This window comes from Hylobates moloch, unplaced genomic scaffold (assembly GCF_009828535.3).
Source record: "Hylobates moloch isolate HMO894 unplaced genomic scaffold, HMol_V3 SCAFFOLD_12, whole genome shotgun sequence".
Lineage (NCBI taxonomy): Eukaryota > Metazoa > Chordata > Mammalia > Primates > Hylobatidae > Hylobates > Hylobates moloch.
The window spans coordinates 60,686,303-60,974,660 of record NW_026652287.1 but is presented as its reverse complement, the minus strand read 5'-3'; the positions used below and the strand labels follow the sequence as shown (position 1 = coordinate 60,974,660).

Genomic DNA, 288,358 nt, shown 5'->3' with positions numbered 1-288,358 from the left:
TGGGCCTGGTCACTCATGCCTGTAATCCCAGCACTTTGGGAGGCTGAGGCAGGAGGATCACCTGAGGCCAGGAGTTCGAGAGCAGCCTGAGCAACGTAGCGAGACCCCCATCTTTACAAAAAATTAGCCATGCATGGTGGCACACCTTTAGTCCCAGCTACTTGGGAAGCTAAGGTGGGAGGATCACTTGAGCCTGGTAGTTGAAGGCTGCAGTGAGCTATGATTGTACCACTGCAGTCCAGCTTGAGAGACAGAGCAAGACCCTGTCTCAAAAAAAAAAAAAAAAAAAAAAGATAAAAGACAAAAACAAGAAAGAACCTGTACCATTCTTGGCTGCAGCTTTGCATGCTTCTGGCCTTCCTTATATTACTGGGTTTCTCATAAAAAGGATTTACTCCTTTCTCTAGTAAGTCCTTGCTGATACCCCCTCTCTTCCAATAGCTCATTCTTCCCTGAAGATTCAGTCTTGGGAGACCTACCTCTCTTCATCACTGCTGTCTAAATTGTTAACCAGAGTTGCGGCAAGAGTGCTGGATTTACGCGGATAACAATGTGTGATGTTTCTCTGACCCTAAGCTGCTCAGCTGTGAATTGCGGTGTAAAGCGGATTGTTAGAGCTTTATATAGCACACAGCAGCTGGGGGCAGAAGTGCCTCTCACAGGTGCTGGTATTCATTTGCTAAGTTAACCCTCCTGGAGGACTGCTGGGAGGACCCTGCTTGGCAGCCCACCCCAGGAATGGCCTATCCCTAGAGGTGCTGTCGGCTCTATCTTTAGGTGGACCTCCAAGTCAAAACTTAGAGGACTGTAAAGAGACATCCTTATTCCACAAATTTTTCAGGGTTTGGGGGTCTTCTGGCAGCCGCTGGCTGGCAAAAACTCCCTTTAATTCCCACCAAGACCCTTTTTCAGGAAGCGAATTTGTTATTACACGGTTTGGTTGCAGGTGCTCAAGGAAGCATTCAACAGTCTTGCAAGAAATGAGTTAATAAAGTATTATGAAAAGTATCTAGAGTTTTGCCTTTTTTTTTTTTTTTTGAGATGGAGTCTTGCTCTGTCGCCCAGGCTGGAGTGTAGTGGCACAATCCTGGCTCACCGCAACCTCCACCTGCCGGGTTCAAGTGATTCTCCTGCCCCAGCCTCCTGAGTAGTTGGGATTACAGGCGCCCGCCACCACACCTGGCTAATTTTTGTATTTTTAGTAGAGAGGGGTTTCACCATGTTGGCCAGGCTGGTCTCAAACTCCTGACCTCAAGTGATCCACCCGTCTCGGCCCCCCAAAGTGCTGGGGTTACAGGCATGAGCCACCGTGCCTGGCCTATTTATTTATTTTTGAGATGGAGTCTCTCTCTCTCACCCAGGCTAGAGTGTAGTGGTGTGATCTCAGCTCACTGTAACCTCTGCCTCCTGGGTTCAAGTGATTCTTCTGCTTCAGCCTCCCAAGTAGCTGGGACTACAGGCATGTACCACCACGCCCTGCTAATTTTTTGTGTTTTTAGTAGAGATTGGTTTCACCATGTTGGCCAGGCTCGTATCGAACTCCTGACCTCAGGTGATCTGTTTACCTCAGCCTCCCAAAGTGCTGGGATTATAGGTGTGAGCCACTGTGCCTGGCCATGTGGCCATATTATTTAATAGGCATGTCCACAAAGCAAAACCCCTCTCTTTCCTGCTGGTTGACAGTGGAAAATCGAGACCAGCTTGTGAAATGGCTTTCCTGCCCAAAGGCCCCAGATAAGACAGCAGGGAATTGGGCTGTGCAGGCATTTGGTCAGAGGCTTGAGGGAGGGAGGGCAGGGCAATGTGAGTTTCCATCTGGAGGATGATGGTGTGTGTGTGCCGCATTCCACGCTGGAGATGGCACATTCCACATATACACGCAGTCAGGGTGCCGCCGCCATCCCCTTCCCCGCCAGGAAGCAACCGTCAAAACCTCCACTTCCAGGAAGCCCTTCTTTCCGCCTGACGTCAGCCCATCCTCCATCTCAGCGAGCAGGTCCCGTATGAGACGGGAGAGAGGCGCAGCCTATACTGCTCTGAAGAGACAGCCAGGGTTGTTGCTGAGGTGCTGGGTTTTGAAGGATCTGCACTGACGTCTTGTGGTGTGTTTGGTTTTTTCCCTGCAGGAGTCTGAGGGATTTGGAGACAGGCTGTTCCTTAAGCAGAGAATGAGCTTACTCTCTCAGATGACTTCGTCTCCTACCGACTGCCTGTTTAAGGTGAGATACCAAGACGTCTCTGTGGGTAAAGGTGGGTGAGGAACGCTGCATCTCTTGGCGTCTCTATAAAATCCATCAGGGTTGGCCAGGCATGGTGGCTCATGCCTGTAATCACAGCACTTTGGGAGGCTGAGGTGGGTGATCACCTGAGGTCTGGAGTTCAAGACCAAGTGTGGCCAACATGGTGAAACCCCCGCCTCTACTAAAAATACAAAAATTAGCTGGGTGTGGTGGTGCACGCCTGTAGTCTCACTGTTCGGGAGGCTGAGGCAGGAGAATCGTTTGAACCCAGAAGGTGGAGGTTGCAGTGAGCGGAGATCATGCCATTGCACTCTAGCCTGGGCAACAGAGAGACTGTCTCAAAAAAAAAAAAAAAAAAAGAAAACAAAATGATCAGTGTGGTGGTCTGCATAAACCCTGAAGTTCCATTCTGTGCTCAGAATGGGCAGTAGGAATGCTGAGGTTTTAAATTTGGGATCAAGGCCGGGTGGGGTGGCTTACTTCTGTAATCCCAGCACTTTAGGAGGCCGAAGTGGGAGGATCACTTGAGGCCAGAAGCCCGAGACCAGCCTGGGTAACATCATGAGTACCCGTCTATACAAAACAATACAAAAATTAGCCAGGTGTGGTGGCGGGCACCTGTAGTCCTAGCTGCTCAGGAGGCTGAGGTGGAAGGATCAGTTGAGGCCAGGAGTTGGAGGCTGCCGTGAGCTATGATTGTGCCGTTGCACTCCAGCCTGGGTGGCAGAGTGAGACCAGCATGTTTCCCCACCTCCCCTAGCGTGCTGTGCTGTAGCTGTGCTGGGCGGCACACTGTGGGCGCAGGCCAGGCCTCTTGCTTTCTCAGTTCCGTGGAATACCACTCATTCTTCCAGGCCAGCTCAGTGGCGCCTCCACTGGCAGCCCTGGCAGAGCTGATGCCTCCGCTGGGCTCGAGCCCATTCTCAGATGTTTGTGGGTGTGTGCACTGGCTTGGGAACACGGTGCCTGACTTCCTGGTGGTCTGGTCACCTGGCACATGGGGGCAGCTCCCTGCTCAGGCACTGGCCACAGGCAGGCCGCTGAGGTGACCACAGGGCAGTCCGTGAGCGCTGGGCTAGGGCAGAGCCCTCTGGGGGAAGCTGCTGTGCTTCCAGGTGACCTGGAGCCGGAGTGGGTCCCGGGGAATGAGCACGTCCAGGAAGCACAGGGTGAGCTCTGCAGGTTTGTGTGTTGATGGGGTTTCCTGCTTATTGCAGCTATTCTCTTTCCTTTGCAGATTGAGGCTCTATTAGAATAAAAGAGGATCCCCTAGTCCATAGCAAGTATACAAATAATAATAATAAATAAATAAAATACAAGATGAAGCTGGGCATGGTGTTGTGCACTTGTAGTCCCAGATATATGGGAGGCTAAGGTCGGAGGATCACTTGAGCCCGGGAGGTTGAGGCTGCAGTGAGCTCTGATCATGCCACTGCACTCCAGCCTGGGCAACATAGCAAGACCTTGTTTCTAAAAAAAATAAATAAATAAATTCTGTTATCACCCTGTAGGGATTCACTAAAAAAAAAAAAAAAAAAAAGAGACTACAAGAGGAACAGGACTGAGGCTTTTTCTAGTGAGGTGGCAAAATCCACACTGATGTTCAGAGATGTGTTGTCTGCCCGCTGTTCCTATTGCTTTATGAATTTTGTCATTTTTTTTGTTTGTTTGTTTGTTTTTATTTTTTGAGACAGTCTCGCTCTGTCACCCAGGCTGGAGTGCAATGGTGTGATCTTGGTTCACTGCAGCCTCCACCTCCCGGGTTCAAGTGATTCTCCTGCCTCAGCCTCCCGAGTCGCTGGGATTACAGGCATCCACCACCACGTCTGGCTAAGTTTTGTATTTTGAGTAGAGACAAGGTTTTAACATGTTGGCCAGGCTGGTCTTGAACTCCTGACCTCACATGAGCCGCCTGCCTTGGCCTCCCAAAGTGCTGGGATTATAGGCGTGAGCCACCGCTCCAGGCATGTTATTGTTTTTTTAATTATGGAAAACTGTTAACATTTCCAGAAAGAAAGAGAGTAGTAGAATGAGCAGGCCACCATTGTGCAGTTGTTCACCTCTCCTCACCTCCTTTCCCCACCACCAAGATGATTACGAAGGAAATGCCAGAGGGCAAATCATTTCATCCATAAACGCGTAGATGAGCATTTCTAAAAGGACTCTCAGCCAGGCTCGGTGGCTCACGCCTGTAATCCCAGCACTTCGGGAGGCTGAGATGGGTGGATCACTTGTGGTCAGGAGTTTAAGACCAGCCTGGCCGACATGGCAAAACCCCATGTCTCCTAAAAATACAAAAATTAGCCGGGCGTGGTGGCGGGTGCCTGTAATCCCAGCTACTCGGGAGGCTGAGGCAGGAAAATGGCGTGAACCCAGGAGGCAGAGGTTGTAGTGAGCTGAGATCATGCCACTGCACTCCAGCCTGGGCGACAGGATGAGACTCCATCTCAAAAAAAAAACCGAAAGGACTCTCAAAAAATTTACTCCTAATAATTGAGTAATTCCTGCATGTGGATAGCATCTTGGATGTCACTTTTCAGCACATTGCATCAGGTAACCAGAAAGAAGTGGAGAGACTTCTGAGCCAAGAGGACCACGATAAAGATGCTGTCCAAAAGATGTGTCACCCTCTCTGCTTCTGCGATGACTGTGAGAAACTCGTCTCTGGGTAAGAGGGTGCTGGTGGAGGCTCGGCGTGCCAGGAAGCAGGAGACAGAAGGCCTCCTGGACCTACCTTCTCCACTGTGTGCTGTGTGACTGCAGTTAAGGACTGTCCTCCCTGCCCCCCAGCTGCCTCTGCTGTACAGTGGAGATGATAACAGCTGCCCCTTTGGAGAATCAGATAGGTTAGAGGTTGTCAAAGCACTTGCCCCCTGGCGGGCTAGCTCCCAGGGTAGGCTGGTTATAGGGCCTGCCCCAGCCTCAGAAGGGGAGTTTTAGGATGGGAGGAATGTCAGTTTTTCCCAGTAACATTTTTGGTTTCCCATTATCCTTGTCAGGCTTTTTTGCTGGATGTGGAGGCCTAAAGGGTTGGTGGGGGAGAGACTCCAGGGCCAGGTGCCTCTGTTCTTCATGCTGGGTGAGCCCTGGGACAGTGCCGGAGACACACATCTCTTGGCATCCTGTGAGCCGTCTTCTGTCCATGGCACCTGCCTATCTACTTGGTCAGGGAGAGGCTTTGCTGTGCCATTCCCCTGTGTAGTTTTCTGCCTCTTTCTGTATTTTAGGAGGTTGAATGATCCTTCAGTTGTCACTCCATTCTCCAGAGACGACAGGGGGCACACCCCTCTCCATGTGGCTGCTCTCTGTGGTATGTGGTCCTGGGCTGGCCCCTAGGGGCTGTCACAGCAAAGGGATGGTGCCCAAGGTGACCTAGCAGAGAGGCCTGGCAGATGGGCTGGGGGTTGGCAGTTGGGGCTGCATCGTGGGTCCACCCTCCAAGGGCGGAAAGGAGAAGAGGAGCAAATGTTCCACAGGCCTTGACGGCCAGCCTGCTGCCTCCTGCGCTGGGTGAGCCCCCCTGCGTGGTTCCCACGGCATGGAAACACTGCTTAACGCTGCCCCAGGCTGGGGGCCCAGCAAGGGAAGGCTTGAATCTGAACTACAATAACGGTCTCAGAATCGTCAGCTTGCAATTCTTGTGGCCCTGCCTTTAAAAAATATTATTATTGTCTTTTAAAGTATACATTTGGCTGGGCATGGTGGCTCATGCCTGTAATCCCAGCACTTTGGGAGGCCGAGGTGGGCAGATCACTTGAGGTCAGACATTTGAGACCAATCTGGCCAACATGGAGAAACCCTGTCTCTACAAAATATACAAAAATTAGCCTGGCATGGTGGCTCATGCCCATGATTCCAGCTTCTTGGGAGGCTGAGTCAGAAGAATCGCTTGAACCTGGAAGGTGGAGGTTGCAGTGAGCTGAGATAGCACCACCGCACTCCAGCCTGGGTGGCTGAGCGAGACTCTGCCTCAACAAATAAATAAATAAATAAATAAATAAATAAATAAATAAATAAATAAATAAAATAAAGTGCACATTCAAGATAGAAAACATAAGGTCCTCCAGAGTCCCCAGCCATCCCTGTCTCCCAGAGGTCGTTGTGATTGGTGAGTGTCTGGGGTGTCTGCATGCTTGTGTGGATGCATAAAGTGTGCGGTGCTCTAGGGCTCATGATACTCTGTTGTGTGCTAGTTTTCTCTTGGCACTATGTAAGAATATGTTTACTTGTCAGTATTTTTTAGTGGCTGCATAATATTCCATCTTATGAACTGATCAGTCATGGAGCCTCTGGAAGTCTAGGGCTCTTTTCCATTATTTTTTATTGCTGAGAGGTGGGCTTTCGCTGGGTCCCCTCCAAGGCCCACCCCAACGTGTCCAGAGTCTGCAGAGCCTTACTTAATATTAGCTGTAGTTCCTCTCTAGCAGAAAAAGTATCTACCGTGTGTTTCATGCCCAGGACTAGGAGGGTGCAATAGTGTTGTGGTTTTATAGTTAAGGTGTGGAAGGCCTCTGTGCCTTCTCCATCGTGATGTCCTTCTGCTCTGCAGGGCAGGCATCCCTCATCGACCTCCTGGTTTCCAAGGGCGCCGTGGTAAATGCCACAGACTACCACGGGGCCACTCCGCTCCACCTGGCCTGTCAGAAGGGCTACCAGAGCGTGACGGTGAGCAGTGGTGCCTTTGTGACGGGCTGTCGCTTTGCTCCTGTGAGCTTGGTTCTGCGCGGTGACTGTACGGTCATGCTGGCTACCCTGCACCCCCGTCTCCTGGTGCTGTGCCCCCCTCGTTCCACACCAGCTCTGCTGCAGCAGTAGTCAGGGAGTACAAGGACTTTCTGGGTCTCTTGGACAAGATCGTTAGGTTTGGATTTGAAACTTCCTGGCCGGATGTAGTAGCTCACACCTGTAATCCCAGTGCTTTGGGAGCCCAAAGCAGGAGGATCGCTTGAGCCCAGGAGTTCAAGACCAGCCTGAGCAACCTAGGGAGACCCTGCCTCTACCAAAAAAAACATTTTTTTTTTAATTATTTGGGCATGATGGTGTGTGCCTATAGTCCCAGCAACTTGAGAGGCTGATGCAGGAGGTTTGCCAGAGCCCAGCAGGTCGAGGCTGTAGTGAGCAATGATCATGCCACTGCACTTCAGCCTGGGAGACAGAATGAGACCCTCTCTCTAAAAAGAAAAACTTCCTAGGCCGGGTGCGGTGGCTCACGCTTGTAATCCCAGCACTTTGGGAGGCTGAGGCGGGTGGATCACGAGGTCAGGAGATCGAGACCACGGTGAAACCCCGTCTCTACTAAAAATACAAAAAATTAGCCGGGCGTGGTGGCGGGTGCCTGTAGTCCCAGCTACTCGGAGAGGCTGAGGCAGGAGAATGGCATGAACCCGGGAGGCGGAGCTTGCAGTGAGCCGAGATTGCGCCACTACACTCCAGCCTGGGCGACAGACCGAGACTCCGTCTCAAAAAAAAAAAAAAAAAAAAAAAAAAAAGAAAAACTTCCTGATCATCTGGGGGAAGAAAAGGTGGGGCTTTAGACGTTTTTCTTCAGTCTCTAAACTGTCAGGAAGGATGGGTGTTGGTTTAATTTGAATAGTAGCATAAATAAGATTGAAGATGGAAGTAAATGACCTCCCCTGCTAAGACTGGAGACCGGGCCTCCCAGGGAGCCGGCTGTGCCCTGCTCATCGCTTTCCTTTATCTCCACAGCTGCTGCTGCTGCACTACAAAGCCAGCGCGGAAGTGCAGGACAACAACGGGAATACGCCACTCCACCTGGCCTGCACCTACGGCCACGAGGACGTGAGTGGCTCTTGCTGTTCCCGGGAGGGGGTGGGGGGCTGTGTTCACCCTTTCCCACTCGTAGAGAAGTCGGGATTTCTCATTAATGTATTTTGTGTCGATAATTATTGGAACATTGGGTGTGTAAATTTTTTTAATATGAAAGAATGTTAGGCCAGGCATGGTGGCTCACGCCTGTAATCCCAGCACTTTGGGAGGCTGAGGTGGGCAGAACATCTGAGATCAGGAGTGATGAACATCTGAGATCAACATGGTGAAACCCCGTCTCAACTAAAAATACAAAAATTAGCTGGGCGTGGTGGTGGGCACCTGTAATCCCAGCGACTCGGGAGTCTGAGGCTTGAGAATCAGTTGAACCTGGGAGGCGGAGGTTGCAGTGAGCCAAGATCGCATCATTGTACTCCATCCTGGGTGACAGTGAGACTCCATCTCAAAAAAAAAAGGAAAGAATGTTTAATATATTACAGATGCCATATTGAAGTAACAAAGTTTAAAACAAGCCACTCATTATCTTATCCTGAAGTCAAATCATTTTCATTTATCCTTGCTACCATCTGGTTCTTACTTGTGTACATATTCAGTTTTTACATTTCCTGTTTTTATTATTTACTTATTATTTATTTATTTTTGAGACAGGGACTCACTCTGGCACCCAGGCTGGAGTGCAGTGATGGGATCTTGGCTCACTGCAACCTCCTCCTTCCGAGTTCAAGCGATTCTCCCACCTTAGCCTCCCGAGTAGCTAGGATTACAGGTGTGTGCCACCACACCCAGCTAATTTTTGTATTTTTAGTAAAGTCGGGGTTTCACCATGTTGGCCAGGCTGGTCTGGATCTCCTGGCCCCAGGTGATCTGCCCACCTCAGTCTCCCAAAGTGCTAGGATTACAGGAGTGAGCCACCGCACCTGGCCTTTATTTTTTACTTTTTAAAATTAGAAAAACAAATTTTTTTTGAGACAAGGTCTTGTTCTGTTGCCCAGGCTGGAGTGCAGTGGCATGATTTTGGCTCACTGCAGCCTTAGCCTCCTGGTTCAAGCCATCCTCCCACCTCAGCTTCCCCTGGGACTAAAGGTACACACCACCACGCCTGGCTAATTTTTATATTTTTGTAGAGAAGGGGTTTCGCCATGTTGCCCAGGATGGTCTTACATTCCTGAACTCAAGTAATCCTCCCACCTCAGCCTTCCAAAGTTCTGGGAATACAGGCATGAGCCACCACTCCTGGTTCACTTTTATAATAATATCCAAGAATTGCATAATTTCCATTTTCACGTCCTGTTTCACCACTATGTGCTTATTTTTTCCTACCCACCCTCCCTCTGGCTTCTCTCCGTAGTGATATATGGATAGATTTACACACGTGTGTGGGGCTCAGGCCTGGCCAGGTGGTTGATGTATGAAGATGACACCATGCCCTGTATGCTTTTGTGCCACTTGCTTTCCTAACTCAGCTCTACATTACAGAAATTCTCTAGGTCAGTCCCTGTTGATCTAGCACATTCTGTTCTTTTTTTGTTTGTTTGTTTGTTTTTTGAGACGGAGTCTTGCTCTGTTGCCCAGGCTGGAGTGCAGTGGCGCGATCTCAGCTCACTGCAACCTCTGCCTCCCGGGTTCAAGCGATTCTCCTGCCTCAGCCTCCCAAGTAGCTCGGACTGCAAGCACATACCACCACACCCAGCTAATTTTTTTATTTTTAGTAGAGACGGGGTTTTACCGTGTTGACCAGGCTGGTCTTGAACTCCTGACCTCAATTGATCCGCCTGCCTCAGCCTCCCAAAGTGCTGGGATTACAGGCGTGAGCCATCATGCCTGGCCATCTAGCACATTCTTTAATAGCTGCAGTGATCTATTGTGTGTCGTGTCAGTGGTCTCCAAGACCACCCCTGGGCTCAGCCATTTGCTGGGAGGACTCACAGAACTCAGCATATAGTCACACTTGCAGCTGTGGTTTGTTACAGCAGAAGGACACAGAACAACATCAGCAAAGGGAACAAGCATGTGGTGGAGTCCAGAGGAGAGCAGGGGTGAGCTCTCTCTCTCTCTCGGCTGGGCACAGTGGCTGGCACCTGTAATCCCAGCACTTTGGGAGACCAAGGCCGGCAAATTGCCTGAGGTCAGGAGTTCAAGACCAGCCTGGCCAACATGGTGAAACCCCGTCTCTACCAAAAAAAATACAAAAATTAGCTGTGTGTGGTGGCACACACCTATAATCCCAGCTACTCAGGAGGTTGAGGTGGGAGAATCACTTGAACTCAGGAGGCGGAGGTTGCAATGAGCTGAGATTGTGCCGCTGTACTCCAGCCTAGGTGACAGAGCAAGACTGTGCCTCAAAAAAAAAAACAAAAAACCAGTTTCTTTTCATGGAGCCACACAGGATGGGCTCAGTTCTTCCAGCAGTGAGTTGGAGCAACACACAGGAAGTGTGGGCCACTCGGGAGGCTCATTAGGAACTCAGTCCCCAAGAGTTAATGAAGGCTAGTCCCATAAGCACATTGTGGACAGCGTGTACCAAAATGCCATACTCCCAGAAGAAACTCGGGCATTCAGCATAAACCACATTGTATAAAACAATTCAGACTCAGTGTGAGCCACCTAATCAGTTAGGGAATTTTGGGAACACTCCCCACATCCAGGCACCCGTAGAACGTTTCAGGCTGACAGGCAGTCTTGCAAGCAGGCCTCTCAGTGGTTAGCAGTCTCAGGCCTGCTGTGGTAACTCTGTTCTGTACATGGAGACATCACAGTTTTTGCAGCCACTTCTTATTGATTGGCAGTTTCATCCTTTTGAAAGCATGAGGTGTCCTGGCTGAGCACAGTGGCTCACATCTATAATTCCAGCACTGTGGGAGGCTGAGGTGGGAGGATTTTTTGAGCCCAGGAGTTTGAGGTCTGCCTGGGCAACAGAGCGAGACCCCGTCTCTACAAAAAAAAAAATAAATAAATAAAAAAAAAAACATCCAGGCATGGTGGTGCATGCTTGTAGTCCCAGCTGCTTGGGAGGCTGAGGCGGGAGGATCGCTTAAGCCCAGGAGTTCAAGGCTGCAGAGAGCTATTATTGCATCACTGCACTGCAGCCTGGATAACAGAGAGAGATCCTGTCTCAAAAAAAGAAAAAGAAAAAAAAAAAAAAGAATGAGAATGAGGTGTCCTGATCAGATACTGTGACACCTCTGAGTTCTGTCTGTTACTGCACATTTGCTTGGTGAGGAGGTTGAGGAGAGCACAGGCCTTGTCGAGGCTTGGTACATCCATGAGCGATGCCGTTTCCCCATCTCTTTGCAGTGTGTGAAGGCTCTGGTTTACTACGACGTGGAGTCGTGCAGACTTGACATTGGCAATGAGAAAGGAGACACCCCTCTACACATTGCTGCCCGCTGGGGCTACCAAGGCGTCATAGAGACATTGCTGCAGAACGGAGCGTCCACCGAGATCCAGAACAGACTGAAGGAGACGCCCCTCAAGTGTGCATTAAACTCAAAGGTAGCTCTTCCCATCTCTGAGGGGCAAGATGACTTTGAAAGAAGGTCGATGTCCGTAGCTTAGGTCTTGGCCTCCTAGACAAATTGTGCATTATTGCCTGAGGGCAGACTTGGCTTGCACCCTTTCTGCCGCATGTGGGACGTCATCATTAATGGGTTTTACTGATTTATGTTATTTTTGGTTTGAGTGGGCGTTTTTCTCAGGGTTGTTCCAGGAACTCCTGCAGGCAGAGTTTGTTCTGGCTGCTGAGTGCTATTGATTTATTGGCAAATGGAGGGGGTAGAAACGAGGCTCTGCAGGGGCAGGAACTGGGGAGGGAGCAGGATGTGTTGGAACTCTCTTTTCCCGGTGCTTCACCTTCATTGCCTAGAATCTTTGTTGAGACTCGGCCAGTTCTGGACATCATTGAGTATGGTTTCTTTCATACATAATTTGTTAATGAGCTCACCTTTTTCTGGTAGTAATTTCTGGAGACATAGTTTGGGGAGCATGTTGTGAAGTGCTCCTCTCTCGCAAGTCAGTGGGGCTTGGGGGTGGCTCACAGAGGCCAGTTCTCTGCACTCTCGTCTCCCGGCAGCAGAGCTGGTGAATGGCATCGTTAGAGAGGCGTGTGGCAGACTGACGAGGGCGAGCACAGGGCCCTGTGAAATGGAGACCCCAGCATGGGCATCCAGAATATCTGCAAGCTGAGGCTCCCCTGAGGGATTCTGTTCCAATCCAGGTCTCTAGGGGAGCCCCCTTTGTACAGGCCTGACTTTCTGCCTTTTTACAAAAATATTTAATTTTTTTTGTTGTTTTGAGATGGAGTCTCGCTCTGTTGCCCAGGCTGGAGTGCAGTGGCACAGTCTCGGCTCACTGCAACTTCCACCTCCTAGGTTCAGGTGATTCTCCTGCCTCAGCCTCCCAAGTACCCGGGATTACAGGCGCCCGCCACCACACCTGGTTAATTTTTTGTATTTTTAGTAGAGATGGGGTTTCACCATGTTGGCTAGGCTGGTCTTGAACTCCTGACTTCAGGTGATCCACCCACCTTGGCCTCCCAAAGTGCTGGGATTACAGGTGTGAGTCATTGCGCCCAGCCCCAAAATATATGATTTTATAAAAGTAATAGAGATGCGATCTTAGTGTGTTGCCCAGGCTTGTCTTAAATTCCTGGCCTCAAGTGATCCTCTCGCCTTTGCCACCCAAGGTGCTGGCATTACAGGCGTGAGCCACTGTGCCTGGCCAGCTTTCTGCCTTTTGATGTTTTACTGGCTCCCTTTTATAATTTCTAGCTCTTCTAGGTTGTTCTTTCAGTTTGTTTACATCTTATTCTGGGAGTAGCACAGTTTGAATTTGTTTTTATTTTTGTTTTCTCTAAACCTCTTTATTGAGGTGTGATTGGCATACAGAAAGCTGTGTGTAGTCAGTGTATACAACTTGATGAGTTTAGAGATGAGTGGACATCCATGAAACCATTACCACCATCTACGCCATAAACATATCCATCACCTCCAAAAGTTTACTTCTGTTCTCTTTTTTTTTTTTGAGACAAGGTTTGGCTGTATTGCCCAAACTGGAGTACAGTGGTGCGATCTCAGCTTACTGCAACCTCTGCATCCTGGGCTCAAGCCATCCTCCCACCTCAGCTCTTGAGTAGCTGGGACTACAGGTATGCGCCACCACACCCAGCTAATTTTTGTATTTTTTATACAGATGGAGTTTCACCATGTTGGCCAGGCTGGTCTCAAACTCCTGACCTCAAGTGATCTGCCCGCCTTGGCCTCCTAAAGTTCTGGGATTATAGGTGTGGGCCACCGCCCCTGCTTTCATCTTTCTTTTTTATTGTTTTTTTTTTTTTTTGAGATGGAGTCTCGCTCTGTCGCCCAGGCTGGAGTGCAGTGGCATGATCTTGGCTCACTGCAACCTCCGCCTCCCAGGTTCAAGCGATTCTCCTGTCTCAGCCTCCCTTGTAGCTGGGAGGTATAGGTGTGCATCACCAAGCCCAGCTACTTTTTTTTTTATATTTTTAGTAGAGATGGGGTTTCATCATGTTGGCCAGGCTGGTCTTGAACTCCTGACCTCAAGTGATCTGCCCGCCTCGGCCTCCCAAAGTTCTGGGATTACAGGTATGGGTCATCTCGCCCGGCTTCCCTCTTTTTTTTTTTTTTAAATTATTTTTTTCATGTGTGGCAGGGACACAGCGTAAGATCTACAGTAAAGCACAGTTTGTGAAGGGTTAGATCCCTGTTTCTGGCTTCAGGGGTCTCCAGCTATACCCCCGAATACTGCAAAGGTTGCAGCTTTCTGGCAGGCAGAGCTGACTGGGCTGAGCAGTGCCACCATGGCCTGGGCTGCTGGGATGCCTTGGGAGGAGGGTTCTATTGCTGTGGCGTTTGTTTACCAAAGGCCCTTCCAGAGGAAGATCTGCAGAGGAAAGGAGAGGCTGCCTTCTCGGCTTGGCTCTGAGCTGTTGCTGCTTGAGACCTGTGGGTGCTGGAGGAAAGGCCACACCTCATGCCTGTGGACAGACAGGCCTGGGGGCTGGATGCAGTCACCTTTCAGGCTCCATGCGGGTCTGGCTTCTCGTATCCCTTGCATGGGAAGCCCTGAGCCCTCCCACGGGACAGGAGAGGCCATGATGGGAGGAAGCCCCGACTTTGGGGTGATCGTGCGTAAGTTCCCACCCGCTCTGGGTCTTGGTTTTTCTGTCCATCCGAGGGTGCGACTGGGCGACGTGACCTAAGGCTCACTGCACTGACATTCTGAGGAGCTAGGCCGGCAGTGGGACGTGTGGGTGATGGCGCTGTGCCGAGACGACCCCCATCTCACTGGGTACTGTTGGCATCCCCCTTGTCCCCCTAGATTCTGTCTGTAATGGAAGCCTATCACCTGTCCTTCGAGAGGAGGCAGAAGTCGTCTGAGGTAAGTCAGCCGGGCTGAGTGAGTCGGGTTACCTTGGAGACCAAGGGCGCCTTCTCTGGCCCTCATGTGTCCGTGTGCCCTGTCTTCTCTCTCGTCGGCGCTCCCTGGCTGCAGGCCCCTGTGCAGTCCCCGCAGCGCTCCGTGGACTCCATCAGCCAAGAGTCTTCCACTTCCAGCTTCTCCTCCATGTCAGCCAGCTCAAGGCAGGAGGAGACCAAGAAGGACTACAGAGAGGTGAGGCTTCCAGAGGGAGGGCGGGGGAGGGCAGGCCTTGGTGGCCCTGGGCAGTGGTGTCCAGCTGAAGAGCCATGGCCTGATGAGGGCTGCCCTCTCAGCCTGCCTGCCTGTGCTGGGGCTGCTGCTGCTGTGCGGTGGCCGAGGTCGGTGCCTTCAAGCTCGGCCCAGCGGCATCTCACGGTGCTGTATACTTTGTTGTGCCTTTCGTGGACCACTCCCTGAGCAGCAGTTAGTGTGGTAGAGTGCGTTTGTGTATTGGAGAGAGGATAGGCTGAGAAAAAGACAAGTCAGGTCATGCAGGGGTCCGCTGATTTCAGATCATTTTAGAAGGTATCTGCATAGCATTCTCTGCCTTCCATCCCCACTCCATAAGCACCTCTGTTGAGAACCTGATGTTGTCCTGACTTCTTGCAAAGTTTATGTAGACATTCACATGCATGTCCACCTTGCATTTTGCAAAAGCTCATTGATGGCCTGTTTTTTTTCTTTTGTTGTTGTTGTTTTTCATTTAACTTACCTTAGAGCTTGTTCAGTGTCAGCACAATAGATCTGCCTCATTCTTTTTTTTTTTTGAGATGGAGTCTTGCTCTGTCACCCAACCTGGAGTGTGGTGGTGCGATTTTGGCTCACTGCACCCTCCACCTCCTGGGTTCAAGCAATTCTCCAGTCTCAGTCTCCTGAGTAGTAAGGATTACAGGCACCTGCCACCACACCTGGCTAATTTTTATATATATTTTTTTTAGTAGAGATGGAGTTTTGCCATGTTGGCCAGGCTGGTCACGAACTCCTGACCTCAGGTGATCCGCCCACCTCGGCCTCCCAAAGTGCTGGGATTACAGGCGTGAGCCACCATGCCCGGCCAGATCTGCCTCATTCTTTCGCTGAGGAGTGGACTGTTGAATGGATGTACCACCTTTGATGGCCCGCCCATGAGTGCTGAACCCTCACTGACCCTATCATAGTATCCCACTACCCACAAGCCATGACATGCCCTTGGAGGACCAAGTAAGCTTAGCTCCGTGCAAAACCACAGCAGAGAAAGCCAAGAGACACGGTCCAAAGTCTAACGGAGAACTGAAGTTGTCCCTGCAAGGAGTGTCCACCCTCATGGTGCCCCAGCTGGCAGATATTGAGAGCTGAGTTCAGTATTTCTTTTTTTTTGAGACAGGGTCTCACTGTGTCACCCGGGCTGGAGTGCAGTGGTACAGTCATAGCTCCCTGCAACCTCAAACTCCTGGGGATGGCCTCCCAAGTGCTGGGATTACAGGCTGAGCCACTGCACTTAGCTAAGTGTATTTTTCTAAATCACAGGGGTGGCTGGCATCTTAGGAAGGACTTGTGCTCCAAGGCGACCATGGCCTTACCTTTCCACGTGGATGAAGTTACAGTTTATATTCCCTAAATGGCAGTGGGTTCTGTGACACCAGCAACTTCCTAGGATGCTCTCTCTGAGCAGTTTTAGGGACACGTTTACAGGATACTAAATCAGCTGGGCGTGGTGGCTCACGCCTGTAATCCCAGCACTTTGGGAGGCTGAGGTGGGCGGATCACCTGAGGTCGGGGGTTCAAGACCAGCCTGACCAACATGGAGAAACCCTGTCTCTACTAAAAATACAAAAAAAATTAGCCGGGCGTGGTGGCACATGCCTATAATCCCAGCTACTAGGGAGGCTGAGGCAGGAGAATCACTTGAACCTGGGAGGCAGAGGTTGTGGTGAGCTGAGATTGCGCCATTGCACTCCAGCCTGAGCAATAAGAGCGAAACTCCATCTCAAAAAAAAAAAAAATACTAAATCAGATGTTAAAACTCGACAAATCAAGCCAATAGGTTTTCAGAATGTTTATATTATTTCTATTATTATTTTATTATTGAAATCATTTTTCTAACTTTCTTGTTCCTTTTATTAAGGTAGAAAAACTTTTAAGAGCAGTTGCTGATGGAGATCTAGAAATGGTGAGTTTTTAGAAGTGCTTTTTATTTCATTTTTATTTTTTAGAGACAAGGTCTTGTTCTGTCACCCAGGCTGGAGTGCAGTGGCGTGATCATGGCTCACTGCAGCCTTGAACTCCTGGACTCAAGTGAACCTCTTGCCTCAGCCTCTTGAATAGCTGGGACCACAGTTGTGCGCGGCCATGCCTGGCTAATCATAAACAAATTTTTTGTAGCGATAGAGTCTCGCTATTTTGCCCAGTCTGATGAACTCCGGGCCTCAAGCGATTCTCCTGCCTTGGCCTCCCAAAGTGCTTGTGTGATTACAGGTGTGAGCCACCATGCCCAGCTTTAGAAGTGCTTTTTATTATAAAAAGCTTGTTCTAGCTTAAAACAGCCACCCACCTGTGTTTCTTGTCTCCAGTTCAGTTTCGGGCCATGTGGACTCTTTATTTTGTGCAGAGGGCGGTATGTTTAATGCATATTTGGTAATGGCGATGTTACATTTTCCTGACAAGTAATGAGGCAGATCAACATACAGGCACATAGCGAGCATGGGCCCTGCCTTTCAGATGTCCATATTCCAGGAGTTTGGTGAGACATTGCCAAGACCAGAGACCACATCCGGGGCACAGAGTGTGGGCTCAGAGCCCAGGCCCACTAGCCAGTATGCAAGGAAGGCAGCTTGGTTTTAAGAGAGGGCACCGTTTTAGGGAGAGGAGGAAGTAGAGAGGTGAAGGCAGAGCCCAGTGGTGTTTGTGACGCTCTGCAGAAGCTGTGGTCGGCTGGGATTCCTGGGCCACGAGAGGGGGCCTGAGGCTTGGGGCTCCGAGGAGTCATAAGCAGGTATCTGGATGAGATGGAGCCGCCGGCCCTGGGCTGGCACCTGAAGAGAATGTTGTGGCTTGAAGGAAGGCGTCTGTCCTAACCATTAGGTACATCTGAGTGAAATGAGTGGACAGTGGAGACAGCCTTCCTTAGATTCTGACGGACAGGTTCCCCTAGCTTGCCTTTGGCCCCCTGAAAGGACTGCGTCTTCTACTTTTTTTTTTTTTTTTTGAGACGGAGTCTTGCTCTGTCGTCCAGGAGTGCAGTGGCATCATCTCAGCTCACTGCAACCTCCACCTCCTGGGTTCAAGCGATTCTCCTGCTTCAGCCTCCTGAGAAGGTGGGACTACAGGCATGCGCCACCACACCTGGCTAATTTTTGTATTTTTAGCAGAGACTGGGTTTCACCATGTTGGCCAGGCTGGGCTCGAACTCCTGACCTCAGGTGATCTGCCCGCTTAGGCCTCCCAAAGTGCTGGGATTACAGGCGTGAGCCACCATGCCTGGCCGTATCTTCCACTTTTAATGGAGGAGGGAGTGAGGTGCTCACTAAGTGCCCTAGGACCAGGGTGGGTTTATTTTTTTGAGACAGTTTTGCTCTGTTGCCCAGGCTGGAGTGCTGTGGTGTGATCATGTCTCACTGTAGCCTTGAACTCCTGGGCTCAGGCGATTCTCTGGCCTCTGCCTCGCAGAATGCTGGGATTACACCTATAAGCCACTGCGCCCAGCCCTAGAATTAGAGTTTTAAAGCCATCACCCTGAGGCAGCACTGACCTGCCTGCCCTTCTTTATGACAGAAGAAAAGAATCTCTGGCATAAGCTCTGAAGTGGAAAGACTGAGGAAGGCTTCATGAGGGAGCAGAAGCTGGTTATAAATGGCTGTGGGGTTGGGGAAGGAAGCTGGGCCCTGATTGGGAACGGTTGACAGTGTGTGTTTAAGATACTGTGCATGCGAAGACACTGAGGATGTGTTCCTGTTTCCCTTACTGTCCATCACCAGGTGCGTTACCTGTTGGAGTGGACAGAGGAGGACCTGGAGGATGCGGAGGACACTGTCAGTGCAGCGGACCCCGAATTCTGTCACCCATTGTGCCAGTGCCCCAAGTGTGCCCCAGCTCAGAAGGTTCGGCTTTGTTTCTGTTGGTGGAGGTCGGGGAACATAGGCAATTTTTTTTTTTTTTTTTTGAGACAGGGTGTCGTTCTGTCACCCAGGCCGGAGTGCAGTGGTACAGTCATGGCCTACTGCAGCCTCAACCGCCTAGGCTCAAATGATCTTCCCACCTCAGTCTCCTGACTAGCTGGGACCACAGGCATGCACCACCACACCTGGCTAATTTGTTTCTTTTTGTAGAGACTCGGCCTTTCTGTGTTGCCCAGGCTGGTCTCGACCTCCCAGGCTCAAGCGATCCTCCTGCCTCAGCCTCCCACGGTGCTGGGATTACAGACGTGAGCCACTGCTCCTGGCCAGCAAATTCTTCCTTTTTCCCTCAGGAAAGTTATCGATTTCTCAGCCAGATAATTACTGTTCTACGTGACTGTGAATAGGTGTTCCCCAAGATATGGTGGGACTCATTAGCCTAGGGCGGGTGCCAGCTCCCTGCGTGGCAGGTAAGTGAGCAGAGATGTGTCCTGTGATTAGCGTTTTGGCTGCTATCTGGGCCCCTGAGTCCCGTGGCAGGAGCTTATGAACAGATGCTCGAGGGTCTCCTTCCAGGTACCTAAAGCCCCCCAGGGAAGCTGCATGCATGTTCTGCTGCTGCTTTTACTCAGGTGAGTTCACTCTTCGTGGGGACTCTCCCTCCAAGTGCAGAGAAATCCCCAAACCCTCTCCCAGCTTTCCCCTCATCCTTGCAAAACTATGGTGCAGAATCACAGCCAGGATATCAACATTGATGCAATCTGTGGATCTTAGTTCAGATTTCCCCAGTTCTGCTTGTTCTCGTGTGTGTGTGTGTGTATGTGTGTATTTAGTTCTGTATAGTTGTGCCACATGTGTAGGTTTATGTATCCACTGTCACATTCAAGATATTTTCTGTGACAGATACTTTTTTATACTCCTTGTTCTTTTTTTTAAATTTTTTTTATTTTTTATTTTTTGAGATAGAGTCTTGCTCTGTCGGGCGATCTCGGCTCACTGCAACCTCTGCCTCCTGGGTTGAAGCGATTCTCCTGCCTCAGCCTCCTGAGTAGCTGGGACTACAGAACCCACCACCACGCCTGACTAATTTTTTGTATTTTTAGTGGAGACAGGGTTTCACCATGTTGGCCAGGCTGGTCTCAAACTCCTGACCTCAAGTGATCCGCCCACCTCAGCCTCCCAAAGTGCTGGGATTACAGGTGTGAGCCACTGCGCCTGGCCTCCTTGTTCTTTTACAGCCTCTTATTCTTGTTTTGTAATGTCTCAAAAAGACACAACACTAAACTGCTTTATATCCTTGATTAAAACCTAACCCGCCATTCTTTTCTAGCCCAGTGTTTTAGAATTGGTCTTTAAATCCTTTATTGAAGTATAATTCACAGACAATAAAGTCTATGTATTTATACAATTTGGTGAGCATTTACACGTGTAAAACCTGTGAAGCCATCACCACCATCAAGACGCAGCATGTGTCTGTCACCTGCAAGAACACTTCTCTCATCACAAGTCCAATCACTCAAGCTGCCCTCTTACAGCCACACCCACCTCTCTCCCTGCCACGCCCACCCCACCATCCCCAACCCCTGGCAACCACTCACCTGTTCTCCATTTCTCTAATCCTGCCACTTCAAAAATGTTACATAAGTGGCTCATGCCTGTAATCCCAGCACTTTGGGAGGCCGAGGCGGGCGATCACGAAGTCAGGAGGTTGAGACCATCCTGGCTAACATGGTGAAACCCTGTCTCTACTAAAAATACAAAAAATTAGCCGGGTGTGGTGGCGGACGCTCATAGTCCCAGCTACTCGGGAGGCTGAGGCAGGAGAATGGCGTGAACCCGGGAGGCGGGGCTTGCAGTGAGCCGAGATCGCGCCACTGCACCCCAGCCTGGGCGACAGAGCGAGACTCCGTCTCAAAAAAAAAAAAAAAGTTACATAAATGTAATCACACAGTATACATATGACCTTTTGGGACTGGCTTTCTTTGCTCCATTTGATTCCACACTGTTGCCTAGAATCAGGTCTGTTTCTCCATGGCGGGGTGGCATTCCATTTGTTTAATGGTGGCATATACTCACTGTGGAATGTCCAAGGACATGTAGTTTGTTGCTAGTTTGGGGAATATTATCAATAAAACTGCCACGAACAAACATTCAAGTAGACATTTTGGTAAGAACACAAGTTTTCATTTTTCTAGGATAAGTGCCCAAGAGTGTAATTGCGAAGTCATGTGGTCATTGCACGGCAGTTCCATCGTTCATTTTTATAAGGAACTGACAGTCTTCTCCCAAGCAGGCTGTATCGTTTTACATGCCCACCAGCGATGTATGAGTGATCCAGTTTCTCCTCTTCCTCCCCAGCACTGGGTGTGGTCATTATTTTCTGTTTTAGCCATTCAGATAGGTGTGTAGTACTATCTCAGTGTGGCCTTAATTTGCATTTCTCTAATGGCTGATACTGTTGAACAGCTTTTCACGTGCTTATTTGCCATCTGTATATGTTCTTCAGTGAAACATCTGTTCATTTGTTTTGCCCATTTTCTAATTGGTTTGTTTTTTGCTTTATCATTGAATTTTGAGAGTTCTTTATATATTCTAGATATGTGGATGTTTGTCAGATATGTGCTTTGCAGATATTTTCTTTCAGTCTATAGCTTGTCTATAATCTCCTCACATGGGCTTTCACAGAGAAAAAGGTTTTTAGACATCCAGTTTGTCAATATTTCCTTTTATAGATTATACTTCTGGTGTCAAGTCTGAGAATTCTTTGCCTTGCTCTAGATTTCCAGCTTTCTCCTGTTTTTTTAAGTTATAATTTTGTATTTTATAGTTAAGTCCGTGATCCAATTTGTGTTAATTTTTACTCAAAGTGTGAGATTTAGGTTGAGGTTCTTCTTTTTTTTCTTGCCTACAAATGTCCACTTGCTCCAGCACCATTTGTTGAAAAGCCTCTCCTTCCTCGCGTGACTTGCCTTTGCACCTCGGTTGGCTATAGATTGTGTGGATCTATTTCTGGGTTCTCTGTTCTGCTACGTTGATCTATGGGCCCATCCTACCAGTACTGCGCTGTCTTGATTACTGATGCTGTGTAGTAAGCCTCAGTATTGGATTGAATGATTCTTCCTAATTTATTCTTCTTTGCCAGGAATATTTTGGCTATTCTGTGGCCTGTGCCTTGCCATGTAGATTTTATTTATCTATTTACCTACTTGTTTACTTACTTACTGACTCACTCTTATAGTACCCAGACTGGTCTGAGCTATATCAATTTTAGAATTAGCTTTTGTATGTCTACAAAATACCTTGCTCGGATTTTGATAGGAATTACATTAAAGCTATAGATGAACTGGGGAGAAATAACATCATATGACTCAACGTATGTTGAGTCTTCATGAACATGGTACAACTCTCCAAGTATTTAGGCCTTCTTTGACTTCTTTCATCAATATTTTGTGATTTTTTTCAGCATACAGATCCTGCCTGTGTTGTGTTAAGTGTACACCTCAGTATTTCATCTTCTTTCAAGCAGTTGTAAATGCTATTGCATACATAGCATGCATTCAGTGTTAGCTATCTAATTATAGATGTGTATGTACCATACTAAGAGAATTAGGCTGGGCTCAGTGTCATACACCTGTAATCCCAACACTTTGGGAGGCCGAGGCTGGAGGATCACTTGAGGCCAGGAGTTTGAGACCAGCCTGGCCAACAGAGTAAGACCCTGTCTCTAAGAAACTAAAAATATAAAATATAAAATAAAAAAGAAAATGAATTTGGCCGGGCACAGTGGCTCACGCCTGTAATCCCAGCACTTTGGGAGGCCGAGGCAGGTAGATCACCTGAGGTCAGGAGTTCGAGACCAGCCTGACCAACATGGAGAAACCCCATCCCTACTAAAAATACAAAATTAGCTGGCCATGGTGGTGCATGCCTGTAATCCCAGCTACTCGGGAGGCTGAGGCAGGAGAATCACTTGAACCCAGGAGGCGGAGGTTGCAGTGAGCCGAGATCATGCCATTGCACCCCAGCCTGGGGAACAAGAGTGAAACTCCATCTCAAAAGAAAGAAAATGGGTTTGACTTTACAAAATAGATAGAGTGGTGTTAGCCTTTATATTGTAGGATAATTTTACCATTTCTAAAAAGAACTTGAGCGTGGGTGACTCTAAGGATATTGAAAATGACTGAAGTTTTCCCTCACACGTTTTTCAGCTATGAGGTAACATGTACATTGGGGATATGCACCTTTTGACCTGGCCCCGTGCTGCTGGATGCACATGGTTCAGAACGCAATTTCCCCGAGATGGGCGGCTATGAAAATGCAGGTTAAGAAAGGCAGATGGTGTTCCCTAGCATCTGATGGGAAGTGACGAAGCCCTCGGGCTCTCAGTACCTGTGTGTGGCGAGATTGCTGCGTCTCTGCTGCTGCTGTTTTTGCCATTTTCCTCCTCCCTGTGTTTTCCCACTTTAATTACACAGTAAAATACTGTGGAACTCAATTAGAATGAAGTCTTAGGTTTCCTGTACTTCTAAACCTCTTATTCTCTTTTTGTAATTTCTCAAAAAGACATAGCACTAAACTGCTTCATGTCTGTGATTAAATGAAAATCCACTCCCCCCATCCTCTTCTAGCCCAGTGATGTTTTTAAATTTAATTTAATTTTATTTTTTTATTTTATTTTATTTTAATTTAATTTAATTTTATTTTTTGTTAATTTTTAGAGATGGGGTTTCACTCTGTCACCCAGGCTGGAGTGCAATGGCACAGTCATAGCTCACTAACAGCTTGGGACTCCTGGGCTCAAGTGATCCTCCTGTCTTAGCCTCCCAAAGTGCTGGGATTACAGGCATGAAACACTGCACCAGGCCTCCAGTGGTGTTTTATGTATTACTCTTTTTTTCCTTTTTTGAGACAGAGTCTCCCTCTGTCGCCCAGGCTGGAGTACAGTGGCGTGATAGCAGCTCACTGCAACCTCTGCCTCTTGGGTTCAAGACATTTTCCTGCCTCAGCCTCCCAAGTAGCTGGGACTACAGGCACGTGCCACCACACTTGGCTAATTTTTGTATTTTTAGTAGAGACAGGGTTTTGCCATGTTGGCCAGGCTGGTCTCAAACTCCTGACCTCAAGTGATCCGCCCGCCTCGGCCTCCCAAAGTGCTGGGATTATAGGTATGAGCCACTACGCCTGGCCTAAACTTTTTCTTAATTTTTTTTTTTTTTTTAGAGACAGTCTTGGTCTGTCACCAAGGCCAGAGTGCAGTGGTGCAATCATAGCTCACTGAAGCCTCAAACTCCTGGGCCCCAAGGGATCCTTTTGCCTCAGCCTCCCAAATGGTTGGGACTACAGGCATGTACCACCATGTTGGGCTATTTTATTTTATTTATTTATTTATTTATTTTTGTGAGACAGAGTCTTGCTGTGTCACCAGGCTGGAGTGCAGTGGCACGATCTTGGCTCACTGCAACCTCTGTCTCTCAGGTTCAAGCAATTCTCCTGCCTCAGCTTCCTGAGTAGCTGGGACTACAGGTGCATGCCACCACGCCCAGCTAATTTTTGTATTTTTAGTAGAGACAGAGTTTCACCATGTTGGCCAGGATGGTCTCAATCTCTTGACCTCATGATCCACCCGCCTCGGCCTCCCAAAGTGCTGGGATTACAGGCATAAGCTACCTCGCCGGCCTATTTTTTTATTTTTGTAGAGACAGGATCTTGGCTGTGTTGTCCAGGCTGGTTTCGAACTCCTGGGCCCAAGCGATCCTCCCGCCTCAGCCTCCCAAAGTGCTGGGATTATAGGCGTGAGCCACCACACCCGGCCTCTAGTGGTGTTTTAGAATTTGTTTTAAAATATTTTATTGAAATATAATTTTATAAATTATAATTTATATTTACATAAAGCATATGTATTTAAAGTATACAATTTGGCAAGTTTTACAGATATATAAACCTGTGAAACCATCACCACCATCAAGATACACAACGTTTCCCTCACTTGCAAGAGTTTCCTATGAGACTTTGCCGTCCCCCCGCTCTGACTCCCCCATTCCCCCATCGCCTCTCCCAGGCAACCCCTGACCTGCTTTTCATCATCATGGATTAGTTAACACTTTCTAGAATCTTTTGTAAGTGGAATTGTAACGCATGTCCCTTTTTGTGTCTGGCTTCTTTGACTCAGGATACTTTTGAGACCCATGTTGGAGCAGGAGTTCATTGCTGGATAGTAGTTGATTGGATGGACACACCAGAATTTGTTGTTTCATTCACCTGTTGATGGACATCTGAGTAGTTTTCCTGCTTCTGGATTTGTAAATAAAGCCATCGTGAACATTTGTGTACAGGCCTTTGTGTGGATATACGCGTTGTTGGGTAAACACCTAGGAGTATAATTGCTGGATTATGTAGTGAGGATATGTTTAACCTTATAAGAAACTGCCAGTTTTCAAAAGTGGTTGGAGTAGTTTCTGTTCCCTCCAGCAGGGTGTGAGCATTACAGTTGCTCCACATCCCTGCCAACATTTGGTATTTTGACTTTTTTTTTTTTTTTCTGGAGATGGAGTCTCGCTCTGTTGCCCAGCCTAGCCAACATGGCAAAACCCTGTCTCTACTAGAAATACAAAAATCAGCCGGGTGTGGTGGCACACGCCTGTAATCCCAGCTACTCAGGAGGCTGAGGCAGGAGAATTCGCTTGAACTCGAGAGGCAGAGGTTGCAGTGACCCAGGCTGGAGTGCAGTGGTGCGATCTTGGCTCACTGCAACCTTCACCTCCTGGGTTCGAGCGATTCTATAGCCCAATGCACGCCTGCAATGTAGCCGGGATTACAGGCAGGCGCCGCCACACCCAGCTAATTTTTGTATTTTTGGTAGAGACGGAGTTTCACCATGTTGGCCAGGATGGTCTAGAACTCCTGACCTCAGGTGATCCGCCCACCTCGGACTCTCAAAGTGTTGGGATTACAGGTATGAGCCACTGTGCCCAGCCTTGACTTTTTAACTTTAGCCATTCTGATAAATATGCAGGGTATTTCATTTAGCGTGTGTGTGTATGTGCACATGTGTGTTTTCCAGCTTCTTTGTTTTTTATTTTTGAGATATAATTTACATATAGTAAAATTCAGCCTTTAATTTAGCATACAGTATTTTTTTAAAAAGAGGTAACATTTTTAATCATCATAAAGTAAAATTACTCTCACCTAAACTCAAGAATCACTGTTTCTTGAGTGGTGGTTTAAACAGAGGTGCAAACAGCAAGTGAATCTCATCGCCTTTGCGGGGCTGTGGCCATGCCCCTCAAAGTGAATTTGGAGGCTCTACAGCCCTGGTGAATACAAAAAAAGTGAAATTAGCCAGGCACAGTGGCATACACCTGTAGTCTCAGCACTTTGGGAGGCTGAGGTGGGAGGATCACATGAGCCTGGGAGTTCAAGACCAGCCTGGGCCACTTGGTGAGACCCCATCTCTACAAAAAAAAAAAAATTAGCTGGGCACAATGATTTGCACCTGTGGAGCTAGCTACTTGGGAGGCTAAGGCAGGAGGATTACTTGAGCCCAGGAGGTCAAGGCTGCAGTGAGCTGTGGTGGTGCCACTGCACTTCTTTGGCATGCCACGTGCTTCTAAACGAATTGGAATCTATCCTGGATCCCACTATGATCCCGCATTGTGCGTGGGAGCTGTGGGGGGCACATGGCGCCAGTCACTCCAGCCCAGTTTCTTCAATACTGATTATGTTTCCGTTTCCACCTTCTGTGCTTCCCAGAGGCTGGCGAAGGTTCCTGCCAGTGGGCTTGGTGTGAACGTGACCAGCCAGGACGGCTCCTCCCCGCTGCATGTCGCCGCCCTGCACGGCCGGGCAGACCTCATCCCCCTCCTGCTGAAGCACGGGGCCAACTCGGGTGCCAGGAACGCAGACCAAGCCGTCCCGCTCCACCTGGCCTGCCAGCAGGGCCACTTTCAGGTTCGGGCTCTGCGTCGGGGGGCGGTGGAGCAGGGTGTCTGCTTTGGGCTAGGACCTTGGTGTGAACGCTGTTGGGGTTTGGTGGCTACCCCAGTGGACGCTGCTCCCCCGAGCCCTGAGATTCTGAGGTGCACACGGTAGGCCACTCAGCCTCAGAGCACAGAGCCCTGGTGCTCCCTGGGGGTGGAGCCAGTCCCCGCCCCACTGCCACTCCCATCTGGGTGGTACCAAGGTTGTCATTCTGATTCCTGCCCCCAGCAGGATCTGGCTTCTGAGCTTGTGTGGTGGCCACCGAGCCTGTCCCCACAGTCATCTTACCACCTTTACACCCCGACAGTGCCTTGCTCTGGGCCAAACAGTTCAGCACTTCATAAACAACAGTCAGAGCCCCATAGAGGGGCTCAAGGGAGAAGTTTGAATTTTGGAGTGATTAACTTTTTGAAAGTGCTGGGGTGTTTTGCTTTTTTTTTCTTTTTAGACAGTGTCTTGCTCTGTCTCCCAGGCTGGAGTGCGGGAGTGCAGTGATGCAATCTCAGCTCACACTGCAGCCTCGATCTCCTGGGCTCAAACAATCCTCCCATCTCAGCCTCCCTCCCTAGTACCTGGGACCACAGGCATGCACCACCACACCCAGATAATTTTTTTTTTTTTTTGTGGAGATGGGATTTCACCATGTTGTCCAGACTGGTGTTGAACTCCTGAACTCAAGCGATCCTCCCACCTTGGCTTCCCAAAGTGCTGGGATTACAGGGATGAGCCACAGCACCAGGCCCTGCTTTTCTTTAAGGAAAACTGTGTGTATTTTTTTCATTTTCCTTTATCAGTTCTACTGTTAACTTTTTAAAGACAGGAGCCATATTTCAGGTCTTGCATCTCTCTCGCCAACACCTAGCATAGAGCTTCAGGCATGGCTTTCCTAATCTGTAAATTCGGAGTGGCGATTGCAGCTCTCCCTGAGGTAGAAAGGATAGAAAGGTGAAGTGAGATTACTGTCGCCCAGCACATTGGGTGAAGTGAGATCACTGTCACCCTGCGCTTCACCCGCACAGAGCAGCCCCGCAGCAGACGGTAGCCCTCCCCTCTTCACCTGGTCCCTTTTCTCCTGAGGGTCTAAAGTCTTCTCAATAAGCTCAGAGACGGCTGGGCCTGGTGGCTCATGCCTGTAATCCCAGCACTTTGGGAGGCCGAGATGGGTGAATCACCTGAGGTCGAGAGTTTGAGGCCAGCCCTGCCAACATGGTGAAATGCCGTCTCTACTGAAAATACAGAAAATCAGCCAAGCGTGGTGGCAGGCACCTGTAGTCCCAGCTGCTCAGGAGGCTGAGGCATGAGAATCAGTTGAACCTGGGAGGCGGAGGCTGGAGTGAGCCAAGATCACGCCACTGCACTCCAGCCTGGGCGACAGAGCGAGACTCTGTCTGAAAAAAAAAAAAAAAAAACCAGAAAACAACAACAACAAAATAATAATCTCAGAGACAAGTCAAAAGAATATCAAACTTCAGGATTTCTCTCCAGAAACTTTTCTTATTTTCTTTTTTTATTTGTTTTTTTTTTTTTTCATAATTTTTCTCCGGCAGGAAGTGACAGAAATTTTGATTAAGTTTGCACGTTTTCCTTCTCTGGCCCAGGTGGTGAAGTGTCTATTAGATTCAAATGCAAAACCCAATAAGAAGGACCTCAGTGGAAACACGCCCCTCATTTACGCCTGCTCCGGTGGCCATCACGAGGTTGTGGCACTGCTGCTACAGGTGAGGGCCCCTCCCTACCCCCGGTCTACACGCCTGCGCCAGTTAACGGGGTGTCTCCACCCAGCGACCCCCGCAGCGCACTGGGGTTGGAGAGGCCCGGCCACCCATCAGCGCCAGGCCTCTGGGGAAAGGAGCGGGGCGTGCGCCTTCCCACACGGGGTTCTCCGATGGGAACGGACGGTGCCTCAGCATCCAGGATGCAGTCTCAAGAGCTCCGACGCTGCTTTTGCCAAGGGTTTGGGTCTCACCTCACTGACCGGGAATGTGTCACGCTGTTACCTGAGCATGGGCTGAGTGGCCGCCTCTGTCCCTGCTGCTCTTGAAAAAGGTTATGTGAATGGATTAGAATTCCTTAAAGAAGTAGGGAAAAACCAACTTGTCCATGACTCTGCTACTCAAGGGAAACTCATCATGGTGGACTTTTAAAAAATGTGTATAGTTTCAGTGTTATTTATTCTTTTTGAGACAAGGTCTTGCTCTGTGGCCCAGGCTGGAATGCAGTGGCACCCTCACAGCTCACTGCAGCCTCAGTCTCCCAGGCTCAGGTGATCCTCCTGCCTCAGCCTTCCAGGTAACTGGGACTACAGGTACACATCACTGCCCCTGGCTAGTTTTTGCTGTTTGTTTTTAGTAGAGATGGGGGTCTCACTGTGTTGCCCAGGCTGGTCTCAAACTCCTGAGCTCAAACGATCCTCTTGCCTTGGCCTCCTAAAGTGCTGGATTACAGGTGTAAGCCACTGCGCCTCGCCAAGTATTTTCTCTGATTGCGAGATGGAGTCTCGCTCTGTCACCTAGGCTGGAATGCAGTGGCTCACTCTCAGCTCACTGCAACCTCTGCCTCCGGGGTTCAAGTGATTCTCCTGCCTCAGCCTCCCGAATAGCTGGGACTACAGGCGCCCACGACCATGCCCAGCTAATTTTTTTTGGTTTTTGGTTTTTTTTTTTTTTAGTAGAGATGGGATTTCACTATGTTGGCCAGGCTGGTCTTGAACTCCTGACCTCAGGTGATCCATCTGCCTCTGCCTCCCAAAGTGCTGGGATTATAGGCATGAGCCACTGCACCTGGCCCCAAGTATTGTTTTCTGTCTTAATGTTGTTTAATGTAGAAACTTATTTACTTAAACTTTGATTTTTAATGGTTGCATAACTGTGGATATACCATAGTGATTTCTTTCAACCTCTTTCTGCTCTGTACATTTAAGTGGCTTCTGTTTTCTCTGCTATTAGGATAAATGCTGCAGTGAACTCTTTGTCTATAAATCTTTTTTTCTCATTATTACTTTTTCCCCCCAAATTTTAAGAAAACTTTCAGACATAAGAAAAGTTGAATGTGTTTTATAGCGAATACCTGTATACCCACAGCCAGATTCCATGCTGACGTTTCATAGCGTTCCTTTTGATCGTGTGGTTTCTCTTTCCAGCGTGGAGCCTCCATTAACGCTTCTAACAATAAGGGCAACACAGCACTGCACGAGGCTGTGATTGAAAAGCACGTCTTCGTGGTAGAGCTGCTTCTGCTCCACGGAGCATCAGTTCAGGTGCTGAACAAGCGGCAGCGCACGGCTGTAGACTATGCTGAACAGGTAGGCGGAGAGGGTCGAAGAGCCGAGGGAATCCTGAGCTCCTCACAGCTCCCTCTGGATCCCTTGTGTTTAAGCTGGATCTGAAAGAGCAACACCCAGCCCTTGGCATCGCTGGACTGGGCCTAGTTGGTGTGCCAGAAGTCCACAGCGTGGGTAGATGGCTGGTCCTCAGCTTCCTGGTCAGAGGTGGTGCTCTGGGAACCAGGAATCATTCTTTTCACGGGTGGTTTTCAAAGGCCTGAGTGGAGGGGCTCCCCCCAGCCAGCAGTAGGGCCATGCTCCAGTAGTTAATCCAGTAGTTATGTAGAGTCAGGCACTCAGGAAGGAGCAAGTCATGATGTTCTGGTCTCACCATCCTCGCAGTGTGAACACAGCCGTTGTCTTAGCAGGACAATGGAGAAGGTTTGTTTCGTTGGTGGATTTAAAACTCCTTGAGGCCAGGCACAGTGGCTCATGCCTGTAATCCCAGCACTTTGGGACGCCAAGGAAGGAGAAGCACTTGAGCCCAGGAGCTCATGACCAGCCTGGGCAACATAGTGAGACCCCCTCTCTACAGAAAATTGAAAAATTAGCCGAGCACAGTGGTGCATGCCTGTAGTCCCAGCTACTCAGGAGGCTGAGGTGGGAGGATCGCTTGAGCCCAGGAGGTCAAGGCTGTAGTGAGCTGGGATTGTGCCACTGCACTCCAGCCTGGGCGACAGAGACTTTGTCTCAAAAAAATGAAAGTAAAAGTCCTTGAGTCCTATAGGAATCGTGATTATTGGCCTACTGCCTTCTCCAGTGCTGTGGGTGCTTGCGTGGAGGGCGGTGGGGAAGGGTCCTATTCCCCTGGTGAGCGGCAGCTGTTTCTGTTCCTGTTTTCCTGCTGAGTCTTTCTTTTGTTTTCTACTCAAGATAGACAGCGAGTAGGCTGTTAAGTGACACAACTGAGAAGCTAACATCACCATCAATCCACTCCATGGATAGGCTCCTTAGAGTAATTTCTTGTTTCTTAAGACAGAGTCTTGCTCTGTTGTGGCGTGATCCTGGCTCACTGCAACCTCTGCCTCCTGGGTTCAAGTGATTCTCATGCCTCAGCCTCCTGAGTAGCTGGGATTACAGGCACGTGGCACCACACTTGGCTAAATTTTTTTTGTATTTTTTGTAGAGACGGGTTTCACCATATTGCTTAGGCTGGTCTCGAACACCTGACCTAACTGATCCACCTCCCTTGGCCTCCCGAAGTGCTGGGATTACAGACGTGAGCCGCTGTGCCTGGCCTCCTTATATTAATTTTCAGTGACAGAATTGAAATATTTTAAATCCTCAGTTTAGTACTTTCTTAAATAATTATGTTGAATTTTTTTTGGTTTTTAAAATTTTTAATTTTATTATTATTATTTTTTGAGACAGGGTCTCACTCTGTTGCCCAGGCTGGAGTATAATGGTGCAATCTTGGCTCAATGCAGCCTTGACCTCGGCGCAGATGATCCTCCAACCTCAGCCTCCCAAGTAGCTGGACTATAGGCATGTGCCACCATGCCCAGCTAATTTTTTTTTAATAGAGACAGGGTTTCGCCATGTTGGCCGGGCTGGTCTCGACTGCCTGGGCTCAAGCAATCCACCTGCCTCAGCCTCTCAAAAGTGCTGAGATTACAGGCGTGAGCCATCGCTCATGGCCTTTTATTATTTTTAAATAGAGACAGGGTCTTGCTGTGTTGCCCAGGCTAATCTTGAACTCCTGGGCTCAAGCGATCCTCCCACCTCAGTCTCCCAAAGTGGTGGGATTGCACATGTGAGCCACTGTCCAGTTAATTAATGTGTTTCAATGAGTACTCACTATATGGGGGTCCCTCAACAGCCTCATGATAAGCATATGATAGTAGATCTTATTATGGTTGAGCTGGTTGCACGCAGTGGTTAAATCCCCAGCGTGGAGGCCACGGAGAGGGCAGAGCCGGGCTCCCCACGCAAGCCTGCTTTTACCACTGGAGTTCATGGCCTCCAAGCTCCGTTTGTAATTATTTCTGAGCTTTTTCTGCCCAGTCACACTAATACTGACATTTAGATCAAAAACAAATAACCTATTAAAAAAGAATAAAAACATTACTGTTCCTTTTCCCTTTCAAATTGCAGAATTCAAAAATAATGGAATTGCTTCAGGTGGTACCAAGCTGTGTTGCTTCATTAGATGATGTGGCTGAAACCGACCGCAAGGAGTATGTCACTGTTAAGATCAGGAAAAAATGTAAGAGTTTACCTTCTTTCTGTCATGCTCAACTTGGGTATATTTACACATTCATGAGTAGTTGCTGGTGTTCATTTAATTGTATATGTAAAGTGTAATTATAATCATGCCTGGAGGAGATACAGGCACCAAAGAAATGTATGTCACCTCCCAATTTATCAGACTATGGGTAAGCTTTTTTTGTTACTAGTTTTCTGGTTGATGGTAATGATGTTTCCTGAGGAAATAAGATAGAAACTGTCAACACCACCTTGAAGTTTCAGGCATCTGCCTATGGAGATGGGGAACAGTCTGGGATAGTTTCTCTCATGCCTCATGTTCCAAAGTCAGGTGTTCTGGGCATTTCCTGGACATCGAAGGTAAATGCTACCTTTCAAGATTTTTTTTTTTTTTTTTGAGACAGAGTCTTGCTCTGTCACCCAGGCTGGAGTGCAGTGGCATGATCTTGGCTCACTGCCAGCTCTGCCTCCCGGGTTCACGCCATTCTCCTGCCTCAGCCTCCCGAGTAGCTGGGACTACAGGTGCCAGCCACTACGCCCAGCTAATTTTGTTTTTGTATTTTTAGTGGAGAGGGGGCTTCATGGTGTTAGCCAGGATGGTCTACATCTCCTGACCTCGTGATCCGCCCGCCTTGGCCTCCCAAAGTGCTGGGATTACAGGTGTGAGCCACCAAGATTTTTTATTTAGTTAGTTTTTTTGAGACAGAGTCTCACTCTGTCACCCAGGCTGGAGTGCAGTGGTGCAATCTCGGCTCACTGCAACCTCTTCCTCCTGGGTTCAAGGGATTCCCCTTCCTCAGCCTCCCAAGTAGCTAGGATTACAGGCACATGCCACCATGCCTGGCTAATTTTTGTATTTTTAGTAGAGACGGGGTTTCACAATGTTGGCCAGGCTGGTCTCAAACTCCTGACTTCAAGTGATCCACCCGCCTTGGCCTCCCAAAGTGCTGGAGTTACAGGTGTGAGCCACTGCGCCTGGCCTCAAGATTTTTTTTTTTTAAGTTTGTACGTGTACAGAGGTTGATTATAATTAGAACAGCACTTGCCGAACAGCAGTGGTACTGAAGTATTTTCTTCTTTTTAAAAAGTTTAGAAGGGGTCTTTGTTCTACTTTTTTTTTTAATTTACAATATGAAATATTATTATCTCATCCAGTGAGGTATGCAATAATGCAATACAATAATATGAATAAACCCATTCACATATCTGGATAACCCTGAGACTGTCTCACCGTAATTGGTTGTGGCTAGGGGAGTTAAGGGAGTTAAGGTTTTTTTTTTCTATTTCATGGGGGTTCTCATAATACAGGCTGACTACCCCCTATCTCAAATGCTTGGGACCAGCAGTGTTTTGGGTTATGGAATGTTTGCATTATACTCATTGGTTGAGGATCTAAATCAGGAAATCAGATTCTTCTGAGCATGATGTCAAAGAGTTCAAAATGTCTCGGATTTTGTAGCTTTTTTTTGAGATGGAGTCTTGCTCTGTCACCCAGGCTGGAGTGTGGTGGCGCAATCTCGGCTCACTGCAACCTCTGCCTCCTGGGTTCAAGCGAGTCTCCTGCCTCAGCCTCTTGAGTAGCTGGGATTATAGGTGTGCGCCACCACGCCTGGCTAAGTTTTTGTATTTTTGGTAGAGATGGGGTTTCTCCATGTTTCCCAGGCTGGTCCTGAACTCCTGACCTCAAGTGATATGCCCACCTTGGCCTCCCAAACTGCTGGGATTACAGGCATGAGCCACTGCACCCAGCCTGTAGCATTTTAGGCTTTAGATTTTTGGATTGGAGATACTCAACCTGTTATAAATAGGTACTAGCTGTGTTTCTTTAAGCAAATTCAGTGCTTCAGTTTCTAAATTTTGTAAATCTTAGAATAGAAAGATTGTGTCTATGCTGTAATTTTAAAATAATCTTTACAACTGTTTTTGAAGTTTTTAGATGTTTATCTTTTTATCTACAGGGAACTCAAAACTGTATGATCTACCAGATGAGCCTTTTACAAGACAGTTTTACTTTGTCCACTCAGCTGGTCAGTTTAAGTGAGTATGAAAATCAAGTTGATTTCTGTGCTTTTGCCCCTAGTTTACTCCAAGCTGCACGTAAGCTGCTTCAATTGTAATTGGTTATGGACAAATCTGCACCTAATAATGTCAAAAATGCTGCCACCTTGTGGCCAACCAGAGTGTTTCATGCCACTGTCCCAAATATTTATTTTAGTTTATTTTGGGTTTTAGGGGAAAGACTTCAAGGGAGATTATGGCAAGAGATAGAAGTGTCCCTAATTTAACCGAAGGTTCTTTGCGTGAGGTAAGTTACTAAACACTGGCTTTTAATCATATTTTCTTTTTTTTTTTTTTTTTTTTTTTTTTGAGACGGAGTCTCGCTCTGTCACCCAGGCTGGAGTGCAGTGGCGCAATCTCGGCTCACTGCAAGCTCCGCCTCCCGGGTTCACACCATTCTCCTGCCTCAGCCTCTCCGAGTAGCTGGGACTACAGGCGCCCGCCACCACGCCCGGCTAATTTTTTTTTGTATTTTTAGTAGAGACGGGGTTTCACCGTGGTCTCGATCTCCTGACCTCGTGATCCGCCCGCCTCGGCCTCCCAAAGTGCTGGGATTACAAGCGTGAGCCACCGCGCCCGGCCTTAATCATATTTTCTAAAGCCTGGCTTTGTCAGAAGTAATCCATGGTAAACACATCTCCTTGATCGTCATCTTCATTATTCCCTGCGCCGTATGAGTTAGCAACAGTTAAAACTGGAATTATTTCATGGGACAGTGTAGAGTACAGACTTCACTGATTGTTATAATTAAAAGTACATTTCTGAGCAGAGGAGTGGAAAGTGTTACATGTGTGGGAAACCACAGGTCTTGGTGCTTACAGGAGATGAAACATCCCAAATTTACTATGGTTTTGATCACCAAAGAAAGAAAACGACAGTTTGTATATAGATGGGTAAATGATGTCTCCAAGTATGGTGTACAGTTGCTCAGACAATTCTTTATGTGGCCATCTTCCCACTGCATTTTATTTATTTGAGACAGAGTCTTGCTCTGTGGCCCAGGCTGGAGTACAGTGGCACGATCTCGGCTCACTGCAATCTCCACCTCCCGGGTTCAAGCATTCCCCCGCCTCAGCCTCCTGAGTAGCTGGGATTACAGGCATGTGCCATTATTCCCAGCTAATTTTTTTGTATTTTTAGTAGAGACGCGGTTTCACCACGTTGGCCAGGCTGGTCTTGAACTCCTGACCTCAAGTGATCTGCCCGCTTCGGCCTCCCAGTGTGCTGGGATTACAAGCGTGAGCCACCGTGCCCGGACCCTACTGCATTTTTAAATCACTCAGAAGCTTGATTGAAAACCTGTGATCGGAGACAGTGATTCTTCTCAGGACCACGGCTTTCCTTATTGCTGATGAGAATTTATAGCGTATGTAGCATAGGCTTGTTGGAACAAATACACAAAAGTTCTAAGTTGTTGTTTTAGATAATTAAAATGATTTTAATTAACATGACTAATTTTGATATCATATTTAGTCTTACGTGGTGTTGCTAGGAGACCTGCTGCTTTGTGGGAAAGCCAGAATCGTTGAAATCTGCCTGAGTTCCATCAAGTGCTAGCTTTTCCCTTGCTAGCTGTGGGACTTTAGGCAGGTGGCTTAACTTTGCTGATCCTGTTTCCTCAGGTGTAAAACAGGGATAACAGTAGTAGTACATGCCTCCTAGAGTCACAGAGATTGTGCAAACCAGTGAAACATTTACTCTGTGTCTGACACAGGTAGTATGCACATGCCATGTTACCACGACAGGGATGTGAGAATTGGAATTATGCCTGTCAAGCACTGAGCACATTGTGTGACACTAGGCACTAAGGGGCAGCTGTCACTGTCATGGTTGTGGGGCTTCCAGTACAGTGAGGACGTGAACGGTTCAAAATGTACTTTTTCTTTAGCCAGGGAGGCAAAGTGTCACACTGAGACAGAATAACCCGCCAGCTCAGAGTGGATCTCATGCTGAGAAAGGCAACAGCGACTGGCCGGAGAGGCCTGGACTGACACAGACTGGCCCTGGACACAGGCGGATGCTGCGGAGACACACGGTAGAGGATGCGGTTGTGTCCCAGGGCCCGGAGGCTGCTGGCCCCCTCCCCACTCCCCAAGGGGTTAGTGCTTCCCGGTCCTAACAGGAATGAGGAGTTGAACCCACTGTCAGGAAGCTGTCAGGAAGCAAGGATGCAACAAGATGCTGAGTGTGAACACATCTGAGGACTAACTGTGCTTCCATGAAACTGGCTTGAGAAGTCTTCAGCACCAAGTTCCTGAAAGCTTTTCTGTAGCAGGAAAGAATGCAACAAAAAAGTTAACCACCACCATCTCTCTCCTCTTCAAAGCTAATGAATACACTTGAAACAGACAAAAATTCCAGTAGCATCCAGATCCTTAAGCCAGAGGTGCATGCTTCTTTTTAAGTATGAGGGTTTGTTGGTCACAGTGGGAGAGGTTTCACCACCACATTCTGACCTCCTCCTCCTCCCAAAAGGTGCTAAACCTCTCTGACCTGTGTACATTCACAAACCACAGCTAGAATTCCTCCACCTGGGATTAAGCTGGAGAGAAGTAATTTAGGCTTCATGGTACTGTGGAGGCCACGCTGAAATGTCATATCTGAAGGAAGAAAGCAGCAGCTGGACAACGTTTCTTTGCAAAGCAACACTCGAACCAAAAGATGCCTCAATCCCATTTTGATGTTCATTTTAGTGAAAGGATGCATCAGACCTGTTCCACATCATGCCATATGGGAAAGGGTGGTTATCATTTTCCTTCTAACAAGTAGGTACAGATATTCGGTTACTACACGTGCACCTGTAGCAGTGTTTCTAGAAACATCCCTTTTTGTTGAGAACCTCCCTTGAATGTCACACTCACACCTGACGGGATGGTTACTGGATTAGAGAGTAAATTTGGCACATCTTAGTCTTTTGATTCAAATTCAAAACTTAACAGCACAAACCAGGTCAAAAAGTTACTTTCGTTTAGAATTTGCCATTTATTCCTTTTTATAAATTTCTATAGATTATAGTTATTTTTATGTTATTGGCCTAGAGCTACACGTATATGGGTTTGTCCTGAGTCCATTTTCAAATCACCTTGTAATAGGGAAATGGTTTTGTCCATGTTCGTGGAAATACTTGTGTATGTACAGAAGGGAGGGATTATTTTTCTACAAAGTAATTTATGATTTCTAATTTTCTAATGTGCCTTGGATATGTGCCAAATGATGGAAAAGAAACAGTAAACTTTATGATTCTTGACTGTCATGGTATGTTTTTTTAGTTTGGCTGCGGATATGTTTCTCAGCCTGTCTGCTGTAAACATGTGCTTCGTGTGTGGGAAAAATGGTCCCCACTGAATGAATGGATATACATTTTTCAGTTTTACAGATGGGAGATTGAAACATGGGAACTTGATCACTTAGCTCATTATTCATCTACTGACCAAGGCCTACTTAACCCAGTAGGCACAGTGTCCAGGGCCCACAAAAATGTTTTTCTTTGGAAATCAGAAGAATAAAATGAATACAGCTTCCTATCCCAAACAGGAAATGAGCCCTGTTGCTTTGCTAATTTCTTTGTTCTGATTTTTCCTCTTCTCTACATTTTTTTTGAGATAGAGTCTCACTCTGTCACCCAGGCTGGAGTCCAGTAGGCTGGAGTGCAGTGGCACGATCTCGGCTCACTGCAGCCTCCACCTCCCAGGTTCAAGCAATTATCCTGCCACAGCCTCCCGAGTAGCTGGGACTACAGGAACCCACCACCACGCCCGGCTAGTTTTTGTTTTTTTTTTTTGTATTTTTAGTAGAGACAGGGTTTTTCACCATGTTAGCCAGGATGGTCTCAATATCCTGACCTCGTGATCCACCCGCCTCGGCCTCCCAAAGTGCTGGGATTACAGGTGTGAGCCACCATGCCCAGCCTTCCCTACTTCTTTTAAACAAAACCACCTTATAGACTAAAGCTGCTGTGGTTCTATACCATCCTAATACATCCTATACAGTTTATCAGCACAGGTATTCTCAAGATACAAATACACACATTTGACACCACCTAGTATTTTGGGGTAGTGCAATATAATTTTGAAAACATTTTCTTGAGATGGAGTCTTGCTCTGTCACCCAGGCTGGAGTGCAGGGCACCATCTTGGCTCACTGCAGCCTCTGCCTCCCAGATTCAAGCAATTCTCCTGCCTCAGTCTCCCGGGTAGCTGGGATTACAGGCACCTGCCACCATGCCTGGCTAATTTTTATATCTTTGGTAGAGATGGGGTTTCACTATGTTGGCCAGGCTGGTCTCGAACTCCTGACCTCAAGTGATCTGCTCACATTGGCCTCCCAAAATGCTGGGATTGCAGGCATGAGCGACTGCGCCCAGCCGAAAACATTTTCACATATACTCATTTACTTTCAACAATCGCTGTGGATGGTAGAATTGTCAAGTGAGGAAACAGATTCAGAAAAATAAGGGGACTGCGAGGGATCTCACAGCCAGGATCAAGGCCTGGTTGGCAGTGGCAGCTGCAAGCTTGGTGTACCCTTCCTCTGGAGAGGTAAATGCTGTTTCTTTTTGAGCTATTCTGGTCATCAGTAATGTTTTCCATCTTAAGTGACTCCCTCGATTATTTTAAAAAAAACAATTGTCATTCTGGCCAACATGGTGAAACCCTGTCTATACTAAAAATACAAAAATTAGCTGGGTGTGGTGGCGTGCGCTTGTAATCCTATCTACTTGGGATGCCGAGGCAGAAGAATTGCTTGAACCTGGGAGACAGAGGTTGCAGTAAGCCAAGATCATGCCACTGCACTTCAGCCTGGCAACAGAGCAATACTCCATCTCAAAAAAAAAAGCAAACAACCAGTTGTGTTTTTTCCAATTGCTTTCCCTACTCAAAACTTGATGTGACAGTTGAGAAATTAATGCCCCTAATTTCCATTTTTTGTGAAAAAAAAGTTTTGAATTCAAAGTAATGCAAGTTCACTGATCTAAATTAGAAAGTTTAGAATAACCACTCTCCACTCCCTAAAATGTACTCCAGCCTCTTGTTGCCATCAGGAACCTCTCTCCTTGTACACGGAACCACTTTTCACTTTCAGGTAGGTGTCTGAAAGAGTCTGAACATCTTTAAACATTCACAGCAGTTGCCATTAGGACAATGGTTATCCTGTGAGAAAGCACAGGACTTGTGAACTGCCTCATGTACCCCTAGCATTTGTATGTAAATGAGGCCTAAAGCAAAATTTACCCGTAACTGGGATTTTTTCAAAATCCCTGACCAAATTTTTTTTAAATTACCAGTTTACCCTGACAGAAAATCTCCAGCCAGATTTCATCTTATGATCATTCTTTTAAAAATATGTTGATGTTCTTAACGGTTCTACTTATTTATGATGTTATTCTATTTCTTCACTGACAATAGTTGCAAATTTCAAATATAGTAGAATCTCTAGTTTAAACATGTATCAGTAGTATGCTGGCTAACGCAGAGACCGAGGTTTGCAAACCACATTTCCCTTCACTTTTTTACTAATCCTATTCACCTTGTTAAATTTATGAATTTAATCCTGTGCTGGGTCTCACAGGACTATGACATTTAAAAGGTTACACCAAGCAGCTGGTTGATGGTTAAGTTTATGATTTAAATATATGAGCAGTGGCTTGCACCTACAGTCTCAGCTACGACGGAGGCTGAGGTTGGAAGATCACTTAAGCTCAGGAGTTTGAGGCCAGCCTCAGCAACACAGCAAGTCTCCGTCTCTGAAAACCGTAACTTATGAGTGCAGGTTTTCATAACCTAGTGGAAAGCAAGCACAACAGAAGACATAACATTTAAGTCACCTGCAACATTATCAGTGATATATTAGCAAAATGTTTAAACGCTGAACTGTCTCAACTGGATTTGAAATCATAAGTCATTTCTCTTACAAACATTTTCATTACTGTAGTAGCATTTGGTCATTTCTTTTTCAGTCATTATCACTCTAGTTATTTTGGAGGGAGTGGTATTTGTTAATATCAATAACTCTGAAAAACAGATTATAAATGAGATCAAAGCTAGCATTTTTTTTTTTTTTGAGATGGAATCACCCAGGTTGGAGAGCAATGGCCTGATCTCAGCTCACTGCAACCTCTGCCTACCAGGTTCAAGCCTCCCAAGTAGCTGGGATTACAGGTGTGTGCCACCACACCCAGCTAATTTTTATATTTTTAGTAGAGACAGGGGTTCACCATGTTGGCCAGGCTGGTCTTGAACTCCCAACCTCAAATGATCTGCCAGCTTCAGCCTCCCAAAGTGCTGGGATCACAGGTGTGAGCCACTGTGCCCGGCAAAGCTAGGAATTTTTTTACATTAAGTGGAAGTAGTATCTGCAGGAAGAGAAAGAGCTTACCTGCTTTCCGAATCTACGTCTTAGAATATTAGATGTGCTCAAATGTTGAACCTGATTCAGTCTGATGCACAGGTTTTAATTCCCCTCATGTTATTGGCGGCTGCTGCTGCTGCTATGTTTTTCTTCCTGAAGAGTGCTGGAGCAACTTCTGTTTCCGCCACGGACACTTTCCCTATCTAATATTCACGGCACCGTTGCAAAGGATAGAGTCATGCTGGCACACATGCTTAAAAGCTTTTGGGGTGGAGCCAAGATGGCCGAATAGGAACAGCTCCGGTCTACAGCTCCCAGCGTGAGCAACACAGAAGACGGGTGATTTCTGCATTTCCGTTTGAGGTACCGGGTTCATCTCACTAGGGAGTGCCAAACGGTGCAGGACAGTCGGTGCAGTGCACTGTGCGTGAACCGAAGCAGGGCGAGGCATTGCCTCACTCGGGAAGTGCAAGGGGTCAGGGAGTCCCCTTTCCTAGTCAAAGAAAGGGGTAACAGATGGCACCTGGAAAATTGGGTCAATCCCACCCTAATACTGTGCTTTTCCAACGGGCTTGGAAAACGGCACGCCAGGAGATTGTGTCCTGCACCTGGCTTGGAGGGTCCTATGCCCACGGAGTCTCGCTGATTGCTAGCACAGCAGTCTGAGATCAAACTGCAAGGCAACAGCCAGGCTGGGGGAGGGGCGCCCGCCATTGCCCAGGCTTGCTTAGGTAAACAAAGCAGCCAGGAAGCTCAAACTGGGTGGAGCCCACCACAGCTCAAGGAGGCCTGCCTGCCTCTGTAGGCTCCACCTCTGGGGTCAGGGCACAGACAAAAAGTCAGCAGGAACCTCTGCAGACTTAAATGTCCCTGTCTGACAGCTTTGAAGAGAGTAGTGGTTCTCCCAGCACACAGCTGGAGATCTGAGAACAGACACACTGCCTCCTAAAGTGGGTCCCTGACCCCTGAGCAGCCTAACTGGGAGGCACCCCCCAGTAGGGACAGACTGACACCTCACTCGGTCAGGTACTCCTCTGAGACAAAACTTCCAGAGGAACTATAAGACAGCTGAATTTGTGGTCTCACGAAAATCCCCTGTTCTGCAGCCACCGCTGCTGACACCCAGCCAAACAGGGTCTGGAGTGGACCTCTAGTAAACTCCAACAGACCTGCAGCTGAGGGTCCTGTCTGGTAGAAGGAAAACTAACAAACAGAAAGGACATCCACACCAAAAACCCATCTGTACATCACCATCATCAAAGACCAAAAGTAGATAAAACCACAAAGATGGGGAAAAAATAAGGAGAAAAACTGGAAACTTTAAAAAGCAGAGCACCTCTCCTCCAAAGGAATGCAGTTCCTCACCAGCAATGGAACAAAGCTGGACGGAGAACGACTTTGATGAGTTGAGAGAAGAAGGCTTCAGACGATCAAACTACTCCGAGCTACAGGAGGAAATTCAAAACAATAGCAAAGAAGTTAAAAACTTTGAAAAAAAATTAGAAGAATGGATAACTAGAATAACCAATGCAGAGAAGGGCTTAAAGGAGCTGATGGAGCTGAAAGCCAAGTTTCGAGAACTACGCGAAGATTGCAGAAGCCTCGGTAGCTGATGCGATCAACTGGAAGAAAGGGTATCAGTGATGGAAGATGAAATGAATGAAATGAAGCGAGAAGGGAAGTTTAGAGAAAAAAGAATAAAAAGAAATGAACAAAGCCTCCAAGAAATTTGGGACTATGTGAAAAGACCAAACCTATGTCTGATTGGTGTACCTGAAAATGACGGGGAGAATGGGACCAAGTTGGAAAACACTCTGCAAGATATTATCCAGGAGAACTTCCCCAATCTAGTAAGGCAGGCCAACATTCAGATTCAGGAAATACAGAGAACGCCACAGAGATACTCCTCGAGAAGAGCAACTCCAAGACACATAATTGTCAGATTCACCAAAGTTGAAATGAAGGAAAAAATGTTAAGGGCGGCCAGAGAGAAAGGTCAGGTTACCCACAAAGGGAAGCCCATCAGACTAACAGCTGATCTCTCGGCAGAAACTCTACAAGCCAGAAGAGAGTGGGGGCCGATATTCAACATTCTTTTTTTTTTTTTTTTTTTGAGACGGAGTCTCGCTCTGTCTCCCAGGCTGGAGTGCAGTGGCGCAATCTCAGCTCACTGCAAGCTCTGCCTCCCGGGTTCACGCCATTCTCCTGCCTCAGCCTCTCCGAGTAGCTGGGACTACAGGCGCCCGCCACCACGCCCGGCTAATTTTTTTTTGTATTTTTTTAGTAGAGACGGGGTTTCACCGTGGTCTCGATCTCCTGACCTCGTGATCCGCCCGCCTCGGCCTCCCAAAGTGCTGGGATTACAAGCGTGAGCCACCGCGCCCGGCCTCAACATTCTTAAAGAAAAGAATTTTCAACCCAGAATTTCATATCCAGCCAAACTAAGCTTCATAAGTGAAGGAGAAATAAAATACTTTACAGACAAGCAAATGCTGAGTGATTTTGTCACCACCAGGCCTGCCCTAAAAGAGCTCCTGAAGGAAGCACTAAACATGGAAAGGAACAACCGGTACCAGCCACTGCAAAAACATGCCAAATTGTAAAGACCATCAAGGCTAGGAAGAAACTGCATCAACTAACGAGCAAAATAACCAACTAACATCATAATGACAGGATCAAATTCACACATAACAATATTAACTTTAAATGTAAATGGGCTAAATGCTCCAATTAAAAGACACAGACTGGCAAATTGGATAAGGAGTCAAGACCCATCAGTGTGCTGTATTCAGGAAACCCATCTCACATGCAGACACACACATAGACTCAAAATAAAGGGATGGAGGAAGATCTATCAAGCAAATGGAAAACAAAGGCAGGGGTTGCAATCCTAGTCTCTGATAATAGACTTTAAACCAACAAATATCAAAAGAGACAAGGCCATTACATAATGGTAAAGGGATCAATTCAACAAGAAGAGCTAACTATCCTAAATATATATGCACCCAACACAGGAGCACCCAGATTCATAAAGCAAGTCCTAAGTGACCTACAAAGGGACTTAAACTCCCACATAACAATAATGGGAGATTTTAACACCCCACTGTCAACATTAGACAGATCAACGAGACAGAAAGTTAACAAGGATATCCAGGAATTGAACTCAGCTCTGCACAAAGTGGACCTAATAGACATCTACAGAACTCTCCACCCCAAATCAACAGAATATACTTTTTTTTTCAGCACCACACCACACCTATTCCAAAATTGACCACATAGTTGGAAGTAAAGCTCTTCTCAGCAAATGTAAAAGAACAGAAATTATAACAAACTCTCAGACCACAGTGCAGTCAAACTAGAACTCAGGATTAAGAAACTCACTCAAAACCGCTCAACTACATGGAAACTGAACAACCTGCTCCTGAATGACTACTGGGTACATAATGAAATGAAGGCAGAAATAAAGATGTTCTTTGAAACCAACGAGAACAAAGACACAACATACCAGAATCTCTGGGACACATTCAAAGCAGTGTGTAGAGGGAAATTTATAGCACTAAATGCCCACAAGAGAAAGCAGGAAAGATCCAAAATTGACACCCTAACATCACAATTAAAAGAACTAGAAAAGCAAGAGCAAACACATTCAAAAGCTAGCAGAAGGCTAGAAATAACTAAAATCAGAGCAGAACTGAAGGAAATAGAGACACAAAAAACCCTTCAAAAAATTAATGAATCCAGGAGCTGGTTTTTTGAAAAGATCAACAAAATTGATAGACCACTAGCAAGACTAATGAAGAAAAGAGAGAAGAATCAAATAGATGCAATAAAAAATGAAAAAGGGGATATCACCACCGATCCCACAGAAATACAATCTACCATCAGAGAATACTACAAACACCTCTACGCAAATAAACCAGAAAATCTAGAAGAAATGGATAAATTCCTTGACACATACACCTTCCCAAGACTAAACCAGGAAGAAGTTGAATCTCTGAATAGACCAATAACAGGCTCTGAAATTGTGGCAATAATCAATAGCTTACCAACCAAAAAGAGTCCAGGACCTGATGGATTCACAGCCGAATTCTACCAGAGGTACAAGGAGGAACTGGTACCATTCCTTCTGAAACTATTCCAATCAATAGAAAAAGAGGGAATCCTCCCTAACACATTTTATGAGGCCAGCATCGTCCTGATACCAAAGCCTGGCAGAGACATAACCAAAAAAGAGAATTTCAGACCAATAATCTTGATGAACATTGATGCAAAAATCCTCAATAAAATACTGGCAAACCGAATCCAGCAGCACATCAAAAAGCTTATACACCATGATCAAGTGGGCTTCATCCCTGGGATGCAAGGCTGGTTCCACATATGCAAATCAATAAATGTAATCCAGCATATAAAGAGAACCAAGGACAAAAACCACAAGATTATCTCAAAAGATGCAGAAAAGGCCTTTGACAAAATTCAACAACCCTTCATGCTAAAAACTCTCAATAAATTAGGTATTGATGGGACATATCTCAAAATAATAAGAGCTATCTATGACAGACCCACAGCCAATATCATACTGAATGGGCAAAAACTGGAAGCATTCCCTTTGAAAACTGGCACAAGACAGGGATGCCCTCCCTCCCTCACCACTCCTATTCAACATAGTGCTGGAAGTTCTGGCCAGGGCAATCAGGCAGGAGAAGGAAATAAAGGGTATTCAGTTAGGAAAAGAGGAAGTCAAACTGTCCCTGTTTGCAGATGACATGATTGTATATCTAGAAAACCCCATCGTCTCAGCCCAAAATCTCCTTAAGCTGATAAGCAACTTCAGCAAAGTCTCAGGATACAAAATCAGTGTACAAAAATCACAAGCATTCTTATACACCAATAACAGACAAACAGCCAAATCATGAGTGAACTCCCATTCACAATTGCTTCAAAGAGAATAAAATACCTAGGAATCCAACTTACAAGGGATGTGAAGGACCTCTTCAAGGAGAACTACAAACCACTGCTCAATGAAATAAAAGAGGATACAAACAAATGGAAGAACATTCCATGCTCATGGGTTGGAAGAATCAATATCGTGAAAATGGCCATACTGCCCAAGGTAATTTATAGATTCAATGCCATCCCCATCAAGCTCCCAATGACTTTCCTCACAGAATTGGAAAAAACTAAAGTTCATATGGAACAAAAAAGAGCCCGCATTGCCAAGTCAATCCTAAGCCAAAAGAACAAAGCTGGAGGCATCACGCTACCTGACTTCAAACTATACTACAAGGCTACAGTAACCAAAACAGCATGGTACTGGTACCACAACAGAGACATAGATCAATGGAACAGAACAGAGCCCTCAGAAATAATGCCACATACCTACAACTATCTGATCTTTGACAAACCTGACAAAAACAAGAAATGGGGAAAGGATTCCCTATTTAATAAATGGTGCTGGGAAAACTGGCTAGCCATATGTAGAAAGCTGAAACTGGATCCCTTCCTTACACCTTATACAAAAATTAATTCAAGATGGATTAAAGACTTACATGTTAGACCTAAAACCATAAAAATCCTACAAGAAAACCTATGCAATACCATTCAGGACATAGGCCTGGGCAAGGACTTCATGTCTAAAACACCAAAAGCAATGGCAACAAAAGCCAAAATTGACAAATGGGATCTAATTAAACTAGCTTCTGCACAGCAAAAGAAACTACCATCAGAGTGAACAGGCAACCTACAGAATGGGAGAAAATTTTTGCAACCTACTCATCTGACAAAGGGCTAATATCCAGAATCTACAATGAACTCAAACAAATTTACAAGAAAAAAACAAACAACCCCATCAAAAAGTGGGCAAAGGACATAAACAGACACTGCTCAAAAGAGGACATTTATGCAGCCAAAAAACACATGAAAAAATGCTCATCATCACTGGCCATCAGAGAAATGCAAATCAAGACCACAATGAGATACCATCTCACACCAGTTAGAATGGCCATCATTAAAAAGTCAGGAAACAACAGGTGCTGGAGAGGATGTGGAGAGATAGGAACACTTTTACACTGTTGGTGGGACTGTAAACTAGTTCAACCATTGTGGAAGTCAGTGTGGCGATTCCTCAGGGATCTAGAACTAGAAATACCATTTGACCTGGCCATCCCATTACTGGGTATATACCCAAAGGACTATAAATCATGCTGCTATAAAGACACGTGCACACGTATGTTTACCGTGGCACTATTCACAATAGCAAAGACTTGGAACCAACCCAAATGTCCAACAACGATAGACTGGATTAAGAAAATGTGGCATATATACACCATGGAATACTATGCAGCCATAAAAAAATGATGAGTTCACGTCCTTTGTAGGGACATGGATGAAACTGGAAAACATCATTCTCAGTAAACTGTCGCAAGGACAAAAGACCAAACACTGCATGTTCTCACTCATAGGTGGGAATTGAACAATGAGAACTCATGGACACAGGAAGGGGAACATCACACTCGGGGACTGTTGTGGGGTGGGGGGAGGGGGGAGGGACAGCATTAGGAGATATACCTAATGCTAAATGACGAGTTAATGGGTGCAGCAAACCAACATGGCACATGGATACATATGTAACAAACCTGCACATTGTACACATGTACCCCAAAACCTAAAGTACAATAAAAAACAAACAAACTGTTGAATAAAAATATTAATTAAAAAAAAAAAAAGCTTTTGGTAGGAAGGGGAAAAATTCAAAACAGATCTGGCCACTTGGCTATGATACTAAAACAACTTATCCAAATGTTTTATTTTGCATAACAAGTTTATTTTTTTAAAGGCATATAGACAATAAACAAAGTAAATAATCAGATCTTAACTTCTGTCCTAGAATTGTTCCTTTAAGTTCTAGTCTGTGAGCACTTGTAGTTCAATAATCGTCATCTTCATCAGAGTCCATTACTTTTCTTCTGTTGAACTGGGAGGAAAATTGAGTGTCAGAACATTTCTAATAAAGCGTAACTCAAATTTTCCGAGAAAAGATTTCTACCAATTTTAGTAAGACATTTGTGTCTTTAAAGCAACTTAGCATGAACTAAAAGGGTGGGAATGGAGTCAAGAGCCTATACAAATTAGAACCCTCCCCCAATAGATTCAGCCTTTCTCCCCAAACTTTCACGTGTTTGACAAAAGGAAAGTGTCTCTGGGCTGAAAAATATGTGTGGTAGATGTATATTCAACATTAATCTTTAAAGTATCCATCTTTTCATTTGCCACGAGCATCTGGGGACACTTACTTTCACTGTTGTCGTCTTTTCTGTTTGTTGGCTTACTTTTTTAAGGATTTCTATTAAACCTTGTTCTGATACCTAGGTGAACCAGAAAAAAGAAAAACAGTACTTTTTTAAACAAAGAATTTACCTCTGCAGATGGAATCACTTTGTACTCTTTTTGAGGTGTGGGAAAAGAGCTCAGGAGGGAAGGAGTGGTGAGGCAGGAGGTTGAAACTATTGGTTATAACTATTGGTTTAAGCTCCAAATAAAATTTGCTCTGCTATTCTTCATTTGAGGAGGAGGGGGAAGTATCCATAAAATTGCGTCCTCAGGAAAACTGAAAGCTAACATATTTAAGAACTCCTTTATCATCACTAGCTGAGTGTGACAATCACATATACCACTGTTTGGTTTCAGGAATACAGACACACCACTTCTGCCCGAGAAGCTTAAACATCCCCTTGAAGGAGGTTAAGTCACACTCGGAAAAGATCAACCCAACCAGCTCTCTCCCACACAAGCAGTTCTCAGTGTGAGGGGTTTAGGGGACATGACCAATTCGGGTAGGCTGTGGTGGCGGTAGAGGGCTTCTCAGGGCAGGTGGGGTTTGTCTTGATCTCAAAGGTCAGGTTTGCCAGAACATTCCCCTCATGGCATTGCAGCAACACAGAGAACATAAGCAAGGCATCTTAGCACCTTCTCATCTGCAAAACACACCTTCTACTTACATTGGTAGTATTTTAATTGGTGTTACTGACAAACCTTGTTTCCAGTGCAGGGGTAATTGAAGCTAGCTGACCCTAACAGTCATTGGGTCACAGACACCAACAAGGTTCCAGAGCAACGCCAGGAAAGGAGCGAAGCAGAGGAATTCAGGAAAGGCAATTTATTCTCTTTTACAGTAGGTATGACTATTCTCTCCAATAATTTCTTCTAAGAGTCAGCAAGAATTCTGTAATCTAGTGAAGATGCAGCTGACCTTTTGAAGCCATGTTTTGATAAAGCAGGTAACAGTAAAGTTCCTCAAGGCCGTCTAAGCTTACCTTCTCACTTAGTTGTCCGTATCTTGCCATCTGTATAAGGTAATTCTCTACTGCTTTAGTTTTTTCAGGCTTTACAAGTGCTAAGTTACTTACTAAAAAGAAAAAATACATATGCAAAAAAGCCATTAAAATCAAATGCACTTACGTTATATCTTAAAACTACGCATTGACCTTTCCAAAGCACTTCACAAGCTTGTCTCTCAACCAGTGTAGGGCAAGACAGTATTGTTACTTCTCTTAAAAATGAGAAAACTGAAGTTCAGCCATGCCAATCTCCACATGGGCACGTGGTGGTAGTGGCCCAGCCAAGATTAAAGTTAGGTTCTCAGATTCTAAGCACCATGCTTCCTGTTTCTTAAAATATATGACTGCCCTCTGGAAAGCGGTTTATTACACATAATGGTGGTGATCCACCTGTGGCTGCCTTTTCTACACTCAAACTGGGCTTCCAGTTAAAATACAGAAAATACCAGTTCATTCTGATTGGCTCATTTTTTCTTTCTACAGGTTTTGGTTTTTATGATTAACAACTCTGAACATACACTAAAACTGACAACACATACAAAAGCCCCTAAGTCCCCATCACCCATGCCAACTACCAGCAACATTTTGTGATTGGCCCTTTGAGTTGTTTCCTATAAATCTTACCTAATACGCACCTGGAGAACATCTTGGGAAGAGAAGTGACCTGGTACTTTTACTAGAGATTAAAGTACAGTTCTCTAGGTTTATAAACTTCATACTTCTAACACATCTCAAGTGTTTTCAGCCTAAGCAAATATTTCATCTAGTGATAGCAATAATGCTATCTAATCACCCCATTCAACTAACTCAAGCTAACTTTATGGAAATGAAATCAAAGATGCTTACACCTGGCCCGGGCCGACTGATCCAGAACTTGGGCTAAGATACTGTTTCTCATTTCTGCTTCCCTACAACAAAAGCATAGGTCAAACACAATTAAAACAGAGCTGTCGGCATTCCCATGTAACATACGAAAAAGAACCCATCCAGTATGTGTCTCCACATGGAGCCTGCGGTACTAACACTGCGTTATGGTAGTTGCTGTACACAAGGCTGCAGCTGCATTCAAGTAGAATCCCCTTTTGCCCTCAAAGAACCAGCTTTATATTACACAGGTGAGAACCTACCAGGCTGGAAGGTGAGCTTTACAGTTTCATCAGAGTGGAGCCTCAGTTCAAACACCATCACCAACATTTCTTAAGTACCTATTGCGTGACAGGTGCTAGAAATTTATAGTGGGATTTCAGGCAATTAGAAGGACCACGTGACTAATCTATATCATTTTCTTAGAGATAAAGCTGAGATCCAGGAGGCTATGCTAAAGAGACATAGGTAACTGTGGCCAAGCTACAGCCAGATTCCATGTTTTAAGACTCTCAGTTCTATTTTTCCGGGTGGGGAAGGGGAATGAAATTATTAACTTTGCAACTATCCTCACTTCTTCCTACCTACCCAAATAGAAAGTAGTTCATGTTCACAGGACAGTGGTCTCAGGGACTTGTAAGTTTCTTTTTTCTTTCAAATGAAATCCTTTAAGAAATCTAAAAACAAATGAGCACAGATGCTTTGGCTCAACCGAGAGGGAGAGCTGGGGCTGGCTGTGCCCACTATCCACTCTCAGCTCAGAGACCCTTGGGTTCATGGAATGTGGCTTAAAGCTCATTTCCACAGGCCACTTCTTTATAGTTTCAGTACCGCAGCCCTGCCACAAACTTTAAGAGATGGGGTCTAGGCCGGGCACAGTGGCTCACGCCTGTAATCTCAGCACTTTGGGAGGCCGAGGTGGGTGGATCACTTGAGGTCAGGAGTTTGAGACCAGCCTGGCCAACATGGCGAAACCCCATCTCTACTAAAAATACAAAAATTAGCCGGGCATGGTGGCGGGTGCCTGTAATCCCAGCTACTTGGGAGGCAGAGGCAGGAGAATCGCTTGAAGCTCGGAGGCAGAGGTTACAGTGAGCCAAGAATGTGCCACTGCACTCCAGCCTGGGTGACGGAGAGAGACTCCATCTCAAAAAAAAAAAAAAAAAAAAAAAAAAAAGATGGGGTCTCACTCTGTTGTTCATGCTGGAGTACAGTGGTGCAATCACAGCTCACTGCAGGTATGATCAGCTCAAGCTCCTGTGCTCAAGTGATTCTTCCACCTCGGCCTCCTGAGTAGCTGGGTCTACAGGCTTCAGTCACACCTGGCCTGCCACAAACTATTATATCACAGAACCCTAAGATGCCATCAATTTTAAGATACGCCATAGTTTTACGTATCTCTAAAAATGAAAAACCCTAAAAATGAGAGGTCTCATAGAGATTTCCATTCAAAACTGGGGTATCTTGGGAGGCCAAGGTGGGAGGATCACTCGAAGCCAGGAGTTTGAGACCAGCCTGGGTGATATAGCGAGGCTATTAAAAAAAAAAAAAAAAAAAAAAAGTTTTAAAAAATTAGCCAGGCATGGTGGTGCACGCCTGTAGTCTCAGCTCCTCAGGAGGCTGAGGTGGGAGATCACTTGAGCCCAGCAGGAGTTTGAGGCTGCAGTGAGTTCTGATCCCACCACTGGGATATCAAAGAGCAACATTCTCAGTACAAAGTAAAGAAGAAATAAATCTGCCATGCAGTAAGGGGCAGTACAAAAGCTTGCATACACCTGGCCCTGACGTAAAGAAGAAAAAAGTTCAGTCTTACAGGGTTGCTGTGTGAATTCACACTACTAGGCAGGAGGCAGGGGAAAACCTCAAGCAGAGAATTTAACTTTCAGTGGTCTCAGAAATGTACTCAAGTGATGGCAGAGTCAAAAGTAAATCCCCTCTGGAAGAATCTGGGGCAAGAGCAATCTGTTATAAAAGGCATCCTGATTTCAGATATGTGACAATAAGATGTACATAGCAGAATCAATGAAATTCGCGTTGTTTTACTTCCTATCACTACTCCAGATGCTTCTTACCATCTGTCTTCTCCCAAACCCTCCCTGCCTTCCTATTTCTGTAGACCCAGCACAGTGCCTGACCCAGAGCAGGTGCTCTATAAATATTTGCTGGAGAGGAGGAGTAAGGTGAGGAAGGGGAAATACAGAATTGTCCAGTAGCTAAAGGGTTTCAGTTTTGCAAGATGAAAACATTCTAGAGTGTGAACACTACTGAAGAGCACACTTAAAAATGGTTGTGGTGAAATTTTATTTAACCACAATTTAAAAAAATGATAGCATGATAGGGTAATCACATACTCATTCAATAAACCTGCCACCGAATCAATTACCTGCATCTGTCTCAGGTGCTCTGCGCTGTGCTGGGATAAAACAGTCAGAATAGCTTAACAGTTAACACTTACTGAGCACTTACTAAGTGAGGCACCGGACTCATGTCACCCCCACATCCGAGGAAACTGCCACAGCTGCCTATTATTAGGCTCATTTTTAAGGTACTCACATTTTAGCAGAGAAACATCAACCAGTAATTGCAATACAAGGTCTGATGTGGAGCTGCACACGTGTTTATTTAACAATAATGAAGATACCCTGCAGATGATTTTGGCCGAATCACCATTCCAGCAAAACAAAAAATCTGAGTCACACGCCTGCTTAAAATAACTACAGCAAAAGAAATCCATTTGGTGAAACCACCCTTCAAAAAGTTCACGTTTCCAGCCCATACCTGTGCTTTGCTTCCTGTTGGGCCGCATCGCCAGGATCCTGGAAAAAAAAATTAAATTTAATAGAGAAATTTCACGGGGGGAGGGGGGGCGAGAAAAAGGAACGGTTCTGTTGTTTCCTATACATAACAGTCTCTTGCAGTGGCAGAAACAACTCCCCAAATAATAAACTGGGCCTCACAGAAATCAATGAACTAGTTCCCACTTACAACGTTTTGATGAGCGTCTCAACCTCACAGAACGCTTTGGAATACAGAGCACCCTGGGGAGGGGAATCCCTGTATTACGAAACCGTGTTTTACGTATAGGAATAATATATGGAAAATAAAACGGGCCTCGGTATTACAGACAACGATAACTCAAAGACTGCGCCCTCCGTCCCTAAGGTCCCGGTCCCTTGTCCCTTATCAGAAACGCCTCTCCGGGCGTCTGATCCATCCAAGCTTCCCGGGCGGCCCCTCCCTGTCATCCCGGCGAGGCGAGCGTTCCTCCGACCCTGCCGCGCTCTCAGCACCCGGAACACAGCGGACCCTCAATACCTGTCGGCTAAACTTGGGTCATAACAACTGAATTCTGGAAAACCTGAATTCGGTCCGGCTGCCGGCTCCAAAAGCTGAGACTGTGCTTGGATCCAGGCCCGACAGGACCGGCTCCAGGCCAGGGGACCCCACACCCCAACGCCCGGGCAGGTCCCGCACGTGGCGGCCCCCGCCGCCAGCCTCCTGGGCCCCTCGCGACTGGAAAAGCGACGAGGCCACCTCGGAGCCAGCCACGAGGCCGCCAGGGCAGCGCCGGGGACCAGGACCCCGGGGAGGCGCCCAGAGCCTCCGCCCCGGGGCGCGCCCTCCACTCCGGGCGAGGGCGGCACCCCGCGGGGGCCAGGCCTGGCGGGGGCTGGTGCGCTCACCCCGTGTTTGGCCTGCAGCTCGGCTAGCCTCTGTCTCCTCAGCGCCTCAAGCTCCTCGTCCGCCATGGCGCGGCCTCAGCGGTGGAGCAGCCGCGGTCACTCTCGCAGCCCCTCGACGCGAGCGCGGCCTTGACCACTGCGCAGGCGCCCGCGGGGGCCCAGGCGTCACCAATCCAGCCCGGAGCCACGCCCCGCACCGCTGCCAGGGCGCCCGGAGAGGCCCGATTCCCCGATTTCAGGCGGTCGAGCTTAAGCGCACGGCGGGGCGGGGCCTGGGGCGGGGCCTCTGGGATCCACCTCCCACCCGTGATCGGCGCCTCTGCGTGCGGGGACTTGGGCTGCACTGGGGCGGGGTTGCGCTTTGGAAAGGTTAAAACCTAAAAGTGTGGCATCAACAAGTATAATAATTATGGGTACAATGTGCTGGTAGCCTAGAGGGCTAGGCGCATATTATCTCTATTTATAGATGAGGAACCAGGGGCGCAGGAAGGCTGAGTGGGGTGATGGAAATGTCCTAAAGCTGTATCGTGGCAGTGGCTGCCCGGCTCCTCGGTGCACACAGATGCCGGCCGGTGGCTCGCCGCCTGTGGTCCCCGCGCTTCGGGAGGCGGCAGGGTCATTTGAGGTCAGGAGTTAGAGACCAGCCTGGGCAATATGGCAAGAGCCTATCTCTACTAAAATTTTAAAAAACTAGTTGGGCGCGGCGATGTGCACCTGTAGTTCCAGCTACTCAGGAGGCTGTGTCAGGAGGATCGCTGGAGCCCGGAAGTTCGAGGCTGCAGTGAGCCGTGATTGTGCCACTGCACTCCAGCCTGGGAGACAGAGCCAGACCCTGTCTCTAAAATAAAAAATAAAAATAAAAAATGTGCACAGACCCTCGCCATCTGCCTCCTCCACGCACAAAAGGGCTTTTCCTGGGAGGACACTGCAGTGGGCAGCTGTGGCTGGTGTAAACTCTTTGGTGGAACAAATCCCTTCTGCCTTTGACTTTGGCAGAGAGGATATTCAGCTGCCTAAACGTGTGACTCATACAGATTCTGTTTGTTTGTTTGTGTGTGTGTTATTTTATTTTATTTTTTACATTAAAAAAATACAGATGGGGTCTCGCTATGTTGCCTAGGCTGGCCTCTATCTCCTGAGCTCAAGCAATCCTTTTGCCTCAGCCTCCCAAAGTGCTAACATTACAGGCATGAGCCACCACACCTGGCCTGTGTGTTTTAATTGTGGCAAAATATACACAATACAAAATTTACCATTTTCACCATTTTCAGGTGTACTTTCCAGTGGTATGAAATACATTATTGTGCAGTTTCACTCAATCTCAGCTCACTGCAACCTCCACCTCCCGGGTTCAAACGATTCTCCTGCCTCAGTCTCCCAAGTAGCTGGGACCACAGGCGTGCACCACTGTGCCTGGCTAATTTTGTATTTTTTAGTAGAGATGGGGTTTCACCATGTTGGTCAAGCTGGTCTCAAACTTCTGACCTAAAGTGATCCACCTGCCTCGGTCTCCCAAAGTGCTGGGATTACAGGCGTGAATCAATCTCTACAACTTTTTTTTATCATCCTGAACTGGAACTCTACCCAGTAAAGATTTAGGTTGGTGCAAGGGGCCTTTAATAGGAATGGGTGGAGGTGGGAGGGGTCTGAGAATAATAATCAGTCTCCACCCATTCCCATTCTAGTTTCTATGAATTTGCCTATTCTAGGTATCTTGTATATGTGGAATCATACAATATTTGTCCTTTTGTGACTGGCTTACTTCACCTAGCATATGTCTTAAAGGTTCATTCATGTTGTAGCATGTGGCAGAATTTCTTTCCCTCTTTAGGCTGAATATATTCCATTGTATGGATATACCTAGCATATTTTGTTTATCCATTCATCTGACAATGGACACTTAGGTTGCATCCACCTTTTGGCTATTATTAATAATGCACCTATGAACATGGGTGTACAAATATCTATTCAGGTCCGTGCTTTCACTTTTGGATACATACCCAGAAGAGAAATTGTTGGATCATGTGATAATTCTATGCTGAGGAATGGCCATACCATTTTCCACAGCAACTGCACTATTTTACATTCCCACCAACAGTGAATGAAGGTTCCAATTTCACCATCTCCTCACCAATATTTGTTGTGTTCTGTTTTTTGTTTGTTTTTTTTGCTTGTTTTTGATAGTAACCATCCCAATGGGTATGAGGTGAGGTATTGTGGTTTTGATATGCATTTCTCTAATGATTAGTGATGTTGAGCATCTTTTCATGTGCTTGTTGGCCATTTGTATATCTTCTTTAGAAAAATGTCTACTCTAGGCCGGGTAAGGCGATGGCTTACTCCTGTAATCCCAGCACTTTGGGAGGCTGAGGAGGGCGGATCACGAGGTCAAGAGATTGAGACTATCCTGGCCAACGTGGCGAAACCCCGTCTCTACTAAAAGTACAAAAATTAGCTGGGTGTGGTGGCACACACCTGTAGTCCCAGCTACTCAGGCTGAGGCAGGAGAATCACTTGAACCCGGGAGCTGGAAGTTGTAGTGAGCCAAGATCGCACCACTGGACTCCGGCCTGGTGACAGAGTGAGACTCTGTCTCAAGAAAGAAAAGAAAAGAAAAGAAAAGAAAAGAAAAGAAAAGAAAAGAAAAGAAAAGAAAAGAAAAGAAAAATGTCTACTCTAGCCCTTTGCCCATTTTAAAATTTGCTTTTCTTTTTTGTTGTTGAGTTGTAGTAGTTCTTTACATATTTTAGATAATCCCTTATCAAGGTATATGATTTGCAACTATTTTCTCCCATTCCATGAGATTTACATTCTGTTGATTGTGTCCTTCAATGCACAAAATATTTTAATTTTCAATAAAGTCCAATTTACCTATTTTTTCTTTTGTTGCCTTTGCTTTTGGTGTCAACCCAAGAAATAACTGCCAAATCTAATGTTACGAAGCTATTCTCCTGCTTCCTTCTAGAAGTTCTATAGTTTTAGCTCATTATGTTCAGGTCTGTGGTCCATTTTGAGTTAATATGGCATTAGGTAAGGGTCCCACTTCATGTTTTGCATGTGGCTATCCAGTTTTCCCAGCAGCATTTGTTGAAAAGACTGTCCTTTCCCCACTGAATGGTCATGGTACCCTTGTCAAAAATAATTCGACCACACATTGGAGAGTTTATTTCTGGCTCTGTATACTATTCTTTTGTCTATGTGTCTTTCTTTCACTCTTTTTCTCTTTTTTAAGAGACAGAGTCTCTTGCCTAGGCTGGAACACAGTAGTGAGATCATGGTTCACTGTAAACTTGAACTCCTGGGCCCTAGCGATTCTCCTGCCTCAGCCTCCCAAAGCTCTGGGATTACAGGTGTGAGCCACCGTATCTAGCCCTATGTGTTTTTCTTTATGCCAGTGCCACACTGTTTTGAGTACTGTAGCTTGGTAGTAAGTTTTGAAATCAGGAGGTATGAGTCATCCACCTTTGTTCCTCCTTTTTTTTTGACAGAGTCTCACTCTGTTACCCAGGCTGGAGTGCAGTGGTATGATCTCGGTTCACTGCAACTCTGCCTCCTGGGTTCAAGCGATACTCCTGCCTCAGCCTCTTTAGTAGCTGAGACTACAGGCATGCAACACCATGCCTGGCTAATTTTTGTATTTTTAGTAGAGTCTGGGTTTTACCATGTTGGCCAGGCTGGTCTCAAACTCCTGACCTCAGGTTATCTGCTTGCCTCAGCCTCCCAAAGTGCTGGGATTACAGGCATAAGCCACCACACCTGGCTTTGTTCTTCTCTTTCAAGGTTGTTTTGGCTATTCAGGGTCCCTTGAGATTCTGTATAATTTGCAGGATGGGATTTTCAATTTCTGCAAAAAATGTCATCTAGATTTTGGTAGGGATGGAAGTGAAACTAAAATGCTTTGAGCGGGATTGGCATCTTAACAATGTTAAGTTTTCTAATCCATGAACAGGGCATGTCGTTCCATTTTTTTATGTCTTCTTTAATTTCTTTTGGCAACGATTTGGAATTTTCATTGTACAAATCTTTCACCTCCTTGGTTAAGTCCTAAGTATTTTATTCTTTTTGATGCTATTATAAATGAAGTTTTTTTTTAGATTGTGCATGTTAGTGTATAGAAATGCAATTTTTGTGTGTTGGCTTTATATCCTACTACTTTGCTAAATTTTGTTTACTTGTGCTAACAGTTTTTTGGTGGAATCTTTAGAGTTTACATATAAAGTCATATCTCTCTGAACAGAGATCATTTTACTTCTTCCTTTCCAATCTGGATGCTTTTTATTTCTTCTTCCCTAATTGCTCTGGCGAGGATTTTCATCACTATGTTGAATAGAAGTGGTGAAAGCAGGCATCCTTGTCTTGTTCCTGATCTTAGAGGAAAATCTTTCAGTCTTTTACTATTGAGTATGATATTCCCTGTGGTTTCTTCATATATGGATTTTATTGTGTTGAAGTAGTTTCCTTCTGTTTCTAATTTTTTTAGTGTTTTTATGATGAAGTCATGTTGAATTTTATCACATGCTTTTTCCGTATTAGTTGAGATAATTATGTAGTTTCCCCCTTCATTCTGTTAAGGTGTTATATTACATTGATTGATTGATTGATTGATTGATTTTCTTTTTTTTTTTTTTTTTTGGAGACAGAGTCTTGCTTTATCTCCCAGGCTGGAGTGCAGTGGTGAGATCTTGGCTCGCTGCAACCTCCAACCTCCACCTCCCAGGTTCAAGCAATTCTCCTGCCTCAGCCTCCCAAGTAGCTGGGATTACAGGCATGTGCCACCACACTTGGCTAAGTTTTTGTACTTTTAGTAGAGATGAGGTTTCACCATGTAGGCCAGGCTGGTCTCAAACTCCTGACCTCAAGTGATCCGTCTGCTTTGGCCTTCCAAAGTGCTGGGACTACAGGTGTGAGTCACCACGCCCAGCGACATTGATTTTCATATATTGAACATTTCTTGCATTCTAGGAATATATCTCACTTGGTCATGGTCTATAATCCTTTTAGTGTGCTGTTGAATGCAGTTTGCTAGTATTTTGTTGAGGATTTTTGCATCTATGCTGGTAAGGTGCATCGGTCTGTGGTTTCTTGTAGTGTTTTTGTCTGGCTTTGGTATCAGGGTAATTTTGGCCTCATAGAATGACTTAGGATACACATCCTTCCTCTTCCATTTTTTGGAAAAGTTTGAGAAGAATTGATGTTAATTCTTTTTTCAATGTTTGGTAGAATTTTATTTATTTATTTATTTGAGATGGAGTTTCACTCTTGTTGCCCAGGCTGGAGTGCAGTGGCGTGATCTCAACTCACTGCAACCTCTGCCTCCTGGGTTCAAGCGATTCTCCTGCCTCAGCCTCCTGAGTATCTGGGATTACAGGCGCCCACCACCACACCTGGCTAAATTTTTTTTTGTACTTTTAGTAGAGACAGGATTTCACCATGTTTGCCAGGCTGTTCTTCAACTCCTGACCTCAGGTGATCCACCTGCCTTGGCCTCCCAAAGTGCTAGGATTACAGGTGTGAGCCACTGCACCTAGCCATTTGGTAGAATTCATCAGTGAAACCATCTGGTCCTGTACCTTTCTTTGTTGGGAGGTTTTTTAAAATTACTGGTTTAATCTCCTTACCAGTTACAGGCTTATTCAGATTTTCTATTTCTTTATGATTCAGTCTTGATAGCTTGTGTGTTTCTAGGAATTTGTCCATTTCATTAAGTTCTCCAATTTATTGTATACAATTGTTTGTAGTACTCTTATAATCCTTCTTATTTCTGTAAAATTGTCCCCTTTCATTTCCGATTTCATTTATTTGAGTCTTCTCTCTTTTTATAATCAATCTAGCTGAAGGTTTGTGAATTTTGATGATCTTTTTGAAAAACAAATTGTTGAGTTTTTTTATTTTCTTTATTGTCTTTCTATTCTAAGTTTTATTTATATTTGCTGTAGTCTTTATTATTTCCCTCCTTCTGTTACTTTGGGTTTAGTTTGTTCCTTTTTTTCTAGTTTCTTAAGGTGTAAAGTTAGGTTTTGATTTGAGATCTTTCTTCTCTTTTAATGTAAGCATTTATAGCTATAAATTTTCCTCTTAGTTCTGCATTTGCTGCAGCCCATAAATTTGGTGTGTTATATTTCATTTTTAAGTATCTGAAGATAATTTCTAATTTTCCTTGTGATTTCTTCTTTCATCCATTGGTTGTTGAAGAGCGTGTTGCTTAATTCATGTGTATTGGTAAACTTTCAAGTTTTCCTTCTGCTATGGATTTCTAACTTCATTCCATTGTGATCAGAAAAGATACTTTGTATGATTTCAATATTTTAAATTTATTAAGATTTTTTCTGAATTAACAAATAGTATATTCTGAAGAATGTTCCATGTACACTTGTCAAAAATGCTCATTCTTCTGTTGTTGAATGGAGTATTCTGTGTATGTCTGTTAGGTTCAATTGTTCTATCATCTGTTGTTTAAGCCCTCCCTTCCTATTATCTCTCTCTGTTTATTCTATCCATTATTGAAGGTGGGGCATTAAAATCTCCTACTGTATCATAGACTTGTCTATTTCTCCCTTCAATTCTGTTGATGTTTTCTTCACATATATAGAAACACTGATGTTTGGTGCATAATATGTTTATGAGTGTTATATCCTCTTGGCAAATTGACCCTTTTTATATAATGTCCTTCTTTGTGTCTTGTAACAGTTTTTGACTTCAAATCCATATTAATTGGTATTAGTATAGCCACCCTTACTCTCTTTCAGTTACTATTGCATATGGAGTATCTTTTTTTCATCCTTTCACTATTAACCTATTTATGTCCTTAGAGCTAATATGAGTCTCTTGCAGATGGCATGTAGTTGGATCTTGTTTTTGATTTAGCACTGACTTTTCTCATTTTTCTATTTTCTTTCTGTATATCTGAAAGCTTTTTTGTTTTAAATTTCCTCCATTACTTCCTTTCATGTTTAGCTGATTTTTTTTGTAATGATGTGTTTCATAGTCATTATTCATCAGCGGTGATTTTTCAATATTGTTCAACACCAAGGTTATCTCTTTTCTTGTACAACTTCTTGTGTTTCCTAGAGTTTCTGCTTGCTTTTGTTTTTCTTTATAAAAAAATTTGAACAGTCCTTTTTTAAACTCTCTATCATATTATGTATTCTGGCAGTCCCTACTGTTATTATCAGAAAACTCTCTTATAAAGATTTTCATTCTCTCTCTTTATTCTAGACAGGTTTCTCACTAGGCCTGTTGCATACCTCTTATCCTGGATTTTCCTTCATTGCCATCTTGAGTTTTATCCTCTATTTCTTGGATTCCTTATGTTCTTTCTTGGTTTAACCCTTAAGTTTGTTGAAACACATTTTCAAGTAATTGTCTTTAAAAAGTCTGTGATAGACAAATTTTCTATATTCTCATATGTCTAAATATTTAATTGACTGTAACACTTGACTAATTCATGGTTATAGACTTTTGGATAAAATATTTTCCCTCAGAATTACTTTAAATTAAAATATAATACAAAATGTTATTTTTAATTTGCCCTTCTAACTTTGTTATATATTGATAATTTGTAAAATCCCTTACTTTTCATTGTGAAAACCATCAAATCTATAAAAATCGGAGGAATAGTACAAAGAACGTGTATATATCTTTCCCATACATTCATTAATCATTAAGTTTGCCACATTGACTTTATATCTGTCTACACACACACATACTTGTGTGCATATGCACACACACACACACACACAGTTTTTTGAACCATTTGAAAGTTTCAGATATCACGTCAGTTCACTCCTAAGTGTATATCCTAAGAACAAAGATAATATATAATATAATTATTGTACCCAATAAATTAATATAGATAAAATAGTATCATCTACTTGATATAGCCCACATTTGTCTCTCCAGTTATTCAAATAACCTTCACCACCACTGTTTGTTTTCTTGTCAGTTCGTGATCCAGTTGTGTTTAGTGTCCACTCCCTTTGGGGTATAAAGGTACATCTCATCTGTCTTCTAGCATTTGGTGTTCGTGATACAAAAATCTGATTCCTATTCCTTCGTGAGTGGTGTTTTTTTTTTTTTTTCCTTTCTGAAAACTTTTGGTCAAGTGTGGTGACTCACAACTGTAATCCCAGGACTTTGGGAGGCTGAGGTGGGAGGATCACTTGAGGCTGGGAGTTAGAGACCAGCCTGGGCAACATGATGAGCCTAGTGAGAACCCTCTCTCTACAACAACTTAAAAATTAGGGCACGGTGGTACACACCTGTAGTCCCAGCCACTTGGGAAGCTGAGGTGGGAAGGGAATTGCTTGAGCCTAAGAATTTTCCTGGGTGACAGAGTGAGCCCCAAAAGAAAGAGAGAGAGAGAGAGAGAAAGAGAGAGAGAGGAAGAAAAGGGGAAGGGGAATGAAATGGGAAAGGAAGAAGGAAGGAGGGAAGGGAAGAAAGAGAAAGAAAAAGAAGAGAAAGAAAGGTTTTAGAATCTTTCCTTTTCCTCCCACGATTCCGAAATTTTGCAAAGGTTTGGGTCTTTAAAAGCCCTTGCCCTGTTTGCTTGGTAGATTCTTTTGATCTGGAAACTTCTATCTTTAACTTTTGGGCAGTTTTGTTTTGTTGTCCATTTGATACTTTTTTCCCCTTTGATTTCTATCTTTCTCTATCTGGGACACCTGTAAACTGGACCTCCTGGATAAATCTTTCATATCCCTTTTCTTTCATGTCTTCCATCTCTGTCTTTTTGTCCTACTTTATGGAAGCCTTCTTCTCTTTTATCATCTGACCTTTCTCTTGAATTTATTTAAGCCATTATATTTTTATTTTATAAGAACACTTTCTTGTTCCCTTATTGCACCATTTAAAAATTTATTTACTTATTCTCTTTACTCTGTTTATGCAACATTATCGTGCTGTTTGAGTACTATCTTATTCTTGATTTTTGAATGTAATAACTTCTTAAATATTGTTATAATAATACCTGGAAAACATTTAAACATCCTCTTTCATTTCCTGAGTTAGTCCTCTTTCTTTTGAGGTTGTTTTTATTCCTGATTATTTTTCTTGGCCTCTGTTGTAAGGGTACCCGGGATTTGTTTAAATTAGATATGGGAAGACATACAGGCACAGAAATGACTGTCATGAAGTAAAAAGCTTAGATTCACAGACCGCCAGAAACAGGAGGCAGGGCACACCACACAGGGGCCAGGGCAGTCACGAGGCAGAGGGAAGAGGGTAAAAGTGGACGAGAGCCTTTTTTGTGAGTTCTGTGAGAAAGAACAGGTGAGGCAGATATGCAGGCTCAGGATTGGCTAGTTTGAGTAATTTTTGTGGGCTCTGCCTCTAATTGTCTGGTACTGGGCCCTGGAGTGACTAAGGCAGAGAAATAGTTGCCCCCAGTGTAACAGCCCTGTGAGGGCCCTGAAACAGAGGTGGTTGGGGAATGACCTCTGGATTGGCTCGTGTGCATCTGAAAGCTGTGCTCACAGGAGAGTCATTTACTATCTTTAGGATTTGACTAGCCCTGGGAGGGACCATCCCTCCAGGGTCAGCAAGGCCCCAAGATGTCAGAGCATCAAAAACAGAAACTAGAAAATGCATGGTACATAGATACCATGGAATACTATGCAGCCATGAAAAAGAAAGAAATTATGTTCTTTGCAGCAACATGGATGCAGCTGGAGGCCTTTATCCTAGGCAAATTAACACAGAACAGAAAACCAAAAATTGCATGTTCTCAGTTATAAGTGGGAGCTAAATCTCGGGTGCACATGGACATAAAGATGGAAACAACAGACACTGGGGACTCTGAAAGTGGGAGGCAGGGAGGAAGGGAAGAGCTGAAAAACTCTCTATTGGGTACTATGTTCATTATATAGGTAACAGGATCAATAGAACCCCAAACCTCAGCATCATGCAATATACCCGTGTAACAAACCTGCACATGGACCCCTGTATCTAAAATTTTTAAAAAAGGCCAGGCGCGGTGGCTCATGCTTGTAATCCCAGCACTTCGGGAGGCCGAAGTGGGCGGATCACGAGGTCAGGAGATCGAGACCACGGTGAAACCCCGTCTCTACTAAAAATACAAAAAAATTAGCCGGGCATGGTGGCGGGCTCCTGTAGTCCCAGCTACTCGGAGAGGCTGAGGCAGGAGAATGGCGTGAACCGGGGAGGCGGAACTTGCAGTGAGCCGAGATTGTGCCACTGCACTCCAGCCTGGGCGACAGAGCGAGACTCCGTCTCAAAAAAAATAAAATAAAATTAAATTAAATTAAAAAAAAAAAAAGAAAACATGGTTATTACAGTCTCTCCCACATGCCATAGGCTCTCATTAGATAGTTGGTGGTCGTTGATTAGCCTGTTCATTTTTTCTGGGTGGCGGGTGGGGAATGGAGTCTTGCTCTGTTGCCCAAGCTGGAGTGCAGTGGTGCAGTCTTGGCTCACTGCAACCTCTGCCTTCCCAGTTCAAGCGATTCTCCTGCCTCAGCCTCCCGAGTAGCTGGGACAACAGGTGGGCGCCACCACAGTCGGCTAATTTTTTATCTTTAGTAGAGATGGGTTTCACCGGATTGGCCAGGCTGGTCTTGAACTCCTGGCCTCAGGTGATCCACCCATCTTGGCCTCCCAAAGTCCTGGGATTACAGGTGTGAGCCACCACGCCTGGCCTAACCTGTTCGTTTTTAAGGAGAAAGCAAGAAAGATTTGATTAGGAACTCCAAGTATATGGGTAGGTTTATTGACTGGTAAGAAGCCAGCTGAAAGGCTGAGCTATGTGAACTTGCTGTTATAGGTAGAATTATGTCCCTGCAAAAGGATACGTTGAAGTCCTAACCCCCAATATCTTAGAATGTGACCTTGGAAATAGGGTCTTTACAAAAGTAATCAAGTTAGAATGAGGTCATTGGGGGCGGTCCCTAATCCAATATGACTGGTGTCCTTATAAAAAGGGGATATTTGGTCCAAGCATGGTGGCTCACGCCTGTAATCCCAGCACTTTGGGAAGCCAAGGAGGGTGGATCACCTGAGGTCAGGAGTTTGAGACCAGCCTGGCCAACATGGTGAAACCCTGTCTCTACTAAAAATACAAAAATTAGCCAGGTGTGGTGGCGCACACCTGTAATCCCAGCTACTCGGGAGGCTGAGGCAGGAGATTTGCTTGAAGTCAGGAGGCAGAGGTTGCAGTGAGCCGAGATCGTGCCACTGCACTCCAGCCTGGGCAACAGCAACAGAGTGAGACTCTGTATCAAACCAAAAAAAAAAAAAAAAAAAAAAATGGTGGGAGGTGGCGGGAGGGAGGGAAATTGGAAAATTTGGACAGAGAGACAGACATGCACAGGGGACGATGACCATGATTGGAATGATGTATCTATAAGCCAAGGAGTGCCAGAGATTACCAGCAAACCACAAGTAGCTAGGAAGAGATGGGGAAGGAGCCTCTTCCTGCAGGTTTCAGAGGGAGTATGGCCCCACTGACACCTTGATACCACACTTCTAGCCTCCAGAACTGTGAGACAATATTTTTTTTTAAAAAAAGAGACGGGGTCTCACTCTGTTGCCCAGGCTGAACTCTAAACTCCTAGGTTCAAGTGATCCTCCTGCCTTGGCCTCCCTAGGAGTTGGGACTACAGGTGCGCACCATCATGTCCAGCTCTTTAAACATTTTGCAGAGATAGGGTCTTGCTGTGTTGCCCAGGCTGCTCTCAAACTCCTGGCCTCAAACATTCCCCTCACTTCGGGCTCCCAAATCCCTGCTGGGATTACAGGCACAAGCCAGCAGGCCCAGCCTGATTTTTCAGAAAGGAAAATTATTATCATCAGGTACTGCAGTACTTCTTTCTGCATGGCCAGCAATTTTCTTTTGTTCTAAGCCACTCAGTTTGTGGTAGTTTTATATGGCATCCCTAGCAAACTAATTACACATTTATTTCTTTCTTTCACCCTCCCTCCTTCCTTAGCAGGACAGGCCCCAGAATTGGGGCTAAGTCCGGGAGGGTTTCTTGGCTTTGCCCAGGAGAGAATTCCAGGACAAGCTGGTGGTGTTGGATAGCAACATTTCTTGAAGCGGTCGTGCGCAGCAGCAGCAGCAGCAGAGGGCCGTTCCTTGCAGAGCAGGACCACCCACTCCCCACAGGCAGTGTGCCGGGAGGAGCAGCTCAGAAGCAGTCCTGCAGCCACATTTAGACCCACTTTTAATTTTATGTAAATCAAGGGGCAGATTATGCAGAAATTTCTAGAAAAAGGGTGTTAACTTCCATGTTGTTGGGTCATTGCCATGGAAAGGGGCAGTAACTTTTGGGTGTTGCCATGGAAATGGTAAACTGACATGACACACTGGTGGACATGTCTTATGGAGAGAAACATCCAGCACATCCCTGTTTCAGCTAGTCTTCAATCTGGTCCGGTGTCCAAGCCCCGACTCTGGAGTCTGTTCTGCCTCCTACCTCATTTTCTCACTCTGAGACCTAGGCTGACAGAGCAGCTGTCATCTCAGTGCTACCAAGTACCATGGAAGAGATAACCTAGTGACCTGCACACTGTCCCCTTAAATTTTTTTTTTTTTTTTTTTTTGGAGACGGAGTCTCGCTCTGTCACCCAGCCTGGAGTGCAGTGGTGTGATCTCGGCTTACTGCATCCTCTACCTCCTGGGTTCAAGTGATTCCCCTGCCTCAGCCTCCTGAGTAGCTGGGATTATAGGCACATGCCACTGCACCTGGCTAATTTTTGTATTTTTAGTAGAGATGATGGGGTTTCACCATGTTGGCCAGGCTGGTCTCGAACTCCTGACCTCAAGTCATCCGCCCGCCTAAGGCTTCCCAAAGTGCTAGGATTACAGGCACGAGCCACCGCGCCCGACCTGTCTCTTTAAGTTTCCAGCCAGAGATGATACCCATCATTTCTCTTTATATTGTGTTGGCCAAAGTGAATCATGTGACTATGCCTAACATCAAAGTGGCTGGGGAAGTGCAGTCCTACCCTGTGACTGGGAAATGAATGAGGGAGGGAGGGAAGGAAGGAGGAAGGAAGGAAGGAAGGAAGGTTGGTAGGTAGGAAGGAAGGGAAGGAGGGAGGCAGGGATGGAGGGAAAAGGAAGGAAGGGAGGGAGGGACGAAAGGAGAAGGAAGGAAGGAAGGAAGGAAGGAAGGAAGGGAGGAAGGAAGGGAGGAAGGGAAAGAAGGAAGGAAGAAAGAGCAGTGGCTTGCACTTGTAGTTCCAGCTACTTGGGAGGCTGAGGTGGGAGGATTGCTTTAAGCCAGGACTTCCAGACCAGCCTGGGCAACATAATGAGACCCCATCTCTGCAAAGATTTAAACAGGAAGGGAGGGAGGGAAGGAGGGAGGGAGGGAAGGAGGGAGGGAGGGAAGGAGGGAGGGAGGGAAGGAGGGAGGGAGGGAAGGAGGGAGGGAGGGGAAGAGAAGCTGCTCTGGGCAGGTTGCATTGCTTCCGTGATGCGTTCCACTGTGCACACAGGTGATCTGGCCAGTGCATCTTACAGTTTCTTTGCTTTTTTCTGTTACTTCCATTTCTTGCTTCTTGGTGCGGCAGCAGCACAATTACTCTGAGAAGCCCACAGGGTCAGAGCCTGCAGAACAAGTCGGTCCATCTGCAACGCTCAGCCCCATCTTTCTCTTCCCACTTCAGGCCACCTCCTCTGCGTTGATCTCCAAGGAACCCCAAATGCCCGGAGTCCTGGTGTCTCCTGCAAGCAGCAGAGGGAGCCCACACTCTATCAAAAGCGATTGAGTTTCTCATTATACTACAAAGCAGAAACTACAATAACTGTTGTTTTCTTTTCTTTTTTCTTTTTCTTTTCTTTTTTTTTTTTTTTTTGCCACGCAGTATGGCCTTACAGATGAAGCTTTAATCTCCCTCGTCCATCTCTGTTGCTGTAAATTTATGCTCCACTATGGTTCCATATGCCCGATCCTCTCTGAGAAAGCCACGGCGGGCTTGCGGGGAGCGTGGGCTTCAGAGCTGTGTGTGCGGCATGTGGAATTGCAGATTGGTACCTGGCACACTTAAAGGTTATGTCTTCACAGGTTGTTTTAGAGCCGTTTATTAGCCATGATCCTGCATGGATCAGTCATGATATCATGGAAACGGTGCCGTGGAACTCACCAAAATGCAAGGAGCAGAAGCAGAGTTTGGTCCATTAAAAAATAAATCTGGCCGAGTGCAGTGGCTCACGCTTATAATCTCAGCTCTTTGGGAGGCCGAGGAGGGCAGATCACCTGAGATCAGGAGTTCGAGACCAGCCTGGCCAACATGGTGAAACCCCATCTCTACTAAAAAATACAAAAATAACAGAGTGTGGTAGTGGGTGCCTATAGTCGCAGCTACTTGGGAGGCTGAGGCAGGAGGATCACTTGAACCTGGAAGGGGGAGGTTGCAGTGAGCCAAGATCGCACCACTGCACTCCAGCCTGGGCGACAGAGCAAGACTCTTTCTCAAAAAAAAAAAAAAAAAAAAAAAAAAAGAAAGCTTCTCATTGAAAACTAGTTATAGTCTTTTACTTGAGAAGGAGCTCCGTCCAAGCTTTTGTGGCCACTTCCTGGGATAACAGCTTTCTTCACCATGAGATGGCCATACAGGAGGGTGAGGAGATGGCTATATTACCTCGTCAGGACTTCCTTGTCATGGCTAGAAAGCCACAGACTGGCTGTGCATGGTGGCTCACACCTGTAATCCCAGCACTTTGGGGGCTGAAGCAGGAGGATTGCTTGAGGCCAAGAGTTCAAGACCAGCCTGGGCAACATAGAGAAACCCTTGTCTGCACAAAAAAATAAAAAAAAAATTAGCCAGTCATGGTGGTATGTGCCTGTAGTCCCGGCTATTCAAGGAGGCTGAGGCAGGAGGATCCCTTGAGCCCAGGGGGTCGAGGCTGCAGTGGCTATGATCATGCCTCTGCTCTCCAGCCTGAGTGACAGAGTGAGACTCTGTCAAAATAATAAATAAATAAGCTGGGCAGTGGCTTGCATCTGTAGTCCCAGCTACTTGGGAAGCCGAAGCGACAGGATTGCTTGAAGCCAAGAGTTCGAGACCAGGCTGGGCAACATAATGAGACCCCCACGTCTCTGCAAAAAAATTAAAAAATAAGCCAGGAATTGTGGTGTGCCCAGGAGTTCAAGGCTGCAGTGAGCTATGATTGTGCGACTGCACACCAGCCTGGGAGACAGAGTGACATTCTGTCTCAGAAAAAAAAAAAGAAAAGAAAAGAATTGAAAGTTTGCTGGCTAACAGGAAGCGGGCTATTTTAAAAGCCTCCTGGGCTCCTTTAGTTTTGGAGCACCCGTTACATAAAATGTTAAATATACAGAAATGCACCCCATTCCACATCCAATACAATGCATATATATAAATAATAAATGACAACCCAAGGGCTTGGATTTGAGTTTCATCAAGTGTATTCATCTTGACTTTGCATTTTTTTTCTTTATAGTTTGGCATCGATACATTTTTTTTTCATTCCTGGCTGTTTATGCCCCCATGGGCCTTTGGATAACTCTCAGTTCTGGGTCTTAATTCTGGGGAACTTGATGCAGACAGGGGTCCTGTATGATTGGGGGCCAAGATGAAATTTGATCGTAGCCTCCACCTGCCTCAACCAAAGAGAACTTCCTCTCCTCAAATAAAATTAGGAGGACTCTCACCTGTCCTTAAAAACATCCTAGCTGGGCGCGGTGGCTCATGCCTGTAATCCCAGCACTTTGGGAGGCTGAGGCAGGCAGATCACGAGGTCAGGAGATCCAGACCATCCTGGCTAACATGGTGAAACCCTGTCTCTACTAAAAATACAAAAAATTAGCTGGGCGTGGTGGCGGGCACCTGTAGTCCCAGCTACTCGGGGGGCTGAGGCATGAGAATGGCGTGAACCCAGGAGGCAGAGGTTGCAGTGAGCTGAGATCGCGCCACTGCACTTCAGCCTGGGCGACAGACCGAGACTCCATCTCAAAAACAACAATAACAACAACTAAAAAAACAAAACAAACAAAACAAAACAAAAAACGTCCCGAGAAGGCGATTCTTTGGTCCCATCTAGTAACATTACTCACTCACTCATTCATTCAAGAGATATTTTTACTTTTTAGAGATGAAGTCTTGCTGTGTTACCCAGGCTTGTCTTGAACTCCTGGCCTCAAGTAATCCTTCCACCTCAGCTTCTTAAAGCACTGGGATTACAGATTCTTAAAGTGCTGTGACCTATTTTAACTTTTGTAGAGATGGGGGTCTTGCTTTGTTGCCCAGGCTGGTCTCAAACTCCTGGCCTCAACAATCCTCCCACCTCGACCTCCCAAAGTGTTGGGATTATAGGTATGGACCATGGCGCCTGCCCTCCGTCCTCATTTTCTTTGACACCTGGGCAGTACCCAGGTCCTCTTAACAGTCTCAGGCTGGCCCTGGTTGCATGCCCTTTGCTACCTCCAAGTGTCTGTGCAGACCATCCACTCTGCTGGGAAGGTCTCCTGCTATTCACCAGACTAACTGCTATTCATCCCACTCCAGCCCCACAAGGGATATGCCAATATCTGGCAGTGCATTGGGAAATGCGTAACAAAGTTTCTTGGAACAAACAAAACAAAACAAAACAAAACAAACCCTGATTTGTCACATTTGCTGCTTTCTGTGGTGTAAATACTTCCACCATGGCCAATTTCAGGTTCCCAATGTGAGGTCACCGAACACGGGGCTGAGTTGGGCACAGTAGCACGTCATTCTATTGTATTCCCACCATAGAGACAACAGACGTAAATAACATCAGAGCAAATGTGGGAGTAGAACATAGTAAAATAGTCAGGAATGATGCTTTAGGTATTTAGTACCTTCGTATTTTAATACAATATTTAATTATAAGCTCTTTTTTTTTAAAATAATGACTATGTTTAAAAACCAGCTAATGAGCCAGGTGCTGTGGCTTATGCCTGTAATCCCAGCATTTTGGGAGGCTGAGGCAGGTAGATCGCTTGAGTTCAGGAGCTCAAGACCAGCGTGGGCAACATAGCAAAACCCCATCTCTACCAAAATGCAAAACATTAGCTGGGCATGGTGGCATGCACCGGTAGTCCTAGTTACTCAAGAGGCTGAGGTAGGAGGATAACTTGAGCCCAGAAGGTGGAGGTTGCAGCGAGCTGAGGTGGCGCCACTGTACTCCACCGTGGGTGACAGAGTGAGACCTTGTCTCAAAAATTAAAAAGAACAAAACAAAACAAAATACAGCTTGCACATTTTCTGAAAATTTAACAATTGACTCTTGCAATCCAGTAGGAATTGGATCCAGCACACAGTGAGGGTAAAAATCCTCTGGGTAGAATAGGATGGTATATGGATACGGCAAAAGTGGTAAATGTGGTGAGCAAATGACCCTCGCCTGGGAGGCTGTGTGGGCTGGGGATACACACACTAACCATCTGGAAGCCTCCCATGGGAATGAGTGAGCAAACTGCGCCAGAGCCATGAGACAGTTCCCATGTATTCCAAAGCTGCACTCTGATTTTTAGACAACCCTAAGCCTTGTCTCTGTGCCCTTACTGTGCATTTTCCTGAGTGGTTCTAGGTGGGCTCTCTGGGTGCATGCAGGTAGCCATGGGCTGGCCTGTGGGCCACGGCATTCTAAAGTGCCCCGGCTGTCTCTGGTAGCCCAAGTGACTTTCTGGGCTCAAGGAGCATGGAGCAGTGTGACCAGGGCTGATTTTGGAAATAAAGAGCAGCAAAACTCTGTGTCAGAGGGTCTGTACCTCCCCTGTGTGATGGCACTGAGCTAAGTACCCTCCTGGGCTCAATCGTCTTCCCTGCAGTTTACACAGATCTGTTTCTTCCTGGGGTTGTGCTGAAATGTTTTGATTCATGAGCAAGTTAACCCTTACTCCTTAAATAATAGTGTATTTGCTGCAATGGACTACTATCACCCAAATTCTCAATTAATAAAAGATTAATTAAATTATTATTATTATTATTATTTTAGAGACAGAGTCTTACTCTGTCACCCAGACTGGAGGGCAGTGGTGCGATCATAGCTCACTGTAACCTTGAACTCAATCGATTCTCCCACCTCAGCCTCCCGAGTAGCTGGGACTGCAGGTGCATGCCACCATGGCTGGCTAATTTTAAAATTTTTTTGTAGAGGTGAGACCTCACTATGTTGCCCAGGCTGGTCTCGAACACCTGGCCTCAAGCAATCCTTCTACCTCAGCCTCCCAAAGTGCTGGGATTACAGATGTGAGCCACCATGCCCAGCTCAATTAAATTATTCATTACAAACTTAAAGATTCTCCTTGTGATAGAATCATTTCAGAGTGAAAATCCAAAGGTCAACTGGTAATGAAGATATGTCATGACATGTATTCGCTTGGTGCAAAAGTAATTGTAGTTTTTGCCATCAGAAGTAATGACAAAGGCTGGGCGAGGTGGCTCACGCCTGAAATTCCAGCACTTTGGGAGGCCGAGGCGGGTGGATCACTTGAGGTCAGAAGTTCAAGACCAGCCTGGCGAACATGTCGAAACCCTGTCTCTACTAAAAATACAAAAATTAGCTAGAGGTGGTGGCAGGTGTCTGTAATCCCAGCTACTCAGGAGGCTGAGGAAGGAGAATCGCTTGAAGCTGGGAGGCAGAGGTTGCAGTTAGCCGAGATCGTAGTGTTGCACTCCAGCCTGGGTGACAGAATGAGACTCTATCTCAAAAAAAAAAAAAAAAAAGTAATGACAAATACTGCAATTGGTTTTGTACAAACAATACTTCCTCAGCTGGGCCAAGAAGAGGAATAGGTTGGAAACAATCAGCCGGGATTAATTACATCAATTAAAGAAACACAAAGCAATAAATGCCCATCTTTACAGAAAGGCGGGCGTCATAAACACGTAGTCACTACTCCATAAGCGCCTGCTGATTGGTAACTGGTGTTAACTGATAACTGATAAGCCACTTGGCTTAGGGTGCTAAAGGCAAGTCTAGTGGTAGGATTTTAATTCACAAAAATAAGTAAAACCAATTTGTCCTTAACAAGCATTTGTCTTGCTATAAAACTGTGTATATATGATATATATCATATAGGTCAATATGAATATGACATATATCTCATATACAGACGTGTACATATATAAAGAGAATAATGTGATTGTAACATATTATAATATATTGTAACATATCTGGATGAAAAAATAAAGGTTTTAATGTTTCCAAGTGCTCTGTGAAGGCTGATCTTCATTAAGACAGAATGTCCAGATATGTAACTTTCTCTCTATATTTGTGACTTTAACTTTCAGACTTGGCTTTTGTTCTCAGACAGTGACGAAGACATGCCTCCAGAGTGAATGGGCTCATTCCTGTTCACCTCCTGCACAGAAGAGCTAAGGGCAGAAGGACATCTCTGTGGAAAATTCACCAAATACTTAGAGAGGCTTTTAAAAGCACAAATTCAGGCCAGGTGCGATGGCTCATGCCTGTGGTCCCAGCATTTTGGGAGGATGAGGTAGGAGGATCGCTTGAGCCCAGGAGTTCAAGACCAGCCTGGGCAACATAGTGGGACCACTGTCTCTACAGAAAAAACTAAGTAAATAAAAAATACAAAAATTAGCCAGGCATGGTGGTACATGCCTGTAGTCAATCCCAGCTACTCGGAGGGGCTGAGGTGGGAGGATGGCTTGAGCTTGGGGAGGTCAAAGCTGCAGTGAGCAGTGGTTGCACCACTACATTCCAGCCTGGGTGACTGTGCAAGACCCTGTCTCTGCAAAATAAATAAAATACAAAAATTATCTGGGCATGGTGGTGCACACCTGTAATCTCAGCTACTTGGGAGGCTGAGGCAGGAGGATCCCTTGAGCCCTGGGAGGTTGAGGCTGCATGAGCCATGGTTGCGTCACTGCACTCTTGCCTAGGTGACAGAGTGAGATCCTGTCTCCAAAAAAAAAAAAAGTGCAAATCACACATTTCCTTTACTGTCACCAATAATTACTGAAAAAGCTATTAATCTCAGCTGTTATTTTAACAGAGGAAAGATCTCCTGGGTATTTGCAGAAGATGAGAGACAGAGGCGTGCTGGTGCCAGGACCACGGGCCCAGAGCTTCAGCCATGCATCGGCTGTGGAGCTGGCAGGTTGTCGGGGAGGCGTCTGTGACTTTTGCCTTCTCTAGGCTTAAATGAAGTTCAAAATAAATACACAAACAAACAAAATACTGTAATCCCCCACCCTCCGTCTTTTTTTTTGAGTCAGAGTCCCGCTGGGTCGCCCAGGCTAGAGTGCAGTGGCATGATCTTGGTTCACTGCAACCTCTGCCTCCCAGGTTCAAGCAAGTCTTCTGCCTCAGCTTCCCGAGTAGCTGGGATTACAGGCTCGTGAGACCATGCCCGGCTAATTTTTGTACTTTTGGTAGAAACGGGGTTTCACCATGTAGTCCAGGCTGGTCTTGAACTCTTAAACTCAAGCGATCTGCCCCCCTCAGCCTCCCAAAGTGCTGGGGTTACAGGCGTGAGCCACCATGCCTAGACCCCAAATAATTTTTAAAGTACTGTGGAATTGGAGTTTTCATCACCTTATCCTTTGTCCCCACTTTTATGCTTTTTTTTTTTTGTCGTTTTCTCGTGTGTGTTTTTTGTTTGTTTGTTTGTTTTGTTTTTTTTTTTTGAGACAGAGTGTTGCTCTGTAGCCTAGGCTGGAGTGCAGTGGTGTGATCTTGGCCCACTGCAACCTCCACCTCTTGGGTTCAAGAGATTCTCCTGCCTCAGCCTTCTGAGTAGCTGGGGTTACAAGCGCCCACCCCCACGCCAGGCTAATTTTTGTGTTTTTAGTAGAGACGGGGTTTCAGCATGTTGGTCAGGCTGGTCTCCAACTCCTGACCTTGTGATCCACCCGCCTCAGCCTCCCAAAGTGCTAGGATTACAGGCATGAGCCACCACACCTTGCCAATTTTATGTTTTTTTTTTTTAAATCAAATTTACTGAGGTATAATTTACATATAATAAAATGCATACATTTTAAGTGCATAGTTCGATGAATTTTAACAAATGTATATACCATGAAACCATCAGCCCAGTCAATATACAGATCATTTCCATCACCCAAAAGGTTGCCTTGTGCCCACTTAGTATGCTGGATGCTGGTAAATATTTATCAGGAGACTGGAAAAAATGTTGTATATTTAACATTTATTTATCTAATTATTTTTGGCTTTTACCTTTTTTTCTGGACCTGGGTAGAGAAGTATTATTTAATATATCAACATTTTATAAATTTTACTGATACTAAAGAATGCATTAGGCCGGGCACAGTCGCTCACGCCTGTAATCCCAGCTACTTAGGAGGCTGAGGCAGGAGAATTGCTTGAACCCGGGAGGCGGAGGTTGCAGTGAGCAGAGACCACGCCATTGCACTCCAGCCTGAGCAACAAGTATGAAACTCCGTCTCAAAAAAAAAAAATCTATTATATAACTTATAAATAGTAATAACATATATGGTATATGGTATTCTTTATTGTAAATTTCATAAAGCCAGTTGGTTATAACCAAAGGTTTACGTTGATTTTTGCTGAAGTCTTATATCTACAGCCAACCAATGGTTGCAATCAACTAGTATACTTCTGACATAAATGCTGATTGCTATTTTTATTTAAGGAGTAAGATGAAAGTGAAATAAGACATATGTTGGTACATCACTTGTTTGTCAATGACATAAGCAACTTCTTTGCTGAATCAGATAATAATTTTTGAATATCAGAAGACTATTTTCTCAGTTGTCTTGCTATGCATAATGTAACAGCTATAAATACTATTCACTTTTAAGTTTAATTGGCATTAATATTTTTTCCCACCACTTCCTTAGATCCAGGCAATTTTTTTTTTTTTTTTTGGGTGGGGGTACGAAGTCGTGCTCTGTCACCCAGGCTGGAGTGCAGTGGCCCGATCTCAGCTCACTGCAACCTACACCTCCCAGGTTCAAGCAATTCTCCTGCCTCAGCCTCCAGAAGCTGGGACTACAGGTGCGCGCTGCCATGTCCAGCTAATATTTTATATTTTAGTAGAGACGGGTTTCACCATGTTGCCCAGGCTGGTCTCAAACTCCTGAGCTCAGGCTGCCTGCCTTGGCCTCTCAAAGTGCTAGGATTACAGAGATCTATGCAATTAAAAAAAATATTTTCAAGCCTGATTTGTAGCGTTTATCAATTTCCAAAACTCCCACCAAGGCAGATTTTCAGCTACAACATGAAGTCATCTAATGTGGATCTAGGAAGAGATGGCACCATTTTATAGCGTTTCTACCGCACAGACACAATAGCTGCAAGTAACCTCAAAGTCAAAATATGGTAGATGATGGGGAAAAGAAGATCTGAGTATTTATTATGTTTATGTTTGTTTTTAATATATTTAGTTGTAAGTTTATCTAATTAAATTTCTGTTTAGAGGCAGGATCTTGCTCTTTCTCCCAGGCTGGAGTGTAGTGGTGCAATCACAGCTCACTGCAGCCTCTGAACTCCTGGGCTCAAGCAATCCTCCCAACTCAGCTTCCTAAGTAGCTGGGACTACAGGTGTGCACCACCACACCCAGCTAATTTTTTCATTTTTTGTAGAGATGGGGTCTCACTATGTTGCCCAGGTTAGTTTTGAACTCCTGGCCTCAAACGATCCTCCTGCTTTGGCCTCCCAAACTACTGGGATTACAGGCATGAGCCACTGCATCTGGCCTATAGATTATCTTTGATTCTAATTTTTTTTTTTTTTGAGATGGAGTCTCGCTCTGTCTCCCAGGCTGGAGTGCAGTGGCGTGATCTCTGCTCAGTGCAAGCTCCGCCTCCTGGGTTCATGCCATTCTCCTGCCTCAGCCTCCTGAGTAGCTGGGACTACAGGCACCCGCCACCACACCTGGCTAATTTTTTGTATTTTTAGTAGAGACGGGGTTTCACTGTGTTAGCCAGGATGGTCTTGATCTCCTGACCTCGTGATCCGCCCCCCTCTGCCTCCCAAAGTGCTGGGATTACAGGCGTGAGCCACCATGCCTGGCCTCTTTGAGCCTAATTTAAATGGCATTAAAAAAATTCATTTTCCAGGATAGGCGTGGAAAACATCCCACCAGAAAAAGGGCCAAAACACCTGATCAAAGAAACAACTTATCAATATCCTCCGGGGCAGCAAGCCGTACCGTGCAGATCCCCCTTCTCCCTGGCCAGACTTGTAAATTACCCCAGCCTGTAACTGGCAGTGGGCTCTGGCATTAAGCTGGTCCCCCACCTCCACAGATCTTGCCCACCTCCACAGATCTTGTTCTGGACATAAAACCTGCGCTGCTGTAGAGCCACCTCTCTCTCTCTCTCTCTCTCCTCTGTCTTTCTTTAACCCTTGCCTTCTCTTCAAAACTTAACAACACGGATTGACTTCACCTGAGTCTCACCCAACTCCTGGAGACCCCAATCCTCCAGAGAGGACCTGTGACCAGAGGAAAGGGAACTGGATCCTGGGTGGGCCAAAACAGCAGACGTCTTCTACAATGTGTGTGTGTGTGTGATGTGTTAAAAATGTCATGACTGGCCAGGCACGGTGGCTCACTTCTGTAGTCCCAGCAGTTTGGGAGGCTGAGACGGGCAGATCACGAGGTCAGGAGTTCAAGACCAGACCAGCCTGACCAAGACGGTGAAACCCTGTCTCTACTAAAAATACAAAAATTAGCCAGGTGTGGTGGCAGGTGCTTGTAATCCCAGCTACTCGGGAGGCTGAGGCAGAAGACTCGCTTGAACCCGGGAGGTGGAGGTGGCAATGACCCGAGATAGTGCCACTGCACCCCAGCCTGGGTGACAGAGTGACACTGTGTCGCAAAAAAAAAAAAAGTCATGATTAATAATGAAAACAATTAAAGTTATTGTTTGTTAACTAATGCTGCATGACAAACCACCCTAAAATGTACGGCTTAATCTGTCAACAGTTTATGTCTGATAATATTTTGGGTTGGCTGCGTGGTTCCTTTGCTTACCCAGGGTCATTGATGCGTGGTATTTGGCTGCTGGGCCAGCTGGGCTGGAAGGTCCAAGGGCCTCACTCATGTGTCCTGTAGTGCGTGCTGGCCCCGTATTCTTCACCTGGCCACTCATCCTCAGTGGGCTAGACTGGCTTCCTTAAGTGGTGGTGCCAGGACAACATTCCCAGAGAGCAAAAACAGACTATTGGCTGGGCGCGGTGGCTCATGCCTATAATCTCAGCACTTTGGGAGGCCGAGGTGGTTGGATCACCTGAGTTCGGGAGTTCGAGACCAGCCTGGCCAGCATGGTGAAACCCTGTCTCTACTAAAAATACAAAAATGAGCCAGGAATGGTGGTGGGTGCCTGTAATCCCAGCTACTCGGGAGGCTGAGGCAGGAGAATCGCTTGAACCTGAGAGGCAGAGGTTGCGGTGAGCCCAGATCGCGCAACTGCACTCTAGCCTGGGCGACAGAGTGAGAGTCTGTCTCAAAAAATGAAACGAAACAAAACAAAACAAAACAAAACAAAACAAGAGACTGTTAGGCTCAGGAATTCATGCAATGTCACTCCCACAGGTTCTGCTGGCCAGAGCAAGTCAGGGGATAGCTCAGGTTCAAGAGCTGAGTAACAAACCCTACCTTTCAGGCCAGGCACAGTGACTCATGCCGAGATTGTACCATTGCACTCCATCCTGGGTGACAGAGCGAGACTCTATCTCAAAACAGCAACAACAACAACAACAACAACAAACTCTACCTTTCAATGGGTGGAGCTATACAATATTGTGGCTTTATTTTTCAGTCTAGACAGCTATTTTTTTCTGACATTTGACATGTATCACTCTTGCTGTCATCTATTTATAGGTGGTGATTTTTGTTGATTTCTAGTTTGACCAAGACAGTAATTTTCAGTTTACAATGTATTCAATTTTGGGGGGCCTTACTGGATCGCTTTGCTATTTTGTTTCCATGGTGGTAAGGGTATGTGCTTTCTATGTAGGGCAGGAGAGCCCCAAAGCTGGAGCTTACCCTGGGAAGGTTCGTGGCTGCCCTCAGGAAAGAATTCAAGAGCGAGTCAGGGGTGGAAGAAACAGCTTTACCGAGGTGGTAGTGTTAGTGCTTCATGAAGGTATTGAGAGGTGACAGCGTGCTGGCAGTCCTCACAGCCCTCGCTTGCTCTCGGCACCTCCTCTGCCTGGGCTCCCACTTTGGCGGCACTTGAGGAGCCCTTCAGCCCACCGCTGCACTGTGGGAGCCCGTTTCTGGGCTGGCCAAGGCGGGAGCCGGCTCCCTCAGCTTGCAGGGAGGTGTGGAGGGAGAGGCGCGAGCGGGAACCGGGGCTTCACGCGGCGCTTGCGGGCCAGGTGGAGTTCCCGGTAGGCATGGGCTTGGCGCCCCCCCTCCCACTCGGAGCAGCCGGCGGGCCCTGCCGGCCCCGGGCAATGAGGGGCTTAGCACCCAGGCCAGCGGCTGCAGAGGGTGTACCGGGTCCCCCAGCAGTGCCGACCCACCGGCACTGCACTCGATTTCTCACCGGGCCTTAGCTGCCTTCCCACGGGGCAGGGCTCGGGGCCTGCAGCCCGGCATGCCTGAGCCTCCCACCCCCTCCATGGGCTCCTGTGCGGCCTGAGCCTCCCCAACGAGCTCCACCCCCTGCTCCAAGGCTCCCAGTCCCATCGACCACCCAAGGGCTGAGGAGTGCGAGTGCACTGCACGGGACTGGCGGGCAGCTCCACCTGCAGCCCCAGTGCAGGATCCACTGGGTAAAGCCAGCTGGGCTCATGAGTCTGGTGGAGATGTGGAGAACCTTTATGTCTAGCTCAGGGATTGTAAATACACCAATCAGCACCCTGTGTCTAGCTCAGGGTCTGTGAATGCACCAGTCGACACTCTGTATCTGGCTGCTCTGGTGGGGCCTTGGAGAACCTTTGTGTCAATACTCTGTATCTAACTGATCTGATGGGGACGTGGAGGACTTTTATGTCTAGCTCAGGGATGGTAAAGGCACCAGTCAGTGCCCTGTCAAAACAGACCACTGGGCTCTACCAATCAGCAGGACGTGGGTGGGGCCAGATAAGAGAATAAAAGCAGGCTGCCCAAGCCAGCAGTGGCAACCCGCTCGGGTCCCCTTCCATACTGTGGAAACTTTGTTCTTTCGCTGTTTGCAATCTTGCTACTGCTCACTCTTTGGGTCCACACTGCTTTTATGAGCTGTAACACTCACCGCCAAGGTCTGCAGCTTCACTCCTGAAGCCAGCGAGACCACGAGCCCACCGGGAGGAAAGAACAACTCCAGACGTGCCGCCTTAAGAGCTGTAACACTCACCGCGAAGGTCTGCAGCTTCACTCCTGAGCCAGCGAGACCACGAACCCACCAGAAGGAAGAAACTCCGAACACATCCGAACATCAGAAGGGACGAACAACTCCAGACGCGCCACCTTAAGAGCTGTAACACTCCGCGGCTTCATTCTTGAAGTCAGTGAGACCAAGAACCCACCAATTCCGGACACAGTAGCAGAGCAGTGCTGCCTGCTAGGCAGTGAATGGAGGTGGCAGCTCAGGCGCAGTTTGGCAGTGATATTTACGCCTACTTTTAATTACATGCAAATTAAGGGGCAGGTCATTCAAAATTTTCTATAAAAAGAGTGGCACTTCCGGGTTGTTGCCATAGAAAGGCATGGTAAATTTAGGGCATTGCCATGGCAATGGTAAACTGACATGGCACACTGGTGGGCGTGTCTTATGGAGAGGCGCTTTCAACTCTTCTCTGTTTTACTTTGTCCTCAGTCTGGTCCTGTGTCTGAGCCCCACCTCTGGAGTGGAGTCCTGCCTCCCATCTCGTTTTGTTATTTTGGACATTAATTTAGGTTTTTTAAAATTTTGTAGCTCAGGATATTATGACCTTTGTAAATATATCATGAACATTCGAAAAGATTGTGCCTTTTTTTCTGTTGAAAAAGTACAGAAATTGACAGAGATATCAGTTTATATATATATATATATTTTTTTTTTTTTTTTTTGAGACGGAGTCTTGCTCTGTCGCCCAGGCTGGAGTGCAGTGGCGCAATCTCGGCTCACTGCAAGCTCCGCCTCCCGGGTTCACGCCATTCTCCTGCCTCAGCCTCTCCGAGTAGCTGGGACTACAAGCGCCCGACACCACGGTCGGCTAATTTTTTGTATTTTTAGTAGAGACGGGGTTTCACCGTGGTCTCGATTTCCTGACCTCGTGATCCACCCGCCTCGGCCTCCCAAAGTGCTGGGATTACAAGCGTGAGCCACCGCGCCCAGCCCAGTTTATATTTTTCAAATGTTCTATATCCACATCTGTCGTTTTCTCTACTTCTCTAGGGTGTCGTGGTGCTTTCCTACGGAATCCTTATGGCAGTCAGAATTGGGGGTCATTATGTAGGGTGGGTGAAGAGGAGCTGAAATAAATCAAACAATGATGATTTTCGTAGTGACCATAGCTGACGTTGCGGGTGGAGGATAACTCTTGATTTGATGGAAGGTATATGGAAAATGCAAACACAAACTTTCTGTATTTCATACCCTTAACAATGATCACAACAGCAACAAGAGAGTTTATTTTCAAAGAATGCCATAGGAATATTGAAGACAATGTGAAGTACTTCTTTGTTGGAGGATGGACTTTCATAATTGACTTGGGGAGACTAAAGTAACAGCAAAACATAAGGAAATATATGGAAAGAATCAGAAAGTGTTGTGAACCAAGGAGCATAACAGAGCTGAGAGCTGTAAGAGCGCTTCAGGATGAGGAGCCTCTGGACTGGGGCAGACAGAGGTTTACAGAGCTGGCTTGAAGCAGGTTGCCTTTTGCCTGAAGGGAAGAAGTTGCTCCTTGAGTGCTTAAAAAAGCACATAAAGAGGTGTTTGTTTTTTTTTTTTTTTCCAGGAATGCTGAAATAAGTGCAGAAATGGTGAATATCCACAGGGCCATAATCAGTTACATTCCACCAAACAAAATTCCTTTGCAGATCTATAGCGAGGAATCATTTTCATTACTACCAGTTTCCAACAATTTACAAAGTTATAAAATAACGCAAAGGTAAGAAAAAGTGCAGGTGACTTGAACGGTTCACTACACAGGACATTCAAAACTCTTTGGGGCCATTTCAAAATCATTAACTTTTTTTCTGACAATATCTCTATTCTCATGGTGATAGTAATGTCACAAATTATTTACCTCCCAAAAGTTGATCATTTATATAGGTGCACCGAATGTGTTATTTAACCGTATAAGGCTCCTTGAGTTTGTTTTGTTCAATTAAAACCATACAATATTTTTTCTTGGATTTGCAAATATCATTATTATTATTTTTTAAAACCGTGTAAGCAGTTTAAGTTAGAGTCGCCTATAGGCTTCTCAGTTAATCGGAAGGTTCCCATTTTTGGTTGAACCATTTGCTTTGAGTTTTGGTGGCTGCTGATACACCTTATGTACTTTGACATACAGTGTTGACCAAGGCTGATCTTGAACAGGAAAGTGTTGAGGCGGCCAGAGTTTGGATTTCACAAGTCAGGTACCCACTGGCTTGTCCTTTGTCTTACGGAGTCATGCAGTGACTTTTGTGCTGTTCTGAGACTCTGTTCTTGAGGAAAGAACTTTTACTAAAACATAGGAGTACAGCTCCAATTGTTGCAAACTGTAATTTTTTTAAATCATCTAAAACTGTTTGATAATCAAGTAAATTTGGCCCTTTAACCTGTCAGGATGATGCAAATCTTGGGCCACTTAATAATTCACGAACTGACTCTCTGGGGGATATCTCCCTATGGCCAAGGGAATGACCAGTTCAATAAAGAGACAAGCATAATTATGATGTGGAATAAAATGCATTATTCAGCGTGGTCCAAATCCTGAAAAGGTCTTGAACTATTGCACACATCTTGATCATTAATTAGAAAATGTGTTTCAGCCCAGAAACTACTGAAATATGTGAATGGAGAGGTTTTAGTTATGAAAATTAAAATCGAAGACATCAAGGTTTGCATTTCTGATTACATATTCAAACCATACAATTACAGTGTATTAAATCAATTTTTACTATAGCTGTAAGTAGCAATTAGACATAGACTTTTAAAATGCAAATGATATTTGTATTAGATGAAATTCCTCCTCTTCTCCCCTCCCTTCCCAGAAAAAGATCTGAATGTGAGACTACTGCCTGTGGCTCCTTTCTTTATAAGCAGTCCTTAAAACAGCTTGGTTGCAACCCATTTCAACTTGGGGGTGGGGAGTGCTGGGAAATAAATGAAGTTGTCTCATTTCAAATGTTGTACCATTAAGTTTCACGGTTTCTAGTCTTCAGAGCTTCCAACGTTTTGTCAAAAATTTGATGCCCAAAGGAGGAGGAAAGGAAAATGAAGGTGGGGTAGAGAAATGGTTGAGAGATGTTTGAAGAGCAAAGAGCAGTTCTTTATCAGAATGAGTAAGTAAAAAGGGCCCAGAAGCCATAAAACCCCCTCGTGCCCAGCCTGTGGTCTCTAAGTACCATTCCCTACTAGAAGCAACCAAGGCTTCATGGAAAATGGTGGATTCCAGGTCTGGAGCAAGAAATGTACACACTGAGCCTGCAACATCTTATTTCTAAATACAAGGACATGCCCCACGATTGATGGGAATATGTCTGAGGGACACAGGAGCTAGCTCCGAGGCATTCCCACTGGGACACGTTGAGCGTGAGGAATTATGACAGTAATGAATTGTAACACATTAAATAAAAAATAGTTTGAGGCTGGGCATGGTGGTGTGCACCTGTAATCCCAGCACTTTGGGAGACTGAGGTGCGAGGATCACTTGAGCCCAGGAGTTGGACGTTGCAGTGAGCCATGATTGCACCACTGCACTTCAGCCTGGGTGACAGAGCAAGATGTGTTTCCAAATATATATATATATATATTTTATGTGTGTATATATATATTTATTTTATATTTATATATATAAATTTATGTATATATATTTACATTTATATACATTTTGAGTTATACATTTATAACTATTACTATACTAGTTATACATATTTACATATAAAATATATATTTATATATATTTTTGAATTATAGTAATAGTGCCCCTTACACCTTACACACAAAAAGAAAATGGCAATTAATATATGTAGAAGAAATGATAAAACTAGAAAACCACTTTTTGCAAAAACTTTTGTTGTAATTGATTTAGGCAAAATTTATCAGTGGATGCTGAACCATTGAGTGATATATTGTTGGAACAAGATACACATGTGGTCTCAAAGTAACACCTTAAAAGACTTGTTAATTACCAAGAGGAAAGAGGGTTTACAATGAAGAAACCTGTTAGATACCAACCTTAACCGAATAATCAAGCTTCTCCACCAACAATGGGACCATTTGGCATCCTACTGGAAGGCACATTACCTATAAGTACCTTTGCCAAAAATGTTTAATCTAAGACTAGTCGTAAGAAATCACCTTGGAAAATCCAGAGTTTAGGGACGTTCTGAAAACAACAGGCCCAGATAAACATGTCAATATCAAGAATAACCAAGAGAGGTTTGGGGAACTGCTGTGTATTAAAAGAGCCTAAAGAGGTGTAACAATTAAAGGCAATGTGATCATTGACCAGATTGTCAATCAGAAAGAAAACAGGCTGGGCGCGGTGGCTCACATCTGTAATCCCAGCACTTTGGGAGGCCGAAGTGGGCAGATCATGAGGTCAGGAGATCGAGACAATCCTGGCCAACATGGTGAAACCCAGTCTCTACTAAAAATGTAAAAATTATTTGGGCGTGGTGGCATGTGCCTGTAATCCCAGCTATTCGGGAGGCTGAGGTAGGAGAATTGTTTGAACCACAAAGTCGGAGGTTGCAGTGAGCTGAGATTGCTCAGCACTCCAGCCTGGTGACAGAGTGAGACTCTGTCTCAAAAAAAAAAAAAGAAAAAGAAAAAAGAAAAAAAAAACAAGTATAGGCCGGGCGCATGGGCTCTTGCCTATAATCTCAACACTGTGGGAGGCCGAGGTGGGCAGATTACTTGAGGCCAGGAGTTCGAGTCCAGCATGGCTAACATGGTGAAACCCCGTCTCTACTAAAAATACAAAAACTAGCCAGGGTGGTGGTGCGTGCCTGTAATCCAAGCTACTTGGGAGGCTGAGGCAGGAGCATTGCTTGAACCTGGGAGGCAGAGGTTGCAGTGAGCTGAGATTGTGCCACTGCACTCCAGCCTAGGTGATGGAGTGAGACTTCGTCTAAAAAAAAAAAAAAAAAAGAAAAAGAAAAAGAAAAAATAAAAAACAAAAAATAAAAAGGAAAAAAACAAATACAAAGGGCATAATTGGGGAAATTTAAACACAGACTGCTTATTAGTCAATAGTAAAGTTAAATTTCTTGATTGCAGTAACCTGTTGGTTGTGTAAGGAATGTGTTTGTTCTTCAGAGCTACATGCTGCAGTATTGAGGGGTAAAGTGTCATGACGTCTACAACTAATGCTTAGATAATTTCACCCAGAAAAGTGCATGTATGCTTGTGTGCAAGTGTGACTAAATAGGTAGATAATAATAAAGGAAATGTGGCAAAATATTAGTAAGTGGTGAATGTTGGAGAAGAGTATCTGACTATCGTATCATTATTTCAACTTTTCTTAAGGTTTAAAATAGTTAAAATTAAAGGTTGAGGGGAAGAAGCTAGCTAAATCATTGTGACCCCACTTCTCCATATAAATATATGAGATGGGTTTTAAGTAAAAATAATGAATTTGTGAGCAATTACTTTTTTATTTATTTCTTTAAAGGATTTTTTATGTTTTAGAGACAGGGTCTCACTCTGTGGCCCAGGCTGGAGTACAGTGACACAATCATAGCTCGCTGCAGGCTCAAACTCCTGGGCTCAAGCGATCCTTCTGCCTCAGCCTCCTGAGAGTAACCGGGACTACAGGCATGTGTCACCATGCCCAGATAATTTTAAATTTTTTTATAGAGACAGGGTCTTGCTATGTTGCACAGGTCAGTCTTGAACTCCTGGCCTCAAATGATCCTCCCACCTTCACCTCTCAAAATGCTGGGATTACAGGCTTGAGCCGCCACTCCTGGCTGCAATTAACTTTTTGAACGAATGTCAATATGATTGTAGTAAGACTTGCTTTTCTTAAATCAACACCTAGTTAGATTTTGTGCATATTTAATTTTTGAATAGAAATATATTCACATGATTTAAAAAATGGTATACAGATGAGCACAATGGCTCATGTCTGTAATCCCAGCACTTTGGGAGGCCAAGGCAGGCAGATGGCTTGAGCTGAGGAGTTTGAGACCAGCCTGACCAACACGGCGAAACCCTGTCTCTTCAAAAAATATGAAAATTAGTTGGGCATGGTGGCTCACGCCTGTAGTCCCAGGTACTTGGCGGCTGAAGTGGGAAGATCACTTGAACCCAGGAGGTTGCAGTGAGCTGAGATCACGCCACTGCACTCCATCCTGGGCAACAGAGCCAGACCCTGTCTCAAAAACAAAACAAAACGTGGCCTGGAACGGTGGCTCACGCCTGTAATCCCAGCACTTTGGAAGGCAAGGCGGGTGGATCACGAGGTCAGGAGATCGAGACCATCCTGGCTAACATGGTGAAACCCCATCTCTACTAAAAATACAAAAAATTAGCCGGGTGTGATGGCAGGCGCCTCTACTCGGGAGGCTGAGGCAGGAGAATGGCGTGAACCTGGGAGGTGGAGCTTGCAGTGAGCCGAGATTGCGCCACTGCACCCCATCCTGGGCAACAGTGTGAGACTCCGTCTCAGACAAAATAAAACAAAAGTGACATACAAAGAAACTCTCTTCCATCTTTACCTGCATGTACTGTTTCTGCCAATTCCCACTCTATCATTGGCTTCATTTTAGAAATGATTCATGTGGACACTAACAAATACAAATTATATATTTTCTTTTTCTTTCTTTGCTACAAAAAATTGCACACCCTGTGTATAGTTATTCATCTTTTTCTTTTCACATGGCAGTATCTTAGATAACTTTCCGTATCAATGCAAAACAGCGTTCTTACTTTCATTCTTTATCACAGCTGCATAATATTCTAGTATATGAACACACCTTAATTTATTTAACTTTTTTTTTTTTTTTTTGAGACAGAGTCTTGCTCTGTCGCCCAGGCTGGAGTGCAATGGTGCAATCTCAGCTCACTGCAACCTCCGCCTCCCAGGTTGAAGCGATTCTCGTGCTTCAGCCTCTGAAGTAGCTGGGACTACAGGCGCCTGCCACTGCACCTGGCTAATTTTTTGTATTTTTAGTAGAGACAGGGTTTCTCCATGTTGCCCAGGCTGGTCTCGAACTCCTGAGCTCAGGTGATTCGCCTGCCTCAGCCTCCCAAAATGCTGGGATTACAGGTGTGAGCCACCACGCCCAGCCAATTTATATAACTTTTTAAAAAAGAGGCAGGGTCTTGCTATGTTGCCCAGGCTGGCCTTGAGCTCCTAGGCTCAAGCCATCCTCCCACCTTGGCCTCCCAGGTAGCTGGAACAACAATTGTGTGCTATCACACCCAACTGAATTTATTTACCTTTTGACAATTGTTACATTGTTTCTTGGTTTTTACTACTGCAAACAATACTACAGTAAACATCCTTGAGGCTGGGTGCAGTGGCTCACACCTGTAATCCAAGCACTTTGGAAGGCTGAGGCAGGTGGATCACCTGATGTCAGGCGTTCAAGACCAGCCTGACCAACATGGTGAAACCCCATCTCTACTAAAAATACAAAAAAGTAGCCAGGCATGGTGGCACACGCCTGTAATCCAAGCTACTCAGGAGGCTGAGGCAGGAGAATCACTTGAACCCAGGTGGCAGAGGTTGCAGGGAGCGGAGATTTCGCCACTGTACTCCAGCCTGGGCGACAGAGCGAGACTCCTCTCAAAAAAAAAAAAAAATCTTTGAACAGATAGATACCTTTTAACACGCATGTGCTGGTATGCATATCTGTAGAATAAAAAAGCAAAGTTGGATTGCTGAAGTCACTCATCCACTTATGTAAACGTGACAGCTATCACTAACTGCACCCTCTGTAGGACTCTTTCATGGACTTTTCCACGCGCACTGTAGGAAGATACCTTCCCCACAGCCTTGTCCACAGAGGGTGCCAGGAAACCTATGGATTTTTGCCAGTTCGACAGATGAAAAATGTGTCTTGAGGAAATTTTCATCTGCTTTGTGGTAATAAATGAGGTTGAACATCTTTTCATTTGTCTAAGAACCATCTGTAGTTCCTTTTTTGTGAACTGTTTGTTCATCTCTTTTGTCTCTTTACTATTTAATTGTGTTTTATGGGCCAGGCGCAGTGGCTCGCTCCTGTAATCCCAGAACTTTAGGAGGCCAAGGCAGGTGGATCACTTGAAGTCAGGAGTTCGAGACCAGCCTGGCCAACATGGCGAAACTCCATCTCCACTAAAAATAAAACATGAGCCAGGCATGGTGGCACATGCCTGTAATCATAGCTCCTTGGGAGGCTGAGGCAGGAGAATCGCTTGAACCCAGGAGGCGGAGGTTGCAGTGAGCCAAGATCATGCCATTGCACTCTAGCCTGGGAGACAGAGCAAGACTCTGTCTCAAAAAAAAAAAAAATTATGTTTTATGGGAACACGGGGCTTACTAGATTTACACCAAGGTAGGAAATTAAAGGTCTGGAATGTGGGTGTTGAAAGCCTCTAACCATGACAGCCAGAAACACAGGTGCGGCTGGGGAGAGCAGAGTTTGTGGGAACATTCTGGAAGCTGGGTGCATGAAGGGGAGGTCTGCGTAAGGCATGTTTTGCTGGAACTACAGCCCCGCCCTCTGCACTGGGCTGAGCCCACTGTTGGTTGGTGGGGTCTAAAATTAGGAAGAATCCCACCAAAAGGACCTTCCAAGAGTAAGCACTTCAGTTTCGCTTTCACCCTTTCAAATCTCACGCGAGTTCAACTCTTGGCCGACTCTGACACCCAGACCATGCAGGCAATGGATTTCCCAGCCTTAGACTGGAGTGCTGGTGCCAAGGTGAAAAGTTGCAATCTGGCAGACTCCACCCCTTCGTCACCTTGGCATGCATAGTCACCTCCTTTCCCCACCCTTAAGCCCAAATGGAAACAGTGGCAGAATCATTCTTTCACCTAACACAATGCAACTAGCCCTCATAGAACCCAAACATATACCTTAACTTAAACCTGTAACTTAAACGCTGAGATACAGGGTTAACTACTGTCAGTATATCTTATGTTAGATAAGAAGAGAAACGCGGTGGCTCATGCCTGTAATCCCAGCACTTTGGACTGAGGTGGATGGATCACCTGAGCTCAACAGTTTGAGACCAACCTGGTCAACACGGTAAAACCCTGTCTCTACCCAAAAATAAAATAATAATAATAATAATAATAATAATAAAAATTAGCTGGGCGTGATGGCGCAAGCCTGTAATCCCAGCTAATCAGGAGGCTGAGGCACGAGAATTGCTTAACCTGGGAGATGGAGGTTGCAGTGAGCTGAGATCGTGCCACTGCACTTCAGCCTGGGTGACAGAGCGAGACTCTGTCCCCCTACCCAAAAAAAAAAAAAATTATCCAGGCCTGGTTTCTTGTGCCTGTATTTCCAACCACTTGGGAGGCTGAGGCAGGAGAATTGCTTGAACCCAGGTGGCGGAGGTTTCAGTGAGCCAAGATCACGCCACTGCACTCCAACCTGGGCAACAAGAGTGAAACTCCGTCTCAAAAAAATAAAATAAAATAAGGTGCTGAATCTGTTGTGAGACAGCATCCCCACCCACAGGGGAGTGTCTGATTAAAGTCAGTTGCCTATCTACCCAGGAATCGGCATTTTTTTAAGGGACAGAGCCTCGCTCTGTCACCCAGGCTGGAGTGCAGTGGCACAATCACAGCTCGCTGCAGCCTTGAACTCCTAGGCTCAAGCAATCCTCCCGCCCCATTCTTCCAAGTGGCTGGAACTACAGGCACTACAGGCAGGTACCACTATGCCTGGCTATTTTGTTTTTAATTACATTTTTTCTTTTTTGGGTAGAGACAGGGTCTCACTGTGTTGCCTAGGCTGGTCTCGAACTCCTGGCCTCAAGTGATTCTCCCACCTCAGCCTCCCAAAGTGTTGGGATTATAGATATGAGCCACTGCACCTGGCCAGGAGTCAGTTCTTGATAGGAAGCTGATAGCCATATGTTTTCTTTCCAATAAAGCATCCCATTTAAGAACTTGGACTTAAAATCACTTGAGAACTTTATAAGATTTTAATGTCTAAGTACCCAAATTAGCATGTCTCTGTCCAAAGGATATGAAAAACTAATCTGAATATAATTATCATATAATGTGATATCAGGGGCAGAGACCTGGAGCCAGCTGCCCATGGAGGTGAGTTATGAATGAGAAGGGGCGCGTGGACCATTAGCTGACTTCATCAGTCAGAGCTGGACTCGGAGCAGCTGATCAGTGCATCTCTGCTGATGACCCCTTGAAGGTCTGAGCTGTCGCTAAAGGTTGACATCCTTACAGTGGGGCCATGCAGAATGACTGTCTGCTTGCAGTCCTGAAAGGAAACCCACACTTAAAATTCAGATTTGAGAGGATCTCAGACGGAAAATGCTGGTGCAGTGAGTGGTGTGATCAGGATAACAGGAGGCCAGGAGGCCTGGGAGCTGTGGATTGAATGCTGCCTGTGGTTGCTGTATCAGGCTTGCTTCCGGCACCACTACAGGCAGCCGACCTGTCATCTCCACTTGATTCTAGTGGGTAGGGCCACTTCTAATAGAGCATCAATAAGGTTTCAGGGTAATTAAGTGCCTAATTGAGTGTCTAATTTCAGCTAAAGCAATTTACACAGAATCTTGCCATGTCTGCAATGCCTTTTCCGATTGCTTATAAGTCACATTGGCCAGGCGCGGTGGCTCACACCTGTAATCTCATCACTTTGGGAGGCTGAGGCGGGCGGATCTCACAAGGCCAGGAGTTCGAGACCAGCCTGACCAACATGGTGAAACCCCGTCTCTACTGAAAAAACAAAAATTAACCAGGCCTGGGTGACAGAGCGAGACTTCATCTCAAATAAATAAATAAAAAGTCACATTTTCTTTCTTTTTTTTTTTGGTGTTTGAGTTAAGGTCTGGCTCTATTGCCCAGGCTGGAGTACAGTGGCACAATCTCAGCTCACTACAACCTCCACCTCCCGAGCTTAAGTAATCTTCCCACCTCAGTCTCCTAAGTAGCTGGGACTAGAGACGTACCATCATGCCCAGCTAATTTATGTATTTTTTATAGAGACGAGGTTTCATCATGTTGCCCAGGTTGGTCTCAAACTTGTGAGCAATCTGCCTGCCTTGGTCTCCCAAAGTACTGGGATTACAGGAGTGAGCCACCGCACCTGGCCTCACTTTTTTTTTTTTTTTTTTTTGAGACAGTCTCACTTTGTCTCCCAGGTTAGAGTGCAGTGGCGCAATCTTGGCTCACTGCAACCTCTGCCTCCTGGATTCAAGAGATTCTCCTGCCCCAGCCTCCTGAGTAGCTGGGATTACAGGCGCCCGCCACCACGACTGGCTGATTTTTGTATTTTTAGTAGAGATGGAGGTTCACCGTGTTGGCCACGCTAGTTTCCAACGCCTGACCTCAGGCAATTAGCCGACCTTAAGTGATTCACCCGCCTCAGCCTTCCAAAGTGCTAGGATTACAGGCGTGAGCCACTGTGCCTGGCTGTTTCTTAAATTCCTTTGACTTATGATTGTGGCCGCCTTTTTGACATGTGGCTAGGCTGCTGTGGTCACACTGTCAAATCAACAAACAAATGCAGTAGAAAATAATATGCAAATCCTAAAAGATAAACAACTGGGGATTAGAAATAAGTTTAGACAAGTCATGGAAACTCTTCAGGCTCTTTGAACAAGAATGACTCTCAGAAGAGCACAGGAATATTTGGTATCTTAGCATTCATTCGCATTACAAAATCCTTGGTTTTTTTGTAGGAAACTGTATTAGTCTGTTCAGGCTGCTATAAAAATACCATAAACTGGGTACTATCAACAAAAATTTATTGGTTCTGCAGGCTGGGAAGTCCAAGATCAAGATGCTGGCAGATTTAGTATCTGGTGATGGTTGGCTTCCTCATGGGTGGCACCTTCCTGCTGTGCCCTCATATTATGAAACAGGCTAGCTGGATCTCTATGATCTCTCTCTCGCTCTCTTTCTTTTTTTTTTTTTTCTGAGACAGAGTCTTGCTCTGTCACCCAGGCTGGAGTGCAGTGGCGTGATCTCTGCTCACTGCAACCTCTGCCTCCCAGGTTCAAGTGATTCTCCTGCCTCAGCCTCCTGAGTAGCTGGGACTACAGGCACATGCCACCACACCTGGATAATCTTTGTATTTTTTGGTAGAGACGGGGTTTCACTGTGTTAGCCAGGCTGGTCTGGAACTCCTGACCTTAAGCAATCTGCCCATCTCAGCCTCCCAAAGTGCTGGGATTACAGGCTGTGGTCTCTTTTATAAAGGCACTCGTCCAAATCCTGAAGGCCTTATCAGTCAGAGCCAGTTTCCTAGTGGCCTCCACCCTCCAGATCAAATAAGCCCCACCTCCTCATACCATCACTTTGGGAGTTCGGATTTCAACATGCAAATTTGGAGGAGGACACACACTTTCAGATCACAGCAATTATCATGTCGATTTTTATTATGGCCTTTTGCAGTGGACTTCCCATCCATGGGAAAAAGTTACTGCCTTTCTTCAGTGCCTGTACTTCGGTTTCTGTCTATCCAGGCAAACATTTATTAAGTGCCTACTGTATGCATCTTTCTGGCTGACCATCTGATTCTCTCTCCCAAATCATGACTCAGGCTCTCCCCTCCTACTTCATTCTCTTTCTCCTCCCCACCCAAAGTGGTGTCTTGGCCTGGCACCACAAACCAGCCAGATGAGTGAATTGGGTGCTACACCAGGCTGAGAGGGACTCAGGACTATTTCAGGAGGTCCTTGGAGCTTTGGGGAACACAATGAACTTATTTCTCACTCTTCTGGAGGCTAGGAAGTCCAGGATCAAGGTGCTGGAAGATTCAGTGTCTGGTGACAGTCACCCTTTTGTGCACTGTTGGTTTCTCCCTGTCCAAAACCACTAAGGGGCCAGCAATACTCATACTCCAACCCTATGGTTCAGAAATTTGTGTTCAAGTCCCTTATAAGGGGAGAATCTGCCCAAATTAGGGCTTTACTTAAAAACTGAACAGCGTGTATTTAATTTTTAAAAAACCAAGATGTCAAAATGTATACTGTTGCCATTTAGTATATACATTCCTATTCTGTGTCTGTCTTTAATATAGGAAATTTCACACATAGACACAAGTTGAGAAAATAGTATGATGAACCCCACATTATCAGCTTACAGCCAGTTTGGTTCCATCCTTACCCTCCTCCCACTGGATGGCTTGGAAGTAATCCCAGACATCATGCCATCTCATCTGTAAATATTTCAGTATGTATTCCTAAAAAATAAGGACTAGTTAAAAAAAAATTGGGCCAGGCATGGTAGCTCATGCCTATAATCCCAACACTTTGGGAGGCCAAGAGGGGAGGATCACTTGATGCTAGGAGTTTGAGACCAGCCTGGGCAACATAGTGAGACCCCCATCTCTACCAAAAATTTAAAAATTAGCCAGGTATGGTGGAACATGCCCGTAGTCCCAGTTGCTCAGGAGGCTAAGGCAGGAGGATCACTTGAGCCCAGGAGTTTGAGGCTGCACTGAACTATGATCGTGCCACTGCACTCTAGCCTAGGTGACAGAGCAAGACCACGACCCCCTTTTTTTGTGTGCATGCGTGTGTGTGTGTGTGTGTGTGTGTGTGTGTGTGTGTGTGTCAGGGTCTCATTGTGTTGCCCAGGCTGGAGTGCAGTGGCACAATCTCAGTTCACTGCAACCTCTGTCTCCCAGGTTCAAGCAATTCTTGTGCCTCAACCTCCCTAGTAGCTGGAATCACAGGCACGCACCACCACATCTGGCTAATTTTTGTATTTTTAGTAAAGACAGGGTTTCACCATGTTGGCCAGGATGGTCTCGAACTCCTGATCTCAGGCAATCTGCCCACCTTGGCCTCCCAAAGTGCTGGGTTTACAGGTGTGAGCCACCGCGCCCGGCCAAGACCACAACTCTTAAAAAAAAGAAAAAAACAAATTCACAGAACCACTATCCCATCAATCCTCTTCTCTTTACAATTCCTTAGTATGAAATCACCAAGTGCTCCGATGACTCTAGTGGTTTTTCAGTTTGTCCGTTGCCAGCAGTTTCCAGGTAAGGGCCGTACATGGCCAATGATGGAGATGCTGTTTCATCTCTCAGTCTGTTGTTACCCCTTTCCTTCGTGTTGATCAAATCTTTTTAAAACTGATAAATTCACCTATTGAGTATTATCAGACATGTTTAGATGTCTTGCAGTGGTCTTCAGTGAAACATTAAAATTGTTTTATCAGTGTATGCATATGGTTGAAACTTAAGTAATAGAGAATTGCTCATAAGAGAAATGGTCCCCTGTCTCTCTCTCTTTTCCTCTCTGAGTCACTTTATGCCATGTGCTAGTTTATCTAGTGTTTATGTCACAACTGTAATTAATACACCTGTGGCTCTATTCCATAGACTGACTCCACGCAATGAAAGAACACATCAAAAGTTGCTCCCTGGGCATTCGAAGTTGACTGTCACATTCAAATGGCTCAAGCCAGTGGCCAGAGATAAGAACTTAGAGGCATCTCTCTCCTGCCTATCAGACTGCCTCCCCACTTTCTCTTGTTGCTTCCTTTAAATGGACCATTCAACCACTCAGCCATAAAAAGGAATGAAAAATGTCTTTTGCAGCAACCTGGATCAAGCTGGAGGCCATTATCCTAAATGAAGTAACTCAGGAATGGAAAACCAAATACCACATGTTCTCACTTAGAAGTGGGAGCTAAGCTATGAAGATGCAAAGGCATGAGAGTGATACAATGGATTTTGGGGACTCAGGGATGGGGAAGTTGGGAGGGAATGAGGGATAAAGAAGTACATATTGGGTACAGTGTACACTGTGTGGGTGATGTGTGCACTAAAATCTCAGGAATCACCTCTAAAGCACTTATTCATGTAACCAAAACAAAAAACCACCTCTACTCCCAAAACTTTTTTTTTTTTTTTTTGAGACGGAGTCTCGCTGTGTCACTCTGAAGGCTGGAGTGCAGTGGCGTAATCTCAGCTCACTACAACCTCTACCCCCCTGCCACGCCCCACCCCAGGTTCAACCGAGTCTCCTGCTTCAGCCTCCCGAGTAGCTGGGATTACAGGCATGTGCCCACCATGCCTGGCTAATTTTTGTATTTTTGGTAGAGACAGGGTTGTATCATGTTGGCCAGGCTGGTCTTGAACTACTGACCTCAAGTGATCTGCCCACCTTGGCCTCCCGAAGTGCTGGGATTACAGGCATGAGCCACCACTCCCGGTCCAAAAGCTCTTGAAATAAAAATAAATAAGTGGAGCATTCAGGCATTTTCCCAAGAACTTAAAGTGACCCATGCCCCATTCCCTTATATATACACCATGAGCCGCATCTGTCTCTCTCCTCTCTCTGCCTGACTCTTCATTCCAGTCTGTGTGACCTGCCCTCCCACACATTGTGCCCTCCTTGCCCAGGGTCTGTAAGTAAACCTCTTTGACCTTGCTTCCTACCCTGGTGGTGGATGGAATTTGCACCTTCCAGCTGAAGAACCAGGGGCTTCCCCAGGCTGCGTTTCCCCGGGATGCTAGGAACATGAGGTTGGAATCCCAGTGCCAGAGCAATGGTCAGGCAGGCATAAGCTGGACACAGCTCAGACAACAGCCACCAGGACGTCCACTGGTGGGGAGGCCTCAGGAAACAAGCTTCCCATACAAAGGACCTTCTGGTCAGTATCCGCTGAGTAAACAAGCTTCCCATGCAAAGGACCTTCTGGTCACTGTCCACTGGGTAAAAGAAGTATCCCATGAAATGCACACTGTAGGCTGGGCATGATGACTCATGCCTTTAGTCTCAGCACTTTGGGAGGCTGAGGTGGGAGGATGGCTTGAGGCCAGGAGTTCGTGACCAGCCTAGGCAACATAGCAAGACACCATCTCAACTTAATAAAAATAATTTAAAAAAATTTTAAAAGAAAAGCACACTCTAGACAACCATGCCTAGCTCCTCTGCATCTCCCTAGGGCAGGGTTGCTAGCCACTCTGGTGCTATAACCTCGATTTCACTGGGGGCTCTCAAAATGCTCTCTAATGTGACAAATGAAGATTGCGTGCTCTCACCCCATTCCCCTCTGATATGGTTTGGTTCTGTGTCCCCACTCAAATCTCGTCTTGAATCATAATCCCCATAATCCCCACATGTCAGGGGAGGGACCTAGTAGGAAGTGACTGGATCATGGAGGTGGTTTCTCCCATGCTTCTCTCAAGAAAGCGAGTGAGTTCTCAAGAGATCTGATGGTTTTATAAGCATCTGCCATTTCCCCTCCTTGCACTTCTCTCTCCTGCTGCCATGTGAAGAAGGACCTTGCTTCCCCTTTCCCTTCCACCATGATTGTAAGTTTCCTGAGTCCTCCCCAGCCATGTGGAACTGTGAGTCAATTAAACTTCTTTCCTTTATGAATTACCCAGTCTCGGGTATTTCTTTATAGCACTTTGAAAACAGACTAATACACCCTCTTCCCTCTGCCTGTTTATATTTTGTTGGTGTTGGTGATGGTGGCTGACTTTGCAACATCAAATAACTCACTTCGACCCCTGTGTCTTGTTCCATTGATGTTCAGTAGCATCTCTAAACCTGTTCCCATGGGGAGGGAAGACATCAACCCCCTCTAACTTGCCTTCCCTCTCCTTCTATCTACATTTCCCAATTTCTGTTAGGTGGACTTTTTACTTTTTCATATGTTCAAGGTAAAAACATTTACATTTTCTCTCTTGTAATTGTTTTTTCCTGACCTGTCTAGAGGCTGATTCAAAAAGAATCCAATACAGCATTTATGTCATCTATAAAAAATGTTTTTGATCTTGCCAATACTGTTCACTGGAGTGTCTTATTATTTTGTTTGTTTTGTTTTGATTTTTTGAGACAGGGTCTTGCTCTGGTGCCCAGGCTGGAGTGCAGTGGTGCAATCATAGCTCACTGCAGTCTCAAACTCCTGGGCTTAAGCAATCCTCCTGCCTCAGCCTCCCAGTGTGCTGGGATTACAGGTGTGAACCACCACGCCTGGCCTTAGTTTTACCATTTTTAGTGAAGGTGTCCCTGTGGAGACCATACTGGTGCTGCTGAGTTCAACCTCCTTGTTGGATTTTAATTGCATCAGAGAGAAAAAGATTGTTCTCTGCAGGTTAAACAACTGGTCTATGGTGAAGACATTGTCTCTGAGTTACCATGGCAACCTTTCTCTTCAAGGCAAGCTATTCAAGACATCAAAACATAGGATTTGGCTTTGTGTTAAATTGGTCACCGTGGAAAGTTCCTCACAGCACACATGCTATATTGGCCCCCTTCACTCCTGGGGTATTGTTTTTCCTGAGAACCAGGACCTCTGTTCATGACTGGGTGGCCACCTCCTTGCATCCTGGACTCAGTTCAGAAGCCTGGTCTCCTCCATGAAACAAAGTCTGTCTTCTCTAAATAAAGCAAGCTCTTTATTGGCTGGATGTGGCTCATTACCACATAGTTACAGTTTTCTCTCAGATTATAGGCTCCGAGGTCAGGCGCGGTGGCTCACGCCTGTAACCCCAGCACTTTGGGAGGCTGAGGCGGACAGATCACCTAAGGTCAGGAGTTTGAGACCAGCCTGGCCAATATGGCAAAACCCTGTCTCTTCTAAAAATACAAAAATTAGCCGGGTGTGGTGGTGGGCATCTGTAACCTCAGCTACTTGGGAGGCTGAGGCAGGAGAAGCACTTGAACCTGGGAAGCAGAGGTTGCAGTGAGCCAAGATCGCGCCACTGTACTCCAGCCTGGGCGACAGAGCGAGACTCCGCCTCAAAAAAAGAAAAGAAAAGAAAAGAAAGAACATAGGCTCTGAGATTTGAGATTTAGAAGGAAAATTTTATGCAGCGGAATGGACGCTCATTTTTTCCACTGTCCAACGTCCCTCTTCTCTACCCTTGCTCTGGTAATAGTATTTTACTTTTGGTGAACTGCTTCATTGATTAGTCAATAAATGTTGCCAGGACAATTGCCTGTCCATTTGGCAAGAAATCTTGTCTCTGCCTTCCTATTATTAACAGAAGTCTGGCTGGGCAGGCCGGGCGCTGTGGCTCACGCCTGTAATCCCAGCACTTTGGGAGGCCGAGACGGGCGGATCACGAGGTCAGGAGATCGAGACCATCTTGGCTAACACAGTGAAACCCCGTTTCTACTAAAAATACAAAAAATTAGCCGGGCATGTTGGCGGGTGCCTGTAGTCCCAGCTACTCGGGAGGCTGAGGCAGGAGAATGGCGTGAACCCAGGAGGCAGAGCTGAGATCGTGCCACTGCACTCCAACCTGGGGGACACAGCGAGACTCCGTCTCAAAAAAAAAAAGTCTGGCTGGGCTAAAAACCCAAAAGTAAAAGAATTGCTAAAGTAGCAGCGGAAAACAGGGGGGCATATTTTCATCATCTGAGAGGTGGAAAGAAATCTAGATGTAACGGAAGAAAAAAAAGAGGGCACCTCAAATTTTATAACTTATATACATACCGCGCCATCAATAAAGCTAAACATATTTGTGACATATGACAAGGTGTTAATACTCAGCATGTGTAAAGGGCTTCTAAAAATAGATAAGACGAATCTAGGGTGAAAGGTGCTTAGGTTTATGAGTTAAAAAAATGTAAAATAAACCAACAAAAATGTTACTGTCACCTACCGGACCAGTGTCTTAGTCTGTCTTGCACTGCTGCAAAGAAATACTTGAGGCTGGGTAATTTATAAAGAAAAGGGGTTTATTTGGTTCACAGTTTTGCAAGCTGTATAAGAAGCAAGGCACTGGCATCTGCTTCTGGTAAGGCCTCAGGAAGCTTCCACTCACTGCAGAGGTGATGGGGGAGCAGGTGGAAGCTTCCACTCACTGCAGAGGTGAGGGGGCAGCAGGTGTGTCAACTGGACAGAAAGGGAGCAAGAGCGACAGGAGGAGATGCTGGGCTGTTTTTAATAATCGGATATATATTTTTTTCTTTGAGACTGAGTCTCACTCTGTTGCCCAGGCTGGAGTGCAGTGGCATGATCTTGGCTCACTGCAACCTCTGCCTCCCGGGTTTAAGCGAATCACATGCCTCAACCTCCTGAGTAGTTGGGACTAGAGGCGTGTGCCACCACGCCCAGCTAATTTTTGTATTTTTATTTATTTATTTATATTTTGAGATGGAGTCTCACTCTGTCGCCCAGGCTGGAGTACAGTGGCACAATCTCGGCTCACTGCAACCTCTGACTCCTGGGTTCCACTGATTCTCTTGCCTCAGCCTCCTGAGTAGCTGGGACTACAGGTGTGCACCACCACATCTGGCTAATTTTTGTATTTTTAGTAGAGATGGGGTTTCCCCATGTTGGCCGTCTGGTCTGGAACTCCTGACCTCAGGTGATCTGCCTGCCCCTGCCTCCCTCCTGGGCTGGGATTACAGGCACGAGCCACTGTGCCCCACCAGTTTTTGTATTTTTAGTAGAGACAGGGTTTCACCATGTTGGTCAGGCTGGTCTCAAACTCCTGGCCTCAAGTGATCCACCTGCCTTGGCCTCCCAAAGTGCTGGGATTACAGGCGTGAGCCACCGTGCCCAGCCAACAATCTGATTTTTGAGGGAAATAATAGAGTGAAAGCTCACTCATTAGTGAGATGAGGGCACCAAGACGTTTGTTCAGGAACAATCTGCCCCCATGACCCAGACACCTCCCTCTAGGCCCCACCTCCAACACTGGGGATCACATTTCAATGTGAGATTTAGAAGGGACAAACATCCAAACTATTATCACCCAGCTTAAATGTGAAAATCTAGAAAAAAGTTGTATGTTTGTGGCCGGGCCCAGTGGCTCACGCCTGTCATCCCAACACTTTGAGAGGCCGAAGTGGGCGGATCGCTTGAGGCCAGGAGTTTGAGACCAGACTGGCCAACATGGAGAATCCCCACCTCTACTAAAAGTACAAAAATTAGCCGGGTGTGGTGGCGCGTGCCTGTAGTCCCAACTACTTGGGGGTAGAGGCACTAGAGTCACTTGAACTTGGGAGACAGGTTGCAGTCAACAGAGATCACACCACTGCACTCTAGCCTGGGTGACAGAGTGAGACTCTATCACAAAAAAAAAAAAAAAAAAAAAAAAAAAAAGTTCTGTGTTTGTAAGGGTGTGGGAGAGAAGCATTCCTACTCAGTCCTGCTCTGTTCGTACGTAAAATAATTGTACTGTCTTTGGAGAGTGTCAATGTGGCAGTTCTGGTCAATTTTAAATGCCCATGACTTTCAGCCCCACAATTCCCTTTCTCATAATCCATCCTCCAGGCATCTTTTTACAGGCTAAAGATGAATGTATGCAAGTATGTGTGTGGCAGTGTATGGCTGTGTGCATGTGTGAAAGTGTGCATGACACCACATAATGGTACATGGATGCTTGTGTGTGTGTGTGTATGTGTGACTGTGAGTCTTACATTGTTGCTAAATTTGATCATGGTCTCTGTCCTCCACTAGGAGCTCTGTGAAGACAGGGACCTTGTGGTTCCATTCAATACTCTGTCCCCAGCACCAGGCATAGTGCCTGGCATGTGGCAAGTGCTCAAATATTTGAATGAATGAATGAATGAATGAATATTAGGTAGATGCAGTTTTTTAAATTGGGGTTATTTTTTTTTTTTTTTTTTTTTTTTTTGAGACGGAGTCTCGCTCTGTCACCCAGGCTGGAGTGCAGTGGCGCAATCTCGGCTCACCGCAAGCTCCGCCTCCCGGGTTCACGCCATTCTCCTGCCTCAGCCTCTCCGAGTAGCTGGGACTACAGGCGCCCGCCACCACGCCCGGCTAATTTTTTGTATTTTTAGTAGAGACGGGGTTTCACCGTGGTCTCGATCTCCTGACCTCATGATCCGCCCGCCTCGGCCTCCCAAAGTGCTGGGATTACAAGCGTGAGCCACCGCGCCCGGCCGGGGTTATGTTATTAATATGTGATATGGATTTAGGTCAAAGTATTTTTTTTTGACACACGGTCTCTGTCACCCAGGCTGGAGTACAGTGCTGTGATCACAGCTCACTGTAGCCTCGACCTCCCAGGCTCAAATGATCCTCCCACTTCAGCCTCCCGAGTAGCTGGGACTCCAAGTGCATGCCACCATGCCCAGCTAACTTTTGTACTTTTTGTAGAAATGGGGTTTCACTGTGTAGCCTAGGTTGATGTCAAACTCATGGGCTCAAGCAATCCTCCCACCTCGACCTCCCCTGTAGGAGACTGGGGTGGTGGCAAAATTGTAGAAAGATGCAAACTTTCTTGGAAGGCCAGGGGTTTGCAAAGCTTTGAAAGAAAATTTGGCTGAAGGCAGCTTACTTCTCTTCAGAGCTTAGGTTAGATAGCAAGGGGATGTAAAGAAACTGATCTAGATAAGTTAGTTTACTTAGGCCTTGGAACCTGGCCTTTAATCATCCATGTGCAGGACTGCTGTCTCTGGGGAGGGCAACCATGTTAATTACCAACAAGTGTGTTGACTCAAAGCCTTTGTCATTAAATCTGTGCTGAATAAATGCTCACAGGGCCAGCTTGTCAGGGCCACGGCTGCTGACTCTTTACAGCACCCTCCTCGGTGTCTGTGGGCAACCAGGTCCCCTAGCCTGCTCTTTCACTGGATATCTGTGTCCGAGTGCATTTGTGCATCCATTGTTCGGCCAGGGTCTGCGGGTTGGACCTGGCACTCCGCAAGTGCTAGGATTACAGGAGTGAGTCACCACACCTGGCCTCAGGTCAGAATATTAACGGTACAGAAGGTATAATTGACAATGAAGATGTTCGTATCAATAACATAGATGTAGCAAATTACTGAGGTTGAAATGTATAAAGCAAACTAGAAGAAATTCAAGAATAAATTGTCATAAGGAAAATCACAATGAGATGGTTTAACACACCATTCTCCATCTTTGGTCAAATAGGAAAAACAAAAGAGTTAGAGGCATTGTAATAAGATTGACATAGAGCCATGGAACATTCTGGCCTGTGTATAATCATGTTATCTAAGAACCCATGAAACAGGCACAATAAGAAAATTTAGTTCCACGCGCAGCAGTATGGGCCACAGGGCACATTTTCTGACGACAATGTAACAAAACTAGAAATCAACTACAAAAGGTCGATTTTAAAAACTCAAACCCTAGAAGTTAAACAAGCCTTTTAGGTGTCCCTTCTGTCCAGGAAGAAACAAATATAATAACAGTTCCAGCATGCTTAGAAGTTAGCAACTTGGAGAACAGGAAGCTCCAAAACTTATGAGAGACACAGCTGAACCTTTGCTCAGAGGAGGGGAATGAAGTGTTTCTATTGTTAGGCAAGACAGGATAAAAAGAAATGAACTTAGCATCCCATAAAAGCTAGAAAACCAATACAATAAAGCTAAGAAAAAGAAAAACAGAGACAAAATCAGGAAACAATAAATTAGATAAAAGAACTAGAGTAGAATTTATTTTTTTATTTTTTTATTTTTTAATTAATTAATTAATTTATTTATTTATTTTTTTTGAGATGGAGTCTCGCTCTGTCGCCCAGGCTGGAGTGCAGTGGCACAATCTCGGCTCACTGCAAGCTCCGCCTCCTGGGTTCACGCCATTCTCCTGCCTCAGCCTCTCCAAGTAGCTGGGACTACAGGTGCCCGCCACCACGCCCGGCTAATTTTTTGTAGTTTTTTAGTAGAGACGGGGTTTCACCGTGGTCTCGATCTCCTGACCTTGTGATCCGCCCGCCTTGGCCTCCCAAATTGCTAGGATTACAAGCGTGAGCCACCGTGCCCGGCCGAGTAGAATTTATTTTTATTTTTATTTTTTTGAGACAAGAGTCTCGCTCCATTGCCCAGGCTGGAGTGCAGTGGCACAATCTTAGCTCACTGCAACCTCCACCTCTCAGCTTCAAGCAATTCTCATGCCTCAGCCTCCTAAGTAGCTGGGATTACAGGCGTGTGCCACCATGCCCAGCTAATTTTTGTATTTTTAGTAGGGGTTTCACCATGCTGGCCAGGCTGGTCTCAAACTCCTGACTTCAGGTGATCCACCTGCCTCGGCCTCCCAAAGTGCTAGGATTACAGGTGTGAGCCACTGTGCCTGGCCTAGAGTAGAAGTTTTAATATAAGGAATGGCTCTGTTGAAAAAATGTAAAATGACTTAAATTTTGGCAATGTTAATCAAGAACAAAAAAGAGAAAACAGTGGTGAATGGCAAAGGGTGTGTGGCTCTGGAGGTAAGAGGGAGACTGACGCCATGACAACACCACGGCCCCCTTCCCAGCCTCCATCCTCTCCAGGGCTCAGCTCTCCACCAGGCACCAGGGGCAGGGAACTCTCGGGATGGACACCACGGTCCCTAGGAACTCCAGTGATGTTTTTGGTGATACAAATGCAGAAACTTCACATGCTTGTCCTTATCTTCCAGTGGTCAAGAAGCAGAGGCTGGAAGCATATTGGAGTCTCTTTCTTGGAAAGGGATTTAAGGACTCTGGTCCATCTGGGCCATTCCTCTAAATCGAGAATATACCAACTGAGGAGCTGTGGGTGGCCATTTTCCCTGAGGGTGTGGGGGAGAGGGCCAGGCTGTCTAGGGGAGAGTGTGGCAGGGGCAGGCATGGGATCAATGGAGAGAGAGAGAGAGAGAGAGAGAAACAGAGACAGGGACAGACAGAGACAGAGAGAGAGAGATGAAGAGGGAGACAGAGAGATAGACACAAAGAGAGACAGAGACAGAAAGAGACAGAGAGAGACAGAGACAGAGAGACAAAGAGGGAGACAGAGAGACAAAGACACAGGGATACAGAGACAGAGAGAGACAGAGACAGAAACAGAGAGACAAAGACAAAGGCAAAGAGATACAGAGACGGAGGGACAGAGAAACAGAGAGACACAGAGAGACACATACAGAGAGACAGAGAGACAGAAAAGAGAGAGAGAGAGAGAGAGAGACTTCGTGGCCCAGAGCAGCGGGAGGTGGTGGCTGCTTTAGGAGGCTGAGTCCCTCCAGGCTTTGGCTTCTCTGAAACCCTTTTTGGGCTTTATGTTAAGGTATAATTCACAAAAGATTAAGTAAGATGACTCAGCAATAAAAAAAGGAAGTGCCAAAGATTTTCTTGGACTCATTAATTAATGTGGAGTTCAGGAAGATGCTAAAAGTGGTTTAGTGCATTTGAGGGACTGGGTATTTTAGACAACCTAGTAAAGGAATATTAGGGCGGGGTCACACAAACTGGCTAATCTCCTGCAGTCCAGAAACCTGTAGCTGGGGTTATCTTTTCTACTGTTCAGTAGTTATTTGCATACCTACCAAAAAAATCTTGAAATTCACCTCTGCCCCTGCGGAGATGTAAAACAGCCCAGGCAACAGAGAGTCAATCAAAGAGGCAAAACCAGGATTGCCCTGAAAGAACCCCCGGCAAATCTCTTTGGTCGGTTCTCAAGTTTTTGATAACTTTTCTGACAGTTAGAGTGAATTCCCCCTTTAACCCAATCTGAGATGGGTTTTGGAACTCAGGGCCTAGAGAAATTAAACCAAGTCTGGTGGGAAGGGAACCCAGGAAGCAGTTAAGAGGAGGGAGACTGGCAGGGTGCAGTGGCTCACGCCTGTAATCCCAACTGCTTTGGGAGGCTGAGGTGGGAGGATTGCTTGCGCTCAGGAGTTTGAGACCAGCCCAGGAAACATGGAGAGACCCCATCTCTACAAAAAAGAAATAAAAAAATTAACTGGGCATGTTGGCACCTGCCTGTAGTCCTAGCTACTTGGGAGGCTGAGGCAGGAAGATCACTTGAGCCTTGGAGGTTGAGGCTGCAGTGAACTAGGATCACACCACTGTGGTCCAGTGTGGGTGACAGAGCAAGACCCTGTCTCTAAAAAAAAAAAAAAGGTATTGAGGCATGGAAGATGGAGTCCTCACTGGCTGGATTGGGGAACCAGCCCCACAGTGCACAACCTTCCACAGGACCTTTCCTCTCTGCACTCCAAGAATGATATTCAAACAAATATCAATGGATATGACTTCAGAATAAGTTAACCAATCAAACTATCAATCAACTTGTGTATTTGAGAGTCTGCTACATGATTACAGCCAAATTGGAAGTGTGCAGATGTGGAGGCCCTTTAAGACCACTCTGCAAGACTTCACTGGAGTAAGGAACACACTGAAATTCGTTCTGCATGTATCTCCATATGTAGGTTATTTCTACCTAGAAATCTTCTATAATCCTAAATGTTATTGTGACTGATGAAGAGAACAGGAATAGTGCATTTGAACTAGTAGCAATAACTACTAGTGAAAAAATGAAAAGAAGACACATTTGTGTTTTCAGGGACCATTCCCCATAGTCACACCCACTAGTGTGGTTTCCAGAACCGTAGAGACTCTCTTCTGGGAAACTGGGGATTTGGAGATGGTGTCAGTGGTGTCAGTTACCCAGGGCTGCTTAAGCCATCCCCAAACTTGGGGTGCTTAAAAACAACAATTATGTTTTCATTAATTTATTTATGTAATATTATTTCCATGGGTTGGCTGGGCTCAGCTGGGCGGGTTTTCTGTTGCCCTGGTCTGGGGTTACTCATGTCACTGTGGTCATCTGGCAGCTCAAGAATCCATGATGGCCTCCTCATGTGTCTGCTATCTGCTGGGCCTCTCCTGAAATTGGGTCTAGCTCAGTCTTGCTTCCTTGACAGCAGGAACATTGCAAGAGGGGAAAAAGGAAGCTGTAGGCCTTCTCATGGCCCAGCCGAACATCTGCGGCATTTCATTGGCCAAAGCAAGTCACAAGCCCAGCCTAGATTCAGGTGATGGGGTAATAGACCCATCACTGCTTGATGGGAGGGGTCACAAAATTACACTGAAAAGAGAGTGGACCCAGGGAGGCACGATTCACTGGCGGCCTTACTGGTCTCAGTCTGCCACACAACCAAAAGGCACTTGCTACTTACAGGATTCAGGATAAAACAGATATTTGGCAGTTATCCCACCTGCTTAATTCAGACAGGACCACACATATGGGATGATTTTAATAAACATGTACTGTATTGAACTAGATGGAATGAATATAGACCCAAAGCGAGTGTTTTCTTTCCGTTTTGTAACCTTCACAACCTCGCGTTGGACAGAGCCAATGGAGCGAAAGACTTGAAAAAGATAGTTAAAGATTTGAGTAAAACACTCTTCAGAATTTTTCCTTCTACTTAATTTTAACAAATAGTATATAGATCAGTTAATGAATATTTCAGTCTTTCATGTATGAACCAAAAATGTAATTATGGATTTGATTTTACCAATGTTTGCTGCCTGAAGTAGTCAGTGATCACAAATTGCATTAAATGAAAGGTGAACCCCATTATAACATCTGGGAAAATGGAACTTAATAAGTTTTGTAATTATGGGGCAAATCTATGCAAATTGCAATTTTTATTAGGTAATTTTCCACCTTCATCTAGGCTCTAATAGTCTATTAGACTTGTGGCAGTTCAGTGCTTTTATTAACGGAGTTCTTTAACTTCTTTCCTGTTTTGTTCTTTATAATGAAGAAATTGTATTTTGAGGTAAATTGGTCACAGGCCTGATTTATTTATCTTTTTCAATCTTATTACAAATGAGAAGCTGAATCCTTAGTTAATTATTCAGTGAAAACTCTATAGAGCCAATTTATGTTCATCTTAAATAAAGATTAGAAATTTAGGAGAATTTTACACCAAAAAACCCCCCACAAAACTAACAACCAAGGTCTTTTTTTTAATGTACCATGTTGGAATGTTGCCCAAAAAGAAAGGTCTTCTTAATTTTAAGTAGTCTTACCAAGTCAGTTTGTCTTTTTTTTTTTTTTTTTTTGAAATGAGGTCTTGCTCTGTGGCCCAGGCTGGAGTGCAGTGGTGCAATCATGACTCACTTTAACTTTGAACTCCTGAGTTCAAGAGATTCTCCCACCTCAGCCTCCCAAGTAGCTGAGACTACAGGCATGCATCACCACACCCAGCTAGTTTTTAAAATTTTTAAATTTTATTTGAGATAGAGTATCACTCTGTGGCCCAGGCTGGAGGGCAATGGCATAATCATAACTCACTGCATCCTTGACCTCCCGGGCTCAAGCAATCCCCCATCTCAGCTTCCTGAGTAGCTGGGACTACAGATGCATGCCACCACAGCCAGCTAATTTTTTATTTTTTGTAGAAACGGGGTCTCACTATGTTGCCCAGGCTGGTCTCAAACTCCTGGCCTTAAGTGATCCTCCCATCTAAGTATTGGCGTTACAGGTGTGAGCCACCAGACCTGGCCCAGTTTATCATCTTAAAAGTGTAGTTTTACCTATTTGGTGAATGTGAAGCTATAAATCATTTTATAAACCAGGAATTCAAAGTTGACACATGAAAGTAACCATCATGGTACTTTGTTCTCCTTATGGTTGTGGTAATGTTTTGTGATGTATCAGATCCAGTAATTCTATGTTTAGCAAATTATCAGGTTTTATTGTCATATGCTTTGCTTTTTTTTTTTTTTTTTTTTTCCAGGTAAAGTCTGGCTCTGTCACCCAGGCTGGAGTGCAGTGGCGTGATCTTGGCTCATTGCAACCTCCACCTCCCAGTTCAAGGGATTCTCCTGCCTCAGCCTGGTGCTCGCCACCACACCTGGCTAATTTTTTGTATTTTTAGTAGAGATGGGGTTTCACCATGTTGGCCAGGCTGGTTTCAAATTCCTGACCTCAAGTGAGGTGGGTGGCTCGGTCTCCGAAAGTGCTGGGATTACAGGCATGAGCCACTGCGCCCGGCCTGTTTTGGTTTTAAACATTTTGTTGTATGTTTTAAAATCATGATTTGATGAAGAGAAAATGGCCCTGTGTCATTAAGTATCACGAGAGAGCCTTGTGAAAGGCTCTTCAGGGTTCATGGGTATTTCTATATGCAATATTGGAAGTGGCTGAGGCAGGACAATGCTGAAATTGGCTCCATGCTGAGTAAGAGGATTTTAGCATGAACTCGGTCCAGAAAACACAGAAGGCATGGTACTAATAATAATCACCTTGAATAGCTTTGGATACAACAGAACTCACCTAACTAACTACAGGGACGTGCATGTGATATGGTTTGGCTGTGTCCCTACACAAATATCATCTTGAATCGTAGGTCCCATAATCCCCATATGTTGTGGGAGGTACCTGGCAGGAGGTAACTGAATCACAGGGGCAGTTACTCCCATGCTGCTGTTCTTGTGATAGTGAGTTCTCACGAGATCTGATGGTTTTTTAAGGAGCTCTCCCCCACTTTGTTCTGCACTTCTCCTTGCTGCTGCCATGTGAAGAAGGACATGTTTGCTTCCCCTTCTGCCATGATTGTAAGTTTTCTGAGGCCTCCCCAGCCCTGCAGAACTGTGAGTCAATTAAACCTCTTTCCTTTATAAATTACCCAGTCTCTGGTATGTCTTTATTGGCAGCATGAGAACAGAGTGATACAGCATGCCTTTAGCTTAATTTTCAAAAGAAGGTTTTTGTGCCAGGTACAGTAGTTTCCTCTTATCTGCAAAGGAGATGTTCCAAGACCCCCAACGGATGCTTGAAATTGTGGATATTATCAAACCCTACAGATAGTATGCTTTTTCCTATACATACATGCCTATGATAATGTTTAACTTATAAATTAGTTGCAGTAATATATTAATAACAATAACTCATAATAAAATAGAACAATTATAACAATATGCCAGTATCACCCCTCTTGTACTTTAGGGCCATTATTTAGTAAAATAAGGGCTACCTGAACACAAACACGGCAATACTGAGATAGTTGGTTTGAGAACCCAGACAGCTCCTAGGTGACTAACTGGCAGGTAGGGTAGGCTGTGTGATTACACTGAACTAACAGCTGTTTTGTGTCCAGGCAAGATGCAGCACGGCAATGTGAGATTTTATCACGCCACTCAGAAGAGTGCACATTTTAAAACTTATTTCTGGAATTTTCCATGTAATATTTTCAAACCGCAATTGACTGTGGGTAACTGAAACCCCAGAGACTGAAACTGTGGGTAAGACGAAACTGCTGTACTGGTTCCGCCATAATACTTTGGGTTTTCAGTGGTCTGGAAAGCACAACTGTTGAAGTCTCATCAGCAGACTACATCACATCTACATCTTACCTTTCCAGATGGTGCAGACAACCTCTCACTGCAGGGAGGCGAGTGACCCAAGTAAATGGTGATCTGGGTTTCCTTAGGATCGATGATTCAGTTGTGTTGGACCAATGATCCAATAGAATGGTGAAATTCTACTGAGACTTACAGTTCATCAGTTTCCACTTTGCTCCCTCCTGCAAGGTAAAACCCTTAGCAGCAATTCCTTCCTCCCATGTCCCAGCTAAGGCCATTGGGGATATAATCTGTTTATTGAGGCCAATGTACTGATACACGCATTGGCGTCTTTCTTCACTAATGCAGTATATTTGCTGACTCCTTGAAATATACTGCATCTGTCATCCCGCCCTTAATTTTGAAAGATAATCAGACTGGAAGTAGTATTCCAGGTGAAGAATTTTCCATTAAAACCTTAAAGACTTTGCTCTGTAGTCCTCCTCCTCCTCCTCCTCCTCTTTCTTCTTCTTCTTCTTGAGACAGGGTCTCGCTCTGTTGCCCAGGCTGGAGTGCAGTGGCATGATCATAGCTTATTGCAGCCTCAACCTCCTGGGATCAAATGATCCTCCTACCTCAGCCTCCCAAGCAGCTGGGACCACAGTCATGCACCACCATGCCTTGCTAATTTTTAAATTTTTTGCAGAAACTGGGGTCTCAGTATATTGCCTTGGCTGGTCTTGAACTGGGCTCAAGCAATCCTCCTGCCCAAACCTCTGGGATTACAGGCGTGAGCCACTGCACTCAGCCACCTAACCCGTTTTCTAATTGCTCTCCACGAGAACGTTCAACTCTATTAACAAAAATCATCTTGTTTTACCCAATTCACCATTGCAAAGATATGGAACCAACCTAAGTGCCCATCAACCAATGAGTGGATAAAGAAAATGTGGTATACACACACTATGGAATACTATTCAGCCATAAAAAGGAATAAAATAACGTCTTTTATAGCAACTTAGATGGAGCTGGAGGCCATTGTCCTATGTGTAGTAACTCAGGAACAGAAAACTGAATATCATATGTTCTCACTTATAAGTGGGAGCTAAGGCCCGGCACGGTGGCTCATGCCTGTAATCCCAGCACTTTGGGAGGCCAAGGTGGGTGGATCACTTGAGGTCAGGAGATTGAGACTGGCCTGGCCAACATGGTGAAGCCCCATCTCTGCTAAAAAAAAAATACAAAAATTAGTTGGGCGTGGTGGCACACACCTGTAATCCCAGCTACTCAGGAGGTTGAGGCAAGAGAATTGCTTGAACCTGGGAGGTGGAGGTTTCAGTAAGCTGGGAATGTGCCACTGCACTGCAGTCTGGGTGACAGAGCAAGACTCCGTCTCAAAAAAAAAAAAAAAGGAGGAGCTAAGCTATGGATATGAAACAGCATACGGAGGGGTAAAATGGACTTTGGAGGCTAAGAATGGGGAGGATAGGAGGGGGATGGGAGACTAAAAACTACATATTGGGTACAACGTACACTACTCATGTGATGAATGGACTAAAATCTCACAATTCACCACTATGCAATTCATCCATGTAACCAAAAACTACTTGTACCCCAAAAGCTTATTGAAATAAAAAATATTGAAAAAGAAAGAAATCACCTTGCTTTAAACAAACTTTTTTTATTTTTCTGAAGATTTAATCTATCCATTACTAACTATTGGAAGAAATTCAACAGAAAAATCTCTTGAGCAAGGCCAAAGTTTTTTTTTTTTTTCCAATTCACAGTTTTGTTTGTCTAGAGTTAAACTTGAGCTTTTGTGACTTCAGGATAAAAGAAAGCTATGATTCTAAACTTGTCCAACGATATATTTGTCCACCATTATTCACATATTATGTCTGTTTAAACAAATTGGATGTGACATCCATTTGATAGCCTAGTGCTTTGAATAACATGCTTTTGGTATGTAAACGGTCTGGAGCTTAAGGGTTTATTTCTGTTTAGTTTTCAGATTTGTCTTCATTGAATGTGCAGGCAGACAGAGTAAGGAATTATAGCTGACAGAAGGGGCTCTGAGGGGTGCTTCAATCTTTTTTTTTTATTTTGAGATGGAGTCTTGCTCTTGTCGCCCAGGCTGGAGTGCAAAGGTGCAATCTCAGTTCACTGCAACCTCCGCGTCCCAGGTTCAAGCGATTTTCCTGCCTCAGCCTCCCCAGTAGCTGGGATTACAGGCACCCGCCACCATGCTTAGCTAATTTTTGTATTTTTTTGTAGAGACGGGGTTTTGTCATGTTGGCCAAGCTGGTCTCAAACTCCTGACCTCAGGTGATCTGCCTGCCTCTGCCGCCCAAAGTGCTGAGATTACAGGCATGAGCCACCATGCCCGGCCTCAATCTCGTTTCTTGCCTCTCTAGACAACAGCCATGTGCACATGTGTATCAATGACATGAATTTGGTGTTGTAACAAAAAACTCATCACCAGATTCTAGGTCAAAGATATTTTCTTCCATGTCTTCTTCTAGAAGTTTTATAGTTTTACATTTACAGCTATGATCCATTTAATTTTTGTGGGCCAGGCGAGGTGGCTCACGCCTGTAATCCAAGCACTTTGGGAAGCTGAGGCTGGAGAATCACTTGAACCCAGGAGTTTGAGACCAGCCAGGGCAACATAGTGACACCCTCTACAAATAATTTAAAAATTAGCCAGGTATGTGACACATTGCTGTGGTCCCAGATACTTGGGAGGCTAAGGTGGAAGAATTGCTTCAGCCCTGGCAGCAGAGACTGCAGTGAGCCATGATCAGGGTGATGCACTCTAGCCTGGGCAACAGAGCGAGACTCCATCCCAAAAACAAATTAAAAGACCTTTTGTGAAAGGTATAAGGTCTGTTTCCAGGTACATTTTTGTGCATGTGGATGTCCAGGAAAGACACAGTCTACCAAAACTCACACAAGGAGAAAGAGATAACCTAATTAGCCCTATATATATAAATGAAATTGAATCAACAATAACCTTCAAGTAAAAAAGGAAAGAAAGCACCACACACAGATGGTCTAAAATCTCACTGATGACTTCTATCAAACATTTAAGGAAAAAGTAATACCAGTTCCTTGCAATCTCTTCCAGAAAATAGAAGTGGAGGAAACACTTCATAATTCATTCTTTGGGGCCAGCATTAATCTAATATCAATACCAAAGGCACAATTCAAGTGATCCGCCTACCTCATCCTCCCAAAGTGCTGGGATTATAGGCGATCAAAAACATTTTTATAAGACAGGGCATGGTGTTTCACACCTATAATCCCAGCACTTAGGGAGGCTGAGGTAGGTGGATCACTTGAGGTCAAGAGTTCAAGACCAGCCTGGCCAACATGGTGAAACCCTGTCTCTACTAAAAATACATAAATTAGGTGGGTGTGATGGCGGGTGCCTGTAATCCCAGCTGCTTGAGAGGCTGAGGCAGGAGAATCACTTGAACCTGGGAGGTGGAGATCTTGCCACTGCACTTCAGCCTGGGCGACAGAGTGAGACTCCATCTCAAAAAACAAACAAACAAAAAACATTTTTTATCAATAACTAAAAAAAAAAAAGAATATATACCTGAACAAGAATTGACTCGCATAATTGAAGAAACCTTTAGTTATGAATTCTATAATCCCTCAAAGAAATTAAAGAGGACATCTTTATGAAACAAGAGTTCAAACAAGAGACCCAAGAGGTCAAAGACAAGAGCATTAAACAACAGAAAGAGGGGAAAAGTAGATCTTGGAGAATTCGTTGAGGGGAAAATCTTCGTAAAATGAAAACCGCCTAGGCCAGGCAAGGTGGCTCACACCTGTAATCCCAGCACTTTGGGAGGCCAAGGTGGGCGGATCACCAGGTCAGGAAATGGAGACCATCCTGGCTAACATGGTGAAACCCCGTCTCTACTAAAAATACAAAAAATTAGCCGGATGTGGTGGTGGGCGCCTGTAGTCCCAGCTTCTCGGGAGGCTGAGGGAGGAGAATGGTGTGAACCCAGGAGGCGGAGCTTGCAGTGAGCCGAGATCGTGCCACTGCACTCCAGCCTGGGTGACAGTCTCAAAAAAAAAAAAAAAAAAAACGCCTGAGAAGCCCGTTGGAATCAAATCTGCACTGCTGCCGTGGAGATGAGGTCTGGGGGAAACGCATCAAGCACTGGGGCAGAGGTTGGGGGGCAGCTGTGATCCGGTGCTGGAGATGGAAACCAATAGTAGTGATACCACACGCAGTGGGTTTTCCTGAGAAAACAAAACAAATGTAACAAAACCAAATTTATAGATAAAATAGAAGGACGACTAGAAATTATACACTAAAAGGATTCTCTTACTATAACAAAACAAATCAGAATAAAGTAATCAGGGCCAAGACAAATTCTGTAAGCATCAGGGCAGGATAAGGTCCGCTTACTATGGGAAATTTCAGGTTGTCTGTTTCTTTGCTTGAAAACTAAAGGTGATGGCCAGGCATGGTGACTCATGCCTGTTATCCTAGCACTTTGGGAGGCTGAGGTGCATAGATTACTCGAGCCCAGGAGTTTGAGACTAGCCTGGACAACATAGTGAGATGCCCGTCTCTACAACAACAACAAAAAAATTAGCCAGGTGTGGTGGCATGCACCTGTAGTCCCAGCTACTTACGAGGCTGAGGTGGGAGGATTGCTTGGGCCTGGGAGGTGAAGGCTGCAACGAGCTATGATTCAGCCACTGCACTCCAGTCTGGGTGACAGAGCGAGACCCTGTCTCAAAAATAAATAAATAAATAAATAAATAATTAAAACTAAACTAAAGATGTTAAAGATAGTGAAATGATTATTTGCAGATTGTTGTAGGGAAAAACCTTAGAGTCAGGAACTCATGGGTGTGTCTTAAAATGCATGCTTTAGTTGATGGAATACCTATGCAAAGAAGAATAAAAACAAAGAACCTATGAATATAAGGAATGGGGTTTGTGGTGATCCTTGGGTCTAAATAGACAAAATTATTAGGTCTAAGTGGTGGGAAATTACAGCCATAAAATCATAAATGACTCACGAAGCGGTCTTCAAAACACAGCCTGTGTTGGATTCAGAAAGTCCATTTCTCTTTCCACTCCCATGAGTGTGTACTTGTTCACAGGTGATTTCCTTGGCTGGCAGTAGAGCAAAGCTGCAGTCCTTTCTACTTGGAGCTTTTCTGACACAGCCACCTGGGAGCGTCCCACATTTGAGTGTGACCCCAACTCTGAGAAGTGTGCCTGTCCCACAGGCTCCTCCTGGGTGCACACAACAACCCACTGGGGAGTTTGCAAGTGCACATTGAGAGGTGAGTGCTGGCAACTCCAGGAACCAATCTGTTCCCTTCAAGATTCAAATGTACTTCTCATAAGAAACATTTTTTCCACTTTTAAGTTGCAAGTCTAATTTGGAATTTTACTTGTAAATGAATCTCTAAAGATGAAGACATTCTGCAGAGGTAGTGTGGTATAATGGTTAGCAGCAGACTCTGGAGTTCTGCTGCTTCAGGCAGAAGCCCAGCTGTAGCATGGACTAGCTGGGGGCCTTGCACAAATTTGTTGGAGTTTTCTCATCTGAAAATGGGGTTTACAACAGTACCTTTCCCATAGTGCTGTAGAATTAAATCAATTAATGTATGTACCGTGCTTAGGGGCATTCTTGACAGACAAGTGACACTATGTAAATGTTCACTGCAATAAATACGACAGAGAAGGGAAAATAGAGTCAGTGTCTGAGTGCCTTCCATCCTTCTCCTCTCTGAAGGTGTGTTGATGGCAGTGAGCCGACAACTGTTACATTTTTGTATATTGGGAGTGGGGCAATAGCTTGGGAGGTGAGGCAGATAACTTGGCTTTTAGTTTAGTTTTTCATTTTGAAACAAGTCTACAGTGTGCACAATGCACAGTAGGATGCAGGAGTGGCTGTGGATAGACAGGAGGCTGTTACAGACTCTAGGTGAAAGGTCTTGATAGCTTGAGTAAGGTAGTGGTAAAGAGGGAGAAGTGGACAGATACCTGAGATGTTGAGGGATTAAAATAACTTGTGGATGCTTTGGATACTGGAAATAGGTGAAAAGATAGCACAAACACAGTTATGAGGTTCCTGTGGCCTGAAAAACGGGATAAAGGTGCCATTCATGGAGCTAGGTTGAACGGTGGCCTCCCAAGAGATATGTCCACCCAGAACCTGTGAGTATTATTTTTAAAAAGGGGTCTTTGCAGATGTAATTTTAGAGTGGACAAATACCCTCTCTGGATGGAGAGTGCCTCCTTGGACCTGCAGTAGAGATACTCATGCCCCACCCAGCACTTTGGGACTTCAAGTCTGATGCCCTCATTGGGTGAAACTTTTGGATTATTTCTCTTGGGGAGGGTGGTGAGTATATTTTGCTTGCTGGGAAGAAGGGTAGTCCAAATATTTAGTGACCAGAGGGCAGACTGTGGTCATCTTTAGTGCTGTTTGCAAATATTTCCAGTGCTCTCTCTGAGAAGATCATAGAATGCATTTTCTGGGCCTCTTATGGTTAAGGGGGGCCATAGTCTGGCCAATGAGCTGACAAAGAGACGCATCTCACTTGCTGGCCAGGGCATTTAATTACTGGTGCAAGCCCTTCAAGAGCCATTTCTCTCTGCACCATAGTGACCAGGCATGTCCCAACAGTGGCTGCTTCATCGGCTGAGGGAAGACAGCATGATGGAAAGTCCCAGCCAACCTGCTGGATAAGTAGCAAGAGTGGAAATAACCCTTTATTGTTTTAAGCTATGAAGGTTTTAGGGCTGTTCATTATGGCAACAGAATCAAGCCTATCCTAAGAACAGAAATTGTGGAGGGAATATTTTACTTGTGAAAATCACCTTGCGCTCCATCTTTCTGTTTTGGGGCCAAAACACTTGCTAAAGGAGAGTGCAATTGGCGCAGTGCTGAATACATCATAGGTGCCCAGAGGGTGGTTTATGATTGACTGGTGAACATCTTATTTTTTTATGCTACAGATTTGCTTTCATCAGACCTGTAAGGTCTCCACTTAGCTATTTTTAGAACATAAATTGGAGAGGACTGCTTTGTAGTGACAGTAATATAAAAGTAGGTAACTTGGAGTCAGTTCACTTTGAAACCAATTGGACAGCTCACGTTCAGGTACTACAGCAGAAGAGTTATAAGAAAAGACGAGGATGGGGAAAGAAGGCTTGACAAGTTTAAATGCTGCTGGCAGAAATACTCTGAGGGGATCCCAGCCATCTCAAAATTCACTGCATGATGAGTGTTGAAGGAGACAGATGCTTTTTAGCATCAATTCCCAGTGGCTTTGTTTTCTATAGAGCAGAGAAGGGACCTAGGAAGGTCATTATATGAAATTGTTGCAGGTCAAGTTCAAAGTCATCCATTCTTGTAGGGATTCTTCTTATTTTACCAAGTATGTCTCTACCTGCTATGTATTACCATCCCAAAAGCTTCACAGTTTCCAGCTTATCCTCATTTCATTTTGATTTTAATACAGACTGTGTTACACTTGTCTGTTTCCTAAGAACAGTGAACACGTGGAGATAAGGCAGAGTGGGGCAGCATGATTAGATTCGTATTTTGAAACAAGTCTACAGTGCACAGAATGGACAGTAGGATGCAGGAGTGGCTGTGGATAGACAGGAGGCTGTTACAGACTCTAGGTGATAGGTGATGATAGCTTGAGTAAAGTAGTGGTAAAGAGGGAGAAGTGGACAGATACCTGAGACGTTGAGGAATTAAAATAACTTGTGGATGCTTTGGATACTGGAAACAAGTGAAAAGATAGCACAAACACAGTTATGAGGTTCCTGTGGCCTGAACAACAGTATAAAGGTGCCATTCATGGAGCTAGGTTGAAGAGTGGCCTCCCAAGAGATATGTCCACCCAGAACCTGTGAGTATGGTCTTATTTTTAAAAAGAGGTCTTTGCAGATGTAATTAAGGATTTTGAGGTGAGATCATCCTGGGTTATTCTGGGTCTTTGTAAGAGAGGGAGATTTGAAACACAAGAGGAGAAGGGAAAGCCACATGAAGATGGAGAAACAGACTGAAGTTATGTGGCTGCCAGACAAGAACCAGTGGAGCCACCAGAAGTTGGAAGAACCAAGGAAGGATCCTCCCTTTGATCTGGCCTTTGGAAGGAGGCCAACTCTTGAAACTTGGTTTCAGACTTCCTGTCTCTAGAACTGTGAGAGAATATATTTCTGTTGTTTCAAGCCACCGAGTTTGTGGTAATTTGTTAGAGTAAGCCCGAGGAAACAAATACACTAGAGAACACAAGAAAAAAAAAAAAACAGGTTTGGGTGAAAGTAATGAGTTCAGTTTTGAACATACTGAGTTTGAAGTACCTTTGAGACATCAAGAAGAAATGTCAAATGGGTCAATATGTACACAAGTCTGGGCTAGAGAAGTCAGTTGGTGAGTCATATGCATTGAGATGGTAGTTGAAACAAGGACTTGGGTAAGGTCACCAAAGAAGAGAAAATCAGAGTGAGAAGGGAAATCTTAGGACCAAGCCCCAAGGAGCTCCAACATCAATGGGATGAATAGGAGAAGGTAATCCCACACAAGCACTAGAGAAGGGGAAGCTACAGAAACAGGAATTGAACCAGGAGAGCATTGTCTTAGAAAGTAAGGGAAGAGGGTGTTTCAGAAAGGATGGAGCGGTCACCAGCATTCAAAATTAAGAGAACACAGGGACTAAAAAATGTTCATTGAGTTTCATGAAGTCACTGGTAACAACAGCAACAGTTAGTCAAGTAATTCTGCCAAAAGCTACCTTGGAGTGGACTGACAAGTGGCAACAGACAGCATTTTTTTCTTTCGAGGAGGGAGGGTATTTGGAAAAATAAATAAAGGAGAGAAATAAAATGATATATATTGGAAAGAGAAGGGAAGTGGAGGTTTGGTTTGGTTTTGTTTGTGTTTTTGCTGGTTTGCTTCTGTGGGAAGAGTTTGAGTCCACTGAAAGGCTGTTGGGAATGATGCAGTTGAGTTGAGAGGTTGACTGTGCAACAAAGGGGTAACAATCAATTTACCCCTCTCAGACTGGGTCTCAATAATCTGAGAAAAAGGATCGAAATGGGAACCAAAGCACAGGTGGAAGTATCGCATCTCCACTGCTACAGCAGAAAAGGACGACAGGGTGGTGCAGATAAATGAGTAGAAGATGAGAAAGTTCTAATGCTATGGCCTCTATTTTCTCTATAAAATTGGAAATGGTGTGCACTAGGCAGACTCTAAGATCTCACAAGACTCCCTGCCTCCTGGTGTTCATTCCCTGTGGAATCCTCTCCTTTAAGTGTGGTCTGGCCTTAGTGACTGGCTTCTAACAAATACAACATGGCAGAGTGATGAGATGCCACTTCTGCTATTAGAGAACCTAAGGACAGTGGCCTCTGGCTTGGACTTTCTTGTGTGCATGTGCACCTGGAGGAAAGCCAGCTTTCATGTCATGTGCAATCCTAAATAAAGGCTCGCAAGGCAAGAAACTAAGGGAAGCCTCTAATTGACCACTTACAAGGAACTGAACACTACCAACAACCATGTGAGTAACCTTGGAAGAGGATCCTACCCCAGTTGAGCCTTCAGATGAGACCACAGACCTCACTGACAGCTTCACTGAAACCTGATGAGAGATCTCGAGCCAAAGGCATCCAGCTAATTTATGCCTGGATTCCTGAGCAACAGAAACTGTGAGATAATAAATGCTTTTAATGTTTTAAGCCACTAAGTTTTGGAGTACTTTGTTATACAGAAATAGATTACTGATATATGGATTTATCTACTGGGAGTGTAGGAAGAGGAGGGGCTGGATGAAGAGAAGATTTGGAATAAGTGTCATGGAAAATCAGAAAATAAGTTGACAACACAATAGAATTCCTGAGCTGCTGAGGGCCCATCTGAGCTTAGCAATCATGGCTTTATAATAGAACTAATTTGTCTTATGTAAGATATAATGGAATTTTTTAAATAAAAATTTTATTATGTTTTGATTGACCATGGGAAATATAGCCTTGAGTTTTTCCATTACATATTCTGGAAAATGTATTCACTTGGGATATTTGCTGAGGGCCTATTTATACCAGATACTCTTTATTCATTAAAATATTTATTAATATAAAGAAATGACAAATGCTTGAGGTGATGGATACTCTACTTACTCTGATGTGATTATTATACACTGCATGCCTGTATCAAAATATCTCATGTACCCCCATAAATATATCCACCTACTATGTACACATAAAAATAAAAAATAAAAAAATTAATAAAATAAAAATAGACAAAAAATAAAATATTTATTAAGTGTCTAATTGATGCCGGGTCTTTTAGGCACTGGAGACATGAGGTTTATGTTTTAGGGACATGAAAAACAAATAATTAAACAATATGATAATGCATACTGTAAAGAAAATCAAAGCAAAATAAGGGAGACCAAGAAGGGGGTGCTGTTTTCCATAGGGAGGCCAAGGAAGTCTAGTCTAATTATAGTGGGTGCTGGAAGCAGAAGAGAGAGAGTGAATGAGATACAGTCCTTGCCCTTTGGAAACTTATATTCTAGTGAAGAAACTAGAACAAGCAAAAATATAATCAGGTGCTGATTGATAGTATAAAATTGGGGGACTAGGACAGGTCACTCTTAGAAGACAATATTTGAGCAGAGTTGGGTGGAGGGAGGGAAGGAGTCGTGTGGAAAGGAGAGGAAAAGAGGCTGGGCGCGGTGGCTCACTCCAGTAATCCCAGCATTTTGGGAGGCCGAGGCGGGTGGATCACGTGAGGTCAGGAGTTCGAGACCATCCTGGCCAACATGGCAAAACCCTGCTCTACTAAAAATGCAAAAATTAGCCAGGCATGGTGGTGGGTGCCTGTAATCTCAGCTTCTCAGGAGGCTGAGGCAGGAGAATCGCCTGAACCCAGAAGGCAGAGGTTGCAGTGAACCAAGATTGCACCACTGCACTCCAGCCTGGGTGACAGAGCAAGACTCCGCCTCAAACAAAACAAAACAAAACAAAAAACAAAAGAAAAGAAAAAGAAAGGGGAGGGAAGGGAATCTTGGGCCGGGGGACCACATGTGCCAGTGCTTTCAGCTAGGACCACGCCTGGAATGTTCAAGTAGCTGCTAATGCTCTGTGAAGCTATTTCCTTTATTGCTGATGGCACAGTGTGTTTCAAAATAGGCAGACAGTAGACAAAGAGAAGGTGAGGTATCTATTCACATAGGGGTCAGCCACATCAGGGGTAAACATTTTATACCAGAGGGTAAAAAGAATAATTACACAAGCCAAACTCGCTTTTAAGAAGTGTCAAAATTGTGTTAATAATATCAATAAATATTAATAGGCGCTTACTCTGTACCCAACACTGTTCTAAGAGCTTTAAATTATTAATTAATTTAATCGTTTTTCAAAAACTCTATGGGATAAGACTGTTGATTTAATCTACTTACAGTTCAGGTTCATAATGCATTTGTTCTCCAAAAAATTAAAAGTAGAACTACCGTATGATACAGCAATTCTACTACTATCCTCACTTCTGTATTTATTGCAGCCCTATTCACAATAGCCAAGATGTAGAATAAACCTAATTGTCCATTGATCAGTGAATGGATAATGAAGATGTGGTATGTAGACGACATTTCCATGTATTCCATGCATACACAATGGCATATATTATTCAACCTTTAAAAAGTAGGATATCTTGTTATTTGTGACAACATGAATGAATTTGGAGGACATTATGCTAGGTTAAATAAGACAGGCACAGAAATACAAACACTGCATGATTTCCCTTACATGAAAAATCCAAGAAAGTCAAACTTATAGAAGCATAGAGTAGAATGGTGGTTGCCAGGGGCTAAGAGAGATGCTGCTCAAAAGGTAATAAGTTTCAGTTATATAAGATGAACAAGTTTTGGTGACCTAATGTATGGCAATGGTGACTAAAGTTAATAATACTATATTATATGCTTGAAATTTGTTGAGAGTAGACTTTAAATGTTCTCACCACACACACACAATGACACCTATGTGTGAAGTGACAGATACGATGATTAGCTTGATTGTAGCAATTATTTCACAATGTATACATATGTCAAGACATCATGTTGTATGTATCATTTATTTAAGATGGAGTCTTGCTCTGTCACCCAGGCTGGAGTGCAGTGGTGTGATCTCGGCTCACTGCAACCTCTACCTCCCAGGTTCAAACGATTCTCCTGCCTCAGCTTCCTGAGTAGCTGGGACTACACGCCCAGCTAATTTTGAATTTTTAGTAGACACGGGATTTCACCATGTTGGTCAGGCTGGTCTCAAACTCCTACCTCAGCTCATACAACCTGCCTTGGCCTCCCGAAGTGCTGGGATTACAGGCGTGAGCCAGTGTGCCCGGCACCTACTTATTTTAAACCTGCCCATGCATTTTTATTCAAAGTGTGCTTCTTTAAAGTTTTGCTTTGTATCCAATGTGACGATATCTGCCTTTTAATTATAGTTTTGACCATTGCATTTAATATAATTATTGATAAGGTTAATTCTAGATGTTCTATGTTGCTCTTTCTTTTCCATTTATCCCATATGTTGTTTCTTTTTTCTTTCTAATTGTGCAGCTGTACTTTGTTTAATATATATTTCATGCACAAATACCAAGAGAAAAAGGGAAAGGCAGAGAGAGGGACAGAGAGAGGCTGTGAGGTTATAATAAAGATCCATCTTTAATACAAAGTACCTAGAAATAATGCTCTATCACTTCAGGTAATTATGAGACACTTACAACAGGTGGAGACATGGTGCAGAAATAGTATGTAAACAGAGTATGTTCTGACAAAGCAGAAAGAATGCAACTAAAAATTGGAGCAGAATGGAGAAGAAAAGTTGACTATGACCAGTGACTGTTGAATAGGTAACAGATGAGCTTTCTTGTTTATGCCGAATGAAGAACATCAAAGGTATAAATAAGGTAATCAGTGAAACAAAATATGAGGCTCCCAAAATATAAAAAATAATTGTAGAATGTGAGATACTTATACATCATATAGAGAAACAGGGTAAATATTATACATGCTGTAATTAGAACAACGTGAGAGCACTGAGGTCAATCATATCAATAATGGTTAATGGGCTTAACATCTGTACAACAATGAAGATATTTATGGACCCACATGGAATGTTTTCTAAGATATATTATAATAATTTAACTATACTATATTGTTACATATATAATAATATATATTATGGTATAACTATAATTATAGTATAATTATGATTGTATATAACCATATACATTATAGATGTATATAAATCATGTTATATGATTTGTTATAGATATGATTTATATAATCATGTTATATATGATTATATAATTATGTTATATAATATATAATTATATTATCAAAAAGTAAAAAGTGCAAAATATATTCATTTTGTGTAAAGAAAAATGGAAAATAATAAAATAATAAAAATAAATAATAATAAATAATAAAACATGCATATCAGCTGATTTTTGCAAAAAGGAAAAAAGAATGGGTAAATCAGAAATGAATAAAAAGGATTATAGTTGGCCAGTCATGGTGGCTCATGCCTGTAATCCCAGCACTTTGGGAGGCTGAGACGGGTGGATCACTTGAGGCCAGGAGTTCAAGATCAGCCTGGCTAACATAGCGAAACCCAGTCTCTACTAAAAATACAAAAATTAGCCAGGCGTGATGGCAGGCGCCTGTAGTCCCAGCTTATTCAGGAGGCCTGGGGCAGGAGAATCACTTGGACCCAGGAGGCGGAGCTTGCAGTGAGCCAAGATTGCACCGCTGCACTGCAGCCTGGGTGACAGAGCCAAAGAAAAAAAAAGGGATTCTGCACAAGAGGAGCAGGACGAGATAGCAGGAATGAGGAAGGAGCAACATTCTTTGGAGTCTTTTTTATTGTTTTCACTCTTACATGATGTTAATGTTCTAAATAGTAAAAAATAAATAAATAAAATTACATCAGTATACATGGAGAAAAACTCTAAATGCCAACTGAAACCAATAAACTCAACTCTATTTCACAAGAGTAACAACCACGATTAAAAGGAAGGGCAAATAATTAGTTCAAATAACATTTGAAGCTGGGCTTGGTGGCTCACGCCTATAATCCCAGCACTTTGGGAGGCTGAGACTGGTGGATCACTTGAGGCCAGGAGTTCAAGACCAGCCTGGCTAACATAGTGAAACCCAGTCTCTACTAAAAACAGAAAAATTAGCCAGGTGTGGTGGTGCATGCCTGTAATCCCAGCTACTTGGGAGGCTGAAGCAGGAGAATCGCTTGAACCTGGGAGGAAGAGGTTGCAGTGAGCTGAGATTGCGCCAATGCACTCCAGCCTGGGTGACAACAGCAAAACTCTGTCTCAAAAAAAAAAAAATCATTGAATAAGGGAACATGAATATTATCAGCCTCCAGGTGTGATAACCTGAGGACACAATATCATTTATGTAGCAGTCCAGTCGGGAACATAGGAGATTCTATACAATAACCGGCCTGTATTCTTCAAATATACCAATTTCATAAAAGACAAAGAAAGGTTGAGGAACTGTTCCAGATTAAGGGAGACTTAAAAGACTTGTATTTTTAGTAGAGAGGGATTTCACCATGTTGGCCAGGCTGGTCTCGAACTGCTGACCTCAACTGGTCCACCTGCCTTGGCCTCCCAAAGTGCTGGAATTACAGGGGTGAGTGCTGGTGCATGCCTGTTATCCCAGTTACTCAGGAGGCTGAGGCAGGAGAATTGCTTGAACTCGGGAAGAGGTTGCAGTTAGCCAAGATCGTGCCACTTGCATTCCAGCCTGGGCGACAGAAGACTCTGTCTCAAAAAAAAAAAAAAAAGATTTGACAACTAAATGCAACGTGTGATTCCAAAATGGATTCTCTACTGGAAAAATAATTGCTATAATAAACATTTTGTGGGCAATTAACTACATCAGAACATATATTATAAATTAGATGTCTATCATTAGATTATATCATTAGATCTATAGATTATTACATGTTGATGTTAAATTTCCTAAATTTGGTAATATAATTGTGGTTATATAAAGGAATACCCTTATTCTTAGGAAATAATCACTGAAAAATTAAGGGCATAGTGGTATGATATATGCAGCATACACCTAAAGAATTCAGAAGAAATAATAATAAACATTTTCCTGTAACTATCAATCTGCTGAGAGAATGATAAAGCCAATATGGTCATATGTTAAAAATCAGTGAATCTGGGTTCTTTTTATAATTCTTATAACTTTTCTATAAATTCGACACCATTTCAACATAAAATCAGAAAAAAATATTAGAGTATGTAAGCTTACAGAGGGGTGAACTGAATATAAAATAGGTCAAATAGAAAACTAATAGTGAGACAGTGTATGTAGATTCCAATGTATCTGTCAGTGATTACATTAAATTCTAAACAGACTAAAAACTTTTTTGTTGTTGTTGTTAGAGACAGGGTCTCTCCCTGTCACTCAGGCTAGAGTGCAGTGGTGGGATCATAGATCATTGTAGTTCAACTCCTGGGTTCAAGTGATCCTCCCACTCCAGCCTCCCTAGTAGCTGGGACCATGGGCATGTACCACCATGCCTGGCTAATTTTTAATTTTTATTTTTTTGTAGAGATGAGTCTCACTACATTGCTTGGTGAGGGGTCTCAAACTCCTGGCCTCAAGTGATCCTCTGGCCTCGGCCTCCCAAAGTGCTGGGATTATAGGCATAAACCACTGTGCCTGGCCTAAAGACTTTTATTAAAAAGAAAAAATGGGCCAGGCACAGTGGCTCACGTCTGTAATCCCAGCACTTTGGGAGGCCGATGTGGGCGGATCGCCTGAGGTCAGAAGTTTGAGACCAGCCTGGCCAACATGGTGAAACCCCATCTCTACTAAAAATACAAAAATTTGCCCGGCATGGTGATGCACATCTGTAATCTCAGCTACTTGGGAGGCTGAGGCAGGAGAATCACTTGAACCTGGGAGGCAGAAGTTGTAGTGAGCCGAGATCACGCCACTGTACTCCAGCCTGGGCGACAGAGTAAAAATGGAGGCAAAAAAAAACAAAAAACCCCTAACTATATAAAAGCATATCATAAATATAGGAATACAGAAAGGTTCAAGGAAGAAGGTCACAAATATATATACCAACTGGTAGACTACATTGGTATTGAACAAAATTAGCTCAGAAGCACTGCTTAGAAACTAAGTGGGCATTTCACAGATGTTTAAAGAGACCAGTCCACCTGCAAATGTTAGCAAATTCTAAATACTGATGCACCCAACTGCACAGTTTCAAAACATATAAAGCAAATTAACAGGACTAAACTGAGGGTGGGCGTAATGGCTCATGTCTGTAGTCCTAGAACTTTGGGAGACCAAGGTGGGCAGATCACCTGAGGTCAGGAGTTCGAGATCAGCCTGGTCAACATGGCAAAACCCCATCTCTACTAAAAATACAAAAAGATTAGCCGGGCATGGTGGTGTGTGCCTGTAATCCCAGCTACTCGGGAGGCAGAGGCAAGTGAATCGCTTGAACCCGGGAAGCAGAGGTTGCAGTGAGCCAAGATCGCACTACTGCACTCCAGCCTGGGCAACAGAGTGGGACACTGTCTTGAAATAAAATAAAATAAACCGAGAAAGAGACAAATCCACAATCACAGTGGGAGAGTCTAACGCCTCTCAACCTCTGACAGAAGAAAGAAACACAGAAATAATTCCATACATATTGAAGATCTGAACAGCAAAATGAGATTTGGTCTAACAATAAATATCAGAGCGCTGCATCCAACACTGGCATGGTAGACATTGTTTTGTAAGTGGACACATATTCTATCATTGTATTCTGTCACTATTCCCCCTGCCTTTTTTTTGGCTGTTGACTTGAATGCCTGGATATTTTTAGTGGAGTTTTCATATTCATACATTCTTTTGGGGATGTATAGGTAGGTCAGTTTCTTTGAAAGGCAGTAGGGAGGGAAGTTATCTTGCCAGGCATCACAGTCCACACTCTCATTCTGTTTCTCTCCTTGGAAGGAAGACACTAATTATAGTTCACTGAGTATCACTGTCATCTGACCCTGACCTCACTGCAGAATCCAGGGCCACAAACTCCTGATACACACTCACTCCAAGAATCCACTGGGGATTTAAAGATGGGAAAAAAAAAGTTTCTGCCTTCAAGAATTTCAAAGCACTGTGAGAAGGGCAGAAGCATATGTAATTAACCAGAATTCAGGGTGAGAAGTACCATTTTAACTGTTTGGAATTGGTGTTATGAAAGAGCATTACAAAAAAGGTGTCTGCCTCAAGAAAAGCAGACTCATGGGAACTCCTTAGGGTCTTCATGGGGGATAACTTAGTTATAAGGAAGGTGTTCTTGCCCTAGCCCAAGTCAGAGAAGTCATTCGTCTGAAAGGTAACCAGGAGCTTCATGAAACCCAGGAACAATGAATGAGGGTGAGCCTTGGGAGGGACTTACACATGGGCCCTGGGAGTCCACAGCCCAGGTTTCCTCTGCCTGCCTCCTTGGGGGCACCTGGCGTCTCATGGCTACTGTTTGTGTTTGCTTCATGGCAGGCTGCAGGCTGGCTTTGTCTTCTTGGTGTGCACATAGACGCTCTAGCCTCATGTCTTCACCATTCAAGTTGCCACTGGAGACCAATTAGAATCTCTGAATCACATTTCCAAATACACAGAGAAGAATGATGGTTCACCCTGGGTAAGACAGCCATGGGCAGCTGGCTGTGGGCAGGGGTCATGAATGTGGTCTCAGCCAGCTCTCTAATAAGAGGATGTGGGCAAGGAAGGTATTACTGAGCAGAAGGGCTGGCTGCTCCATGCGCTAGAAGCCAATACGATGACACCATTATTTCTGAGTAAAGAAAAGCTTTCTGTTATGGGTCGACCAACAAGGAGACAGGCATTCAGCTCAAATCTGATTCTGTGCTGGCTTTTAGGCCATACTTTTATTAGAAAAGGTTTAGTGGCTGGGTTCTGGGATTAGCAGATTGGTGGAACTAAGCGGGAGGTCTGGAAAGTCCTTGCACAGGACTTTAACTGCAGTTATCTCTCCATATCCCCCATGGGTCTCATGTACAAGTTTGCGGCATGTTAGTATGAAATGTACAGTGGAAACATGGGCTGTGATGTCCACAAGCTCCTTCAGTGCAGACTTCAACTGGCAATTCAGTTCATTCATATCCCACATCTTTTGCTTATCTATATTATTATTCTTATTTTGCTAGGGACCACCTGTCAGTACAGAATATTTGAGACCTCACTGCCAGTTTTTTTCCATTTTGTCTTTCTGACCATTTCTGCTTGAAATTTCAACTTCTGCTTTGAACATAACAGTCCAACACATTTGTTATCTATACACTCTAACCAAGCAGGTGCACTACCACCCATCTTCCTGAATTACTAAAGACTCAGAATTTAATCAAGTAGAAACTGTTCTTGAGGTCAAAACAAATAGCATTTATCTCTTCAAGGATAAATTCTGCTGACAGTAGTCTTCTCTTTATAAATCTAAACTATAACCTTGGAATTCAAGTGAAACAAATAAGCAGCTGTTAAACCAAAATCCATTCGAAAAAATAAACACCCTCAACAATAACAATTACAATTAAGCTAACAATTACAATTGAGCTAACAAAAATGGAGATTGTATTGGGTGGGTCTGACTTAATCCAGGTGAAAAACTCTTTTTTTTTTTTTTTTTCTAAAGACAGAGTCTCACTCTGTCACCCAGGCTGGAGTGCAGTGGCGAGATCTCGGCTCACTGCAAGCTCCGCCTCCCAGGTTCACGCCATTCTTCTGCCTCAGCCTCCTGAGTAGCTGGGACTACAGGCGCCCGCCACCATGCCCGGATAATTTTTTGTATTTTTAGTAGACACACCCACCTTTAGTGATTTACTCTATTAAGCAAATATTTAACGCACTTCAACAAGCAGGTTCCTTGGGCTTTGACCTTCAAAGAAATGCAAGACACTCATCTTATGCAATTTAAAAGAGCTTTACTTAGTATACAATCTCCATACAATTCAGTAAAACAAATTATAAAAGCTCTTTGTAAGATTTTACCCAAAGGGTGTTAAAACAGAAAATCAATTGCCACAAGAAAGTAAAACACTCTCTCATCTCGAAAGCTTTTTTCCATGAACAGACAAACACTCTCTTAGGCCAAAAGGTTGCCATGTTTAAAGTATTTGGGAACATATTAACCAAGATACAGGATCTGAGAACACTTTATTGATTTTGAGATTTGAGTTAAATTTTAAAAACCAAATATTTTTTATGTTAATCAGGTAGGTTTTCGCTAAAGATGAACTCAAATTTTTACATCTTAGACAAAATCAATATGGAATCAGAATAGACATTTTTACTTTTAGTTAATTGTGAAATAAAGATGCAGATCGGATGATGTATTTACATATGCCTTTGCCTGGCAGCACCCAACCAAAACCACACACCCACACAAACGCACACACACGCACACACTCCTGTCACGCTGATCTCACAAGCGTCGGGAAAATCATCATTAACAGGATGATAAATGGCCTGGGTAACATCTAACTATGCTCCTGGCTAATATATTTGAAAACAATCCCTATTTTTCAAATGCCTGTAATAAAAGTGATTAGAACCTTCCAACTAAATTAGAATCTCTAATAACTACTGTGATCAGTATCAGTAGTTGGTCATTTAATAAAGTAGGTAGGTTAAAGTAGGGAATCATAACCTAAACTGTGTAACTGTACATTCGTTTGCCGATCTTCTGATATAAAGATACGGATTTTCCTTTGCCTAAGGGTCCAATGACTACAGTTCTACTTCTCACATAAATCACACCAATAACATGATTTGGGTCCCTTCTTCTCAGTTTAGAGTTTTTAAAGGTGGGATGAGTACTTAAATAAATCTATGAAGCAATCTAAGCTCAGAAATTTTCTTGATTTGTGTATTTTCCCCAACATCTTATAATTTTCCCAGTCACACCTAATTTAAAAGCAACTTTTATTGGCAACTCAGCCTTTATCAGTTTTTACCAAAGTATTCAACTTAATTTTTGCAGAAAGTTCTTTCTTTTCACACCCGTATTTTCCGTGTGTATGTAAATACTTAACTGAGTTGTGTACTTACAAGAGGAAGCAGAACTTGCACGGAGTGGTTTGGGACGGGTGCACAACTCAAGGGAGGGAGCCGGAGCACTGAGAACACCAGAGAACAGCCTCCAGCTGTGCCGGAGCAGGTGGCTTACGAGAGAGATGGAGACTCCGGGGCCTGGGAGTCACATAGACAGAGTCCGTTAAGAGCACTTCTATTGTACTTAGAGGGTCTTCTGACTACTAACTCAGAAGCAAAATCAAGTGGGTTTTCTGTCAATAGAAAACAGAGCCATTCTTTGAGGCTATCACCACCCAGGTCTGAGTGGCGGCGAGTGCCGCTGCGGGTCTCTTGCTTCGGCCTGGTGGAGAGGCTGTAAGCCAGAGCCAGAAGTCAGATGCTCTTCTTTGCTTTCCTTCTGTGTACTCCAATGAGAAGGTCACATTGGAGAATACTGATGAGTGCTAAAAATATTTATTAATAACATGATTCATTGAGAGATTTGGTCATCAGGAAATAAAAACTACTGTACATGGTGGTCACAGTGTCTTGGAAAGAGTGTTAAGTATGGATTCTGTTTTGCAAGATTTTTTTGGCACTTTATATTTTTCACTGAAGACTGAGCACTAAAGGTGCTGGCAACAATGACACCTAAACTATGAAAAAAAAATCACTGTTTGCCATCATTGCGGTGATAAGCATAAAAATTTAAGTACATGTTTCTTGTATATTAAGACTCCAAATGCCCAAATGCTTAGATGAATACATACAGGAATATTTAAAATAAATTTAAATATAGCCATAACAGGATTTTGAAAACAAAAATCACAGAGTCTAACATATTGTACCTTACGTGTGCTTGGTTTCAATTAGAGTAAGGCACTCGCTGAAGGATGTACTGACCCATGCTGTCAGCTACAACAGGCATGCATCATTATTGGCTTAATTAAAGTTTTAGTACTGATTAAAACGTTTTATTATTGTATTATCCTAAACTGCAGTGGTCTCCAATCTTATTAAGGGATACAGAAAAGGTATAATTCAGGAGTTTCGGTTGCATAATTTAATAACCCAGCTACTGTCAATTTTTTATTTAAATAAGTTTTGATAAAAGCTGAGTCTGCTGTGTCCAACATGACAGTGTAAAAGACTTTTTGAATGCTGCTTTATAAGTAGCAACTGAATATAAAATCATTTGAAAATGTGATGCAGCCATCTTGATGCCTATGGTAATTTACTTCAATACAACTGCAAGGAGAAATGCTTAAATCATTTCCACCTGGCAAGAACAGGAGAGAAAGTTAATTCCATTAGCCATCTTGATTTAATTAAATGCATACTATGTTCTTACCAGCAACTTTTGCGTCCTCATCATTAGAAATTAATTATACAAGCAATTATCAAAAACATTTTGAGCAGGTACATATACTCTTCTTTGTTGTTTATAAGTAAGCATGACTTAGAGGCACTTGGTTACCTTTTAATAAGGAAAAGAATTACACTACCAGGGCCTTCCCAGGAAGATTGGAGACCACAAGTCAAACTTGGTATGAAAATGATGTCTGAAAATGCTGTCTGCTAAAAATACTGTATTAGTGAACTAGTTAAGATAGAACATTTAAAAAATATTCAGACTTTGCAAGATTCTAGGCTGTAAAAAATACAAAGGCTAAAAACACAAAAAGTTTACAAAATTTTGCAAACCCAATAAATTGAAATGAGTAAGAAATAAAGCAAAACTATTACTGCAGGAGAGGTTAAAGAGTATCAGTAGGTTTTAAAATAATAACACTAAAATGTAATAAATTCTACTTGGCTACATATATTTCTGCCCCTTTAAGGACTTACAATATGGAACTTGTAACACTTTTCTGTGCCCAGCATTAAAACACATGTGTGCACATGCACACACACACAGACACACACAATACATGACACATACTGCTGAAGTACTCCACATTACATTTCAGACAGTGTAACAAAATGTTTGATACAAAGCCTTAACATGATTTTTTTTGTTAATGTTAAAAGCATGACAACTGGAAAATATTACAACATTTTAAGGTAAAATAGGACACTAAAGAGCTTTTTAAAAAGCTACCAATTGGTCTTCACCAGTGAAATTATATTAAATAAGTCGATCATCATCTCTAGTTGATTCAATTATAGCTGTCTTAAGTCACCTGAAAATTAAAAGTATTTCAAATCCTGAGCAGGTGCTCATCTTCCAACATGTTATGTGCCTATCCAGGTATCCATGGAACACACATCATTCTTTCCAACAACATAATTCTAGGTCACTCTTAGAAAGTTGTCAACATTTAGGCTAAAGAACATTAACGAGAAAGATAGACACACAACAAAAAAGACTTCCGCTTGTAGAAGATGCTTTCAAAGATGGCAACACTTGTGTAAACATCTGTAGAACTTACTCATATCACAGCTTGAAGGTTTGGGCTACCTACTTACATAGGAAACGTCATCTACTGAGTTTCATCATGATGCAGTTTCTCCGTATCGAAAATAGACACTGGGCAGAAATCTGCACTACTTGTTTCTGGACAGCTTGTAAACATGGAAGGTTTTGTTCTGGAACACTCTGGTGAAGTGGGCCACGTAGGGAGGCAGGTTTCTTTTGATCTCTTCACAGAAGCGAGGGTGGTCTGCAGGTTTCAAATCAGGATCATTCTCTCCTGGGCCATCCATCATCTAAAACCAAAACAAACCCAAATACAATTTGGGGGGAAAATCCTATTTACAAAAGACAGTAGAAGGAATGGGTATTGGGTTTAAGAATGGTATGTGAGTGAAATTAAATTATATTATTTCAATGTCCATGGGCACTTGGAGATCATCAGGGCCATCCTTTTCTCCCTTCAGAAGTGCAGACCAAGGCTGAGAAAGAGAGTGCAGGGTCACACGATGATCCCATTAATGGGAAAACCAGAACTAGAACTCAGGTCTGCTTGCTCTTAGGAACATACGATACTGTCTCTCTCATAGAAACGAAATACAGAGAACTACTGTGATCAGAGAAAGCTCTCTAACTCATCAGAAAAAGTCACATTTAGGCCAGGCGTGGTGGCTCATGCCTGAAATCCCAGCACTTTGGGAGGCTCAGGCAGGAGGATTGCTTGGATCAGGAGTCTGAGACTCACCTGGGCAACACAGCCAGACCCCATCTTTACAAAAAATAAACAAAATTAGCTGGGTATGGTGATGTATGCCTGTGGTCCCAGCTACTTGGGAGGCTGAAGTGGGAGGATCACTTAAGCCTGGAAGGTTGAGGCTGCAGTAAGCCAAGATCACGCCACTGCATTCCAGTCTGAGTGACAGAGTGAGATCCTGTCTCCAAAAATAAATAAATAAATAAATAACTGAAAAAATCACACTCAAATCAAAATTTAAATGGATGTCTCTGGTCTGTACCACCTCTGAACTCAAGACAATTATCAACTATGATTCTCCTTGGGCAAAAATCTGAATCTCAAATTCTGTACAGTCAAGATTTTTTTTTTTTTTCAAATTTAGGCTAGGTTTGTCACTTTGTCCAACTTGTTTACAAATATTGATTGGCTTTTATACCATTAATTACAGCACACATCACACCTCTAAAGGGTGAAAATCTGTTTGCTCTACTGAGACCTGGCATAGCTCCAAGAACACTTTCCTCAGAAGGGAGAAGGGAGAAGGGAGAAGCAGCTTGCTGCTTTTCTGCTCTGGAGTGCAACTTAGCCTCTGAAAGCTGGCCTGTGGAAATGCACCAGTGGACACAGGACACTCAGTGGAAGAGGGCAAAAGGGGTAGGGGGAATCCACCACCTAGACCGGAGGGCAGGGGGGCCCCACCATCCCCGCCATGCAGCAGCTAGCCAATACGAAGCGTTGGAGCAGCGGGTTTAAAGGCTGAGGTTTTGTTTATAGCAGCAAAATCCTTAACAGATACATTTTATGCAGAGCCCCATCATACAAATGAGCTGAAGGCAGAGCTGCTCTGTTTGGTGTGACACTGGGGACCCAGGGCTCCTCTCTCACCTCTCCCTTGCCCAGCCCCGGTGGCAGTCACTAAAGTGCCAAGAGAGGGGTTCTGTAGGAAGCAAGAGAAAAAGCAAATACTTGATTCGTAGCGTAATTCAACCAGACATAAAGGATAAAGATTCACATTCTTAGGATTCAAATCAGAGTCCCGCTCCTCCAGGAGACCCCCACACAGGGAGAGGCAGCATGCTCACGTGGCCGTTGGCGATGTCCAGCAGGTCCCGGAGTCGGCAGCCCCGGCGGTGCCTCCGCTCGTAGCAGATGCTGTCTTCCAGGATTACGTAGTCGGTGCCGAAGGACCTTAGAAGGGCATGCACTTCCTCTGGCGCCCTCTTGGCATATATCTGATAAACCTTCAAAAAGAGATAAAAATGCAATGTGGCAAATGCTACTTGACTGCCAGGGAGTTAACTATGTGATGTAACCTTCCACAGGGCTGAGTCTAAGACCTAACACCCAAGGTGCTCTCTCCAGCCCAGGCCACGCTGCACTCGTTCATTTGTAGGCCTGGAGTGTGTGCATGGAAGTTCCCAGAACGCTGTGAGTTCTCGGCCTTGGGAAGACAGTGAGCTAGGAAGAACACATCTCGATTCAGAATGTATTACTTCAAGACAGGACTATATTCATCAGTAGGCACCAATTCTAAGACTGCTGTCCCAAGGTAAATGACAGGGCTGAGTAAATAAGACACAGTCTCTACCTTTAAAAAGGGGACCCCCAGACTAAACTGGCCCATTAAGGGTGATGGGACAGTCTGAGGGACACACATCCCAATAAGGCAGAGCCCCAGCTTCTGAAACTGGTAGGTGGGGAGAAGGATCCCTGTAGGGTCTCTGCTCCTAGGCTGGGGCAGCATTGGCTGCTTTACCTGCTATGCCGCATCTCAGCTAATTGAGAGACCCCACTGCTCCTCTCCCTTTCGTCCATCCTAGGGGTGAGAGCCACTTGCAGCACACCGTGGGCAACGCCACAGGAGGCCCCCTTCACGTTCATACCAATGCCACACACCCTCAGTGGATGGATGCAAACTGAGCATCCCAGATTCTGGGGCTGGCATGGAAACAGGCTGTGTGAGGTGCTGAATGTAGGGGTTCATGAAGAGAGGTACTGCCTCCTTTGTTGCGCCCTGATTTCGAGTGCTAGATTTCTGATTTGGGCTTGAGGGTCTAACTTGATGTGTCCACATGGATGGGTGAAATGGTAGGGAGGTAGGATGCTGTTACTGTGACAACTGTGTCGTCCTACAGTCCAGCACAAGGTCTCAGGCTGAAGGCATTTCAAGGATTCCAGGGTCATGATGAAGAGCCGTAGGGCCTTCAGGATGTCAGTGTGTGGGGCCTAACCGTAGTACTGAGACAGGAAAGGAGATGCCCAGGACGCTCTGTGCACTTGACCTGTCTTTTCTGCAGTCTCCAGTCCAAGCAGTAGAGGCCACCCCTGATGAACCTGATGCCTGCAAAGCCAGGGAGCCCCTTTCCTGCATCCTCCTAGTTAATTTGGAACTATCTGGAACACCTGAGCCCATCAAAAAATTCCTATTTTAGCAGAAGTCTAAATTCAAATGATTCTTATACAAGACAGGAGATTAGTAAAAATCATCTGCTTTTAGGCTAGTCAAATCTCACTCAAAACAAGACTTTTGCAACAACTTTTTAACCGCCAACATGAAAAAAGTGACATTAGGAAACATTTATGAGTTTGAAACCTGATTGGTGAGGACGAAGGGACACAGGCACCTTCCTGCACTGCTGACTTGAATGTAAACAGATACAACCTGTAGACAGAGGACTTGATAACCTCTCTCGATTTACATTACAGATGCCAACAACCCTGACCCAGCACTTCCCCATCCAAGAATCTGCTGTACAGACAGACACCGTGCCTGGAAAGAGTGATGTGCAGACAAGTTTATCTGCAGCATTGTTCATATAATCACAAAAGACAGGGAAACAGCAGAAATGGCTAAATAAAATATGCCACATCCATGTAAAATATTAAGCAGCTTTAAAAATAAGAAGGAAGCTGTTAATATACTGAATATAGAATGTTTTCCAAAACACATTAAGTGCCGAAGAAGCAGAATGTAGAATGCCGCTTCTTTTGTAAAAATGGAGAAATGAGCACCACCCTCCCCCCATATTTGTATATGTATGAAATACCTGTGGAAGGAAACACAGGAAACTGCTAACATTATCTGCCTCCTAAGAGGGGAACTAAGAACTGCAATAATGGGAGAGGCACTTTTCACCATATTTCCTTTTGTATGTTCTGAATTTTGAACTATGAGACTGTATTATTCTCTATTAAAAAACAAAAACCCCAGACTTCAGAATGGTCCATAAGAAATGTGACCAGTATGCCTCAACTCCTTTTCCTACCCCTCCCTAATCCAAAAGCTTTGCTCCCAAACGCGTTCTGCACACCTCAAGGCATGTGTCTTCTCCGTTCTTCCCTGGGGAGGACCTGTGGCCTAACGTCATGTCCTTAGTGGACATGGGCAGGCAGAGGTCCTGACCTGGGGAGGACCCGTGGCCTAACAGCACATCCTTAGTGGATGGGCAGGCAGAGGTCCTGAACCAGGAGATGCCAGCCCTGTGCACTTACGTTCTGATTTCCCCTCTGATATGGTTTGGCTGTGTCCCCACCCAAATCACATCTTGAATTCCCACGTGTTGTGGTAGGGACCGGGTGGGAGGTAACTGAATCACGGGGGCAAGTCTTTCCCATGCTGTTCTCCTGGTAGTGAATACATCTCATGAGATCTGATGGTTTTGTAACGGGGAGTTTCCCTGCACAAGCTCTCTTTTTGCTTGCTGCCATCCATGTATGACATGACTTGCTCTTCCTTGCCTTCTGCCATGATTGTGAGGCCTCCCCAGCCATGTGGCACTGTAAGTCCATTAAACCTCTCTTTCTTCTGTAAATTGCCCAGTGTCGGGTATGCCTTTATCAGTAGCGTGAAAACAGACTAATACACCCTCCTAACCTAATGCTGGAGGGTGCAGCATTCAGCCCCATCTTTACCACACATAGGGGCCCGCAGCCCATAGCTGGCCCACAAGAAGTGAGGGGAGGCACTGGGGAGCCTCACCGCTCTGGTCCGCTCTCTCAGGCTGCTGTCTTCATAGTGCGGGTGGTTGGTTAGGGTCCTTCCTGTGCACAGCTTGACTCCAGCCAGCAACTGCATGCTTCCCGCAAACACAGCTTTTCTTGGAGTGTTAGAGCTGAAAGATTTTAGAGTCTGAATTAACCCCACTGTTAAGAGGTCCTTAAAGACAACAAAGAAGACAATATTAAACTCTTTCAGAAGAATCCAGCTATGTTACCAAGTGTTACGAGTCAAGGAAAAAAAAACGGGAGTTTGCTTCGGTTTTGATTTGCACTCATTAACTATTGAGTGCAAAAGTAATTGCGGTTTTTGCCATTACTTTCAATGGCAAAAACCTCAATTACTTTTGCACCAGCCCCATATTTTTTACAACAATGTTTTGTATCTGTTTTTGACTGTTCACCAGAATAACAGTGGGGAAACTTCTTACTGTTTTGCTAGGTTTACTTTTATAAGGAATTGTCTTAGAAGGCAGGCAGTGTAGCTCTTGAGTCCAGGCTTCTAGGCCAAGACCCACAATCCTCTCCTGCTATTGTTCTAGAGGGGCAGAGTCTAACAAAAATAACCTAAAAGATTGCCACTGCTTTGCGTATTGAACTTAACAAAAGGGCTACCTAGAGCAACATCTAACAAATCATCAAGCCAGAAACTGCAGGATCATGAGTCAGTTCCAAGGGTTTTTGCTTAAAAAAGCAATAAGGAAAAAAAATCACAGATACCACCATGAATAAAAACAGAATTAACAACAACAACAAAAAAACATGGAAACAAGATTCTGAAATAGCCAATATCTTATTACTCAATATGGGGGATACACAAATACTTCTGATGTGAAAACGCAATTATTTTACACATACCTTTGGTCCTGATTATGAGAAACTATATACAGTTCAAGGAACACAGGGCACTCTAGTATTAAGGCACAAACTCACTTTCCAGTTCCCACCATGCTACGATTCTCTGTCTCTCAGGGGTGTGAGGGGCAGGGACTAGGACCAAGAAAAGACTCCCAGAATATAGGAAAAGCATTTTTCCTTTTTCCTCCCTGGAAAAAAGGAATCATAGTAGCTGATTTAATTCCTTTCCGTTTTTTTTTTTTTTTTGGAAACGTGAGTGACAGTCACTTGTAAGCGGTCAAGGAGTTAATCTCTCAGGAGGCCCTAAGGGCTCTCTTCTAGGGATTCTCCTGAGTGCAGAATTTCCCACAGAGGCCCACTGAGGACACTGCGGGCTGCGTTTATCCTTCTTGTGTTGAGAGGAGTCTGTGCCTGCTGGACTGAACTAAAATGAGGAAGATGGTTGTGAGGAGTTTATTTAAAATCATTAAAATTCAACATCCTCTGCAGAAAAAGCCACGGGCAGGCTGTTCTCCATGGTTTTGGAGCAGGGCACGCAACTAGCTCTGGTGCTGCGGTTTCTAAGAGAAGCCTCATCACATTCATACATCCCACCAGGATGTTTTATTTATTCCAACTCAGCGCTAAGACTCCAGCGTGAACGCCATCCAACAGAGGCCTTGGATGTCTACAAGCAAGACATCCCACAATTCAAGTTGTGACATTTACAAATAGTTTACTTTTGAAAAATTCAAGATTTTCTTTCTAACAATGACACTCTCATTCACTTGCATTCCAATAAGCGTTCTTAAGTGAGGAAAAAAAGTGGCTGGAATGACAATGAGCATACATAATGACACATAATATGCATCCCCTCTCGCATGCCAGAGTCTAGAATGCAGATTCCAACAGGAAAAAAGTTTCACATGAACTTGGCTGCACTTGAGAGCTTGTCATTCTGACAGACCCAGGAACAAGAACAAATAGATGTTAGCTCTGTCCCCCGTACAAACAATTTACAGGGACTCTCTCACATTCTGTCCCACATGGTCAGAGGATTAAGAGGGTTTCAATGAAAACGCGAAGGTGCACAGAATTCCTTAGTGAAAGGTTTCACTGAAATTCAGTTTAATTCAACTGACACTTACTAAACACTCTGGGCCTTGTGTACTGTGCTACCCTCACCTAGAGTGTAATTGCTAAAGGAAACAAGTACGAACAAATATTAATTTTTTAAAGTGCCACCATTTTTCCAAGCCAGGCTTCTTTCCTTTAAATACTCTCAACTGGCATGAGCCATTCCACAGCAATCAACGATACGATAACTTGACACATCCATGCCAAAAAGTGGCTGTCTTTGGTCCTCTGAACTAGACAGATTTAGGATGCAGAGAGAACATGATGAGTCTGGTTTCCACGCCTGGCAGAGCAGGAGGTGGAGGCGAGAGCTATCAGGGGCGAATGATCCTGGTTTGTAGTCTCACTGCCTGAACAGTGCCAAGCTGGCCTTCTACACAAAAGACAAACCCGGCAGCTGAGCTTCCAACATCCATTCCAATCACAAGACTGTCTCACCATCACCGTTTTGAATGTATAATAGGAATCTCTGTGCAGCTTCAGCACCAAGATGATGCACAAAGCTATATGTAGCATGCATTTTATAATTACAGCAGAGATGACAGGCCTTGTTATCCAGCCACAGCTAATGACCAAGGTTTCAGCCTGCCTCCTGGACTATAATCATAGCCCTTGATGAATTACAGAGTTCACAAAGGCTTAAATGCCCAAAGTCCTAAACTGCCCTCTAGGGAGTTATAACGTTCTTTCTTTATTCAAAAAATATTGCTGAGGGTCTACTATGTGCTGGGCTGGCAAACACGGTATGACAACCTGTCTTCAAGAAGCTTAGTTAGACCAGGTGTGGTGGCTCATGTCTGTAATCCCAGCACTTTGGGAGGCCAGGTGGGGAGATCACTTGAGGTCAGGAGCCTGAGACCAGCCTGGCCAATATGGTGAAACCTGTCTCTACTAAAAATACAAAACTTAGCCGGGCGTGGTGGTGGGTGCCTGTAATGCCAGCTACTCAGGAGGCTGAGGAGGGAGAATCACTTGAACCCGGGAGGCATAAGTTGCAGTGAGCCAAGACAGTGCCACTGCACTCCAGCCTGGGCAACAGAGAAAAACTCCAACTAAAAAAAAAAGAAAAAGGCTTACTTAACAGCTCCCATTACAGACAAACACTTCAAAATAACCCAGTGCTGTAGTGAGCCTAGTCTATCACATATTTACTAATGCTTACTGCAAGCCTTCAGCTAAGCTGGAAATGAAACAGCAGTCACTGAAGATGCTCTCTCCCCAGCAGGTTCTAAGAGCTCTTGAGTGGCTCCCACCCCCGGCCCCCAGCAGGTGCAGCCCCAAGGCAACAGCAGGGCCATCGCCAGCAGAGTGAGTGACACATGGCTGCTCAGGGGAATGAAAGAAAAAATGGAATAAAGCTCATTAAGTTGTGACTGTCTTAATGTCTGGCCTTATTAGCAAAAAGAAAGTTTAAAAGAAGTGTAATCTGTTTAATGTGTTAGTGCCACAATCATCTGGATTGTTAACATACTCTTTCACTGAGGACTTGGCTTTATTTTAAAGCAGTAAAATACACATATCCTCATGCCTGTAAGATGAATTAAAAAATAATACTTCTGGGCTGGGTGCAGTGGCTCATGCCTGTAATCTCAACACTTTGGGAGGCTGAGGTGAGTAGATTGCTTGAGGTCAGGAGTTCGAGACCAGCCTGGCCAACACGGTGAAACCCCCATCTCTACCAAAGATACACAAATTAGCCAGGTGTGGTGGTGCCTGCCTGTAGTCCCAGCTACCTGGGAGGCTGAGGCAGGAGAATCGCTTGAACCCGTGAGGTGAAGGTTGCAGTGAGCCGAGATCACGCCACTGCACTACAGCCTGGGCAACAGAGATTCCATCTCAAAAAGTAAATAAAATAAAATAAAACCAAAAATAACACTTATTTGAAAATGACTGACTTCTGAGGACAGTAGGGATGATGCTTCTTCCCTCCATGCCATGTGGCCTTGTCTCATACGCCAGCTCCATGGTAAACCTGGGAAATATCACTGCTACTTCCAACACTTCACTCTACCCGTAAGGCAAATGCCAAAGGAAAAGCTACAAGCAAAGTGGAACAAAATGAGAAACAAACAATCACACATTTCTAAACTTAAAAAGATACTTATATTCACTGTCCTTTCTATTCTGTGGTAAATTTAGCAGGCAAAGGGAGAAGGCATCCGTTGTCCTTAGCTGAAAACATGCACAGTGATGGACATAATGTCGGGTGCTCTTCCTTCACAGACACTCTTGCCTGATACAGTCTGTGGTCTGTATCTAAAATAGCTAATGTGCTTTTAACCATTGAATGACATTTCTCTATTATAGAAAAACAAAGCAATTTTTACAAATGTTTGAACAAATGATGTATAAAATGAAAGGATAATTTGTTTTTATAGCTCTCTGCCAAGCTCCATAGCAGGCTGCCCAACCTGCACACAATTTGTTCTGTAAGAAATGTCACTAAATAATGACAAGGACTCACAGGTCAAGTGGATTTACATTATATAATTTAAATGTCATTCCAGGAAGACCTGATGGCATTTTGAACAAATAATCTCATTTATTTTTGAAGCTCTAAGCTTCAACAAGTTAATTGCTGTTGAACTAATGGGGAAACTGAGCATTATAATATAATGTGTGAACATTTGCTTTATCTACACTTCAAAAATTTATAGAATTATGCAAATACTACAAAATGATTCATTAAATAGAAAAGAGGCTTATAGGCATTTAAGGTCTGAACTTAGCCAACATCATATTTAAAATATACACTAACTTTCTGCTTTGGTTAAATGTGAAAGAAAGTTGGTCCATTTTTTCAGACCCATTGAGAAAATACCACACACACAGGTTTCATTACTGGAAAGAGACTATTTCCAGTGAAAATCTCCTAAAGCGAAGTAGCTAAAATGTCATCCCTCAAAATATGCAAATCTATAGATCTACCTATCTTATTTGCAAAATGTCAGAAGAAAATTTTCAGGAACGAAAAATGAAATTCAAGGACACAAAGGAACAAGGTAGAAACCACAGATTGTGGTTGCATTCAGCCTTGCTGAGGTAAACGTGCTTTCTAATCACACAGAAAACCTTTAAAACTACCGCCTGACTTTTGCTGAAAGAGATACCAGAAGGCAAAAAAAAAAAATCCAAGTTTTTAATCTTTGTATCCAGGAAACCTTATCAGCAAAGAAGGGTAAATATGAATATATGCATTTAAATCTGCTTGAAAACAAGGCATGCAATGCATCGGTGTAGCGTGGAGAGCAGCAGGTAGGTGAATGCACAAAGGCTGGGGTGTGGAAGGCTAGACATGCCTCCCAGCTCTTAGGGAAGGCAGCTGGGGCTACCGCAGCCTGGGGCCCTGACTTTAACAACATGTCAAATGTCACACCGTCCTTGTAAAAAAGAGCAGCTTAATCCCTAAACACCGTTGGTTTCATACTGAAACTTCAATCTCTACTCCTTTTAGGAGCTAAAGATAGGAAAGCATAAAACATTTTCTATTACTAAAAATTAGAATTCTAAAAAAAACTTTCCCACTGAACTTGCTAAGCCACTGAAGTACTTAAAATGGAGTTGAGGGTGAGAATTCGGGAGAAAAGAATGAGGGCAACTGTGCTGAGGCGAGGCCCAGCGGTTACTCCAGTGAAAGGCAGCTGCAGTGGAGCACCACCTGCATCCACAAACTTCACACGGTGCCCATACACAGCTGGGGCTCGATGAACATCTGCTGAACTATATTAATAAGTGCACAACTTCAGATGTGAAATAACTTTATAAATTAGTTAAGGCTTTAAGAGTCTTCACAGGAATCCAATCCCTTGGGTATGACCCTTCTCATGTTAAGTGTCACCCTCAAGTAATGCCCTTTATTTCCCCTTGAGGATATCTCTTCAGCCCATAAAAAAGAAAAGAACCAACTCCCACTGAGGCAACCACATCTTTCAATTTACCCTCAAAGCAGAGAAGCCCTCTGACAATACTTGGAAAGCCTGAATCTCCGAGCGGAAGCCCTGTGTCCAGGAGCACAACGTGATGCTTCGTGTGGAGTGTGGCTTATTCCAGCAGCAAGGACACGGGGCGGGACACTTCCAGGTGTGTGAGTGATGAAGAGGACGGATAAGCTTCTTTTTAACACTTCATGTAAGGGGTGCCCTGTGCCAAAATGGAGGGTCACTTGAGGTGTCCCCAGGGTTTCCACAGGCCACTATTTCTCTAGTTGTGATTCATCCCAAGGACAGCCATCCCTCCCCTAATGGAAGCTGTGCCCCTGTCCAATAGATGCCGTGATGACTGCATGGGCAGAAGACAGACATTTGAGTGTGTCTGCTTTGACTATCTGGGAACAGGGCAGACAGGAAGACAGGCTGGGGAGGACAGAGGCAGCCCTCAAGGACAGTGCTGGTTCTCTGTGAGGCGTCTTGGGACTCTTTCGGACACAGCCCATGCATCTGAAAGAGTCCTTAGGCCGCAGCCTTTTCTCCAGCACAACTCATACTTGCTAATAATATGGATACCGTGTGACTAATCAAAGCAGTGAGGTGAAACTTGAAGGTCATATTTTATGTTTCAAAAACAGAAGAAATCAGGGCAGATTAAAAGAATATTAAGGCAGTCACTTGCGTTTGGAATCCACACCTACAGGCCAGTGTGGATTTGAGTGTTGATTTAAACAAACATATCTGATGTCTACACAGACTTTATTTTGGCATACATTCATCACCACTTACGCTTATTTTGCAAACATGCCAAGCAACTAGTTTTACAAAAACATTATTTAGATTTGAAGAACTTTAGGGGAAAAAGCTGAGACTAGATCACAATAGAAAAAATTTTTTGGAACAAGGCAAATCCTTCAGTTGCTGAGAATTAAAAAAAAAAAAAAAAAAAAAAAAAAGCCAAAAGAGTATGTCTACTACAAAAGCAGTACAGGGAGAGGAGCTGTTAGCAAAAGGAGGGTCTGAGGAGTGAACATCACCTCCCAAACGAGGGAAATAGGACACTTGTATTCTCTTCTTTACACCTGGAATCATCTCTCATCCATAGTTTTTCAGAGCCAGAAATGTTACTTTAATTTTCTGTGGGGAAAAGCATAAAAATAAAGGCACTACAAATAAATATATCCAGTCTGAGACTGCCAAAGATAACCTGGGGCTCTGCTAGAATACATTTTTAATGACTTTATGATTAATTCCTGAAAGACTGGGGTGTTTATGGTGCTAATCTAAGGAGATCCGGAAGACCCACCACCTTCAGCATGCTACCAGAAAGCAGGGGTCCTCAGCATTAATTTCAACAGCACCGTTCTGAAAATAGAAAATATCAGCCTCAACTTCAGATGTACATCATAAATTTCCAGCTGACTATAGTTAATGCAAAAGTAATTAGCTTTCCTTTACACGAATAACTCTCTTTCCTTGTACATAATAAATACTGAAGGAATTATTTACTCTGTAATCGTCTGGCATGATTTAAAATTAAATAAATAAAGCACGGCTTAGTGCTCTCAGCACTAGAAAGATGTGAAAAACTATACTCACTGCATCTAGTCAAACCCAGCCCGACATTAGGACCAAAGCCATGTGTATGTTTTAGATAAAAATCTCTATGAGATCCATGCGTTGCTCTAGGGAGGCCTCAGCTATCAAGCACTGACCATCTCTGCAGACACGCAGGGCTGACCTGTACTGGTGAGTAAGCATTAGCCATGGGACACAGACAATCCAGCCAATGCTTTCCGAAGGCACCACATGTGATGCACAGCCTCTATTTACATGTGAATAATTATACTGCTGCTTTCTGGTTAAAAGTAGGGAAATACAGTGTTCCAGGGCATAGGAATGGTGCTCTGGGTAGAAAAGTTTATTTTTGCTGGTGGGAGGCAGGTTTTGTTAATAAAGCTTTGAAACACACAAATTTCATTCTGATGCTGAATGCTGAGGCCAGACAACAAAGTGCCGGCAGAAATAAGAGCCAATAGGACACTAAAGCATTATGATAGTCAAGATGGAAAGTTCCAGGTTTTGTATCTAAAATTTTCTCTGGTTCTAGGCTTTGGCAATATGACGAGTTAACATGAAATCTGCACTGAGCTGTCATGAGCCTCTACTTAACTGGAGTTTACAGTATAATTTAAAAAACGAGGAAAGAATATTTTCTTTCCTTTTTTTTTTTGAGGGCGAGTCTTGCTCTGTCACCCAGGATGAAGTGTAGTAGCGCGACCTTGGCTCACTGCAACCTCTACCTCCCGAGTTCAAGTGATTTTCCTGCCTCAGCCTCCTGAGTAGCTAGGAGGCACCTGCCACCATGCCTGGCTAACTTTTGTATTTTTAGTAGAGACAGACGGGGTTTCATTATGTTGGCCAGGCTAGTCTTGAACTCCTGACCTCAGGTGATCAGCCCACCTCAGCCTCCCAAAGTGCTGGGATTACAGGCGTGAGCCATTGTGCCTGACCAGAGATAATACTTTCAAGTGTCACCATTAGTAGAAAATCAGAATGGTATAAAAATGAAAATAATAAAGATAAAATTGGCAGAGACATAAAATTTTAAGTTTCAACAGATATTATAAATAAACTTCTATTGCTATTTCTGTCAGTGGTTTGAAATTTATTTATTGAATCTGTTTTCCTCTCCAAATGGGTATTTTCCTTTCTTCATGAGATATGGCTGGAGAGAATATTTCTTAAATAGAAAGACGTTATTTTCAAATACAGAGTTTTAAAGAAAAATGTAGTAAGGACGAATGTTTCTTCGTAACTAGATTCAGAAACAAACAAAAAACCCCCAAAACGAAATGTGGTCTATAGTGACTCTTAAAAGGCACTTAAAATTTTAAAAGTTAAAAAAAATCCTCTTACTTAATCCAGTTCATCAGCTCCACTGTATCTGGATCATAGAATTCTCTCAACTCGGAGAGTTCATCCATCATTCCTGGCCAGAACTGAAATTAAAAACAAAACAAAACAAAAACAAAATCCACCCCTATACCCACAACTATCACTAAGATTAAATGAAAAAAAGATAAACTGCATATAATGTGTGAACTAAATAAACATGGCAACTGGAATATACAACTATTTCACCTCTGCAGCAACCCTCCTAATACAAGGGAACTAGCGTCTGGGAAGTTTCTGAAATTATCTTCAGCTGAAGCTAATTAGGATGCGAGGTATCGCCAACTTTAAAAAATGAGCTTTTTATCTTGCTCCAATAAAAATGCTATTGTATGTGATGTTAATACCCGGCAAAACATTATTTTGACATGACAAGAATGCCAACCATGAGAAAGCTCACAATCCATTAGGAATACGTAATTAACTAATACCATGCAATTTACCCCTAAAAGTAGAATGTATCCTGTAGAAGACAGAGCCGTTTTACTGCTGCAAAAATGCTTTAGAATATGGCATTGTTTTATCCTCACAATAACCCACGACATGGATGACGCAACAGACAGCATCACCCATTGGGATTTATTTTTCATTTAGAAGTGTGGAAACTGCAGCTCAGAGAGGTATCTGACTTGACCAAGTCACAAGTGGCAGAGCTACAACCTGGACCCTGGCTCCAAATCCAGCCCCCTTTTCATTTCATAATAGCATGATTGTATTTTTGTACTAGAAATCTGGTCAAATGGTTTGACATATATTAATATAATTGCTGGTACAATGAGAGAGAAGAATATTTAAATGTAGGGCTCTCCAGGAATATCTGGTACATCTGGCTGTATTTATAGCACTTGGTACCTCCTGGTCAACTTGAGTACTTAAGGTTTTCTAAACAAAATGTAAATTTACTCTCTGAATTACCCACTTATCTAATATCTTAAGTCCATTTAATTCAACAATTAACTAAATCTTAATTGTTTTTATCAAATGACAGTTGACTAAAAAGACTTGGTCATATCTATATACATCCTAAGGTCAAAGGTAGAATTTGCTTCACATATTAGCATAGAAGACCAATGACAATGTATGTATGCTCCACTGATGTAGAAAATATAATACTTTTATTTAAGAACCACTAGTAGAATCAAAGCAGCACCTGATTGATCTCTGGCTGTGTTTGAGACCTATCACTGTTTTTTTGGTCATCTCATCTTTGGCCATTTTTACTGCTCATTCAAATCTTGTCTCCTGGGTAGGTGAATCAGGAAAATTGCTAGTGATGGGAAATCAGGTGTCAGGACTTCTGGTTCTAGTTTTTGGAAGAGATGTAGTAAAAATTACTGATTAAATGACGCCTTTGTAATATTTCAATGATCTATTTTTCCTTATTAATTTGATAACCAATAGAATACCAACTTTTTAATGAAATGGTCTAATTCTTATAGTATAAACATATTTGAAATCTGTGAACTCAATGAATATTAGATATTTTTCTAGTTTGAAAGTTACTGTTATTAATTCTGAAAATGTTAAAAGCTAGTGAGAATTTTGTGGCAAACTCCTTTAACAATATGAAAGTGCTGAATTAACTAACTGCCATTTTTACCAATCAGCAGTAGAGATTTCAGCAATCCAATTAAGTTAATCAAGACCAACGTACTAATTTGACTAAAGTCTTGACTTTGGAGTGCAGGCTAGTACATGCTTTTTTCCCCTTTAATAGGCTTATACTAAAGAGAGATACACCAAAATTGGTAGTATGAACAAGAAATTTTGAAACCCTAACTACAATTGCAATGTAAAACTGAAATCAGGCTTTGAAATATATGAATTCACATTACTTACAGGTAAGTCTATAGGAGTTGGAGTAGTTGGAAAACAGATTCGGTTTCAGGGTAACCCCTCATACCCATAACATCTTAATTTTCTCTGTGATTTTATATAAGTTTTGTGGAGATGAAATATCTGAACTATTTTATACATTGAAAGCTGAATGCATTAGGATTTCTCCTAAAGTCCTGCATCAAGAGAGACTAGGCCAACAGTCTTTTGGAGGATTCCTCAGGATACTAACTCCCTTATTCAGGGAAAATCTGCAAGGATTTCCTGGAGATGACGGCTTCTTTAGCCGTCCCGGTTCTTCTATAGCAGTGGTTTTCAAGATGAGTAAGGGGAGACATTGTGCCCCTAGCCCTAGCCCCAGGGCGTTTGGCAATGTCTCGTGACATTTTTGGTTGTGGCCAGGGGAGAAGGTGCTTCAATGAGTGGGCAGAGGGTGAAGATGCCGCAGAGCAGACTACACACAGGACTGCCCCCGCCCCCAGCGGCAAAGAATTCTCTGGCCCAAGTGTCAATGTGCCACTGCTGAGAAACCCTGTGACTGCTACAACAGGGGGTTCTTACTTAAAACTGGGGGCTGGTTAAATGCATATTTCTGTACTGGACTCCCAGGCTTCTGATTCGGTAGGTCTGGAGTGGGACCCAAACACATGCATGTTTACAGGATCCCAAGAGACGCTGATGCTGTTTATCTGAGGACCATGCTTCAAGAATCAATGCTCCCTAGGACAGTTTACTTCTTATACAATGTCCTTCCTCAATTTTATTACGAACAAAACACCTCAGTCCTCAAATAGCTTAAAAAACAGTGTGAAAGATGGTTACTGTTTGGTACATCTTCAGTGGTGAGAAAAACATTCATGAGCTTTATCTTTTCTGTGAGGAGGGTGCTTTAATCCTCAGAATCACTGTGTAAAGGTAAACTGACTGGACTCCTCAGTAACATATACTGTTTAATCCTTAATTGTTAGTGTCTAGATGTTTTTAGTAAGTTTCAGTTATTCACATTAGAACAATAAAATTCCCGGAGGTGGGGAGGCATAATATCTAGGAGTTAGCACAGAGTTTTGCTAATGGTAAATGTTTTGATAGGCTCATGACAACACATTTTTTTGAAATATTTACAATACTATATTTACAATATAGTATTTAGCAATATTTTCTTTAGCCTGAAACCTTCGGTTCACAAAATCCTACATGAAAATATAAGCAAATAAACCCCAAAGCTGAGCTGCTCTAGCTGATCCTCTCTGTGGGAGGCCCCATCACCCCTGCTTTTAGCCACCCTCCCAAATCAGGGGTTCTACATGGTAGAGTTTGAAATCCATCGTTTTAACTTAAAGTAAAATTTAAAGGAAAAAAAATCTAAACTTAATATGTTAGGTTTTTTAAAAAGAGAGGGCAGAAGCTCAGTTGGATAAAACAGTCTATGCTATCTGCCCTAGTGATGATTCAAGACTGCCAATGTCAAAGATGTGACAAAAACCCACAGTCAACCTGACCAATGATCATTGTCTCTGATAAGAAATTCTCTGAATTAAAGGACAGTTCATGCTGCTTCAGAAACTAGTCAAATGAGAATATGAAAAATTCAAATACTTCCTATTGATACTGAAGAACAGATTTTAAAAAGCCAAGCCTTAGGCTCTACTTATTTATGTGTCTAATTCTCCCACGAAGATAAGCATCTAATAAAATATGGAGCTTAAAGTAAGATACATTTAAAAATCTCTTAGTCTATATAAATCAGGTAATGGGAAAATAATTTTCCTACTTTCGTTTCAAAACAGGTCTGAAAACACCTTATTTTCAGAATTTGCATCAGTTGAATATTAAGAGTCTAAACCAAAATTAATTAGAATTATTAAATGCTATAGTAGTTTTCGCTATCATGTTTTTACTTGTTAAAACTATTTGGGAAAAAGATCCATTTTCCTATCAATGTCACCTTCAGTAAGAAGCTAAGGAGGTATTTATAACCTTCACAAACCACTCTATTTGCCAAATAATACACAAAATATATTGAATCAAAGCAATTATTCTGCTAAATACATCAATGACAAGAATGAAGAAAATCGGTCTTACCTTATAGCATAGATACAGCAGTATTAATATCGGTACTGAATATCGCATTATACATATCTATACAAGAAAGACATTATTTAGATTACAAGTATTTTGAACTTTTTCTTTTTTGAGAGACAGGGTCTTGCTATGTTGCCTAGGCTGGCCTGGAATTCTTAGGCTCAAGTGATCTTCCTGTCTCAGCCTCCTGAGCAGCTAGGATTACGGGAGTGAGCCACTGTGCCCAGCTTTTTTAAACATTTTTGCCTTACAGTTTTGCTTTGTAAATATATGCCTTAAAAAAAAATACCAGAAATATAATTTAATGGAGCACACGTCTCCAATATGCAGAATAACTGAGTCGATATTAGGATTCTAATCATTTGTAAGATATCTGCAGCTTCTACCATATTGCCACCTAGTGAATTTATGGAGTAGAACAATTCAAAACTGCATTTATAGGCTATTGAATAATTGTCATACATATATGAATGATTATCTTTCTGAAATACATTATAATAACAACAGTTATAATTCCGGACAAGGGGATTATTGGTAATTGTAATTCCCCTTTTGTGCTTTTTTTTGTATTTCCAAATTCCATATAATGAACATATCTAACTTATAGTCTGAGAAAAAAGAAGTAATTTTTTAAAATAAGATTATTTTAAAATAATTCCCTATAAAATCTTAATATATCAATTATGTATTTTCAGCTTCAATTTCAGTATACATTTTATCTCATAGCTACTGAAAAACAAAGAAGTGGTATGAAAGAAATACTACAAGTCATAAAAGGAGATGGAAAAAGGGATGACACTGACCCTCTTTGGGTTATAAAGATGGACTGACTTCAGAAGTAACTCCCATATTTCAGGGCTACATAGGCCGAATGATGCAAACACGCACATGTGTGACGTCCAGAGGTACTTCATTCTGCAAGAACAGACACAGGCGCAAGTCAGAAGTACTAGTTGTATATAAACTTGGATTCTGAGATACCTATAAAGGCAGCTTTACAATCTATGACGGCAAAATCTTACTTAAAACTATGCAGATGCCATTTGCCAAAGGGTTCGTTGTTTAACTCCACTGCCTTTTGAGGACTACGTTTTGAGTAAAACATAGAGGCATGTTTGTAATTAATTGTAAAAACTGATGATGAATGTTTTATACTGAGAGAAGATAGTAAGTATATAAGGATGATTTTATGGGAACCATGATCATTAATGAAGATGATTGTCACTTTCCAAATTATATTGCTAAGTAACATCAAGAGTGGTCAAATAAAAAGTAAACAAACAGGTAAGACAAAAATACCTCATTGTACTCAATGCCAAGAATCCAAACAGAATGGTATGTATTAAGTTGTAGGCAGTTTCTGGTTTCAGGTCAACTGTGCCTTTTTCCATTTTACCCACGGATTGTTGATTTGTAGAATCACTGAGTAAAACAGCAACATACAAAATTGAAGCTGGAAACATAATTTTAGTTAGATCTTTGTAAAAGAAGAAGATACAAGAAATGTATGCCTTTATGTGTTTAGAAATTGATTATTTCCATAAGATGAAATGAATTTGCATTGATCAATTTTGAATTTATGAGGCTAAAGTGTAACAATATAAATGCATTAATAATGAGAAAAACTGAAATTTCACAGCAGCTTTGAAGTAAAAATTAAAAGTGCTTCAATTCTTTAAATTAAAAGAGAATGCAAAAAAAAAAACCCAAATTTTTTTGGAATCGCTGAAATTGAAAGAGATCTTTAAAAGATGTTTTACCAGTTAAGTATTTTTCAAATTTTTACAAATAAGCAAAAGCAAAAAACACATCCATTAACTTGGAATTCAGTTCCTTTATGACCCCTCAAAAATCACGTTTTTAACCTACCAATACCTCCTGATATCCAAAAGATGACTTTTATCAAATACAGCTACATTAAAATTATATTACACCCAATAAAAGTAACAATAATTCCTTAACATCATCTAATACCCAGTTCATGTTCTATTTTCCGTTTGCATCAACTGCTTTTTTCAGGTTTCTCTGAATCAGGATCTAAGAACTGCATGTTACATTTCACTAATATATATCTTTAAATATCTTTTGATCTATAAAAGTATCTCCTTTTTTTAAAAAACAGGCCATTTGTTTGTGGAAGAACACAGAACATATGTCCTGAAGCTGTTCCCATCTCCCGGGTGTGGCTCACAGTGGTGGTTATACGTTTCATGCTTCTTGTAAGCTTGTAATTAGATCTAGAGGTTTATTAGACACAAGTTCATTTTTTTGGGAAGAACACTTCACGGGGTTATGATGCACAGCAGTCCCCTCTTATCTGTGGATTCACTTTCAGTGGTTTATTACTGAGGAAACTGCTGTCTGAAAATATTAAATGGAAAATTCCAGAAATAAACCATTCATAGTTTTGAATTACATGCTATTCTGTGTTGCATGATGAAATCTCTCCATCCTTGTCTGTCCCACCTAAGACTCAGATCATCATCCCTTGGTCCTGTGTTTCCACGCTGTATAGTCTACCCACCCACTCGAGACAGACAAACAGATACATTCAGCTACTAAACTACTAATAAAGTAAGATACATTTAAATGTCCCTGTATTGTTTGTGTTCAAGCAGCCCTTATCTCACATAATTAAGGCCCCAAATTGCAAGAGAAGTGATGCTGGCATGTTGCTGTAATTGTTGTATTTTATTATTATTGTTAATCTCTTACCATGATTAATTTATAAATTAAATTTTATCACAGGGATATATGTATGGGAAAAAACATAGTATAGAGAGGGTCTGAAACCATCCGAGGTTTCAGGCATCCACTGAGGGACTTGAAACATATTCCCACAGAAAAAGGGACGGCTCTATTCCACATCGCATTACACTAGAAAGCACACACTGCCTGGCTGTCTCCACTTCAGTGATGTTAAGACTGATCAGTGACTTTAGATATTGCACAATTTGTTGTCGAGGGGAAAAGAAAACAACAGTAAAGGCTACTAATTAAAGATGAAACTTTCATGAAGGTCTACTGATCCCTTCATACATACCCAATAGAACTGGGCACATATGATGCTTCTCTATGTAACTAGAGACCTTTTTTATTTCCCAGAAATCCTTTTTTTCCTACCATAGATACATAAGAAAATTAAAAGGATACTCTAAGGCAGTTCTCAGCATTGGTAATTCACCACTGGAATCTTTAAAGTAAATATTACAACCCAAACACTGGTTTCTATATAGGTACAAAAAGGATACCCCAAACAAGGAGAATATCCATAAACAGGGCAAGGTGTGAAAAGTAAATAAAAATAAAACAGACAAGGAGAGTATCTGCTCTTATCCTCTCTAGATACCTAAGAGAAGTCTGCAGCACCTCCCCCATAGCCCAGCCAAGCTGGAAGGCACTGATTAATTCCATGAACACAGAACACCGTGCCCCTTTCAGATGTACCCCTCACACTAATGCAGATGTCTGCATAAAAGTTATAGTATCTGGCAGGGTGCAGTGGCTCATGCCTGTCATCCCAACACTTTGGCAGGCTGAGGCAGGCGGATCATTTGAGGTCAGGAGTTCAACACCAGCCTGGCCAACATGGTGAAACCCTGTCTCTACTAAAAATACAAAAATTAGCTAGGGGTGGCCGTGCGCGCCTGTAATCCCAGCTACTTAGGAGGCTGAGGCAGGAGAATTGCCTGAACCCGGAAGGCAGAGGTTACAGTGAGCCGAGATTGCACCACTGCACTCCAGCCCAGGCAAGAGTGAGACGCATTTCAAAAACAAAACAAAACAAGTCATAGTATCATCCTTCCTAGTACTAAAAAGGTAGAAATACTTTAAATACTTGGCACTGACAAAAGGCCCTTATTTAAAAGTTAATTCACATTTAGACACAGTCATGTGCCACATAACAACATTTCGGCCAACAACAGATCGCACATACCACAGTGGATTCGTAAGATTATAATGGAGCTGAAAAATTCCTATTGCCTAGTGACATCACAGCCATTATAATGTCATAGCACAATCACTTTGTTTTTTAAATAGATTTACTGTAGCCTAAGTGCACAGTGTTTATAAAGTCTACAATAGTGTATGGTAACATCCTAGGTCTTCACATCCACTCACAGGCTCACACAGAAAAACTTCCAGTCCTGCAAGCTCCATTTATGATAACTGCCCTATATAGGTATACAATTTTTAATCTTTTATACAGTATTTTTTAAAAATAGAGATAGGGTCTCACTCTATTACCCAGGGTACAGTGCAACGGTGCAGTTATAGTTCACTGAAACCTCAAACGCCTGGGCTCAAGTGATCCTCCTGCCTTAGCCTCCCGACTTGTTAGCACTATAGGTTCGCACCATCGTGTCTGGCTAATTTTTCTTTTTTTTCGTAGAGATGGGGTCTTGCTATGTTGCCCAGGCTGGTCTAGAACTCCTAGCCTTAAGCAATCCTTCTCAACCTCCCAAAGCACTGGGATTACAGGCCCACCATACCTGGCCTTTATATTTTTACTGTACCTATTCTATGTTTAGATACATTTAGTTACACAAATACATACCATTGTGTTACAACTGCCTACAGTATTTAACATAGTAACTTGCTGTCCAGGTTTGCAGCCTAGATGCAGTAGGTTATACCACATAGCCTAGGTGTGTAGTAGGCCAGGCCATACTATCTATGTTTGTGTTAGTACACTCTATGATAGTCGCACAATGATAAAATCGCCTAATATGCATTTCTCAGAACATAACCCCCTTGTTAAGTGACACATGACTGTACTATGATTCTTTAATTACTTTAATGTAGTGCTTTTCCTCTAATAAAGTCCTAATATCCCTATCTGGTAGATGAAGATGCTCTAAAATCTTTTATCTATGATCATATACCCAATCAGCCTCCAGAGATGGCTCATAGATTCACACAGAGAATGGTAGACATTTTCACAAAGATACTGCAGGCCCACTGAACTTCCTGTTTTATATGCAGTCTAGAGTCCTGTCGACACTTGGTATGTCTGGAATAATACTAAATCATACTGTCCAGAATAACTTCCATCTATTTTCACAGGGCTAAATTTTATCTTGGGTTAGGTATAAAAAAGAACACTTCTCAAAGATAGTAAAATAGTTTATGGTCAATGAAATATTTTCATGGTTCAATGTTGCTTCATTCTTAATAATCATAAAACCTCTCAACTGCTCTGGACTCATTTTAATGACAGCTCTCTCGTGGCCGTGAATCACAGTTCACCAGCACATTAATTGGCAAGGTAACTACAGAAAAAGGGCTTCCTTGTGAGCTTCATTAAGTTTTCACAAATGACAGCAGCTTCAACTTCTTACACTTAATTTTCTTTCAGTTTAACATGAATAGTCAATGCAAAACTCCCCCAGCAGCTTGATGGGTAGATATTCTTACAAGTTTTTAAAAAGCCTTTATACTCTTAATTTTTTTCTTTCAGTAGATTAGTAGATATGCTAAGTTTTTTAAAATTGGCAGTTATTACTCAAAACTTTCAGTAGATACTAATAATCATGATCCACTCCAACATTATGAGCCCTGAAGCAAGATGCAAGAAAACAAAGGAGCAATAATTAATTAACTCTTACATTTCAAGAAGAATACAAAAAAGCAGCTAGAGGAGGAAGGGAGAAAAACACAGGATGCTAATGATGGAAACACAACAGAAGCTTATGAGTCAACAGTGATAATGAAACCAGTTCACAATGGCTTGTACCTGCCGAAGTCTAGGCACCAGACACTATTTTAAGTGCTTTATGTTGTTTTTACTTATTTCTCTTTTTTGTTTTTTGTTTTTTTGAGATGGAGTCTCACTCTGTCGCCCAGGCTGGAGTGCAGTGGCGCAATCTCGACTCACTGCAAGCTCCGCCTCCCGGGTTCACGCCATTTTCCTGCCTCAGCCTCTCCGAGTAGCTGGGACTACAGGCGCCCACCACCACGTCCGGCTAATTTTTTGTATTTTTTAGTAGAGATGGGGTTTCACCATGGTCTCAATCTCCTGACCTCGTGATCCGCCCGCCTCGGCCTCCCAAAGTGCTGGGATTACAAGCGTGAGCCACCGTGCCCGGCCTACTTATTTCTAAATATCCTGTAGAGTAAGTACTCTTAGTCTTCCCATTCTAAAGATAAGGAAATGGACATATCAAAAGGTTATGTAACTGGCTCAAGAATCACTTTGTTCGCAAGTGTGCAGGCCAAGACTTAAGCCCAGATCACATGCGATCTGATCATTACTCTGTTGTCTCTTAATTACTGGGAGTGTAGTCCACTCTAAACGAGGTATGTTCCCCCTTTAAGACGAATACTATTACTTGTGTCTGATATTCTGACTTTCAACTTTGCAAATTTTCTGCAAATGGAACAAGTTCATTAAAGGAGAGCATTAGATTTCTGAAATATACCATACCTGAGATTATGAAAGGCAACAACGAATGCTACAATCACTGTGATGGACAGAACGAATATGTAAGCATAAAAAAGCAGAGTATCTGAAAGCCTTCCAAATGTATTAAAAGGCAGGAGGCCAAAAGCTTCTTCACACAGATAGAGATTTGCATCAAAATCCCTAGGGAACAAATGGAAAGCAAAGTATTAAATTCAATACAAGACAAAGAAATGACATTGCATCTTTCCTCAAAGGGAGTCTGTAATTAATAGTTGAAGGCACAATGACAACTTAAGTTTTAAAGTCCCTGCTGATTTAATAGAAAATAGCAAACATAGATTTTCAATTCAGTTATACCTTGTTGCTCCAAGCCCAAATTTTGCCTTCAGAAATTTAAATATGTGTTCATCTGACTTCAGGTTAAGAATTTTCTATCAGGGAAAGAGAAAACAAAAATTGCTATTAGTCCTTTAGGCACGGTTTCCTGATAACTTCCCATGAATTTATATATTCAGTGTCCAATTTCACAGGAGCGTGTGGGTGTATAAAATCAGTAAATGTTCACAGTAGTTCTCAGAACTGAGGAATTCCAAAGCAGGGACTTCCAAACTCCTTCCAAACCCCACTCCCCTTTTTAGCATAATCCTTTATTCAAAAAACATCTTATACATAAGTTAAATATGCAAAATAGGTAAAAGATGAGATTTTTTGGTTTCAGGGAGAGGGAGAAGGCTGAGGCATAGTGCGCATAAGTTTTCAGACCAGAAAACTGACAAGACGATGATCTGAAACCTCAAATAGATACACCGCCCACAAGGCCTGTTTGGCTTTGGGGCTTTTGGTCTGTGGATATAATCGATCCAAGACTTATTCACTCAAAGACAATTCAAGACAGTTGTAACAGTGAAGGGGTGGACAGACAAATATGAGTGCTCATCATTAGTGATTACAATTTTAACTCATATAATTCTATTTTAAATTTGTGGCTTAAAAATCCATATATAATAACATAAATGGTGAAAAAATTTATTAGAAGAAAAACGAAGATAGGGAAAAAAGATGAAGCCACAATTGAGTTCAGTACACACAATATATTCATTAGAGATGAGCCACAAATCTGGTCTTTTGCATTCCAGCAGCAAACGCAAACAGGGAGGTCAATATATTTATGTTATTCACAGGTTTATAAGAGTAAAACAAAACAGTTGCTCAGAAGAGATCCTAACAGTCCTAGAACTGAGACTCAAAACAATTTTTTCCCATGGGTATAGCAAAAACAGCAAAGACTTTCAAGGAAAATTTTCTCTACTTCCTCTTGTTGTAGGTCACTGGCAAAACATCAAATGCAATTCAACAGATGTTATTCTTCGGGGAGTCAAAAAATGGTGGTCCAGGGATGCAGCTCTTTACTGGTTTAATCCAAGAACCAGTCACTGAATGTGTAGAGTGGGTCAATGCAGGAACTGTGTATCTTTGGCCACTCTTCCAGAAATGCTGGCTGCTCCACTCAAATAAGCTTTTTATGAAAAAAATTTTTTTAGTAGAGTTTAGGTTTTGCTATGTTTCCCAGGATGGTTTTGAACTCCTAGCCTCAGGCGATCCTCCCACCTCAGCCTCCCAAAATGCTGGGATTACAGGCATAAGCCACCATACCTGGCTTTGAATAAGCTTTTTAATTTTTAATTTTTGTGGGCATATAGATGTATATATTTATGGAGTACATCAGATATTTTGACACAGGCATATAGTGTGTAATAATTCCATCAGGATAAATGGGGTATTCATAAACTCAAAAAAAGCTTTTGGCTGAGTGCAGCAGCTCATGTCTGTAATCCTGGCACTGTGGGAGGCTGAAGTGGGAGGATACCTTGAGCCCAGGTGTTTGAGACCAGCCTGGGCAATGTGGAAGATTCCGTCTCTACAAAAATTGTGAAAATTGGCCAGGTGTGGTGGCACACAACTGTAGTCCCAGCTACTCAGGCTTAAGTGGAAGGATTGCTTGAGCCCAGGAGGTCAAGACTGCCGTAAGCCAAGATCGTGCCACTGTACTCCAGCCTGGGTGGCACAGTGAGATCCTGTTTCAAAAAAATTAAAAAAAGCAAAAAAAAAAAAATAAGAAATTTAAAAATAAATTATTGATAAGTACTGGACTGTATGGAGTTTAAGAACATACTGACAGCTGGGCATGGTGGCTCACGCCTATAATCCTTTGGGAGGCCAAGGCAGGTGGACTGCTTGAGCCTAGGAGTTTAAGACCAGCCTGGGCAACACAGCAAAACCTTGTCTCTACAAAAAATACAAAAATTAGCTGGTGTGGTGGTATACACCCATAGTCCCACCTACTCAGGAGGCTGAGGTGGGAGGATCACCTAAGCCCAGAAGATCAAGGCTGCAGTGAGCCATGATCATACCAGTGCATTCCAGTCTGGGTGAGAGACCCTGCCCAAAAAAAAAAAAAAAGAACATAGTGACATAGTGACTGGCTGAGTGAAGAATCTTTTTTTTCTTTGATAGTCAACAGATGTGAACAAGGACCACAGTTCTCTTGTGGAGAAGGAGCTTGTTTTGCAGATGCCTCTTATCCTGAGACCAACCTTCTAGGACAGGCAAAAGCATCCGAAGAGATCAATGTAGTTTTGCTCTAGCATAAAAACAAATGGGATATCGAGGTCCAAGAACTATACCTTTAATAAAGCCTACTGTGAAAAAAAATTAAAAAGCCAATAAAAACATTTAAAAAGCATGTTAAACTAAGCAGAGCCCCTGGGGCATTGTAAAAATCTTAGCAAAGCACCTACTGGACATAAAACCAATGGATGCCTACTTTACTAAATGAGTTGTTCTGTTAGGCTTGTTACATATAAGTCAGTTAAATGTCGGGAAAAATGAGCTCAACTCTTCTTTCCAGCAGAAAGTAGACGGTAAGGCCACTTTACTTATTAACTGAACTCAATTAAAAATCATGTCTTTTTTTTTTAAGTACCACAGTATAGAAAGCTATGTGTATATTATGGTACTAAAAATAAAAATTTTAAATTTAGAGAAATATTTGTTTAATGCTTTTTAAGTTAAGCTTTTAAAAGTTTCATTAACAAAAGGTGAGTAAGTTCAAGGTGGGACATAAGGGTACATAGAAATTAATGACTAAAATCAACAAAATAATCCTTGTTACTAAGACAAAGTTAAAACTGAGCCTGTTTGAAGTAAAACTGGTAACTCTTGAGTTATGTTAATACACTTTATAAAGCAAGAATTTATTTAAAATTAAAAGTTTCAAAGAAGTCAGGTGTGGTGGTGCACACTTGTAGTCCCAGCAACCTGGGAGGCTAAGGTGGGAGGGCCATTTGAGACCAGGTGTTCAAGGCCAGCCTGGGAAAACAGCAAGACCCTGTCTCTAAAAAAATTAGTTTATTAAAAAAGAAAAAGAAAGTTTCAAAAATTATCTCCAATGCCATAAGTTAATTAAAAATACATTAAATGTCATTTTATTAACTTACCTTAATTATGTTGTTGAGAAAAAGCGTCAAACATAAAACCATGAATAAATGTAACAAAAGTTTCCCAAGCCTATTAAGGAAGCTTCCAGTTTTCAGATTTTTCTAGAAATTAAAAGAGTTATGTTTTAATTCTTAAATTTTAATATAACTTCATGAACACTGAAGATGAGCTTACTTAAGGATTTAAAAACACTGGCTCATACAACATAAAGGGAAAATATATGTGGAAAATACAACCTACTCATTTTCATGAGGTTACACTGTCTTAATATTTGTGATTTTCTAGTAGTAAATGAATCACTTAATAATGAGCTTCATAAGATGAGGAAATGTGTCCCAGTCTTTTTTTTCCTAATTATTTTTTAAGACCTTAGCAACTGGAGGATTGGGGTCTGCCATTTGGAAGGTACTCAGGATACGCCGACTGAACAAACTGTTACATCATTTTTTTTTTTTTTTTCTTTTTCTTTTGAGACGGAGTCTCACTCTGTTGCCCAGGCTGGAGGGCAGCGGAGCAATCTCGGCTCACTGCAAGCTCCGCCTCCTGGGTTCATGCCATTCTCCTGCCTCAGCCTCCGAGTAGCTGGGACTACAGGCGCCTGCCACAACGCCCAGCAAAGTTTTTGTATTATTAGTAGAGACGGGGTTTCACCACGTTAGCCAGGATGGTCTCAACCTCCTGACCTCGTGATCTGCCCGCCTCAGCCTCCCAAAGTGCTAGGATTACAGGTGTGAGCCACCACGCCTGGCCCTGTTACATCTTTTATCCATTAATTCCTACATCACAGGCATAGTTACAACTCAATTACGTAAAAGACCTATGGGTGTAAAAAGAAGTACATTGTGCCTTTTGACATATAATAGTTTTCTCGTAATCTTCAGATAATTTTATACATTGTTAAATATAATAATATCTTAACAGTTCAAATATGAGTAATATTTATTTATAATTAAGGTTAAAAGGATGACTGTGAATTGTTGTTTTTGATAGTCAACTAAAAGCCTTTGTCCATAACAATTCTCACTCAAAAGACTAATAAGAAAAATGATTTCTTCTTCTCAAAGTGGAAAACAAAATGGCTTCTTGACACAGAAGTTTCTAGCATATGTGAAACAGGAAGTTATAATTTTAGGCAAAAACAAATTACTCACATCTTATGTAAATATAAGAAATTTAATTATATAAATAAAGCTAAAAGAGCAAGTCATTGTTTTCAAACATGATTTGACAATACCCTAGGAAATATCCCATTATTTCTAAAGTTATTTATTTGGATTCTCAAAATTCTCAAAACGGTTAATTTTAATTCACCTAAAAATAACTAGTACGGTATGGAAGGATGGGGAAAACAGTAGCATTACTACATCAAATAACAACAGGGTATCCACCAACGTGAAGGACTGTGATGAACATGCTCCCAACACAAGCACGAGACTCTTCTCGCTCCTGAGTTTACACACATAAAAATTAATAACTTTTCTCTTTTACTTCAACTTTAAATCAGTGGCATTCAACCAAGCATCTTTGGCTGGTCCCTACATTGAAGTTAAGGTTCCAATTATCTAAGAAATAACTTTCAAAACAAAAGGATGACCTCAGAAAGCTTGAAACAGAAATGCTACCACATGCACAAGAAAAAGCACACAATGCCACGTGCGCTTTTTAGTGCAAATCAGGTCGTAAATTTCCCTTCGTATGCTGTATGAAAATAAGGTTCAATAAACCACGCAATTAAAAACAAGTTTACTTTGATAAAGGACAAAAAAAAGACATACCTGAAGTTTTCTTGCAATGAATACTGAAAGGTTAAAACTGATGAGCAGTGATCCAAGAATCATGGAATTAAGAAACTGAAGAATGCAGACCAGGAGTAAACTTGTTATCTGTATTCCATATAGCCACGTGGCCTGCAAGATCCAAAGATTAGATGAGTACAAACATTTCACCAAGAGATCATCACATGTTGACATGTTGGTCATGAGGTGGATACACCTCAGCTTACAAATAACGCAGAAAACACACGTAGATTCAAGAAACACAATCTATGCTGGGCGCGGTGGCTCACATCTGTAATCTCAGCACTCTGGGAGGCCGAGGCGGGTGGGATCACCTGAGGTCAGGAGTTCACGACCAGCCTGGCCAACATGGTGAAACCCCATCTCTATTAAAAATACAAAAAAAAAAAAAAAAAAAAAAAAATTAGCCAGGCGTGGTGGCTCGTGCCTGTGATCCCAGCTACTTTGGAGGCTGAGACAGGAGAATCGCTTGAACCCGGGAGGCAGAGGCTGCAGTGAGCCGAGAATGAGCCACTACACTCCAGCCTGGGTGACACAGTGAAACTCCAAAAAAAGAAACACAGTCTAAAAAAGGAAACTAAATCATACACATACCAACTGTTTATTTACCTTTTAATAACAGAAATCTTCTAACATTAATTAAAAGCGAAGTAAAGAGGGATGATATGAAGTAGAGGAAGTAAACAACAGCATAAATGTATTTATTCCTGGGAATTGGCAAGAGCCATTTATAATCTTCAGTTTTCTTTTCAATGATTTCAGTTACAATAAGTACTTTACTGTGTTATTTCCTAGTTTTCCATACTCTATACTTTAGGACTGTATCATTCCTTGCTTTGTCTGTGTATTGTCTGTGTAAGTGTGTGCCCAGATCCCCTGATTAGACTGCAAACCCCTCCTGCTGCATGACCTTGTCCTCTTTGACCTCACAGCTTCACAGAAGGCAGCACAGTACAGTGGGCAATGACATCAGCTCCGGCACCAACAGCACCTGTACTGCAGTTCCGATTCTGGTGCAAACCAGCTATGTGACCTAAATGGTTCATCGTGAACAAGAGATGATGATACCTTCCTCAGCGTTGATGTAAGGTCTCACAGAAGAACCAGATGTGGTAATGGATGAAAATGCCTGGTGGCCAAGCACGGTGGCTGATCCTGTAATCCCAACATCTTGGGAAGTTGAGACAGGAGGATCGCTTGAGCCCAGTTCAAGACCAGCCTGGGCAACATAGCGAGACCATGTGTCTATAAAAATAAAACACTAGCCAGGTGTAGTGGTGCAAGCCTGTAGTCCCAGTTACTTAGGAGGCTGAGGTGGGAGGATCGCTTGAGTGCAGGAGGTCGAGGCTGCAGCAAGCTATGAGCGCTCCACTCCACTCCAGTCTGGGCAACAGAGCAAGACCTGGTCTCTAAAAAAAGCGGGGAGGGGTGGGTGAGGAGGAAATGCCTGGCACATAATGAGCACTAAGGATTAACTCTTGACGTAATGAAACTTGTTGATAGGTTGATACCAAAAGCAGCAAAACACAACTAACTTGAATACACGAAACATGCCACAAAGAAAAAAAGGCAGTCCCTAATAAAGAGTGGACACTTATTCTGTTAGTTTTCTTCTTCTCTTTCAAATTAGACAATGCCATACTCATTCTGACATGTGAAAAATACCAATTTTATTTAGCAGCAAATCCGATTTTCCCCATGGTTTTGTTCTCTTAACCTCAAGGGAAACACACCTATTGATAGAAGCATTGAAAAGCGAGGCTTGCAGCAGTTCAGTGCTTTTGCTTAGTGTCAATGGGAACTCAAGGAAATGGATGCTGATGATCTTTAGGATCATGAAGATAATGTATCTTACTCTAGGAGAGTTAGACACTTCAGAAAAACACAAAAAAGAAATAGCAATCCATAGGTGGGCTCTTGAGTCAAAATCCAGCACCATTACCTAAAGAAATAATATTGATTTCACAGCAGTATATAGCATTTCATATACAGGATTGTACATCCTTTACATCCTACCATATCATTTTCTCACATCAGTGACTATTCTGTGAAAACTTAAATTTTAAATGTATTATGTAACTTTCCACCATATGCCATAATTAGTTTGCCACTGGACCATTTAGGTGTTTCTGGCTTTTTATTAACATTGTGAACATCTCTTTAAAAAACTTTTTCAGGTCTGATTCTCAGAATTCCTAATCGATTTATCTGATTAGTTACGTATTTTGTTCACTGCTGTATCCCCAGTACCTTAAAAATACACACTAGAAGAGTGGCACTTAATAAACATTGGAGGAATGGATGAACAAAAACATTTCCTTAGGGATAGATTCCTGAGTGCAATTACTGGTTAGAGAAGGAAGAGTTTTTCCTTCTTAGCAGTTTTATTAGTTGATATAATTCATATACCATCAAATTCACCCATTTAAAGTGTACATTTCATGATTTTTGGTATATTCACAGAGTTGTGCAACTCTCACCTCAGTCTAATTTTATGACATTCTCATCACTTCGAAAGAAACCCATATCCACTAGCCATCACTCTCCATCATCCCCTACCCCCAGCCCCGGCAACCACAGATGTACGGTTCTCTACAGATTTGCATATTCTGGACATTTCACAGAAATGGAATAAAGTGCAGTCTTTTTTGGCTGTCTTCTCTTACTCAGCATGGTGTTCTCAAGTTTCATCCATGTTGCACCATGTATCAACATTCTTTTTTATTGCTGAACACTATTTATTGCACGGCCGGACTACATTGTTTATGGAAGGGATATGGGCATTTGGGTGGTTTCCACTTTGTAGCTATGAATCACACTGCTATGAACATTCATATACAAACATTTTTGCATGGATATGTTTTCATTTCTCTTGGGTATGTATCTAGGAGTGGGATTGCTAAATCATATGGTAACTCTATATTTAAAATCAAGAAATGCTGAGGAAATGCTGTTTTTCAAAGTGACTACACCATCTTATAATCCCATCATCATCAATGTATGAGTTCTAATTTCTCCACATCTGTGACATTTGTCTCTGTTTTTTAATTTTAGCCATCCAAGTGGGTGTAAAGTGGTATCTGCTTATGGTTTTGATTTGCATTTCTCTGATAGCTAATGATGCTGAGCATCTTTTCATGTGTTTATTGGACATTTATGTATCTTACCTGGAGAAATATCTACCCAAATCCTTTGCTATTTTATCATTGACAGAGTTATAAGAGTTCTTCATATATTCTGGAAGTTCCTGATGAGATATATGATTGCAAATATTCTCTCGTTCTACGGGTTGTCTTTTTACTTTCTTAATAAGCACACTTTTGAGTACAACAGTTTTAATTTTGATGAAGTCCAATTAATCTGCTTTTGTAAAAGTCACTTGTGCTTTTGGTATTGTATCTAAGGTTTGTGCTACTCCAAGGTCAGGAAGAGTTATTACTAGGTTTTCTTCTAAAAGTTTTGGTTTTAGCTCTTACACCTAGGTCTGTGATTCACTTTGAGTTAGTGTGTACAGTGAGAGGAAGGGGCTCAACTTCATTCTTTTGCATGTCGATATCAGTTATTCCTGCACCATTTGTTGAAAACACCATTAATTCTCCATTTAGTTATCTTCACACCCTTGTTGAAAATTAATTGACCATTTCTTGTGAGGGTTTATCTCTCTCAATTCTATTCCACGGGTTTATGTCAATCCTTCTGCTGGTATCACACTGTCCTGATTACTATAGCTTTGTAGTAAGTTTTGTAATTGGAAAGTGTGAGTCTTCCAACTTTACTCTTCTTTTTCAAGATTGTTTTAGCTATTCTGGGTCCCCTGAATTTCCATATGAATTTCAGGATTAGCTTGTCAATTTCTGCAAAAACTCCTCCTGGGATTCTGAGAAGGAATGTGTTGAATCCGTACATCAATTTGGGGAGCACTGCCATCTTAACAACAGTAAGTCTTCCAATCCAAGAACATGCATTATCTTTCCAATCCAGGCGTTTAAAACTTTCAACAGTGCTTTGTGGTGTTTTGTAAAGCACAGGTTGTCACTTTGTGTTACATTTGTACCTATGCATTTGACTCTTTCTGATGCTCTTCTTTCTAGGAAGCGTTTGTGTCCTTTGTTCCCTTTTCTCATTGGTTTATAAATGGTTTTCTCATGGATTTGTAGGAACTCTTTAAGGATACTGACTCATTTACAAATGCTTTTTTTCCAAAAACATCTTTCTGTTTGCCTTTATTTGTGGGTGTTTTTTGATGTTTACAGTTCGTTTTGTATCAAGTAAGCCTATTTCTAGAAAAAGGGGCAGTTTGTGTAACAACAAGATTATGTATAGTTTTATATACATTCAAAAGAAAAATTGCTGATGAACAGCCAAATGTAAAACTGAGCAGTACTGTGTATTAGGAAGTCCTGGATTATCAGTGGTATACTGGATATTCTTTCCCGGTTCTATTAGTACAGTACAGTATAGAAACAAGGCAGCAAGAATATAGCTGACCCCTGAACACCACAAGTCCAATTATACATAGATTTTCTTCTGCCTCTGCTACTCTTGAGACAGCAAGACCAACCCCTCCTGTACCTCCTCCTCGGCCTACTCAATGTGAAGACGATGAGGATAAAGACCTTTGTGATGATCCACTTCCACTTAATAAACAGTAAGTATATTTTCTCTTCCTTTGGATTTAATTAACATTTCCCTTTCTCTAGCTTACTTTATTGTAAGAATATAGTACATAATGCATCACATACAAAATATGTGTTAATCAACTATGTTATTGGTAAGGCTTCTGGTCAACAGTAGGCTACTAGTGATTGAGTTTTTGGGGAGTCAAAAATTGTGTGCAGATTTTCAACTGCTGGGGGGAGACATTGGCACCAGTAGCCCCTGTGTTGTTCAAGGGTCAACTGTATATCCTTTCTGTGTAGAGTAACTAGTTGTCTTCAATGGATCGTGTTCATGCTCCTCATCACCATTCATAATAACCACAGTATCTGTTTAACATTAATAAAATAGCAAGCATTGTTCCATATGACCCACATATGACTTATTCAAACTTAGGCAGCCTGGTTGTAGAGTCTGTGTTCTTAACCACTATGCTATACTGGCTACCATATAAATAGTTCCACAGAGGCTCAAAACTTTGTTTTATACATTTTATTTGTGTAAATTTAAGGGATATAAGTACAGTTTCGTTACATGTATATAACATATACTGATGAAGTCTGGGCTTTTCGTGTATCTATCACTCAATGTGAATTCTATCCATTAAGCACTCAACACCCATCCACCTGCTACTCTTCCTGAGATCAGAACTTTGGAAGTCTCTTAAGATTGAAAAGTTTTTAATGTTCCAAGGCAATTATGGAGAAGGTTCGCAATTTTACTAATCTTTCAAAGAGCCAGCTCTATCTATCTATCTATCTATCTATCTATCTATCTATCTATCTATCTATCTATCTATCTATCTATCTATCTATCTATCTATCTATCTATCTATCTATCTATCTATGAATGAATGAGATGGAGTTTCGCTCAATGAGAGCCCAGGCTGGGGTGCAATGGTGCAGTCTCAGCTCACTGCAACCTTTGCCTACTGGATTCAAGTGATTCTCCTGCTCAGCCTCCCAAGTAGCTGGGATTACAGGTACCCACCACCACGCTCAGCTAATTTTTCTATTTTTAGTAGAGACAGGGTTTCACCATGTTGCCCAGACTGGTCTCAAACTCCTGACCTCAGGTGATCCACCTGCCTCAGCCTCCCAAAGTGCTGGGATTATAGGCATGAGCCACTGTGCCTGACCAAGCTAGCTCTTTTTAATTAATTCTATTATTCATGTTTTCAATAGCATTGATTTCTGCTCTTTATTATTTTCTTCTCCTGGCCTGAATTTATTTTGCTCCCTTTTTTAAGGTGAGAGCTTGGATGACTGATTTCAGACTTTCTGTCTTTTTTATTTTTATTTTTGAGACGGAGTCTCGCTCTGTCACCCAGGCTGGAGTGCAGTGGCGCGGTCTCAGCTCACTGCAAGCTCCGCCTCCCGGGTTCACGCCATTCTCCTGCCTCAGCCTCTCCGAGTAGCTGGGACTACAGGCGCCCACCACCACGCCTGGCTAATTTTTCGTATTTTTAGTAGAGACAGGGTTTCACTGTGGTCTCGATCTCCTGACCTCGTGATCCGCCTGCCTTGGCCTCCCAAAGTGCTGGGATTACAAGCGTAAGCCACCATGCCCGGCCTCTGTCTTTTTTAATATAAGCATTTTAGTGCTACACATTTTCTTCTTAATACTGCTTTGGATGTGTCCCACAAATTTAAATATGCTTCACTTTCATTTTCGTTGAGTTCAATGCTGTCCAAGGTTCCTCTTAGACTCTTTTTTAGTGTATATCTTTATATATTTTTAAAGTGGTTATTCTGGCTATTACTACTATAGATGTAATAGTGAGCTTAATTCCCAAGTATTGAAACATTTCCTGTTATCTTTCTGTATTGTTTTCAAATTTGAATCCATTGTAGTCAGAGATTATATTCTCTATAATCTTAAATCTTTTATGTTTGTTGTTGTTTTATGGCTCGGGAGATAGTCTATGTTGGTAAGTATTCTGTGAATGCTTGAAAAGAATGAGTATTCTGCTGTTACTGGGTGGAGTTTCTATAAATGATTATTAGATGCTGTCAGTTGAAGGTGTTGTTGGGTTCTATATCTCTGATGATTTTCTGTCTGGTGTTCTATCAATTGTCCAGAGAGAGGTGCTGAAGTCTCGAACTGCAATTGTGAATTTTTCTATTTCTCCTTTCAGTTGTCAGTTTTTGCTTCGCACATGTTGCAGTACTGTTGTTTGGTGCAGGTACACTTAAGATTGCTATGTCTTCTCGGTACATTGAACCTTTTATCATTATATAATGTTCTGTTCTGTCCCTAGTAATTTTCTTTGCTCTGATATCTACTTTCTCTGATATTAACATAGCTATTCCTTTCTTTTGATTAATACTTGCATGTTGTATCTTTTTCCATCCTTTTACTTTCAATTTATCTATATTGTTGTGTTTGAAGTGTGTTTTAGACAACAGCTGGGTCATGCTTTTTTAAATCCACCCTGCCATCTCTTTAATTAGTATATTTAGATCATTTACCTTTAATGTAATTATTGCTATTTTAGTCTTAAATCTGCTCTTTTATTCTTTTTTGTTTGCTTGTTTCTAATTCTTGCTTTCTTCTTCCTGCCTTCCTGTAGGTTATCTGAACATTTTTAGAATTTCATTTTTATTTATCTGTACTGTTTTTTCATGTACTGCTTCGTATAGCTTTTTAAAGTGGTTATTCTGGCTATTACATTATGCATTAATAACTTCTTACAGACTAGAGGTATGGACATTTTAACTGTTTGAGTGAGGCATAGAACCCTAACCTCCATTTAAGTCTCATTACCCTTCCCATTTATATTATTTTAAGTATTTCTTTTACATATAGATAACCACATAAGACAGTGTTATAATTTTTGCTTCAGTCATCAAATATAATTTTTTTTTTTTTTTGAGATGAAGTTTCGCTCGTCTCCCAGGCTGGAGTGCAATGGCACAATCTCGGCTCACTGCAACCTCCGCCTCCTAGGTTCAAGCAATTCTCCAGCCTCAGCCTCCTGAGTAGCAGGGATTACAGGCACCCATCACCACACCTGGCTAATTTTTGTATTTTTAGTAGAGATGGGGTTTCGCCATGTTGGCCAGGCTGGTCTCAAACTCCTGACCTCAGGTGATTCGCCTACCTCGTCCTCCCAAAGTGCTGGGATTATAGCTGTGAGCCACCACGCCCAGCCTCAAACATAATTTAGAAACTCAAGAGAATAAGAAAAGTCTGTTATATTTATTCACATTTTTACTTTTTTCATTGCCTTGTCTTCTTTTCTGATGCTCTTAAATTCCTTCTCATTTCCTTTCTGTTTCAACAACTTCCTTTAGCCATTCTCTTATGGTAGGACTGCTGGCAATATTAGTTTCCTTAACTGAGAATGTTTTGATTTTCCCTTTCATTCCTGAAGGACATTTTAACTAGGTATAGGAGTGTAGGCTGATGGTTCTTTTCGGTTTTTTTTTTTTTTTTTTTTGAGACGAAGTCTCGCTCTGTCGCCCAGACTGGAGTGCAGTGGCACGATCTAGACTCACTGCAAGCTCCACCTCCCAGGTTCACGCCATTCTCCTGCCTCAGCCTACCAAGTAGCTGGGACTACAGGCGCCTGCCACCCTGCCTGGCTAATTTTTTCTATTTTTAGTAGAGACAGGGTTTCACCATGTTAGCCAGGATGGTCTCGATCTCCTGATCTTGTGATCCGTCTGCCTCGGCCTCCCAAAGTACTGGGATTACAGGCGTGAGCCACTGTGCCCAGCCTTGACGGTTCTTTTTTTCTGCATCTGAAAATACTATGCCACTTCCTTTTGGCCTCCATGGTTTTTTTTCTTTTTTTTTGAGACTGGGTCTTGCTCTGTTGCCCAGGTTAGAATGCAGTGGTGCAATTACAGTTCACTGAAGCCTCAATTTCTCCCACTTCAGCCTCTCAAGTATCTTAGACCTCAGGCATGTGCTATCATGCCTGGCTAATCATTTTATTATTATTTATAGAGATGAGGCTTCATCATGTTGCCCAGACTGGTCTCAAACTCCTGGGCTCAAGCAATCCACCCGCCTCAGCCTCTGAAAGTGCTGGGATTACAGGCGTGAGTCACTGCGCCCAGCCCCTCCATGGGTTTTGATGAGGAATTCACTGTCAATTAAATTGGTTTTCCCCTATAGGTACAGTATTTTTCTGACTACTTTCAATTTTTTAAAATTTATCTTTAGTCTCCAGAAGTTTGATTAGAATGTGTCTTAGTGTGTCTCTATTTGGATTTATCCTGTTTGATATTAGTTCAGCTTGTTGATTCTGAAGGTTTATAGCTTTTTCCAAATTTGAGGAAATTTCAACTATTTTTTCCAAAAGTATTTCTTTGCATACTTTTTTCAGCGTCAGTAAACTCTTTTCTTGTCTTCTTCTGGGTTTCTGATTACCTGAATGTTAGACTTTTCATTATAGTCTCACAGGTCCTTGAGGCTCTGTTCATTTTTGTTTCATTCTATTTTTTCTTGTTGTTCAGATTAGGTAATTTCTAAATTGTTCTATCTTCAAGTTCACTGATTCTTTCCTCTGACTACTTCATTTTGCTGTTGAGTCCATCCACTGAGTTTTAAACTTTGATTACTGGAATTTTTCTCTTCTAAAATTTCCACTTGCTTCTTCTTTGTATCTTCTACTTCTTTGCTTAGAGTTTGTATTTGCATTTGTTTCAAGTGTGTTTGTAATTTTGCTCAATGAAGCTTTTTTTTTATGATGGCTGCCTTAAATTCCTTGTAAGATAATTCTAATTTCTGTGTATCTCAGTGTTAGCATCTATTGTCTCTTTTCATTCAAGAGAGATTTTCCTAATTCTTAATATAAGAATTTTTTCTTTCTTTTTTTTTTTTTTTTTTGAGACAGAGTCTTGCTCTGTTGCCCAGGCTGGAATGCAGTGGCCCCATCTTGGCTCGCTCAAGCTATTCTCCTGCGTCAGCCTCCTGAATAGCTGCGATTACAGGCACACGCCACCACAGCCAGTTAATTTTTGTATTTTTAGTAGAGACGGGGTTTCACCATGTTGCCCGGGCTGATCTCAAACTGACTTCAAATATCTGTCCGCCTCGGCCTCCCAAAGTGCTGGGATTACAGGCATGAGCCACTGCGCCCGGCCTAAGAAGTGATTTTTAACTGTATCCTATTACATTATGGGACCCTGGATCTTATTTAAATCTGCCATGTTAGCAGGCCTCCTGTGACACCATGTGTCTTGGTCCATTTAGGCTGCTATCTAACAAAATACTGTAATCTGGGTAGCTTATAAACAACAAAAAAGTTACTTCTCATAGTTCTGGAGGCTGGGAAGTCCAAGATCAAGAAACTGGCAGATTCAGTGGCTGGTGAGGGCTTGTTTCCTGGTTCACTGATGGCACTTTCTGGCTGTGTCCTCCTCACATGGTGAAAGGGGTGAAACAGCTCCCTTGTGCCTGTTTTATAATGGCACTAATCACCTCCTAAAAGGCCCTACCTCCTAATACAATCACCTTGGGGGTTTTGGTTTCAACATATAAATTTGGTGGGGGATCACAAAAACATTCAAACTATGCCAAGGCTATGCTAACGGGGAAAGAAGGGTGCTGCCTCGGTACTTCCAGACGGAAATGGAAGTCCAAGGTGCCCACTTGCCCTCCATTGACATCTAGGGGTCAGCGGAAGGTGTACTTCCTTATTGCTGGGTGAAGGTGAAAGTTCAGGCTCTCTACAGGTCCCTGCTGACACATGCTGGCTGGGAGAGATAGAGGTGCGTCACCACTGCTCCTTACATGGCCTGCACCGACAGCATGGGGTAGGGCAGTAGATAAAGGCTTATTACATCTGGGTGGTGGTTAGAGTCTCAACCTCCCTGTTGGCCTTCTCTGACACCATCCTGAGAGAGAGGGGACAGGATGTCTCATTACCACTAAGTGAGAGTTGAAGTCCAAGTTTCCCAAGTGGCCTTCACAGATGTCTCTGGGAGATGGTGAAAGTTCTGGTTCCCCACTAGACGTCTCTGACATAGCTCTGGCAGGAAGCGAGGCATGCCTAGTGACAGCTAGGTGAGGGCAGGAATCTAGGCTTCCCACTGAACTTTACTGATGGAGGTGGGAGTGGGGCTGTGGTTTTTTTTCTGTAGCATTTGGCTAGAATAAGGCAGTTAATGTTTGAAAGTTTTCTGTCTTGTTAGGCTTCCTCTCTTCTGGTCCTTTTGCTAGAGGGAGGAGGCTTTTTGTTTGTTTGAGTCCATTGTTATTTCCAGGTTTCTGACTTCTCCAGCACCCAGTCAAGGATATATGGGGCAAAAAGAAAACCCAAGAAACTTGCTGTCAAATTTTCCCTCCGGTCTCAAGGTCCCCAGGCAGTCTGCTTCTCTCTACCTCTCAAATTCCTCTTATGTTTGTTATATACATATACTGTCTAAGGTTTTTCAATGTACTTTGGGGAGGAACAGGGAGAAATGTCTCTACTCCCTCTTTTCTGGAACCATATAGGGTACTTAACACGATCTCTTAAGCATGTATCATGAATGCGTCTGTTTCCACAATAGATTAAGAAAACTTTATTAACCTCCATATTTTAGCCTTTAATTAAGCAAAAGTATACACTTTATAATATGCTTGCTGTTCTGTTTTACTCTGTTCACATTTCTGAGTGGAAACTTGAGCTTTTGCTGGTAAGTTTCATCATTCATGAAAAGATGACAAAATGTACTGTAGAAGGTACTGCTTCTTGTCACCACACTGAGCTCTGAATTTGTATTACCTTTTTCTATACCAATTATTCCAACTCTTTCCCATTTGACATGGTTAGAGAGAAGTGATTCTAATTTATGAAGAAACTAAGTTAAATCACTTGCTTAAGCTGAAAGAGCCAGTTATTTTCAGAGCTGATAGCGCAATTTAGTTTTATAACTCAGGATCCTTTCATTGTAATAATGTTCCTCCTTAAAGTCTGATATTTAAAACTACTTCTAATACCAACACAGTTTCAAATGTAAAAGTTGAACAAAGTTTAGAACTAAATATAAAATAAATTAGCTATATTATTTTAAAATGTTGTGTATGTTTTGCTTTTTCAAAAAAAATATGGGGGAACTAATGGTTATATAATATTTGATTGCATAGATATGCCATCATTTATTTAAGTATATCCTATTGCTATTGGCTTAAGTCATTTCCAGTTTTTTATTTCTTTTTATCTTTTCTGCCCAGCTTTTTCTTATTACAATACAACTAAAATGAACATGACAGATTATTTACTTAGGACAAACTTATAGGGGTAGAAATGTTGGTGAAAAGGCAAATGCATTTTTAGGCTTTTGATACCTACTGTGAAACTACACTAAAGAAAGATTACAGGAGTGTACAGGTTACCAGCAGTGTAGGAGTGGCCACTGGCACACCTGCAGAAACACTAAACATTTTATATACATATATAAACTTTGTCCTGTCTACCTGCTCTTGCTCTATTCTACCTTCCTATTCTGCCCCCACCCCTGACATCCCACCCAAATTCTGCCCTCATTTGTCATCCAGGTGGTCTAGTTCTAGCTTCTTACTTCTGTAAACACTTCTCTGCCTAAAAATAACTTTTCTTCTTTTAGATATATTAGTATAGCTAATTAGCAGCTATCATTTGTCTGCTTGTTCTTATTGTCTGTAACCTTTGTTTCCCAAGCTAAAAGGCAAACTGTGGCTATGACAATGAATTACACATACTGGCATTTTCTGTAGTGCCCATCCTATTACAGTGTCTCAGTAGACAGGCAATGTGTATTTCTTGGTAGGCTTTTATGTTTCTTAATTCAGACTCAGTCAGCTATGGAAGCTTATTGGATCTCCCTTGATATGGAATAAATGAGTGCAAATCCTTGGGCTACGCTGCCGCCTTAGATCTGGAGAAAGTATTTTATTATACTTGGGAAATATTTAAGTTACTACTACTTTAGAATAGTAACTATAAGCCATCTTAAAACTGTATACAATACATAAAATCACATTTTTGCACACGAAAAAATGTGATTAAATGACAGCAGCAGACACTAGGAGAGATACTGGTTTCTTTATTTCACATGTGACTTTCAGCCAGTCAACAGGGATTCACATCCCATATTAGTTAAATGTGACTATGAAAATTTTATAAAGTACTACAAAAAAGCTGTTATATACCTACTGAATTCTTTTTTAAAAGTGGCAGTCCACAGTAAGACATTTTAAAAGAGCTATCTTATATTTTAAAATTTAAGTCATCTCTATAAATAACAATTGACCTAGGCATTTATGCCCCAAAATAAATCCATTCCATTTTTTAACTTAAAATAAGCAGAATAAAAGTAAAGAAGGTCAAACTAGGCTTCATAAATTACTCAGTTTCAATTGGCCACAGCAAATTTACAGCAGATCTAAGAAACAGCTTCAATTTTATCCATAAGTACTTGCATATTTTCATCTCATTCTATGATATAAAAACACTAAATGGCCAAAATCTCAAGTGAGAAAAGAAAGCAAAGCTCACCTTCACTGCTGGCAGCATGTCCAGGGAGTCCAGTGTGAACAGCACTAATGCTTGCATCAGCATCATAAATTGATTAAATTGCCATGTCAGACTAAAGAGAAAAGTTGATATGAAAATGGCAAGAAGTGTCAGCCTCTGTAAAAAGAAAACCTTTGTATAATTTACATGTCTCTAGTAATAAAAAACTTTGCAGACAAGTTTTCTCAAGAGCAGCCAGTATCTCTATAAACCAAACAGAAAAACCATAAACTGTTGCTCTGAAAACCCTTGCATTTGTTATTTAAGCTCTAACTATCATAAAGTGACACTTTGCATATAAATATTCACAGACGGTGTGTGTATTCCACACTATTATGGAGGCGATAATGCACCAAATCACATCTCAAGAGCAAGGGCTTAAAAATTCTGACAGTTTTGCAGAAATTGTGTGTGGGTTTGCTGCAACTATTTAAGGGTAGATTATGTAGAGTACATTTTTAACATCAAAAATGAAAACATTTTCTTTGCAAAGTAGGAAAAAGCTCAGGAAAAGAAAACTTAATTTAACTCAAGTTTAAAAATTGGTCATGGAATAAGAACTATTCACATGCATTGGGATACTAAGCACATCACATTTTTGAAGCTTCATATATAAAATTGGGGGATTAAAATATATGAAATTTTATAAACACTTACTTCAGAAAGAGGCTGTAAGTTTGGTCTCAGGAAATATGTAATTGCTGCTATTTGAATTGCAAAGAATGGCAGCGCCCAGTTCTCCCTCAGTGGGATGGTAAACTCAACTCTTGTGGTATCTATTCTGCACAAAAGAAAACACAAATGGCCAAAGTGATAGCTTTTACAATAATTTCCTCAAAGACTTCCTCAGTGAAAGATGTATTAAGGACAAGTATACTTAAGATTCTGGCCACTGGTTCTCAATAATTGTCCTTATCATCATCATCATCATCATCATCATCCCTGTAACATAAAATTGGCATAGAGAACATTTAAGTGCTCTGTCCATGGGTATGCCCTTAGCACCTAGGGTTCAAGCCCAGGTTAGCCTTACTCCTAAACTCACAAATGTATCATGCCAAACCCTTACTTTTATTTCTCCCTCACTTTATTAGTGTCAAGAGGCAATATACATTTTCCCTCTCTCTGTATTTCTTTGGTGTTTTTTACACTTGAGTCTTGAATATGTCATTGACAGTATTTTTAAAAAAACTTCCTGCCTCTCTAGAACATGAATCCCAAGAGGGCAAGTATGGGTAAGATTTTTCATCTTTGTACACCATCCCCACACATACTAGGCATTCAATAAATGATACACATATGTAACACATAATACACGTGTGTATCTACATATCAAACAAGGTACCTACATCTACATATATCCCTCTATAAAAGATATAGAGATATATATATGAAACAATGTATCAAACAATGTATCCATATCTACATATATCTCTATATAAAAGAAATATATATAGATGTCTGTATATCTATATACAAAATGTAACCTTTTAAGCCTCAATTTTATCATTTCTAAAATGGGGATAATAATAATATCTACTCTATAGGGTTCTTAGAAGAATACATATAACGCATATTGTAAAGTGCTTGGCATACAGTAAACCCCCAACAGGACTGTCATAACACGTAATTTGCTTAGACTTACAAAATAAAACCTGTATTAGAACTCACGTTCAAGTTTTAAGACTCCTATTGAATACTGGTGTTGCCACTGTAGGTCAGGCAATGATTTAATGATCTTGAATACGTTTTTTAAAAATGTGATTTCATAAGGCTCTACTGCTTATAATAGTAGATATTAAATAAGGCAAAAACGCCCTTGCATTTGTACATCTTTAAGCTCTACTAACTGAGAGCCATACACAACCCTATTAAGGTTGATAGTGAAGATATAATTAAAACTTTTTAGGCAAGGCACAGTAGCTCATGCCTGTAATCTCAATACTTTGGGAGGCCAAGGTGGGAGGACTGCTTGAAGCCAGGAGTTCAAGACCAGCCTGGGCAACATAAGGAGAACCTGTCTCTACAAAAAACAAAAACAACCCCTAAATAAATAAAATTTTAAAAAATCTTCATTGGCTTTAAAAAAGAGCAAAAAAACCCCAAAAACTTTTTAATGACTGATATGCTAATTACCTTGATCTGATCACTATACACTTTATATGCATTGAAATATCACTATGTAGCCCATGAATATGTACAATTATTATTTGCCAATTTAAAAAACCCTTTAAGAGATGACGTATGTGGCTGGAGAAATCTTGATCACACAGCAAACAGATAATAGGTTTGGGATTATTATGAATGATTTTCTTGATATGCAATTCAATGCTCTCTGTTCCTCAGCTGGAATTACATGTAAGTAGCACTTTTTCCCTAACTAAATAAGAAAAATTGAGTAAACCACCAGGCAAACCAAAGAGAAACTGCTCTCAACCAAACAAATGTGGCAGAAGAAACTTCTCTGAGCTGGAAATGAAGTGACTTCATTTTTACTTACATTTTGGAAAGAAAAGAAGACTACTGATTCCAACTCACCTATTTGTGACATACCAGAAAGCTGCCAACAGTCCTGACAGCCACGTACCACTGAGTAGCCAGCTGGTTATGTAAAGAGCTGTGACATAGATCGCCTGGAGCCCAAATAAGGTGTAAATATAAAAATAAACCGGCTCTAAATATTTCTGTAAAAGGGAACAATAAAACATGTTTGTCAGGTGAGCCCCAACCCTCCTCAGTGCCATTTAAAACATGACAGTAGGAACAGAATATGCAGGAGCTTGCCCCTAATTCCAAGCAGCAAGCCCACACCCCTTTCATCTATTAGAGAAGCGTTCGGGCAGCCTTTCTTCCCGCCACCGAGAAGAGACGGGAAGGAAGTCCGTGAGAGGTCTGGCTTCACTCTTTACTCTAGAAAGTTTTATACCTAACTTTGTCCGATGATACGTCATTCACATGAGAAGTGGTCATTGTGATTTGCTGACTTTACAAATTTTTTCTCTCAAAGATCCATCAGGAGTGAATGTGTAATCACTCCTGATTACAGAGAGCAAATGAAAATATTTATTAGCTTCTAGACCACATACATACATAAGCCAGGAAGCATCTATGTACAAAAACCTTGTATCTTACGTAAATAAAAAGCAGTATCTTATAAAGTTCACAATATACATGGAAAAAGAATATGGTATTGCTGATTTTCTACTAAACCAGCTGAAGATCAGAAAGACAGATGTGACAACTTTCAGCTCAAAATGGCAGACTTTGACTTTCATCTGATATTAATAATTCAGTATCACAAAACATAACATACCTGTATGGGTAGAACTCTATATAAAATACTGAGAAAAACCTCTTGGTAAATATTCATTCGCTGAAGGAGATTAATTGTCTTCATAGATTCAGTTTTATTATCATATATTAGGCCATGAAAACCTAAGATTGATATGTGAAAAGTCAGGAAGAAAATAATTACACTCATAATTATTCATTCATTCAAAACTACGCACAGATTGTTTAGTATGTGCTAGAGACTGTGGTAGGCATTGGGGATATAAGAGTAAGCAAAAAAACCATACTCCTGCCCTCAGAGAGCTTACCACATATTCAATGGACATCATTTAAACATTTACACAAACATAGGTAAATTAAAACTTTTGTAACTGGAATGAAACCACCACCACCACCACAAGGTCCTTCTCTAGAAATGCGGGCAAGAGGATTTCACATTTCTCCACCCTGCCCTCCTGCCATGCAACCTGCAGTATCTCCTTTGGGAGAGTATACATGGCCTTCCTTCTCCAATCCCCAGAACGGCTTTGGCCATGTGCTCTAACCAGTGGCATGTGAGTGGATGTAAGCCACAGCTGAGCAGAGGCTTTAGAAGAAAAGGCATATTTCTACCAGCTCTTGCTCTTGCCCTCTGCCATGACACTGGCACGTTCCAAATAGGGCTTGAATGTGCAGATGTTGGGGGCAGAGTAGAGCTGCAGCTCCCTCACAGCAGACACGTCATGAGAAGGATGAAGGAGAACTCGACCTGCTGTTATAGAGATCCACAGCCATAGAGGTCCTCTGTCACTGTAACCTGGCTAATTAATCCAAGGCATGAATGGATAGTTCACAGAAGAAAACATGCACACAGTCCTTCCACAGAGAAGAAGATGCTCAACCTTGCTCCTATTAAAACAGTGCAAATTAAAACTACCCCGAGGGATGCTAGTTCTCACCTACTGCCCTGGCAAAAAAAGTTTTACAATACACTCTGTGAGATCATAAAAAAGTAGACTCCTATATACTACAGTTGGGAATACAAAATGGTGTCATCTCTATGGAGAGGAATTTTGTAGTATCCAGCAAAATCACATATGAATTTACCCTTTGACCCAGAAAGCCCATATCTAGGAATCAATCCCACACACAGGCTGGCAAAAATACAAAATGACATCGGCACAAGGTCACTCATGCAGCACCATTTGTACCAGCAAAAGATTGATCCAAAACAACCCAGATGTCCCTCAATAGGAAGTGCTGTAGACTGAAATGTGTCCCCCTCAAATTTGTATGCTGAAGCCTGAACCCCTAATAGGACTGTTCTTGGAGACAGGGCCTACAGGAGGTAATAAAGGGTAAGTGAGGTCACACGGGTGGGGTCTTAATCTGATAGGGCTGGTGTTCTTATAAGAGGAACAGACAAGAGCTTGCCCTTGTGCTCTCTCTGCATTTGCACAGAGGGAAAGGCTACGTGAGGACACAGCAACAAAAGGGCATCTACAAAGCCAGGAAGAGAGGCCTCAATAGAAACCAATCCTAACAGGAGGTGGATCTTGGACTTCTAGCCTCCAAAAGGGAGAGAAAAATTTCTGTTGTTTAAGCCACGCGGTCTGTGGTATCACATTATGGCAAGCCTAAAGTCTAACACAGGAGTGTTATGGAGGGGTAACTCTCCAACCTAAGAGTTGGAGAGTTATGGGCCCTCATGATGGGATTAGTGGCTTTATAAGAGACATCAGAGAACTCGCTCTTCTCTTTCTGCCATGTAAGGACACAGCAAGAAGGTGGCTGTCTGCAAGCCAGGAAGAGAGCCCTCCCTAGAACCTGACCATGTGGCTCCCTAACCTCAGACTTCCAGCCTTCTAAATTGTGAGAAAATAAATTTCTGCCATTTAAGAGTCTGTCATGTTTTAATTAATGAATTAATTATTTAATTTTTAAATTTTGAGATGGAGTCTCGCTCTGTCATCCAGGCTGGAGTGCAGTCGCGTGATCTCAGCTCACTGCAACCTCCGCCTCCCAGGTTTAAGCGATTCTCCTGCCTCAGCCTCCCGAGTAGCTGGAATTACAGGCATGCGCCACCACACCCGGCTAATTTTTTTGTATTTGTAGTAGAGACGGGGTTTCTTCATGTTGGTCAGGCTGGTCTCGAACTCCTGACCTCAGGTGATCCATCCGCCTCAGCCTCCCAAAGTGCTGGGACTACAGGAGTGAGCCACCGCACCCAGCCTCGGAGGATCATTTTAAACTTCAACAAACAGCAAAACAATGCAAAGGACGTGGCATGAAATAGACTTTCTGAAAAGGACACTGCAGTGTGAGAGCCGAGACAAGGAGGCAGAGTGTCGCCTCATTCAGTCTCTGTGGGAAACACGCATGCCAGAGGCTATTCTGTTGCTCTAGACGTGTCCATGAATGACTGTGAAAGCACTATTAATACTGATTTTAGGGTTATAAGTACATTTTAGGAAGTAAATGATTTTGCAACTATGGGATCTGTGAATAACAAGGTTTGATTGTGTGGGGAAAAAATGAATACTAAGCCTGTCTTTCTTGTATAAACTGTACTGCAAGGTAGCCAAACAATTAATGAGGTTTTCTCTATAACAGAGTTCCAACTAATAAATACAGGAGGAATGACAGAATTAGAAGGTCACTAATTTGCATCCCCTCTGAAATAAGAACTACAGATGATAATTGTCAATGACTGCTAAAACCACTAAGTGAAGGGCTGGTAAGTTATTACCCTTATTATGGATGACTGGCTATCAACACAGGGACCAACTCATTAATTTTTATGGCACAAAACCAAAGATAACCAAAATGTCATGTCTCCTAGATGATAAAACTACAAGTAAAAAACATCACTTATGAGCTGGGCACAGTGGCTCATGCCTATAATTCCAGCACTCTGGGAGGCTGAGGTAGGAGGATCACTTGAGCTCAGGAGTTTGAGACCAGCCTCTGGGCAACAGAGTGAGACTTCGTCTCCACAGAGAAACAAAACAAAACAAAAAATGAACGTGGTAGTGCACACCCGTAGTCCCAGCTACTTGGGAGGCTGAGGCAGGAGGACTGCTTGAGCCTGGGAGATTGAGACTGCAGCAAGCTATGATCATATCACTGCACTCCAGCCTGGACGACAGAGTGAGACCCTGTCTCAAAAACAACAGCAAAAAAATAATTTATGAATAACTGCCACCAAAAATGTCAAAGCTGACTCCAAATAAAGCCTATAAAAGAGCAGTTTTCTGTCACATGCACTCATGCTAAACCGATCAAGTATGTATTAGGTAGAAGAGATCCATGTTGGGGCTTTCATTAGATGGAGTAAAGGCAGAGTGTGGGGTCTAACCCACTTAGGGGAAGTAAAAATGCAGGAAAATGGCAACTGTGAAATAAAGTAATGAATAGGGCACTGAGGACAAGAGGGACAACTGTAGTTTTCATTTGTGTTACCAAAATGCCTCCTGTTCTCAGACAATACTCCTTTCACCTGCAAATACCTCTTCCAAAATGATCATGAGAAAATTCAGCAACAAAACCATGAAATTGCAAAGATATTACTTTTGGGATGGAACAGAGCTGGAAGGCAAGGAGAGGAGGGTTATATAAAGTATTACATAACTTCTTCCAGAGCAAAAAACATTTTCATGAAATGATTAGACATTAGCATGGAAAAACTACACATGTTCTAGAGAGCATTTAAGTGGTTTTTAGTGCACAGTACTTCTGACTAAAATATTGAAAAAAATGCAGGAGACCCCAAATGAAACTATCAGTTGTAATTACCTTGCAAGAGGGTTGGAGCCTGCAGCATCTGCTTGTAGTAGGAGTAATACAGGCCACACTCTGTTCTGAATGAGATTTCTCGCTCCACTTCCTAAAACAGAGTTAGATCCTATGGGTTTATGTGACCTAGTTTTGTTTAAATACATATTGTTACTGTAGAAAGGATACATAACTGCAACTGGAAAGAGAACAAACTCTGAAAATATAGTCTCAAAAAATCTTGGCAAACAAGAATGGAAGGCTGATCATTGTTAAAGCTGAGTGAGGGATACATGGGAGTCTGTCCTACTATTCTTTACTTTAGTGAATGTTTAATTTTAAAAAAAATTTTAAAGAATACATCACCATTCCTATGTAACATCAGTGAGACACAAAACAGGGATGGCACACAAAAAAAATCTCCCAAATGAAAAGAAATATAATTGCATTAGACACCTACCTAAAAGCTATCAATATTACATAAGATCAATCATTTTCATTTTATTCTAAGAATAAAAGGCATTTGTAGTCAAATAAGGCAGACACATGAATTTTACTCTGACAAGTGTAACCCTGGTGGGAAGAGGTTTATGCAGGTAAATGGATATATGAAATATTTAAACTGCTTTTAGATAAGTATTCAACCCCAGAAGAACTGAAAACTTAAAAGTAATAGCTATTAGCCAATTTAGTTACAAGGTACTTTTATTAAATTTAAATTATTACTATAAAACATAGAAGCAATGAGCAATAATGACACGGAAGACTTTCTGGAATAATCCAATTAATACTGTTAGATGATACACTTTATTTATAGGTTGAGCAGCCCTAACCTGAAAAGCTGAAATCCAAATGAAACACTTTAAAATTGGATACTTTCTGAGAGCCAATATGATGCCACAAGTTACCCTGAAAGTGTTATTTTTTTCACTGTATTGATGGTATGTCATATTTTTTATTGTTAAGTACTTATGTGCGAATAAGTATAACAAAATGATTACTTATAAAGGTACCATGTAAATTCAGAGTCAGGAACAATGGTGATGCCAAATAACCATAGACTGTCCATTAGGATGGTTGAGATAGTGACACCTTTGTTTTCTGATGGTTCAGTGTCTACGAACTTTGTTTCATGCACAAACTTATGAACTATATTGTATAAAATCACCTTCGGGCTATGTGCATAAGGTACACATAAAACATAAATGAATTTCATGTTTACACCTGAATCCTATCCTCAAGATTTCTCATTATGTAGATGCAAATAATCCAAAATCTGAAATCCAAGACACTTCTGGCCCCAAGCATTTCAGATGAGGGATACTTAACCTGTACCTGTAAAAGCATAAATAAGTAAAAAGTTATAATCTATGTCATTAGAGATTCTTTTATACCAGTGTTAAAAACAAAACAAAACAAACCATGTCCTAGAATCTTTAACACATTGTCTAAAATATAATTCGATCTGTCTTTTTTTTTTTTTTTTTGAGACGGAGTTTCACTCTTGTTGCCCAGGCTGGAGTGCAATGGTGCGATCTCGGCTCACTGCAACCTCCAACGCCCAAGTTCAAGCGATTCTCCTGCCTCAGCCTCCCTAGTAGCTGGGATTACAGGCATGTGCACCACGCCTGGCTAATTTGGTATTTTTAGTAGAGACGGGGTTTCTCCATGTTGGTCAGGCTGGTCTCAAACTCCCGACCTCAGGTAATCCATCCGCCTCGGCCTCCCAAAGTGCTGGGATTACAGGTGTGAGCCACCACACCCGGCCATGCTTTTTCATATTATAGCAGATCCACATTCCACAAACCCAATGGGGGAAAGTGATAAATACTGAACATCTCATTTTCTAGCTAATGAACTTCTTTTAGCTCATTTTGCTTCCCCCTAACTCCAACTAATTTTCAAATGGTAATAAACATCTCATTAAAAGAACCACTCAGGTTGGGTGCAGTGTGGCTCATGCCTATAGCCATGCACTTTGGGAAGCTGAAGTGGGTGGATTGCTTGAGCTCAGGAGTTCAAGACCAGCCTGGGCAACATGGCAAAACCCTGTCTCTACAAAAAAAAAAAAAAGTAGCCAGGCATAACGGCATGTACCTGAACTCCCAGCTACTGGGGAGGTTGAGGAAGGAGGTTGAGACTCAGCCTACTGGGAGGCCGAGGCTGCAGTGAGCCATGATCAAGCCACTCCAGCCTGGATGATAGAGCGAGACCCTGCCTCAAAAAATAAAGAAAGAAAGAACTATTCATGCTATTATCTTCAGACTTAGAAATTATTTATTTAATGTATTTCTGCTACCCTCTAAATCTTTTTACCATTGTTTGTTAACTCCTTTTAGAAAAATGGGAGGTAGGGTAGCAAATCTTATATATTCAACTTCCTTTCACAGAAAACAAATTTATCCTGGGGAAATCAAGCATTTAAAAAAGGCCCATCAGGTTCTCAAATTTATTTTTTTTTTTTTTGGAGACAGGGTCTCACTCTGTCACCCAGGCTGAGTACGGTGGCATGATCACAGCTCATTGTAGCCTTTGCTACAGGTCAAGTGATCCTCTTGCCTTGGCTTCCAAGTAGCTGGGACTACAGGCACATGCCACTATGTCCGCCTAATTTCTATATTTTTTGTAGAGGTAAGGTTTCGCCATGTTGCCCAGGCAGGTCTTGAACTCCTGAGATTAAGTGATCCTCCTTCTGTGGCCTCCCAAAGTGCTGAGATTACAGGCAGGAGCCACAGTGCCTGGGCTTAAAATTTAATTTCAATAACACACTTGCTTTATAAAAAGGCTACCATATAATGATACAGATTTTTAAACTTTCATTGCTAGTGATTTGTGTTGTATCTTTCATAGCAGTAAAGGCAACTCTTCTGGGTAGTTATGTTAACCCACTCATTTTTTATCTTTGAGAAAACGTGCTCTATTGCTTTTGAGAATATAAAACCAACCTGGTATCACTCGTTTCTAGAATGTTCAAACCCCTACTCAGTCAAATAACCACAGAGGCTATGAATTGATGTTAACTGAGCAAATACTAGCTTTTGTCCATGCAAATAAGAACAACAACAACGTTAATTACATTATTTTTCTTTTCTCTAGCTTCCTTAAAGTGCTCAAAGGCACTTGAGGAGTGTGAAAATCCTCATGTCACACCTACATCCCAAATCAAACTGGAGAGCCAATAAAGAATGAAACAGTGAATTATATGGTTCTAAGAATAAAAGACCAGGGAATAAGAAAAAACGTTGCTCAAAGTACTAAAGGTAGAAAGCTCTTGTGTCCCATCTCTCCCTTTAATATAGCCAGAATGCATAAAGAACAGAGGGGGGACCTAATTAGTAAAAATGCATTCAAACATGATTAATTGGTAATCTAGCACCAGCTGTATAGAACCAAATGCTATACTTTATTAGACAGACACTTGCAAGTTTTACATCTGCTTCATGCTAAGAGAACATCTGCTTCACTCATTCAAATGCTTTTCCAGTTTTACAGCAATTTATACTTCGCTTGGTAGATCACACCCTTGAAAATATACACCAATAGTAGTTATCCTCTAAAGAATGCAAAATGAACAAATACTTCATATTCAATTTGCACAGGTTCCATGGGGAATGCAATGTTGACAGAACGAAAACATCTTCAAAGATAATGACAGAAAGAAGTGGAAAGACAAAACACTTGTATTTATAAAGAACTGTACAGCTGGCCGGATGTGATGGCTCACGTCTGTAATCCCAGCACTTTGGAGGCCCAGGCGGGTGGATCATGAAATCTGGAGTTCACGACCAGCCTGGCCAAGATGGTGAAACCCCGTCTCTACTAAAAATACAAAAAATTAGCTGAGCGTGGTGACAGGCGCCTGTAATCCCAGCTACTCAGGAGGCTGAGGCAGGAGAATCACTTGAACTCGGAGGGCAGAGGTTGCAGTGAGCTGAGATCGCGCCACTGCACTCCAGCCTGGGAGACAGAGGTCGACTCCATCTCAAAACGAACAAACAACAACAAAAACAAACAAACAAAAAAAACCTGTACAGCTAAAACCATTGAAGTAACAGTGTATATAGCAATTTAATAGAAGTACAAAAAGAAAAAAAAATGACTGCTCACAATAAATGATCACATTCCCCACAGGCACTCAAACAAGTTGCTGGCAATGCCAAAAAGGCTAAAGAGTCCTTTGAGACAAATGACACCAAATTTGGAAAGGAAACATCAAATTAGCTTTTTAAAAATCTCATGTAAATAGATCCCGCACATAATGTCTGGTCACCCTGGCCTGCCTTTAGCAAGAACCCTCTAAGCCTGGTTGAGCCAGGATGCCCCACATCCCAGGGGTTCCTCTTACTCATTTCCCAGCCACTGACCCCACCCCACTCCTTGGCTGCCTATTCCTACTTACCCATGCTGTACTAGGAGTTGAGTACAATCTCTCTCCACCACTGCAAGACCTCATTGCAGTGGTCCCTACATCTATCGCAATGGTCCTGAAGTCTTCCTCATCTTGCTTTAAAAAAAAAAAAAACAAAAAAAACTTATGTTTAAAAAAAACAAGAACAACTCACGTAAAAAAGTTCTGTTTACAGGCCGGGCGCAGTGGCTCACGCCTGTAATCCCAACACTTTGGGAAGCCGAGGTGGGCAGATCACTTGAGGTCAGGAGTTTGAGACGAGCCTGGCCAACACGGCAAAACCCCATCTTTACTAAAATACAAAAATTAGCTGGGCATTGTGGTGCATGTCTGTAATTCCAGCTACTTGGGAGGCTGAGGCATGAGAATTGCTCAAACCCGGGAGGTGGAAGTTGCAGTCAGCTGAGATCCCAGCACTGCACTCCAGCCTGGGTGATGGAGTGAGACTCGGTCTCAAAAAGAAAAAAAAAAAAAAATTTTTGTTTACAAAAATTGTCCCCCAAAATAATTAGACTGCTAGTAGTGGGGAAGCCACCGAAAAATTAACTTTATAAATGTAATCTGTTTCAGAATTAGGTTAACAAATTATCTCACCAAGAAATAGTAGCCCATAAGACAGCTGTTCTTAAAGTTCTATACTGGGAATCATGCCCTCAGCAAACGTATTTATGGCACATACATGGTTTATTGTCTGGTTAAATTCATGTCCATCTGTTAGAGGGGAATGATTCTTGCCCTAGAGTTGATTAAAGCCGTGGCATGTGAGAAGTGCCAAGCAGGGCTTGTGAGGAGGGCAGTCTGCTACTGAAGTGACAGTTCTTCCACTGGGCCCACACTCAGGCAATCAGCAGTCTTAGCACTACTGTACTACTATCGTGTGGATTAACCCTATCTATTCTGAAGTCTCCTTGCTTTGCAGGAGTATTCAATGGGAAGACATGCAAATTTGGCAATATCAAATAAATAAGAATAACAGTGGAAAATGTTAGCACAAGGAAAAAAGACTAAAAAGGAAGAGTGACCTTGGTGCTTATAGCCAAAGGAGAACTGCCTTCCTTATCACTGCACATTTATTTGCTGGGGAAACAAAAAGGGGCAAGAATTTAGTATTTGACCGAAAGATGTTTATGTTCCAACAAGAAAGAAGAATGCGGGGTGCGGTGGCTCACGCTTACAACCCCAGCACTTTGGAAGGCCGAGGCAGGTGGATTACTGGAGCCCAGGACTTTAAGACCAGCTGGGCAAGACCCAGGCTGTACTAAAAATATAAAAAATTAGCTGGGCACGGTGGTATGCCCCTGTAGTTCCAGCTACTTGAGGGGTTGCAGTGGGGGAATCACCTGAGCTCAGGAAGTCGAGGCTACAGTGAGCTGAGATCGCACCACTGCACTCCAGACTGGAAGACAGAGCAAGATCCTGTCTCAAAAACAAACAAACAAACAACAAAACACCAAAGAAAGAACACCTTGTAAACAAAGGGAAACGACTTCAGGCACGCCTCATCTCACTGTGCCTCACTTTCCTGCCCTTTGCAGATGATGCATTTTTACAAATTGAAACTTAGTGGCAACTGTGCATCAAACAACTATCAACACCATTTCTGCAACAGCTATTGCTCACTTTTTGTCTCTGTCACATTTTAGTAATTCTCCTAATATTTCACATTTTTCTTTATTATTATACCTGCCACGGGATCTGGGATCAGTGATCTTTGATGTTATTAATACTACTGTAACTGTTTTGGGGCACAATAAACCACACCCATGTAAGACAGTGAACTGAAATGTGTGTGTTCTGACAGCTCTGTCATTCTTCTGTCTCATTTCCTCTCCCCAGGCCTCTCTGCTCTCTGAGACACAATAATATTGGAATTAATAACTTTATAATAGCCTCTAAGCGTTGAAAGAAGTGTGGCACGTCTCTCACTTTAAATGGAAAGCTAGAGATGATAAGTTAGTGAGGAAACCATGTCGAAAGTTGAGAGAGACCAAAAACTAGGCCTCCTGTGCCAAACAGCCAAGCTGTTAACACAAAGGAAAAGTTATGGAAGGAAATTAAAAGTGCTACTCCAATGAATGCACCAATGGTAAGAATGAAAAACAGCCTCATTGCTAATACGGGGAAAGTCTAATGCTCTGATAGAAAATCAAACCATCTAAAACATTCTCTTAAGCCAACGCCTAATCCAGAGCAAGGCCCTAACTCTCTTCAATTCTGTGAAGGCTAGAGAGGTGAGGAAGCTGCAGAAGAAAAGCTGGAAGCTAGCAGAGGTTGGTTCATGAGTTTGAGGGGAAGTAGCCATCTCCCTAACATACAAGTGCAAGGTGAAGCTGAAAGTGCTGATGGAAAAGCTGCAGCAAGTCATCCAGAAGATCCAGCTAAGATCGCTGATGAAGGTGCCTACATTAAACAACAGATACTCAATGTAGATGAAACAGTCTTCTATTGGAAGAAGATGCCATCTCGGACTTTCACAACTCAAGAGGAGAAGTCAATGCCTGACTTCAAAGCTTCAGAGCATAGGCTGACTCTCGTTAGGGGCTAATACAGCTGGTGGCTTTAAGTTGAAGCCAATGTTCACTTAACATTCTGAAAATCCTAGGGCCCTTATTAAGAATGAAATGAAATCTACTCTGCTTGTGCTCTAGAGATGGACCACAAAACCTGGATGACAGCACGTGTGTTGACAGCATGATTTACTATTTTAGGCCCACTGTTGAGATCTACTACTCAGGAAAAAAAAAATTCTTTTCAAAATACTACTGCTCACTGATAATGCATCTGGTTATCTGTGTTATTTTCATGCCTGCTAACACAAAATTCATTCTACAGCCCATGGATCAAGGAATAATTTTGACTTTTGAGTCTTAATTTTTTCTTTTTTTTTTTTTTTGAGACAAGAGTCTCGCTCTGTTACCCAGGATGGAGCACAATGGTGCCATCTCAGCTCACTGCAACCTCTGCCTCATGGGTTCAAGTGATCCTTCTGCCTCAGCCTCCCTAGTAGCTGGGACTACAGATGTGTGCCATCACGCCTGGCTAATTTTTGTATTTTTAATAGATACAGAGTTTTACTATTTTGGCCCGGCTGGTCTTGAACTCCTGACCTCAAGTGATCTGCCTGCCTTGGCCTCCAAAGTGCTGAGATTACAGGCATGAGCCACAGTGCCTCGTCTGATGGTATACTTTGGAGTACGAAAATGTCTAATTTTGATGAAGACCAATTTATTTATTTATTTTTAATCGTGTTTTTAGTGTGGTCTCTATGAAGTTTTGGCCTACTCCATAGTTATAAAAGATTTATTTGCATGTTTTCTTCTAAATGTTTTATAGTTTTAGACATTTAGGCCTATGATCCATTCTGAGTTAATTTTTGTGTATGGTGTGAGGCAGTGGTCTAACTTCATTCTTTTGCATGTGAATATCCATTTGTTTATAGACCATTTATTGAAGACTATTCTTTCTCCACGTTAACTGTCCTTCCTGGTGCGCTGCTGAAAATCACTTGACCATCTAAGGATTTATGTCTGTATTCCCAATTTTATTCCATTGATCTATATGTCTATCCTTATGCCAGCACCAGAGTCTTGATTACTGTGGCTGTATAGTAAGTTCTGAAGTCAGAAAGTTTGAGTCTTACAACTTTGTTCTTTTTTCAAAACTGTTTTAGCTATTCTGAGTCCCCTGAGTTTCCATATACGTTTTAGGACTAGCTTGTCAATTTCTGTGAAAAGTCCACCAGGGATTCTGAAAGGGATCATGTTGACTCTGTAGATCAACTTGAAGATCTACAGAGATCTTTTTTTGTTTTTGAGACAGGGTCTTGCTCTGTTGCCCAGGCTGGAGCACAATGGCATGATCTTGGCTCACTGAAGACTTGGCTTCCTGAGCTCAGGTGATCATCCCATTGCACCCTCTCAAGTAGCTGGGGGTAAGTTCTGTGCCACCAAGCCTGGCTAATTTTTTTTTTAGTATTTTTAGTAAAGACAAGTTTTCACCATGTTGCCCAGGCTTGTGTGTCTTATCAGTTTTAAATCAAACTTTTTGACTTCCAGTTATAAAAGAGAAAGAAATCAGGATATTCCCATCCATATTTATTTCTTTTTCTTTTCTTTTTTTTTTTAGAGACAGGGTCTCACTCTGTCGCCCAGACCGGAGTGCAGTGCTGTGATCATAGCTCACTGCACCTCAGGTGACCCTCCTGTCTCAGCTTCCCAAGTAACTGGGGCTGCAGGTGCACACTACCACACCCAGCTAATTTTTTTAAATTTTTTTGTAGAGATGGGATCTCACTATGTTGCCCAGGCTGGTCTTGAACTTCTGGGCTCAAGCAATCCTCCCACCTTTTGCCCTCTGGAGTGCTGAGATGACAGCTGTGAACCCCTGTGCCAGCTGGCCTCCCCAATCTTTTTTTTTTTTTTTTTTGAGATGGTCTCATTCTGTCACCCAGGCTGGAGGACAATGGCACAATCTTAGCTAATGACAACCTCTGTGTCCTGAGCTCAAGTGACCCTCCTACCTCAGTCTCCTGAGTAGGTAGGACTATAGGCACATGCCACCATGCCTGGCAAATTGTTTTTTTTTAAATTTTATTATTATTATACTTTAAGTTTTAGGGTACATGTGCACAACGTGCAGGTTTGTTACATACGTATACATGTGCCATGTTTGTGTGCTGCACCCATTAACTCGTCATTTAGCATTAGGTATATCTCCTAATGCTATCCCTCCCCACTCCCCCCACCCCACAACAGTCCCCAGAGTGTGATGTTCCCCTTCCTGTGTCCATGAGTTCTCATTGTTCAATTCCCACCTATGAGTGAGAACATGCGGTGTTTGGTTTTTTGTCCTTGCGATAGTTTGCTGAGAATGACGGTTTCCAGTTTCATCCATGTCCCTACAAAGGACATGAACTCATCATTTTTGATGGCTGCATAGTATTCCATGGTGTATATGTGCCACATTTTCTTAATCCAGTCTATCGTTGTTGGACATTTAGGTTCGTTCCGAGTCTTTGTTATTGTGAATAGTGCCGCTATAAACATACGTGTGCATGTGTCTTTATAGCAGCATGATTTATAATCCTTTGGGTATATACCCAGTAATGGGATGGCTGGGTCAAACGGTATTTCTAGTTCTAGATCCCTGAGGAATTGCCACACTGAATTCCACAATGGTTGAACTAGTTTACAGTCCCACCAATAGTGTAAAAGTGTTCCTATTTCTCCATATCCTCTCCAACACCTGTTGTTTCCTGACTTTTTAATGATCACCATTCTAACTGGTGTGAGATGGTATCTCACTGTGGTTTTGATTTGCATTTCTCTGATGGCCAGTGATGATGAGCATTTTTTCATTTGCTTTTTGGCTGCATAAATGCCTTCTTTTGAGAAGTGTCTGTTCATATCCTTCACCCACTTTTTGATGGGGTTGTTTTTTCCTTGTAAATTTGTTTGAGTTCATTGTAGATTCTGGATATTAGCCCTTTGTCAGATGAGTAGGTTGCAAAAATTTTCTCCTATTCTGTAGGTTGCCTGTTCACTCTGATGGTAGTTTCTTTTGCTGTGCAGAAGCTCTTTAGTTTAATTAGATCCCATTTGTCAATTTTGGCTTCTGTTGCCATTGCTTTTGGTGTTTTAGACATGAAGTCCTTGCCCATGCCTACGTCCTGAATGGTATTGCCTAGGTTTTCTTCTAGGGTTTTCATGGTTTTAGGTCTAACATTTAAGTCTTTAATCCATCTTGAATTTTTTGTGTAAGGTGTAAGGAAGGGATCCAGTTTCAGCTTTCTACATATGGCTAGCCAGTTTTCCCAGCACCATTTATTAAATAGGGAATCCTTTCCCCATTGCTTTTGTCAGGTTTGTCAAAGATCAGATAGTTGTAGATATGTGGCATTATTTCTGAGGGCTCTGTTCTGTTCTATTGGTCTATATCTCTGTTTTGGTACCAGTACCATGCTGTTTTGGTTACTGTAGCCTTGTAGTATAGTTTGAAGACAGGTAGTGTGATGCCTCCAGCTTTGTTCTTTTGGCTTAGGATTGACTTGGCGATGCGGGCTCTTTTTTGATTCCATATGAACTTTAAAGTAGTTTTTTCCAATTCTGTGAAGAAAGTCATTGGTAGCTTGATGGGGATGGCATTGAATCTATAAATTACCTTGGGCAGTATGACCATTTTCACGATATTGATTCTTCCTACCCATGAGCATGGAACGTTCTTCCATTTGTTTGTATCCTCTTTTATTTCATTGAGCGCGGTTTGTAGTTCTCCTTGAAGAAGTCCTTCACATCCCTTGTAAGTTGTATTCCTAGGTATTTTATTCTCTTTGAAGCAATTGTGAATGGGAGTTCACTCATGATTTGGCTCTCTGTCTGTTATTGGTGTATAAGAATGCTTGTGATTTCTGTATATTGATTTTGTATCCTGAGACTTTGCTGAAGTTGCTTATCAGCTTGAGGAGATTTTGGGCTGAGACGATGGGGTTTTCTAGATATACTTTTTTTTTTTTTTTTTTAAGAGATGGGGTTTCACCATGTTGCTCAGGCTTGTCTTGAACTACTGAGCTCAAGCGATCCTGCCGCCTTGGCCTCCCAAAGTGCTGGGATGACAGGCATGAGCCACTGTGCCCAGTCAGCCTCCACCATCTTTTACTCTCTTCCCCTTCCTCTTTTATCTTGTGTTATACGTATTACACTGTTATGTTATTATTACACTATTGTGTATTATAACATTATTACTTATGTTGGCATTCTTATTAGGTTGATGCAAAAGTAATTGTGGTTTTTGCCATTTAAAAGTAATGGCGGCCGGGCATGGTGGCTCACACCTGTAATCCTAACTTTGGGAGGCAGAAGTGGATGGACTGCCTGAGCTCAGGAGTTCGAGACCAGCCTGGCATATCTTGAACAGCCTGACATGGCAAAACCCTGTCTCTACTAAAAATACCAAAAAAAAAAAAAAAAAAAAATTAGCTGGGCATGGTGGTGCATGCCTATAATCCCAACTACTGGGGAGGCTGAGACAAAACTGCTTGAACCCAGAAGGCAGAAGTTGCAGTGAGCCAAGATCACGCCACTTCATTCCAGCCTAGGCGACAGAGCGAGCTCTGTTTCATAAATAAATAAATAAATAAATAAATAAATAAAATTAATGACAAGACCTACATTACTTTTGCACCTAATATAACATTATATCATACACATTTTGTTCTATCACTAATTTTTAGTTTTAGTCCTACAGTTAAATAAATTTGAGCCCCACTGAGCATCTTTCTGCCATTGTTTTTCCATGTATCTCATGGACAGATGAAGTTTTTCCTCTTCCAATTTCTTCAGGTTTTCTTAAAAATACATATTTCTAGGAACAAAAAAGTTTGTATGCCATCTTTATATGCAATGAAATGACTGGGTTAAAATGTGTAAATCACTTTCTTTTACTTGAGCATTTTCTAGGCATCATTCATGGTCTTTGACCATTAGACGTTACTGTGGAGAAGCTGAATGCTAGGTTGACCTTTGTTTCTCCTTATTGGTAACTTGATCTTTTCGTCTAGAATGTCCAAAGGTTTCTTTACATATTTAAGTTCAGCAACTTCGGAGAACTCTATCCTGCTAATGATTTTTCCAGGCCAATTTATCCTGGAACCTGCACTGCCCCTTCAATTAGTAGATTCAAATTTCCTTTTACTTTTGGAAAGTTTCCTTGAATTACATCTTTAAACGTGTGTGTGCGTGTGTGTGTGTGTGTGTGTTTTCCTGATTTATTGTTCTCGTTCTTTTTTTGGGACACAAATGATGCATGCTTGCTGCTCTTTGTCCTCAATTGTCACTTGCTGTCTCATACTGTCACTTTATTCAATCTCCTTTCATTTTGTTGACCTCTCTCAGTCCTGTCCAACATTGCTCTTTCTGTACATTCTACGGATTCTAGTCTCCTGTATGTTGCATCTGAGACGGTCGTAATTTCTATAATGATTCTACTTTGTAATTCTATTTCTTGTCTAAAGTCTGCCAGTTCATATTTCACCTCCTTTTGTTCTCTTGAAGGCGGCACACACCTTCTTATGTTTCTGCTTTGTATTCATCTTCCACAGTGGCAAATGATTATCTTTTAATGTGACATGTGTGGTTACGACCTCCACATCTCCACTGTAAAATTCTTCTGGTGACTGTTCTTCACCAATGATGTCTGCTTGTTGTTCTCTTCTCTTTTTTGTTGCAGTATCACTGGACAATCTTGTCCCAGTTCCTTCCTTATCAGTTGTCAGAATGTGGCAAGTTCTTACTACACAAGCTACTTGCAGGAAGTTCATGTGGGGGTGAGGCCAGGCACACAGCTCAAGTCAGCAAGAATTTTCATTATATAGGGTGGTTTACAAGGATGAGTTCTTCAGTCTTTTCCTCATTTTAGTCAACAGAACTTGATAACTTTGGGGATCTTTGAAATGCAGTTGCCTCCCTTCATTCCTGTCCTCTTAAATTCCATCTCTTACAAATATGGCTTGTCTCTGTGATCGCTCCTTCCGGCCTGTCTAGCATGCTGTTCTTCATAGCAGAGTGGCCCCATGAGAGCGGCTGCCACTATTGCCTGCACACCCATCCCATGGTCCTACTCAGGGTGCTGTTGGTTTTGCCCCTTAGGAGATGCCACTAACTTTGGAGGACGACGCTTTACTCCCTTCATCTGACCCCTGCAGCTTACAGACTCCTCTTTCTCTCTCTTTTTTTTTTTTTTTTTTGTGATGAAGTCTCGCTTTGTCACCCAGGCTGGAGTGCAGTGGTGCAATCTCGACTCACTGCAACCTCTCCCTCCCAGGTTCAAGCGATTCTCCTGCTTCAGCTGGGATTACAGGAGTGCACCACCACACCTGGCTAATTTTTGTATTTTTAGTAGAGACAAGGTTTTGTCATGTTGGCCAGGCTGGTCTTGAACTCCTGGACTCAAGTGATGTGCCCACCTCGGCCTCCCAAAGTGCTGGGATTACAGGCGTGAGCCATCATGCCTGGCCGCAGACTCTTCTCTCAGCATCTTTCTGAGTGCCACTGGATTTGGCAGCCCCCTTCATCAAAGCTGCAACTTGATTATCTATTTTTCACATTCCTTAATTGCTCTGAGGGAATTCCAAGAAAGAAGGAACTGATACCACTACATTGCCACTTTAAAGTGAGAATAAGTAAGCCAAGTTAGGATTTAACTGTACTATTATAAACAATCTAACTATCCAAAGTTGGGAGCATGGAAATAGTGGAATAATCAAGAGTATAAAAACTTCAAAAATATGAAATTATAAAACCATAACTATTTACATAATTATAAAAGTTTTGTGAAAATGTATATATGGAAAAAGCAGATAAGGTAGATTATAAAAACTAGCTATACTGGGGTCATAAATAAGTAAAATATTTAGGCACTTCGGATGAAGAATAGAAGGTAAAAATGAAAACTGCTTTTTGTTAAGGGTAATGAATATTAAGTAATGTTTTTCATTTAAAATTTTTCATTATTGTTACAACATAGTTTCAATAATTAAAAAATAATACACACTTGAAAAATAAAAATGAAGACTATACAGATGCCTACTATATAATTTATTAAACACATGGCAGGGCGCGGTGGCTCACGCTTGTAATCCCAGCACTTTGGGAGGCAGAGACTGGTGAACACCTGGGTCAGGAGTTCGAGAACAGTCTGACCAACATGGCAAAACCTTGTCTCTACTAAAAATACAAAAATTAGCTGGGCGTGGTGGTGCGCACCTGTAATCCCAGCTACTCTACTCAGGAGGCTGAGGCAGGAGACTCGCTTGAACTCGGGAGGCAAAGGTTGCAGTGAGCCAAGACTACACTATTGTACCCCAGCCTGGGCGACAGAGTGAGACTCCATCTCAACAACAACAACAAAAAAACAAAACTACCAAACAAAAATAACTTAAAATGCATCCACTGGCTCCTGTACCTGCCAGGACTAACCATATCGTATCCTTGAAGGCAAGCTCCGGAAGTCACGTCCTTTGGTTCTAGTTCCCATCCAGATTCTTCACGGCAGCCAGTGCCTCCCCTTTTCCTCTGCCTACCTCATACCCCGCAGCCCCAGCAGTTGACTCTACTGCAGAAGACTGGAAGCTACTTAGCACTGATGACGTGCCAGGCACCATAAGGGCAGAACACCAAGTAAGAAAACGGGCTTTTACTAGCTGGGAGTGGTGGCTCATGCCTGTAATCCCAGCATTTTGGGAGGCTGAGGTGGGTGGATCACGAGGTCAAGAGATCGAGACCATCCTGGCCAAGATGGTGAAACCCCGTCTCCACTAAAAATACAAAAATTAGCCGGGCGTGGTGGCGCCTGCCTGTAATCCCAGCTACTCGGGAGGCTGAGGCAGGAGTACCGCATGAACCCAGGAGGCAGAGGTTGCAGTGAGCCAAAATCGTGCCACTGCACTCCAGCCTGGGTGACAGAGCAAGACTCCGTCTCAAAAAAAAGAAAGGGGGAGGTGTGCCTTTTACTTTTTGTTTACAATAAAGGGCAGTGAAAAAGTAGGTTGCATTGAAAGGACAATTTAGAGTTAGTGTTTGGGCTCTGAAGATAGGCAGATTAAACAGAATACGTAGGTCGGGCATTGGGGCTCATGTCTATAATCCCAGCACTCTGGGAGGCCCAGGTGGGTGGCTTGCTTGAGGCCAAGAGTTCAAGAACAGCCTGGACAACAAAGTGAGACTCTGTCTCTACAAAAAATGAAAAAATTAGCTGGCACCACTTGGGAGGCTGAGGTTGGTGGATCGCTTGAGCCTAGGAGTTCAAGGTTGCAGTGACCTTGATTGCACCACTGCACTCCAGCCTGAGTGACAGAGTGAGAACCTGTCTCAAAAAACAGGTACAAATAGGCCAGGCACGGTGGCTCATGCCTGTAATCCCTGCACTTTGGGAGGCTGAGGCAGGTGGATCACGAGGTCAGGAGATGGAGACCATCCTGGCTAATACTGTGAAACTCCGTCTCTACTAAAAAATACAAAAAATTAGCCGGGTCTGGCGGCGGGCGCCTGTAGTCCCAGCGACTCGGGAGGCTGAGGCAGGAGAATGGCGCGAACCCGGGAGGTGGAGCTTGCAGGGAGCCGAGATCGCGCCACTGCACTCCAGCCTGGGCGACACACTGAGACACTGTCTCAAAAAAAAAAAAAAAAAAGGTACAAATAAATACAGTATGTATTAAAATGCCCCCAAATAGTTCCAAGCATGTAACAGACATTCAATAAAGGGTATTTTAAAAAAACTTGAATACTTTCAATTTCCCAGCAAGGGAAATATAATACAATTAAGACAACAGAAAAATAACTTAAAATTTTAAAAATATGCTGAGAAAGGATACTAGATATATCTTTTATAAGACTATATGAAACCAGTATCTTTTCCTTCAACTTTCCAGTTGCTATTTCAGGATTCCCACTTTTCATATACAAACAATACAACAAACATTTAAAAAATCATTTCAAATGCATAAATTCAGTGTATAACTTGTCTATTACATAAGCAATACTGTTACTCTCTGAATAATTACAACTACTTCAAAGTATTCAAAAATAAAATCAAAGTATTTTCATTAAACACTAACCTATCAATTTTGATGAGAAAAAGTTATAACCCCAAAGCAGGAAAGGAAAACAGATTTACTCTTCTCAAATAATTCCCCAATATAGAAATGGTATAAATTATAGGAGATTTATAAAGGAATATACACTCCAAAAATGAGCTTTTCTTCAGCCAAATAAGGTCTTTGTTCAGTGCTATTTATAATTTCTAATTGTTTATTGACAGAAAATATGTACATATTTAAAAATTAAATCAGAGTAATTAAAAAAAAATTTAGTTCCTGAGTTGTACTACCCCATTTCAAGTGCTCAATAGCCACATGTGGCCACTGTACTAGGCAGTGCATACACTGAACACTTCCTTCATTATAGTCCTATTGGACAATGCTGATCTAGAGAATCTAAGCAAAACACGAAACCAAATGCCTATGCAGAGGTATTAACAGGTTTGAGAAATGGTTCTAACATTGGAGGATTCTTCTTGTGATATAGGCGACAACCCAAAATGTGTGCTATGGACTACTGCTTGAACAAAGAGAAAAAAAATGGAGTAAGACTCTGAGCTCGATTGTAAGTTTCAGAGGACAAGGGTGGTGGGTGGGGAAAAGCGCCTGTTTTATAGCTTCCCAGATAGTATGTGAGGCACAGACAGAAACTGGCCCAGGTTCTCTTTCCCTTCTCATTTTACACACTCTTGAAACAATCTCACCCACACATCTACAAGATGGTAATATGAAAATGTCCATTTCCAACACAGACGGAACTCCTGCCTTCAGCCCCGTAAGTCTAGCTTCCTTTACTCCATATTTCTATGTGGACTGCTTTAAAAGTGCCTCACAACACAGTCAAACCTGAGCTTGTTTTTCCCTGCCTTGCCTCCTGTGCAAGAAAGAATTTGGCTGACCTCTGTCCCTAGTTACGGAGAGGTAACCTTGTATTAGTCCATTCCTCATGCTTCTGATAAAGACATACCCGAGACTGGGTAATTTAAGAAGGAAAGAGGTTTAATGGAGTCATAGTTCCACATGGCTGGAGAGGTCTCACAATCATGGCAGAAAGTGAATGAGGAGCAGTCAAGTCTTACATGGTGGCAGGCAGACAGTGTGTGAGGGGGAACTCCCCTCTATAAAACCATCAGATCTGACCAGGCGCGGTAGCTCACACCTGTAATCCCAGCACTTTGGGAGGCCAAGGAGGGCAGATCACAAGGTCAGGAGTTCAAGATCAGCCTGACCAACATGGTGAAACCCCATCTCTACTAAAAATACAAAAATTAGCCAGGCGTGGTGGCACGCACCTGTAATCTCAGCTACTCAGGTGGCTGAGGCAGGAGAATTGCTTGAACCCAGGAGGCAGAGCCTGCAGTGAGCCAAGATCGTGCCACTGCACTCCAGTCTGGATGACAGAGCGAGACTCCGTCTCAAAAAAAATTAAAATAAATAAAGCCATCAGATCTCGTGACACTATCATGAGAACAGCACAGGAAAGGCCCGCCCCCATGATTCAATTACCTCCCACTGGGTCCCTCCCACAACATGTGGGAATTATGGGAACTACAATTAAAGATGAGATTTGGGTGGGGGACACAGCCAAACCGTATCAAAACTCTACCCTCTAGGAATAAAGAATCTGGCTGCTCTTTGTCCCCAGTTCCTGGGAGATAGCCTCTAAATCCTTGGAACTTCTAAGTGATGAGAGTGTCTTTGTTATTCATGGTAGGTTCTTCAGACCTCATCTGAAAGCCTGTGCTAGCAGGTGACAGGGTGAGCTCCTAATTTGTGCTAAAGAGATGACTCAGGATTGGGGCTGGCCATGCCAGAACACTCAACCATGTGGCCTGAGAGTCAGGGCTTTGAGCCATATGCTAGCAGCCCAACCTCTAAGGAGCAGAAAAGGGCTGGAGATTGAGTCCAGCCTTGTGGGCAATAATCCAATCAATCATGCCTACATAACGAAACCTCAATAAAAACTAGACACCAGTACTCAGAAGAGCTTCTTTGGTTGGCTCCACATAGTGTAACACACTGATGTGCCAGGAGGGTAATGGGCCTGACTCCATGGGGAAAAGATAATGAAAGCTTCCAATGGGACCCTCGAAGACTTGGCTGCATGTGTCACTCCCTTTGGCTGGTTCTGATTTGTAATCTTTTGCTATAATAAATCTGTAGTCATAATATAGCACTTCCCTGAATTCTGTGAGTTGTTCTAGTGAATTATTGAACCTGAGCGGCTGGTGGGAACCTCAGAATTTGTAGCCAGCTGGTCAGAAGTGAGGGTTGCCTGGGGGGGCCCCAAACTTGCCACTGGTGTGTGAAACAAAGGCATTTTTATAGAGAGCTGTGCCCCCATCCTGTGGGGTCTGGCCTAACGGTGGGTAGCTGGTGTCAGAACTCACTGATCCTCCAGCTCTGCTCCTCCTGGTGCTCATTGTCACAGTAAACAGCATGTCCATCCATCCACCCCGCTGCTAAGGAGACCAAGCAGCTTGGACCGACAGCCTCTCAACTGTTCCCTCTCAACAGACTTCCAAACAATGAATCAAGACATCCTTCCAAGTCCACTTCCTAAAAAGCTCTGACTCTGTTTACGTCTCTGCAACTCTTATGCAGCCTCAAAGCCCTAAGTGATCTGTTCTTCTCCTCTCTTCTACCTTCTCATCGCTCATAAAACTCTGGCCACATGCACCTTCTCTCTGATCCTGGATTTGCCAAGTTCATTCCTACCTTAGACACTTTTGGCTTGCTGTTTCCTCTGCCTAGAATGTTCTCACAGATCTTAGCTTGGCTGGTTCCTTCTATAATATCATGTAGGTTTTGGTTTACATGTCCTCACAGTGGTCTGCTTTACTTCCCAATTCCAAGTAGCCTTCTAGTGACTATCTCATCATCCTGTGTGACTTTCACCACAGGACTCATTTTCATTTTCTTTCTGATTTTTCCCCTTTTCATCATAATTAAGTTCTATGTCGCATTCAATGCTTTATTCCCAGGGCCTACAAAAGTGTCTGACATACAGAAGATATTCACTTACTGAATATCTGAATGCGATATTTAAATATTACTGAATCCACTGAATTGGATTATCTTAGCAGTTTCCTGACTTTAGTTTTGCTCTCCTCAAATCCATTTTCCACATCACAGCCTGAGGCAACTTTCTGAAACACCAATATGATGACATTGCTGCCTCAATAAAAATAGGGCTCACTACTATAATACATTCAAAGAGAGTTCTATCTTTGAGACAGAGAAGACAGACCCTTTATTATTTGGCCTCTGTTTACCATTCCCAGTACATCCCTTCTCCCCTTCTACTCTCTAGCCAGGCTGAACTACTGCCAACGCTTCACACACCAGGCTCTCTTGCCTCTTGAATTTCTTGCACTTGTCCCTCTCCTAGGACACCCATCTTTCCTCCCCAGCTTGCCTGGTTAACTCTTACTCATCCTTCAGGTCTACTTAACCATCATTTCCTCTAGAAAAGCCTCCCTGATCTTCCAAAATGAGGTTAGGCTTCCACTCCTATGTGCTCCCACAGTGCTCTCTATCTCACCCCATCCTAGCACTGAGTTTGGATGTCCTGTAATTGTCTGGATACTCACCTGTATCCTTCTCAAGAGTGTAAGTTCCTTGGGGGCATGGCCTTATCTTATTCAGTGATATTGCTACCACTAAGCACAGTCCCTGCTGGCATACTGTAGGTGCTTAATATATATTTACTCAATTCACTTACTATACTGGAAAATCTGCTGGTAAATTCAGAAATCTTCGTTATTCCTTCCATGTTCTCTGCAGTGTTTAACTCAATGTTACCCACAGAACAGGTGCTCAGTAAATACTAGGTAAAACTAGAACTTCCTTAACCCAGTGAAAGTAGACAGAAAAACCAAGCGTGTTCAGGTTTCTTGATGATGGGGTATATTTATTTAAGGAAACTAGCAAGGCTGGTTACAAGTTTTAAATTAAAGAGCTACACTTAATAGTTTATAATTAAGTTATATGATCTCTTTCAACATGCCTCCTTGCTATACTGTTGTTAGCATTCAATTTGGGCTATCTGCTCACACAGGGATATTTCAGCCTTTTTTCAAAATACTTATGTTAATATATATGCACTACATGGTTTAATTATAGGGAATCGCTTTATAAGCACTCTTTTTTTTGAGACAAAATCCTGCTCTGTCACACAGGCTGGAGTGCAGTGGCATGATCTCAGCTCACTGCAACCTCTGCCTCCTGGGTTCAAGCAATTCTCCTGCCTCAGCCTCCTGAGTAGCTGAAATACAGGCGTGTGCCACCATGCCTGGCTAATTTCTTTTGTTATTTATTAATTTTTTTTGAGACAGAGTCTCGTTCTGTCGCCCAGGCTGGAGTGCAGTGGAGCGATCTCGGCTCACTGCAAGCTCCACCTCCTGGATTCACGCCATTCTCTTGCCTCAGCCTCCCGAGTAGCTGGGACTACAGGTGCCCGCCACCACGCCCGGCTAATTTTTTTGTATTTTTAGTAGAGACGGGGTTTCACCGTGTTAGCCAGAATGGTCTCAATTTCCTAACCTCGTGATCTGCCCGCCTCGGCCTCCCAAAGTGCAGGGATTAAAGGCGTGAGCCACCGTGCCTGGCCCTCTTCTTTTGTATTTTTAGTAGAGATGGGGTTTCAACATGTTGGCCAGGCTGGTCTCAAACTCCTGACCTCAAGTGATCCACCACGCCCTGCCAGCACTCCATTTTAAAGAGATATGCAGGGCATAGTGGCTCACACCTGTAATCCCAACATTTTGGGAGGCCGATGCAGGAGGATTGCTTGAGTCCAGGAGTTTGAGAACAGCCTGGGCAACATAGTAGGTCCATCTCTACAAAAAATTAAATAATTAGCTGGGAATAGTGATGTGTACCTGTGGTCCCAGCTACCTGGGAGGCTAAGGTGAGAGTAATGCTTCAATTCACCCCAGGTTGGGGCTGCAGCGAGCTGTGAGTGTGCCACTGCACTCCAGCCTGGGTGACAGAGAAAGACTCTGTCCGCCCCCGCTCCTCCCCAAAAAAGATATATAAACGAGTAAAATTCTTCTGACAAGAAGAACTACCTACTGTCACTGAAAGATAAGAATTATTCTTCTTTGGTACTATGACAATTTGTATAAAGATACATATACTGTACCCATAAAGTAACACAGCAAGTTTTAAAAATAAACACACTAGAGGTTATTCTTATAAATTAGATTTGTGATCAAAGTAATCTCCTTTGGAGGCTCATTCCAGTAACAGAATCAAAGCTCAAAATGTTTTGGAAAACTTTCTTTGGAAAATGTCTTTAGATCCTACATCAGTCACTTCTTTTGAACATTCTTACAGATACACATCTTTGGCTTTGAAGGTGTTTGTTTACCTTTACAAGCAACTAGTCATTAGATACCACGGTTTAGGTTAAAGATCATGACATGTTAGATTAAAATGTAAGGTATATTTGGATGCAAATTTCCACGTGTAAGTTATATACGAGTTCTGAAAACAATGCCAAGAGGAGTTCTAGAAATGTTGAAAAAGAGAGAGAAAGAAAACCAGGAAACATGTTTAAAGAGTCACAGACCACCCCCTCAACTTTTTTTTTTTTTTTTTGAGATGGAGTCTCGCTCTGTCGCCCAGGCTGGAGTGCAGTGGTGCGATCTCGGCTCACTGCAACCTCTTCCTCCCGAGTTCAAGTGATTCTTGTGCCTCAGCCTCCCGAGTAGCTGAGATTACAGGTGCGTGTCACCATGCCCTGCTAATTTTTGTATTTTTAGTAGAGATAGGGTTCCACTATGTTGGCCAGGCTGGTCTTAAACTCCTGACTTCAAGTGATCCGCCTGCCTTGACCTCCCAAAGTGCTGGGATTACAGGCGTGACACCCGGCTGACCCTCCTGAAAATCTGATTAAAATTACAGTTCCTTTCCCTGGAAACATCATGGCTTCCCCATCGCCCTACACTCTGCAAAACCACTTGCACAGAGTATTAGATAGTCGTGAACGAGCTGAGGACCCTCTGGGGAGCCACATTTAGACCCATGATTTAAAGCAGTGGCTTTTTTATTTCCTTTTCTGTTTTTTTTTTTTTTTTTTCCTGTTGTAGCCAACAAGAGAAAAAAGAAAAGGAAGTATCTTGTATACTGTGACCCAGTTTGTGCATACATATACATATATATACATAATTAAAAGTTTCACAAAACAATCCTCAACCCTACTAAATGATAGTATTCTCCTTTTTGATTTCATTAAGAAAAATGTTACTCATGACCTACCGCACTAATTTCACAATCTATAACTTGAAAAATACTAATTTAGAATAACTGCTAAATAAATGGAATAAGTTAATGAATGAAAAAGAAAAAACTTATTTGATTATAAAACTTCTGGGCTGGGTACTGTGGCTCATTCTCTTATTTTGGAACACCAAGGCAGTAGGATTGCTTGAGCCCAGGAGTTCGAGATCAGCATGGGCAACAAAGTGAGACCCTGTCTCTACAAAAAAATCAAAAAATTAGCTTGGCGAGGTGGTGCATGCCTGTGGTCCCAGTGACACAGGAAGCTTAGGCAGGATACTCACTTGAGCCCAGGAGGTTAAGGCTGCAGTGACCCATGTTTGCACCACTGCATTCTAGCCTGGGTGACACAGCAATACCCTATCTCAAAAAATTAAAATGAAAAATAAAGATTCTGGCTGGGGGCGGTGGCTCACGCCTGTAATCCCAGCACTTTGGGAGGCTGAGGCAGGTAGATCACAAGGTCAGGAGTTCGAGACCATCCTGGTCAATATGCTGAAACCCCGTTTCTAGTAAAAATACAAAAATTAGCTGGGTGTGGTGGCACGCACCTATAGTCCCAGCTACCTGGGAGGCTAAGCCACAGGAATCGCCTGAACCTGCGAGGCAGAGGTTGCAGTGAGCCAAGATTGTGCCACTGCACTCCAGCCTGGGTGACAGAGTGAGACTCCATCTCAAAAATAAATAAATACATAAATAAAAATTTTAAAAAAGATTCTAATTCTAATATGTTATTTTAAAATAATAAACACAAAAGTTTTTTCACTCTATAGTCCAACCTTTCTAGAGATTGGATTCTTTATGGCAAAACTGTGTTGCCTTGGTCATTCATCCACATGGCTTACTACTGGAGACCTCACTGAGTGAATCATACAATGGTCAAAGAAACTCCATACCTTAATATTAGAAAACCATAAATCATTTTCATGTAACGTGGCAAGGTAGACAGATGTAAGAAGTCCAATGCAAAGGGCAATGGTTCCACCAATTGTCAATGACACAATCTTCCATAATCTTCTACTGGTACAACCTTTTGGAAAAATGGAACAGATAAATAACTAAGTCAGTAAAAAAATCAGAATGTAATAGTTCTACTTCAGATTATCAAGTAAGCTAAGTCTAGCTGCCTGTCACTGGGAAAGCTTTTCCTGTCTCCAGCGGAGGGTCCTTTCTGATTCCACAGACCTGTTTTCATTCTATTATAACTTTTATCCCATATCTAACTGTCCATGTGTCTGTTCTGCCAACTACAATGTGAGCTTCTTGAAGACAAATACATTATCTTATTCATGTTTAATACTGAGGGCCTCTGTCCGGCACAGTTTAACTACCATAATTTAACTATGAAGCCTGTTAAATGGATGACTAAATGTGTTACGTGTCTAGGACGTAATCGATCTCTTAGATAATCTAGGTACAATTGGTGGCTTATTCTTTAAAAGCTATTTTAAAAACTTGATTACCTCAAAAAAAAATTTTGTTTTTTGAGACAGGATCTTGCTCTGTTGCCCAAGATGGAATGCAGTAGTGCAATCTTGGTTCACTGCAACCTCTGCCTCCTAGGTTCAAGCAATTCTCCCACCTCAGCCTCCTGAGTAGCTGGGACTACAGGCATATGCCACCATGCCTAGCTAATTTTTGTATTTTTAGTAGATACAGGGTTTCACCATGTTGGCCAGGCTGGTCTTGAACTCCTGACCTCAAGTGATCCACCTGCCTCAGTCTCCCAAAGTGCTGGGATTATAGGCATGAGCCACTGCGCCTGGCCGATCACCTAAAACTTTTTTTTTTTAACTCACAGGTTTTGCAGGAATGCTCTGGGGGGAAAAACCCACAGAATAAATAATCCAACATAACTCAAGTTACAGGACATATACACTAGGCAAAATATGGATAGCACATATAAGAAAGCTTCAATACCCTTAACACAAGATGAATACTTTCAGGACAATTTATTTTATTTCAGGACAATTTATTGTTCTGTCAAGATGAATACTGCGGTAGGAAAAAGATTAAGGACATGAACAGGCAATGTACAATAGAAAAAAGTGGCCAATAATAATAACAGACTGAAGATGTTTAAATTCATTAATGTTAAAGAAATGCAAATCAAAACTGTGAGTTATACTTTTAAAAATCTTGGCCCATTTGACAGCTTTTGAAATGCTAATACTCTGTTTTGGTAAGGGTATAAAAAATAGACATCTTCGAACACTGCTGCTAGAAGAATAAATTGGTGCCTCTCTGGAATGCAACATGGCAGCAGTGAGTAAAAGCCACCAAATGAGCATCCCATTTGGCCAGTAATTCCAAATCTAGGCATGTACCAGGCTATGGTTTGACTATTTGGCCCCTCCAAATCTCATGATGAAATGTGATTCCCAATATTGGAGGTGGGGCCTAATGGGAGGTGGTGTGGTGATGGAACCAGAGCCCTCATAAACGGCTTGGTGAGATTCTAGCAGTACTGAGTTTTCATTCTGTTAGTCCTAAGAGAGCTGGTTGGTTAAAAAAGAGCCTGACATCCTGTGTTCCCCGGAAATTGCTTCTACTCTGGTCATGTGATCTCTAAACACTGGCTCCCCTAAGCCTTCCGCCACGATTGGAAGCTTCCTGAGGTCTCACTAGAGGCAGATGCTGGTGCCAGGCTTCTCATATAGTCTGCAGAACCCTGAGGCAAAGAAACCTCTTTCCTTTATAAATCACCCAGCCTCAAGATTCCTTTATAGCAACGGAAATGGACTAAGACATGCCCCAAGGAAAGAAAGTTTTAAGCAAACATATGGCCACAAGGAAATTGATCACAGTTCTGTCTATATTAGCAAATGGTAAGAAAACCTTTTACTTCTACAGTGGCAGCTATAAAAATACTTTACATAGATGATATTTCAAAAATACATTAACTGGCTTATGACATGTTCATAACATAATAAGAGAAAAATAGCAAGCTACAAAACAGCACGTGGATCCCAATTTTGCAAAACTGTATACAAATGCTTATGGGTATACATGTGCAGAATATGACATTAAAACAGCAAGACAGTGCCATTGGTGTTAGTTTCAGGATGGGAGTATATTTTTCTTTCTTTGCATTGTTTAAGGTGTTCAGAAAGTACTATTATCAAAAATGCGTTAATTACTTGCTAATGGCTGAGCCAGGTGGCATGACCTCCCATTACAGATTACTTTTGTTAAACTGTTTCCCTGAATTGCTTTACTAGCCTGGCTGGTAAGAATTAACACGGCTGTAAATAATGTAAATTCTGTCAGATATCCAAAATGGTTAATGGGTATGAAGATTTTCATGTTAACTTTTAAAACCCTGACTATGCTTTAGTTACAAAAGCTACTCAGGAAGCAAGAAGTTGGTAATTAATGCTATTTGATGCATCATTTAGCAAGTCATTATACAAACAACTGACCAAGTTCTGATTACTTTTCCCACCAATAAAAAAAAAAAAAAAGCAAAAGAAAACTTCAGGAATTTGACTAATTATAAAGAATTTTAAAAAAATGTTGATCCGCCTTTCACTACCTTAATGGAAACTCATCCAAGGTAAGGTTGCCTGGTGTAAACAGTATGCACGACCAGAAAAATTAGAGACAGACTAAAATCTGGGGTGTGGGTGGGGGACCATTACTCTAGAGAGTCACAGGATGAGATCGGAAGAACCGTAAGTTAATGAACAGACAGCTGACAAACACTTATAATCAAAGCTCTTTCATCTTTTGTCAAATCATAACTGTAAAATCAATCTAATCAAATTGCAATTAGAATATCAGGGTACTAGAACAAGTTTCAATTGTTAGGTCCCACCAAATTTTTATCCTATTGGAGAGTGACATTTTAATATGCAGAAATAAAAGCAATCCAAATTGCTGCTTTAGTTTAAATCACCTACCAGATGGCAATTTATTTTCCAACTTCACATTTTCTTCTTGGGCTGGACAGTCTTCAGAAACTTCTGTGGCTCTTATTTCTCTTCTTTGCCGGATGGACATCATGATGTCAGACTTACATGCATTGTTCTCCCAATCACTCCTAGATAGCAATAAACAGGCCATCAACGTCAGTGCCTTCTCCCCAACACACCCCGTGCTCATCCATGCTGAAATGCCTTTACTTATGCCATTTTCCCTCTATTAGCATGCCCTCCCATCTTTTTCTTTTCTTCCCCCCAAGACAGGGTTTCACTGTCACTCAGGCTGGAGTGCAGCGGCACCATCACGGCTCACTGTAGCCTCTACTTTCACAGGCTCAGGTGATACTCCCATCTCAGCCTCCCAAGTATCTGGACTACAGGCATGTGCTACCACACCTGGCTAATTATTTTTTGTAAAGATGGGGTCTCCCTATCTTGCCCAGGCTGGTACTGAACTCCTGGCCTCATGCGATCCTCCCCGCCTTGGCCTCCCAAAGTGCTAGGATTACACGCATGAGCCATCGTGCCCAGCCTGCCATCGATCTTGCCATCTAAATCGTTGCTGGCCTTCAAAGGTACACTCAAAACACAATTCAAATATTTATTTAACTCAGTCATATTTATTCATGAAGCATGTGCTCTACAGCAGGCCCTGCCAGGAGTCAGGAATACAGGTGAGCGACACAAACGAGTCACTGCTTTTCTTCCAGAACATCTTGGGACATTCCAGTTCCGGCTGATCTTCTCCCTCCCTGAGCCATAGCAGTTACCCTGCAATGCGTCACGTAATTATACAGTTGTATATTATTTTCTACTTCCATAGGCGGTAGTAGGTCTTCAGTACCTCCCACAGAAGTGGCCACGTGGGAGATACTCCATAGTAAATGTGTTGACAACCGGATTTTGAAGAATTAAAATATTGTTTTGTCTCAGGTACCTGAATTTTAACACCAGTGTTCTATAAAACAATTCACACTGTTAGCTTCAGGAATATGCCTCAGTGGTGATGACTGCGGGGGTGTGCCAATCAGGGCAGCTGCTATCCCAGGGAGCGTCGGTGGGAGTAACCGCGGGGAGCAGGAGCCTGGTTTGGCAGCAGCAAGTGGGAGGCGGGGGAGTGGTGGCAGTGAGTAAGCGGGTTCCAGTCCTCTAGAACATCTTGCTTCACTCCTCTGAATAATGAACAGCCTCTAATTATTTCTTAAATGTGACTAGTAGCCTGACGTGATTGTTTCCACAGTTTATTAATTCCTAAGGGTAACTTGCTCTACAGAACAAACCAACTAACATTATACAATTCATGTATTCATTCATACCCCCCCCCAAAAAAAAAAGCAGGAAGCCAGATTTAAGTACTGTGCTTTCAAGCACTGGAAATGGAGAATCTGGAACAGAGAGGGAGAAGAGGAGTGTTTAACAAAGTCCTACAGCCACAGATGGGCTTATCCCCCATGTGACCTCATCCTAGAGTCCTCCCTAAGTGGGAGAGGACTTTTTTAAACAATTCATATATTCTAATATGTTAAGGCAGAAAACCAACACATATTTAAGTACCAATTATGTGTCAGGCACTGCAACAGTCCCATGAACTATGAAAAAAAGTTCCTCCATCAGATCAAAAGGAATGCCGTGGTAAACAACTGAAAAGGGACCAGACGCGATTCTTTATTAATAAGGACAACTAGTGCTGGCCGGGCGAGGCTGCTCATGTAATTCCAGCGCTTTGGGAGGTTGAGGCAGGAGGATGACTTCAGACCAAGAGTTTGAGACCAGCCTAGGCAACAGAGCGAGACCCTATCTATAAAATAAATAAAATAAAATAAAATAGCCGGGTGCGGTGGCGCATGCCTGTGGTCCCAGCTACTCCAGGGGCTGCGGTGGGAGAATCGCTTGAGCCCAAGAGTTCGAGGTTTCAGTGAGACGTGATAGTACCACTGCACTCCAGCCTGGGCGAGACAGCAAGACCCCTGTCTCTAAAAAATAAAAATAAAAAAGCCTAGCGCTCTAGTGAGCATCCCCTGGGCGAAGCAGGCACTGGGTCCGCTTACCTACGCGCCACGCCCCTGCACACCTGGCGTCCCCATCGGGTAGGTCTCCCAGGACAGGGGCAGCCGGGAAGTTCGGGCACGCGCCCCAGCTCTCCCAGGACCGCGAGCGGCCGCCGGGGTCGCAGCCCAGGCCCTGCCTCGCCGCACGGCCGACGAGCAGAAGCCGCTCCGCAAACTTGGTCCCTCCCGAGCCCAGCCCGGCCCCGCGTCCCGGCAGACACTCCCGCGCTCCGCCCCTCCCGACGCCCCGACGCCGCGGCCGCGCCCCCTGACTGCGCCACGCGGCGGGGAGGGGCGGCCCCAGGGGCTCGGGGCTGTAGCCGTCGGTTCCGCCGGCGCCCGCCCGCCCTCTCGGGAGACCCTCGCCCGCGCGCCCCCGCGCGCCGCCACAGACCTGCGGCCTCAGCCGTCCTCACGCGCGGCTCCGGGAGGGGAAGGAGGCCGACGGGGCTAGGCGGGAGCGGGGCCGCAGCGCGCCGCGGGTACAAGGAGGGCAGAACCGCCGCGGAGCTTTGTGGAAATGAGGGGCTGGGGGGCGTCGACAGCCCCGGGGAGGGGGCGCGCCGGAGAGGCCGGGCGGCTGCCGCCGCGCCCATAGGCCCCTGGAGCTGTTCGTCAACACGAGGCCCCGCCTCCTCCCGCGGTTCCCCGCCCCGTCTCGTGCGGCGCTGGCCGGAAGGAAGCGGCACACTTCCGCTTGCAGGTCCGTCTTGCGTTCCGTCTGTTCCGGAGAGTGAGCGCGGCCGCGGAGCTGCAGTATCGGGGAGTGGGGTGGGTCCTGTGTTTGCTCACGCAGTCGCCGGTCACCTCAGGCCAGAGCTAGAGATACGGCTCGGGATAGGAGGGCCCGGCGGCTCTGAGGAAGGTTCGCCTCGAGCCGCACGGCCCGGAGCAGCGGCTCCGCGGTGGCCCCCGGGGCTTGAAAGGGGTGTGGGCCTGGGAGCCCCTGAGGGCCTGATTTACGGAACTCCCCCTCCTTTTTCCTTCGTGCCGTTCTCTGCTCTGTGGCGGATGCGCAGGGATCGGTAGGGACGGCAGCAGTAGGGCCACTCGGGCCTGCCCCGCTTCCCGCATTGCCCGGCCTGGCGCGCCGCCTCCGGGGCTTGGCAAAGCCCCAGCGCCCGATTGCCACTGACCAGTGCTTGGAAGTCCTTCACCGATTGCCAGTCAGCGTCCCGCAGGGAGGATTTTGCGTCTCCAAAGACGCCCCTCTTCCGAAAATAGGCTCCTCTGTGTTCTCAGTCGGGTATATTTTTCTGTCTCCAAACTAGATTGGCAGCCGTTTTTTGAGAGCAGGTACTGACTGTGCTTTATTTCTAGATACCTTTCTTAGTCATACCACGAAAAACACTAGGTGGAACCTTTTTTAAAATTATTTTTTACAGATGAGGCTGTCTGTCGCCCAGGCTGGAGTGCAGTGGTGCTATCACGGCTCACTGCAACTTGGGCCTCCTGGGCGCCAGCGATCCTCCCGCCTCAGCCTCCAGAGTAGCTGGGACCACAGGCTCGCACTACTATGCCCGGCTAATTTTTAAATCTTTCATAGAGACGGGGGTCTTGCTTTGTCGTCCAGGCTGGAGTGCAGTGGTGTGATCGTAGCTCACTGCAACCTTAGTCACCTGCACCCAAGTGACCCTGCTTCCTCAGCCTCCTGAGTAGCTGAGATTCATTTTAATTTTTATAGAGATGGGGTCTCGTTGTGTTGACCAGTCTGGTCTAAAACTCCTGAGTTCAAGCAGGCCTCCTGCCTCAGCCTCTCAAAATGTTGGGATTACAGGCTTTAGCCACTGCACCGGGCCCATCAAACGTTTTATTTGTCAGTACATAATTTACATGTTAATTGATTTTTGTTAAAGGAATGGCCATCTGGGACCTCCACCGGTGAAAAGGCAGCTCATTGGTCTGACTCCAACACTAAATTACTCCATCCAGGAAGCCTTTCCTAGTCACCTCTGCTGGAGATCGTCCTCCTTTGTGTGTCGGTTGTTAAGTAAAGAGCACACATTCTGTGGAAAGATACTGAAGTATCTGCTGGATGGCTTTGATAGAAACAAATGTCAGCTGTTTTTTCAGATGGCATTTGTCTTGTTTCAGCCTGGTTGTTGGTAGCTTTTCTGTCGCCTGGCTTAAGGCAAGGACTGTATGTTTAATTTTTCACGTTAAGATGCCTTTATGTACATTTGTCTGCCTCATGAATACATAGGTGAATTGAGTCCCCCTTAAATAGGGTTTCCCTCTTATTGTATAGGCTTTTTTTTTTTTTTTCCTCTCTCAAGTTGTTTCACTCTGGGGGAAATGTGACCATTGTGAAACATCATCGTTTAGTTAAAAAGAAAGTAGAATTCAGCAGCAGCTGCTTGTTTTAATACTATGAAAGGACATTCCTAAGCAAGATAAAGCTTTGAGACTTTTCCTAAGTAGGACCTACTGCTGAGAGTAAGTCTTGGGGAGAATAAGCCAATTAAGAATGAGTCTTTGGTTCTGCTAAAGTAACCATGGAGGTGATGGATAATGAGTGTAGGTCCTTGCTCACACTTCTAGCCATATGAGCCAGGAGCCAGGGAGGGACTACAAAAGGAATGGGCTCTGGTAATGGACTGTGACTACAGTGATGGTGTATAGGAAGACTTCTGGTTTGCAGTAGGTTTAGAAGCCTAAATAGTCTCCCTGGTTGTGTCTGCCAGGGCCAGAAATAGTTGTGCTGTGCATCTCAAAAGTGTGGTCTGGGGATCTGCAGCGTCACTGTCACCATCACTTGGGAGGTTGTTAAGAAATGCATGTTATCAGGTCCTACCCCACGCCTACTCAATTTAGAATCTGTAGGGCTAGGGGACCACTAATCTTTAAGAAGTTGATATGGTTAGGCTTTATGTCGGCACCCAAATCTCATCTTGAATTGTAATTCCCATAATCCCCACCTTTCAAGGGAGAGACCAGGTAGAGGTAATTGAATTATGGAGGCAGCTTCCCCCATGCTGTTCTCGTGATAGTGAGTTCTCACAAGATGTGATGGTTTCATAAGGGGCTCTTGCCTCTTCGCTCAGCACTTCTCCTTCCTGCCTCCTTGTGAGGAAAGTGCCTTGCTTCCCTCTTTGCCTTTTGCCATGATTATAAGTTTTCTGAGGCTTCCCCAGCCATGCTGAACTGTGAGTCAATTAAACTTCTTTCTTTTAAAAATTACCCAGTCTTGGGCATTCTTTATAGCAGTATTCTTTGTAGCAGTATGTATAGCTGTATGGACTAATACAGAAGTTTTCCAGATAATTCTGTGCTCAGAAAAGTTTGGGAACCACAGCAGAACCTTGTTACTCAACATGTGGTCTGTGGGCTATGCAGCATGGGCATCACCTGGGGTCTCCTGAGAAAAGCCGGGTCTCAGGTCCTACCCAAGACCTGTGTAGCCAAAATCTGCATTTTAATATGACCCCCAGGTCATTTATATGTACATCACACTTTGAGAAGCACTGCACCAGAAGTCTTTTAACACTGTTCATTACATCCTTCCCATGGAAGTACCTTGTCTTGGGATCCCGAGGGTGTGAGTTCTTCTGTCTTACTGGCTTTTTCCTGTCTGATATACGATGTTCATTTTTTTTATTTTAACTTTGTGAGGTAAAGTCCAACTTTGTCACCCAGGCTGGTGTGCAGTGGGGCAATCTCAGCTCACTGCAACCTCCGGCTCCCGGATTGAAGCGATTCTCCTGTCTCAGCCTCCTAAGTAGCTGGCATCACAGGTGCCGGCTACCACACCCGGTTAATTTTGTATTTTTAGTAGAGACGGGGCTTCACCATGTTGGCCAGGCTGGTCTCAAACTTCTGATCTCAAGTCATCCACCTGCCTTGGCCTCCCAAGGTGCTGGGATTACAGATGTCAGCCACTGTGCCCAGCTCAGTGTTCATTTTTCAATGCTTGACTTAGTATGAACACTCTCCATCATTCCTGCCTTCTGTGACAACAGACTGTGCGTGTTTCTTTTGTCTACCTTTCAGGCATTCCTTTTAAGTTTCATGCAGCTACTCCTCCTGCCTCCTCCCTTCTCTTTCTCTTCTTTCTTCTTTTCTTCTTTCTTCCTCTTCCTCTTGTTCTTCCTCCTCCTCCTCCTTCTTTCTTCTTTCTTCTCCTCCCTTCTCCCTTTTTGGAAAGAGGACTTGCTGTGTCATCCAGCCTGGAGTGCAGTGGCTGAATCATGGCTCAGTGCAGCCTTGCTCTCAAAGGCTCAAGCAATCCTCCCATCTCATCTTCCAGAGTAGCTAGGTTACAGGCCTGCATCACCATGCCTGACTAATTTTTTTAATTTTTTTTGTAAAGATTAGGGGTGGGGCGGGGGATCTCTCTGTTGCCCAGGCTGGTCTCAAACTTCTGGGCTGAAGCGATCCTCTTGCCTCAGCCTTCCAAAGTGTTGGGATTACAGGCATGAGCCACCATGGCTGGCCTCCTCTTCCTCTTAAAAATCAATGATTCTGTGGCCCGTGGATCTGATTTCCACTGATACTCTGATAACTCCTGTTTTTATGTCCAGGTGTATCTCCTGATCTCCAGGTGCCATATGTCCACTGCCTATTGGACATTTCCATGTGTGCAAACACCTCAAACTCAACATGTTAAACCTTTTTCTAATCCCCACACTTGCTGTTCCTTCCATGTGCTCCATTTACCTTATTGCTCAAATCAAGAGCCTAGAAGCCATCCTTGATTCCTCTCTATTGTGTAATCCACATATCCAACCATCTATTGAGTCCTGTTGGCATTTATCTCGTAAATACCTCAGATCTTGTTCACTTTGCTCGTCTCTGTTGCCACCACCGAAGTCCATTTACCTCTGTGTAATAACCATAGTGATCTTACTAAAATATAAATCCCTTGGAGGCATTTTGGCTTTATTATAAAAATTAAGCTCCATAACACAGCTTGTAAGGACTGCCACAAATCAGGCTCTGTTTCCCTCTCCAAACTCTCCTTCACTTTCTATTGACATAAACCTCTGTCAGAGGTTTGTCACATGGTTTATAAAAAGTCTTAAACCCTCTTTACTTGACTAGGTATTAGACCTCAGCTTACACGATCCGTGCTGCCTCATGTTTATACTCATGCAGTATCCGGTCCCACTGAATCATGGTTTTTCTTTGTGAACAGCAGAATACTGTGGAAGTGACAGTGTGGGACTTGTGAGGCTAAGTTATAAAAGACATCCCGGTTTCAGCCTTAGCCTCTCTTGGATTGCTCACTTAGCGGGGATGCCAGCCACCATGTAGTGAGGACACTCAAACTGCCTGTAGAGAAGGCCACGTAGGCAACAGCCTGCACCACCTTGGCAGCCATGGGAGTGAGCCATCTTGGAAGTATTAGGTTGGTGCGAAATTAAAAGTAATGGCAAAAACCATGATTACTTTTGCACCAACCTAATAGCTGCAGGTCAGCCTTCAGATGGCGGCATAAGAGATCTTGGGCCAGAAGTGCCCATCTATGCCACTCCCAAGTATTTGACACACAGAGACTATGAGGATAATAAATATATGTTGTCGTTTTAAGCCACTAAGTTTTGGGGGTAATTTTGTACAATGACAGATAACCAATACAATATCTACCGTATGTATGTGTTACGATTTGTTTATTCCCATCTAGTTGGACATCTAGGTTGTTTCTAGTTTTATGCTATTTCAGGGAATGCTGTAAGAACATGCTTATATTTATGTAACTTTTTAGGATGTATTTCTGGAAACAGGGTTGTTAGAATTAATATTCTTTTTTTTTTTTTCTTTTGTGGAGACAGAGTCTCACTCTGTCGCCCAGGCTAGAGTGCAGTGGTGCAGTCCTGTCTCACTCCAACCTCTGCCTCCCAGGTTCAAGCAATTCTCCTGCCTCAGCCTCCCGAGAAGCTGGGATTACAGGCACCCACCACCATGCCCGGCTAATTTTTGTCTTTTTAGTAGAGATGGGATTTCACCATGTTGGCTAGGCTGGTCTCGAACTCCTGACTTCAAGTGATCCACCCATCTCGGCCTCCCAAAGTGCTGGGATTACAGTTGTGAGCCACCATGCCCAGCCCTAGAACTCATATTCTAAATTGTGATAAACACTGGCAAACTACATTCCAAAAAGGTTAAAGATTCTGTTGTTTTTCCTTTTCACCAGTGGATATTATGATGCTTATTTCTCCATGCCCTTGCCAACAATTAGTTTTTTTAAATCTTTGCCAATCTTAGGTGACAAATAATACATGATTAGTGTGCATTCTTTATTAGTGAGGTGAACACAATATATCAGGAGTTTATTGGCTATTTGCATTTCTTTTGTATAATTTGTCTTTTTGTGTTCTTTCACCACCTATTTAATCTTGCTATGACGGGATTATTTATAGATTATGGGGTTTTTTTTGTTTTTGTTTTCGAGACAGGGTCTTGCTCTGTTGCCCAGACTGGAGTGCAGTGGCGCCATCTCAGCTCACTGCAGATTCAACCTCCTGGGCTCACGAAATCCTCCCATGTCAACCTCCTGAGTAGCTGGGACCACAGGTGTGTGCCTGGCTAATTTAAAACAATTTTTTGTAGGGATGGGGTTTTGCCATGTTGCCCAGGCTAGTCTTGAACCCCTGAGCTCAAGGAATCTGCCCACCTCGGCCTCCCAAAGTGCTGAGATTACAGGTGTGAGCCACTGCACCTGGCCAATTATGGATATTTATTAATCTGTTGTCATATGTGCTGCAGATAGTTTCTCATTATTGTGTATCTGGTATGTCTTTTGCTATGCAGGGGTTTTCCATTTTTATGTTGTCAGCTTTCTTTTATACTTTCTGGGTTTCTCCATCATGCTTAGAAAAACCTTCCCCATCTCAATATTGTAAATGTTTTTTAATTCTTTTTGCTAGTATTTAAAAATATTGTATCTTTTTAATATGGTGTGAGAGAGACTTGACAATTTTTTAATTAATATTTGATTATTTCACCATCATTCTTACTCTACTGATTTAAATTACCTGTACCACATACTGAATTCCCATATGTATATAGCTTATTTATAAGCTCACTCTTTTATTTATTTATTTATTTATTTTTTTTGGGGGGGGGAACAGGGTCTTGCCCTGTGGCCCAGGCTGGAGTGCAGTGGCACGATCTTGGCTCACTGCAACTTCCACCTCCCGAGCTCAAGCAGTTCTCCCACCTCCGCCTCCCAAGTAGCTAGGACTATAGGTGGGACTATGGCCACCACGCCTGGCTAATTTTTGTATTATAAGATGACACTTATGTTTAAATGATTTAAAAAGGAATTAGTCTTGAAACAGTTCTACATGTTTTTAATTATTTTATAGAATGTTTTCATATTGAGAGGGCAATTGACCCTTCATTACACTTCTTTTAACCACGTATTTTGGCAATTTCTGCATATTTATTTGCTCAGATAAACTTTATAATCATTTACTAAGTTCTAAAACAGAATCCATGGAAATTTTTACTAGAATTATATAAAGTGTTTAGAAATGTTTGGGAGAAATGAGATATTTACAATGCTGAGTATTCCCTTACAGAAACATGCACGGGGCAGTTTGGTACACTACATATATTTTTTCCAACAGTGCTTTCATCCAATTTAGTTGACTTTTCAAGTGTCTTGGTAAAAGTCAATGCAATGGTCGCCAAACTTCTTTTATTTATTTATTTATTTATTTATTTATTTATTGAGACAGGGTTTCACTCTGTTTCCCAAACTGGAGTGCAGTGGCACGATCTCGGCTCTCTGCAGCCTTGACCTCCTGGGTTCCAGCGATTCTTGTGCCTCAGCCTCCTGAGTAGCTGGGATTATAGGCGTGTGCCACCACACCTGACTAATTTTTGTACTTCAAGTAGAGATGGGGCCTCACCATGTTGGCCAGGCTGGTCTTGAGCTCCTAGCTTCAAGTGATCTGCCTGCCTTGGTCTCCCCAAAGTGCTGGGATTACAGATGTGAGCCAGTGCGCCCAGCCTCCAAACTTTTATCAGAAAAAAAATTTGTCTTCTCTTTCTGTATACATATAAACATTTTTTTTTTTAAATGAGGCAAGGTCTCGCCATGTTGCCCAGGCTAGGCTTGAACTTTTGAGCTCAAGTGATCCTCCAGCCTTGGCCTACCGAAATGTTGGGATTACAGGCATGAGGCACCACACCCAGCTCATATAAACATATTTTTAAGCAAAGTGACTACACGTGGAGATCCTAGTGTTTTCTGCATACATCCCATTGGATTGTTTTACACACACTGTGTATGACTCATGTCAGAGACCGCAGAGGTGGGGCCTATCTATGGCAGTCCTCTGAGATTGGCTTGGCACGCGTGGGTCTTAGGGAACGCAGGCCAAGTGCCAGGGATGAGCTTCCTCTATGCTCGCATCATTCCAGAGTCCCACAGTCCCTGACATCACATTGGATTCCTCTTTCCCTTCTTTAAAATGTTTGTCAATAGATGGCTTCTTCTCTGTGAGTCTTCATGTGGCAGGCCAGGTCTCACTAATGCGGGCCTCCATAACAACCGTTTCAGTACTGACTGAGTGGTGAAGTTAAAGATTAAAAGCTGATAGAGCCACTGCCCTATACAAAGGCTGGAATGTAACAAAAGCCCATCGAGAGTTTTGCCCTGGCCTTTCCCGGGCCTTGAAGCTGACAAGATAATGAGGAATTCTCAACAGGACCCGTTTGGGATTATACAAGTTTTATTGGGGGTCTGGAGAAAATCCCCAGGCCTCCACAGATAAGTTTATTGGGGTCTGAAGGAACTCCCCAAACCATGATTTAGCAGGAAACAAGATAAGGGTAATCACCCCAGCACCTGGACCCATTTAGATTAAATAAATTTACTGAGGCTCCAGGGGAAGGTCTTCAGGACTCAGATCTTAGAGATCAGAAAAAGTTGACCACTTATGTCTTTAGATGAGCGCATACTTACACACAGACATACAGCTTAGAAGGTATATAAGCTGTGGAACACTATGATTTTGAGTTGGTCTGGGGATAATTTCTAGGCCTTCTCCCTGTACCCAGTTACAGAAATAAACTCCCTCCTTTCCCAGTTCATCTGCATCTGGTTATCGGGCTGTGAGAATAAGCAGCCTGATCCTCGATTTGGTCCGGGAACATTCAGAAAAAGCATTATGAAATATTGTTTGTGTTTTTTCTGCTTCTTTGTTCAACTTTATATTAACTAGATTTGTAGTGCTTTAAAATAGTAAAATTTTTAGACAGATTAGCATAGGTGCACAAATCCAAGGATTCTATAAAATGTAAAGTTCACAAAGTATTTACATATGGAATTTTTGTTTCATTTTCTTTTAAATTATTATTGTTACTATTTTTGAGACAGAGTTTCGCTCTTGTCACCCATTACACTCTTGTCATCAGACCGAGTGCAATGATGCGATCTCAGCTCACTGCAACCTCCATCTCCTGAGTTCAAGTGATTCTCCTGCCTCGGCCTCCCAAGTAGCTGGGATTACAGGCGTGCACCACCACACCTCACTAACTTTTCTGTATTTTTATTAGAGACAGGGTTTCACCATGTTGGCCAGGCTAGTCTCAAACTCCTGACCACAGGTGATCCACCCACTTTGGCCTCCCAAAGTGTTGAGATTACAGGTGTGAGCCACTGCACCCAATCAATTTTTAATAGAGGTGGGGTTTCAGTATGTTGCCCAAGTTGGTCTCAAACTTCTGGCCTCAAGCAGTCCTCCTGCCTTGGCATCCCACAGCGCTGGTATCACATGGGTGAGTCACTGTGTCTGGCCTCATTTTCTTCTTTAACACCTGCTCCTCTGCTTACCTCTACTTGTCTGTACTTTTTTCATTTCCATGGTTACCACCTACACTTTTTTCATTTCCATGATTAGAATAACGTTGTGTATTTTTGAATGAGGACACGAATAGGTAAGGTATTCAGTTAAAGCAGATGATGATGTTTTATTGCATAAGCTTTTGCCACATGTGCTGATTCCCTAGATGTTAGTCTGAGAATCAGTGTCCTTGGCTGGTCCTTCTGGTTTGTTTCCTTGGACTGCTGTAATGTCATTTCCTGCAAAACAGGCATGTACACGTGTCCACAAATCTCAGCAGCAGATTTTTCCCACTAATAGATGCCAAAGCGTATTGTCAGGCCTGGGACTTTTTTTTTTTTTTTTTTTCCTGTTGTAAGCAGGACTTTCAGCCAGAAAAGGATGTGTTTCCAACATTCTTGAATTCAGACATTTTATCATGCCTTAAATTATGGCTAATCTAGTGCAGGGCTGGATTTTCACTAACACTTACCAAGTGCTCCCCACAAACCTTCCTCAGTCAACTGGTGGACAGAGATGAGATAACCCAAAGGACTCCTTATGCATAAAGTCCACGTGTTTGATTGCAACTGTCCAGGTCCAAAAGCTCTGAGATGGAAACTATCCCAACAGCCAGATGGAGTCTAGCTGTATTGAGTTGATTTTGTTGTACTTTAGTGATTCTCCATGTGATAGAGGTAACAAATCCAGCCTCCTCTCACAGGTTTCTCATCACAATCTCTTGACCTTTTTGTATGTTCAGTCAAGATACCAGGAAATGAGATTTGAAATAAATAGCTTTTCCTGTAACTATCTTCATTAAACCAGTTCATTTAAATACAAAGATAAATTCCCTATGGCAATATGACCCCCCCAGTGGGGAAAAACTGGTCCCTTGGGGGTTGAAAATTTTTATGTATAAAGCATAGATATACAGACTTGGCGCGGTGGCTTATGCCTGTAATCCAGCACTTTGGGAGGCCGAGGTGGGCAGATCACCTGTGGTCAAGAGTTAGAGACCACCCTGGCCGACATGGCAAAACCCTGTCTCTACTAAAAATGCAAAAATTATCCAGGTGTGGTGGCACGTGCCTGTAGATGCAGCTACTCAGGAGGCTGAGGCAAGAGAGTCGCTTAAACCTGGAGGCGGAGGTTGTGGTGAGCCAGTATCACGCCACTGCACTCCAGCCTGGGTGACAGAGCAAGACTCCATCCCAAAATAAAGAAAAAAAGAAAAAGCATAGATACAGTACCTAGAAAGATAAACAATACAGTACTTCTGTGTCATGGGTGGGGAAATTAATTAGGAAAAATGCCTTGAAGGGCTCAGGAGGATGGTCATGAAATAAAGGTGGAAACACCGATATAGACTAGGGTTTGGTAGTTGGATCCTTGCAGAATCCTGGTGGTTTACTTTTCCCTTTAATGTATTTCTCTATATGTAAAAGTGGGGCAGACTGGAAGTAAGAGCTGAGGGTTCAGTATTGACCCAAAAGACAGTGGCTGAAATGATGTTTATTTCTGTCATGTAAGCAGTCTGGTTCCACAATGTCAGGGACTCAGGGTCCTCCCAACAAAAATGTCACACTTGTGGTTTTTAAAAAATTTTTTCTTTTGTGGCAAAAAACATAAAATTTATCTTCTTATTTTTTTTTTTTTTTTTTTTTGAGACAAGGTCTTGCTCTGTTGCCCAGGCTGTGATCTCGGCTCACTGAAGCCTCCACCTCCTGGGTTCAAGCGATTCTTGTGCCTCAGCCTCCCGAGTATCTGGGATTACAGGCACCTGCCACCACATCTGGCTAGTTTTTGTATTTTTAGTAGAGACGGGGTTTCACCGTGTTGGCCAGGCTGGTCTCAAACTCTTGCCCTCAAGTGATCTGCCCGCCTCGGCCTCCCAAAGTGCTGGGATTGCCACTGCGCCTGGCTGATCTTAACTATTTGTAAATGTACAGTTCAGTGGTATTACATTCATAATGTTGTGCAACCATCACCACCATACACCTCCAAAACTCTTCATCTTCTAAGACTGAAACTCTATGCCCATTAGACCACCATACTCTTTCCACAGTGATTGTACCATTTTACATTCTCACCAATGGTGCACAAGGGTACCAGTGTCTCCACATCTTTACCAACACTTTATTATTTTCTGCTTTTTTATGTTTTGATAGTAGTCACCCTAATGGGTATGAGGTGGTATCTCATTGCAGTTTTGATTTCCATTTCCCTAATGATTAGTGATGTTGAGCATCTTTCCATGTACTTGTTGGACATTTGTAGATCTTCTTTAGAGAAATGTCTGTTCAAGTCCTTTGCCTGTTTTTGAATTGGGTTTTGTTATTGAGTTTTAGGAGTTCTGTCCTGTGCTTGTTCTCATAGTCAGTGATCATAACATTTACATAACAGGTGGCAGAACAGAGAAAGAAGGGGAGGTGGAACTCCCCTTAATTTTGAGGGCACACCCAGAAGTTTCATTTCTTTTGGGGGTAACTTCAGCTGATGTATTCTATTGTTTTATGAAACAAAACAATTTTATATTTGCATTACAATATGTTTAGAGAAAAGATAGCCATCAAATACAGTGAATGATTCAAGGACAACTCGTATATTTTCTCAGCCAGCTTTGAACTCTGTGATCCTAGATTCATTTAATCTCTTTTTTTAAAAAACATTTTTTATTTTTATTTTTAGAGATAGTATCTCACTCTGTTGCCCAGGCTGGAGTGCAGTGGTGCAATTACAGCTCATTGTAGCCTCGACCTTCTGGGCTCAAGCAATCCTCCCACCTCAGCCTCCTGAGTAGTTGGGGGTGTTACCTGGAAGAGCAGAGTCCTCAGTTCTTAGTCTTCCTTGGGAGAAGGAATTTGGCCAAGAGACAGTTTAGCCAAAAAAGAGAGAATTGATTGAAGGAAAATAGAGAGCAGAGAGTTTATTTAGAGAGACAGAATACTCTGAAAGATAAGGCAGAGCCAGCTGCAGAGACAGAATGAGCCAGCAGCCACTCCTAGAGTTCGGTGGTGGGTTTTAATGATGTCAGATTTTTTCTGGAAGTTCCCACCTCTGTCTTAAGTCCCTGCCTTTTTTCTTTGTCTAGTTTTCCTGCTTCTGCCTTAAGTCCCTGCTGTTATCCCTGCTGCATTCCCTCCCAGGCTCACGGGACCCTCTCTTACTACTAGTTGGTGGGTATGTGTGGCCGGTGTTGGGTATGAACTCTACCAAATGGCTGCATTGCTCATTGCCACCACCCCAGGAGGGTTGTATAGAGGTCAGATCTATATTTATTGCACCTGGTATCTCTTAGGAATTTCTCCTTTGCCCTCTTTCCCTCATCAGCACACAGCTAGCGACATTCTGAGAGGTTAACTGAAGAGTGGGTGATTACTAGGAGTCTTAAGGGGCGTTCCTTTCTGTATAGGTATTTCCCCTCCTCCTTGCTCACACTAGACTCATTGCCCACCCCCTCCAGCATTAGAGATGTTAATAATTAGCAAATTTTGGGTGGTCCCTGGGCATGAGGCTTCCCAGACCTCCCTTTTCTCAGGGGCTCCCCCTCCTGCTCATGTCTAGCTGTTTGCCTACTGTAACAGGACTATAGGCGTGTGTCACCACACCTGGCTAATGTTTGTATTTTTTTTGTAGGGATGGGGTTTTACCGTGTTGCCCAGGCTGGTCTTGAACTCCCGGCCTCAAGTGATTCTCCCTCCTTGGCCTCCCAAAGTACTGGGATTACAGGCATGAGACACTGTGCCTGGCGTGATCTCTTCAGAAGTTTCATATATCACTACTCATATCCCGTGAACCATAACTTGGTCACATGGCTTCATGTAGCTACAAGGAAGCCTGGGAAATACAGCCTACCTGGGCAGCTTTGTGCCCAGCTAAAAATTCTGTGATCATAGAAGAATGCATGCTGAGGAACAACTGGCAGTACCTGCCATTACTCATGTGAAAAGTACATTCTTTTGAAGGTTCAGGTTGATGTGTTTCGCTTCAGGCACACCATTAGTCCCTCCTTCCCTCCCTCCCTCCCTCCCTCCCTCCCTCCCTTCCTTCCTTCCTTCCTTCCTTCCTTCCTTCCTTCCTTCCTTCCTTCATTCCTCCCTCCCCCCTTCCTCCCCTTCCTCCCTTTCCTCCCTCCTTCCCTCCCTTCTTCCTTTCTTCTTGCTCTTCTTTTTCTCTTTCTTCCTCCCTCCCTCCCTTCTTCCTTTCTTCTCGCTCTTCTTTTTCTCTTTCTTCCTCCCTCCCTCCCTTTCCCTCTTTTTTCTCTTTCTTTTCGTTCTTCTTTTTTCCTTTCTTTCCCTTCCCCTCCCCTCCCCTCTCCTTCCTTCCTTCCTTCCTTTTCTCTCCTTCCCCCTTCTTTCCTCCCTGCCTCCCTTCCTCTCTCCTTCCGTTCCTTTTTTTTCTTTCTTTTCTTTCATCTTGCTCTGTCACCCAGAGTAGTGTGTAGTGGTGCAATCACAGTTCACTACAGGCTCAAGCCATCCTCCCACCTCAGCCTCCCAAGTAACTGGGACTACACCAGGCTAATTTTTTAATTTTTATTTTTGTAGAGATGGGGTTTCACCGTGTTGCCCAGGCTGGTATCAAACTCCAGGCCTCAAGCAATCCTCCTGCCTTTGCCTCCCAAAATGCTGGGATTACAGTGAGCCACTGTACTTGGCCTGATGTCTTCTTGAATTTCAAACTCTTACGGTATCTAATACAATGTATAGGTGCAGCTGGCTTGCCTGTTTACAATAGATAGGTGTTACTGTTTTAGGGTTTTAATTAGCGATCATGCCCTTTGTATCTCATGTCCATACGTATTCTTGTTAGTTTTGTAAGGTATAACCTAGTTAGGAATATGGCTATGAAGCTCTTGTTCCACTTTATCTTTTTTGTTGAGACAGAATCTCATGCACTCTGTTGCCCAGGCTGGAGTGCAGCGGTGCAATCTCGGCTGACTGATACCTCTGCCTCCTGAGTTTAAGGAATTCTCCTGCCTCAGCCTCCCGAGTAGCTGGGATTACAGGTGCCCACCACCATGCCTGTCTAATTTTTGTATTTTTAGTAGGGATGGGGTTTCACTACATTAGCCAGACTGGTCTGAAACTCCTGACGTCAAATGATCCACCCGTCTTGGCCTCCCAAAGTGCTGGGATTACAGGTGTGAGCCACTGCACCATGCCTTGTTCCACTTTATCTTTCAAGAGTAAGTTTCATCAGTGGATTATGGTTAAAGACAAGTGCTGATTTGGTTTTCCTACCTGATCACGAGGCCACTCGATAGAACTAGTAAGCTATGCCTTGGGCCTGCAAGATGGCACCTGACTTGAAGAGGCTAGCATTTGGACTGGTTTGCAGGTATACTTTTATTTTTATTTACTTTTTATTTTTTGAAATGGAGTGTCACTCTTGTTGCCCAGGCTGGAGTGCAGTGGCGCAATCTTGGCTCACTGCAACCTCCGCCTCCCAGGTTCAAATGATTCTCCTGCCTCAGCCTTCTGAGTAGCTGGGATTAGAGGTGCATGCTACCACGCCTGGCGATTGCTCAAAGATCTAGAACCAGAAATACCATTTGATGCAGTAGTACCCATTACTGGGTATATACCCAATGGAATATAAATCATTCTATTACAAAGATACATGCATGTGTATGTTCATCACAGAACTATTCACAATAGCAAAGACATGAAATCAATCCAAATGCCCATCAATGATAGACTGAATAAAGAAAATGTGGTACATATACACCATGGAATACGATACAGACATAAAGAGGAACAAGATTATGTTCTTTGCAGGGGCATGGATGAAGCTGGAAGTCATTATCCTCAGCAAACTAGCGCAGGAACAGAAAACCATACACCACATGTTCTCACTTATAAGTAAGTGGGAGCTGATCAGTGAGAACACATAGACACAGGGAGGGGAACAACACACACTAGGGCCTGTGGTGGGGTGGGGCGGGAGGAGGGAGAGCATCAGGATAAATAGCTAATGCATGCAGGGCTTAATACCTAGGTGATGGGTTGATAGGTGCAGCAAACCACCATGGTACGTTTACCTACGTAACAAGCCTGCACATCCTGCACATGTACCCTGGAACTTAAAAAAACAACTGTCAGTACACTGGAGCTTTTGTCTGCATTTGCAGGCTGAGCAGAGGGTTGCTCCAGGTGGGCCCAAATGCTGAAGAGCCTCACGTTAGAGTTTTTCACCTCTGCGGTGGAACTGTGGTGGACTCCAATATCATCATTCCAGGGAGGCATAGCCGCACCAACTGTGTTCCCAGGTTTCACATGGAGAAGGGTTTTAGAAAGTGCAGATAGCCTTGAAACCACTGGTTTCCTACCACTGTTTATTTCAGCATAACTTTTTTTGTGTGGAATGCTAGCTGTGGAAGAGCAGAAATAAATACAGCTTAAGCTTTGAACCATATCCTGCTGTACTTTTTCTCATAAGCCTGAAATAGAATTTTCTAATACTGTTTGTGGTTGGAAATACTGAATTTAAATGGGACTGCAGATATAAACAAAAAGAACAAGATGCGGATTGATGTGCCTATTTCAGTAAAACACAGCCACATTATTTCTGAAATATGGATACTAAATAAGATGACAAGTAGAAAAAAAAATGGAGATGTGCACAGTTGTGACAATAAGCCTTTAAATGTCACTAGTAGGTGCTAATGAGTCCTGAAAAATGAATGTTTTATTTTGTTGAGGGTCTATTGAGGTCCAGCTTTCCATTGTGTATACATTTAAGGTAACATACTTTCTCATTTTAAAACCATACTTGATTATTACTGATCAATCCATGGTAGTAACATGGGTAATTATATTCTTTTTTGTTTTTCCTTTTAACGAAGTACAAAGCTGAGAAATCAGAAAGGTGAAATAGTCGGGTCTGAGCTCATGGCTAAGGATTCATGATTTTCTGATTTGTGCAAATATTTTTTTTTGTTTTTGAGACGGAGTTTCGCTCCGTTGCCCAGGCTGGAATGCAGTAGTGCGATCTTGGCTCACTGCAACCACCGCCTCCTGGGTTCAAGCAATCCTCCAAGCTCAGCCTCCCAAGTAGCTGGGACTACAGGCATGTGCCACTACAACCGGCTAATTTTTGTATTTTTAGTAGAGATGTGATTTCACCATGTTGGCCAGGCTGGTCTTGAACTCTTGACCTCAAGTGCTGGGATTACAGGTGTGAGCCACTGCGTCTGGTGACAATTTTTTTTTTAAAGATGTTTTTAGAAGTTTTAAGATGTTTTTTCCACATTTACCTAATATGTAGAATCCTTTTAAAACAAACACCCCATTGTAGAAGTACCTGTCTTATATGCATTTTTACAAATTATTACAGAATGACACCTTTTCTACCTGGATTAAGTAACACAACTGGTGTAAATCTGGTTGAGTTAGGGAGCAAAAAGCCACCAACATGTGATACGATTTTGTTATATGGCAGTAAGAATTTATATTAGATGCCTGACATTAAACTTTTTAATTCAAAAGAAAACCTTCTTACCTACATAATCTACTTTGGTAAGTCAAACACTTTAAACTGATTACCCATTATTGGAAAAAAAAATCAGTAGATTAAAGAAACTAAAGCTGTCATAATCTTATAAATACTTAGTTCAAATAAAACTAGATACAGTATATTAATGTACCACTAGAAAAATGAGGTCTATAGTCCCCTAGCACAGCATGCAAACTGGATTGTGCTGTACACATAGGTCTCTGGAAATGGTTTCAGCATTTCATGCTCCGCTGATTTGGATTCTGAGATACACACCAAAACACACTACCTAAGTCAGTCTATCATATGGCACCAATTAGTAACTTCTCTATGAATTTACAGGGCCAAAAATGTTCTCATTTTACATATTCACTGATTGACTTGGAAGAAATCTATGTAGAAGAGTACGGACTTTTTCTTAGCTCTGCCAGTTTAATCAACAGCTCTAGACCAAAGCCAACTACCACCTCCTCCCTACCTTTGAAGCTGGCTTTGGAGTCGCACATGCTATTCATTACAAAGAGGTGCATTTAAGACTCTTTTCTTTATATCCTGGATTATTCAATTCAATTGTCACCCCAGCCAAGTGGATTAGTCACTGGGGTTATGTTGCACCATGGTTACATTTGCAGGCGCTGTGCTGTAGTCCCACATCACTGACAGGGTGAAGCCATGGGGGCCAACATCAACACCGTAAAGTTGTCAGGAGGCAAGCGAGACTTTTTGTAGCTGCATTTTGATTTAATTTATTATTTAATTATGCATTGTTATTTCAAACAGTTTGGCTTTAAATATCAGCGATGAAATAGGTGAAAGTCATAAAATATGGTTAAGATCTGTAGACAGGTAGACTATAAAAATTACAAAGGAAGAAACAAACTGATTTAGTTATAAAGCACTACTATAAAAAGCTTTCTTTGTAAAAAGCCGTTTTCTTTCTGGCAGCTCTAGAGCACAAATTATACCATTGTTCTAGTTCAGAGGTCTAGTCAGAAGACTTTTTCTATCAAATAGGTGGTAAATTAGGTTTTGTGGGCCATAGAGTCTCTGTCACAATTACTCAGTGCTGCTGTTGTACCTTGAAAATAGCCATATATGATATGTACACACACAAGCATGGCTGTGTGCCAATAAAACTTTATTTGCCAAAACAGGTGGCAGGTTGGCTTTGAAGAGAGGGCCCTAGTTTGCTAGTCTCTCTTCTGTACCAGCGCTGTCCAAAAGAAATATAATGTAAGCCACGTATGTAATTTAAAATTGTTTAGTAGCTACATTAAAAAAACAGGTAAAACTAATTTTAATATTTAAACCAAAATATCAACATGTAATCAATATAAAAAACTGTTAATACATTTCCTTTCTTTTTGTACTAAGTCTTTGCAACTGCTATGTATTTTACACTTAGATATTATAGTGGCTGCCACACTGGACCATATGTTCTAGAGCTTCCATGCTAGGATTCTCTAATTTGGAGGTTAGTGACAGTTTCAGATTGGGTTCTTCAAAGACAGGGGATATGATTATGTTGTCCCTGGGAAGCATGGGATGAAATATTTGGCCTTGGTCACTTTCAACTGAGGTGGCCCAGGATTCTAGGGCACAAATGGATAACCAGACCCACGATACAGTCAGATGATGTTAGCTTCGTCAATGCAACAAATATGTCAACAGCTGTCTGTATAGACTACAGAATGATCAAGGTGTGAACATATCACTGTAGTTTTTGGCCTTCACTAAGGAATGCTAATTCCTTAGTCAATAGCAGAACTAGTCTTTAGCACTTTGACTATATCAGAATTGAAAGCATATAAGCGTGTCACATTTGGAAGAGAAACTGAACTGGATAGCAAGGAAAAAAGCTTCAAAATTAGACTTAATTTTTAAAATGATTTTAAAAGCTAAATGCTTATTCAATTTATCTTTGTGTAACAGTCTAATGCTAGTCAGCAACAGATTAACAAGTTATCAAGAGTCATCATAACCTTCGTTTAACCCTCAGGAAGCTTTTAATTATTTACAACTTTCTAAGCAATAAAGTCATCATTTCCAGGAAAAGAACGGACACAACCTGTGGTTAATAGAACTTGGAGCCAAGTTTTTTTTTAACAAAAAATTTATTACCAAAATACAATATTAAAGTCAATACATGACAAACTCCTGTAAAGCAAAATAAATTATTCTAACATTGTACAGTATTTCCAAAGGTAGTTAAAGAAGCACTACAGACCTTGCCTCACTGTTCTGAACAGATGAACTGCTCTCCCATGAACACAGTCCTAGAGTTTCAGCTTTAAGGCATGCAGCTCGATGTGCAGGATAATTTTACAAAATGCAAATCATCCTATTTTAATAAGATACAGTGTCAGAATTAACTGTAGTCTTTACATGTCAGTATTCCAGAAATTTTTATACTTTGGCTATAGAAGCAATGCCATAGTGTTACACAATACTTATTTCTTAAAAAAATACATGTATTCATGTTCATGAATATCAAACGCAAATTTCTATTAAATATATTTTATCGAATATTACTTAGAGCACCTTGCTGTACAATTTAAAAAGATTAAATAAGTGTCTATGAAAACTAAAAACACAATAAGTCTCAACAGAGAAGCCTGCTTGTCTTTGTCAAGCCAATTACAGCACGGGAAGGTGCAATGTAAACATGGATGCCCACCATTTAGTTTGTGAGAAAAAAACAGAAAATTATGAAGCCACCAGCAGCCACCTTCAATAGGAAGAAAGATCCAGAACAAAGGCTTCGGTCAGTGTCACAACATTGCACTATCTGGCCAAAGAACTTGGACTACCCATCAAATGGAATATTAGCATGATACTGTTGAACACTGGGACACCCGTCATATTCTGGATGATTAGAGAAAGGGAGAAAATGATAGAGCCCTGAAAAGTATTCTTTATAATGATCAGAATGCATCATCTTCCCCCCTCCCCACCTTTGCCATATGTAGTTTCTTTTCAAAGCTATTTTCACTATCACGTCTTAGAATTTTTTAAGTGTTCAGAGCAGAAAACAAATACTTTGAGCTCTGTCTAATAAGAAGTCAATACCAATAGACAAAATGTTATTCCTATGAAGGAATTCCTACTGAATTTTTTTTTGGAGGGGGGGGAAACAGAGGACCTCATCTGTCACCCCGGTTGGAGTGCAATGGTGCCATCACAGCTCACTGCAAGCCTCGATCTCCCAGGCTCAAGTGATCCTCCCACCTTAACCTCCCAAGTAGCTGGTGCTACAGGCACGTGCCACCTATGCCTGGCTAATTTTTAATTTCTTGTAGAGACAGGGTCTCCCCATGTTGCCCAGGCTGGTCTTAAACTTCTGGACTCAAGCAGTCCTCCAGCCTTGGCCTTCTAAAGTATTGAGATTACAGGTGTGAGCCACTGTGCCCAGGCTACTGATTATTTTAATAGCTATCTCTTCTACAATTAGAATTGCATAATCTTCATTATTACTTTTAGAAAACTCAATTGTTCTTGGTAGACACATTGTTAACTTAAGGCTTGCCACAAAATGATAATGGGAAGGTAAAGAACCTCCTTGATACATACTTCCTCCTATCGGCCAGGAGAAAGCTTTTAAGGACAATTCTTAGGCCAGAATCAGATGCAACTTTAAAGGCTTTGAACTTCTGGGTTAGTTTTTTCCCCATTAGGTGGGGAAATTTTAAATCCATGATTCCAGGTGGAAAATTTAAGTAACAATCAATGGAATTAGTTTAAAGAAATAAAGAAAGGTAATTTAAAAATTCACATCATTGAAATTTTGGGGATGATTTTCATTATTATTTTCTAAATATGATATAAAACTAAAGCCAAGGAAATTTTATAAGACAAAATTCTTCTAAGGTTGTTGATTTTCAGAACAACAGATTTTTATAAAGAAATACTGAGTCATTGTACCAGCAATGAAAAAACTGACTTACAATATGAGTGGCAACAGTATGGGTAATAATAATGAAATCATTTTAAATGTTTTATTTGAATTTGAAATTAAAAGGTTTCAATTCCAAAAAAAGGAGAAAATGAATATAAGTCCACATACAGTGGATTTGAGGAATATAGTATATATAAATCCATTTCATATTTTTAAAAACCACATATCAGAAATGGATTAACTTTCATAAATAAATTAAAGCTACCTAAATAAAAAAGCCGCAAAGTTACAATTATTTGTTTGTTTAAATATCACCAAAATGAGATTAGAAAGAAAGAAAAAAAAAAATTAGAAAATGTTGCAAGATGCCTGGCCCCACTTAAATAATTCCTAATAATAATTTTATAACTATTAATCCAATCATACCTGGACTTTGGGAACAGAATTCTTCCTAAAATGTGCCTACAGCGTATCCCATTTGAAAACCTTTACAGTGTTCCAATTTGATCGGTCACAGCCTCATCCAAGTGTTAGAAATCAATATTCAGATATTCGGAAATAGCACCGTGAGGATGGTGCACGGAAGAGCGCACCGACCTTTTCACTTGTAGGCTGAATTTACTTTAAGAAAACAATGCATAAATGAGTAATCAGAACTACAAAAACAAAAACACCCTGTTTTCTTCACTCCTTGAAATAATTAAAATACAAAATGTGTAATTAATAAGATTACATCTATTTGATGGTGAGTTTTAATGCTAAAGCACTTTGCATTGGTTTTCCATATGTCCTATCGCACTCTAACAAGATAGAATTTCCAGATAGGAGGAATCCTATAGACTTGCCAAATGCTATTTGTTATTAAAATTTTTACAAACAACCTGAATTTTTGCTATATTTTAGTCACATTTGGTTATATTCCTCTTCTGCTAAATATAACTAAATTAATATACCCCAGGAAGGAAAAGCTCAACACAGCAGTACTCGTTTTCAGGAGCTTTTAAATTTCACCCCTCATCCCCTAAGGGATTTTTGGAAATAGTTCAAACTATTTCCAATGCCGGATGATCAAATGTAAATTTTCATATGTTGTTTCTTTTACACACTTTCAGATAACAAGCGTGGTCTCATTTAGCCGAGTATTAGAAGGTCTATGTACTATGGAGAAAGTATACCAAGTTCTGATAGACACTGAAAAGAACCTCTGAGAACATGCAAGAGGATTTAGCATTACTATGAACTGAGATCTGGTTTGAGTCTGGTGGGAATTCACCTGTTTCATCCTCTGCTCACAAGAAATTCATTGTAAATTTAAGACAATACTTCTTGAATGCCTATTTACAATCTAGCTTTGAATTTAGAGGTCTTTCCTTTCTTTTTTAAGGAGTAAAGGAACATGTCCTAGATTGAGTATGATTAATTTCTATCAATTTAGCGATTTCAGTAGATCATTTCAAAGCCCTCTAATTGTGTTTCCTTGTTGACTCTGCTGGTGACACTGAAAAAACCCCTCCCAGAACTGCCTCCCATTACTCACTGGAGGCCTCACAGTCTGCATTTGACAAGTGAGAAGAAAACTAAGCTCTGCTTAAGACTGTGACCCTTTTATGACTTTTAGAAGAGTTCCTGAAAAGCCCTTTCTTAACTCTTTTGCTTGCATTTCTACACTCTAATAAGCTTTTATTAATAAATACACTCAACAACTAAGAAGGGGTGACAGAGGGTTAATACAGGATTACACCTCTGCTTCCTCTTCGACCCACTCCCCCTCACTCAAAATATTTAAATATCATTACGCTTGTCCATTTGGAATTCCTTTTATTACAAGTTTGGCTCCAAAGTCACATCTGTCATTTCCTCAAAAATCACATCAACGATTTCTTCTGTGGCAGGAAGTTGTTTGACAGTGTAAAGTTGAAACTGTGGTGAAGGAATCCTCTTCTACTGCTTTCCTGCTCGAGTCATTATTCCACCTAATTTGTGTTTAGAGCTGTGTTGTGGTCCTTATTCAGAATGATGTTTACAATTTCACCCTCGTGCTCTTTCATATGATCCAAGAGGTTTTCTTTGCTGGTTGATTCAAAACCACAAATACAACAGCAGAAGAGTAAAACGCAGTACTCCATACTAGGAGGGGCCAGACTGGAGATTTTTTCTAAACTATATGAGGTATTACTTGTAGGGCTCAGTTTCTCATTCTCGTTGGTACCCAGAACTTCACTGGGAGTCTGGGACATCAGTTCTGAAGATGACACCGCATTTTCCGAACTTCCAGTGACGGGATCTGCACTCTCTTCACCGCTCTTTAATTGAGTCTTTCCAGGGGATTTCCCCAGAACTCTTAAAAACAAAACAAACACACCACACCGTGAAGAGGCTACAATGTAGGACTAGTAGATTTAATCCTGGCTTTAATTTACCTATAGCAATAAAGGGAGGGGGTAGGATGAAATACCTGCCACTTTGTGAAATCGCGTCATTAATAGCCTTGTTAACTTGTTCGTAGTTGTAATTTTGGTCACTTGCATGTTTCCACATATGAGACTTCAAAGAAGGAGGATGGCTACACACATACCCACACAGAGAGCATCTGGAAGACAAGCAGGCAAGGGAAAATCAGAACGGTCCCATAACATCAGTGAAAATTATCATGATTCTGTAACAATTATTATAGCCCTTCCTCCGAACCCTTATTAGACATACTGTATTTCACTGAATCTAAGATGTTACTGATTCTAAGAGGTACACTGATTTCAGAGAGGTCCTAGAATGGAAGTCCTGCAATCAATGAAAGAAGGTCTTTTATATTGTAAAGAATTAGTAAGAATCAAGACAAACATTCCAGATTACTTTAGCTATTACAATATTTGGAAAGATTTTTGATGTAGTAATAGGCAAAATATTTGCTCTAAATTATTTAATCATACACACAAAGAAAAACTTACACAATTAATACTTTGTACCACTCTACTACTTAATTGAGAAAGCAAAAAGGAACGAAATGATTTTCAACATGAACTCTGCACTCTTTATAGACCCAGAAAAAATGGAAGCAGTCGTCTTGAAAAAGCTTCAGCAATTTAGATTTCATAAATAAAACAAATAATAATCTTAAAAAGTTTCTATTAGAAAACATAATTGTTCCACATAGTTGAGTACACTTGGTAAAATCTGAACTTAACAATGAAACATTTTTAGACAAATTAATAAGACTTTATTTTTTAGATGCCTTTAGGTTTACAGAAAAAACTGACCAGATAGAACTGAGTCCTCATATAACCCCTCCTCCTCTGCACCCAATTCCTCCCATTATTAACATCAGTGTGCTGTATTTGTTATAAATGATGAATCTATATTGATACACTTTTATTAACAAAAGTCCATAGTTCACATTAGGGTCCACTATTTGTGTTGTACAATTCTGTGGGTTTTTTGTTGTTGTTGTTGTTGTTGTTGTTGTTGCTGGAGACAGAGTCTTGCTCTGTCTCCCAGGCTGGAGTGCAGTCTTGCTCTGTCGTGATCTTGGCTCACTGCAACCTCTGCCTCCTGGGTTCAAGCGATTCTCGTGCCTCAGCCTCCTGAGTAGCTGGGATTACAGGCATACACTTCCACACCTGGCTAATTTTTATATTTTTGGTAGAGATGGGGTTTCACTATGTTGTCCAGGCTGGTCTTGAACTCCTGGCCTCAAGTGATCCACCCGCCTCCCAAAGTGCTGAGATTACAGGTGTGAGCCACCATGCCCAGCCAATTCTGTGTTTTGACAAAGGTATAATGCCATGAATCCACCATTCCAGTGTCATACGAACAGTTTCACTGCCCTAAAAATGCCCTGTACTCCACCTTTTCATCCTTCCTTCCTGCCCCTGAATCCCTGGCAACCACTGATCTTTTTATTGACTCCAAGTTTTGCCTTTCCCAGAAGATCACATAATTGGAATCATAGCAATATGCATGTATGGTTTTTACATGTCTTTCAGGGCTTGATCATTCTTATTGCTGAGTAATATTACATTGTGTGGATGTATCATAGTTTGTTTGTTCACTCACCTGCTGAACAGTATCTTGGTTGCTTCCAGTTTTTTGCAATTACGAATAATTGCTGATATGAACGTTCATGTGCAAAGTTGTTCTGTTTTGCTTTTGAGACTGGGCCTTACTCTGTTGCCCAGGCTGGAGTACAGTGGCATGACCATAGCTCACTGCAGTCTCAAACTCCTAGGCTCAAGCAATCCTCCTGCCTCAGCTTCCCAGCAAGCTCAGGTTTTTATAAGGAAAGCCCAAGTTTTTATAAGGATAAAAGTTGTCATCATTTGGGCAAATACTTAGGAGCATAATTGCTGGGTCGTATTGTAAAACTGTCATCTTTTTAGGAAACTGCAAATGCACTTTTCCAAAGACATTTTTGTTAAATACTTAATTACAAACCTAACAAATCAGATAACTTACCTGAACTCTTTCCTACACCAATAAGAGACACAGTCAGCAATAACGAGGCACAAAGAAAATCAAACGGCATAGGAGTAAATAAAACAATTAAATACGGTCAAAGACTAAACTCTTTTTCTGACCCACCTCCAATTTAACTTTGTGATAGCATGCAGCAGTATTCTTTTATCACACACTCTGAGGAATCAGGTCCAACGCCAAAGGTCTCTGATCTCAAGAAATACCAGCCCACTTACAGGCAATACACAGGCAGTTAGTTCTTTTTTTTTTTGAGACAGGGTCTTGCTCTGTTGTCCAGGCTTGAGTGCAGTAGTGGAATCATGGCTCACTGCAGCCTTGGCCTCCTGGACTCAAGTGATCCTCCTACCTCATACTCCCTAAGTGCTAGGATTACAGGCATGAGCTACCATACCCGGCCTAAATAGGCAATTCTTGATAGAACTTCTAATAAATTCAACTATATGAAAAGATATTCAGTCTCACTAACAATCAAGGAAATGTATCACACCCCTCAGACTGGCAAAGATAAGTAAGTCTGATAAAATGTGGAATCTGATAAATCTGGTAAGATTTTTCACAGATGTGGAAAAATGGAAATGTACAAATTTTATGTATGGCACTCTGAAGAGCAATTTGGCAATATCTATTAAGGCTGAAGTGGCACACACCTGTAGCCCCACAATTCTGGTGTTCACAAGGAAACACATACAAGAATCATCCTAGCCATGAACACCAAAAAAGGATACAACCCACAACCACTGTTCTTCCACAAGGATATGAAAACAAATTGGTTTATTTTCATATAGTGGAATGTTATAATGTGGAAAAAAAAAAAAACAAAAAACCCCCATGAGATCTACACTTAGCACCAGAAACCAATGTCAATAATGATCAGTGAAAAGAAAAATAAAAATATCTGTTAGGCTTTTAATTTAAATAAATTGTTAAAACACCAAAACCAACAGAATGTATTGCTTAATATATCCATATATATGTATATACACATACATATGTTATATACATAGAAAAGTTATTCACGAATACCTGAAATGATACATATCACTATCAAGACAATGGGTTACCTCTCAGGAGGAAGGGGTGAAGAAGTAAGAAAGTGAGGCTTTAGCTATATATACAATGTTTTATTTCTTCAAAATGTGGTAAAATGTTTGACATTTCATTATTTAAATATTAAAAAAATTGTTCCCCCATTCTCTTTAAGCTTTTACAGCCTGCATTCTCCTTAAGACTTTATTACAGCTGGCATAATAAAACAAACAAAATCACTACATTTTATTCTTGGTTATCTACAAAAAAAACCTAACCTTAATTCATTTTATTTTGCCCATTTATATCTGAGATGCAGCAATTTTTTGATAAACCTCAATAAATCTTTAAGGGAATCTTCACTAACATCTTTATCAGAGGGTGGGCAGCTGGCAACTTCTCCACCCCCAAGCCATTAAACTCAGTGTCTGTATCTGTGACTGTCACACGGTGGTGGTGTGTACTATAGTGTGGTTACAGTCCCCTGCTCAAATGTCTCTGGATCAGTTGCTTGAGAAGGGCAACTGCCCTGCACCATGATGGTTGGGCACCCAGCTCGTTGCCAGCCAAGAGATGCCCACTCCCTTCTGCCTAGTGCCTCTACCAAGGTGCCTTTACATATGTCGGGCTCTCATACGTTAATTTTTATGTTATGCAAAGGGGAAACAGACATGAAATGCTGGCTCTTCAGACACTCGCCTCCTCACTTTCATTCAGACTGTGGTCCCGGGGCCTCACCAGAAAATTCTTTATCTGGAATGATCCCCCAGTGACAAGTCAGACTTATGCAACAAGAATTTCATACTTTTGAGAAAACTGGGTCAGAAAGTAAATGCCAGAAATCTCAAATTTATCCTATAGAACATCTCTAATGTTATTCCAACCTTTTAAAAATAAGTGAACTATTGTTTACTGTTTTACTTAAAAAAAAAAAGCTTCTAATTTTAGAATAGTTACAGATACAGATACAGATATATAGAAAAGTTATTTCCCTTACTGTTAACATGTTACATTCCTGGGGTACATCTGCCATAAATCAGGAGCCAATGTTCCTTACCTCATTATTAACTGAAGTCCACGCTTTATTCGGATTTCCTTGGTTTGTACTTAACATCCTGTTTCTGTTCCATGATCCCATCCAGGATAACATGGCTTTTAGTCCTCACGTCTCCTTAGGATCTTCTAGACTGCAATTATTTCTCCTACTTGCCTTGTCTCTTTGAGACGGAGTTTCACTCTGGGGCCCAGGCTGGAGTGCAGTGGTGTGGTCTCGGCAAACTGCAACCTCCGCCTCCCAGGTTCAAGCGATTCTCCTGCCTCAGCCTCCTAAGTAGCTGGGATTACAGGCGTGCGCCACCACGCCTGGCTAATTTTTGCATTTTTAGTAGAGATGGGGTTTCGTCATGTTAGCCAGGCTGGTTTCTAACTCCTGACCTCAGGTGATCCGCCTGCCTCAGCCTCTCAAAGTACTGGGATTACAGGCACTGAGCCACCAAGCCCAGCCAACTTGCCTTGTTTTTAATGCCCTTGACATATCTGAGGAACATGGATCAGATATTTTGTAAAATGTCCCTCAAGTTGGGGCTGTCTGCTGTTTTTTTTCATGGTTAGACCGAGCTGATGGGTTCTTGGGAGAAAGGCCACAAAGGAAAAGGGCCATCCTCCCCACATCCCACTCTCAGGAGAACTCGCCCCTGACCTTCCTCCCCTGGCTGAGGTCAGGTTTCTCCAGGGTCAAGTTCCTCTTTCTCAACCCTGTTTCCATAGTGTACCACTGGGAAGGGGGTCACTGGGTGCAGCCCACACTTAAGAGCTGGGATGATCAACTGCCTCCTTGAGGGAGGGGCATCTATGTCAACTACGTGGAATTCTTCTGCACGGGATGTGTCTATTCTCACCCACCTATTCAACCATTTATATACATCAGTATGGACACGTGGTTATTTTATACTTTGGGATGTGGGCGGCAAGCCACCTAGGTGCCGAGGCAAGAGACCGAGGGCACGAGCTGTTCCAGTATAATAAAATATATAAAACAACAAGAGTTATACTAGATATAGATCATAGATATGATTATACATGAATATCATTAATCATTAGTTTGTAGCAATTACTCTTTATTCCAATATTATTATAATCTTTGCTCTATAATCATAACCCAGGAAAAACCAGGCCTTATAGAGATAGGAGTGGAAGGGACATAGTGAGAAGTGACCAGAAGACAAGTGTGCGAGCCTTGTTACACCCGGGCAGGGCCACCAGAGGGCTCCTTGGTCTAGCGGTAATGCCAGCATCTGGGAAGATGCCCGTTGCCAAGCAGACCATGGTCTAGCGGTAGAATCAGTGTCAAGGAAAAACACTCGCTACTTAGCAGACTGGGAAAGAGAGTCTCCCTTTCCCCAGGGGAGTTTAGAGAAGACTCTGCTCCTCCATCTCTTGTGGAGGGTCTGACATGAGTCAGGCCCGCCTGCAGTTATCTGGAGGCCTAACTGTCTCCCTGTGATGCTGTGCTTCAGTGATCACGCTCCTAGTCTGCTTTCATGTTCCATCCTGTACACCTGGCTCTGCCTTTTAGATAACAGTAGCAAAATTAGTGAAAGTACTAAAAGTCTCTGATATGCAGAAATAATGGTGTAAGCTGTCTCTCTCTCTCTCCCTCTGCCTCGGCTGCCAGGCAGGGAAGGGCCCCCTGTCCAGTGGACATGTGACCCACGTGACCTTACCTACCACTGGAGATGACTCACACTCCTTACCCTGCCCCTTTGTCTTGTATCCAATAAATATCAGTGCAGCCTGGCATTTGGGGCCACTACTGGTCTCCGCGTCTTGGTGGTAGTGGTCCCGCAGGCCCAGCTGTCTTTTCTTTTATCTTTTTGTCTTGTGTCTTTATTTCTACAAGCTCTTGTCTCCACATACGGGGAGAAAAACCCACCGACCCTGTGGGGCTGGTCCCTACATTGGTGCAAATTCTGTATTGCACTATTTATTTTGTTGCTCAAACTCCTCCAGCCTTGCCCCCTGGGCCTCTGTGGTTGGCTCCCATGTCCTGCTGCCACACCTCAAGTTTTGTTTCTTAAGCACTTCCTTACTTGCTGGACCTGAGATGCTCCAGGATCACTTTGCATATTCCCCACCACAGTCCTAGACTATACTGATAATTTCTCCAGTTCTTTTTATTGGAGAAAGGTATCAGAAACCAAGATTTGGGTGACAAGTGAACTGCTTTAATTTTGTAAATAACTTTTTTCCTGATTTCAAAAATTCACTGTAGAAAATTAGAAATATACAGGAAAAAAAAAAGAAAATAAAAATCACTCATAGCCTTATCACTAGATATAACCATTATTATTATTTTGAAGTCTATTTTCCAGTATTTAAAAATACATCTATTTTTATAAAATTGGAATTATGGAAGGCTACTGTTATAATTTAAACTTTCTACAATAAAGTATTTAATGACTACAATAAGCTGCCTAGCATTTCACATTGGATGGAATTGGTGGAATTCCATTTAATTCTCTATTGTTTTATGCAGAATATATAATTCTGACAATGGACAATAATCTTTGTATAAAAATTTTAGGCACTTAAAGCTTCTGAGAACACCGTCTATAAACTTTAATTTGTGCATGAGTATGTGCTCATTCTTTTAGGGGAGGCTTTTTCTAGGAATACAGACAGTTCAGTATTAGGAGCTTCAGTATTATGAGTCACCATTTGAAAGGACTGGAATCAAAAAGGCATATTTTCATTGGTGTTGCTGAGACTAAATCTAAAAAAATCAACATTCATTTTTAAATTTCTGATTATGGAAATCATTAAACAAAGAGAAAATTATAAATAAAAATGTGATGAATCCGTACCATCCAGTTTCAATAACTGATTGTCGGCATTTTGCTAATCTTGTTTCATGTATTCTAACTTAAAGTTGCCTGATTTTTGCAGACATGTCTTATTCAAATTAGGATCCAAATGAGATCTACATTTCATATTTGGTTGGTAAGTCTCTTAAGTCTCTTTTAATCTATAATATCTCTTCTTTCTTTCCCATCAGCCTTCATGCATGTATCTGTTAAAGCTATCAGGCCATCTGTCTTGCAGAATCTCTCACAGCATGGACTACACTGAGGACTTTCTGGTGATGTCGTTTATCATGTCCCTGTGCCCTTCATGTTTCTTGTGAACTGGGAGTGAGATCTAGAAAAGAGTTTCTCGGCCTCTGCATTCCTGACATTTGGGGCTAGGTAATTCTTCACTGTGGCGGCTGTCTGGGGCACTGCAGGTTGTCCAGCAGCATCCCTGGCCTCTACTCACTGAATGCCAGTAGCGCTTTCTCCCTCAGTTGTGACAAACGCAGTAATGTCTCCAGACATTGGCAAATGTCCTCTGAGGGGGCAAAAGCCCTTAGTTGGGAACCAATGATCTACATGTTTCATTAGATCCAAGGTCATATTTAATTTTTTTTTTTTTTTTACAAATATATTCCATGGGTATAGCTGTGTATTTCCTACTGTCATACTCAGGAGTCACTTAAACCAATAGCACCTAACCCAATATACATTCTTAATAAAACTTCTCTACAAAATAAGGTAGATGGATAATTCTTCAATATCATAAAAATATAACTTTCTCAATTCCAAAACTAGTATCAAGCTTAATTAGGAAACACCAGAAGCATTTCCATTAAGTTCAAGAACAGAACAAGGACATTTACTATCCCCACTGCTATGCAGTGTTGTGGAGGTACCAGCTAGGACAATCAGACAAGAGAAAGAGAGAAGAGGTATAGGCCGAGCGTGGTGGCTCATGCCTGTAATCCTAGCACTTTGGGAAGCTGAGGTGGGCGGATCACCTGAGGTCGTGAGTTTGAGACCAGCCTGGCCAACATGGTAAAACAATGTCTCTACCAAAAATACAAAAATTAGCCATGCGTGGTGGCGGGTGCCTGTAATCCCAGCTACTCAGGAGGCTGAGGCATGAGAATCTCTTGAACCCGGGAGGCATAGGTTGCAGTGAGCTAAGATCACACCACTGCACCACTGCACTCCAGCCTGGGTGACAGCACAAGACTCTGTCTCAAGAAAAAAAAAAAAAAAAAAAAAGAAAGAAAAGCTATAAATAGAAAGGAAAGTATGAGAAAATGATTTGCAGATAATGTAATGATATACCTTAACAATCCAATAGAAAATTAAAAACTGTTACAAATAACAACTCAATAAAGCCACAAAACTAACATTCCGTCCAGATCAACAACTTTCTTATATGGAAACAATATTAAAATGCTAGCAAAATGCTAGCAAGAAGGAAAAAACAATTTATAATAACAATGGAAAAAATAAAATATACAAGAACAAGCCTAACAATGAGTGAGTGAGTGTGTGTGTGTGTGTGTGGGGGGGGGGGGGGGGGGGGGGGGTCCTTGCTTTGCACGGTTCCGAGCTGCATGAATTTCAGTTACTATGGCTTAAACATTATCAGTCCCCCAACAGCATGGTTCAAATTTCAGTTATTAACTACCATGGGAATACGAACTGTGAGTAACTGCAGAGAACAAACTTCACTGGCAGCTCTTCAGTCTACTATGTAAACAGAGATGCATCATGCCCAGTGACCAAGCAAGCCTTTCAAAGCTGGTGACTGGTCATTGTGCTATGCAGTTCACTTCCTGACAGCAAAACATGTAGTTATGCTGCATCCTTATCTCCCAACACTAAACCTGCAGGACATGTTACGAAAATGGATAGTCACAAGAGAGGAACTGGCCAACAAAATCGAAGTGCAGCAAAAACCCACGAAGTGATAATGCTGGAAGCAAAATTAGACATACATGTAAATGAATTCTAGAACAAATAAATAATTGCCCACAGGAAATGTTGACACTGCTGCCACTGAAGAAAACTTGGGATATGCAGCCAGAAGATCTTAGTAAAAGTGAATTCAACGACGAGGTATGTAGTTCCTGAAGGAAGTTATGGCGGCCAAAAAGTTTGCGTTAAAGGAACTCTTGGAGACATTTCATGATGATGACAATTACTTAGAAAGGACAACTGACCACTTGCCAAAGGCATAGGAAAGATGCTCATTCTAGACTGCAAAGGATACAATGAGAAGGCAAGTACTGTTCAAACCACTCGATAAGTCTCTTACAAAGAGAGAAAACATTTTATTTTTCAAAGTTCCTAAGTTTTAAATTATAGTGTGGTATGATCTGAATTTACGTGACCCCCCCCCGGCCTCCAAAATTCCTATGTGGAAACTTAACCTCCAAAGGGATAGTATTAAGAGGTGGGGCCTTTGGAAGGTGACTAGGTCATGAGGGCAGAGGCCTTGTCAATGTGAGTAGTATGATCTGAATATACGTGCCCCCCCCGAAATTCCTATGTGGAAAGTTAATCCCCAAAGGGATATTAAGAGGTGGGGACTTTGGAAAGTGACTAGGTCATGAGGGCAGAGGCCTTGTGAATAGGATTAATGCCCTTATAAAAGAGGTTTAAGGGAGCTTTATCGCCCCTTCCAGCATGTCAGGATGCTGCAAAAAGGTGTTATTTATGAAGTAGGGAACAGGCCCTCTTCAGACACCAAAGCTGCTGACACCTTGAGCTTGGACTTCCCAGCCTCCAGAACTGTGAGCAACACATTTCTGTTGTTCATAAATTACCCATTCTAAGGCACTTTGTTATAGCAGCCTGAAGGGACTAAGACACACAGCACCATAGTTTAGATATGGTCTGTTTGTCAACACCAAAACTAACGTTGAAATTTGATCCCCAATGTGGCTGTACTGGGAGGCAGGGCCTAGTAGGAGGTTTCTGTGTTTGGGCGTGGATCCCTCATGAACGGGATGTTGGTGTTGTTCTCTCGGTGGTGGGTGAGTTCCTGCTCTTCCAAGACTGGACTGGTTCTCAGAATGAATTAGTTCTCTTGAGAGTGGGGTGTTATGAAGCCAGGACACCCCTCAGTTCTTCTGTTCTTTGCATGTGTCCCCCCTTTTCTGACCTTCTCTGCCATGTTGTGACGTAGCACAAAAACCTTCACCAGAAGCCAGGGCCAGGCCCTCAAACTTTTCGGCCTGCAGAACTGACAGCTGAAAAAAACACCTTTTCTTCAGGTGGAGAGTTGTGGGTTATCTGGTTTCCCATGCTATCAGAGCCCCTTGCTTATGGATTGTTAGTTTAAATTACTGAGCCAATTCCTGTCCACTCAACTGGTCAGCAAACGCTATCTCTTTATTTAAACCCTTTTCTGATTATATAATCTATATTCCTTGCACAAAAATGGAATATAGGCAAGTATAAAGACAAATTCTAAAAAATTACTTGCATAGCTTCCTGGTCTTTTTTAATGTACATATGTAGATCTGAAGCAAAAGTAGAATCATACTATAGATTTTTAATCCTACTTTTGACAACGTTCCATGAGTATTTTCTCAAGTTAAAAATTATGCATTTTCAATGGGGTATAACGTTCCATCCTATGAAAATATTGTAATTTAACTACTCTACTAAGTAGCATAGAGCTAGAATGTTTTTGATCTTTTTGACATTATAAACAATGCTATATAACAAATTATCTTGTACATCAATATAAATGCATTGTAGATTATTCTTTAGGATAGAGTTCATTTCCCCCACAAGACTCTTTAAGAATAATAAAGAATGGTCTGGGCGCGGTGGCTCATTCCTGTAATCCCAGCACTTTGGGAGGCCGAGGCAGGCGGATCACAACGTCAGGAGATTGAGACCATCCTGGCTAACATGGTGAAACCCCATCTCTACTAAAAATATAAAAAATTAGCCAGGTATGGTAGTGGGCGCCTGTAATCCCAGCTACTTGGGAGGCTGAGGCAGGAGAATGGCGTGAACCTGGGAGGCAGAGCTTGCAGTGAGCCGAGATCACGCCACTGCACTCTAGCCTGGGCAACAGAGTGAGACTCCATCTCAAAAAAAAAAATAATAATAATAATAAACAATTAACACTCCTAGTTGAGACACAGAACATTACCAATATACCTTTGAGACTCCCTGTGTGCCTTGCCTCAATTGCCTCCCCTTCCTTTCCAGGGATAAGAACGTTCCTGGGCTGAGGGGCACAGTCATTTTTTTTTTTTGAGATGGGAGTTTTGCTCTTGTTGCCCAGGCTGGAGTGCAATTGTGCAATCGATCTCGGCTGACCGCAACCTCCCCCTCCCAGGTTCAGGTGATTCTCCTGCCTCAGCCTTCCAAGTAGCTGGGATTACAGGCATGCGCTACCACACCCGGCTAATTTTGTATTTTTAGTAGAGACAGGATTTCTCCATGTTGGTCAGGCTGGTCTCGAACTATTGGCCTCAGGTGATCCACCTGCCTCAGCCTCCCAAAGTGCTGGGATTACAGGCGTGAGCCACTGCGCCCGGCCGGGCACAGCCATTTTTAAGGCTCTGATCTATACATGTAGTACCCTGAAAAAGGAGAAACGATAGAAAATATGTTTTGACAGTATGGTAAGGCATAAAAACAGAAGTGCAGATCCATGAACAGAATAAATGGCCCAGAAATAAATCTAAACATACACAGTCAATGAATATTTGACAAGGGCACCAAGAGGACATAATAGAGAAAGAATAGTCTCTTCAATAAATGGTGCTGGGAATACTGGATATCCACATGCAAAAGGATTAAATTGGACCCATATCTTACATCATCCACAACAATCAACTCAAAATGGATAAAATAGCTGAATGGAATATCAGAAACCATCCAACTCCTAGAAGAGAATACAAGGAAAAATCTCGCTGCAGTGGCAATGATTTTTTGGTTATGATACCAAAAGCTCAGGCTACAAGAGCACAAATAAATAAATGGGACATCAAACCAAAAAACTTCTGCACAGCAAAGAAAACAATCAACAAAATGAAAGAGCAACCTAAGGACTGCAAAAAAATATTTGCAAACCACATATCTGATAAGGGGTTAATATCCAAAATTTATAAAGAACACTTATAACTCAATAGCAGAAGGACAAATAACTCGTTAAAAAATGGGCAAAGGACCTGAACAGTTACTTCTCCAAAGACATAAAAACTGCAACAGTGATATGAAAACGTGCTCAACATCACTAATCATCAGGGAAACACAAATTAAAAACCACTACGAAATGACAACCTGTTAGGATGACAATTATCAAAGACAAAAGAGAGAACAAATGTTGGCAACGGTGTAGGGAAAAGGAAATCCTACTACACTGTTGGTGACAATGTAGATTGGTACGGCCATGAAAAATAGTATAGAGGTTCCTAAAGAAATTAAAAACAGAACTACCACACGACCCAGAAATCCCTCTTCTGTGTAGGAGATGAAATCGCCACCTCACCAGGTATCTGCATTTCCATGTTCAGTGCAGCATTCCTCACAAAAACCAAGGTATGGAAACAACCTAAGTGTCCACTGACGGACAAATGGATAAAGAAAACGTGGCATGTGCACGTGCGCGCACACACACACGCACGCACACACACATACACAATCATTCCACCTTAAAAAGGGAGAGCCTGCCTTTTGCCACAACATGGATGGGCCCTCATGCCAACAAGCCAGACACAGACAGACAAATATTGTTCAATCTTACTTAAAAGTCCAATACACACACACACACAGAGAAGGAAGGAGTGGTTACCAGGGGCTGGGGGTGGGGAGAGAGAGAAGATTCCGGCATACAAAGCAGCATGTATGTAGGATGAACTTGTCTAGAGATCTAATACACAGCATGAGGACTGTAATCAAAATGTGCTGTATTAGGAATTTTTGTTAAATAAGTAGATTTTAACCGCTTTTGCCACAAAAAAGTATGTAAGATGATAGATATGCTAATTTGCTTCACTACAGTAACCATTTTACTGTCTATATCCTATACATCATATTGTTAACCTCCAATATATACAATAACATGTATTAGAAAACAAAACAAAAACATAAAGAAAAGAAAGTATGTTTTGAAACAGAGGCTATGTCTAACAAATCATTTCTAACCACCTCACCAACAGACCAGCAACAACCATATTTCCATGTAGGGTAAACTGCTCCTTCCTATCCCACCCCATCCATTGGCCAAAAAAAGGCTTAAACCAAAACGAAACCACACTGACGAAAGAGCACGTTGATCATGACACTACCTGTCACGATTCTGCTTTGCTTCCTTGGTGGAACTGCTGGATGCTCCTGATGACAGAGCCATTTGGGACTCAATTATTCAAGTCTACCAAGGCAAAGTCATACATATGACATGGGGAAAGAAGTGAACACCCTAACAGCGTGATTGCTGTACTCCTAGAGCGGCCTGTAAATATGGCCATTGCTAGATCCAAGCTTTGGAATGTCCAAAGCAGCACAATTTCTATGTTAACCAATAAAACCCGACCCGTATCTGTATAAAAAATGATTTCTTCCCAATGCAAAGAAGCTACTTTGGCAACCCAAAGAAAGCCAACGTAGAGACCCAAGCCTTCTTATAACTTGGCTAAAAAGCCTGAGACTGAATTTTTCTACAGACTTTCCCACTGTTAGTAAGTCAGTTACTTTGGTCTCAGAACCCCAAGGAGATAAGGATGCTGGTTTAAAAACCCCCACTTTCCTGGCCTGGGACCAAGGTTAGTTTCCAGGTCAACTGCCTTGAGGGCTTAGACGGAAGAAAGTAGCTGGATGTCCTACAAGATCTGGGGTGACCTGAGTCTGGTTTGAACACATACACAAATATTTCAATAGAAATTTTTGCAATAGGGCTTATGACCTTCAATTCATTTTCTATGCTTTTAAAGAAATAACTAAGGCCCCCACAAAACAGCCACTTCAAATTTTGTGATGAACCTGAAAGATCTTTATGCCACTGAGAAAAACAAACTCTTTCAGTTCATCTCTTCAAAACAAAATACATATTTTTTCCTCCTGATGAAACTATCTCCTTCACTATTTTCCTTAAACAAACTGAGGTTTTTTAAAGACTTAAGTTTTTCCCCAAGCCAACACATTGACTAAAGAATCACGATGCCTACAGATGAAAAAAGACTGAAGCCTGTAACTCTGGTGGAAGTGATGGGCTGTGACTGCCAAGGTTAGGTCATAAAAGGCAACACAGCTTTTGCCTACTTCGTATCTAAGAAGCTCATTTTGGGGACTAGCAGACCTGCAAAGTCCACAAGGAGAAATCATGTATGTGTTCCAGCTGAGGCCCAACCAACAGCCAGCACAGCCACCAGCCTGTGCTGAGGCAGCCTTCAGAGGACTGTAACCCCTAGCTGTCTGGGTCACTTCCAGCCTTCAAGCTTTCCCTGATGAGATCCCAGACTGTATGGGACAGAGACAAGCTGTCTCTACTGTGTCCTTTCCAAATTCCTGACTGACCCATAGAATCCCTGAGCATAATGAAATTGCTTCTGTTTCACACCCTGATTTGGCGTGGGCTGCTGGCATGCAGCAGCAGTACACTTCATAAAGAAATCTCCCTGGTGTAGCACAGACAGGCAGGATGACACAGTTATTAGGAGCAAGAGTTCAGGCTCCGGCTCTGAGACATGGGGAACCGTTATTTAAGCTAGCCCAGCCTCTGTTTCCATGTCTACAAAATTGGGGTAGTAATATTCCTAAGTACTGGGCTGCTGTGAGGACTGAACTGACACGTATTAAATGCTTAGCACACCGGGCCTGGCCCACAAACAGTCTTCTCAAAAATACCAGCTATTATCATCATTTCTAATAAACTTATATTTATACAAATCCCATACAATAACTGACTACGCTGAGAGACAACCTTATCATTTCCATTCCAAACTGTCATTCCCCCTGCTGAAAGCCTTTCTGGAATGTTTTCTGTTTAGATTTATTTTTAGCTTTAGTGCCATATTAGTAAATGAGGCTCAGTAATACCTAAGCACACATAGTTGATGCGCCATCCCTGAAAATCAGCACACATTTTTATTTCTGTATCATCATCTACCTTACTCAACAGAATATTTCAAAAAATCAAAACTAGTTTCAGAATATAAGAACACAAAAGTCCTAAACACAAAGAAAAAGATTAATACATTTGATTATATTAAACTGGAAATGTCTGTTCATCAAAAGACATCATTGAGAAAATAGAAAGGCAAGCCATAGTTAGATGACATCTGCAATATGCCCCACAAAGGCCTTGTACTCAGAATACATGAAGAGCTCCTGCAAATCAGTAAGAAAACAGCAGATGATATAGTTTGGATATTTGTCCTTCCAAATTTCATGTCGAAATTTGATCCCCAATGTTGGAGGTAAAGCCTGGGGAGAGGCGACTGGGTCATGGGGACGGATCCCTTATGAATGGCTTGGTGTAGTTATTCATGAATAATGAGTTCTCTCTCTGTTACTGCAAGATCTGACTGTTAAGAAGAGCCTGTACCTCCTCCCCTCTCTCTTGCTCCATGTCTCACAATGTGACATATCTGCTCCCGCTTCACCTCTGTCATGACTGGAAGCCTCCTGAGGCCCTTATCAGAAGCAGAGGACAGCCTGCAGAACCATGAGCCAAATAGACCTCTTCTTTATAAATTACCCACCCTCAGATATTCCCTTATAACAATGCTAAACTAATACAATAGACAATGCAAAAAAGAAGTGGGCAATAATACCCCATAAACAAATGAAAACATGCTCAAACTCAGAAATCATCAGGGAAATGCAAACAAAGCACAATACTACTATACATCTACCAAAACAATAAAGATTAAAGACTGACAGCACAAAGTGCTGGTGAAGATGTGAATAGGTACAACCATTTTGGAAAACTGTTGACACTGTCTACCAAAGCTGAATACATATACATGTCCAATTACCAAGAAATTCCACCCCTAGGTATAAACCCAATGGAAATGGACTCATTTCATATATGTGCCCAAAAACATGTAAAAGAATGTTCAAAATGTTATCAGATCATATCAGGGAGGAAAACCTTGCAATAACCCAAATGTCTATCCACAGAACAATGAATAAATTGTGGTGGTCTTAATAGTGGAATACTATGTAACAATGAAATGCAATTGTGCTAGGTGGAACTATACAGACACACACGCACACACGTTGAGTAAAAAAATCTGAACATAAAGTAGAATATGTACTGTATGATTCCATTTTTATTAAGTTCAGAAACAGAAAAAACGAATTGATAATGTTAGAAGTCAAGATAGTGGTTACCAGAAAGAGGGGAGGGGTGGTTAATGACTGGAAAGCCCACGAAGGGGTGCTGTTGAAGGGCTCATAATGGTTTGTGTTACAAGCACGAGTTTAATTTGTGATTATTCATCAGCTGTACCTTTGTGATTTATGCAATTTTCAGGAGGCATGGTAACATCAATTATAAAATCTATTTAAAAAATTTAGAGGGAGGGAAGGAGAGAGAGACTTAAGATACTCTCTTAATAGAGTGGCTGGACCTTGTTTTGTTCTCAATATGAAAAAGCTACCTCCAAAAGTATGTTTTGAAACAATTAGGGGAAAATGGGTATTTTTGGACTGGGTATTAAAAAAAATCATCTTATATTATTTGGGCAGCTATTCTACTTAAGGAAGAAAAGGCATAATGATACCACTACACATTTATTTTCAAGCATAAACTTATACAAAATCATGCTGTCCCCCTGCCACAGTGTAGTTTCAGAACCTAAGCACAGTACAGTTGTGTTTCTAAGGGAAAATGGGTCCCATGCCATATGGTTAAAAAGAAACTGATACTCTTAGGACAACGTTTTGTTCTCCCATCTTGTTCTCTACAAAAGTGGTACTGGGAGATGTAAATCAGGGCAGGTCCAGCAGTGCAATATTAAACTAAACCAAGGACCATCTAATATGAAAAATTTTGAGTGGAACTTTTCAGTAAAACTTTGGGGTCAATGTTATAAATGTCAGGTATAATCTCTCACCTTATACAAAAATCAACTCAAGATGGATTAAGGACTTAAACCTAAGACCTGAAACTACAAAAATTCTAGAAGATAACACTGGAAAAACTCTTCTAGACACTGGCTTAGGCAAGGATTTCATGGCCAAAAACCCAAAAGCAATTGCAATAAAAACAAAGATAAATAGCTGTATCTCATTAAACTAAAGAGCTTTAGCAAGGCAAAAGGAACAGTCAGCAGAGTACACAGACAACCCACAGAGTGGGTGAAAATCTTCACAATCTACACATCTGACAAAGGACTAATATCCAGAATCTACAATGAACTCAAACAAATCAGTAGGAAGAAAACAATCAATCCCATCAAAAAGTGGGCTAAGGACATAAATAGACAATTCTTAAAAGAAGATACACAAATGGCCAACAAACATGAAAAAATCATTAATGATCAGGGAAATGCAAATCAAATGCAACATCACTAATGATCACAGTGTGATACCACCTTACTCCTGTAAGAATGGCCATAATCAAAGAATCAATAAACAGTAGATGTTGGTGTGGATGTGGTGATAAGGACCACTTCTACATTGCTGATGGGAATGTAAACTAGTACAGCCACTATGGAACAGTGTAGAGATTCCTTAAAGAACTAAAAGTAGAACTACCATTTGATCCAGCAATCCCAGGAAAAGAAGTCACTATTTGAAAAAGATGCTTGCACATGCGAGTTTACAGCAGCACAATTCACAATAGCAAAATCGTGGAACCAACCCAAATGCCCATCAATCAACAAGTGGATAAAGAACTCTGATATATATATATTATGATGGAATACTACTCAGCCATAAAAAGGAATGAATTAACAGCATTTGCAGTGACCTGGATGAGATTAGAGACTATTATTCTAAGTGAAGTAACTCAGGAATGGAAAACCAAACATCGTATGTTCTCACTGATACGTGGGACCTAAGCTATGAGGACGCAAAGGCATAAGAATGATAAAATGGACTTTGGGGACTTGGGGGGAAAAAGTGGGAGGAGGGCAAGGGATAAAAGACAACAAATACGGTGCTGTGTATACTGTTCGGGTGATGGGTGCACCAGGTTCTCACAAATCACCACTAAAGAACTTACTCATGTAACCAAATACCACCTGTACCCCAACAACTTATGGAAAAATAAAATTTAAAAAAGAAAAAAATGTCAGGTATAACTATAATTGGTATATGGTTTACACAGAATAAAAACAAAGTTATTAATAGCTGCATTGGTAAGGACTGGGATGGAATGATGTCATTTTAATCTTTCCCTGTCCTTCCACAGGAATGGAAAACAGCTCTCTTTTTTTCTGGGTAAGAACAGGGCTTCTGAGATAATCTGACAACTTCATGAGCAGAAAATGGGAACAAGCCCCTTCAATGCACCAAGTAACATGCTGGGTACTTCATAAATATAATCTCACTTAATCTTCACAAAGTCTTATGAGCGGGGAAGTATTCTCCCCAGTTTCGTATGGGAAAAGAGGCTTAGTGTGGCATAACACTCCCAAGGTCACCAGTGGGGCACAGGAAGTGTGTGGTCCAGGCCTGGGATGCTCCCAAGATACTAGAGTGACTCCAAAGCAGCCAGACATAGCATGGGGACCTCAGCAGGGACAGCACTCTGCCTGGGCCCAGCATCTCTCCTGTAAAATGAGCTCTGCCTGCCTACCCTGGCACAGAATTAATTCTTCTTTGTTTCCCTAGTGTTTTAGAGGCCATCAGTCTTTTAGTACTTTTCTTTGGTTAGAGATAAAAGCTGGGCCCAGTAACTACCAGCTACCACATACTGGCTGTTTATTATGTGCTGGTACCTTATATGGTATTTCATTTCATCCTTACAACCTTAATATCCTCATTCTATTAATGACAAAACCAGCACAGACAGGTGAAACAGTTTGCCCAAGATCACAAATCTCACAAGTGAGAGAGCTCAGATTCAATCCCAGGACTATCTGCCCCCAGAACCAGGGATCCATGAAGCCGTACTGCCCAGACCACAAAGATGGGGTCATTGAAGGACTGGAATGACAGCATAAAAAGCAAAAGCATGAGAAAGGAACAGGTTACACCACTACGGAAAACTTATTATGTAACAGGCACACTAAAGTAAACAATAAATCTTTTGTGCCCTTGTGCAAAGTTTAGAAATTGTGCAACAAGGCCTTGTAGCTCTTTAAGAACTCATTACTGCTGCTTGTGTGCATATTTCTTAACAAAATGTAGGGAATCAGAAATGCATAGAGTATGGCATGAACTCTGAGAAACCAAGCCCAAACTCTGACCATAAGTGCACCAGGCAATGAAACTGAATGAAGCAGACACGAAATGAGCCAGAGAAACTCCTGTGATCCTTGGATTAAGTCAGACATTATAAAGGCTGAGCTACCAGCTCCACTTAAGGCACACGGTATAGGACAATGAGGAGCAAGTTCTAGAAACATCCTGGAATAGAACATGTTAATCCGTAATGCTCTGCGACCAGAAATCGCATGAAGACAACGGATGGTGAGTATTTAAAGAAGGTTAAAAGGAGAGCCATGACATTAGAAAACAAGACTTATGAGGAAAAACTGATAAGTACAAAGAGGGAGATATGACAAAATTGTTTCTAAGGCATAAACACACCAAACCCAGTGACAAAGTGGAGTGTGAATAAATTTGGAAAATAACAGACTGAGAGTTCTCTCATGTTACACAAAGAGGATTCTCACGGGATGTTGCCCGTTGGTAGGAAGACCCTAGGACAAGTGCAATGAATTCTTTGAATCTGTGAATATTTTAAGAACATAAGAAAACATCCCTGAGACACTGACAGCTATCAAAATGAATCTTTAAGCTGCAAGACTGATCTAATAAAGCAGATCCAGAATGACTAACCTTCAACAGAACCAGAATCACTAACTTTTTTCCTAAGTATTTGAGGGTTTACTTGCTTACTGTTTGTCTACAAGTTCCATGACAGCAAAGATGACGTCTGTTTTGTTATGACTGTAGTCCAAGAATCTAGCACGGCCCCTGAGGCATAATATTTGCTCAATAACTATTTCTCCATGAATGAAAGAACAATCTAATTCTGGACCCAGAGAACTGTTATTTTCTTCTTACTTAAATCACATGAATCTGGCACGGTATGTCTAAATTCAAGGATACCAAAAATATAAAGGCAAAGCTTTCTCCTCCTATCAGGTAAGCTAGTGTTCCCTGGTTCCATCACATTCTCCTAAACATTTCCCAGTACAAATCATGAATGTATATATACTCAGTCCTACCTATTAAATAGACTGATTGGACATGGCGTAACCATGTAATCCCAGCACTTTTGGGAGGCCAAGGTGGGCGGACACTTGAGGCCAGGAGTTCAAGATCTGGCGAAACCCCATCTCTAATTAGCTAATCATGGCACATGCTTGTGGTCCCAGCTACTCAGGAGGCTGAGGCATGAGAATCACTTGAACCTGGGAGGTGGAGGTTGCCATGAGGTGAGATCACGTCACTGCACTCTAGCCTGGGCGACGACAGAGCGAGACTGTCAAAGAAAAAAAGGAAGGAACGAAGGAAGGAAGGAAGGAGGGAGGGAAGGAAAGGAAGGAAGGAAAGGGAGGAAAGGAAAGGAGGGAAAGGAGGGAAAGGAAGGGAAGGGAAGGGAAGGGAAGGGAAGGGAAGGGAGGGGAGGAAGGAAGGAAGGAAGGAAGGAAGGAAGGAAGGAAGGAAGGAAGGCAGGCAGGCAGGCAGGCAGGCAGGCACTGAGGAGGACTGAGGCAAGGTCAAACACCTTCCACAGAGTTTTAAGACTCTGTAGGCCGGGGGCGGTGGTTCACACCTGTAATCCCAGCACTTTGGGAGGCCGAGGTGGGTGGATCACAAGGTCAGGAGATCGGGACCATCCTGGCTAACACAGTGAAACCCCATCTCTACTAAAAATACCAAAAAAATTAGCCGGGCGCAGTGGCGGACGCCTGTAGTCCCATCTACTCTGGAGGCTGAGGCAGGAAAATGGCGTGAACCCAGGAGGCGGAGCTTGAAGTGAGCCGAGATTGCGCCACTGCACTCCAGCCTGGGCGACAGAGCGAGACTCCGCCTCAAAACAAAACAAAACAAAAACAAAAAAAAGACTCTGCAAACAGATGTACTGTCTGAAGAGTGATTATAAGTAAGTCTGCTGGTTTGCAAATTAAGCATATATTGAATATTCAAAACCATACACATATCACCACACTATGGGATTAAACAATGACCTTTTATGGCACAATCTGTCAGGTTTTCATCGAGATTAATAGAATAACTTTCCCACACTCACTTGTATCATATCTACAAAATCTGGGGAGAGAGTTAAAACCTGCTAAGTTTTGACAAGGGGGTGAAAGTTCATACCCATTGCCTAGCACTATCACTGAGAATGCCTATATTTTCTGAAATACATATGTGAATTTGCTTTTGGGAAAAATCAAGTAACGAAATTAAATGACTTATTCTACACATACTAGCTTAATTTTGAAAAATGGACTCTTTCATAGAAAATTTTATTGCCTTTTAAGTTTTAAGGATCTTTTGCTGAATCCTGAGTATCTTACTGCCAAATTACTGAAATGAACTCTAAGGCACTGAAAAAGCTATGAAATTTATACCCATATGAAATGAAAACAGAAAATTGACAGATAAAGACAATTTCCTATATATCAACTAGACAAAATGCCTACTGTCCTAAGATTCAAGCTTAAAGTTCACATCTGAACAAACCAAACAAGACTTATAAAACCAGCCAGGTGCAGTGGCTCATGCCTGCAATCCCAGCACTTTGGGAGGCTGATGTGGGAGGATCCCTTGAGGCCAGGAGTTCGAGGCTGCAATGAGCTGTGATCACACCACTGCACTCCAGCCTGGGCAATACAGCAAGACCCTGACCCAAAAAATAAATAAGTAAATATATAAAACAACAAAATATAAAACCAATTCGTAAAAATTTCTTACTTCTTAACCTGTGTTTCAATAAGTGCTATACATTTTTAATTATTTCATTTTATTTCTTTACTATGAAATATTTTAATACAAGCATTAAAATTCTAGAATTATAACACTTACCTGTACGGCTTATCAGAGTTATGGATTCGCCTGTGGTTTCTGACACCAACATATGTTGTACTTGTATAATCACACACATCACATCTATACTGTTTCTGGACTGAAGACTTATTCCCTAGACAAGGTATTTCAGAGTTTTAGTAGCAGGCTTTGACAAGATTCAAATGACAGCATTTACATTCCATTGTAAATGAAAATTTATACCACACAGTTGTATTAATATTTCAGTCATGGCTTTCTCACTGTTTTAACAAGTCTGAAGTGGTTTTATAGGTTTTCCTGCATATACACTATCAGCAGATATAAACTGAACATCATCTGACCTATAAACACAGATAGGTTGAGTGATTTCTGCATAACTATGTACAATATTCTAAATCATAATGAACTTGCTTCTGGCTGACTGTGTAGGAGCTAAATTAATCAGAGACACCTTGTTGATCTGTATCACCAAATAGGTGTTACTCTAACCAATATTGGATATACTGTCTTACAGAAACACTGACTTGCCAACAAGCTGTAATTTAATACTATGCTCCAATATTATAAAGTGTAGCTATGAAGCATATATAACCAACTCAATATAAAAAGCCTGGCTGGGTGTGGTGTCTCATGCCCATAATCCTAGCACTCTGGGAGGCTGAGGTGGGAGGACTGCTTGAGGCCAGGAGCTGGAGACCAGCCTGGGCAACAGAGCAAGAGGTCTCTCCCCCACTCTCCCCCTACAAAAAAAAGCCTAAGGCCTTTTCACCCAGTGCATTTTCTTTGTTTACCACTAAACGTCAGCTACCAACGCAACAAGAAAGGAAAAGCAGCCGCAAATTTTTAAGTGCTATGCAATGTATAATTCTTTCTAGTTAACTGACAGGTTACAGGGACAAAGGTTATGACCGACATGAATATGCAGCTCTCCGAAACGCAGGAAACATGGATCCAACGAAAAGAAGCCATGTTACTAAACTCACTCTGCAACAACAGGGCTGAGTAATTCAAGTTGGGGTAAGCTTATGTCAACACGAGTTGAGTGACTTGATCATATAAAATGATTTCTTGAAGACATTCAACGCTTCATGTACTTGTCTGTCAGCATACAGTCCACAGGCTATTCACACTCTGCTTTATATTCAGAAACAGAGCAAGCATGGAAGCTCATGAAAAAGGCAGAGCAGGAAGAACTGCTTAGGTAGGACACCTGTATACACTGCATGAAAGTAAAATCCGTGGTATTATACAAAGGAAAACCCACACTGAAATTTCAACAAAGAAAATCCGTAAGTTAAATTTACAGTTTCTAAAATTGAAATTTTCTTTTGCTAATAACTACTGCCAGGCAGAACAAAATGTCCTAATTTTCTGGTATAAATCTATAACATTAATATACACACTAATCATAATTATAATTTAAGTATTGCTCTTAATTGGTAGGTTAAAAACTTGGACTTGATTATAAATGGCACTGTTCCAAATACAGTTTAAAAAAAAACCTAAAAAAGGAAGTGTGAAATATTGGATAATGGTTTTGTGTGAGAAATATTACAGATCAATGACAACTAATAAAACTGACAGATGGAAAAACTTAATATAGCACAGAATGAGAGCCTGTGCTACTTCAAGCAACTGTTTCCAATGGAAAGAATATTGGATTTAAAGTTCAAAAACTTGGGCTTAGTCCTCGCTCTGCCACTTTCTACCAGTATGATCATGGGTAAATTATTTTGCCTCTTGAAGTCTCAGTTTTCTCATCTACAAATTGGAAATGCTAGAACCTCACAGCATAGTTTAATAAGTCCTATATTTTTCCTTTAGCAAAGTCTGTACTTTACCTGTATGTCTGGGTAAAATCTGTGCCCTGTCACTAAGCTGTCTATTCCCTGAGGATAAGGATCTGCTTGTTTTGTTTAGACTGAATCCCCAGGGCCTGGCAAATTATAGGTTTCCAATAAAAAACAATTTAATTAGGTTTCATGGAGTAACACCATACGAAAGGGCTTTGCTTGCGGCTCTATTTGAGCTCCTGCGGTATCTGCTGACATACCCATCAGCCTCGTTCTGTCTTCTTCACTGAGTTGGGTTCCTGAAGGGCAGTGATGCCTTTCACTGTACTCCCAGCACCTAGCACAGTATCTAGCTCAAGACAGGCAGGCCATGCCTTTTGGCCAAGCAAATTAGTTAAGCTGAAACATGCCCTAAGGTATCTGTGCTATCAGAATGGCAGAGACTGGGGATCACAGAGGCACACACCTCTCTTCTTGTTTAACAGGTTTACTAAATAGGTAAAGAAGTTTTAACAAAGCATGAATTATTATTACCTTATTTGTGAGCTAAAAATGTTCTTTGGCCTGACAATCAGATTTCAAAATATCTAATATTGAGTTAATAAAGTACCCATCCAGGTATAAGTATGCAGCCATCTGAACTGCTACAGTACTGAGAGAAAAAAGCAAATGGAGCCAGGTGGGGGAAAACAGGCATGGCAGGCAATTTAAAAATCCATACATGTAACCCTAAAAAAAAGGCATGAGCCACAAAGAAAAGATGCTGCAACATAAAAGCTAGTAAATATACATTAATACTGTAAAGTCTGAAGTGGTTATTTTGATTTTGAGCTGACACTTTAATCTTTTTATTAAAATTGTGAATTTTAATGTTAACTCATTTGGACAGTTTGAAATGTTTGCTTTTTAGGACGGTGCTAAAAAAGACATCTTCCAACACTGGTATTAACTGCAGGTGGTGCTACTGAGTAGTATTTACTTCATCCCTTCATTAGGGATTTATGGTCCAATCATATTAGACGTTTTAATGTCTCCTTTAAAGGGGATATGGAAACATAATGAATTAAAATAAAAGGAGGCATTTAGGGCTATTTTGTAAAAAGGAAACAAAACTGTTTTAGCTCAGCCATCTACTGCAGAAACAGATGCTATGTCATAAACTCCTTTTGTTTCGGAGAGTTTTACAGGGATGACATCTGTTTGACATGAGAATTTTGGTGCTACAGTGGTGTCAAAATCAGTTCTTTCAGAAGCATTCTAGAATCGGTTATGCTTTCTGGGGTATAATTTAATGAAACATTATGGTAAAACGTTTCACTCTGTAGTCGTTTCTAACTTTAATTCTTAGCAAATCTAAAAAGGAAAGTCACCCCAATATGTTTTATCTCTCATAAACATTATGCGCCACACTGGAGACATTTAAAGTATATCAATTTAAGTGAGCTGAACCAAAGCGGCACAGCTTAGTACACTTTATCCTTAATTCTCCGGATGTGGCATCCGCCTTCTCATGGAGCTCTAATTAAATCTTTTGATTCTAATATTCCTATTACCAGAAACTTGGTTGACTGCTACCTAACTAGTACATAAAAAGATCTTGTGTGTCTGTGTTTTTTTTTTTTTTTTAATAATGCAGATAAAATCTGGCAGTAATACTTGGGTAAGAATAAGATCACAGCGGGAAGCCCCAGTTAAAGTTTGGGGTGGGGGCTTACCATCTGCAAAAGCTCTGTTCTCAGTAGGTCAACTGGTGCCGAGAGAGGGAGGGGAGGCCTGTTTTCCATGTTGCAGCTTTCCTGGCTTGCTGGTACATCACCTTCTAAGGGGCTCTTAAGTTTCAACTGCAATAACTACCTACACAACTGAAGATGAATCCTTACTATCTAGGGCTTCTCACCTAGGACCTAGTAATCATCTGCTTCATTCAGTACTTGGCATTTCCTCAGAAACAGAGATCAGATTCACTCACATCCATGGTACAAAAATGGAGAATATAGGCTTTTGCCCTGAAAATAACCATGACAACTAAGGGCACTTTTATGTCATGTGCGAGACACTGCATCCTGCATAACAAAATACATAGATACCTTCCTGGACACATTTTCCATCAGCTGTATCACTGGAAATTCTTGGCTCATTAGAAGTTGCTATTGACAAGGTATCTGGAAGACTGTGCTGTTCTCTCTCATGGTTCCTCAATTGACTCTAAAAAGTGGAAATATATAATTTTCAATAAATATACATGTCCAACTCTTAGGAGGCTGTAGAAGAACGAGTTCATTGCTTTCATGGCCTAGTACAATGGATTACCATATCTTAAAATCAAGTCTGCTAAAGGATCATTTGACACATTTGACAATTTATAGAAAGAAGTACATTAGCAAATCATAATCACATTCAATGGACAGTTCCTCTTCATATTCTCTGAAAGGAAGTCACCATTTTCTTAGGTGATTACGCAGGGTGTGTCCGTATTTACTGAAACACTGGCAGGCCCAGAGGAGGAACGAGCAGAGTGTTCAGAATAATGCAACTTCACAAAAATAAATCCAATCAGTCATCGCTGGACTCCTAATTTTTCATTTAAATATCTAAATGTGTAAGAGACCTAACTGGAAGTGCTCCTCCAAGGACATCCTGTCTCCTCTACTTCCATTCCCATGAATCAAGAGCTCAGTAGCAAAAGAAACTGCTGGAGACTTCTGGAACTTGTCTTTGCAGCCTATGTGGACGTCCTACTTGGAATTTCATGAGTGTAATCTGACAAGCAGTGAACCTCAGACTCAAGGGCTTTCTTATTCCTGTTACCTTATTTTTTTTTTGAGACAGAGTCTCGCTCTGTTGCCCAGGCTGGAGTGCAGTGGCATGATCTTGGCTCACTGCAAGCTCCGCCTCCCAGGTTCATGCCATTCTCCTTCCTCAGCCTCCCGAGCAGCTGGGACTACAGGTGCCCACCACCACACCCAGCTAAGTTTTTGTATTTTTAGCAGATGGGGTTTCAGTGTTAGCCAGGATGGTCTCGATCTCCTGACCTCGTGATCCGCCCGCCTCGGCCTCCCTCCTGTTACCTTTTTACCAGAGCTAGACCCCAGCTCTCGGTAATCTGAGGGAAAAAGTGTACCTCCTAGTTAGCCCTTAGGATAACATTTGTAATACATTTTCAAGGAGTCACCTGGCCCACTGAAGAAGAAAAGTTCTAAACCAATGATTCAACAAGTTTCCTTTATAAAAGAATAGCACTTCATACAGGATATTGGTTTTGATAAGGTCAGTACTTAACATAAAAATCAGACAGTAAAAATAACTCTTGAAAGTTCTTTACCCTGCCCATAAAACATGACACACATGGCTCTGTTTCCATGACAGTGCCTTTTTTTTTTTATTTTTATTTTTTTGAGACGGAGTCTTGCTCTGTCGCCCAGGCTGGAGTGCAGTGGCGCGATCTCGGCTCACTGCAAGCTCCGCCTCCCGGGTTCACGCCATTCTCCTGCCTCAGCCTCTCCGAGTAGCTGGGACTACAGGCGCCCGCCACCACGCCCGGCTAATTTTTTGTATTTTTAGTAGAGACGGGGTTTCACCGTGGTCTCAATCTCCTGACCTCGTGATCCGCCCGCCTTGGCCTCCCAAAGTGCTGGGATTACAAGCGTGAGCCACCGCGCCCGGCTGACAGTGCCTTTTAATAGGTCCACCATAGCCTATTTTTCCTTCTGCAATGATACACATCACTGTTGGTTATGTAGAAGCTGAACTGAATGCCTGGCATTCTGGGGCCATATAAGATGAAAAATATGTATTTTTTTGTTGTGATGATGTACAGTTAAATTTGTTTAAGTCAAACGTATGTATGATGTCAATCCACTATACACTCCCTATAATTCTCTTGCAACAGAAAATCAACACTTTAAACTATACACACTAAAACACAGAGGCTGTTAAGGAGGCAGCAGGCGGGGAAAAGGATTCTACAGCAGAAATTCTGAAGACCTAGATATCAGTCCCAACTTTAATACTGATAAGTTGGGATCCCCTTGGGCAAATTACCAAACTTTTCTGGGACCCAGTTTCCTTATCTATAAAATGAGGTGATTGGACTAGATCTATAAAGTTCCCTTCTCACTCTAAGATGTGAAGGTCCTCTGAAAGACTTCCTGAACCAATGCTTACCTTATAATGGAAGGATTCTTCACACTGCTTGCACTGGTATATTCTTGTCTTACAGTGGTGGATCATGTGACTCTCCAAATCTTTGCTGTTGTCCGCTATGTGCTCGCAGATAGGACACTGATAAGGCTGTCTCTGTCGATGGACTCGTAAGTGCTGCTTGATGTAGCCCTTGTTGCCACTTGTGTAGTGACACAGGCGGCAACGGTAGGGTCGTTCAGCATTCGGGATGTATTCCACCACATTGTTTCCGGACAAACTTGTATCGCTGTTGGGTTGGCACTGGGCGTTGTCCTGCAACTCTTTCAAAATGTCATCGTCTGAAGCGTTTTGGTCTGTCCTTTCTCTCAATTTTTCAATGACGGTGAGTAAGGACATGCTGATGCCTGTCTTAACCTGCCCGTCTGACAACTCCTGCCTACCCTCTGGGAGTGCTACCAAGGTGGAGTTGCTTTGGTTAAGACTAGTTAATCCATCTGAAGAGTTTTTAAGTGGCGACATCATTTTTGAGTATGCTGCCAATGTACTATCTACTTGCCTTTGACTAGTATCTGGATCTAAAAGGTTTATATCTCCATAGTGCCCCAGGTTGGCTCTTGTCAACTCTGCAGCTCTTATAGGCATTGTGACAAGAGCTTCTGCAGCTAATGAATGTAATCGAAGAGACTCAGAATTTGTCCTTCTCCGGCCTGGTGGGGCATTCTCATCAGTAGCGAGGCCTTTATTCATTAACTCATCTTTCTTCTCTGAACTGCTCCAGCCTATGATCAATCCCCCAATATCAACAGTACATTTATCAGCACGATAAACATCATCCATTCCCTCGCGCCCAATCTGGGCTTCTGTCGGGCTCAGGTCCTTCCCTTCTTCCATTTCAGTGTTCATGAGGAAGCGCTTCTGTGAAAGGGTTTCTTCAGCACTTGGCAATCGCTCCACTATCACGTTCACATGCCCTTTTTTATTGGGGCTGCTGCTGATGATTTTCTGTGCTGATGTAAGTAGGCTATCAGGAATCAGATTCTCCTCTGCATCAGAAATCACTTCCAGCATTTCTTCCTCACTGGGGTCCAGGGTAACTGACTGATTTAGGTGTACTCCTCTTTCTGCACTCTGTTCTAAAGAAGATGAAGATAACTGTTCTGAGCTGCAAATCTGCACTTGCACTGATGGCCCATTGTGGATACTCAGTTCACTGTCTCCAATAGCAATAACCACTGCATCGACCCCACCAGGCGCGGTAGCTGCTGAAGAATCCAGCAGGCCTAGGGGCTCATTTTCATTTTCAAAGATTGGATAGGAGCAATCAACCTCCCCAGCATGTTTCCAAGCATGTGTTTTCAACATTCTCTGCTGGCCACAAGTGTAACTACAAAACAAGCATCGATACATGCCGTACTGTTCGTATGCATACCATTTCCTCCTACCCATTTCTGCCACAGATGCAGTTTGGACAGTATGAGTCTGCAGATTGTCCACACTTACTGGGATATCTGGAATGGTTTCATTTCTTTCTGTGGTTTTCCGACACAAAGAGTTGGAGGGGCTTACACACTGTTGGGCTTTGGAATGGGTGTGGATATTGGCATCACTGTCATGGTCATTCACCACGTGAGCTTCAAGTTCCTCCTGGCTTCTAGATGTAATATGGCACTCTGAGCACATTAATATCACTTCATTTTGCTGACCATGCTGCTTAATATGATCTTTTAACACAGAAAAAGATGATGACAGAAACTTACAAAGGCTACACTGATAAGACATAGCCTTCCCTTCATTCTGGGCAAGAGTGTCAGGGGTAAAATTTGTTTGTGACATGTCAGCCCTTCTAGTATCAGCAGCAGGTGACTGGGTTACTTTAGCTGGAATCTCACAAAGTTCTTGGGTTTCAAGAGAGTGTGCTGCAGGACTTGAATGTGGGCGTTTCTTCCCAATTAAAAGACATTTTTGTGACTTTTCATTTTCCACTATCTTGCTTAACTTCTGGATAACATGGATTAATGGATCTGGTTTAGTTTTTCTTTGTTCATCAATTTCCAATGAAGGACTGATGATACTTTCAGCAGTCAATATAGCTTCCTGTTCCCCAATATCTGGCACCAACATGGCAACACTGCTACTTTCTTCCATATCTAAAAAGGATAATGTAAAACAGAAAAATACCAGGTTACAGGATAATTACAGGCATGTAATTTAGAAAATATAAGAGAATGTTAGTGTCTATAATCTAAGTATTTTCTAAGCTGAAAGCTCCACGTCCACACACCTGGCGATCCCCAGTATAGATTTAAATTGGTTAGAACTTCTCCTTAGAATACAATCTTCTATCAAGACTAATGATGAAGATACTCCCCTCCATCACTTATTTCTTCGGAAATGATGATCTTTTTCTCCATTTTTCTTCACTTTCTTTGCCTTCAGCATCCAGCAGGACCAAAAATACTCCCTCCCTTTTGCACAATGCCAAGAAAGAAAAAAAAAAAAAAAGACTCCTATTCCTTGATTAAAGAAGCACAGCCATTCTCAAGGCATGTGAAACCCCTCCAGTTACTGTGAAACATCACTCTGTAAAGCCAACGACTGATACAATTCTTGAGAGGGTATTTCTTATACCAAATAGAGCTGCAGTTTTATTACTAAAATCACAAATTTGTTTTTTTTCTCCCCAAATCTTTGAAATTGTGAAACTATAGTCATGTAGTTTGTACAGGGCATACTGAATTTGGGAAAGTACTATATAAATGAAATTAAATAAAAGCAATGATCTAGTTCCTACTGTTACTTCCTTTATCTTCCTGAAGATAAACCACAAACTATGCTGTGGTTTTTTTCTAGAGGTCATATTAGTGGCCAACTATTACTCATATCCACATATATGGTTTTTTTTTTCCCCTGAAAGGGTAAGGGACATCAGAGAAGGAAAAAATTGATATCCCAGTTGTGTTTCAGGTCCAGATATGAACAGAGTCCTTAGAAGAGGTTATTTGTTCGTTCTAATAATGCATTATAGCTGAGGAAGTCACTAAACATAAAATACCCATAAATCTTTCTGCCTAAGTCTAGAATACTCTTTCTATTTCCTGGCAGTACTTTCATTTCGAACATTTCCTTTGGCTTAAAGTGAGATTAATTTGTTGACTTGGATCACATTTTTAAGTTTAGGCTTTTTTCCAGCAACAAGTTTTGTTTTTCCACATTTTAGGTGCATTCTGGAATCTTACTCACAACATTAAATAAATGCCAACAAAATTTTTAGTGGCACTAGCTATAGACCAAAGACCACACTATTCTTAAACTTCAGTCCCGGGCTCTGAATTCTTATTTTAGGTGGTGAATCATGGCTGTTCTTCCCCGCATGGTTGAATCAACATATAAGGGCCCTTCAGCCCCTGCCAAGATGACACCTAATGTCCTGCCAGGCCCCGCCCCCCGCCACACACACACACACACACACACACACACACACACACACACACACTGCTGACCAGCTTCAGTGCCAGGTCGCCCACAACTCTGGGCAGCAGCTATGGCTTTTCTTCCTCATTTTCTACTCCCTCTGGCAAGCCATCTTTCTAGATCTAGGTCCACATCAGGCAAAAATGCAAACACTTTACTCTTGGCTTCTTCAGTACTACTTCTTCCCTTCTTCCTAATAATACTCTGCCCTATGGCATCAGCTTTTTTCTCTTGGCTACCAGCTGTCTCCAACTGCCCTCACAGCAGAAAATGCATTCCATGGCCATTCCAACAACGATAGCTACCCTGGCTCCCAAAGGCCCGTGGTCCTTCAGCCACTCTCCCTTAAACAATCTCTCAAAAGACTAGTTCTGTTTCATCTTTCTCAGGTAGAAGGAACAAAAGTCTTTTTAGAACTCTATGCTCAGCTGTAAGTCATTAAAGAGGAGACCAATGGGGGAACAATTTGTTTCCTTAGAAAAAACCCTTTTGTGACTTCCTAAGTCACTTTAATAGTCTTAGAATTCCACATTTTTAGGCCAAGCGGAGCTGTGGCTCTTCATGTGACCACTGATTTCCCTTTAAGGTGATTAACTTAAGGCCTTATTTCTGTCAGTTCAATGGTTAAATGCAAATTGGTTAAATGATAAGTTTAATAATAGGAATCCTCAAACATTCAATTTTCTGAACATGATACGGCTCTCTACTGTAGATCTAAGGTCTCCTTCCCCATGAAATGTAACACCCATGTAGGCTGATTGATCATCTGGAGGTTAACAAGTGAATGTTTGTTCAAGAGACTTTGCACACCCATAGGGTTACAAAGGTGACTCATGTTATCTTTCTTCTACTTAATAAGAGAAGTAACACAGACCAGTGCAAATTGCTCCCCGTGGATATTTCAGTGTGTACCTTAAAAAGAAAGTGAAATGAAGAGAAGGAGGAGTTCATCTTAACTCAAGAAAAAGACTAATACAAAAGAATCTGACAAAACATTCAAGATTTTTAAAGCTGTGTCTGCTCACGCATTAAGAGCTAATGGAAATTTGCAGCAGATGCTCCAATTTTCCCTGAACATTTATGTAAGTATCTCATTTTAAAGGCTGCATACATTTGGGGATAAGTACAGTAATGGCAGCTATAAAACAGATATGACAACATAAAATATGTCAGGAAACACCTGAAAAACCAGTTTGGGTCCCCATGCAAAATCAATGCACAAGTTAATCTCATAAAAACGAGTTTCCGTTAAAAAAAAAAAAAAGGTTAGATAAACAGCTGATAATAAAGTATACACAGAGGGGAAGTTACTGTAAGGCCAACTCTTCCAATTTTCACAAAAATTTTACTTAGACCACTAATGCAGAAATACATATATATGAGACTGCATGTCAAGTGAAGCAAATCTGAACAAAAGAGACGAAATAAGGAGTATACAAATAATGTGAGTGGCTCAATAGTGATGACAACATAAACTATGACAATCTGCATACTCTCCTTGGCCTCCAAGAGATCAATGTAAACACAGTTTAAAACAATTACCTTGGTGGTAGTGCAGTGGTGGGGTGGAGAGGATGAGAATAAAGAAAGAATGACTAATTCTGTAATTGAAGTTGAATGATGAGTACCTAGGAATTCACTGTTCTTTCTACTTATGTAAATGTTTAACATTTTTCATAATAAAAAGGCTAAACAGATCATAATAAAGTATACACAGAGGGGAAGTTACCTTAAGGCCAATTCTTCAAATTTCTTGATTTCTTAGAATCACAGAAATTTTACTTAGACCACTAATGCAGAAATACAAATATGTGTGTGTGTGTAACAAACAAATTGTTATGTGCAAGGCGCAAGGCAAAGTATCAGGAAAAATTTTAAATTCTTAATACTTGTAGTTTAAAACTGAGTTGAGTGGATAAGGCAAACATTTGGAAGTTAAAAAGTAACAGCGTTTAAACAATGCAATAGTACACAAGGTAAAATAAAAGGCAACAGTCAATGACTAAATCCTGAAAGAGACTGAAGAGCTCCTTTGGGCTAGCAAGGTAAGCAAACGCTTCATGGAGAGGTAAGATGTCCACTGGTTCCCAAAGGATGGGCAGCATGCCAGACATCATCCATTTGCCCTCTAGGCTCACTGTATCCTCCTTTCTATTCTGCTCTGTGTCAGAGGGATTACATCACTAGGCTCCCCTGCCCTCTGCTTTCTGGTTGAGGTCAGCCAATGAAGAACCATGACAGATCAGAGGGAGGTAGCAGAGTAAGATCAGAATATTCATTGTCCTGCTTCTCTATCTCTAGGTCACCTTGGATTGGCCGTGTTCCTCAATGGAAGGCTACTTCTTTCCAGGTAGGCTGCTCTCCAAGACCCTTCTGATTTTGATACCTCTCCCTCTCCTAATGCTGCTAGCTCCAGATAACTGCATTATGCTCTGGTTTGCTTATTGAAGTCCAACACCTCTATTACTAATATCTTTGTAAATATACCTTCCTTGAATTATCCTCATTTCAACGTGCCATTTGCTTCCTTGGAATACTGCTGATGCAAGTTGACACAAGGGTAGCAGTGACCAGAAAAGCAGCCATGACATGACTATATTTTTAGAAGTGAGAATAAGCATGCTATCTGGGGGTGAGTGAAAAGATCGATATGGCTGAATAGGAAAGTTCACCAGGAGGAAAGACGACGACAGGCATTAGCAAAACAGGAGATTTCTTGTTTGGAATGTTTAGACATAACAACAACAGAGTAAATATATTAAATTGTTACAAATAAATAAGTAATAAACAAAAGTTGTATCCCAAACCAGAAAAGTTCTATAACCCTTTCCACCAACTCTCTCAAATCTTTCCTTGACAACAGTATTCCACAGGCAAACACTTCTAATTAATATCTTTCTCACAAAAAGTTAGGAGCCAAATTATTTCAGTTGTCTTTATTTCCTTATAATTTGCTATTTGGTTGTGTATCTAATTAGTTCTTTATAGTTACAGTAGTATGGTCATCATGAGTAAAATCAAGTTGAACAATTCATGTGGGCCTGGAGAAAAGGCTGTAATTTTCTGTGTATATATGAAGAACAGTACAATATGATACAAAAGAACCTTCTCTTTCAGAACAAGAATTTGTTTTTTCCAAAATGGAAAAAAAAAAAAAATTGTGCTATAGAAGTAATGGCCAATAAATTCCCCATTCTTCCAGATTATTGTAATTCTAAAATATGACAAATTTATTTTGCTCCAGCCAAAAGAAGGCAGGGGACATAAGCTCAAGGGTCCCTCCCCTAAAGTGCCCTCAGTTAGCTGTGTGACCTTAGGCAAGTCACTGTCTCTGTGAGTTTTTGATTGCTCAGATGTAAAACAAGAGGGTGAAGCTAGATGAACTTTCAGGTCCCTGAATTATAAACTGTCTATAAAGTTACCTGGAAACTGCTTACACATTATTTATAGATTTACTTCACTATATCGGCTACAATTTATTTGATTTAAAGTCTTCTGAGCCCAAGGTAATTATTAATTACCGCTAAAAAAAAAATGAGTATAAATATCACAAGTATATGGAGTTTCATAGTCTAGAGTTTCTTGGTTGGCACACGGCCTGAGAGAATATTCTAATTTGGCAGCTGCGACGAAGACATAAGGTCTAACTAACATTAACCAATATTCAGATTTACTATCATTTATTGAGCACCTATAATGTGCCAACCAGAGTGCTGGAGGCTACAAAAATGACTGAGGAAATCCTCGCCCATGAGGCGCAAGTCTAGGGAGTAATGCCTCTGTAGATTTTGTGTAATACTCAAATTTTGGGTATTTTTTTTTTTTTTTTGCAGATGAGGAACCTAAGACTCACAGACACAAAGTGGTAACTGGTTTAAGAACAGGAATCCAGGCCAATCTCACTCTAAAACCATGCTTTCTCTAATACACCAATTTTCCTCTTAATTCTCAATGAGAATAAAAATGTACAAAATATCAATACTGAAAAGAGTAACAGCTCCTTACAGCTAGGCTCTATCAAACAAGTTAGTGGTATCTGATCCTCGTAACTCTTTGGGACAGGCTAGGTGGGTGTTACACAATCTTATAAATAAGGAAACACTCAGTGCGGTTTAAGTGACTTACCCAAGGTTACATGGCTGTTAAGTGGCAGAGCCAGTGTCTTTCAAATCAATTCCTGAAATTAATACAGTCCCTTGGATCAATCTTCAAAATCCAGCTGTGGCCAAGAACGAAAGTATATAGTATCAAAACATTTCTCTTTCTTGGTGAAACAAAGTAATGATTTTTTTTTTTTGGCAGTGAAAAATTTCTCAATATTCCATGTAAAAAGAAATTCAGAGGAATGTTCATGCAATCCCATTACGTAATGCAAATTTAAATAATTTATCTAACAAGCCGACTTGAGGATTTTGCAGAAGTTAGGAAAAAATAGCTCTGGAAACTTCTCCCAATAATTGTGTATTTTGTTTTACCTCAGAATTTACGTACTGGACTCAACACTATTGGTTTTACTGACATCATTTTCTAATGAGAATGGAACAATAAATTGCACATTGCTATTTTAATCTAAACTAAAAATACAATCTAACGAGTGATTCTGCAACCAAGCACAATAGGCAGAAAAACGGCATAAAAAGATATGACACAGTGGTGTGACCTATATATCTTCTAACGCAGTTTCCTACTCTGGTCCTACATTTCTTTGCCACTGTTTCTTATACTGGCTGGAATAAATTTAAAAGATAAAAAAATGCTTATTCGTTTCACCTAGAATGCAACTACCTTATCGATTACGGTTAAGTCAAATAGCTCACTGCCAGGGCAGAAAAAACATCTTCAGGGCTCCCCTTAAGTTAATTTTCAACGAGTTAGTGAGGTAAAGGAATGAAGGGCCAGGCTTTCTTTTAATCAATAACGCAACCCATACTCTGAGTGAGAGCGGAGTACTGGAGAAAGTGCAAACTCAAAGAGGTGATAAATCCAGTAATTGTCTGAGAAGAGCGATGCAGACTGATAGCAAATTACAGCCCACTGCAGAAACTTAAAAAGACCGCCTTGGGGTTGGGAAAGTGGCCTCCACCTTATTAATCATCCCGGCCTTCTACACAAACCATTCATTCCGATGCCCCCAAGTTTTAAGAGGTGGAAACTTTCCCCGATGGTCTCCGTGATCTCTGTAGATACCATTCTATCTCCAGAGGATGGTAATAAATGCAGAAGACCAGGGCTGCGTTTCTGTACTAGCTTTTTCTACACCACGCACTGGGTAAAGGACTGAGGTGATGGGTGGGGAATGAGGGGGCTTAGAAAATTAATCAAAAGATGCTGTGAGAACATCGTTGCTGGGTCCATCCCGGCTGGCCTAAGCGATCTCACGTCTGCAGAAGGAAGCAACGCCTGGAGAAGGAAGCAACGCCTGCAGGCGGGCCTGCAGGCGGGCTGGGCTGGTGACAGTATGCAGGGAGCAGCAGGTTCCCCCCCACCCCCAGCTGCAAGGCAAGCCCGGAGTCTCCGCAGGCATTGCTGCACAGAAGACAGAACCGGGACACGGAACTTGGGGCTTGTGGCTAGCACTGGGTGGGGGTCGGCCGGCTGAGGAGGAAGCGAGCGCCGGCAGAGGCCTGAGGGGAGGATGCACATGGCCGGCGGCGGCGCTAACAGCGGGCGGAGGGGCGGCCCCGGGGCGCGGTACCTGCGGTCAGGCGGCGGCTGCTGCTTCCGCGAGCCTCGTTTGGCCAGCCAGGACCCGGCCGTGCCCTCGCCCTCGTCCTTGCCCACCTCTCTCCCGGCTCTTTTCCCTCTTTTCCCCCGCTTTCCCCCTCCTCATCCGGAGCTCCAAAATGGCGGCGCTGGGGACGGATCACGTGAGCCGCGGGTGGGTCAGGTGACCCGAATGGCGGGCAGCGGGGGCGGGGCGAGGCTCAGGCCCCGCCCACCGGCATCCCGGGCCGCCGAGGCTGGACCGGCGAGGGGGAGGCTGCCCAGCTGGCTTAGCCCCTTGCAAACCCTGGCTCCTGGGCGGGGTTCGGGCCCAGTTGTCTGGCTCTCATGGCCCCTTCCAGACGTCTAGATTTAGAAGTCACCGTGTATTCACTTTGGCATCTCCCCATGTCGCCTAAATCCGCTGTGGGCTAGCCTTATCACCCCACTCACTCCGCAATTGGCTTTCAACAATGGGCATTGGGATGTTTTTTTTTTTTCTTTAGCCTTGCGCTTCTGGATTTGTATTAGTTCTTTTGGTGGGACTGTACATTTCAAGGTGTTCTTGGCTAAAATATAGAGGTCCTAGCCAGATTCGCAGCTTGGCTTTAAGGGGTGCCTGTTAAGGGCCAGAGCTGGCCCTGGGAAATCTCTTTGCTTGAGAGATTCAGGATTTTCGGGGTTTGTAGGACCAGACCCAGTAACACAAGCTCAGCCCTCCGAGGGCGCGATGGTGTTTGTCATTCGGATCTGTTTTATGAAAGATACTAGGATGGTTCCCCTGCTAACAGTGAAAAACGGACTGAGTGAAGCATTCCAGCCAATTTCACCAAAAATGCTGGATAGTTTTGCTGTATTAGGAACTACGCAGTGTGGTGCTTGGGTCCGGACTCCGGGTGATCGGTGGACATGAGCAAGGGAGTAAAACTGAAGATTCTGGCCATTGTAATGGAATGGACTCGTTTGGTGAGATACCTCTTCAGGATCTATTCCAGATCTTTTAGAGGCCTTTACAGCTGGCTGGGCTGTCCACGATCCTGGGAGGAAGATCCAACAAAATTTAGAATCAGACAGGCTGATAATTCCTGTTACTGTATTTCAGAATTCAAATTCATCTGAATTTGGGGGTTAGGAACAGCAAAGTTAGAATTTTTATTTTTATTTTTTTTTTTTTGAGACGGAGTCTCGCTCTCTCCCCAGGCTGGAGTGCAGTGGCGCAATCTCGGCTCACTGCAACCTCCACCTCCCAGGTTCAAGTGATTCTCCTGCCTCAGCCTCCCGAGTAGCTGGCACTACAGGGCATGCCACCATGCCCAGCTAATTTTTTTGTATTTTTAGTAGAGACGGGGTTTCACCATGTTGGCCAGGATGGTCTCGATCTCTTGACATCATGAGCCACCCGCCTCAGCCTCCCAAAGTGCTGGGGTTACGGGCGTGAGCCACCGCACCCAGCTGCAAAGTTAGAATTCTGCTATTCCACAGAATCCTTTGCCAATTAGACCAAATAGCTATGAAGAAATAAAAATAAAATGTTGAGTAATTTTTTTTTTCAATAAAAGGTAGGAGATTGAGCAGGACACTAGCATGGAAGGATGGAAGGAAAAAACAGTGAAGAAAAACCAGAAATACGAAGTGTTGAAAGGGAGAACAAACAAGTAATATGAGAAATTCCTTCCCTTGGGCGACTGGCACAAACAATCCTCGCTTATCATTATCTGAAGAGGCTTTTCGTTAGTCATGTCTTAAGTGTAATGTCCATGAATCTGAAAGTAGACAGATGAAATGACAGAATTATTTGATCAAGGGAGAGTGCAGAAACACAAAAGAGAAACTATAATCTAGGGAAAATAAAGAACTTTTAAAACAAGCGAACGAAAGTGTATCTTCGTCTGAAGTTCCTGTGGTGGTCATTACTGGTATTCACCAACTAGTTCCCATTGTCCCTCTTCTGGCATAAGGTTAGATAGAAATTCCTGACCCTGTGGCTCGGGGGTGTGGCCGGTACTGGTGTTGGCTAATGGGTCGTGTGTGGGAGTGAGGGCATTCCCTTCATGCTGGAGCATTTAATTGCCAGTGCATTTCCCTCCAGAGTACGTTTCCCTTTGGCTTGATGACTGGCAATGTTTCAGGTGGTGGCCATCCCGTCAGCCGGCATCTTAGAGGGACACTGATGAGCTGAGTCCCCAGCTGACCCATGGTGGTGGATATGTAGGGTGAGCAAGTCTCTGATGATTTTGGAGCTGATTTTTTGTTGTTGTTTTTTTGAGACGGAGTCTCACCCTGTTGCCCAGGCTGGAGTACAGTGGTGTGATTCCGGCTCACTGCAACCTCCCCCTGCTGGGTTCAAGCCATTCTCCTGCCTCAGCCTCCTGAGTAGCTGGGATTACAGGCACATGCCACCACGCCCAGATAATTTTGTATTTTTAGTAGACGGGGTTTCACCATGTCAGCCAGGCTGATCTTGAACTCCCGACCTCAGATGATCCACCCACCTTGGCCTCCCAAAGTGCTGGGATTACAGGCATGAGCCACCGCACCTGGCCTTTTTTTTCCTTTAATTTTATATTAGGGAAGTCCATGTGCAGATTTGTTACATGGTATATTAGATGATGCTGAGGTATGGGCTTCCATTGATTCCCTCACTCAAATAGTGAACATGGTACCCTATAGGTAGTTTTTCAAACCTTGCCCCCCTCCCTGCCTTTCCCTTTTTGGGGTCCCCAGTGTTCATTATTCCCTTCTTTATGTCCATGTATACCCCATGTTTAGCTCCCACTTATAAGTGAGAACATGCAGTATTGGACTTTCTGTTTCTGTGTTAATTTGCTTAGGATAATGGCTTCTAGCTGCATCCATGTTGCTGCAAGGAACATGATTTTGTTCTTTTTTATGGCTGCATAGTATTCCTTGCTGTATACGTACCGCATTTTCTTTATCCAGTCTACCATTGATGGGCACTTAAGTTGATTCCATGTCTTTGCAATTGTGAATAGTGCTTCAGTAAATATACGAATGCAGGTGTCTTTTCAGTAAAATGATTTATCTTCCTTTGGATATACACCCAGTAGTGGGATTGTTGGGTGGAATGGTAGTTCTAATGTTAGTTCTTAGAGAAATCTGCTTGTTACTGTAGCATGACACAGCCACTGATACCCACTCCCTACTCTGATGTACCTGGAACAGCCAGAGCCATTAGGAAGAAATCATTATAGGCAGAAAGGAATGATAATGAAGGAATTTGGTCCTTCATTCCTGAAGACTGAGAAAGTATACAGTGCAGAATCTGATAGGAAAACCAAGACAACTTCAAAAAGCCTTGGACACAGAACCTCAGTATTTCTCTTTCCTAGAAAAGAACTCTCTGGAAAGTTACAGTCAACATTTTTAAGTCAGAAGAATGCAAAGGCATTCAGATGTAGTTCCATTGAGCTTGTGGACATCTCACCTAAACTCTTCTCAGCACCTCTCACCTGCCACAGAGTGTTATTTATCATGATTTAATTAAACAATCCTAGTAAGATTTAGTATTATAGATAGGAAACTCGCTTACTCAGTTATCTAGTGCCTACTCAGTGGAATCTGATTGTGTCTCCAGATGAGAGATGACCCAGTAACTGAATCCCTATCTCCACACACCTCATTATTTTACTTTGAGGCCATTAATTAGTCGATGAGGCTAAAGGTTTCGCTTCTCCTACAAGTATCATGGGTCTCTATATCTCCTAAAGTGACCACGGAGTTTGATGATACATAGTGCTTTACAAGCTGAACTGGAGCACTACTTACATTTTGGGAACGCTGAAGACAGTGCCTCGAGTGAGTTGCCAAGGTGATGACTGGTTGTAAACTGAATGAGACATTGAACCAGTTGAAACTGGAGAAAGACCTACTTGTTTCCAGCCACAATACTTATGAAGGACACCTTGTCTTTGGTGTGATAAGATTAGATTAGGTTTGTTTTGAAGGGATTAATCATGTAAGTCTTTGACACAGAACAGAAAATTGGACGAGACATGTGGCCCGTATTTCTTTAAGGTGTAATTTTTATCATGACCTTTAAAAAATATACTGCCTCAAAAAATGGGAGATTGTAGAAGGGTGAGAGGAGGCAAGAGAGCTAAAAGGCAAAAAAGGATGTGGTAGTGCGAGCTGAGAAAAATAAACCCAAAAATTGTCCCTGACTTTGCTACCTAGCTCTTGTGGGACTGTGAGCAAGTGGACTCTTATCTTTCCGATGTTTTCACCTTGCTTGTAAAACAAGAAGTTCAATTTATCCTTTTTTTTGAGCTTCAGATGACTGGTATATAGAAGCACAGAGCTTAATGATAGGAGTCCTCTGGGTTCAAGATGGGACTTCATCATTAAGAATAATGGCAAGACTTGATTTTATTAATGAATGAAAAGATTGCTTGATGTAAGTCAGAAGGAATGTAAGATGAAAAGATGTGATATATTATTATATATACAGCTGTCAGTAATAGATTAACATTAGCTCTGGGTTCCTTATACTTTGCATCCTGAATATACACCTAGAAATACTTCATAATTATAGTTCAGGTCTCAAGGACCATCATAAATTACCCATCTGTCATTTATTCTCTGCTAAAAGCCACAGACCTACGTTTTTTCAACAGCACATCGACATCTAAAATCCCTGGTGCTATGAGGCATACATATTAATTTATTTCTTATTGAGGGCCCAAGTAAATCAGAAGGATACATAATGACCAACCATGACGATGAAGAGGAGGAGAAAGGGCAGGGGACGTGATTGTGAAAGTCGGGGTTGGCTCTGCCTAACACTGGTCTTTGTTTAATTTGCCGCTCAGCTGTTTTGGGGCTGAGATGGTAACTTATTTAGAAAAGGCCCACCGAGGAACTCAGACATAGTAAATATAGCAGCCCTGCAGTCAACGCTGCGATGGAATTCTCTCCAGAGTTCTCCTAGCCCTGAGATCCTGTCTTAGACTCAGGACCTGGGTATAAGGACGAGAATCAATAATGGTGACATCTAGTGGCCCACCTGCAATGTGCAGCCAAGCCACAGGGCACTCCAGCGGAAAGTGGGACCTGTGCCTGGTCCAAGCCAACTTAAGCCTGACCCCAAGCTCCTGAATCAGCCTAAGAGTTTGGTGTCTGGCAGAGATTCCCTGCATTCGTGTTGATTTGTGATCGGGATCCAGGAAACGCACCAGCAGGCTGGGAGTGGAGGTGGAGGGGGGCTGCTTTTGAGGCCGACAGGAGGCTCCTTTCAGTCTAGTCTGCATATGCCACAGACTGGTGCTGCAGGAAAGCGCAGCTCGGCGGAGCTAGCGGTGGAGCAGGGAGCTTGCCTCCGCCAGACTGTCTTTCTGCCTCAACGCAGACTGGTTATTGGAACGCTCAAGCAATTTTCAGTCGTCTTTGTCAATAAAGTCAGTCTCTTCTCTGCAAGGGGAATGAAAATGAGATTTTGAGGCCTCCAAAGAGCTCTCTTCTTTGGCCATTTTTCTCTACCCAGGAGCCAGGGAGTGGCTCCACCGAGCTGGGTGGGAGCTATTTGCTCTGCCCCAAACCCCTGTTGACAGGTAATACCACCTGCTTCTGAACAAGACAATGTGATTGTAATAGGATACTGTTCAAGTCTTCCTAGAGAAGCAGTTTCCTGAAAACAGTGGCCTTTATTGATGAGTGGAGCAGAGGAAGAAAATGAAAAGAAGAAGGAGGAGAAGATGAAGAAAGACACTAAAAGGAAAAGTAACTGCTAATCAAACCAAGAGAGCCCAGCTAAGGGGTAATCCTGCAACTTAAAAATATGTCATTTGTTATTTTGACAGCTCCTCTTGAGGTGATAGACTAGGAGGAGCTGCTGGCATCATCACTGACTGGCTGGGAGTTCTACTTCTTGCTTAAGACATCAGTAAATGGATAATTGCAGATTGCAAGGAGTCTATCTTCTAAGATTCCCAGCTTGAGCTCTTCATGTACTGGGGAAGACCAAGCAGAGGGAACATGGTATAGTATTTGGCATTCTGGGATGTTTAATTAATTAATTAATTAATTAATTTTTATTTTTTGACACTGACTCTTGCTCTGTCACCCAGGCTGGAGTGCAGTGGTGTAATCTTGGCTCACTGCAACCTCTGCCTCCTGGGTTCCAATGATTCTCCTGCCTCAGCCTCCCGAGTAGCTGGGAATACAGGCGTGTGCCATCACGCCTGGCTGATTTTTGTATTTTTAGTAGAGATGGGGTTTTACCATGTTGCCCAGGCTGGTCTTGAACTCCTGACCTCAAGTGATCCACCCATCTTGGCCTCCCAAAGTGCTGGGATGACAGGTGTGAGCCACCATGCCCAGCCTGGGATGTTTCTTTTACTGAGAAAGAGACATGAGTGAGAAAGGAAAGGAAAAAATGCATATCGTACCCAGAGGAAGTTCACTGTATTAGTCCATTCTCACACTGCTCTAAAGAGCTACCTGAGACTGGGTAATTTATGAAGAAAAGAGCTTTAATTGACTCACAGTTCTGCAGGCTTAACAGGAAGCATGACTGAAAGGCCTCCGGAGACTTACAATCATGGCATAAGGCAAGAGGAAGCAAGCACATCTTACCATGGTTGGAGCAGGAGAGAGACAGAGTGAGGGGGGAAGTGCCACACACTTTCAAACAACCAGATCTCATGAGAACTCACTCACTATCATGAGAACAGCAAGGGGGAAGTCCGCCCACATGATTCAATCACTCGCCACCAGGACCCTCCTCGACATATGGGGATTACAATTTGAGATGAGATTTGGGTGGGGACACAGAGCCAAACCATATCATCCACACTGCAAATAGCAAATTGCATGCCACTTCTGGCCTCATCTTCAGCTCCACAAGGCCAGAAGGCAGGAAGGCCCAGTAGACATCTGTCGCCAGGTATAAGCGGTGCATCCAGAATTAGGCATGAGTGGAGCTGTGAGGTGCATGAAGCTTCATGAGTAGGTGGTCAGGCTGCCATGCCATCCATCCCTCTTGCATCAGGCCTCCTCCTTCCACTCATATCTCTAGGCCACCTGCAGGGATATCCCTAGGACCAGGTAATGGGAAGGCAAAATCTGAGCTAGCTAAGTTCAAGAATGGGTCACCCTGGCACGTGGAAGAAAATGGACCAACCTGAATGGAGCAGGGAGGTGCACACGGACACAGGGCATCTATCTGGATGGTGGAGACCCTTCTGCTGGGGTTGGAGGACTCAGTATGGGGAGCAGGAAGAGCTCTGGCCAGAAAGGCAGATTGGGGCTGGGACTGGGCCAGGCAGAGACAGGCAGCAGGCCTGTTGAGGGCCTTCCGATGGAGGGCCCGTGTTAGGGGCTCTGCTTGTGTGATTTCCTGCGTCTTTGTGGATTTCACTCTCTTGTGGACTTCACTCTCTTGTCATTAATTCCATGTGTAATCACTGCCTCAACATCTGTCTACCCTGGTGGGAAATGAGCTTCAAGAGCCCAGGGGAGCTTGTCAGTTTTGTTCATCAATATCTCTCCTGCCCTCCCGGCCTAGAACAGGGCCTAAAATGTAGTTACATTCAGTAAACACTGAATGATCAAAGAAAAAAGTGATTTCATTTAGCAGACATGCTCCCAAGCATAAAGTTTACTGGAGGAGCTACTCAAAAGCATCTTTTGGGAAGATAGGGCGTGAGATTGAGGGCTGGAGGTTTGGAAAGAGAATAAACAGGGCATCCAGTTAAAGACGAGGGAGTTGGCCACAGAGAGGCCCTAAGAATCCAGTCTGTGGACTGGTTTTTATTGACCCTGTGCTTCAAAACCTGTTAGCACTCACTAGCTGTGTGTCCTGGGCAAGTTACTGTACCTCTCTGTGCCTCAGTTACTTCATACCTACCTTACAGGGCCATTGAAAAGTTTAAAGAACCGAATGTATGTCTGACTCATAGAAAGCAATCAGTAAACAATAATCAGTCTTTATTGCAAAGACTGGTCCTGGAATGATATGAAATGGAAGGAAGAGATGAAGTTGAAGGACACTGTGAACAAAGAATATGTCGCATTCAATGGCTTGTTGGAAACAGGGTGGGCGCTTCTGCTCTTCCACGCGCCCTTGATTGGAAGCTGCTGTTCGCAAGGCACAGACGGCTCTGAGCTCCAGACACTGATGACAGAGGCAGGCACAGAAGTCAGACAACACACGAAAAGAAGAAGGGCAGAATCGCCCAGCGACTCCATAATCAGCTTATGTCGTGGAATTTGATGTGAGCACGTTAGGAATGTCACATACGACTACGTGGGTTTTTCAGCCTATTTTTCCTGAATGCGGATTTTGTTGGCAACTGAATGTGTGCTAACACCCTAAGATTTAGTTGCATTTTGGTTAAGAAGTCCAGAAGACTTTGGACTTGGCTTTGAAAAACCGAAAGTGAATTGAATTTGCATTATTTAAGGGGCTTATTCAGATGAACACTGCTATCTCTTCAGATGTAAAAATTCCAAGACTCAAGAGTTGATATTTCAGCAGCAACAATGACATCTAGGGGCTGGTTGCTACAGGTTTAATCTTAGCTATATATGGTCTACATTTTGAAAACGAAGAGTGCTAACATGTTGATGCAATCCAGAATGTCTGCTTGGACTGTGTGAACTTGGTTGGTGGCCAGGGCAACGCTGATGGATCAAAGAAAAGAAAAAGCTGAAAGTGGCTTATGCTGTCATCTAAGAAAATTACTTTCCTTCTGAAATTGCAACACCTCTCAGTTTGCTTGATGTACTCATTTTCCCCCTGACCTTTTAACCAGGGATGTGGCATCCTTCTCAGCTTTCCTGTTTAATCCAGGTCCACTCTTCCCATGAGTGACAGAACCAACTTTCCTGCACGGAGAGGGGCTGGGGCCTCAGGTTCTAGCCCTTTTGGTTTTTCCCATCCTTTGAAGAGCTGGTGGAGCAAGTCTTTGGCGGTTCATTTCATCTCTCCCCTATGGTTTTTTTGTTTTGTTCTGTTTTGTTTTTGACACAGGGTCTCTCTCTGTGGCCCAGGCTGGAATGCAGTGGCCTGATCCTACCTACTGACTCCTAGCTGAGCCTCCAACTCCTGGACTTAAGTGACCCTCCCACCTCAGCCTCCATAGTAGCCAGGACTACAGGTGCATAATACTGCACCTGGCTAATTAATTTTTTTTTTTGGTAGAGATGGGGGTCTCGCTATGTTCCCCAGCCTGGTCTCAAACTCCTGATTTCAAGCAATCCTTCTGACTCAGTCTCCCAAAGTGCTGGGATTACAGATATGAGCCACCATGCCTGGCTCCCTTATATTTTTATCAGATTCTTTCGTTTTCATTTTTATTTTTTTTTGAGACAGAATCTTGCTCTGTTGCCCAGGCTGGTGTGCAGTGGCACGATCTCAGCTCACTGCAACCTCTGCCTCCTGGGTTCAAGTGATTCTCCTGCCTCAGCCTCCCAAGTAGCTGGGATAACAAGGCCTGCCACCATGCCCAGCTGATTTTTATATTTTTAGTGGAGACAGGCTTTTACCATGTTGGCCAGTCTTGAATTCCTAACCTCAGGTGATCTGCCCTCCTTGGCCTTTCAAATTGTTGGAATTACAGGCATGAGCCACTGAGCTCAGCCAAATCAGATTCTTTTAAATGGAGACTAAATACCTCTCTTGACTTTATGGTTTTGACCATCAGTCTCAGAGGCAGCCTTTGGTCTGTTGTCAGTAAGTCAGTCAACTAACAGTGTTGATTAAGCTCCTCTGAGTACAGTCGTGTGTGTGTGTGGGGCGGGGGGGAGGGGGGCGGGTGGGTGTGTGTGTGTTCCACTGGTGCTTAGATGGGAATGAGGGTAACTTGAAAGGCAGTACCCATGGTATAGCCCACATGAAAAACACATAGTTAATTAGGGGACACCAAACATACATGTTAATAGAAAATAAACTATATATGAAAACATCTGTGAGAATACTGGAAAAGTACACAAATATTCAGATAATGTTTAAGTTTCCTCCCAGCATGAACATTCTGTGATTTTTGTGCAGATTAAAACCAGTACCCTGCTCTACAGATGCATAATAATGTTGGCGTCATCACAAGAATAATAGCTATGTTATAGATTTTTGGATTTTTTTGTTTTGTTTTGTTTTTTTGAGACCGAGTCTCACTATGTCACCCAGGCTGGAGCGCAGTGGCCCAATCTCGGCTAACTGCAACCTCCGCCTCCTGGCTTCAATCAATTCTCCTGCCTCAGCCGCCTGAGTATCTTAGATTACAGGCACGTGCCACCATGCCTGGCTATTTTTTTTTTTTTTTTTGTATTTTTAGTAGAGACAGGGTTTCACCATGTTTGCCAGGCTGGCCTCGAACTCCTGACCTCAGGTGATCTGCCTGCCTTGGCCTCCCAAAGTGCTGGGATTACAGACGTGAGCCACTACGTCCCGCCTAGATTTTTGTTTTGTTTTAGTGAGAGCAGTGCAAAATAGAACCCATCTCCATGGTTGAAGATGGGTTGACTCATTGTTATCAAGCTCTGAGATTCGTTTCTGGGCCGTTTGCAGAAGTGTACATTTGCAGTAAGCTGAGAGCAGCGAAACTTGGCCTGACTGTACCACTCTGGAGATGTGTGCCCTCAGTGTTTACTTTTCTGTTTACCTTAAGATGGGCCAGGAAGTCCTTTTCATTTTAGCCCTTGCTGTTGACCTTTCTTTTTCTCTCTTTAGTGTGTTTGTCCAGTCTCCTGCCTCAGCAAGTGTGCAGAACGGATGCATAGCAGGTTGTCAGTTTCACCTTTTACATAATCCTCGAATCTTTCCCTTTCTGAAGGAGCCTAAAGGTCCCCAGTGGCTGCTGATAAAGATCCAGACCTTTATCTCATCTTCGAGGTCCAGCCTGATGTCCCTGGGCACTGCTCCAGCCTCAGCCCCATCACACCTGCCCATCCTCACCAATCTACACTTCGGTTTTCCAGCTGCGCCAAGCTCCGTGTCCTCACTATCTCTCCCCACTCCCCATTCATTCTCTTACTCTTCCTTCAGGTCTTAACGAAAGAGCTGTTTTCTCAGGGTTGCCTTCATTGACCTCTGTGATCAGATTAAAATCTCTTTACCCTCTCTTAACACCGTGTGCCCCTTGCTATAGTTGCAGTTTATCTGTGTAGTTTGGGGATGAATGGCCACTCCCTTCTATAGACTGTGGATTCTGTGGGGTCATCCACAATGTTGTATCAGCATCTGGCATGGTACTAGTAGATTCTTGCAGTGCTTCAAATCTGTCTACCCAATATCACATTGCTCCATTTAACAGTGTAAAATAGAGAACTGGATGGTAGACACTATGGGTTATCAAAGGTTATATTTATGTGGGTTGTTGGATCCACTGAGGAAATCTTGATTTTCTTTTTTTTTTTTTTCTGAGGTAAGGTCTCACTCTGTTGCCCAGGCTGGAGTGCAGTGGTGCGATCTCGGCTCACTGCAACTTCTACCTCCCAGGCTCAAGCAACCCTCCCATCTCAGCCTCCCTTGCTGGGACCACAGGTGTGCATCCCCATGCCCGGTTAATTTTTTTTGTATTTTTAGTAGAGACAGGATTTTGTCATGTAGCCCAGTCTGGTCTTGAACTCCTGGGCTCAAGTGGTCTGCCTGCCTCAGCCTCCCAAAGTGCTGGGATTACAGGCATGAGCCACCATGCCCGGCCAGAAATTTTGATTTCAATAAATACTTAATTAACATTAGTGGGCATCAGTGTTGAGTATAGAAAATTCCAGCTACTTAAGGGGTCTCATTTATCAAAGGCCCCCCTGCATGTTAACACTGAAATGATGTAAATCACAGGGATACCTGAGGGGGCCAGTTTTGCCTCAGTGGAGAAGTTCATCTTTGTTAGCTGGAAATTCTTGTACTCTACACCCTTGGCAGAGAGTCCAAGCTGTCTCTGCCTGCTCCCGCCTTCGCTCTGCCAGTTTAATCTGGGGTTGCGTTCTTACAGCTCGGGGAAGAGCTGCATTCAACTCTCTCTTGGAAAGACCTTCATGTGCCTCACTAACCACAGGTTAAGCATAGTCTTGAAGTTTAACCTGTAAGGGAGAGATTATCACGTGATGTCTTAATTTGGAGCAGGGATTTGTAACTTGCAATCTACTTGGAAAGAAAAAATAAAAGATAAACGCAAGGGAGCAGAGCAGAGGGTTAGCACCCAAAGTCCTCTCTTGGGATGCTTTTCTAATTGTTTTTTGAATTTAACCTAGTTTTCCAAGTCAGGAGAAAGAGAAAGCCTAGTACGGGGGTTAAGGGCAGAGATTCTGTCTGGAGTGCCTGGACCTATTTCCATCACTGTCACTTGCTAACTGTGTAACCCCAAGTCCTCACCTTTCAAGAGCAGAGAATTCTATCCCCCAACTCCTAGTGTTGTCCTGTGAACTTTATGAATGAATACCTTGGAGAGTACTTACAACTCTCCCGGGAGAAAGCATTCTTTAAGTGTTAGCTCTTATTTTTCCCTAGAAAAGTGGTGGATATGTGCTTTTTCTTATTCTGATGTGTGGATAGTGTTTGTGGTTCACAATGTCATTCATTTACTTACTTTTTTTGTTGTTGTTTGTTTGTTTGTTTTGAGACGGAGTCTCGCTCTGTTGCCGAGGCTGGAGTGCAGTGGCGCCATCTCTGCTCACTGCAACCTCTGCCTCACAGGTTCAAGAGATTCTCCTGCCTCAGCCCCACTGAGTAGCTGGGATTACAGGCGCCAGCCACCATGCCCGGCTAGGGTTTTTTTTTTTTTTTTTTTTTTTTTTTTGTATTTTTAGTAGAGACAGGGTTTTACCACGTTGGCCAGGCTGGTCTCGAACTTCTGACTTCAGGTGATCCGCTTGCCTTGGCCTCCCAAATTGCTGGCATTACAGGCATGAACCACTGCACCTGGCCTCACTTGCTTAAATTTTAAAGCATCTGAGGTATGCACGGTGCTGAGGAAGAAGGGATGAGTAGGGAGAGAATCCCTGCTTTCACAGAAGCCACGATCTAGTTGGATAGAGAAGGTCCCTGTAAGCACAACTTCAGAATGTACCGAGTCCATTCATTCATGCAACAAATATTTCTCAAGGGGCGCAGTGGCTCGTGCCTGTAATCCAAGCACTTTTGGAAGCAGAGGTGGGAGGATTGCATGAGGCCAGGAGTTCGAGGCTGCAGTGAGCTGTGATCATGTCACTGCATTCTAACCTGGACGACAGAATGAGACCCTGTCTCAGAAACAAGAACACAACAGAGAAAAACAAACAAACAAACAAAAAGTAAATATTCTTGAGTACCAGCCGTGTGCCGGGTGCTGTACTTGGCACCAAGGTACAGTGGTGGAAGGAATAGACCAAATTTCTGCTCTCCTGGACCTTAGAATCTAGTGAAAGAGACGGAAATAAACAGGCAAAGAGGCAGACCAATGGGAAGTGCAATTCAGTGCTGAAAGAAACTAGAACAGAGTGAGGGGATGGAAGGTACATGAGGGAGGTGGAGGTTCCTGTTTTAGAGAAATGAGGTGTTCAGAGGAGGCTGCCCTGAGGAAGACCAGAAGGCTGGTATCCAGCGATTGACTCTTCCAGGCTCAGGGGACCACAAAGTGATTAGAGCCAGGGCTGAACACCACTAAACATAGCAAGGCCACTCAGGGAAATCTCAAAGGAAATGACAGGTGTGGATTGGCAGAGCAAAGGCAGAAGATATTCCAGTGCTCTGTTGGTGAGATCTGATATGGTTTGGCTCTGTGTCCCCACCCACATCTCATGTTCAATTGTATTCCCCTGTGTTGGAGGTGGGGCCTGGTGGGAGGGGATTGGATCATTGGGGTGGTACCTAATGGTTTAGCACCATCTCCCAGTACTGTCTCGTTGTTTAAAAGTGTGTGGCACTTTGGGCCGGGCGTGGTGGCTCACGCCTGTAACCCTAGCACTTTGGGAGCCGAGGTGGGTGGATTACCTGGGGTCAGGAGTTTGAGACCAGCCTGGCCAACATGGTGAAACCCCGATCTCTACTAAAAATACAAAAATTACCTGGGTGTGGTGCTGCACATCTGTAATCCTAGCTACTCGGGAGGCTGAGGCAGGAGAATTGCTTGAACTAGGGAGGTGCAGGTTGCAGAGAGGCGAGATCACACCATTGCACTCCAGCCTGGGCGACAGAGCAAGACTCCATCTCAAAAACAAACATACAAACAAAAAACAAACAAACAAAAAAAACTGTGTGGCACTTTCCCCTTTGCTTTCTTCCTTCTATTTTTTTCTTTTTTCTTTTTTTTTTGGGGGGGGGGATGGAGTCTCACTGTCACCCAGGCTGGAGTGCAATGGCACAATCTTGGCTCACTGTAACCTCCGCCTCTTGGGTTCAAGCGATTCCCCTGCCTCAGTCTCCTGAGTAGCTGGGATTACAGGCGCCCGCCACCCTGCCCAGCTAATTTTTGTATTTTTAGTACAGACGGCGTTTCGCCATTTTGGCCAGGCTGGTCTTGAATTCCTGACCTCAAGTGATCTGCCGGCCTTGGCTTCTCAAAGTGCTGGGATTATAGTTGTGAGCCACCGCACCCAGCCTGCTCTCTTCCTGCTGCTCCCGTGGCTGCTTCCCCTTCATCTTCCACCATGATTGTAAGTTTCCTGAGGCCTCCCCAGAAGCAGAAGCCTGTACAGCCTGCAAAACCATGAGCCAATTAAACCTCTTTTCTTTGTAAATGACCCAGTCTCAGGTATGTCTTTATAGCAGTGTGAGAACAGACCGGGAGAAGAGGCGCTGGGTGGAGCGGGACAGCTCATGCTTCCCTCACCTCTGTGAAGGGCCTTGCAGGGTCTATGGAAGGTTCCTCTGCCTCGTGCCTCAGGACCCAGCATTGTGGATTTCTCCAGCTGGTGCCATGTCAGGCTCAGCCCCTTATCCTCTCCATCTCAGGATTGGGAAGCTGGGCAGGTGCAGTGACACCAGCGGAGCGCCCAAGAGCAAATGGGATTTTAAAGTTGTTAGGGCATTTTGGCATTCAGTTCCCCGAGATGAACAAAGTGTCTTGTCTGGTAATTGCAATTAATGGCTCTGCTATTCCAGCATATCCGTCAATAAATCTCCTCTAATAACCGATTGGGCACAGTCGTTGCCATAGTTATGTCTCTAAATTGAGCTCAGGGTAGTTGGCCATGACACTGACCTTAGCAGGGTCAGGGCTGCTTCCTGACTGTATGACTGCATATCCCAGGAATTAGAACGACCCTCCAAATGATTGGCTTCCAGCCAGCTGAGAGGCACGCTCAGCCCCTCAGCTTAACTGCCTGGAGATTTCCTGTAAATCTCTTAAATGCAGAATAGAAGTCTTTGAAACCCTGTAACACCGGTGGTTGCAGTAATTCTGTCCAATCCACTTCTGTACAATGTTAGGATAGAGTCAACAGGGAGACCTCACATCAGATTGGTGGTCACCAGTGTTGTTCACGGCAGGCCTCATCTCAGATTCCTTGGTTGATGAGGTCAGTGCCCTACCATGCATTCATTCTCTTAAATTCTTCCCTTGTAGATAATTCCTTCTCCACTCCCAAGTACTGTCTTTAGGAGTCCATCTCTCTCCAAAAAAAAAAAAAAAAAAAAATTCTTGGATTTCTAGAGTGCCATCTCAAAACCCAGTTTGGAGCAGGGTCTTGCTCTGTTGTCCAGGCTGGAGTGCAGTGGGGCAATTATGGCTCACTGCAGTCTTGAATTCCTGGGCTGAAGTGATTCTCTTGCCAGGCTGGTCACTCCTGAGCTCAAGGGAGCCTCCCACCGCAGCTTCCTAAAGTGTTGGGATTACAGGTGTGAGCCACTGCACCCAGCCAGGAGTCCATCTGTCTCTTAATCCCACCCTTTGGTTCTTTCATGGGCCATAATTCTACAGCCACCATGCTTGCTTGTTTGGTTCAGGGGTCAGCTTCCTGAAGCCCCAGCCATTACTCAGAGATCACATCTGCCCACCGCGTCCTCATTTCATGACATGCCTTGCGTCTTCAGGAGATCTTGGATTTCTAGAGTGCCATTTCAAAACCCAGTTTGGACACCTCCTGAGGTGGGGGTGCTTTTAAAACTTTCTATTTATATGCTTGAGATGATCGCAGATGATCATACAGAAGGTGGAAGAAGGGATCTGGAGGCAAAAGAAAAATAGTCTCTCTTAATTTGAATCTGTGTAAAATACCTAAAAAAATGGGAAGACAATGGAAGTCCATTTCCTGTCTCTGACTGGAACTCAGGCTTGATTTAAGCTTTTCTTTCTTTCTTTTTTTTTTTTTTTCCCATAGTTTTTCAGTCCCTCAAGTCTCTTTTATTCTAACACAGTTCCTTTTTAAAAACATTTTTAATTTTTTATTTATTTTACTTTAAGTTCCAGGATACATGTGCAGAATGTGCTGGTTTGTTACATGGGTAAACATGTGCCATGGTGGTTTGCTGCACTTATCAACCCATCATCTAGGTTTTAAGCCTTCCATGCATTATATACTCTTATTCTCTTTTTTCAGAGTTGGGGTCTTGCTTTGTCCTCCTGGCTAGAGTGCAGTGGCACAATCATAGCTCATTGCAGCTTCCAGCTGCTGGGCTCAAGTGATCCTCCCGCCTCAGCATCCCAAGTAGCTGGGATTACAAGCATGTGCCACCAAGCCTGGCTAATTTTTAATTTTTTTTTTTTGGTAAAGATATAGATCTCACTATGTTGCCCAGGCTGGTCTCAAACTCCTGGGCCCAAGTGATCCTCCTGCCTCAGCCTCCCAGGTGGCTGGGACTGTTGGTAGGTACCACCATGCCTGTCTGTTTAAAAAATATTCTTGTAGAGACAGGAGCTCACTGTGTTGACTTTGACTTGAACTCCTGGGCTCAAGTGATCCTCCTGCTTCCACCTCCCAATGTGCTGGGATTGCAGGTGTGAGCCTCTGTGCCTGGCCACACTTTTCATTGCTCTCCATTTTTGCTGTCCTGCTCTTCTTCTGTTGTTTATCTCAGAGTTAATGTTGTAGAATTTTAGAGCTGGAAGGATCTCAGGGATGGGAAAAGCAGAGAGGTGGTGCAGCTGGGGGCTCACGGAGCAGAGGCCTGGGCTCAACCATCCTGCCAAGTGCCCAGTTTCTGCACCATTTTCCTTTCTGGAGAATCTCTGTAACATGCTGTGGTAGGGCTTACCATGTTCACCTTCTCTTGGAGGATCTCTGTGAGAAAAAGGAGAAGGATTTCCATATGCCAGAAATCTGCCAAGGCATCTCTTTAAGATCAAATAACCTGTTTATTGGTTTGCTTGTAACTTTTACAATGACTGTCAAATAGAATAAAAACAATGTGTCTGTTTTCAAGGTGGATCAAGTTGAAAAACTCACTGAGTCGGTGCAGGAATCCTAATCTTTTGAACTCTAGCATTTCAAATTAATATCAAAAGAAAACCAACCAGTTTCTGTGTGGGTTTGGAGAGATGAAATGTGCACCTTTTCGAAATGCTTCATATCAGTGGCTTATAAAAGTATTTTGATGGATGTTTGATGGAATTTGAATTATTGAGCAATGTTAAATAGGATTTTGGCTTCGCCGTTAATGATGTGCGGTTGAAAGGAGTTATAAACATAGCAGGAGATTTGCTTTAATAAAAGAGGAAAAAGGGAAAGCAAGTTAAATGCAGTAAACGCATGATGCGGAACAGTTGGAGGTACTCACCTCCTTCCTTCAGCTCCATTTTCTCCTCTGTGTGTGGAGTTCTCTTACCACCTCTACTCACATATTCAGCACAGACATTCAGCTAGTACTGGGTGTTCCTGGGTCCCTATCTGAGACCCACCCCAAATGTGTGAAATATCTCCAGATTTTTAGACCCCATCCTGGATGCATTTCTTCTACATGTTGGCCAGTGCTGTCCAAGGGGCAGATATATTGTTCATCACTGTGGTATCTGGACTTAGAGAAGAAGATACACAGACAGCTCTCTGCTGAACACTTGGAGTTCCAGAAGAGGGCAGATGACAGATGGGGCTGTTAACCGCAACGCGGCTTGTTCACACTATTTGGGCGTCCCGGGTGCACGCAGTGTGTACCTGGCAAGCCCGGTCGTACACTGGCACCAGCACAGAAGGGCTGGCTCTGGTCCTCCTCATGCAGGGGGCTGGGGAGAATCCTCAGAGACAGGCAGAACATGAGAAACCAGATAAATTGAAATGAGAATTGACCACTAGGAGAGTGAATGGAAATGCAAAGGAGAATAAATGGGAAGTGAGAGGAGAATGGAAGATGGGAGGAGATTAGGGAAGAAATGCAAATTCAGGCCAGGTACGGTGGCTCAGGCTTGTAATCTCAGCACTTTGGGAAGCTGAGGCAGGTGCATCACCTGAGGTCAGGAGTTTGAGACCAGCCTCAGCCAGGCCAACATGGAGAAACCCCATCTCTACTAAAAATACAAAAATTAGCTGGGCGTGGTGGCACGTGCCTGTAATCCCAGCTACTCAGGAGGCTGAGGCAAGAGAATTGCTTGAAACCTGGGAGGCAGAGGTTGCAGTGAGCCGAAATTGTGCCACTGCACTCCAGCCTGGGTGACAGAGTGAGAGTCTGTCTCAAAAAACAAACAAACAAAAAAAAAACAAAAAAAAACAAAAGAAAAGAAAGAAAAAGAAGTGTGGATTCAGGCTGGCTTAGAATAGAGAAATGGTCAAGGGGGGATACGGGAAGGATGGTGAAGGGAAGCAAACGCCAGGCCCCCTGTGGCAGCCCCCACCCGCCCTTCTTGTATCCTTCTACTTCTGTCCTCTCCTCTGTGGCTTCTTTCCCCCACTCCCTCCCTCCCTCCCTCCCTTCTTTATTATTTTCTTTCTTTCTTTCTTTCTTTCTTTCTTTCTTTCTTTCTTTCTTTCTTTCTTTCCTTCCTTCCTTCCTTCCTTCCTTCTTTCTTTCTCT

At 42.9% G+C, this 288,358-nt stretch overlaps 4 protein-coding genes, 1 long non-coding RNA gene and 1 other non-coding gene across 11 annotated transcripts in view; 3 read left to right on the top strand and 3 right to left on the bottom strand.

The window, feature by feature from the left end:
- Positions 1 to 38,377, top strand: part of ANKRD27 (ankyrin repeat domain 27) — an 80,991-nt gene extending 42,614 nt beyond the window's left edge. For 2 of the 3 annotated variants that reach the window (XM_032170365.2, XM_032170369.2), the window contains 17 exons: positions 2,127 to 2,219; positions 4,781 to 4,908; positions 5,468 to 5,550; positions 6,790 to 6,905; positions 7,947 to 8,039; positions 11,322 to 11,519; positions 14,364 to 14,423; positions 14,538 to 14,657; positions 16,570 to 16,614; positions 18,419 to 18,541; positions 26,306 to 26,503; positions 28,132 to 28,251; positions 29,673 to 29,834; positions 31,950 to 32,061; positions 34,019 to 34,097; positions 34,293 to 34,365; positions 36,007 to 38,377. In XM_032170365.2, the coding sequence (XP_032026256.1) occupies positions 2,127 to 2,219; positions 4,781 to 4,908; positions 5,468 to 5,550; positions 6,790 to 6,905; positions 7,947 to 8,039; positions 11,322 to 11,519; positions 14,364 to 14,423; positions 14,538 to 14,657; positions 16,570 to 16,614; positions 18,419 to 18,541; positions 26,306 to 26,503; positions 28,132 to 28,251; positions 29,673 to 29,834; positions 31,950 to 32,061; positions 34,019 to 34,097; positions 34,293 to 34,365; positions 36,007 to 36,237 (2,034 nt within the window). In that variant the 3' untranslated portion in view covers positions 36,238 to 38,377. The remainder of the gene's footprint in view (positions 1 to 2,126; positions 2,220 to 4,780; positions 4,909 to 5,467; positions 5,551 to 6,789; positions 6,906 to 7,946; positions 8,040 to 11,321; positions 11,520 to 14,363; positions 14,424 to 14,537; positions 14,658 to 16,569; positions 16,615 to 18,418; positions 18,542 to 26,305; positions 26,504 to 28,131; positions 28,252 to 29,672; positions 29,835 to 31,949; positions 32,062 to 34,018; positions 34,098 to 34,292; positions 34,366 to 36,006) is intronic. The other variant, XM_032170366.2, reaches the window with a different exon arrangement.
- On the top strand, positions 25,735 to 25,866 carry LOC116479781 (small nucleolar RNA SNORA68). The gene has a single exon (XR_004251087.1). It is a non-coding gene; the product is annotated as a small nucleolar RNA SNORA68 (small nucleolar RNA).
- An 8,887-nt stretch (positions 38,378 to 47,264) lies between the features above and the next one.
- Positions 47,265 to 53,525, bottom strand: PDCD5 (programmed cell death 5). Its single transcript, XM_032170364.2, has 6 exons — positions 53,347 to 53,525; positions 52,442 to 52,479; positions 49,646 to 49,707; positions 48,776 to 48,867; positions 47,756 to 47,827; positions 47,265 to 47,436 (listed from the first exon to the last, which is right to left on the bottom strand). Exons 1-6 carry the CDS (start codon positions 53,410 to 53,412, stop codon positions 47,389 to 47,391), a joined length of 378 nt encoding a protein of 125 aa, XP_032026255.1. The 5' UTR covers positions 53,413 to 53,525; the 3' UTR covers positions 47,265 to 47,388.
- Positions 53,526 to 127,536: 74,011 nt separating this feature from the next.
- On the bottom strand, positions 127,537 to 209,231 carry DPY19L3 (dpy-19 like C-mannosyltransferase 3). Of its 3 annotated transcripts, none has more exons than XM_032170361.2 (19): positions 209,104 to 209,231; positions 206,641 to 206,780; positions 203,635 to 203,768; positions 180,477 to 180,567; positions 176,725 to 176,846; positions 175,950 to 176,095; positions 174,069 to 174,192; positions 173,394 to 173,528; positions 160,244 to 160,375; positions 158,468 to 158,569; positions 155,328 to 155,401; positions 154,992 to 155,150; positions 149,864 to 149,986; positions 149,368 to 149,479; positions 148,565 to 148,621; positions 144,611 to 144,693; positions 135,775 to 135,907; positions 132,878 to 133,036; positions 127,537 to 131,355 (listed from the first exon to the last, which is right to left on the bottom strand). In XM_032170361.2, the coding sequence occupies exons 2-19, from the start codon at positions 206,741 to 206,743 to the stop codon at positions 131,194 to 131,196; spliced, it is 2,151 nt and encodes a 716-aa protein (XP_032026252.1). In that variant the 5' UTR covers positions 206,744 to 206,780; positions 209,104 to 209,231; the 3' UTR covers positions 127,537 to 131,193. The 3 variants fall into 3 exon arrangements, with proteins under 3 accessions (XP_032026252.1, XP_032026253.1, XP_058281220.1); XM_032170362.2 differs by lacking the exon at positions 209,104 to 209,231 and adding an exon at positions 208,710 to 208,887; XM_058425237.1 differs by lacking the exon at positions 209,104 to 209,231 and adding an exon at positions 208,733 to 208,868.
- Positions 209,232 to 209,458: 227 nt separating this feature from the next.
- Positions 209,459 to 224,902, top strand: LOC116478837 (uncharacterized). Its single transcript, XR_004250866.1, has 3 exons — positions 209,459 to 210,005; positions 215,105 to 215,222; positions 224,619 to 224,902. It is a non-coding gene; the product is annotated as an uncharacterized LOC116478837 (long non-coding RNA).
- A 1,814-nt stretch (positions 224,903 to 226,716) lies between these two features.
- ZNF507 (zinc finger protein 507) lies at positions 226,717 to 269,647 on the bottom strand. Of its 2 annotated transcripts, XM_032170358.2 has the most exons (7): positions 269,474 to 269,608; positions 267,904 to 267,997; positions 260,329 to 262,454; positions 258,252 to 258,369; positions 254,390 to 254,504; positions 232,333 to 232,467; positions 228,061 to 232,217 (listed from the first exon to the last, which is right to left on the bottom strand). In XM_032170358.2, the coding sequence occupies exons 3-7, from the start codon at positions 262,450 to 262,452 to the stop codon at positions 231,851 to 231,853; spliced, it is 2,859 nt and encodes a 952-aa protein (XP_032026249.1). In that variant the 5' UTR covers positions 262,453 to 262,454; positions 267,904 to 267,997; positions 269,474 to 269,608; the 3' UTR covers positions 228,061 to 231,850. The 2 variants fall into 2 exon arrangements, with proteins under 2 accessions (XP_032026250.1, XP_032026249.1); XM_032170359.2 differs by lacking the exon at positions 267,904 to 267,997 and having other exon boundaries at positions 226,717 to 232,217; positions 269,474 to 269,647.
- Positions 269,648 to 288,358: the final 18,711 nt, after the last annotated feature.

Bases quoted from the DNA above. Each gene is read 5' to 3' on its own strand.
- PDCD5 (XM_032170364.2), bottom strand. From the start codon at position 53,412: ATGGCGGACGAGGAGCTTGAGGCGCTGAGGAGACAGAGGCTAGCCGAG. The intron at 48,868-49,645 runs GTAAGCATCTTT...TTTTCTTTTTAG, and splicing joins TCAGTCGGCCCGGGCCAGGT to TAAGTAACTTAGCACTTGTA. The intron at 47,828-48,775 runs GTAAGCTTAGAC...TGGTTCACCTAG, and splicing joins ACGGACAACTAAGTGAGAAG to GTATCAGAACAAGGTTTAAT.
- DPY19L3 (XM_032170361.2), bottom strand. From the start codon at position 206,743: ATGATGTCCATCCGGCAAAGAAGAGAAATAAGAGCCACAGAAGTTTCT. The intron at 176,847-180,476 runs GTAATTACAACT...TATCAATCTTAG, and splicing joins GGCTCCAACCCTCTTGCAAG to GTTTTCATGGCCTAATATAT. The intron at 160,376-173,393 runs GTGAGCTTTGCT...TGGATCTTGCAG, and splicing joins ACATGCTGCCAGCAGTGAAG to GCCACGTGGCTATATGGAAT.
- ZNF507 (XM_032170359.2), bottom strand. From the start codon at position 262,452: ATGGAAGAAAGTAGCAGTGTTGCCATGTTGGTGCCAGATATTGGGGAA. The intron at 258,370-260,328 runs GTAAGCATTGGT...TCCACTTTTTAG, and splicing joins AAGAATCCTTCCATTATAAG to AGTCAATTGAGGAACCATGA. The intron at 232,468-254,389 runs GTAAGTGTTATA...CTTGTCTTCCAG, and splicing joins AACTCTGATAAGCCGTACAG to ATGCTCTCTGTGTGGGTATG.